The sequence below is a fragment of the Lithobates pipiens genome, unplaced genomic scaffold (genome assembly GCF_037356315.1).
Source record: "Lithobates pipiens isolate NorthernLeopardFrog02 unplaced genomic scaffold, aLitPip1_a1.2 Scaffold_16, whole genome shotgun sequence".
Lineage (NCBI taxonomy): Eukaryota > Metazoa > Chordata > Amphibia > Anura > Ranidae > Lithobates > Lithobates pipiens.
This window is the reverse complement of record NW_027507748.1, coordinates 608273082-608517578: the sequence shown is the minus strand read 5'-3', so window position 1 is coordinate 608517578 and position 244497 is coordinate 608273082. Positions and strand designations below refer to the sequence as shown.

General features: G+C 41.7%; 1 protein-coding gene and 1 long non-coding RNA gene across 3 annotated transcripts; one reads left to right on the top strand and one right to left on the bottom strand.

Moving 5' to 3' along the window:
* Positions 1 to 64643: 64643 nt before the first annotated feature.
* Positions 64644 to 222673, bottom strand: TNFRSF19 (TNF receptor superfamily member 19). Of its 2 annotated transcripts, none has more exons than XM_077484028.1 (10): positions 222512 to 222673; positions 176431 to 176522; positions 164378 to 164488; positions 143792 to 143970; positions 136196 to 136281; positions 88979 to 89140; positions 87232 to 87357; positions 85416 to 85509; positions 80144 to 80562; positions 64644 to 73263 (listed from the first exon to the last, which is right to left on the bottom strand). In XM_077484028.1, exons 2-9 carry the CDS (start codon positions 176500 to 176502, stop codon positions 80184 to 80186), a joined length of 1209 nt encoding a protein of 402 aa, XP_077340154.1. In that variant the 5' UTR covers positions 176503 to 176522; positions 222512 to 222673; the 3' UTR covers positions 64644 to 73263; positions 80144 to 80183. The 2 variants fall into 2 exon arrangements, with proteins under 2 accessions (XP_077340154.1, XP_077340155.1); XM_077484029.1 differs by having other exon boundaries at positions 80211 to 80562.
* Positions 222674 to 227072: 4399 nt separating this feature from the next.
* On the top strand, positions 227073 to 244297 carry LOC143984476 (uncharacterized). The gene is made up of 3 exons (XR_013274877.1): positions 227073 to 227177; positions 233695 to 233839; positions 244174 to 244297. It is a non-coding gene; the product is annotated as an uncharacterized LOC143984476 (long non-coding RNA).
* The last annotated feature ends 200 nt before the right edge of the window (positions 244298 to 244497 follow it).

Below are 244497 nucleotides of genomic sequence, written 5' to 3'. Positions count from 1 at the left end.
TTTTTATATTCACAGAGTTGAGCTATAAAATGGGCCTAGACTCAAACAACTTTATCCTTTTAAACAGTGTGAGACAATTCAGTTGTTACATAGTTACATAGTTAGTCAGGTTGAAAAAAGACACAAGTCCATCCAGTTCAACCAAAAAAAAAAATATATATATATATATAATAAATATGATACCAACCCATATACCCAATTCTATACCCACAGTTGATCCAGAGGAAGGCAAAAAACTCCAGCAGAGCATGATCCAATTTGCTAAAGCAGGGGAAAAAATTCCTTCCTGATCCCCCGAGAGGCAATCGGATTTTCCCCGGATCAACTTTATCTATAAATTTTAGTACCCAGTTATATTACGTACACTTAGGAAATAATCCAGGACTTTCTTAAAGCAATCCACTGAGCTGGCCATAACCACCTCTGCAGGGAGTCTATTCCACATTTTCACAGCTCTTACTGTGAAGAAACCTTTCCGTATTTGGAGATAAAATCTCTTCTCCTCTAGATGTAAAGAGTGCCCCCTTGTCCTCTTTGTTGACTGTAAAGTGAATAACTCGACACCAAGTTCCCTATATGGACCCCTTATATATTTGTACATGTTGATCAAATCCCCCCTTAATCTCCTCTTATCAAGAGTGAATAAATTCAGTTCCTCTAATCTTTCCTCATAGCTGAGTTCCTCCATGCCTCTTATCAGTTTGGTTGCCCTTCTCTGCACTTTCTCCAGTTCACCAATATCCTTTTTGAGAACTGGTGCCCAAAACTGAACGGCATATTCCAGATGAGGTCTTACTAATGATTTGAACAGGGGCAAAATTATATCTCTCTCTCTGGAGTACATACCTCTCTTAATACAGGAAAGGACTTTGCTCGCTTAGGAAACCGCAGCTTGGCATTGCATGCTACCTTTTGTGAGTTGTGAGTTGTTATAGCATTTATTATTTATAGTGGGCATTCTGCAGCGTTTCTATTGTCTGACAACACTTTTTTTATAGCAGTCACCATGTTCATGGAGTTGAGCATAGAAGGAGATGAGAGCTACAGAGCAGGAGGTCTTAGGAGGAGCGGAGAGGGTGGTTTGGGTGATATTTGGAAACGAGATTGGTGATGTAGCTCGTGCCGAGTTGTGAATGGCTTTGTATGTTGCTGTTAGCATTTTGAACTCAATTTGCTGGGCAATCAATCGGAAGGCAGTGGGGGGACTGACAGAGAGGGGTGGAGGACACTGAGCGGTTGGTAAGGTAAATAAGTCTGGCAGCAGCATTCATGATAGACTGAAGGGGGGGGGGGGGGGTAGACTGCAAAGAGGTAGGCCTAAAAGAAGAGAGTTGGAATAGCCAAGGTGAGAGATAAGGGAGTCAATGGTTAGCTTGGAGGTTTAATTCGTTTTAAAGGGGTGAATTTTAAAAATGTTAGAGGTGAAGTCTACAAGATTTTTACAGTGATTGGATTACACCTAGTAACTTGGCAAGAGGTGAGAGATTAATAGTTTTATTATTTATCTTTATGGAAAAGCCAGAAAGGAGGAGGGTGAGTCAAATATAAAAGCCGGTTTTATAAAGATTTAGTTGTAGGAAGTGGCGTAATATCCATGTTAATATGTCAGTTAGCAAGTTCATAATATGAGATGAGACTGAAGGATTGAGGTGAGGATTACAGAGGTGTCATTGGCATATAGATGATATTGGAAGCCGTGGGAAATTATCAAGTGACCAAGGGGGGAGGTGTAGATAGAGAAGAGGAAGTGGAGAGGAGGAAACAGAGTTGTAGGTAACACTGAAAGAGCACTGTGATAGATAGGAGGAGAACTAGGAAAGAGCAGTGGCGTTTGAGAAGTAGGTGGTATCAACAGTATCAAAGGCCACAGAATGGTATGATAGTATGAGTATGGAGTAGTAGCTGTTGGTTTTAGCAGTTAGTAAATCATTAGTGAGTTTTAGTAGACAGTTTCTGTGGAGTGCTGCAAGCGAAAGCAAAAATGTAAAGGGGTCAAGAAGGTTGTTTATAAGTGTAAGGGAGGTGCTCAGATGGTTGTAGGCTAAGCATTCTAAAAGTTTAGAGGTAAATGGGAGCAAGGAGATAGGTCTTAGGTTGTTCAGGTTGGTGGGTTCCAGTGAGGTCTTCAGGTTGTAAAGGTTAGTGGGATCTAATGAGGGCTTTGTAAGTATGGAGGTGATCTGTGCATGTTTCAGAGGTGAGTGGAAGGTGCCAATAGAGCGGGAGAGAGCATAGTATAGAATAAGAGTGTGACCGTAGTAGTTGCAAGGGAACAGGATCCATGACACAATTGGTTAGATGGGCATCTGAGAAAAGTTTGGTAACCTCTTCAGTGGTGGTAGAGAAAAGTATTGAATGTGCTGTTAGACAGGGTGTGTTAAGTGGGGAAGATATCTGTACAGTGCAGATGTCCTCATGAATTGCATCAATCTTGTTTTTTAAGTGATTGGGCAGTGAGTGAGTCAGTCTTGGGCAGTGAAGGAGTCAGTGGAAGTGGTGGGGGACAAAGTAGAAAGTTAAAAGTAGAAATAAGCCGAGGACTGGATGTCAAATTATTAATAGTGACAAAGTAGGTTTGTTTGGCAGTATGGAGGCAGGGATTCTTTTTTTTTTATGAGGCAGATTTGTATAGGTTGAAGTCTTGCAGGGATTTTGTTTTACATAAGTCGCTCAAAATCATGAACATGTCTCTTTAAATTTCTGGTGTCGTCAGTTTGCTGAGGTTGTAACGGTCGGGGCTGGATTCTGTGTTTAGTTAGAGGAGCAAGTGCATCCAGTGAGGATGAGCGTGAACACTTGTAGACAGAGGTGGCCAGGTTAGGACATGACAGGTGTGAGATTTTACCTTAGAGGTGGTCAGTAGCAGAGTAGAAAAGTGAAAGGTTAAAATGATGAAGGTTTCTACAAGCCATCATTTTCTACTTGGAAGGATAGGTGGTTGAAGACAAGGACACTGTGAAACTGATGAGGTTGTGGCTAGAGAGAGATAAGGGGGGTTTTGGTGAGGTTGCCAAGAGTGCTGTGAGAATGAGAGAATACAAGGCCAAGGGTGTTACCATCGGAGTGAGTGGAAGTGTGTGTCTATTGTGTTCAAAAAGATCAGGTGAAGTAGAGATGTAGCTGGACAGTTAAAATTAACAGAAATGTTAATTGTCAAGAATGATAGTGGGTATTTCAGAGGAGAGAAAGAAGGATAACAGGCAAAGAAGGCCTCAACAAGCATGATACTACTGGCCCAGGAGGCCAATAAATCACTGCAATTCTCAGAGAAATTGGAGAAAACAGATGTGAGACAGTGGAGTTGGTTTACTACAGGCAAATCCACTCTGCACTACAAGTGCACTTGGAAGTAAAGTTTCTGTAAATCTGTGGGGAAGCTCTGCTGATTTTACCAATCATGTACAAGCAAAAATGCTGTTTTTTATTTTCCTTGCATGTGCCTCTCAGATCTATAACGACTGCACTTCCAAGTGTACTTGTAGTGCAAAGTGGATTTGCCTGTAGTAAATAACCCCCCTCCCCGTGTCTGAAAAGAGGAGAGTAATAGAGGTTGAGGTAGGAAGGACTTGAAAGGTGCTGAGTGGGGATAGAAGGAATACAATTACACCTCAATTGTGTCCGCTGGGTCTGGGTGAGTGAGTCTGGTAGAGGCCATCATGGGGGAGGGCAGTAGGAAAAGCAGAAATTATCTAATAAAGGTATACTTTTGTTTGCTCTGTCACAGCTACTTATAGACGCAGGACAAGGCTGGCTAAATGTGAGGCAAATCTGTCAGCAAATGGTTAAAAAAAAAACAATTATTGTACATTTGCGAAATACACATACAACATCCCCAGGTAATATGCATTTAATGCTGCCTTGCTGTGCATTGTCCAATCATTCACATTTCTTACGATGAAAAAAAAGTAAGTCTGATTTTGGACAGTTGAATTTTGCATGTTTTGCACTGAGCATGTGTGTTTTTTGCACAAATACAGTTAGGTCCATATATATTTGGACACAGGCACAATTTTCATACTTTTGGCTCTGTTTGCCACCAGAATAAAATTAACCACTTCAGCCCCGAAAGAATTTGCCCCTCAATGACCAGAGCACTTTTTACAATTTGTCAATGCGCTGCTTTAACCGCCTCCCGACCAGCCGCTGCAGTTTTACTGCAGCAGGCTGGCTCCCTTGTGCAAAATAACATTACTGTATGTGATCTCACGGGGTCTGGATAGCAGGCGCACACAAAAGCCACAGCAGGGCGGGGGTGCAGATGCTCGTGGCCAATGGTCGCGATGACCGCCGGCCACAAGCGATCGTGACCAGAAGACACAGAACAGGGACAAGTGTGTGTAAACCTATTAGCTAGGAAACACAATCTGTCACTTCCTGTAGTTAGTCCCTCCCCCTTCAGTTAGAATCACCTCCCAGGGAACACAGTTAACCCATTCACCGCCCCCCAGTGTTAACCCCTTCACTGCAAGTGACATTTTTACAGTAATCAATGCATTTTTAATCGCACTGATCGCTGTATTAATGCCAATGGTTCCAAAAATGTGTCAAAATTGTCCGATGTGTCCGCCATAATGTCGCAGTCATGATAAAAATCGCAGATTGCCGCCATTACTAGTAAAAAAAAGAATAAAAATGCTATAAATCTATCCCCTATTTTGTAGATGATATAACTTTTGCGCAAACCATTCAATATACGCGCATTGCATTTATTTTTGTTTAACAAAAATATGTAGAAGAATACATATTGGCCTAAACTGAGGAATTTTTATATATATATAATTTTTTTTTTTTTTTTTTTTGTGGAATATTTATTATAGCAAAAAGTGTTTTTTTCAAAATTGTCGCTCTTTTTTTGTTTATAGCACACAAAAAAACGCAGAGGCGATCAAATACCAAAATATTGGCCTAAACTGTTGAAGACATTTTTTTTATTTTTTTTTTTATAAATTTTTTTGGATAGCTTTTAGTTTATGACTGCCTATCTCATTTCTTGAGGTGCTAAAATGGCAGGGCAGTACAACCCCCCCTCCCCCCAAATGACCCTATTTTGGAAAGTTGACACCCCAGGGAAATTGCTGAGAGGCATGTTGAGCCTATTGAATTAATTTTTTTTTGTCACAAATGATTGAAAAATGACAAAAAAAAAATTACACGAAGTTGTCACTAAATTATATATTGCTCACACATTCCATGGTTTTATGTGGAACTAATGATCCCCATGATCCCATTTTGGAAAGTAGACACTCCAAGCTATTTGCTGAGAAGCATGTTGAGTCCATGGAATATTTTGTATTTTGCCACACGTCGTGGGAAAATTGCCCTTTTTCTTTTTTTTCTGCACACTAAATGATATTGTCACTAAATTATATATTGCTTAAACATGCCATGGGCATATGTGAAATTACACCCTAAAATTCATCCTGCTGCTTCTCCTGAGTACAGGGATTCCACATGTGTGAGACTTTTTGGGAGCCTAGCCGTGTACAGGGCCCTGAAAACCAAGCACTGCCTTCATGCTTTCTAAGGATTTAAAATGGTGATGTCACTTCCTCACTACCATGAAATGTCAAGATAGCAAAAAGCGCCCCCAAATGACCCCATTTTGGAAAGAAGACACTTCAAGCTATTTGCTGAGAAGCATGTTGAGCATGTTGAGTCCATGGAATATTTTATATTTTGCTACACATTTTGGGAAAAAAGATTTTTTATTTTTTAACAAAGTTGTCACTAAATGATATATTGTTCAAACAAGGCATGGTTATATGTGGAATTACACCCCAAAATACATTCTGCTGCTTCTCCTGAGTATGTGTGTACCACATGTGTGGGACTTTTTCACAGTCTAACCAAGTACAGGCCCCCGAAAACCAATCACAGCCCTCAAGCTTTCTAAAGGTGTAAATATTTGATTTTACTCCTCACTGCCTATCACAGTTCCGGAGGCCATGAAATGCCCGGATAGCACAACCCCCCCAAATGACCCCACTCTTTGAAAGTTCACTGACTGACACTACATTATATTGCTTGTTGGCATACTGAGGCTGCAGGAAGCAGGCTGGGGGTTTGTTACTGAAGGGACTGCCCCTTGGGCGGAACTATAAAGTTCTGGTTTTTGTACATGTTAATATATTCTGCCTAGTCCTCTCCTGAAGGTGGCGTAACAACCCAATAGTCTAATGTAAAGGAGCTGTGTCAGACAGTGAACTTCAGAGAAAAGGAATTTTACGGTGAGTACAAAAATCCTATTTTTCTTTATCGTACATCACGGGACACAGCGCAGCATAGTAGTTACTATGTGGGACATCCCAGAGCAATGCAATCTGAGGGGAGGGTGACACAAAAAAATCAGGGTGTCATCAGACTTGAGGACCTATACTGCTGCCTGCAGCACACTGCGCCCACATCCACATTTTTCACATCCACCTGATAGAATCTAATGAATGTATGGACCGAAGATTGAGTTGCGACCTTGCAAGTCTGAGTCATTGAGGCTTTGGGGATGCACTGCCCGTGAAGCACTTACTGCTCTGGTAGAGCGTGCTCTAACTTGAAAAGGCAGAATCCTCCTTTTCAAACCATAAGCCTGGATAATAACCTGCCGAATCTACTCAAAAAAATTGTAGATTTCTATGCTGCCTGCCCCTTCCTGGGCCCTTCTGGTAGCACAAACAAACTAGCATCGGTCTTCCGTACCTGAGCCGTTTTCAGGCTTTAACCTCTCTCACTACATCGAGAGAGTGTAATAATCTTTCTTCTGCAGAGCAGAGTTCTGGAAGAAAAAACAAAATTTAGGGAAACAACTTTGGGTCATATGAAAAACTAGATATTACTTTAGGTAAAAAAGGATGGGTGAGGATGCAGCACCACCTTATCCTTAAGAATGATTAAGAGTGGCTTTTCACACAAAAAGCTGCCAACTCTGGAACTCTTTTTGCAGAAGTTACCAGAACCAAGAACACCACTTTCCCTGTCACAAGGCTCAAGGGGGCATGGCGCAAGGGCTCAAAAAAAGACTGACATTGTAAAGCTGACAAAACCACACTCAAATCCCATGGGCACAAGGGCGACCTAACTGGCGGAATTAAACACGTTACCCCTTTTATAAAGGCTCGGATCAAGAATGCGAAGCAAGCGGCCGAGATTTGACCTTTGATAGTACTCACGGCTAACTTAATTTCTACTCCTAACTATAGGAAGGAAGAACTCTACTTATGACATACTTCTGAGGATGCCATCTTTTGGTTTCACACCAAGAAACATAGGCCTTCCAAACCCTATAGTAAATGGTCCTAGAGGCAGGCTACCTTGCATTAATCAGGGTAGTTACTACTGAACCTGAAAACCCCCTACTCCTTAGAATGTGGATTTCAATAGCCAAACCGTCACATTTAGCGCTTGTAAGGCAGGATGGAACACCGGCCCTTGCGAAAGCTGGTCTCCCCGAGATGGAAGAGACCAAGGGTCCCCTTACTGCCATCTTTAACCACTTAAGCCCCGGACCATTTGGCTGCCCAAAGACCAGAGCACGTTTTGCGATTCGGGAATGCATTGATTTAACTGAGAATTGTGTGACGTGGCTCTCAGACTTTTTTCCCAATAGATAGAGCTTTCTTTTGGTGGAATTTGATCACCGCTGTGGTTTTTAAGTTTTGGAAATGTTTTCTAAATAGAATTCGACGTGACTCTGACAATAACAATCTGTGTCTAAAGAACCTGTGGTCGAATGTGCCTTACCTCTATTAGTCCAAGATTATATAGAGAAAATATTCGACATAGAAAAAAGATTTGACAGAGAGAAAAGATTCTAAAGTGCTAATTTTAAAGGCTAATATGCAAGTTACTGTCCTAAAAGGTGTCTGGGGACCTGGGTCCTGCCCCAGGGGACATGTATCAATGCAAAAAAAAGTTTTAAAAACGGCCGTTTTTTCGGGAGCAGTGATTTTAATGATTAGTGAAACAATAAAAGTGTAATATTCCTTTAAATTTCATACCTGGGGGGTGTCTATAGTATGCCTGTGAAGGGGCACATGTTTCTGGTGCTTAGAACTGTCCCTGCACAAAGTGTCATTTATGCAGGAAAAAAAAGTCCTTTAAAATCACTCGTGGCTATAATGAATTGTTGGCTCCCGTAATACAGAGAACACTCATTGAAAGTCATTGATAAAAAAAAAAAAAGTGTGGGGTTCCCCCAAATTCAATTACCAGGCCCTTCAGGTCTGGTATGGATATGAAGGGGAAGCCTGCCTCAAATTTAAAAAAAAAATTGACATGGGGTTCCCCCTAAAAATCCATACCAGACCCTTTATCCGAGCACGCAACCTGGCAGGCCGCAGGAAAAGAGGGGGGGATGAGAGAGCACCCCCCTCCTGAACCGTACCAGGCCACATGCCCTCAACATTGGGAGGATGCTTTGGGGGTCTGTGACCCCTCAAAGCACCATGTCCCCATGTTGATGGGGACAAGGGCCTCATCCCCACAACCTTGGCCGGTGGTTGTGGGGGTCTGCGGGTGGGGGGCTTATCAGAATCTGGAAGCCCCCTTTAACAAGGGGACCTCCAGATTCCGGCCCCCCCTACCATTTCACAACGAAAGTGTAAAAAAATAGTTAAGACAAACACACTTTTGAAAAAGTCCTTTATTAAAAATAAAAAAAATAAAAAAACATTCCAGCGGTGGTAATCCACTCTTGCTATCCAGCGATCGATGATCATCTCTCCAGCGATGGCTGATCTGAAGCCAGCGCAGCGAATCCATCCATCATCCACCACGGAGGAGACACTGCAGGTTCCCGGCGGCCTGACATTTCTTATATGCGGAGGGTGGGGCCACCCGTCACCTGACCCTGCCCCCCTCTGACGCAAGGGGAAACCCGGGCTTCCCCAATGACGTATGGGTGACCCCTCCCCCCTCTGATGTAAAGCAGGTTTCCGTTACATCAGAGGGGGGAGGGGTCACCCATACGTCATTGGGGAAGCCCGGCTTCCCCATCGTGTCAGAGGGGGCGGGGTCAGGTGACGGGTGCCCCCACCCTCCACATATAAGAAACGTCAGGTTGCCGGGAACCCGCAGTGTCTCCTCCGTGGAGACAGAAGATGGATGGATTCGCTGCGCTGGATCAGATCAGCTATCTCTGATCAAGCACCCTTGTCTGACCAAGTATCTTATGCGATTATGTAAATACCACGCATATCTATCCAAACATGCATTTATATGATCATGTTATGCAATCACATGTTTTTATGTGATTGCTTCTGCTCTCTTGCTTGAGGGCCACCTGCTGAGCTATAGTCCAGCAAAGAAAAGCTGCTATTAATGCTCAGCCTGATGCTAAGTAAATGTGTACTGGGAATACCTGTATGCACCAGCTTTACATGACCTTTCTGCTCCTGTGTCCATTCAGCTAGCTGCACTGTATGTGCCAAGGCTGTCTTATGGGCTCAGCAGCCCTGCGCCATATGATACACGTGGACGCCGTGTCCCACACAACGCACCGCGCTAAGCTACGCCCCATTCCGTCCCCCAACACGCCCCTCCTTTTAAAATTTACAATTCCCAGGGGTGCCATTCGGATCTGCCATTCGACCGGCGCGAGGGGAGAGGATAGAAGGGGAAACATATAGGAAGAAACATGGGTAGCCGTCACGCCCCCGAGGGGGGGGGCACAAGCTATCTGTTGTAGCCTCCAACACCCTTGCTCCCCGGGGGGGGGAGAAGCTGCAGTAAGGTGCTAACTTTTCATGGAAGTCCAAGAATCCCCCCCCCCCCGTAATATACTCCTGGTGGCTGAGACTAAGCATGCTGTCTGCTGCTGACACAGGGCGAAATCTGAGGAGCATGAAAAAGGCATATGCATTTTACCCCTCTAGTAGAGAAATTAGGCATGACAACATTTACTCACAAGGCATGTGCATTTTACCCCTCTAGTAGCTAGTAGAGAAATTAGGCATGACAACATTTACTCACAAGGCATGTGCATTTTACCCCTCTAGTAGCTAGTAGAGAAATTAGGCATGACAACATACTCACAGAAGAAATCCATAGGTGGACTTAAAAGTTCCTAGGATTCTTCACTTACCTGATTCCCGCCGCAGGATTCTGCTGATATCAGACAGACCCAACATTCACCCATCACAACGGGCTATGTTTAGTAAAGCTTCAAGAACTGGGTCCCTTTTTATTGGGGTTCCACTCCCTTGGACCTGTATAGCATCCCACCAGGAAAACGTTATGGTAATGTGAGCATGACCAAAGCAATGGGTCCCGCCCTCCAAAGGGAGGCGTTACAGGCAAAACTTTGTTCTTCTAATACAAGTAGATTTATTTAGGGAAAGGGAAAAGGGTGCAAGTTTATCCACTAATAATGGGTCACTTTTATTTGACCACTATTAAATCCTTAATTAAGGTATTGGTGCCGTAACCCAATAGCATATGAAAAAAGAAAAAAAAACGCAGTTCAAAAGACACAAACTGCAAAAGAGGTTACTTTGGGCACCAAAAAATATTTCAAGATAAAGTTAATTCATACAAAAATTATGTTTTTATTTTTATATATTAAATTACATTATTAACCACAATTAAATTACTAAAAAGCAATTCATAAAGAATACCCATATATAAATAGACAGTACATATATCAAGAAAGACAGACTACCAACAGGACATACATGAATAACACACACAACAAACACAGAAAGTGACACTGGTCCAGACCAATTGCTGTTGGCTGCCGTAATTGATCTTTATATATTAATTAAACCTTGAGAAATACTCACAGTATCTTTAAACATTTACCAAGCAGTCAACAGCAAGCTTAGGGGAGGAGGCAGGTAATTAGACTACAACTATTGCTATTAGCCTGGTTTCTACCTAGTTTTGTAGCAGAGCGTTCATTGACTAATAAATATAAGGTGCAAGTTCATTCACCAGCATTAGTGTAAACAAATTCCATGTAGATATATTTTCCATTTAGACCATGCTACTTTGTTTCAAAGAATTTTGTCCATACAAATATCAATTCATTTAGGCAGGCTAAACCGAAGCCACACAAGGTAAGTATGTTGCAAACCGACAGAGCTTTTCAGACACAAAGGCAATTCATTACAGTTATATCAATGGACGCCGCAATATCCCAATAATTCATTGGCTGATTTTAAATGTTCGGATAGATGTCTCATACGTTACCACGGCTCTCCTGAGCACCCTTGTCTGATTCTCTGTTAAAGACAAGGAGTCCATCCTTTCACCATTCATTCTGCGGGCGTATCATAGGCGCTATAGTCCAACCTTTAGTAAAATCCACTCAGTGTGCCGCACACACAGACCGACCACACACCGATCATTTATTTTCCGATGTGGATTGCTTTTATCAGCACTTGTGGTCCTGTGCTGTTAGGAGTCCACCTTATGTAACCCGCATGAGCAGAAAAAGCTCCGGTTTTCCTTATGGGGAAGAAGTATTTTGTAGCTGGTTTTTGTAAAAAAGACACTTTGCTAACCAAGCTGCGTCCCCTATCTCCAGCCTATGCAAGGCTCGTCCAGCCTCCTGGTGTGACGTCAACGCGTTTCGCTGGCTATTAGCGTAGCTTCATCTCGGACGATCATTAACACACAGTCACACGTCCTTTTATAGCAGGTTGTCCAGGTTTGTTAATTAAACAATCAATTTTTATTTTCGCCTGTTTTTAATGAAGTAATGAGTCCATCACGAAAATTCTACTAAGGCTTGCTCCTGTCTATTTTTTGTCATTTTCAACAATTGGGAATTCTTAAAAATAAGTGTATAGGATAAATGGCCAACAACTAAATGACAAAACTTTCACCGTGATTACCTATATTCAAGCAAAAGTCCCCTCAACCAGACATCACTATACTACATAAAACACTCAAACAACATAAAGGAGAGAGATACAGAAAGAGGGAGAGGACAAGGAGATATATATATGTATCTCCATCCTAATTTCTATGTCTTATTAATCTGAAAGATTTATAATCATGTGCCTATACAAAAATTGGGCAAAAAAGTCACGTGTCTGTGATGCAACGCGTCAGCGAGGAGCCAGGTGTTACGATCGTCACTTCCGGTCGCGGCCGAGACCGGAAGTTCCTTTGTTTACAAGCGCGAAATTTGAAATTACATGTGAGTGGATATTTATGTTATTTTTAATAAATGATGTGGTTTTACACATGAGAGTCCCCTTTCTTCCCTTATGATCGCTGGCATTGGAATATTTTGTGAGGTTGAATCACTGAAAAGGAGCCATATCAGCAATTTCCCCTACATGTGTGTTTGACCCTGCGGGGTCTTTCATTGAGGTGAGAGGCTGGGGGAAACGGGGGGTGCACTGGTGGAGCACTGAAGGTGGATTGTCTCACATGTTTGTGAAGCACGTTTTCATCTGAGTGTACACGGCATGTTTTCATTAGCATGCTTGGATATTGAGTCTATTGAACAAGCACTGGAACATTAGTTTGAACATTTATATGGACATTTTCTTTTCCTCTTTTCCTTTTTTTGTCCGATATTTTGGACTGCAGTGTGGCGGAAAGGATAGGTGAAAAAGCGGGGGATTACAACATTTTTCCCTTGCTCTCTACAAGTTGTTTTATTGGTTCACCATATATATACTCTTTAAGTAATATCTGGTTGGACGGGATTCGCAGTGGGCCCTGCGTCATGATGTCTCCTCTGAATTTATTTTAGAATTGTTTTGGATGCTAAAATGTTCCTATCTAGTGATTAGGATGTAAGTATGTGCATTGTATTATCAAATGGCATTACAACAATCTTGGTTGTGATTTTTTTGCTGATTCTTTTGTTTAAATCTTTTAGATATGGTGTTACCTGAAAAAAACCCAGATGAAGGAGAATACAATTAATCTCTGAAACGTCGTAGGGTTTGGGTTACTCCATTACACCTATCCATGATTTTCTGTATATTGCTATGCATGTTTGATTATTTATGTTTTTTTTTTTATATTGTAATTATGTATTTCTTTGTACAATAAATATTTTTTATATTTTTCTACATATGTGAATTTGGTAGTACCTATAAAGTCCCACACCTAGGGGGTTTTCTCTATTCTTCTATCTTTCTGGGCATGTGGTACACTTCTATAGCAGATATATTTCAGATAGCTTTGTTTCCTTTCCGAATAAGGGTGACACCAAGTCCCACACAATCTTGCCAGTGCTCTCTATGTAGTCTGTGCAGTTCTCGGGCTCCACGTGACTTTTTCCCTCATAAACCATAAAACTATATGTATAGCCTGTTGCCCTGTCACAGAGCTTATACATCTTTACCCCATATCTGGAACGCTTGCTGGGAAGATACTGTTTGTTAGACAAGGGGCCAGAAAACGTAATAAAGGGCTCATCAATGCAGACATATTTATCGGGAGTAAACGAGGCTGCGAACTGTTGGTTGAAGTGGTTTACGAAGGGCCAAATTTTGTGGAGACAGTCGTATCCAGGGTCACCCCGAGGACGACAGAGTTCATTGTCATTGAAATGCATGAACCTCAAGATCTGCTCGTATTGTGTCCTGGTCATGGAGGCAGAGAACATGGACATATGATGAATTGGGTCAGTGGACCAATATGACCGCAACTCAACCTTTTTAATAATGCCCAGGAGGAGAGATAGGCCCAGAAAGTTTTAAATTCGGAGACTGTGATAGGTCTCCAATCTCTGGCAAGGATCAACTGGGGATTAGCGACGATGAAATCACCAGCATACAAATTGCTTTGGTCCACAATAGATCTATGGAGATCTTCCGTGAAAAACAGTGAATAAAAATCAAGTGAAGTAAAATCAACTGTTTCCACCTGAATTCCAGGTTCTGCAGAAGTGGTGGGCTCCCAATTCAGATTGGCAAATGCAACAGGAAGGGCACGATGGGCTCGATGGGCCTGTGTTTGTCTTCTTGGTGGCTGCGGCACTCTACTTTTCCTAGCCACCTCACCAGCTTCAACTGCACTTATGGGACTCGCCATGTCACCAAGTTACTGCAGTGAATGTACGACCAGGATGTACTAGGCTGCTGATGCTTGCCAGTTCACCAGAAGGATGAGCAGCACTAGTACGGGGTCGAGTACACCTGACCTTGGCAGAGACCACTACTCTGTCGTCAGAGATATCTGTCAAGGTGCCACTGCTGTCTACCGGTTTGTATTCTGAGCCTGAATCTAACAGATGAGTAACTTCCTCTTCACTCTCATCTGTCAGGCTCAGACATGTGTAGGCCTCTTCACTAGTGTACCTTCAATTGGCCATTTTGGCCTCTAAATGTACTGGTACATTTAGAGGCCTTTTTCTCCACTCACAGGAGAAAAAGCTCCTGACTGTCAGCGACTGCTTTAATCGCTACCAAAAAAACTGTTAGCGTTCGCAGGGATCAGGCCTGACTCTGTGAATGCTGCTGTTATGAGTTTAGTGTTTTGTAAGTGACAGTGATCGATTGAGTGCTAACGCTGTGTTTTTGGGAACCCAAAACTATTGGAAGCTTATATAGTTCTGATCAGATCAAAGATATTGATCAGTTCAGATACTATGGTGTATAGGTGTATGGTGCGTGCGTGGGTGTTAGCACTACTGCCACTAGTCTGACGCTGCCTGGGGTTAAGCAGACCCTAACTGGCGCTAAAACTGATATCAACGGCTGAGTGATCAGGGGGTTAAACCTTGTATTAGGTAATATACGACGGGTGCCTTGATGCTATAAAAAAATAACGAACTAACCAGCGCCACCCGTGACACTAATATGGTGATCACTGGTGATGGGGTGATCAAGGGGTTAAACCTTTATTAGGGAGGTCCTAGACCTATCTGGGCCTACTACTAAGTACCCTAAAGCCCCGTACACACGAGCGGACTTTTCAACATCCAAAGTCTGACGGAATGATTCCGGCAGACTATTCGATCGTGTGTGGGCTGCAACAGACTTTTGATTCGCAACAGTCTGACAGACTTTAGAAATGGAACATGCTTCAAATTTTTCCGCCAGAACTCTGCCGGACCCAGTTCCTACGGAAAAATTTGCTCGTGTGTATGCTATTCCGACGGACTAAAACCGACGCTAGGGCAGCTATTGGCTACTGGCTATGAACTTCCTTATTCGAGTCCAGTCGTACGTCATCACGTTCGAATGCGTCGGAGTTTGGTGTGATTGTGTGTGGCCAAGTCCGCTCATTCGGAAAGTCCGTCAGAACTCTGTCAGAACTCCGGCAGAACTCCGGCAGAACTCCTTCGGAAGTCTGTCGGACATAAGTCTGGTCGTGTGTACGCGGCATAACACTGATTATTGTCACAAATGACACCAATACAGTGATCAAAGAAAATTATGAACACTGCACTGGATGACACAGTGACAGGAAATGAAGGTGGTAATCGGGGAAGGGGGGGTGACAAGTGTACCTACGTGTACTGGTGTTAGTGTAGTGTTGGTGCAACTTCCTGTGAGATGTCTTCTCTCCTCTCTCTGGAACAAAAAGAGTTCCAGGAGGGAAGATGGCATCACTTATCTGTAAGTGTAAACACAGGCAGGGGAGGATTTAATTTGTCAGGACCAATCAGCAGGTCCAGGCCAGAAATCATTGGCCTTGGCCTGGAGACTGATCAGTTCTGAAGCGAATCCGATCTTTGCGGCCTCCTAGGGGGCGCGCACACCTGGCGTAGGGTAATGCCGCTTCCCTCAGCCAAGCCAATCTGCCGCAGTGCAACTGCAGCGGCTGGTCCGGAACTGTTCAAATTAATTTGGATTGTTTCATTTTAAAGTGTAGACTTTCAGCTTTAATTCAAGGGGTTGAACATAAATATCAAGTACAAATTTTAGGAACTGCAACTATTGGTATACACAGTCCCCTCAATTTTCAGGGGCTCAAATGTAATTGGACAAATTAATATAATATGTTCATTTTTTATATTTTGTTGAGAATCCTTTACTGGCAATGACTGCCTGAAGTTTGGAACCCATGGACATTACCAAAGACTGGGTTTTCTAATTTCTGATGCTTTGCCAGGCTCTAACTGCAGCTGCCTTCAGTTGTTCTTTGTTTGTGGATCTTTCTGCCTTTAGTTTTGCCATCAGCAAATGAAATGCATGCTCAATTGATTGGAAAGGTTGTAGGTGTGGCGCTATTCCCCCTAAGAGGCCTGATTAAGGTTCTTAAGGTGCTGCAAATATTGATGTTCAAATAAAATATATGCCAATGAAATCATGTGATGATTTGTGCTGATAGTATTGCACCAGCTGCAAGGTGCTGCTTAAATACCCATGAAATTGATAAAGGGCATTAATTAAAGTGATAAGTGCTGATGTGTTACACCCTCTGTAGTGCAGCCTTAGATGTATGCCTTCAAAAGGTGAATATTGCTCCTACTGCAAATGTGTTACTTGAATGCCCATAAAATTGATAAAGGACCTTAATTAAAGTGATAAGTGCTAGTGTGTTACACCCTCTGTAAAGTGCAACCTTAGATAAATGCCTTAAAAAATTGTGAAACTGGTGCTGATAATGTGTATGAGAGTAATAGTCCTACACTCATACGCTTGCTAATTTGTCCCTTATGTGGGAAAAAACAAGTGTTTGACCCTCTCACAGTAAAAAATAAAAAATATAAATAAATATAATGAATATACAAACAATATAGCCGGTGGAACAAAGGAGGAAGAACTGTACCACTTTTAGAGAAAAAGTACCAAAATTAACAAAAAAAATATTATAACAATTGATATAACAGTAAACAAAGTGACTCGTGCTCTCAAAAAGTGGTCAGTGCTAGCAGGGTTAATACTACTTTTTATCCTTTTGAGTGATGCTTGTGCTGGTGCTCTTATCCGTGCTCTTAATGTAATTGCACTCACCAGATGCTCTTACCCCCCAGGGGTATTGCGTAGCCACAGTATATGCCACTGTGTAGCACTCTGGAGACAGCCGAACGGTTTGTGGTTTGCTAATGCCCTTCCTCCAGGTTACCATGCAGGAAAAAGAGCAATGCCCATAACATAATACCGCTTATAAAACTTTTTTATTGTTAAAAAGTAAATGTACTCAAATTGTGGTTAAGAGTTACAGGCAAAAAGAATTAATGATGCAGGCGCCGGAAAAACACACATCAGCGGCCTTGACCGGAAGTGATGCAAAGACGTCCTGTAACTCTGCCAGGGGCGTTTTGTCATCTGGAGCGCTTAATTAATATCCTCTATCAATTTCATGGGTATTTAACCACTTAAGCACCAGACCAATTGTCAGCCTAAGGACCAGAGGTCTTTTTACAATTTTGCACTGCACTGCTTTAACTGGTAATTGCGCGGTCATGCAATGTTGTACCCAAACGAAATTTGCGTCCTTTTCTTCGCACAAATAGAGCTTTTTTTATGATATTTGATTGCCTCTGTGATTTTTATTTTTTACGATATAAAAGAAAAAAGACTGAAAATGTAGAAAAAAAAAAGATATTTTCTACTTTTTGTTATAAGAAAAATTGAATAAACGAAATTTTAGTCATACATTTAGGCCAAAATGTATTCAGCCACATGTCTTTAGTAAAAAAAAGTCAATAAGCATATATTTATTGGTTTGCGCAAAAGTTATAGCGTCTACAAACTAGAGTACTTTTTCTGGAATTTACACAGCTTTTAATTTATGACTGCCTATCTCATTTCTTGAGGTGCTAAAATAGCAGGGCAGTACAAACCCCCCCAATTACCCCATTTTGGAAAGTAGACACCCCAAGAAAATTGCTGAGGGGCATGTTGAGCCCATTGAATATTTTTTTTTTGTCCCAAGTGATTGAATATTGAAAAAAAAAATAAAAAAAGTTTACAAAAAGTTGTCACTAAATGATATATTGCTCACACATGCCATAGTTATATGTGGAATTTCACCCCAAAATATATTCTGCTGCTTCTCCTGAGTACGGGGATACCACATATGTGGGACTTTTTGGGAGCCTAGCCGCATACGGGACCCCGAAAACCAATCACTGCCTTCAGGATTTCTAAGGGTGCAAATTTTTGATTTCACTCCTCACTACCTATCACAGTTTCAAAGGCCATAAAATGCCAAAATAGCACGAACCCCCCCCCCCCCAAATGACCCAATTTTGGAAAGTAGACACCCCAAGCTATTTACTGAGAGGCATGTTGAGTCCATGGAATATTTTATATTTTGCCACAAGTTGCGGGAATATTACAAACTTTTTTTTTTTGCACAAAGTTGTCACTAAATGATATATTGCTCACACATGCTATGGGCATAAGTGAAATTACACCCCAAAATAAATTCTGCTGCTTCTCCTGAGTATGGGGATACCACATGTGGGGGACTTTTTGGTAGCCTAGCTGTGTACGGGACCCTGAAAACCAAGCTCCGCCTTCAGGATTTAAATATAAAACGCTACCAAAAAAAAACTGTTAGCGATCGCAGGGATCAGGCCCGACTCTGCGAATGCTGCAGTTATGCGTTTAGCGTTTTGTAAGTGACAGTGATCGATCGATACTGCATTTGGGTGGGCTGGACGGAGGGGCAAAACGCAGTTGCTAGCAGGTATCTGGGCTGATCCCGCTAACAATGCATTTCTTTGGAACCCTAAACTGCTGGGGACGCTAGTATAGATCTGATCAGATCAGATATTGATCTGTTCAGATACTATACCACTACGGGAGGTGTATGCTTTGCACGTGGGTGTTAGCGGTATTGGGTAGTAAATGGTGCGTGCCCTGATGCTATAAAAAGCAAACTAACTAACCAGCGTCACCCGTAACACTTATACGGTGATCACTGGTGAAAGGGTTAACTAGGGGCAAACACGGGGTTAAAACCTTTATTAGCTAGTATATGGGGGTCCCTGGCGCTATATAAAAACCTGACAGGGAACTTAAATAACTAACTGGCTAACCAGCATCACCAGTGACACTTATACGGTGATCACTGGTGAAAGGTTTAACTCTAGGGGCAATCAGGGGGTTAAAACCTTTATTAGGTAGTATATGGGGGTACCTAATGCTATAAAAACCTGGCGGTGAACCTAAAAAATAACTAGCTACCTAGCAGCACCAGTGACACTAATGCAGCGATCAGAAAAATGATTGCTTAGTGACACTGGCAAAAGGGGGTGAAAGGGTTAACTCTAGGGGCAATCAGGGGGTTAAAACCTTTATTAGGTAGTATATGGGGGTCCCTGACACTATATAAAAACCTGACGGGGAACCTAAATAACTAAATAACTAACTGGCTAACCAGCGTCACCAGTGACACTTATACGGTGATCACTGGTGAAAGGGTTAACTCTAGGGGCAATCAGGGGGTTAAAACCTTTATTAGTTAGTATATGGGGGTATCTAACACTATAAGAACCTGGCGGTGAACCTAAAAAATAACTAGCTACCTAGCGGCACCAGTGACACTAATGCAGCGATCAGAAAAACGATCGCTTAGTGACAGTGGCAAAAGGGGGTGAATAGGTTAACTCTAGGGGCAATCAGGGGGTTAAACCTTTATTGGGGGGGTAGGGGGCTACCCTGGACCTAACACTAACTGCCCTGACAGTTTTTACAGTCACAACTGACACTAAATGCAGTGATCAGTAAATAAATGATCACTGCAATCAGTGACACTTTGACTGGGAGGGGGGGGGGGTGATCAGGGGGTGACAGTGTGCCTATGTGTACCTACATGTCAGTGTAGTGTTGGTGCACTTACTATGTCTTCTTTCCTAGCAGTCCGGTCAAAAAGACAGCCCCGAGGAGAGTGACATCACTTCCTCCTGCCTGTGTTTACACTACACAGGCAGGTTAAGCTTCTCATTCACCAGGAGCGATCGAGAGGGGATGGCCAGAAACCAACGGCCATCCCCTCATCCCAGATCGCTCCTGAAGCGAAAAGGACCACCCGCAGCCAGCATAAGGGGGTCCGACTGGACCCCCCCACCCGCTGGAAGGCAGGCACGTATGGGTACGTGTTTGTGCCTGTCCGTGCCATTGTGCCGACGTATTATTACATGCGGCGGTCCAAAAGTGGTTAAAGAGGAAGTAAACTCTCCCACTCTGATGCTTATTTTCATTTAGTCCATTATAATAAGTAATTATCAAACTATAGCAACTGTAATCCAGCCCAAATTGCAAATTACTTACTGTTTAAAGAAACTTTAAAAAACTTGTTTCCAGGGGTAAGGCAGCGCCATCTTAAGTATTGTTTTCTGAGTCCACAGTAGATTGTATTTCCGCCCTTACATTGAGCACTTCCTGTACTGTTAACCAAGCCTCCTTCTCAATCCAACGTTTCTATGGCAACCCTGCTTATAGCTGACTTGTTTTATTTCATAGTATTTACTTGTGCCGATTATCTAATGTTTGCCTATGTTAGTCTTAATTATCAGCTTCAGCTGATAAGACTGCAGTAATGCTGTCCAATGTCCAGGTTTAAACTTCATCTGATGTCACATGGTCACATGGGGGTGTAGTAGGAAGCTCTGAGTGATTATGCAGTCTCATGGGATTTCAGTGTTGTGCCGTAGGAAGTCCTGATAATAGACAGACAAGCACACAGAGTGTGCCATAAATCAGGGGAGATACGGGCTTGCTCAGTGACGTCATTCTAAAGAACAAAAAGGATTACAAAAATACTAAGCAAGTAAGGAGATATCTATAATCGGTGTTCTTTAGGGTTTTTTATGCTGATTTACATGGGACAAAGTTGTGGGGGAGAGTTTACAACCACTTTAAGCAGCACCTTGCAGATGGTGCAATACTATCAGCAAAAATCATCACATGATTTCATTGGCATATATTTTATTTGAACATCAATATTTGCAGCACCTTAAGAACCTTAACCAGGCTGCTTAAGAGGAATAGCGCCACACCTACAACCTTTCTTACATGGGACAAAGTTGTGGGGGAGAGTTTACAACCACTTTAAGCAGCACCTTGCAGATGGTGCAATACTATCAGCAAAAATCATCACATGATTTCATTGGCATATATTTTATTTGGACCTCAATTCAATGAGGTCCATACACAATACGATCATCGGCCGATGGCCAATCGGCCGCCTGGATCTTTTAAATAATAAAGAGTAGGATATGTCGGTTTTTAAAGGGTGAGACACCGGTTCTAAGTGTAGGAACACCACCCTTTTGAGGTATAGAGGGGTTAAATACCATTAATACTTATGTACATAAAAGTTTAGGATTGCTATTTATAATCAACTCACTCTATGTTTATTAGTATAGCGAACAATTTTTATAAAGATTGGAGACGATTGTATATCATATGTGAATTTCACTATGTGCAGGATGACTCTAATTCTTAATTCATGAATTGGGACATATATGGTTTTGCTTTTTCGTCACATAAGATATGTTGTTTACAGATGCCCTTATCTAGTGCTGCTCAATTCAATGTAATTTAATTATTGTAATTGGGTGTTTCTTCAATTATTTACATTTTTAAAATTACTTTTAATGTAAATACTCATGACGAACATATGTCCCTTAATAGTGTTCGCTGTTGGGTGCTGACGCTGCCCGTCTGGTAGAGTATGCGCCCAATTGGTTAAGATACCAAGGGGCGCATATAAATAGCGTCTTCCGGTAGGTAGCTCACGCCCTCAGACGAAGTCAGGATATGACGAAATGCGTCAGTGACGTAACCTACCAGAAGTGACGTCTGCGCCTCAGCTTTGCGTTCCACGAGCTGAACAAGCAGGAAGTCGTCCACTGGTGTACACAGCGGACGCTCTATCTCTTTCCGGCGGCCGGGACCTACTAAACAGGCACAGTGCACTTTAATTTTAAGCTTTAAAGATTTGATTTCTGGTATGCTTAATGTATTTGGGGGGCTGTTAATTAATAAAGTTGTCAAATCGGATTACACTATGGTATAGTTCCCATTGCTTTCACATGTTATATTGGAGCCCTTGATAATTAACACTGACATCTAGTAGATGATGAGAGCAGAGGAGTGATTTTTTGTGAAGGCGTATTAATGCTGGTTCTCTGGTGAGTGCATTCCCATAGGGGAGTTTAATGCCTCACGTGGTGAATTTTGGTGGAAGTTTTTCTACAGATCACAACAAGGACCTTCTAATACCTTTACTCTGCCACTTTACAGTCATGTTTTTTTTACTGACTTTTTATGTGTATCTGCTTTCACTTGAATGTGGACAGAAAGCACTGCTACAATATTTTAAAGAGTGCTAATCTTTATTTATATTGTTTTTTTATATGTGTGTTTATGTTTTAAAGTAGCTGCTTAAAGGTATATATATATATATTTGATATATATTTTTATCATATATTTGTACCACAAATACGTTTAACCATTCAGAATTAGTCCAAAAAGGTGCAGAGTGGTGTTCATGTGTGTACAGTATCTCACAAAAGTAAGTGCTTCCCTCACATTTTTGTAAATATTTTATTATATCTTTTCATGTGACAACACTTAAAGAGGAAGTAAACCCTGATGGGTTTACTTCCTCTTTTTTTCCCTGCAAAGGTAAAGCATAATGGACTACTATGCATCGCATAGTAGCTCATTATGTGTCACTTACCTGACACAGGAGCCAGTGAAGTCGCCGCTGTCCCCTGTAGTCCGCCGCATCCATCTTGCTGGTGGCGTCTCGCAGCTCCGACGAATGACAGCTGTGAAGCCGCGATGACGTCACTCCCGCGCATGCGCACGGGAGTAGCGTCTCGCAGCTCCGCCGCTGCCATTCGGCGAAGCCGCGATTACGTCACTCCTGCGCATGCGCACGGGAGTCGACAAATTAGGCAAATCCATTCTTGGACTTGCCGCATTTAGTGCGCCTGCGCGCCGCTGTCTACGGCGCATGCGCCGTAGACAGCGGTGCCCATTTTCCGGCAAATATCTCCTAAACCATATAGGTTTAGGAGATATTGCTTGGACCTACAGGTAAGCCTTAATCTAGGCTTACCTGTAGGTCAAAGTGGTCTGAAAGGGTTTACTTCCTCTTTAAGAAAGGACAATTTGCTACAATGTGAAGTAGTGAGTGTACAGCTTAAATTTGCTGTCCCCTTAATATAACTCAACACACAGCCATTAATGTCTAAACTGCTGGCAACAAAAGTGAGTACACCCCTAAGTGAAAATGGCCCAATTAGCCATTTTCCCTCCCCGATGTAATGTGACTCGTTAGTGTAGTATGGTCTCTGGTGTGAATGGAGAGCAGGTGTGTGAAATTTAGTGTTGTCGCTCTCACTCTTTCATACTGGTCACTGGAAGTTCAACATGGCACTTCATGGCAAAGAACTCTCTGAGAATCTGAAAAAAAAAAAAGAATTGTTGCTCTACATAAAGATGGCCTAGGCTATAAGAGGATTGCCAAGACCCTGAAACTGAAATGCAGCACAGTGGCCAAGACCATACAGTGGTTTAACAGGACAGGTTCCACTCTGAACAGGCCTTGCCATGGTCGACCAAAGGAGTTGAGTGCATGTGCTCAGTGTCATATCCAGAGGCTGTCTTTGACAAATAGATGTATGAGTGCTGCCAGCATTGCTGCTGAGGTTGAAGGGGTGGGGGGTCAGCCTGTCAGTGCTCAGGCCATACGCTGCACGCTGCATCAAATTGGTCTGCATGGCTGTCGTCCCAGAAGAAAACCTCTTCTAACGATGATGCACAAGAAAGCCTGCAAAAAGTTTGATGAAAACAAACAGACTAAGGACATGGATTACTGGAACCATGTCATGTGGTCTGATGAGACCAAGATGAACTTATTTGGTTCAGATGGTGTCAAGCGTGTGGGGCGGCAACCATGTGAGGAGTACAAAGACAAGTGTGTCTTGCCTACAGTCAAGCATGGTGGTCAGAGTATCATGGTCTGGTGCTGCTTGAGTGCTGCCGGCACTGGGGAGCTACAGTTCATTGAGGGAACTATGAATGCCAACATGTACTGTGACATACTAAAAGAGAGCACAATCTCCTCCCTTTGGAGACTGGGCCACAGGGCAGTATGCAAACATTATAATGACCCCAAACACAGCTCCAAGATGACCACTGCCTTGCTAAAGAAGCTGAGGGTAAAGGTGATGGACTGGCCAAGCATGTCTCCAGACCTAAACCCTATTGAGCATCTGTGGGGCATCCTCAATCGGCAGATGGAGGAGCACAAGGTCTCTAACATCCACCAGCTCTGTGATGTCGTCGTGGAGGAGTGGAAGAGGACTCCAGCGGCAACCTGTGAAGCTCTGATGAACTCCATGCCCAAGAAGGTTAAGGCAGTGCTGTAAAATAATGGTGACCACACAAAATAATGACACTTTGGGCCCAATTTGGACATTTTCACTTTTGAGGGGACAGCAAATTGACACGATTATACAAGCTGTACACTCACTACTTTACATTGTAGCAAAGTGTTATTTCTTCAGTGTTGTCACATGAAAAGATATAATACATTTTTTATAAAAATGTGAGGGGTGTACTCATTTTTGTGAGATACTGTATATATACGAAGCACTGTTTTTTTATGAGATATACACCAATCAGCCATAACTGTATGACCACTGACAGGTTAAGTGAATATAATTAGTATTCTTGTTGCGATGGCATCTGAAAGTTGGTTGGATAAATTAGGCAGTAAGTAAACATGTTGTCCATGAAGTTGATGCGTTTGAAAAAAAAAAGGGGGCAGGCATCACAGTTTGTTGTGTATGGGGCTGTGTACCCATGCTGACCCGTGTCCGAAACTTAACCACTTCAATACAGGGCACTTTCGCCCCCTTCCTTCCCAGCCCAATTTTCAGCTATTATCGCTCTAGCGCTTTCAGTGACAATTGCGCGGTCATGCTACACTGTACCCAAATGAAATTTTTATCATTTTGTTCGCACAAATAGAGCTTTATTTTGGTGGTATTTATTCACGACTCCGTTTTTTTTTTTGCAAAAAAAGCAGAAATTTGGAAAAAAAACAATATTTTCTTTTTTCTATTTTAAAAGAAATCCAATAAAATCGAATTTTGTCATAAATTTAAGCCAAAATGTATTCTGCTACATGTTTTTGGTAAAAAAAATTCTGTTAAGTGTATAATAATTGGTTTGTGTGATCACGGACATATGTACGCAAATGATCATGTACATGTGTGTGCAGGTGATCACGTACATATGTGTGCAGATAATCATTGGGACATGTGATTTTAGTGGGACATATGTGGGGGACATGTTTTTATTATTAGGGACATGTGTTTTTATTATTTGGGGACATGTATGTTTTGGGGACATATGTGGGGACTGTGTTTATACTGTGTGGTGTGTTGTGTGTTTACACTAGACTGGTGATCAGTGAGTAAAAAGCTGTAAAAAACAGCTCATACTCACTGATCATCAGCCGGCTGCAGCGATCTGCTCTCCTCTCCTCAGCGATGACTTCTGTGTGAGGAGAGGAGGAGCCGATTGCCTAGCAACCGGCTGTTTGTTTACATCACATGACGGCCGTGATTGGACACGACCGTCATGTGATCAGGAGGGCCAATCACAGAGCCCTCCTGCCAATCTGAGATGCGCCATGTCCGGGTGACACGAGCACATCGGGATCGCGCCGCTGCGTGCGCGATCCCGCTTCTTCTGCGGGTGTATATCCCTCTTCTTCTGCGCGATCCCGCTTCTTCCTGAACGTCCTATCAGAAGTAGACGGGTGGGAAGTGGTTAAATTGCCTTCAGTGGGCACGTGAGCATCATTATTGAACTACGGAGCAGTGAAAGAAGGGCGCCTGATCTGATGAATCATATTTTCTGTTACATTATGTGGATGGCCAGGTGCATGTGCATCACTTACCTGGTGAAGAGATAGCACAAGGATGCCATATGGGAAGAAGGCACACTGGCAGATGCAGTGGCAGTGTGATGCTTTGGGCAATGTTCTACTGAAAAACCTTGGGCCCTGCCATTCATGTGGATGTTACTTTGACATGTACCACCTGCCTAAACATTGTTGCTGACCAAGTACACCCCTTCAAGGAAACAATATTCATTAATGGTAAGGGCATCTTTCACCAGGATAATGCGCTCTGCCACCCTGCAATAATGGTTTTAGGAACACGAGTTTGTGGTATTGACTGGCTTCCAAATTCTCCAGATGTTAATCCAAAGGAGCTTCTGTGGGAAGTTCAATCTATGGAGACTCCACCTCACAACTTACAGAGCTTAAAGGATCAGCTACTGTCAGCTTGTTGCCAGATACCACAGCATACCTTCAGAGGTCTAGTGGCATCTATGCCTGGACCGTTTTGGCGGCAAAAGGGGACCTACTTAATATTAGGTGGGTAGTCATAATGCTATTGCTGATTGGTGTATATCAATAGAGGGAGAAGCTAGAGTGTTTTTAAAAAAATCTGCCTGCAGTTTTTCATTCTAGTTAACAGAATAAAGACCTACAAAATCACAACTCAATGCACCTGAAAATGCACAGCAATGTGCATGGGTCCTTATTCTTGTATCTTTTTACCTATAATAAAACTGAATTCCAGGATCAGCAAATATTGGCACCTATGCCTGACCAAATTCTGCTTAAACAGACACGATAGAAACTCCAGTCATAAGCTGACTGCACCGTTCCATGACCAGGCCATTTTTTACGATACGAAACCGCATCACTGGTATCTGATCACCTCTGCATTTTTTTTTTGCACTATAAACAAAAAAAGACCAACAATTAAAAATATATATAAATAAATCAATTTTTCTTTACTTTCTGCTATAATACATATCCAAATATATATATATATATATATATATATATATATATATATATATATATATATATATATATATAAACAAATGTATTCATCAGTTTAGGTCAATATATATTCCTCTACATATTTTTGGTAAAATATATCACAATAGGCGTATATTGGTTATTTTGCGCAAAAGTTATCGTGTCTACAAACTATGGGATAGATTTAGGAACTTTTATTTATTTTTTATTGTTTTTACTGGTAATGGCAGTGATCTACGATTTTTAGCGGGACTGGGACATTGCGGCGGACAAATCTAACCCCAAATGACACTTTTTAGGGACCAGTGACATTATTACATTGATCAGTGCTATAAAAATGCACTGATTGATGTAAAAATGTCACTGGCAGGGAAGAGGTTAACACTAGGGGGCGATCATGGGGTTAAGTGTGTTCTAACTGTAGGGGGGGTGGGCTTACTGGAACATGACAGAGATCACTGTTCCCGATCACTGAGAACAGTAGATCTCTGTCATGTCGTCTCGCAGAACGGGCATAGGTAGTTCCCCGTTCTGCCTCTCCTGACCACATGCCACAATCTTCCTCCTTGCATCTTCCTCCTTGTCCAGGTACGTCACTTTGCACGGGAGAGCTAACCTGCCGCAGTATATCTGCATGAGCTGGTTGGCAAGTGGTTAATATTTAGTCATAGAGGTCTGTTAAAGCCTACGACCTTGAAATGTCTTCTTCCTCTCCTCAAAAATAGCTGACATGTCTTAAAGTGGTTGTAAACCCTTACAGACCACTTTCTGCTACAGGTAAGCCTAAAATAAGACTTACCTGTAGCTACTCAGGATATCTCCTAAACCTGCACGGTTTAGGTGATATCCCCTGTATTTGCATGTGCCGACGTCATCGGCACATGCGCACTGACACAAATTGAAACAATGGCACGTATGTGCCGTTGCTTCAGTGAGTGTGCCGTTACCATGCGCATGGGCGGGAGTGACGTCATCAAGGCTCCGGCCAATCACAGTGCGCTCAAAGAGTCCGCAATACCTGCAAGTAACCCCCGGGAGTGATGTCGGCCACCGGAGCGGTGTACGGGCACAGCAGCAAGGGCTTCGATCTCAGGTGAGTATTACATAATGAGCTAGTATGCTATGGTCAGATGGTTGACCATTTGCCATGTAGTTGTTCACCCCATTAATTTGTTCTTTTTGCAAGGTTTCCACATCCTGTGGAGATATTATTGCCCTGCTTAGCTTAGTATCATCCGCAAATACAGAGATTGAACTATTTAGCCCATCCTCCAGGTCGTTTATGAACAAAATAAATAGCATTGGTCCCAGCACAGAACCCTGGGGAACCCCACTACCCACCTCTGACCATTCCGAGTACTCCCCATTTATCACCACCCTCTGAACTCGCCCTTGTGACCAGTTTTCAATCTATGTACTCACCCTATGGTCCATGCCAACGGATCTTATTTTTTACAGTAAACGTTTATGGGGAACCATGGTCCTCTGTTAACCATGGAGATGCTTCCTGTGATAAACACTGCAGTTTTGGTTACTGAAGGTCCCCTGATTCCCTCATGAAGACTGAGGAGAAGAATAAATTCAACACCTTTGCCATCTCACCATCCTTTGTAACCCGATGTCCTTCCTCATTCTTTATGGGGCCAATATGGTCTGTCCTCCCTTTTTTACTGTTTACATACTTAAAGAATTTCTTGGGATTTTTTTGATCTTCTCCTCTATGTGTATTTCGTGTTCTATCTTAGCTTCCCTAATTGCACCCTTATATTTCTTGTTGCATTCTTTATAAAGTCTGAATGCTGATGATGATCCCTCAACCCAGTATTTTTTTAAGGCCTTCTCCTTTGCTTTTATATTCATTTTTACATTGGAGTTAAGCCATCCAGGACTTCTGTTCGCTCTTTTAAACGTATTACCCAATGGGATGCATATTTAATGTGCTCTTAAAGCAAACCCATCTCTCCTCCGTGTTCTTTGTTCCTAAGATTTTATCCCAATTCATGCCTTCTAAGAAGGTGTGTAGTTTAGGGAAGTTGGCTCTTTTGAAATTCAGTGTCTTTGTATTCCCCTTATGTTTGCTATATGTGTGATTTATACTGAAGCCAATTGACCTGGTATCGCTGCTTCCTAAATTGCCGCGTATTTCCACATCCGTGATCATGTCTGTATTGTTGGCATTCAGTAGATCCAGTAACGCTTTATTTCTAGTTGGTGTGTCTACCATCTGACCCATAAAATTGTCCTGCAAGACATTTAGAACTGGCGAGCCTAAGACAAATGCATGGTTCCCTCCGCCCAGTCTATGTCTGGATAATTAAACCCCCCATTATGATAACACTTCCCATCCTTGCTGCTAATCCAATTTGTGATAGGAGATCCGTCTCCCCTTCCTCCCTCAGGTTAGGGGGCCTATACCATACTCCCAGTATAATAGGCATACCTCTCCTGCTTTTTTACCCTCTCTGCGATAAAGGGTTTCCCTGCCATAAAGGGTATATCTTCGAATGGTTGCCAGCCAATCATGAGAGCTGTTGAAACAGGTGTCTGAAATTCCCACAAAATCCAAATCCTCCTTGTACAACAGTATCTCTAATTCACCCATCTTGTCCGCCAGGCTCCTGGCATTGGTGAACATGCCGCGTAGTTTAGACCGGTCGCATACTATCCTCTTATTGGGTGTTCCGAGATTGCAACTAGGACTTGTTACTATACTTACCTTGGGTTTATGTGCTTTAGTCAACCTACCACTAATGCCCCCAATACTACCCTCTAGAACATGTTCCGCGCTGACGATCTCTACCTCTGGCCCCTCCCTCCGTCAACCTAGTTTAAAAACCCCTCTAAATTTTTGTCCATCTTTACTGTGGTTGCCAACACAGAAATTAATAGGAACTCTTTCCCATAGGGCAGTCTCAATGATAAGAACACATTTCTAGTAGAGTGGGGAGGGTTAGAACCTCTTTGAGGCTTTAATCATAATCTCTATCCCTACCTGACAGATTTCTACACCTCACTGCAACAGACGATCTAACCCCCGCCTAATTTTACAAATCTAAGAATTTGGCTGAAGTTTCACTTTAAAGAGAAGTTAAGTATTTGTGTTAGTTGATCTATCCTTCAACTCAATCCTGTGATTTTCACAAAAAAAAAAAAAAAAAGCTTCTCTCTACACTTAATCAAGTTGTCATTTTCTCTATGAAGAATGGCCAACCTCCTGAAGGGGAATATAATTATAAAGTACTTTGGAAAGAGGTTTGTGTGGTTTGGACAAGAGCACAAACCAACCAAAATTACAGGAAAACCCAGACTGCTGTCCTGTTTGGCGCCTTGTGTTCTTACTACTGACAGTTTATGATGCAGACTGGTAGCAGCAGGGCTAAATCCTGCACTGGGAACTGGGAAAGAATATTCAAATCTGTTGCTCATAGTAATCCAGCCAATGAAATTGTTGGTTACAATTTTGGTATAGTTTTTTATCAGTGAAATTGCTTCTTTACATGGTCCATACCACAGGTCCCAACTTCAGCTATATCCAAATATAACAAGTGGTGGCAAGACACACTCTGTAATCACTAAAAAACTTTCATTATTGACATTAAGTATTTTAAAGGAATAATATACACTGATGATGACGTAGGTGGCTACCACTCTTGCCTTGCAGCTCTGGGGCCCCAGGTACTATTACTAATAATGGGACCTTTTTATTATATGTTCACCTACGCCATGTGTGGGAGATCTCCAAGGGCTCTTTTTTTTCCACAATCCATAACGTTGTTTGATTAATTCCCTTTCTAGAAATACTGGAAATGTATACCAGTATAACAGTGATAGTATCATAACTTTAAATTCAATAAAAGTACCTGTTAAAAGATTAAAAAAACATTAACAAAATGTAAAACTAAGATTAACTCACATTACTGAATTTAACCCTCAATATCTGTATTTCCTTTTCATTCTTCAGTTCTCTCTTTTTTTAGTGAGGCAAGATTGGTAGCCTCAGTACTAACATGACAAAGTCTCATGATCTCCTGGCAACCATTTGACCAGAGCTTTACAGGAATCAGCTGGCGATGCTGTGATGCGACCGTCTGCAAGACACCATTTTGTAACTTCTAGTGCCTGAAACTTCAGGCTCTGCCACCACTCCAGGTGGCTGACCCAGTGCAGGACACAATAAGCTGCACATGATGCATTGGTAGGCTGTGTGTTGAGCAGCAGGACTCCAGAGTTACAATGTAAATAGAGTTGAATTAACCACCTCAATACAGTGCACATCTCCTTCCTGCCCAGACCAATTTTCAGCTTTCAGAGCTCTCAGTTTAAATGACAATTACTCAGTCATGCAACACTGTACCCATTTGAAACTTGCATACTTTTTTCACACAAATAGAGCTTTCTTTTGGTGGTATTTAATCACTAGTGGTTTTTTTTTTGTGCTATAAATTAAAAAAAAACATACATTTTGTGAAAAAAATGCCCTTTTCTTTGTTTCTGTCATAAAATTTTGATAATTAGTAATTTTTCTTCATACATTTTGCCCAAAATTTATACTGCTACATATCTTTGGTAAAAATAACCCAAGTTAGTGTATATTATTTGTTCTTTGTGAAAGTTATAGAGTCTACAATCTATGGTGCCAATCTCTGAAAATTGATCACATCAAGTGAATCTCATTTCTTGAGACACTAACAAGACAGGAAAGTATAAATTCCCCCCCCCCCCCCATGACCCTTTTTATAAAGTAGACATTCCAAGGTATTAAAGCGGGGTTCCACCCTAAAGTGGAACTTCCACTGATCGGAACCCTCCCCCCCTCCGGTGTCACAATTGGCACCTTTCAGGGGGGAGGGGGGTGGAGATACCTGTCAAAGACAGGTATTTACACCCACTTCCGGGCATAGACTCCTGTGGGAGTCTATGCCTCTTCCTGTCCTGCCGCGCTGTCTGCTGGGACACACACGGGTCCCAGAGACAGCGCGGACAATTCCTATTGCGCTGCGCGACTTGCGCATGCGCAGTAGGGAACCGGGAAGTGAAGCCGATTCGCTTCACTTCCTGATTCCCTCACCTAGAATGGTGGCGGCAGCAGCCGAGAGCCGAGCGATCGATCGGCCTCGGCTGCCGGCATCGCTGGACCCCGGGACAGGTGAGTGTCCATTTATTAAAAGTCAGCAGCTGTAGTATTTATAGCTGCTGGCTTTTAATATTTTTTTCCCCAGTACAGTCCCGCTTTAAGTAAGTAGCATGATGAGTTTTTTTTTAAGTTGTCATTTTTTCCCCCAATTCTTTTCTGCAAAATGAAGATTTTTTTTTATTACAAAATTGTCATATTATCAGGTTATTTCTCATACACAGCATATGCATACAACAAATTACACACCAAAGTACATTCTGCTACTCTTCCAGAGTATGGCGATACCACATATGTGAGACTTTTACACAGCCTGGCCACATACAGAGGACCAACATTGAAGTAGCACCTTCAGGCGTTCTATGAGCATAAATGACATATCTAATTTCTCAACCACCTATTACACTTTTGAAGGCCCTGGAGCACCAGGATAATGGAATTGCCCACAAAATGACCCCATTCTGGAAAGCAAACACCCCAGCGTATAATCTATGAGGTATAATGAGTCTTTTGAATGGTTCATTTTTTTTCCAGAAGTTTTTGGAAAATGTGGAAAAAAAATGAAAACGCATTTTTTTTACACAAAGTTGCCATTTATAAGATATTTCTAACACATAGCATGTATATAGCAAAAATTACACCCCAAAATACATTCTGCTACTCTTTCCGAGTATGGCGATACCACATGTGTGAGACACTTACACAGCCTGGCCACATACCAACATTGAAGTAGTACCTTCAGGCGTTCTAGGAGCATAAATTACACATCTCATTTCTTCATCCTATCTTCATTCCTATCTATCACATTATTGAAGGTCCTGGATCACCAGGACAGTGGAATTACCTACAAAATGACCCCATTTTGGAAAGCAAACACCCCAACATATATTCTATGAGGCATGGGCTTGGGCATAGGTACTTGGGTACTCTGATGGGCTGCAGAAAGGTACTCGGGTACTCTGATGGCTGGTGATAGGTACTCGGGTACTCTGATGGCTTGATGACAGGTACTCGGGTACTCTGATGGCCTGGTGACTGGTATTCAGGTACTCTGAAGGGCAGAGACAGGCATTCAGGTACTCATATGGACTGTGACAGGTACTCAGGTACACAAGTACTCATATGGACTGTGACAGGTACTCAGGTACTCATATGGACTGTGACAGGTACTCGAGTACTCATATGGACTGTGACAGGTACTCATATGGACTGTGACAGGTACTCAGATGGACTGTGACAGGTACTCAGGTATTTATATGGACTGTGACAGGTGCTCAGGTACTCAGATGGACTGTGACAGGTACTCGGGAACTCAGATGAACTGTGACAGGTACTCAAGTACTCAGATGGACTGTGACAGGTACTCGGGTACTCATATGGACTGTGACAGATACTCGGGTACTCAGATGGACTGTGATAGGTACTCAAGTACTCTGATGGACTGTGACAGGTACTCAGGTACTTGGGTACTCAGATGGACTGTGACAGGTACTCGGGTACTCACGAAAAGGATTTTTTATAAAGTAAATGCTGTAAACTACTAGTGAGAAATTAACATCCTGCCCTCTCATGTCTCAGATCGACCCCAATTCCTGCAACTCCACACCTCAGATCACTGCCCCCCCTGCAAATCTGTTTCACCACTGTACCCCCCTGATCATCTGCCCCACCACTGTACCCCCCCTGCTGTATCCCCCTGCTCCACCCCTGTAACCCCCTGCTTATTTGCCCCAGTACTGTATCCTCCTGTACATCTGCCCCACCACTGTACCACCCTGCTCATCCACCTCACCAATGTACCCCCTTTCTCATCTGCCCCACCACTGTACCCCTTTCTTATCTGCCCCACCTCTGTAACCCCTGCTCATCTGTCCCACCATTGTAACCCCCTGTACATCTGCCCCACCACTGTACCACCCTGCTCTTCTGTCCCACCACTGTAACCCCCTGCTCATCTGCTCCACCAATGTCCCCCCTTTCTCATTTGCCGAACCACTGTACCTCCATGCACATCTGCCTAACACTGAATTTATCTGCCCCCCTACTGTAACCCGCTTTCTCATCTGCCCCATGAGACTGTACCTCCTGCACATCTGTCCCACCTCTGTTCCCTCTGCTCTTCTTCCCCACCAGTGTAACCCCCTGCTCATGTATTCCACCAATGTACCTCCTTTCTCCTCTGCACATCTGCCCCACTGCTGTAACCCTCTGCTCATCTGTCCCACCAATGTACCTCCTTTCTCCTCTGCCCCAACACTGAACCCCCTCTGCTCATCTGTCCCACAACTGTAACCCCCTGCTCATCTGCCCCATCACTATATCCCCCTGCTTTTCTGTCCCACGCTGAACCCCCTTCTCATCTCTTCCACCACTGTACCTCCTGCACATCTGCCCCATCACTGTACCCCCTTGCTCTTCTGTTTCACCTCTGTAACACCCCTTCTCATCTGCCCCATCAATGTACCCCTTTTCTCATCTGCCCCACCACTGTACCTCCCTGCCCATCTGCTCCCCCGCTGTATCCCCATGGAAATTCAGGATTACAAAATAGAGGTGTCATAGGCCCTATCTGAGTAGATAAAAACCTTTTTCTTCAACAGTGAATCCCATACATTCAATGTTGAAGAGACCTAAAACGGTAAGTCCCTTGTCATACGTCAAAAATTAACAGCGACCCATGGTAGTGATTTAAGTTTCATGGCAATGATATCTTCTTCTAATGTCACCCATTGCTTACAATTCGTGTTATGAAACCAATGCACTATCCTAGTCATAAATGCTGAATGTAGATATATTGTAAAATCTGGAAGCCAAGCCTCCGTCCATGTTTGTCCTAATTAAAATATCTCTTCTAATTTCGGGAAGATCGATGCGCCTATATATATGTGCCTACAGCTCTGCATAATTGACCTAAAATAGCAGTTGGAAAGAATATTGGGGTTTTTTACCTATTTTCTTATATTACAGCCTTTAGTTCAATGTTTTTTTTTTTTATCTGAATTATATGTGAAGGATCAGAACACAATAGTCTAAGTTGGTAAAGTAAAATTAGAAAAATATATACATAAAACTATTTTTCAGAAATAAAAAAACGATAATTGGCATGTGCATATGTATTCACCCCCTTTGTTATGAAGCCCATAGAAAGCTCTGGTGCAATTACCTTCAGAAGTCACATAATTAGTGAAATGATGTTCACCTGTATGCAATCTAAGTGTCACATGATCTGTCATTACATATACACACCTTTTTGAAAGGCCCCAGAGGCTGCAACACCTAAGCAAGAGGGTCACTAACTAAACACTGCCATGAAGACCAAGGAACTCTCCAAACAAGTAAGGGACAATGTTGTTGAGAATTACAAGTCAGGGTTAGGTTATAAAAAAATATCCAAATCTTTGATGATACCTAGGAGCACCATCAAATATATCATAAATGAAATGGAAAGAACATGGCTCAACAGCAAACCTGCCAAGAGACGGCCACACACCAAAACTGATGGACCAGGCAAGGAGGGCATTAATTAGAGAGGCAGCACAGAGACCTAAGGTAACCCCGGAGGAGCTGCAGAGTTCCACAGCAGAGACTGGAGTATCTGTACATAGGGCGACAATAAGCTGTGCGCTCCATAGAGTTGGGCTTTATGGCAGAGTGGCCAGCAGAAAGCCATTACTTTCAGCAAAAAACAAAATAGCACGTTTTGAGTTTGCGAAAAGGCATTTGGGAGATTCCCAAAATGTATGGGGGAAGGTGCTCTGGCCTGATGAGACTAAAATTTAACTTTTTGGCCATCAAGGAAAACGCTATGTCTGGCGCAAACCCAACCCATCACATCACCCAAAGAACACCATCTGGACTGAGAAACTGGTCAGAGTTGAGGGAAAGATGGATAGTGCTAAATACAGGGATATTCTTGAGCAAAACCTGTACCACTCTGTGTGTGATTTGAAGCTAGGATGGAGGTTCACCTTCCAGCAGGACAATGACCCCAAACACACTGCTAAAGCAACACTTGAGTGATTTAAGGGGAAACATGTAAATTTGTTGGAATGGCCTAGTCAAAGCCCAGACTTCAATCCAATAGAAAATCTGTGGTCAGACTTAAAGATTGATGTTCAGAAGTGCAAACCATCCAACTTGAAGGAGCTGAAGCAGTTTTGAAGGAGGAATGGGCAAAAATCCCAGTGGTAGGGTGTGGCAAGCTCATAGAGACTTATCCAAAGCAACTTGAAGCTGTTATAGCCGCAAAAGGTGGCTCTACAAAGTATTGACTTTGGGGGGTGAATAGTTATGCACATTGAATTTTTCTGTTATTTTGTCCTATTTGTTGTTTGCTTCACAATAAAAAAAAAAAAACACCTTCAAAGTTGTGGGCATGTTCTGTAAATTTAATGATGCAAATCCTCAAACAATCCATGTAATTTCCAGGTTGTGAGGCAACCAAACACGAAAAATGCCAAGGGGGTAAATACTTTTGCAAGGCACTGTATGTATAACCCTTTCATGACTAAGCCTATTTTTGGAATTTGGTGTTTACAAGTTAAAATCCATATTTTTTGCTAGAAAATTACTTGGAACCCCCAAACATTATATATTTTTTTAGCAGAGGCTCTAGAGAATAAAACGGCGATTGTTGCAATATTTTATGTCACACGGTATTTGCGCAGTGGTGTTTTAAACGCAACTTTTTGGGAAAAGGGACACTTTCATGAATAAAAAAAAAACAAAACAGTAAAATTAGCCCAATTTTTTTGCGAAATGTGAAAGATAATGTTACGCCGAGTAAATAGATACCAAACATGTCACACTTTATAATTGCGCGCACTTGTAGATTGACGACAAAGTACGGTACCTAAAAATCTCAATAGGCGTCGCTTTAAAAAATTTTTACGGTTACCAGGTTAGCGTTACAGAGGAGGTCTACTGCTAGAATTATTGCTCTCGCTCTGACGATCGCGGCGATACCTCACATGTGTGATTTGAACACCGTTTACATACGCGGGCGCGACTTCCGTATGCGTTTTCTTTGCTTCGCGAGCTCGCGGGGACGGCGGGCGCTTTGAAAATTTTTTTTTTATTTTTTTATTTATTTTATTTATTTTTAAATGACTAAATTGTTTAAAAAAAAAAATTAAAAAATTTGATCACTTTTATTGCTGTCACAAGGAATGTAAACATCCCTTGTGACAGTAATAGGTAGTGACAGGTACTCTTTATGGAGGGATCGGGGGTCTAAAAGACCCCCCACCCCTCCTTTACACTTCAATGTATTCAGATCGCCAAAAACGGCGATTCTGAATACCGGATATTTTTTTAAAACCGGCGCCATTGGCAGCCGAGTAAACTGGAAGTGACGTCATGACGTCGCTTCCGTGTTTACGATGAGGAGACTGGAACGAAGCCGATTACGGATTCGTTCCAGTTCCTCCCCAGCAGCCAGAGCCAACGGATCTCTAATCGGTGCTCCCGATCGAGCGGGAGCACCGGTAACAGCGGCGAGAGGCTGCGGGAGGGGGGGACGTCCCCTCCCGCTCCTCCGGCATAACAGCCGAGCGGCTTTTAGCCGCATCGGTTGTTATGCCTGGATAGCCAATCGCCTGCTGTAAAAAACGGTACCGGGATGATGCCTGCAGGTGCGGGCATCATCCCGGTATAACCCCCGGAAGCCGAGTACGCAGATGTGCGTACGCTCGGCGGGAAAGGGATAATAATTTTGGTAATATATCTATTTTTACTATATTAATCCTACCAATCCAGAAAAAAAAAACAGTTCTGCATATTTTTGGAGTAGTTTGATTACGGTACGAATTATCAGGGAGTAATTTAACTCTTGAAGCTTAGTTAGATCTTGAGGGATATATATCCCTATGTATTTAATGGCAATTTTTTGCCATTTAAAAGAAAAATTTCTTTGAAGAAGATATTGAATTTTATTCAGTAATGAAATATTTAAGTAAAGTAAAAAGTCAACCAGCCCTAAACACAAATAAGTGAAAAAAGTGAAAAAATGCAGCTAGAATACTATAGGTCAAAATACCAAATCCCACATTACAAAATCAAAAAGTAACAGTACAGCGCAAATAAATAATAAATAATTAATAAAAAGTCCATAAATTGAAAAATAGATGAATAATAATAGATGCAGTGATCAAGAAGAATCCGCTTGTGCAGTGTGTCTTCAATCAATGTAACAAGTGACGATGTGATCCCTTCACCATTGAACAAGTTGGACTCTCACCTCAACTAATGGACCCCTGATATATCAGACAGGTCAAAAACACATGTTCCCATCAAGGGTAGATCATAAGATTGCAGCAGACCAAACGGAAGTACTCCCAGGAAAGATCCTCCTCCGTGTCATCAGATCAATATGATATCATGTATAAATATAAAGAACAAGCAAATCTAGTGCTCTCCGTTTGGTCTGCTGCAATCTTATGATCTACCCTTGATGGGAACATGTGTTTTTGACCTGTCTGATATATCAGGGGTCCATTAGTTGAGGTGAGAGTCCAACTTGTTCAATGGTGAAGGGATCACATCGTCACTTGTTACATTAATTGAAGACACACTGCACACGCGGATTCTTCTTGATCACTGCATCTATTATTATTCATCTATTTTTCAATTTATGGACTTTTTATTAATTATTTATTATTTATTTGCGCTGTACTGTTACTTTTTGATAATGAAATATTTAAAGCTTCAGATTTATCTTAAATAACTTTGAAATTACTCACTGCCCCAAAATGATTAAATTCTTGAATAAGGTTTGGTGCAGTCACTACTGGATTAGTAATATGTAGCAACAAATCGTCTGCATATACTGACATTTTGTATTCTTTTTCTTTAACCCTAATCCCTTGGATATCTAAATTATTACGAATGGCTGTAGTCAAGTGTTTCATTACAAGCACGTATAACAGAGGGGATGAGGGTCATTCTTATCGGGTTCCATTTAAAATCATTATAGGGCCTTAAAGAGTTCCATTTATACGTACTCTAGCTTTCGGATTATTATAAACGGCCATGATTTTCTCCAAAAGTTGGTTGAGGGCATATACCTATTGTTTCAGGGTTTCTTCAAAAAACTCCATCCCACCCTATCAAATGCTTTTTCAGCATCTATTGAAAGAAGACAGGATGGGATGGACTGCCTTTGAGCATATTTGTAAGAGTCTTCAATGTATTGTCTCCATACTCCCAACCCATCGTAAAACCTACTTGATCAAAATGAATACATGCTGGTAAAATTGGTGTAAGTCTAGTTGCAATCATTTTAGAATAAAGCCGCAAATTGTTAAGGAGATCGGGGCGATAATTCCCACGTATGATCTTTATCAAGCTTATGAATGACCGAAATATGCGCTTCCATTCCTTGTGGAACAAAGGGTCGAGAAGCAGAGACTGAACTGAAGGACCTACTCAATATTGAAACCAAAACTTTTCTGAATATTTTATAAAAATGTGGAATAAATCTGGCCTGTACTTTTGCTCAGATCCAGTGAAGTTATAGCTTTTTGTATTTGTTATTGAGAAATCTCTTTCTAACTCTTCCACCATTTCACTAGGTAAAGTAGGTATTGCTGTCTCCGATATATATTGAGGTACTTTATAGCAAAATATTTCCAGGTTCATACCCGTTTGTTTATTTGGAACATTTTATAATCTGTAATAAAAAATAAATATCTTAGAGATTTATCTGGGATCATATGTCATGTCTCCAGATGGTTTTTGAATTTTTAATATGGAGATCGTGGGCAGCCTTTGATGTAGTGCCCATGCCAAATGACGGCCTGGTTTATTCCCATGTTAGTAAAACAAAGCCCGATTTTTATATCTAAGCATTCAGGTCAGTTCATTCAATAAAGTCTGTAATTCAATACATTTATCTGTTAATGCTACTAGGTTTTCTAGAGTAGAATTTTGTTTGTGAGCTGTTTCTAATACTTTAAAAGAGAAGACATTCAAAAAGCTCTATCTGCCTTTAATCTTGCCCCGTGTTTTATAAAGAGATCTCGTAATACACGTTTTAATGTTTCCCACTGCCAAGGAGGGGAGGTTGTATCCACCTCATGATCTGTCACAAAATCACCAATATCCTGATGAATTTCTGACATACAAACCTCATCCTTAAGTGAATTATCATTTAATCTCCAGGACCAGTGTGCTGCACTATAACCCAGTACAGAAAATTCTAGAAACATTGGGGCATGATCAGACCAAATAAAAATTCCGATCTCAGCAGAAGGTGCCATTGTCAATCCCAATCCAATCTATGATAGGTATTATGTATCTTTGAATAAAATGAATAATCTCTATCCATCGGATGAAGAACTCTCCATATGTCAATCAATTGATGTTTATCCAAAATGCTTTTAAACCTATTTATTTGATTAGTAGCCTGAAATAGACAAGATGCAGTAGTGTCCAGACCTTAATCGAGAACAAAATTAAAATCACCCCCAATAAGGGCCACCCCTTCTGCTCTTTCCATAAGATCTGTTAATATTTGTATACCTGTTTTGATCTGATCTTGATTGGATAAATATAAATGAATGAGAGTAAACTTCTTTCCATAAGTGGACACTTAAGAGCAGCGATCTTCCAGTTCTACTCTTCCGACTGTCCACAATTTGCTGAGGTTTATTTATTTATTTATTTATTTTGATTTATGAATTGCAATAGAAAACCCCCTAGACTTAGAATAGGAAAAGGAATCATGGTACCTTGTTGGATAAAATGTATTCTGTACATTGGGTATACAAGCAAAAATGCGTTTCCTGGAAAAAATAATACTGACCTTTTGTTCATGAAGAAAGTATAAAATTTGCGATATTTTAGATGGGGAATTCAATCCTCTAGCATTAAAAAAGCAAATCTTGACTGAACCCATAAAATAAATTAACAACACTTATACAAGACAACAAAAAATAAACAAATCACAATAAGAAGTTACTCTTTTAAGTCCAAACTTACTGGAGCAAGGTCCCTACGTTGGCGGCACAAAAGAGACCGCCACTAGATAAGCTGTATATATTTATACATTTTAAAACATATATTTCCCTGTTCCTTACCTCAGTCCTCAGCATCCAAAAGGGAATGTTTTTTTCCTTAACAAAAGTGGAGTTACGCTTTAAATGTAAGTTGATAAATTATGGGCAAGTATGCCTGGAGAAGGCCCATTCCTCCTTAAAGGCATAGGTACACATTAGTATTACAGCAAGAGTACAATGACAGCTGAGGACGTCCAATGTGTTCCCACACAAATTCCGAGCAAGTTATACAAAAATGCCAACCACCCCAATTTATAACTAGCCTTTAACCACTTGCCAACCAGCCGCCATCGTTAAACTGCGGCAGGTCAGCGTGATCTCGTGAACCATCGTAGCTGCACATTGGAGCGGGTGCCGATGCTCGTGGCCATCAGTCGCATTGACCACCGGCCACGCACGATTGTGGGCATGAGAGGCAGAACAGAGATGTGTGTGTGTAAACACGCAAATCCCTGTTCTGTGAGGACAGGAGAGGCAGATCGTGAGTTCCTAATAGCTAGGAACCACGATCTGTCATCTCCTATATTCAGTCCCCTCCCCTCACAGTTAGAACACACAGTCAGAGAACACAGTTAACCCCTTGATCTTCCCCTAGTGTTAACATCGGCCTAAACTGACAAAAAAATTAGCCTTTTTAACAAAAAACTGGGGGTATTTATCATAGCAAAAAGTACAAAATATTGTGTTTTTTTTCAAAATTGTCCCTCTTTTTTTGTTTATAGCTCAAAAAATAAAAACCACAGAGATGATCAAATACCACCAAAAGAAAGCTTTATTTGTGGGAAAAAAGGGATGTAAATTTTGTTTGGGCACAGTGTCTCATGACCGCGCAATTGTCAATTAAATTGCTGCAGTGACAAATTGCAAAAAATGGCCTGGTCATTGAGCAGCTAAATCTTCCGGGGGCTGAAGTGGTTAAAGTAACATATGTAATGAAATGCTGGAAGACTCTGAGTGGCATTGTGGCGAGAGTTGGGGACAACTGTGAGGGATGGGATCCATGGAGGAGGCTGGAGATTTTGCAGGGGCACTGTGGGAGACTGGAGGGACAGCAGGGGCTGGGGTGCACTATGGGACATTGGTTGAACTGGATGGACTTGTGCAAGTTAGGGGATCTGCAGCTGGCTGGAGGCCAGGGAGGAAGGAGGTTGCAGCCTGACAATTCATGCTTTGACTCCCAGAACAGAATGTTCAAAACCTGACTCATATTAATTCTGCAGTACTGCAATACTTCAATGTTTCTGCCTATTCCTAGCTAATTTTACTCTGTTGTGATACACAGGACAGCTACAAAGCCTCTGTTGGTGCCTTCTTTCCTTTCTTTCTTCCACGTTCCTTCCTCTCCATTAGTGGTATTTCCCCCCTTTTTCTTCTTTTTCATAAAACCCACATTAGTGATCACGTCTGACACTCGATGCCAGCATTGTTGTCCAACATCACATTAGATTGAAATGTTGTTCCCAGGGCTTTTCCTCTATATCAATGCCACATGCCAATGCCATTTGTTAATTGCTGGCATCGAGTGTCAGACGTGATCACTAATGTGGGTTTTATGAAAAAGAAGAAAAAGGGGGGAAATACCACATATCGGCCCAAACTGAGGTAAAAATTTGCTTTTTTTTTAAAAAAATTGGGGATATTTATTATAGCAAAAAAGTACAAACTATTGTGTTTTTTTCAAAATTGTTGCTCTTTTTTTGTTTATAGTGCAAAAAATAAAAACTGCAGAGATGATCAAATACCACCAAAAGAAAGCTCTATTTGTGGAAAAAAAAAAAGGACGTCAATTTTGTTTGGGTACAACTTCGCATGACCGTGCAATTGTCAGTTAAAGTGACGTAGTTCCATATCACTAATAATGGCCTGGTCATTGAGCAGCCAAATCTTACGGGGCTGAATTGGTTAAACTGGTATACAAAAAAAACAACAAATAAGCTACTACCCAATAGTGTAGTGTATACTGTAAATCAATAAAAAAATGTGAGGGGTTGCTAATTTGAAAATATAAACATATGCTGTGGTGCAATTAAAAAATAAAATGCAAAGTGGAAAAAGCCATTCAGTTCAATTTGTGACAATGTAAAAAGTCCTTAGTAATAAAGTTCATAATAAGTCTTCTAAGTCATTAAATTCCTTCTTTCTTCAACATGAAACACTGTTGTGAACCATCACCATCTATTGCTTATTCACCCCATTAGTGCTCAAATGAATGTACACGCACCAAATAGACATGACCCCTTTAACTAAAATCACATTTTATTAAAAATTACAAATCAAGTAAAAAGACTGCTTACATATAGTGTCCTCCCTGGCACTAAGATAGCTTGCATAGATTGCTGTAAGAGAACAGCGCCATACTGCTCACACTTTCAAGCCGGCCTGTGTTCCACTGGCCAATTGGGGAAAACCAGAAGGCAGGGACCTGGAACTGATGTGACCGGTACCGCTACACCAGTGTTTCTCAACTCCAGTCCTCAAGACATCCCAATGGGTCATGTTTTCAGGCCTCCCATTATTTTGCACAGGCGATTTGATCAGTTTCACTGCCTTAGGCCGCGTACACACGGGCGGACTGTTCGCCCAACTTTGTCCGCTGAACAGTGTTTGGGCGGACAGTCCGCTCGTGTGTGGGCTTTCAGCGGACAGTTTCAGCGGACAGTTTGACGAACAAGGTTTTTCGGAAATTCCGTAAAACTGTCCGCTGAAACCTTGTTTGAGCGAACAGTCCGCCCGTGTGTAGGCTTGTTCGTCAAACTAAGTTCCGCGCATGCTCAGAAAGGATTTACACGCCGAAAGTTATAATGCAGTGTATAGGACGTCGTATTTTTCGTCCCGTCGTACGTGCCGTTCACGTCATCGCGCACGGTTTCAGCAAACTGTTCGTCCGTCGTGTGTGGCCATGTCCGTCCATGCTAAGTTTGAGCGGACTGTTTGCCGAAACTGTTTGACGGACAAAGTTGGGCGAACAGTCCCCGCGTGTGTACGCGGCCTTAGTAATTACAAAAGCTGTTTCATCTGAGGGAAATCCTGAAAATATGACCTGTTGGGCGCCTTGAGGACTGGAGTTGAGAAACGCCTCGACATATGTTTCGTTGCCTGACGTCATCAGTAAGTTTCCCGGTCACTCATATTCAGATATTTTATACCCTGGGGGGGATGTTATTGGTGGGATTTGTGATTCCCAACCCAGAGCAGAGTGGCGGCGTTCCCTTTCAGTGATCTATGCGAGCTATCCTAGTGCCAGGACTATACAATGTAAGCAGCCTTTTACTTCATTTGTAATTTTAAAAATGAATGGCGATTTTAGACCTTCTTTTTAGTTAAGGGATCATGGCTATTTGGTGAGTGTACATCCATTTGAGCACTATCAGGTGAATAAGCAATAGATGGTTCATAACAGTGTCTCATTATAATTGTGTTCAGCTTCATATCACACAAATATTGAATGGGAACGCATCTGCATAATTCTTTGTTCTATTAAACAATGAGAAACCACTTGAGACAGGTCTGGTTTATGTTCTGTAGTCTGGATAGGCACGTTCTCCACTTTGTTATCTCTAGCCTGCATTACAAACCCTTGATGGGATTATCTGCTGGAGTACAATGAGCATAAACAACATACAAAACACAGCATTTGATCTCTGGATGAGAAAACATTTGAACTGGAGAGGCTACATTATATCACAGGCAATTGATCTACACAAGGCTGAAGACTATTGTGACTTTCACTGAATGCACCATTTTAATACACACAGATATGGACAAATTTGTTGATACCCTTTCACAAATAAAGAAAAATCAAGAATTATTTGATAATACAGGTTTTATATAGGGCCATCAGTTTGCGCATTGCTTAACAGTATACATGGGAGACAGTACAGTTACAAAACAATAAAATACAAGAGAGTTATGAGGGCCCTGCTCATAGTTTATAACCTAATAGGGTGGACAAGTGGTACAAAAGGTTATAACTGTGGGGGAGGAGCTGATGAAAGTGATAAAAAGTTCAGTTAGTTGGAGGTGTCTTCAGGCTTCCCTGAAGAGATGAGTTTTCAGGGATTGCCAGAAGGCAGCCAGAGTAGGAGATAGCCGGACAGACTGAGGTAGAGTTCCAGAGGATGGGAAAGGCTCTGGAGAAATCCTGGAGTCCAGCATGGGCGGAAAAGACAAGGGCACCTGAGAGCAGGAGGTCTTGAGAGGATAGTTTGGGTTATATTTAAGGGCAAGATTGTTGATTTAGCTTGTGGTTGATTTGTGAATGGCTTTGTTGTTAGTATTTTTACTTTAATTCGCCAGGAAGCCAGTGGAAGAATTGGCAGAGAGGAGTAGCAGACACTGAGTGATTGGTAAGATGGATGAGTCTGGTAGCAGCATTCATGATAGACTGAAGAGGGGATAGCCTATGGTGAGGTAGGCCTATGAAAAGGGAATTGCAATAGTGAAGGTGAGAGATAACAAGGGAGTGAATGTGTGGCTTGGTGGTTTCATTAATTAAAAAGGAGCGAATTTTAGTGATGTTACAATGTTGAAGTCTGGAATTGGAAAGAAATTGGATTTGGGGCTGAGAGGACAGGTGAAAGTCTAGGTTTTCACCTAGTACCCTGGCGTAAGAGGAGGGACTAATAGTTGCATTATTGATCTTGATGGAAAAGTCATGGAAGACGGCACAAGTGGGGGGAATATCAGCCCAGTTTTAGAGAGATTTAGTTTAAGAAAGTGTTGCGACATCCATGCTGATATTTCAGTTAGTAAGATGAGACTGAAGGAGTAAGGAGAGCAGTAGAGAGATAGAGTTGGGTGTTATCAACTTAGTGGTGGGATTGGAAGCCATGGGAGGTTATCAAGGGACCAAGGGACTCGGCTGATCATAGATCGGGGGAAAGGGTCAATCACAGCGGCCTATGACAGCTGATCAAGGAATAAACAGAAGCCGGTAATCAGCTTTTTATTTATTATTTATTTTAGGTACTTATATAGCGCAGTCAATTTAAGCAGCGCTTTACATATACATTGTACATTCACGTCAGTCCCTACCTTCAAGGAGCTTACAACCTAAGGTCCCTAACATACATTCATACATATACTAGGGCCAATTTAGACAGGATCTGATTAACCTACCAGCATGTGGAAGGAAACCGGAGTACCCGGAGGAGACCCACGCAGGCACAGAGAGAACATGCAAACTCCAAGCAGATGGTGTCATGGTCAGGATTCCAACCAGCGACTCTCTTTGCTGCTAGCCGCTGTCAGACGTTCACTGGCTTCTGTTATAGGGACATCAATCCCCTTACCGCCCACCAGTTCTGCCAATCAGTGCTGCCTATCAGTGTTCATCAGTGCCCACCAGTGCCACATATCAGTGCCCATCAGTGTCACTTATCAGTGCTGCCTACCAGTGCCTATCATTGTCCATTAGTGCCCCCCATCAGTGCAGCCTCAGCAGTGCCTTCTGATCAATGCCCATCAGTGAAGGATAAAAATGATTTGTTTACAACATTTTATAACAAAATATGAAAAACATTTTTTTCCCTCCAAATTTTTGGTCTTTTTTTGTTTGTTTTGAAAAAATTAAAAAACCCAGTGGTTTTTTTAAAATGTCATATGGGTACAGTATTGCATGACCGTGCAATTGTCATTCAAAGTGTGAGAGCACTGAAAGCTGAAAACTGGCCTGGGCAGAAAGGGTATATAGGTGCCCAGTAAGCAAGTGGTTAACCAAACTGCTCCAGCTGTCTTGGGTTTAAGGGATTCCTTCTCCAAGCTGCATGTTTTACTGCTTTGCATAGATGTTCTATAGGACCTAAGTTTAAGATTCATAGAAGGCTACTTCCGAATAATCCTATGACTTAGTCTTCTGTGCCCTTAGCTGTGTGCTAGGGGTCATTATCCTGTTGGAAGACCCATGACCTGTGACTGAGACAGAGCTTCTTGATACTGGGCATTACAATTGGCCCCAGCATTCCTTAATACTCGAGATTTCGCCCTGCACAAATTCAAGGTACCCTGTACCTAATGCAGCAAAGCAGCCTCAAAACATAACCTTCTCCCTATTTCACAATAGGTTAAAACTAATTTGTTCATCTGTAAACACAGAGCTGATGTGACTTGCCAGAAAGCTCCAGTTTTGTCTCATCTATCCAAAGAAAATTCTTTCAGTAACATTGTGGCTTGTCAGTATGCATTTTAGCAAATTACATTCTGGCTTTTTAATTTTTTCTTTAACCACTAACCAACCAGCCGCCGTCGTTATACGGTGGCTGGTTGGCTCTCCTGCGCAAATCGCTGTAGCTGTATGGCGGCTCGTGCAGGCGCAGTTGTGGGCCCGTGCCATCGGCGGCACGTGCTCACGCCTACTGCAATGTAGGCAATCACCTAGTATAGAGGCAGAATGGGGATCTGCCTTTGTAAATAAGGTGGATCCCCATTCTGACAGGGGACATGTCAGAGACCTACTGTTCCCAGTCATCGGGAACATCGATCTCTGTCATGTCCCAGGAAGCCCATCCACCCTACAGTTAGAACACACCCAGGTAACATAGATAACCCCTGGATCGCCCCCTAGTGTTAACCCCTTCCCTGCCAGTGTAATTTTTACATTGTTCAGTGCATTTTTATAGCACTGATCAATGTAATAATGTCACTGGTCCCCAAAAAGTGTAATTTGGGGTCAGATTTGTCTGCTGCAATGTCGTAGTCCCGCTAAAAAATGCAGATTGCTGCCATTACCAGCAAAAACTATAAAACATGAATAAAAGTCCCTAAATCTATCCGGGGCTGAAGTGGTTAAGCAGTAGAGGTCACCAAGGTGATCTTCCTGAGAACCCACTGCCACTCAAAAAAACAAGTATGATGTGTTCAGACACTGATGTACCTTCATCTCCGAGTTTCGCTTATATCTCTTTAGAGGTGTTCCCTGGCTCTTTGTCTGAACCTTCTGTTCAGTCTGGGTCAATTTTTCTCTTGCGGATACGTCCAGGGAGGTTGAGCACACTCCCATGGACCTTAAGCTTAATATTGATAATTGTACTGTAGTCACAGGGACATCAAGCTGCTTAGAGACAGTCTTATAGACTTTACTGTCGACATGCTGTTCTATAATTTTCTTTCTGATCTACTTGGACAACTCTCTCCATTGCTTTCTCTGGTCCACGTTCCAATATGGTGCACACAATGAGGTTAAATAGCACAGTGACCAAACATATGCACAATGGAAAAAAAAAAATTGTTTCGGATTCATTTGTTAAAACAATATTAAAGGCAATTTATTTTTCAAACAAATATGTGATACTTACCTGCTCTGTGCAGTGGTTTTGCACAGAGCAGCCTGATCCTCCTCTTCTTGGGTCTTGCGCCAGCGCTCCTGACCCCACCCTTCTGGCAAGTGCCACCCAGAGCAAGTAGCCTGCTATGGGGGCACCCAAGAAGCCGCTCAATGGCAAGCCATTTCTCTGCCTGTCCATTCACACACAGAGCCATGGCCCAGCCCTGGCACTTATTGGATCACTGGCTCTGATTGACAGCAGTGGGAGCCAATGGCCCTTCGACAGTGTAGGAAGCAGCTTGGGCGTTTATCCGAGCAGCTGTGGAGATATACATAAACGTACTGCCTTGCCGGATTTTTTTTATGCATTTGTCTGCTATAGACTGGTGCGCTGTAAGCACCTAAAGAGTGTGAGTACCCTGTAGAATATGTTTTTTAAGAAATTATAGATTTAAAAAAACTATACAGCCTTATTTTTCACATACGTACTGTGGATAACATCACTGAATAACCTAGGATCCTGCAGAGTCCATATTATAGAGCCCAGAAGTGGTTCAACTGTGATTCCAGACCAAACTTAATTGTGTGGTCACACACCCTGTTGAGTTGCACAGAATCACACAGGGGGGAGGGGGGGCACAAGTTTGGGGTCACTGTGGATAATTATGGAGCACCAACACAATGATTTACTACTTGTAAAAATGTAAGAGGACTTTACTGATGAAAAAATATTTTTGTACTTAATACTTTGGTACACTTTTTTTCACATTTATTATTGGCATTTTATTAATTGTTTTGGCACGTTAGCATTTAGTAAATAATTATTATATTGGATATAACACAAATTGCACATTAAGAATGCAGATTTTTTTGCACAGTGCAGGACAATACTTTGGTTTATGACTGCCTTAACCCTCTTAGGCATGGAGTTCACCAGAGCTTCACAGGTTGCCACTGGAGTCCTCTTCTACTCCTCCATGACAACATCACAGAGCTGGTGGATGTTAGAAACCTTGCACACATCCACCTTCTGCTTGAGGATGCTCCACAGATGCTCAATAGGGTTTAGGTCTGGAGACATGCTTGGCCAGTCCATCACCTTTACTCTCAGCTTCAAGGCAGTGGTCATCTTGGAGGTGTATTTGGGGTCTTTATCATGTTGGAATACTGCCCTGCGGCCCAGTCTCCGAAGGGAGGGGATCATGATTTCACCTTTATTACTTCTCTAGAGACAACCAAAAATTTGGGATTTTCTTTTACTTTCAATTTCAGTGATAATGGTAAACAGGACAAATAGAGAGGCTGAATTTCCTTAACAGGGGCACGGACAGCAATAAAAAATGACTGTTCCAATCCCTCTCCCCTCTAACCAAAACTAAAAAAAACAGTGGTCATGACAAACGATCATTAGTGCATTAAACCTTCTAAGTATTCTTGGTGGATCTGCAATAACTAATAGGATTGACCTCACTTAAAGAGGTAGAGAAAATGGAGGAATTGTTGCCCATCCTTGGTAAAAATATCTAAATACCATTAAGGCACTCAAGAATAAGGCATGGCCTGTAAGGGTACCACTAGCAAAACAAGAAACCTAATGTAACAAAAAAAAAGATATACATCTTTAAGAGTAGACATAAGCAAAGAGATAAAAGACAGAGGGGTGTAGGAAGGGTTATAGTTGGAGTTGGACCAGAGCTGGCCCCCACACAAAGAATAAACCTCCAACTGGTCAGCGTTAGAGTGACCATAGTGTATCATTGGAATTCCCCCAAAGTAGTTGGATATCCAAGGTTGCCATATTTTTTTACATTTTTCTATTTTGTCAGGCACAATGGCATGCCATTTTTTGTTTCACCTGTGCAATAGTCAGTGCTCTAGATTTCTATGCTGTTGCGAGAATGAAAGACACTCAATTAATTGGTTGGAGGTACATGAGAGGGGTTTAAGATTTAATAAGGCTTCTTAGGGGTTCTTAGGGAATCTGTCTCCCAGACTGTATAGACCAATTGATATATCCTCGTCCAAAATATTTAGATTCACGGTCCTTCCCACCAAACTTGTATCAATGTGCCAGCTGGACCACAGCCCTAAAACAACCATAAAGAATGATGAAGGGAATCTGGTTACAAAAGATGGAAAGATGGCAAATGTATTGAATTTATTCTCCTCCTCAGGCTTCACGAGGGAAACAGAGGGAATCAGTAACCAAGACTGCAATGTTTATCCTCATGACACGTCACGGGAAGCACCCTCATTGTTCCTTATTTTTAAGAACAGTCTACTGACTGGAATGGTACCAGAAGATTGGAGAAAAGCCAATGTAGCACCAATATTTAAAAAAGGACCAAGATATATCCCAGGGAATTACAGACAAGTTAGCCTAACGTCAATAGTTTTCAAGCTCTTGGAGGGGATAATAAGGGACTATATACAAGATTTTTGTAATGAGAATGGTATCATTAGCAGAAATCAGCATGGATTCACGAAGAATCGTTCTTGCCAAACCAATCTATTAACCTACCATCTAGATAAAGGAAGGCCCGTAGACGTGGTGTATCTGGATTTTGCAAAGGCATTTGATACAGTTTCCCATAAACATTTACTGTACAAACTAAGGTCTGTCAGCGTGGATCAAAGGGTGAGTACATGGATTGAAAACTGGCTTCAGGGGCAAGTTCAGAGGGTAGTGATAAATGGGGAGTACTTGGATTGGTCCGGTGTGGAAAGTGGGGTCCCCCAGGGTTCTGTCTTGGGTCCAATCCTATTTAATTTATTCATAAATGACTTGGAGGATGGGATAAGCAGCTCAATCTCAGTATTTGCGGACAATACTAAGCTAAGCAGGGCAATAATTTCTTCGCAAGATGTGGAAACCTTGCAAGAAGGTCTGAACAAATGTATGGCAAATGAGGTTCAATGTAGAAAAAAGTAAAATGATGCATATGGGTAGCAAAAACATGAATGCAATCTACTCACTATGGGGTGAACCTCTCGGGGAATCTAGGAAGGTAAAGGACCTGGTGGTCCTAGTAGATGACAGGCTCAGCAATGGCAAGCTGCTGCAAGCAAAGCCAACAGAATTTTAGCATGCATTAAAAAGGGGATTACCGTAACTCTAGAGATAAAACAATAATTCTCCCACTCTACAAGAATCTGGTCCGGCCGCACCTGGAGTATGCCATTCTGTTCTGGGCACCAGTCCTCAGGAAGGATGTGCTTGAACTGGAGAGAGTCCAGAGAAGGGCAACAAAGCAATTAAGGCACTGGAGGATCTCAGCTACGGATAAAGACTGCAAGCACTGAACTTATTCTCTCTGGAGAAGAGACGCTTGAGAGGTGATATGATTTCAATATACAAATACTGTACTGTTGACCCTGCAATAGGGATAAAACTCTTCTGCAAAATAAGATTTAAAAAGACACGCGGACCCTCACTAAAATTAGAAGAGAATCGGTTTAACCTTAAACTGCGTAGAGGGTTCTTTACTGTAGGAGCGGTAAGAATGTGGAATTCTCCTCCACAGGCAGTGGTTTCAGCGGGGGGCATAGATATCTTCCAAAAATGATTAAATAGGCACCTGAGCGACCATAGCATACAGGGATATACAATGTAATACTGACATAAAAACACACACAGGTTGGACTTGATTGACTTGTGTCTTTTTTCAACCTCGCCATCTATGTAAGGATCTGAGGGGTCCTGTGAAAATTGAATCTATAGCTTTTTTTAACCACCTCAGCTCCAGAAGGTTTTACTCCCTTCATGACCAGGTCATTTTTTTTCTATTCAGCACTGTGGTAGGTACTTTACCTGACAATTGTGCATTCATGCAACAATGTAATAATGGGGGATTTTAACTACCCAGATTGACTGGAGTAATGGCACTGCTGGGATAGTTAAAGGGCAAAAATGTATAAACCTATTACAGGACAATTTTTTGGTCCAGTTTATCGAGGCCCCAACTAGGAAGGAGGCTCTGTTGGACCTGGTAATCTCAAACCATGCAGAGCTTATTAATAATGTTCATATAAAGGAACATCTTGGTAGCAGCGACCATAACATGATTTCATTTGATGTTATCTGTAAGCATAAAACACATATGGGAAAGATAAAAACACTTAACATCAAGAGAGCAAATTTCCCAAGAATGAAGGCTGTTCTCCAGGACTTGGACTGGGAGGGAATATTGGCATCAATGGGCACAGAACAGAAATGGGAATTCTTCAAAGTGACTGTTTGTGAACTCACTGCAAAGTATGTTCCCATGGGCAATCAGTTTAAAAGGCAAAAAATAAAACCTATGTGGCTCACGGCCAAAGATAAAAAAAGCTATAAACAATAAGAAAAGAGCTTTTAAAAAATATAAAAACGAAGGAACACTAGGGTCGTTTAAATGTTACAAAGAATATAACAGAATATGTAAAAAGGAAATCAAGGACGCAAAAACTCAAAATGATTGACAGATGCAAAAGATAGTAGGACAAACCCCCCAAAAAAATTCAAATATATTAATAGTAAAAAGGTCAGGTCTGAGCATGTAAGCCCTTTACAAAATAATCTAGAGTGGGTGACTGGGGACAAAGAGAAGGCAAATTTATGAACTACTTTCTTCAGCACTGTGTATACAAAGGAGTATGGGGGTGCTCATGCCCACAATGGGGGTAGTAGTGACACAGCCCCAAATGATCCACGATGGCTCAAAAGTGATATGGTCCAGAAATATTTATACAGAATAAAGGTGGATAAAGCACCTGGACCAGATGGTATCCACCCACGGATCCTAAAAGAATTGAGCCCTGTAATTATAACGCCATTGTATCTAATTTTCAGAGACTCATAAATGATGGGAATAGTACCACTGGATTGGTGTAGGGCCAATGTCTTCACCAAGTAACTATAGACCTGTTAGTTTAACTTCTATAGTCGGGAAGATACTGGAGAGTTTAATAAAAGACCACATAGACAAGTTCTTGCTGGGAAAAAATGTTTTAAGCAACAGACAGCATGGATTCATGAAAGACAGAAGTTGTCAAACAAACCTGATTTCTTTTAATGAGGAGGTGAGTAAAACCTTGGAGAAAGGGGTGGTGGTGGACGTGGTATACTTGGATTTTCCAAAAGCGTTTGACACAGTTCCCCACACATGGCTCATGTGTAAGGTAAAGTCTACAGGCTTGGAAATATCAATTTGTAAATGGATAGAAAACTGGCTAAAAGACAGAATTCAGAGAGTAGTGGTTAATGATTCTTACTCTGAATGGTCTAAGCTTATCAGAGGTGTACCCCAAGGTTCAGTGTCGGTACCCTTACTTTTTAACTTCTTTATAAATGATATTGGGTCTGGGATTAAAAGTACCATTTCAGTCTTTGCAGATGACACCAACCTATGCAGTGAAATAATGTCCTTACAGGATGTCTCCAGTTTACAAGCCAACCTCATTGTCTAATTGGGCAACTATGTGGCAGATGAGGTTTAGTGTTGATAAAGTTATGCTATTGGGGGCTAAGAATATGCATGCATCATACATACCACAGTACAACTGGGGGAATCAATGGTGGAGAAGGATTTGGGGGTTTTGGCAGATCATAAGTTCAATAATAGCATGCAATGCCAAGCTGCAGTTTCCAAAGCGAGCAAAGTCCTTTCTTGTATTAAGAGAGAGAGATATAATTTTTCCCCTGTACAAATCATTAGTCAGACCTCATCTGAAATATGCAGTTCAGTTTTGGGCACCAGTTCTCAAAAAGGATAACGGGGAACTGGAGAAAGTGCAGAGAAGGGCAACCAAACTGATAAGAGGCATGGAGGAGCTCAGCTATGAGGAAAGATTAGAGGAACTGGATTTATTCACTCTTGAGAAGGGGAGATTAAGGGGAGGATATGATCACCATGTATAAATATATAAGGGGTCCATATAGTGAACTTGGTGTTGAGTTATTCACTTTACGGTCAACACTGAGGACAAGAGGGCACTCTTTACATCTAGAGAAAAAGAGATTTCATCTCCAAATGCGGAAAGGTTTCTTCACAGTAAGAGCTGTGAAAATGTGGAATAGACTCCCTCCAGAGGGGGTTCTGGCCAGCGCAGTAGACTGCTTTAAGAAATGTCTGAATTCTTTCCTAAATGTACAAAATATAACTGGGTACTAACATTTATAGGTAAAGTTGATCCAGGGAAAATCCGATTGCCTCTCTGGGATCAGGAAGGAATGTTTCCCCTGCTGTAGCAAATTGGATTCTGCTTTTCTGGGGGGGGTTTGCCTTCCTCTGGGTCAACTGTGGGTATAGGATTGGGTATATGGGTTTGTACGATATTTTTTTATTTATTTTTTATGGTTGAACTGGATGGATTTTATCACTTTTTTTCACACAAATAGATCTTTCTTTTGGTGGTATTTGATCACTACTGGGCTTTTTATTTTTTTCAATATAAACAAATAAAATTAGAAAATTGTGGAAAAAAAAACAATATTTTCTACTTTCTAGTATAAAAGATATCCAATGAAAGCAAATTTCTTCATAGGCCAAAATGTATTCTGCTACATGTCTTTTGTAGAAACAAAAATTCCAATTGGTGTACTGTGTAATAATTGGTTTGCCTGAAAGTTATAGCAAGGCCTAGGGCGGGGGTGGCAAAAAAGCCACCTCCCCGCACACAAAACCCCCCCAACCCTTCCTCTCGCGGCCTCCTCCCATACAAATACAACAACACCGGCCTGATAAATGGGTTGGGAGCCTGGTTCCCAGCCAGGTACTCACCAAGGAGCTAGGGGGCAATTGAACTATCCCGGTACAGTGCAATAAGGTAAGTTCACATATATAACGGTCTGTGACGATAGGAGGAGGAGGAGAGAGTGGCCATCGGGGAGAAGCGCGCCGTGCACGGTGTCATCACAGTCTTGGGGTGAGGCTATGTACTTTATTTGTTACAGGAGTCTAGAGACACCAGGGTCGCCACCATGGGGGGGGGGGGGGGGAGTACAGATTCAGGAGGACCCATAATACTCCCCTGGTTCTCCCCCATGTTGTCCCCCTGTGCCCCCCTCCCTTGTGTCCCCTGTCCGCACTGCATCCCCCTCCGTCATCGCACTGCATCCCTCTCTGCCCTCATCACACTGCATCCCTCTCTGACCTCATCCCTCTTTGTCCCCACTGTCCCTCTGTCTCTGGTGTGCCCCTCTTTCCTCATCACACTCTCTGTTCTTTTGCAGAGTGAGGCTGCGCTGATTAGCCTACACTGATGGGCACTGATAAAGCTGCACTGATGGGCTGCAGTGGTGGCAACTGATAAGGCCGCACTGATGGGCTTTACGTTGACATTGTGCAAAAGTTATTTATTTTTGGAACTTAATTCTGCATAAAACATTTAACAGTGTAATTTCATGAGATAATTTGCGAGGACATGTTTAGGGGCGGGGCACAGTAGGGTTGTATTTAAATTAGGGGGTGCATGAGTTTAGTTAGGCCTAGAGCAGCACATAACCTAAATACACCACTGCTACAAACTATAGTGTATATATAATAATAATATGTACTGACGTTCTTATTTTTTGAGGCCCTTAAAATGCCTGGACAGTACATATGCCCAACAAATGACCCCTTTTTGGAAAGTCTAAGACATTTAGTAAGAGACATGACAAGTTTTTGTTGACATTTAGTAAGAGACATGGCAAGTTGTAATTTTGCCTTTTTTCCCAGTAAATTCAGTATTTTTTGTCAATAGGACATAATAGTTAAAAGAGTTCAGTGGTTTGAAACACTGAACAGATATTTCTTAGTTTAAATAGGATTTATTTGGCAACTGATGAGAAAACCTCCTTTCTCACATGTCTTGCAGAGACAGCGGCAGATAACTCTCGTCCCTGAAGAGACCCAATCAAATCCTCTTACTGTCCGGCTACCATCCGAAAACATTCCCCTCCTAATCCTGCCATTGAGTACTGATGTGAAGAACAGCAGGACTGCTGGCAAATCCACTGGCCATTGTTAGAGGCAGCCGAGTGCAATGCATCATGGGATATAATCAAGATGGATCGGATGCACTGTGAAGGCCAAGTGGGTCTTGCCAACACTCATGCTTCAACTAAATATGGATTAGATTGCACCCTGCTAGCACAGAGCGTGCTTTGTGTTTCTTTGTTATGCGGTGCACAGACCGTGCTCTCCATCTTTGTGAAAAGAGCCAGACACTATATCCTTTGTTTTATCTTAAAAAAAAAACTGCCTTGATGATGTGGAATGTGTGCTGCAGGTAGTAATCTTCAGTCACAAGAAATGGGGGGGGGGGGGGCAGGTAATTAATTTAATGCTTAAAGATAGCTCACAGAAATGCATGGTTAAGCCTCTTTAGAAGGCACAACAAAAACAAAGGGCCTCTACAGTCTTAGCTGACAGAAAATAACCTCCATCTATTTACACATACTGACAAGTTCCAAGATATCATCTTAAATTAGTTGGCGATATACATTGACTCTACTTTGTTCCACACTGTGCTTTACTCTACCATGAAAGGTACTACAATGAAAGCCTATATGAAAAGTAGACCACTATATGGTTGCTTTGTTTCCATTCACACGGCATACCTAAAAAAAAAATATTTCTTACCCTATAGATATTTCTAAGAGGAAGGTGTCATGACTGATTCTAATGCCACATACACACGATCAGACTATCCGGCGGACTTAGTCTGGCGGACAAACCGCCGGACTGTCTGAACGAGTGTACCTGCCCACACACGGTACTTTTGCGGTGGACTAGGTCTGCCGGACTATCCGCCGTACTTTTGAAATGAACGGACTTGCCCACACACACGGAGGAAAGTCCATTCATTTTGAATGCGGCTCCAGGTAGCCGGGACTAGTGAAGGAATCGTTGCTGGCCCCGTCACCTGGTATGGAGTTAAAGGGGAAGCCCTACGCTGAAAAAACGGCATGGGGGTTCCCCCCTAGGTCCATATCAGACCCTTATCCCGGCCAGTCAGGAAAGGGGGTGGGGACGAGCGAGCGCCCCCCTCCTGAGCCATACCAGGCTGCATGCCCTCAACATGGGGGGTGCTTTGGGGAAGGGGGGGCATGCGGCCCCCCATCCCAAAGCACCTTGTCCCCATGTTGATGAGGACAAGGGCCTCTTCCCGGCAACCCTGGCCGTTGGTTGTCGGGGTTTGCGGGCGGGGGGCTTATCGGAATCCGGGAGCCCCCTTTAATAATGGGTGATGTCCCCGCCCATTATGATGTCACAGTCCCAGAGGATGCTGGGACTGTGACATCATAATGGGCGGGAACATCACTCGGAGATGTCCCTATATAAGTCGCTGCACACGGCGTCCCTGTCATTGTGGCCAGAGACAGCGACGAGTCAACAGCTCAAGAAGAGAAGAACAGAAGGCAGCAACGAAGACAGCGGCGACAGCGGCGATAGAAGACCGGGCCACCGCTTGTAAAAGAGCTAGAAGAAGGCGCAGAGGCCCGGCAAGAAGAACCGAAGAGGGGGACAAGACCCCCGAAGTTGGAAGAAGACCCTCAGGCGGCGACGAAGAAGAAAGCCGGGCTCCTCCGCTAGTAAAAGAGCTGGCAGAAGATAGCGGAGGAGTCCGGCGAGAAGACCCCCCAAGACGGAAGAAGACCGAAGCTGTGCAATAAATTATTTTTAACCCTTGTGTGTTGTGTTTTTTTTTACATTTTTTTTCTCCGTGTGTGTCGGCAAGTCCGTTCATCCGTCTGATTGTGTGTACGCGGCATTAGTCTGCTGGACTTTTGGGTAAAAAAAAGTCTGCCAGAGCCCACACACGGGGGGATTGTCCAGTGGACTCGAGTCCCCCGGACTTTTCCACCGGATTGTTTGATCATGTGTTGATCATGTGTACACGGCATAAGACTTTCTGGACAGTCTCTCTGTGCCTTTGACCCCCCCCCCCCCAGACTAAAACTGGCCATAGAAGGATTGAAATGTGTCTTGAATACAATAACGCAGTGGGGGACTTCCCCATCTATCTCGATTGTGAAGATTGAGGAATCAGTTCAGTTTTTTTGTTCAGCCTGCTGACTGAATGCAAAAAAGTGAGCCATATATAGCCAATGTAAGATATCCCCAATTAGCGTACAATGCAGAAGGCCCCGCTGTTGGCAGCCTGTAGACATCTATAGCCACGTACACACAGACCCCTGTCAGGACACAATAGCTTATAAGGAAGATTGCTTTACTAACATTGGATAGTTAGTACAGAGTAAGGTCCTCTCAAGCTCCTTCGGTTTTTTTTTTCGTTCAGCCCAAAAAAAAAAAAATCTGATAGTGTGTACCTAACGTATATTAGGCTGACAGCTGCTGCTGCAGACGGTGCACAAAATGGTAATTACATTTATAGCAGTATCCACCCAATGACAAATGCCTGGAACACAAGCAGTCTGTGTGCCCGGTATTCATCCCTTGGTGCATACTGCTCTAAACTTTAGTATCACACTGTGAAAGAAATGTTCATTTCTGTATAACACTTTACTACATTTTCTATGCTCTGCTTATGTTTTGCACAGAGCACTAATAATGTTTTCATTACGTATGTATATTCTTTAGAGTCTGATCAGAAACTAGCCTGCGTATGTACTGCTTCAGTTACGTCCCTTTTTACAGGGGAAAAGGGGGGGAAAAGATGTGACCCAAAAGAGGGGGAACAGCAGATCCCCTGGTACCATTAAAAAAACTAGTTAAATCGGGCTGGTAACACGTTTGAGACAAAAACACTGTACAAGTAAGCATTAAAAACCAGCGCATTTCGCAAAACAAATTCAAAATTTAGAATTTCTTTTTCAGGGTTCACGCTGTGATGATGACCAGCTGAAATATATAAAAAATGCTCACCACCAAAATAATACATCAAATACCTGCATGGTAATAGATATTCTCTACCACATATAAATAGTGCAATGAATTATGATGGAGGAAGGAAAAAAAAAGGGGGGGGGGGGAACCAGGGATATAAATACCAGGGAGAGAAAGAACATCATGGGGGACATATAAAAAAGAATGATGGTTGCCGGTGGCTGCAGCTGTTAGTGGCTGTACGAACAGTCAGATTACCTGCAGGGATCACGACTGGATGCACATGTGGTGCTAGCCGCTCACACCTGTCCAACACAGCACTGGGAATCAGCAAATTCCTGCCACTGGCATTTTCACCTTGTGAATATAGCACTCTGTAATTGATCATACCTGGCTATGCACTCACCCCTTCTCTTCTTCAGTACATTGGGTGTGGCTGTAAGCCATCTATGCAATCATTCTGAGCCCAACACTGTTCAACTTCCTGTGACTGGAATCATGAAGATCCACTGCTGAGGAGTGGAATACTGGAGTGAGAGGGCAGGAAGTGCAATTCTACTAAAGAAAAAGAGGGTTTCCAAGTAAAACATCATAAAACAACCATAAGACCCCCTTTTACACTGAGGTGTTTTTCAGGCGCTTTTGGGATCAAAATAGTGTCTGTTATGCCGTGTACACACGATCGGACTTTCGGCCAGGCTAGGTCTGGGGGACCAGAATCCGTCGGACAATTCGACTGTGTGTGGGCTCCAGCTGACTTTTTTTTCCCCAAAAGTCCGACAGACCTAGAAATAAAACATGTTTCAAATCTGTCCGACGGACTCGGCTTTCTAGCGTGCAAACCGTTCGTCTGTGTGCTAGTCCGACAGACCAAATACGACGCAAGGGCAGCTATTGGCTACTGGCTATTGAACTTCCTTGCTTAGTTCCGTTTACGTCATCACGTTCAAAACTAACGGACTTTCAAACGGACTTAGTCCGGTCGTGTGTGGCCAAGTTTGTTTGTTCAGAAAGTCCATCGGACCTCCACCGAAAGTCCATCGGGAAGACCGTTGGACCTAGTCCTTTGAAAATTTCGGTCGTGTGTATGCGGAATAAAGCGCCTGAAAAACACCTCCCCTGCAGTTCCAGTGTGAAAGCCAGAGTGCTTTCACACTGGGGCTGTGTGCTGGCAGGACACTAAAAAAAGTCCTGCAAGCAGCAGCTTTCGGGTGGTGAAGGAGCGGTGTATACACCGCTCCTGTACATTGAGATTGATCATTTTTAGTATTTGGGTTTACAAGACTTTAATATTCTTGGACACTGTTCCCTGTGCATTTATCTCTATTTCATATGTGAACTAACAGCACGCCACTTTGCAAGCTGCTAGTTACTGGAGCACACTGTCTTCCAAAAGTGTCAGGTCTCAGAGCATGTTGTCTGAGACAGGCTTTAGACCACCACTTTATGAAACATATTTCATTCCAAACATTATTATTATTATAATAGACAATTTATATAGCGCCAACAGTTTACGCAGCACTTTACAATGTATAGGGGGGGCAACACAATTACAGTACAATACAAAAGGTATAGGAGGTACAAACATTGCATTCAAACACACCACAATAATGTATACCTTACAATAAACTGAATTCAATTTTGCCAAGAATTCTGTTTTTACTTAAGACTTGTGAAATCATGTAAACTTCTAGCACACATTTAGGTTTTGTGGTCTTAGAGATGGATTCTACCTTCTAAGGAAACATGAAGTTAACTAAAATCCTTGCTTTCACTAAATCACTCTGAATAGGATGAAGTGTTTAGGATACATTTCAAGTGCCTGTTGCTCGGATATGTTACAAATACCGCAGGTAATCCTCTGCTTTCTTAAGCTATTGAAAGGATGTTAAGTTCAAGTTCGCAATGTTTATGTGTTTAAGCAGAGCAGACAAAAGTTACTCTCATAAAACCACACTTTACAAAGGTGTAAAGCAGACATGGGAGATTTTATAGTTTCTAATTGCTCGTAAAACACAACATTTCTTCACTTATTTGTAAAATAAATGTGAGTTAGTGATTTATTGGAGTCCCGAGACATATTTGTGAACAAAAGTGAAAAAAAAGAAGAAAGAAGAAAATCCAAATGTGGCTAGCACTAGAAACCTGAAGGAAAAGGACATGGGGGTGACAGGAAGATTTCAGCAAAAGGACATGGAGTTGGCAAGAAGCCTTCAGCAAAAGGACATGGAGTTGGCAAGAAGACTACAGCCAAAGGACATGGAGGTGGCAGGAAGACTTCAGCAAAAGGACATGGAGGTGGCAGGAAGACTACAGCCAAAGGACATGGAAGTGGCCGGAAGACTACAGCAAAAGGACATGGAGTTGACAAGAAGACTGAACCAAAGTGACACAAAGGTGGCAGAAAAACTGGACTAAAGGCATATGGAGGCGACAGGAAATTTGGAGCAAAAAGGTCACGGGGGTGATAGGAAAACTGGACCAAAAGGACATGGAGGTGACAGGAAAACTGGAGAAAATGGACAAAGAGGCGACAGAAACGCTGATCCAAAAAAGGACATGGAGGTGACAGGAAAACTGAACCAAAAGGTTATGGAGGTGGCAGGAAAATGCAAACAAAGGGTCAAGGAGGTGACAAGAAAGCTGGAGCAAAAGGACGTGGAGGTGACAAGAAAGCTGGAACAAAAAGTCATGGATGTGGCAGGAAAACTCAAGCAAAAGGTCATGGAGGTGACAGAAAAACTGGAGCACTGAATAAGCATTGTTGTGTGTGATGAAACCCCATCTACCTTCCTACCGTTCAGTGCTCTAGTGCTGTGATGTTTTAATATGTATGTGACACTTCAATAAGGTATTTACACTTCCAGGGGAGTGTGTTGCCATTTCATTTCTATTGTTGGGCTCTCGGAGGCGGGATGGACCCTTCTGTCTGTGGATTGCATATGGGGCTTAGTGTCCTTGCCTGGGGCGGTGTAGCTGTCTGTGTGAACATAGAGGTGACAAGAATACTGGAGCAAAAGGACATGGAGACGATATGAAAACCAAAACAAACAGACATGGAGGTGATCCAAAATTGAATCAATAATTAAAAGCCAGAATCCTATTTATAGTACATTCACTTGGCTGAGACACAAAGCCATGTAGCCATTGTGTGCCAGTGTACAAATGTGCCTATATATGTCCAGAATAGCAGCACACTCTTCAACAAGACATTGACCTGACCTTGACCATTGCTGACCTTGTTGTGCAACTCTCCTCTTTCATGGAGCCTTAGTGACAACATGGCTTGTACCCAAACCAAGAATATCCTACTAAGCCTCCTGCTGACCTCAGGTCTGTTCTGTTTCTCTATTATTTCTGTCTCTGGTCACCAATTCTGTCCTGCTTTCTGATCACAATACTTCTCTCCGGTCTCGTCCTGCAGCACATCTTACATTCATATCTGACAAGGAATGCTTTGACAGTCATATAATTGACCTCTTGGCCAATATCATATCCCGAGCAGCCAACCAAGAGGCCATAAACTTGGCACCCAGAAGTAGTCAAGGAGAAGAAGACAGTGGTTTGTGAGGGATTTAACTGCTGTATCGCTGTCATGAAAAGGGAATTTCTGGCATTTTAGTTCCCCTTTACCTTTGGACAGTGCTATTTGTTCCATGTGCATGTGGACTAAGGGATATGCAAAGTTGTGAATGGGCTCATATAGTTTTCCCTATCACACTGAAATGAGTGGATTTTGCAGAACAGTTGTTTGGACCTTGTACATGGTTTACTCATAAATAAAAAGTAAATAGGACTCAGAGACTGGAGTGCATGCTGAAAGGATGTTCCTATATTTAAATATAGTTAACAATAGTGGACATTTTTAGACTGTTACACCTAAACCCCAACCTAAATCTTCCAAACATAGTTCTGCACCCCTCACTTCCCTAATTTTTATACTCAACTTCAGCACACTCCACACTAACGTGTACCTCACTTTGGATTTGCTGGCCCTCAATGTCTTCATAATGAATTCAATGCAGTCCTTGTAGGCTTGTTAGGACAGGCAGTCAGGAGATTGCTCAGCCTCCAGCAAACACATACAGTAAATTAGTAGACACAAATGAAAATAATGTGTCATTGTTTTCCATTTGTATGTGTGGCCAACTCTCCCTGTACCACCTCATTACTCCCTTCTAAATACAGATGAAGCCAAGTACAATTACACGCACTCTATCCTCAGCACCCTGTGGTTAGTATAAAGTGTACAGAAAGCTGAGCCACACCTAGAAAACAACAGTGCAATATTTATCACAGGATGCATAGGTTAAAAAGCTTCAGCTGCTTGCATGATCTGGATGGGTATATCACTGCTGAGTTTGGAGAGCTCTTGCTTTGACATAATGTGGCTGCACAAGATTGAGGCACATCCCACTCTAATTTCAGTTTCTGGAAAGCATCATGACAAATCACACTACACAACAAACACTATACTAATTTCAGTACCCCATGCAACCCCATCCAGTGCACCTAGGACTGTTCTACAGTCCAGCAAGAACTAAAGAACTTGATTGAATGTCTCTTAATGCTCATACTGCCCTAAAAGTCTTAACCACCATGAATTTGTATAAACATTTGGGGCAGCTGACAGGGATGTCTATATGCTGCTGTGAGACTTAAATCCCCTGTGGCATTCGGTGGGCAGTACTGAATAGGTCCATGCTTTAACTGTCCTGCAAACAAGTTCAATGTATGCAAAGACTTGTTTTGAATTTATTTTTAATCATTCTTTTTAGTTTTTCTTTTCTTTCTTATTTTTTTTTTCTTGCTTAGATTTTGGATGGCAGAAAATTATATATAAATTTCTTAGCTATTAATTTTGAGTGGAAGATTTACACCACTTTCATAGACACTACAATTTGGCTTGGCACCTTTGTTATACTATGGCTTAAGTTATGATTTTATTATATTTAGTTAATACATTTATATAATGCCTTAGCATTTAAATATATTGTACAGTAAGTTGAAATATTTTTTTACTCATAATATAAATATATAATTATACATATATAAATGTAGCAGCTACATGTCCCTTGAGCTCTTTTATAACATCCTGATTGCCTGATGTGATTTTAGAACATTCTTGGGTTTATCTCTATCACCAACACTGTGAGTGTGTTTATTATATCATGTTATTGTTATATGGCCATTTACTTTTATAGTATTGTAATAAAATGTTTGTTGTATTCTTTAGTCATATTATCTTTTGTAGAAATTAACCATTGCACCAACCCCTGAAGAAGAAAATGAAATTTGAAACGCGGTGGGGTTTAATTTATGTACCAATTACATATTTGGTTATTAAGTCAACCATTTTTAATTGTTTATTCTTAATATTTGTACAATAAACTTTTGCATTTTATATTTGTACATTCTTGTTTGGTGCCTTTAAAATTCTCATCCAATATAATTTTTTTGCTACAATTTACTGAGAGATGCGGCATTGATTGCCTGCCTGACATAGCTGGGTAGATAAAACATGGGGAAATGTGCATGTATTGCAGAGATGTACTATATATATATTTTGTTTTTTTATGATAATGCTGTCCTAATATGGACTTTAAATGAACATACTGTATGTAAAAAACGTTAAGTTCTCTAAGAGAAAAAAATAATATTTTAAAAATTTATTTACATACCATGAAATATAAAAACAGCAATAGTGACCTTAAAAACAAATCACATTGACTTTGCACTTTACATGAATTTACAATACAAAGAAAACAGGAAAAAGATAGAATGTAAATAAAAACATGTAGCACAGAATTCTGCTTGTCTTTACACAAGGATTTAAGTGGTATGATGTAATAGATTGCACAGATTAGTACCTGAAAACGCCTCTGTCACATGATATAGGTTGATGTCACAATGAACCAATGTTTAATAGATGAAATGATAGTCATGCCCCTGAGCAGCATTATCTTGTGTTTGCTCTGCTTGGGCAGTGCTTATTTGAAAAAATGACCCTTTAAACTCAATCAAGAAGTGTTCTGAATACACAATACAAAAAACTGAAGTAGTGTAAACATGAAAGTCAAAGTGAGAGTTGGTAAGAATTTTTTCCAAATGTGAATTACAGCACAAGTACAATAGTAATAGGTGTATTGTCAGACAAATACTACTCTTACATTTAGTTTGTTCTTTAATAGATGTATTTGCAGGTTTTTTGACAGAAATTTAGAGGAATAGTAAATCTGATATTTAGAAACTGTAACAATCCAAATAGCGTGCTTTGATTGTTTTTTGTAAATAAATAACTAAAAAACATTGTACTAATAAAAAAAGCCTCAGAAAGAGACTGATCGTATCTGACAACACATTCTAAGCCACTGACCCAGAACAAGCATGTAGTAATGGAAGTCATACTTTTACTTCACATACTCGTTCTTGGTTAATGAGTCAGAAAAGCATTGCAGCAAGGCAATTTGTGTTTTCAGGAAATTACAGCATTGGTAGGCTACATATTCTTCTCAAGATGGCTTTCATTTAAAGGATCCTTGACTGTATATGCCCATGTCACCTGCGTGTGATACATAGGGGTCTAGTTATAAAACATTTGTTGGATGAATGTCGCAAGCATTCATTCAGGCTGTTTGATTTTTCCTTAAATTTTCTCTAATACTAGGACCTTCCTATGATTTTTACCTCCATCTAGTGGTCAAAATGCAGTATATTTTTCTGAAATACCTCAAATTAGATATATACTGCCCCCCCCCCCCATAAATATTTGGTAATCAATGACAATGTGCCTTTTGACTTACTAGAAAATCTGACTACTCTAGGATAAATTTATTTCCCTCGCATATCCCCCCTCCCACGTCATAGCCCTTCCCTCTTTTGGAAGTATCTAATTAATACCTGTTCTGGCCCAGCTCCTCCATGCTCTCTTCACCTCCCTACATAACTTTTTATATAGCAGTAGGGGGGGAGCAAAGGGGAAACTATAGAGTGTCACTTTTACTGACATCTGAGTCTGCTGGGGCTACTGACATCATATCCAAGATATGACCCAGCAGCAGTTGGAGAGCTTTTGGAAGTCTACGCCAGGGAGGCTTTTACCGGTGAATAACATGCACAGTATACATTACATGCACATATTTCAATGGAAGATTTTTGTTGAAATGAATGGCCTGGCGACAAGTTCTTACTAAAATAACTGCTATACTACTGTCTAAGGAAACAACTGCACCCCACAGCTCTTAGCAGCCATTTAGATTCAAACGTTTATTGTCCAAATGTCACTTTCCAGTGCAGATATGAATCCATTTAATTGCTCTTATTTATTGGACACAATTCTCCCCTCTGACAATTTTATACTGTGGACGTAGAATTACCGACATCCATATACAAACCAGCATATAACGATTTCTCTGTCAAAAGTGAGGAAAGGCATTTTCCAGTCCTGTCTGTATTGGTAATGGAAGGTGAACACTAAGCCCTTGTACGCACGGTCGGAGATTCCGACAACCAAATCCGTTGGATTTTGTCCGAAACTGTTGTATACACACGGTCGGACGAAGTTGTCAGAAAATCCGATCGTTCAGAACGTGATAAAGTTTTTTCGTTACGACGGGACTACGTTCACGCTAGTAGCCAATAGCTTTGGTGTAGGAATTTGATCTGAGCATGTGTGGCACTTTGTCCGATCGGAATTCTCTACACATGATCGGAGTATGTCCGATCGGAGCATTTTGTCGGAAAATATTTCCGGCAAGTTGGAAAATTTGGTCCGACGGATATTCCGACGGAAACAGTCCGATTCAGACCACACACAGTCGGAATATCCGACAAAACGCTCCGATCGGACACATTCCCTCGGAATCTCTGACCGTGTGTACAAGGGCTAAGGGATAGTGAGAGGATCACTCAGGAAGTGAAAACCTGAGCTTCTATATAATACATTTAAGTAGAATATAAAAAAAAAACTCCATGGGGAGAAATTTGAGGTTATTGAAAAAAAAAAAAAACGCACATACCTCTATTCTGCAGAATCGCCAACTCTAACCCCAAGAACTGAGGGATCACATGACTGCTGAATGCTCAGTTCTTGGTCAGCTCTGAGCAAAGAGCAGTGGCTAACATTCACCACTCTCTGCTCTGCCCCTCCAGCGCTCACTGGAGCGCCAGGCAGGAGAGGAGGCAGGTGCAGCTGACTTTGACTCTCAGCCGAGTGCAGGAGCTGAAGCCAGCTGTCAAACAGGCAGCTGAGTGGATTCTGAACAATATGGTCGAGATCATTTCAGAGCCTGCAGCGGCTCTATGACATCAGTTGATAGCAGGCTTTAACCCACTGTTGGCTGATTCTGGGTCACAGGAGAGCACAAGTAAATGACCCACCAGAGAAGTATGTCCAAAAAGCCTTGACCATCTCTTTAAAATATGAATTTGTACAACAAATGCATTTAAAAAGTCTATAAAATCAACCCTCCAAGTATTTATTCTAATATAAAAGATACTTTATTAATACCAATTGGTATTTCCAAAGTGAGCAAAGTCCTTTCTTGTATAGAGAGAGGTATAGACTCGATCGAGAGAGAGAGAGAAATTTTTTGCCCCTGTACAAATCATTAGTAAGACCTTATCTGAAATATGCAGTTCAGTTTTGGGCACCCGTTCTCAAAAAGGATAATCGGGGAACTGGAGAAAGTGCAGGGAAGGGCAACCAAACTGATAAGAGGCATGGAGGAGCTCAGCTATGAGGAAAGATTAGAGGAACTGAATTTATTCCCTCTTGAGAAGAGGAGATTAGGAGATTATCACCATGTATAAATATATAAGGGGTCCATATAGTAAACTTGGTGTTGAGTTATTCACTTTAAGGTCATCACAGAGGACAAGGGGGCACTCTTTACGTCTAGAGGAAAATAGATTTAATCCCCAAATACAGATTTATTCATAGTAAGAGCTGTGAAAATGTGGAGTAGACTCTCTCAAGAGCTGGTTCTGGCCAGTTCAATAGATCGATTTAAAAAAAGGCTTGGATTCTTTCCTAAATGTTCATAATATAACTGGATACTAACATTTATAGGTAAAGTTGATTCAGGGAATATCCAATTGCCTCTCGGGGGATTAGAAAGAATTTTTTCCCCCTGGTGGAGCAAATTGGAACATGCTTTGTTTTGTTTTTTTTGCCTTCCTCTGGATCAACTGTGGGTATAGGATTGTGCATATGGGATTGTATGATAATTTTTTTCTCTTTACCTTTTATAGATTAAACTAGATCAGTGGTTCTCAACTCCTGTCCTCAGGACCCAAAAACAGGTAAGATTTTAAGTATTACCTTAGGGAGATGCAGACTAGAATACTGCAATCACTGAGCAACAAATATCACCTGTGATGTATTTCAGTTATCTTGCAGACCTGGCCTGTTAGTGGGTCCTGAGGACAGGAGTTGAGAACCACTGAACTAGATAGACTTGTGTCTTTTTTCAACCTGACCAACTATGTAACTATGTATCACCCATAAAACAGGATGGAATACATATTTGTATCACATAGTGCTTTTTGAGATTTGTATTCCATCTTGTTTTTGGGTGATACCAATTGGTAATAATAAAGTGTATTTTGTATTAAGATGCATGCTTGCAGGTTGATTCTGTAGGCCCTTTGAGTGCATTTGTTATAGGGGTGTCTTTAATCTCTTCTGGACCCCCACCATTGTTTTACATGATGACTTTGAAGGAGGATATTGTTATGGCAGCAGCTAGCTGCCATAACCCCGACATCCTCTTCTTCAACGGGCGGTCCGCTACAAGATAAAAGTGGTCATTGCGGCAGATTCGCCGCAAGATCACTTTTATCGGTGGCAGGAGAGGGGCACCCCTCCCGCCATGATCCAGTGCCCTCCGGCGCTTACCAGAGCGAGTCTGTCCCCTTGCTGGGTATGGAGACGAGGGGAAGATGTCGCCATCTTTGTCTCCATATCACTACAGGGTGGAAGCAACGTCAAAAGTCACTTCCGCTCATAGCTCTTAAAGAGCCTTTTTTTCTTTTTTTTTAAATGACAAATTATTATTTTTTTCATTGCATTGTAATGTAAATATGAGATCTGAGGTCTATTTGACCCCAGATCTCATATTTAAGAGGCCCTGTCATGCTTTTTTCTATTACAAGTGATGTTTACATTCCTTGTAATAGGAAAAAAAGCAACACATTTTTTTTTTTAAAGTGTAAAAAAAAAAAAAAAAAAGTAAAATAAATAAGATTTTTTTTTTTAAACACACCCCGTCCTGACGAGCTCACGTGCAGAAGCGAACGCATACGTGACTAGCGTCCGCATTTGAAAATGGTGAAAAAAACACACATGTGAGGTATCGCCGTAATTGGTGGAGCAAGAGCAATAATTCTAGCCCTAGACCTCCTCTAACATAAAACATGCAACCTGTAGAATTTTTTAAATGCCGCCTATGGAGATTTTTAAGAGTAAAAAATTGTCCATTCCACGAGCGGGCGCAATTTTGAAGAGTGGCATGTTGGGTATCAATTTACTCAGGATAACATTATCTTTCACAATATAAAAAAATTGGGCTAACTTTACTGTTGTCTTATTTTTTCATTCAAAAAAGTGTACTTTTTCCAAAAAAAAGTGCGCTTGTAAGACCGCTGCGCAAATACTGTGTAACAGAAGGTTCTGCAACGACCACCATTTTATTCTCTAGGGTGTTAGAAAAAAAATTTATAAAATGTATGGGGGTTCTAAGTAATTTTCTAGCAAAAAAAAAATGTTTTTAACTTAACAACAAATCTGAGAAAGAGGCTCAATCAAAGTGATTAAAGTGACTATCACAATGGAAGTTGGAGAAATGCCATTGCTTGTCTGTCTAAAAAGAATAGATGCTTAGTTGTGTCTTAAAGTGGAACTAAATCCACAGATTTATCATCTTCCCCAAAGCAGTTACACTCGAGGCATATTTTCAATGATTCTGTTACAATTACTAGTGTGCTAATGTTAACTCTCAACTAAACTGTCATGCCATCAAATGTCTGGTGTCATAGCTGATCGTATATGGGGCATCATGGCAACTCTAGATCAAGCAGAGGCCAAGATAGCAGATTCCTTGGCTGTATAGGATAAGAGAGTTTAGTTCCACTATAAGTACTTTGAATCACAGCCACAGAAAAGGCATGACTGTCGAACCTCGTTATTTCTACACTTGGTTCAAGCATTAAAAAGGAGCGCTCATCAATGGCAGCCTCCCTGATCCTCTCATAATAGTGTCCCTTTAAGTGCTCTGTGTGTTGCCTCTGTCTTTTCTATATAGAACAGAGTGAGTATGCTGCTTTTTGGCATAACCCCAGGGATCCCAAAATGTGTTAAATATCTTTTTAACATAAATCTTTTAGGTGCTATAAAAACTCTGGCATTCAGTTTGTACTACCTGTGCCTAAGAGCAGAGGTCTTATCAAAGCACACAGGAACTTCAACTTGTGTATTAGACATTCATTTTTCATATGAACATGAAACTAATCTAAATGATCTAAGTTTAAACTTGAATTGGGTTTAAAAAAATAAAAATATTTTGCTGAACACCTAACAAGTGTAATAACTTTATCAAAAGTGTATTAGATTAAGTCAAGTTTCACTTACAATATGGGTATATATATATATATAAATATACACGCAAGCCTATATTACATTAAAATTACAAGGTTTGCAACATTTCCTCACATGGAACAAAAATACACACAATGCTCCTTCCTCTTGGTTTCATCCATTAGGACTGCAAGCTCTAGGTTTCTAGGTTTCAAGGTACCACGAGGCAAATTCTTAATCTAGGCTGTAACCATCAAATTTGGCAACTTAAAATACTAATGAATGAATTGGGGATATAGGAAACATACTGATAGCAGGTCAGAGGACAACAAACCCAGCAGACTATACACACTCCATTTAACTCAGTACATCAAGAGTAACGATGCAAGGTGGTAACCCCTTAAAAAATGTTGAGAAGCACTGGATAAAATTGTTTCAGACCTCCCGTTCTGCTTGGGGTGCTGTATACTGTCTACCATCAATCCAGTTTTGAAAGAGTCATTACTGTAAAATTTTAGATATTCGTTTTATTTTATACTTTGTAATAAAATATTCTGGTTTTAGCTATATATTGTTTTGTTCACTCTATGGTGATACCATGAAAGTCCATAGTGCCTCATTCTCATGTTTTTTGTCCAATGCACTAACATGGTAGTTTTCAAATTAGCACCCAACAGGATAGTGCTGGGTACATTGACTGGGACATTTTTTTACTCAGATCCAAACACTACAGACATGTATGAAAAATCATAAACTGGGTAATTTAGGTGATGTTAAGTAGTCAGGTGGATGGCAGTTTCTACGCTTTCAGCATTTGAAGAGGTAGGCAGCTTTCTGTACCATAGGTAGTGCATAACGGAAAGAAGGTAGGTCCTAGCATAAATGGGTTGTCACCACATTTTTGCCATTTCAGGCACCCGCTACTGTCAGAGTAACCCACCAGTGCCATCACCCAACTGGATACTGGCATTGTTCAGATAAGAATTTTCTTGCCTAGCTCCTTCATGAAAAAGTTGATTGAAAAACCCTCTTTTTGTCAAGGTAATTGGGTGCTGTCAGGGCCACCCATGGAGTAAATGTGGACAGATTCAGAAGGGATTGGCTGAAAGTCACTCTGCTTATAGCCAGATTTAGTTGTTCCTGCAGAACCCTGTTGCAAAAGGAATTGGGAAAATGCATCCTTGCAAACAGGAAGTAGAAACACTACTTCACGTATGTGCTTCACTCAACCACAAAAGTGGCTTTTAATTACAGAACCTATGTGTTTGCTTAGATTGTTTTTTGTGACTTAAATCTCCAATGATGCATTGTAAAAAGTGACTTAAAAAAGTTAACTCACCTAGCCAACTTGTCCTGTTGGTTTAACATTTAATCAATTTCTAAAACAAGAAAAAGTGCCTTTGGTAAACTCAATAGCCAATTCTATGTTTAATATTCTAACCTGCCCTGACAGCAAGGAAAGTATGTGCTAATGGGTATTACAGTACATGTCCAAAACAAACGGAAGTTCTTTCTGTAATCTGAAAAACGCACAACACTTTCAGCTGCACATCCTATTAAATTGTAATTTAGACGTCTTTGGTAAATAGGGGATGGCCAAGAACTACCGTGAGTACCATCAGAGACCAGTTTGAACTGAACTTCTTTTTTCATGGATATTCTTTGTTTGACAAGAGATGCAATAGAATATGTCCATTGTTTCATTGCAAGTGTGGGGCATAAAACAGATTAACAGGTAATCCTGGACACAGATGAGGTCATATTTAATCTAGAGAACTAACCACAACTTCCAAACAAATAGTAAAGTAGTAGTAAAGTCATACCAGGGTGTATATAGTAAAACATTTAAATGTTGTGCTACAATAAATGGATCTAGAAATTGTCCCCTAAAGGAAAATAATAGGTAGATCTGGGGTTTAGACTCCAAGAAGTGGCTATAAGGTTCAGATGCATTTAAGTAGATCTCCATTAAGTAGATCAAAAGTTTTTTTCTATATGAAGTGGGTCTATGGTTCAGTCTGTAATGAAATGGATCTCCAAAATGTGGATATAAGGTTCCATCTCCATGAAACGGATCTCTATAAAGTCGATCTATGGTTCAGTCCCCATGAAGTCGATCTAGAGTTTGGTCACCATGAGGTGAATGTAAAATTGATGCTCCAGATACAGTACCCAAATGTTCGCTAAAAAAAAACAAAAAAAAACAAAAAGGTTGATGGTTCACTTTTGTGAGGTGGATCTTCAATGCAATTCAGTCTCTATGAAGAGGATTTAGGGTCCAATCTTCATAATGTTGAGCTTTTATTGAATGAATGTAAAATTCATGCTCCGCAAAGAAGTTTCAGTGTTAAGAACTGAAAGGCTGACCTCTGTGAGGCGGATCTATAATTTAATCCAGTCTATATGAAGAGAATCTAGACATTGATCTGCAAGACATGGATGCAGAAGGCAATCTCAGTCAGGTTCATCCACAATGTGACCTTCAGTACAGCAATCAAGATTAATGGTCTTGATAAAAAATTCCACTTAGAAGAAATGGGTTTACAGTTTGACCACATTATATGAACAAACAAGTCACTCTTCATAAAGATATCTAGAAGTGGGACTCTCCAATGGAATTAATTCAGAATTAGGTCTTGATTAACTTCGGCATTTCCAACACTGTATCCAGCACTGTGCAAAACAATCCTTCAGCATTCCTGCAAAAAAAAAAAAAAAAGAAGAAAATAAGAAAAAATAAAACTTTGTAACTTCTGTTCATTAATAAATAATAAGACAGAAAGCACTACAACACTTCATACACATGCTAGCGTGTTGCAAAATGCACTATACAGCATACCACAATGCTCGGCAATATGTGTTGTAAATGCTTCCTTGCAGTGTTTTTCCCTTCCAGGAAAAAAAAACTTGGCTTGCAATGTTTCTTTCAATTTGCTAACACATTTGACTATTTCAGGAAGAGTCAATACCCTAGAACAGTGGTCTCCAAACTGTGGCCCAGGGGCCGGATGCCGGCCCTTTGCTTGCTTTTACCTGGCCCTTGGGATGCCATTGTATACACCAATGAACTGCACATTTCCTTCCAATGACACCAACAATGGGGCACATTTCTTACCAATGACATGAATGGCGGGGTACAGTTCCTCCCAATGACACCAACAATGGGACCCAATGAAACCAATGATGGAGCACAATTCCTACCAATGACACCAATGATGGGGCACATTTCCTACCAATGGCATCAATGATGGGGCACAGTTCCTCCTAATGACAGCAACAATGGGGCCCAATTCCTACCAATGACTCCAATGATGGGGGATTGTATACTTCCACTGGCAGTGGGACATTTGGTACTCCCGATGGCCACAGTCCGGCCCTCCTAAAGTCTGAAGAACAGTAAACTGGCCCTTTGTTTAGAAAGTTTGGAGACCCCTGCCCTAGAACTGCCTCCTTTCTCTCCTGCCATGTCATAGCCCTCTCCAGGAGTGTCTAATTATGGTTTGTGCTGGTCATGCTCCTCCAACTCTCTACTCACCTCCCTACATATCTTTTTTATGTAGCAGCTGGTGTGAGGAATGAAGAAGAATACTAGAGAGTTTCACTTGAGTGACAGTTCTGATTCTGTTGCAGCTGCTAACATCACATCCAAGATGTCTCAAGCCTTTTGGATGTGTACATAAGGCAGCTTTTTTACTGGTAAACAACATGCCTAAAATATATGTTACATTTACATTATATGGAGATCGTAAATGCCTCTTCTGATTGTCTCCAATACATTTCACCAAAATGACAAGCTTCGCTGAAATGTTCCATTTATCACACACATTTGGGTAAAGTTGGCGAATATGGGGCTCCCAATGGAAGGTATGCATGTGTCATACCTAGCCAATCCCTGTGGAAGCTGGAAATCACTGTAGTAGGCACTGCTACAACAGTGATTGCTGGTAGCTTCTGAGTACCATGCTCGAGTGCTGTCCTACCAGATATGACACATGCATACTTATAGTACATTGGTCCAAGATGGATCAATGTAATTATGCAAACTTGGAATTCAGCTTTAAAATAAATATGGATAGACAGCAAGCATGTTTAGGAGGACATACAGAATCTCTTCTACAAAACATTCCAAAAATGTTTAGTGTGAGACAACTATCTACTTTTGTAGATACAATATTATAACATGCATCAGATAACAGAATAGGTACTCTTAAAAAAAAAAAAAAAGTCCACATTTCGATTTCCATACTTAAGAGGTGCTTAATTACCATTTCACTTAAAGAACTAAATGTACCAATGCTGAGATGAAGTGTACAGGCATCCTAATCCTAAACCATAAGAAAAGACCTCTTAGTGCAGAAAACTGTAATTGGAGATTCCTGGAAGTGCTAAACATAGATGCTTCGGATTCTTAAGCGCTTAGAACTTTCCTATCATCACTTTAAAGAGAAAATAAATGGCTAAACCTTCTTGTGCTATAAAAGTCACCGATACATTTTACACAGGATAAATAAAATAGTTATAGTTTTCCTGTCACTGAAGACACAACAGGTACCATTGTTGGTAATGCAGTAAAAAAAAAGGCCGGAATCCAGCCTGCGGCATCAAGCAAGGTGCAGAATTTTCAGCTTGGCAAAAGTTCAGCAATCAGGAGTTATTTAACAGTTCATGTCTTCTACAGTTTACGATCTTCGATCATGTGCACACAGATGAGGCAACCAACATTAACCCCGGCAGTGACACAGATTGTTGGATGTTGAAACTATTGCAGGTTCAGCCTGCAGGCATGGTACTCTATGTATACTGCCATTTATTAAAGTGTATGGAAACCCTAACCCTGAATTGTACTTTTTTTTTTTTTATGTTTCTGCTTAATTTTGCTCTGGTAAGTACACAATTGAAAGTGTTTTGTTAGATCTGTTCAATAAGCAACAAATATCAGTTGACATTCCTAGACTTTGATTTACATTATAGACACTTTGCTTTGTACTCCTCCTGAAGAAGAGGGCTATTTGGCCTGGGAAACGTGTCAAGAAGTAAATGTGTCGAGAAGTCGTTGCCCTCTGCCCCCCCCCCCCCCATCAACCAAGCTGATAAAGGTTGACTTTATGCATACTGTGATATTGCTTGGCTATAGATGGATCATTGTTTTTGTTGATCAAAACACTGATCAGTGCTGCAGCCAATTGGCTGCATACACTGATCAAACAAAAAATTAACAACAGTCCCCTTCAAGAGGAGTTGATCATTAATAGACTGCTCACAAACAGGAACAGTCATAGACTATTCAAAATGTGTGCAGTCCTTGTTGATGCTTGGGAACTATGTACTAGTGGACATGTATACAGCGTACCTTTATCATCTGTAGTCAGTAGAAAGCTACGCCCCTTCCAGCTTCTCCTTCCGTCCACCCACTGCACTTGGCTAGGGAAGGAGGGAAGTGACATAATGCTCACGGGACTGATGGCTTTCCACTGTTATAGAAAAACAGAAGTTTGGCGGCAATGTCACTTCCATTTATGAAGTGGTTGCGCCCAACAGAGGACATGCCCGCTAGCAGGTCTGTGCATCACTATGGAAGCTACAGCAATGCACAGACGTGCATTAATGAAGCCAGAGAAGACTGCAAAGGACGTTTCTTTAGAAAGATAAAAAAAACTAAGCATGTAATTAATACAGGCTCATTTATGCCATTTCAAAAATTATTTTATAATGAGTTAAATTTACATAGTGATCCCTTTTGTGGTTGGTTGTTGGTTTTTTGAATCTTTTTACAATAAAGCGTGTGATTATCCACTTCCAAAAAAAAAAAAAAATGCAAACAGGCAAGATTTTTAATGCAGAAAAGGGACATGCAATGCTGAAGTTACTAAAGTCCGAGTGACATCATCTTTGCCTGTTTAATGGAAACAGCCAGGGATTGATACCTGGAAGTCAAGATGTCAATGGCTGGCGGAGAAGTCTGGGGGCATCACAGTGATGGAGAATATGTGAGAATAGTTCAACACACACGGGGCGGGCCCCGTTGGAGACCACTTGATCAGCGGGGACTAGCAGACAGACTAAGCAAGTGGACTTAAGGCTGTAGGCAAATGGCTGGGTCTGTGTGCGTTCCGCTTATGCAGAGTGGACATAGACACAGCCCGTTCTCTTCTATGGGCAGTCAGATGTAAATGTACCACCTGTCCGTTTACACCCGACTGCCATCTGATCCGATCCAGCCAGAGGGATGGGGATCGGATACCCATCCTTCTGTTTTTAGCATATAGGATGGGTCCAGATGTAAGCGGGTGTCAACGAACACATGTCTGTTGACACCTGCCACTCCACAGAAGAAACTGGAAGGTCTGATCGGGTCTGTCTTAAAAATTAAGAGGCAGACCCAATCGATCCAACGATGTGAAAGGGCCTTTAACTAGTCATGTAAAAAAGCTAATTTCTGTTTTCACATGATTGGAAAGTAAATATTCACACAGTTTTTGAAAATTCTTAACTCCCTTAGTTAAACAGTTTTCATTGAGCCTGGATTTCAGCTTTTATTTGCTTTGCGTTCAATAAGAAAGCTGAAAAAAAAAATGGAGCAAGGTAACAGTTATTCTTGCTTTGAATAAACATACCATATAAAGAAGAAATAGTATACTATTAGGCACACAAACCACAAAGATTTACTGGAAGAAGAACATTAGGAAGACCGATCTCCTTGGAACATGTTCAGACTAGAAGCGCAAAAGATTAAGAACAGATACAAGCAAGTATCTTGCATTCAGGGAATGAAAACTTTGAAAGGACCAAACTAATTTATATGCGTGAATGTCAAATGGTATTTGTGGCTCATGTTCCATAGTAAAATATAATCCACCAATAAGGTTCAGCTATAAACGTAAAAAAAAAAAAAAAAAAAAGTTGTTCACATTCTCGTATGGTTTGTTAACATTTTCTAGCACCCCATAATCTTTTCTTTATTTCCTATCTCATTATACTGTATGTCATATTATTGTGATCCAGCAGGGTCAACAGCATTGCTAAACTAAAGCTGACCATACACAGACTATCGATCGAACATTCATACTGAAACTTTGAAAAGTTATTTAAACATTCTTTCTTGCCATCATTGATGGCCGGCTCACAAATGAATTGCACAGGAATGCTGTCCATGTTCCTGTGCATTCCCATGCAGAGTGATTTTGCAGCCCTTTTATTCGAATTGGGCTGCAAATCGCACCACGAGGCAGAAAAAGTAGTGCATTCGATACTTTTCAAAAATGCACAGAAGCAAATCTCATTTTGGGTGTCATTAATATTTCCTTGGCACTTGTAGAAGAACACAAAGGCAATGTATTTCACACACGGTGCGTGAAACACACACAGAATGGGTCTTTCCCGCACCACGTTTTGGTGTGAATTGGCCCAGATAGTCAACGAATTTCCACTGAAAGCCATTAAAATTTTGTTTAGACCCGTTATTTGAATGGAATCCCAGACATATTAAACAGCTTTCATTACAATATGTAGGATTTTTGCTGAATGAAAACCACACTAAGGCCGCGTACACACGGGCGGACTGTTCGCCCAACTTTGTCCGCTGAACAGTGTTTGGGCGGACAGTCCGCTCGTGTGTGGGCTTTCAGCGGACAGTTTCAGCGGACAGTTTGACGAACAAGGTTTTTCACAAATTCCGTAAAACTGTCCGCTGAAACCTTGTTTCAGCGAACAGTCCGCTCGTGTGTAGGCTTGTTCGTCAAACAAAGTTGCGCGCATGCTCAGAAAGGATTTTCACGCCGAAAGTTATAATGCAGTGTATAGGACGTCGTATTTTTCGTCCCGTCGTACGTGCCGTTCACGTCATCGCGCACGGTTTCAGCAAACTGTTCGTTCGTCGTGTGTGGCCATGTCCGTCCATGCTAATTTTGAGCGGACTGTTTGCCGAAACTGTTTGACGGACAAAGTTGGGCGAACAGTCCGCCCGTGTGTACGCGGCCTGACAGTTTTGAGATCTCAGTAAATAGTTGAGATTCTCTTTGGGTGTGCTGGATGCTTTTTTTTTTTTTTGCTCAGGAAGTTAGGCTCTGTTCGCACATTGGCGTTTGGAATCGCTGCAATTTTGCCTGCGATTTCAAAATGTCAAATCATACATCAGCATGTTCAGATGCTATTCATTAAAAAAATGATTCTGGCACGATTGTCGACCAAACCAAATTACGCTGAAGTCGCGCAAACCAAATCGACTTTTTTTGGGGTGATCTGCATGGTGCAATTGCAGTGCAATTTGGTTTGCGGGACGATCCTGTCAGAATCACACCACGTTTTTAGGTGCCACTGAAATGAATGCCACTTGAACACGCCGATGTGCAATTTCACATTTTAACAGCAGATTTTGAAATCACAGGCAGAATCGCAGCGATTCCGCCCGCGATTCAAAGCGCCTATGTGTGAATGGAGCCTCAGAGTTTTCTTGTGTTCTGTTCTTCTTGTGTTATCTCAAGGATTATAATTAGCCCTCCTAGTTTGCCTCTTAACCCCTTTGCGCAGGCGCCTCCTGACCCTTTAAGAGGTTTCAGATGCTGGGAGGCAGGGCAGAGTTTATGATCATGTGACCGCCGCCAGTAAAAGTGTCGGCTAATTGCCACCCAAATATGCGGCTGCTTGGTGCCAAGGCACACCTGCTGAGAGGCCGCATATTTGTGTACTGTCGGTGCCTAGGGGTTAAGCTGGCTATACATGGATCAAAATTTAGCCTGTTCAGCAGGGACCGGCCAAGATTCGATCCAGCTAGAGGGAGGCTGATTGCACCAAAGTCAACTCATCAATCAGCCTGGGTACAACCAGCCTGTTGGATTTTTTGTATACGATTATTGCCGGCAGCTATAGCCACTACCAGTAATTGTGTTCTGCTAGCCAGGAAGGCTTCCTTGACCAGCAGAACACAGTAGCACTGCAGGAGGCATTCCTCCATCAACTGGGTTTCTGGGTTAATTGAGCGATTTTCTTTCCTTCCACCCATGGTGGAGGAAAAGAAAAATTGCATCAACTATGGGCTGTTTTAGATTACAAAAAATGTTGTGGAGATGAGGAAAGGGGAGTGGATTATGCAGTTTAGCAAGACAACTGAGTTGTTATATAGGAAGGTACATGGTTGTAGCAAAATCAACAGCAGCTAATGACTGCACATTAAGAGCACTCCTTGTTAACACTTGCGGTTAGGGGAGTGGTAAAAACAGGTTGTTGAAAACAGTTTTATCACTCCTCAAGCTTCAAACATAGCTGTACAGGGATATGCACATTGCGTGTGTCAAAAACTATCCCCCATTTCGTATTCAGTGGGCAGTGAATGGTGATGTGGGCTTTTAGTGGTTACAGCTGGCAGTGAGGGGGCAACATAACGTCTCCTCACCTCCTGTCAAATGCCCTCTGAAAATTGATTCACCATAGACTACTCTTCAGAGGAATAACACAAGTGTTAACTAGCCCTCAAAGTCCTGTATATCGCTACTTAGATATAATTAGTTATTTACTGTGTACCAATTGTTATGCAGCAGATGTTACTGTTTACATTGGCTGCCAGGGCATCCTTTCTTGACTTACATTTTACATTTTATAGAGGGAGTTGATTAAGCTTGCAACATTACATCAGTTGATTAAGCCAAATCACCTGTTTATCATTCAGGCTGCAGGCAGGCTGTTCTTTCTCTGTATGGCTTTCTTCAGCTGTTCGGCAGGCATCAAGTTCTGGTAGATGAAGATGTTCTGAAGTCTGTCCCCCCAGAATCTCTCCATTGATGTTGTGCACACTGCTTGTGTGGAAGAGATTTGGCTCCCCGCTATCTGTATTCCAAGAGTCTGCGCTTCCTGCTATAGGCTCCGGATGTGGCTCACACACAGGACTGCTATCACTGCCAGGAGCTGTTTGCATAAGGGGCCAAGTTTCTGCAAGCTCTCCGCAGGCCGAGTGTGAAGTGGATCCAAAGAATGTTGGGATCACGTCTGCTACAGAATCATCATTTCTGAAAAAGCAAAGATTAACAAGAATGACTTTCATACTTGTGTAAGGTCAATAGTCTATCACATTACATATTAAACAGCCATACCACGGAATGCACTTCAATAAATAGCACTTTTTTCTAAGTTTATACTGCAAATGACACATCATACATTCCCCTCTGCAACAGATTTAAACCCAAGAACAAGAATGTATATAGCTGTATAGCTGTATATTGCAGATTACTAGACCTTAGATGTGGTGGCTACATTCTTTTTCTTTTCTCAGCTGCTGAGTGCGTGAAACTGACATATATAACCGAATGCAGAGAGAGACCAGCTGTCAAAATTGAGCGTTGATGTCGGGGGTGGGCGGGACCCAGCAGCTATCAAACACCAGCCAATGGGATGGGATCAGGGCGGGTCGCTACGTGTATGTGGCCTCACCCCCTTTCTTAAGCAGCCCAATTATTGGCTGGTGCTTGATAGCTGCTGGGACCCGCCCACCCCCAATATCACTGCTGAATTTTGACAGCTGGTCTCTCTCTGCATTCAGTTACACATGTCAGTTTTGTACACAGTTACACTATATCGGCTCAGTGTAAAATCTGGCAGTGCCACCTGCCAGTGCCAATCAATGCCATGTGTCAGTCCCAGTGCCAATCAGTGCCACCAGCCAGTGCCACCTGTCAGTTCCAACCAGAGCCACCTGCCAGTGCCAACCAGTGCTATCTGTACTGAGTGTGTGGTCGAGTGACAGGAGCAAACGGGGGAGGGGAGTGGAGTGGGAGTGGGTGAGTTTATGAGATGAAGGGGGAAAGAAAAAAAAAGAAAAAAACCCATATCAGTCGCCCTCTAGTTAGGAGCGTCTTTTTTTTACTAACAAAACTTTTTTTAAGGTAATGCAATGAACATATCATGATGAAGGAGGTCTGGTGCTAGGATTATTGCTCTCATTCCAGTGTGCACGTTTTGGGACAGGAGTCACTTTGGGCAGGGGGGTCCGTGGAACCCAGCTTGGCTTAGACAGGTTATTAGGTATATTGGGGCACCGGATGCCCGACCAAATAATGGACAACTTTTTAATGGACGCTAAAAATGTGGTTGGATTACCTTAAATGGGACAGTAATATTTATCAACAATATCCCTCAAGAAATCTATGATACATTAATTCCACTGTATCAGAATGATAGAACATTGTATGAGCTTTGCCTCAGACTATTGTAGATAGGAGCTGGACAGTCTGTTACTGGGGTCTCCTGCTATTGTCTGTGCAGCCAAATGAGTCATGCCTAGTTCTTGGTTGCAATAGGCGGCTATAATATCTGATATCTACGTTCAGACTGGAGGAAGTGGTATGTTTACAGAAGTACTCAAGCGGAGTGTGGGACGATTTCGTCACAACCTCAATATGTAACATGCGTAATCTGTGTTAATATGTAACAATGTTATGTACTTGAGGGCTAAGAACATGCATCATACATACTAGGGCAGTACAACTGGGGGAGTCCATAGTGGAGAAGGATCTGGGGGTTTTGGTAGATCATAAGCACAATAATAGCATGCAATTCCAAGCTGCGCTTTCCAAAGAGAGCAGTCCTTTCTTGCATTAAGAGAGGCATGGACTTTTCCTTTCTTGAGAAGAGGAGATTAAGGGGGATATGATCAACATGTACATATACATAATTGGTCCATATAGTGAATTTGGTGTTGAGCTATTCACTTTAAGGTCATCACAGAGGACAAGGGGGCATTCTTTACATCTAGAGGAAAAAAAAAGATTTCATCTCCAAATACGGAAAGGTTTCTTCACAGTAAGAGCTGTGAAAATGTGAAATAGACTCCATCCAGAGGTAATTCTGGCCAGCTCAGTGGATTGCTTTAAATAGGCCTGGATTCTTTCCTAAGTATACATAATATAACTGGGTACTGACATTTATAGGCATAGGTGATCCCGGGAAAATCTGATTGCCTCTCGGGGGATCAGGAAGGATCTTTTTCCCCTGCTGTAGAAAAATTGTAGCATGCTGTTCTGGGGTTTTTCTCTGGATCAACTGTGGGTGTAGGATTGTGTATATGGGATTGTGTTTTTTTTGGTTGAACTAGATGGACTTGTGTCTTATTTCAACCTGACTAACTATGTGTATCGCACTCTACATTTTTCAGATGTAGGCACCCCATGTGCATTTATGGTTTACATATACATATATATATATATATATATATATATATATATATATATATATATATATATATATATATATATATATGGAGGTGGGTTGGCCTCAGTTTTTTTTTGGGGGGGGGGATATTATGCGCTTGGGTGTAACTACTTTTTTACAATTACAAAGTGGTTGTGAACACAAAAAAAATGTATTCTATTGGTCTATTTATGTATTTCAGCATTGTTTTTCATAATGATATATTACTGCGTCCATTTATTCTTTTGGATTACCTGGTTGATCCTACCAGTTCCCCAGGTTGAAATCTGACCACGATAACAGATCCGTGCTAGCGTGATCAGTTTGCATCCCCTGTCATGCCACACTCAGAGACAGGCAGGCTGTGCAAACGCACAACCTGCCTGTATCTTCTGTGGTCTGTGTGGCCATGCCTCCTACCACTGTTGACTGACAGCGGGTTCGGGAGCCAGCCTTGCTGGGAATGGTTGAAGGTCCTCTGAGTGAAGTGACGTTATGCCGCCATGTAATTGTTTGCCTTCCATCTCCTTGGAAATGCTGATGTTCGGCAGCATACGTCACTTCTGGTAATGACGTACATGTCTTCAGATTTGGAAATGCACATCTGCAGGTCTGTGATCTGCTAAGCAATAAAAAGGGGAGGAGAGAGGATGCGTCTGCTCTCATCCATCCCCTCTGCCTGCCCCCACCCACTATGCTGGTCCTGGGCCTGCAGATGTGCAAGCGGAATCTGGGATACATAGCTGGGGGGGGGGGGGGTTTGGTGGAAGCATATGGGCAGCAATTTATAGTTGCCATGATGACCTGGTGCCTGGGATTTTTTGAGCCCTGCTGTACTGTATCTCTGGAGTGTGGTCACCCTAGAGAAGACTATAGAACAGCTCCCTCTACCCTATTCTTCCAATGCACAGGTGGAGGCATTTTGTAGTCTGTGTAGCGGGGAACAATTTTAGCTGATAAAAGTACAGCAAAGGCAAATGGTACAGAAAGCTATAAGCTCACAAGTTTTCTGGCAGAATCAACAGGTATTTTTGCAGCTATTAAACAGATATAACAAAACACTTTCAATGGTATATTTAACAGACCAAAAGAGACCAAATTAGAGAAGTTCTCTGTTTACATACCCTAAAACAAAAAAGCTAATAAAATTCTCAAAAGATAAGGACGCTATTCTGAAAAACAGGAAAATCTATATTACTTAATGATCCACTGAAGAAATCCCACCTACAGACATAATGCGCACGGGAGGAGGAGTTGCATATGATGTCACCCGCGGCCATCATTTTGGTTTGATAGGCATTCATCATGTCATAACTGAGAACCAAGTGCCAATTGCTCGGTTCTCAGAGTTCCCTGAGCAGAGAACTGGTGACTGTCGGTCACAGCTCTCTGCTCTGCCCACCCTCGCTCACTGATGTGCTGGGCTGTGGAGGGGGCTGGAGCAGCTGGCTCAGCCTCTCAGAGACTTGCTGAGAGGCTGAGCCGCATGCTGGTCCAGGCATGTGTGCAGATCCTGACTTCATTGTCGTGATCTTGCCCGGGACTGGACCAGCTCGGTGGCATCAGCCTTCAGCCTGTTGAAAATGGGTCATAGGAGTGCAGAACGAACTTCACTCCTGCGATCCATAGAAGTACAGCCAAACAAGCGTTAAGGGTTCAGTTTAGAGCAGTTAGATGTATCCATCAAAGACCCCTCCCTCAGCAGAGCCTTTGTCAAATGGGATACATGTACCTAATATATGTGGTTCTAGTGATATTCACAGTGTCTACCCAGCCCTGTACATAATTCAATCAATCAAGCAATGAAAAGTCTAACAGACTACTGTCCTGCAAACCACAAAGGCAGGCTGGAGGGTGTATACAGAATTCTCCCCTATAAGCATAAACATGCAAATTTCCAGACATGATCTGGCCCCCTCTAACTTTGTATTGATGATGCAGTGAGAAGGTTGGGAGCACGTTTTAAAGGGGAGGGCCAGCTGAAAAAATATTTTTTAAAAGTCAGCAGCTACAAACACTGTAGCTGTTGACTTTTAATAAGCGCACTTACCTGTCTAGGGTGCCTGTGATGACGGCCGTCCGAGGGTGTCCCTTGGCTCTCGGGTCCCAGCGCCGCCATTCTATCCTTGCGGCTTCACTGCCCGTTTCCTACTGTGTATGCGCGATTCATGAAGCGCTTTATGAATGAGGTGCGCTGTGTTCTGGGACACAGAGTTCCCAGAACACACCGTGCCCCATTCCCCAGAAGACAACGTGAGGAGGAGAAGACTGAAGATGACCGCGGAGTAGGAAGAGGCAGATTAGGACGATCTGCCTAGCAACAGGCATTTCTGGTAAGTTTAAAAACATTTTTTTTTTCATTTTTTCATTTTTTTGGAACATTTTAATGTAATTTAGTTTTTTTAGGGTGGCCCTCCACATTAAGTGATATTTCATTACAAAGTGCTTTTATGATATAATTTACATGGGTATGTCTACACTGCCTGGAGCAATGCTTCAAATAGTAATCTCGTATTTTCATACATGTACTTGCTATATAACTACATGCAAGTGTCAATGGAATAATATTTATTGGTATTAAAACAAATATTCTCTCTTGTTGTATCACTTTGTAGAGTGCTACGGGAAATTATGAAACAAAATAAATGATAATAATATTACTAAAATAAATCCTTACCCATCATAGAGTGTGCTGTGAGACCGAAATACACATCCATGCTCAATGCTGTAAGTCTCCTCACAACACAGTGATGGAATCAAATGAACGGGACCTAAAAACAAAAACCATATAAATAAGGATGTGCTAAAACAGAAGAAGAAGATGTACACACACTAATACCGTAGATGTTTCTACTGTGCTAGAACTGCTGGCTATCTAATAAGCAGTTCTGTATAACCAGTGTTCTATAATTCCATGCTGTCCAATAAGACAGTGGTCATCAACCCTGTCCGCAGGGCCCACTAACAGGCCAGGTTTACAAGATAACTGAAATACATCAAAGTGATATCATTTGCTGCTCAGTGATGGCAGTATTCTAGTCTGCATCTCCCCAAGGTAATACTTAAAACCTGGCTTGTTAGTGGGCCCTGAGGACAGAGTTGATGACCACTGCAATAAGGGGTTCTCTATAAAGCTGACCATATACTTATTTATTTTTTTCAATCTAAGGGGTGAAGAACAGATTCTTCCATCCACCTGATACAGAGTGGATGGATGGAACTCCAGCTGCAGCTATTGTACTTTAACAGTTGCTAATACTGACCATCAAAGTATCCACATGGGAGCTGGATTTGACTGGATGCAGATGCTGTTCAGTTGACAATTTTCCGTCCGGCTCCTTTGATTTTTTTTTTTTTTAAGTGAAGGATGTCTGGTAGGAGGGTGCCAACAGGGACACCCACTGTCTACAAAATCCATACAATGTATCGACAGCTTAAGGCAGAACTTCACCCTAAAGGGGAAGTTCCGCTTTATGAACTTCTACCCCCTCCTCTTCTACTTTTGACACTCTTTTGGGGGGAGCGGGTACCTGGTTTGGACAGATACTTGCTGCCACTTCTCATTGAATCGCAGTGGTGATCCACTGGAAGTTCTTCTCCCCCTCAGCTCTCAACCTTCTGGGACATGTCACAGATCCCAGAAGATTGCAGGACCATTCACAAGGTGCAGTGGGCAGCCCGCTGTGAAGCTGCAAGGAATGCCCCCAGTGAACATGTTGGCACCGGGGACCCGAAGACAGGGAAAGAACACAGTACTGGACTTCTGTACAGGCAAGTGTCTCTTTATTAACAGTCTGCAGCTCCAGAATTTGTGTTAATTCTATTTTTTTTTTTTTTTAAAGGCCAACGCTAGGCTATGTAATAAACGGTGATATAACTACGTAATAAATTGTGATATAACTCCAGGCTATGTAATACATGGTGCTCCAGATTTCCAGACTATGTAATAAAAGGTGCTCTATAAATAAATGTGGTCCATAACTTCAGGCTGTAATATATGGTGCTCTATAATTTCATGCTATATAATATACAGTGGTCTGTAGCTCCAGCCTATGTAGTAAATGGTGTCCTATAAGTCCAGCCTACATAAGACATGGTGCTCTTATGCAATACATTGTGCTCTATAAAGTGTGCTCTATAACTGCAGGCTATGTAATAAATGGTGCTCTATATTTCTAGGCTGTGTATTAAAATGCGCTCTAGAACACCAGACTATGTAATAAATGGTGTTCTCTAATTGCAGGCTAAGTGAAAAATAGTCCTCTATAACTATGGCCAATAAATCTAATAGGAAAGAAAGTAAAAGGTTCTAACCTGTTACAGCATCTTATGACTTCTGTAACCTAAATTTCATCTTGATTAAACAATGGCAGCAGTAACCTCCATGTGTTCAGCTGAATAATATGCAATGTTAATGGAATAGTCAGCTCCTTTGTGTTCTGTGCTGCACCTCTCAATAGGTTAAACAAACCAAGCAAACACTTATCACTTACCACAAGCCTGTGCTGGCTCCTGCTGGCAATGACAGCACGTCCTGTGTGTGTGCTCGGTGAGCTGAGGTCTGTCCAGGCATGACAACTCTGAGCCTGCGTACTGCACTTCCTGAGATCTGCTGGACCCTGGATCACACAAACACATGGAAACGTTGATGTGCAATCACACGCTGTACTCTACTCAAGATCAATGTATATACACAGACAGGCTGCTTATGTGCTGCTCATCTTCTAGAGAAAGTGGAGCGATGAACCAAAAACACTCTATGTAACCTTAGCTCTGCTGACCTAACATCACCTAACATGATTATATGTGGAAGGGGCAGGGGTACTGGTGGGCTAGAAGAGAAAATACCAGATCATGTTCATCAGGGGAATAAAAGTGCTCAAGACAAGTAACCAAACCTGCCTGATTGACTGTTCCCACAGTCAGATGACTAAGGCAAGATATTTTATTCCAAAAATGAACAAGTCTTTCCTTGATTAATCACATATGTTCCCAACGCACAACGTTTTTAGTATGCAGTATACAGTACCGCAACTGGCCGCCTTAGGTCTAATGGCTCTTTATAGGAATCACTGGTTGCATCAGTCTGACCAAAGTAATGCAAATGCAAGAAAAGTGGTACTTGTATGGACAGGAGTGCCAAGGATCCTGAGGAATGGAACAGCGAAGACCCAATCAAATAAGGAATGTCCTTTCTTTCCTGAAGTGCTTCAATACATGTAACATGTCGGTTTTTATGCTATATACACAATTTTTGTTCTAAAAATAAGCATGTACTATATGACAAAGAATTGCCAGAGCACTGTATGTTTTCCAAGGAGAGCACATCTACACTACCGGAGGATCCTCAAAGAGTTTCAATAAGGGCCTTTTGTTCCTGTTCCCCTCGTATGACCTAACCCTAACATAGTGCTAGAGAAACACAACTCTGAATACACTCCCTCCATACTTTTTAGGATGTGAATATATTGGATTATATGTACTGTCACCAACGTAACTGTGGTATTTACCACGGTCACATAGACTGAAGTTTCCTTTGTATATTTTTGGAAGAAGTTTCTTTAATGCAATAAACAGCATCTTTAATAAAAAGAAAAAAAATGCAGCTTAAGCTACTGAGCTCTGTAGGCTGTTTTTTTTTTGGTTTTGTTTTAAAAAAAGGGAAGATGATGAGGACAGAGGAAAGCCTTAGGCCCCATTCATTCACATCTGGCAATTTGGAATCACCGGCAGAACTGCTGTGATCCTGCCCAGAATTCCAAATGCACAACGCGCATTTGTTTGCCATTCATTAAGGGCACCCCAAACAAGGTGTGATTTTGCTGCAATTGTTGCATATAAATTGCATCAAAATGAGCCTTTAAAAATTGCACAAAGCCTGTTGCCCAAAAAGGGGCAGGGGCTTTTTTGGGGCAACAAATGTGCATAGGGCAGTCAATTTAAGTCAATGGGTTGCTCTATACGCAGCACACAGAAACACGTGAAAATCGTGCTTAAAAAACAAAAAAATTGCAAACAGTAAAAGCTTGGTTTCCACTCTGTGAGATGTGAACGGGGCCTTAACACACCATTTACTACTGACTGCAAAGTAACACATTTGAATATACAATATTTAATCATTACAGCATAACTTTTTTTTGTGTTCCTTAGTCCTAGCCATAAGAAAAAAGTTAAGTAAGGAAAATATTTACAATACCGTCTCATTTAAACAAGACAAACTATAGAATTTGTAATACTCACAGTTTGGTTTTTTCTCCATAAACTGCCTCTTACAATAGATAACAGAAAGGATGAGCAGGGCTAATAGCACAGTTGACAAGGCACTGCATATAACAGCAGCCAGGGCAGTATCTCGTGGGCTGGATGCTGTGGCAGTTATTTTCACAAGATTCACTTTGCTGCCTGAAAGGAATTACAAATAAAGATAGAGATTTAATTTAAAAAAAAAAAAGTTGCCACTGCATCCAAACTATTCTATATAATCTCCACCATTGATAACCAGACCTGGTCTTGATTTTCCATCATGGATACCTACAACTCATACATGTGGGCAAGGAAGCATCTCTTCAGAGGCAAAGCATGATGTCTAATGAGCTACACTTACAGGATGGTTCCCATACAACTCTATGGTGAACATGTGCTGTCATGTACTTGTAGTGCAGCGTAATTCTGCAACACAATAAAGTAAACAACTGGCATGTTACAGAGACTTGTGATTGCACATGACAACTTTAGTTGACCATAAATGGGAGTCAAGGGGCTTATCAGAGCAGATATATCAGAGCAAAGCCACGTAGCGGAGTTCAAGCGGGGTGTCTAGAGCGTTAGGGACATTGCTGCAGTCTACAAAAAGCAGAACTTAACTCTCTCAGTCAATCCTTATGCTGCTTGCAACAGTTAATAGATAGGAATGTATATAATTTTTTCTTGTTTTAAACTTTTTTTTTTTTTTTTACATTTCTTCAGTTACTTCCTGATTTCCAGGCCTAGGCAAATGAAGTCATACATCTCAAGAGTCTTCAGGAGGCGAGGAGTGGTTTTCTCGGCTAACCACACCCTTCTGCCTGCATGCTTGAGCCAGGGGCAGATGGATTCCAGGAAGTAAATGCTACATGAATCACCTGCCTTAAGAAAAAAAGCATGGAGACATAAATTGATGGGCAAGTTTGCTTTGAATATTAAAAATGAATTTAAAATCATTTTTGGATTGTGGTGCTCAGATGCAGTGCAGTTCTGCTCTAAAGTGTACACCCTAAAAACGAACTTCCCTCATTTTCTATCTTTTTGTCCATTACAAAAATCATTGAATGTATGGTTACATTTGTTCAAGAAATGTAAAAATAACCTGTTGGTCATCGCAAAAATTCAGAGCTGTCCTGTGTTTTGTGCATACGTCCTGTGTTACCACAAAGGGTTTTATGAGCCCTCCTAGTTGTTATATTGGGGTTACAAAATGATTACACTTTATGCTGTAGAAGGGGGAAGAAGGGGGGTGAGTAGGGAAGGGCTGACACCACTTAGTCCCCAAAAACAACACACATGTGGGGTTTTGTCGCAGCTGCAGCCATGATCCTGGTATAACTACGGTACTTGCTTCCGAGGACCTACAGTGGGGAAAATTATTATTTGATCCCCTGCAGTTTTTTTAAGTTTGCGCACTTACAAAAAAATGAAGGGTCTATCATAGGTGTATTTTAAATGATAGAGACAGACTATCAACCATAAATCCAGAAAAAAACACATGATACAAATGTTTTAAATTGAGTTGCAGTTCAGTGAGTAAAATAAGTATTTGATCCCCAAGAAAAACATGACTTGGTGGAGAAAACCTGTTGGCTAGCACAGAGGTAAGATGTTTTTTGTGTTTGGTTACCAGGTTTTTACACATCTCAGGAGGGATTTTGGCCCACTCTACTTTACAGATCTTCTTTAAATCCTTAGGTTTCTTGGCTGTTGCTTGGCAACTCAAATTTTCAGTTCCCTCCATAATTTTCTATAGGGATAAGGTCTGAAAACTAACTAGGCCAATCCATGACCTTAATGTGCTTCTTCTTGAGCCACTCCTTTGATGTGTTTGATGTATGTTTTAGGTCATTGTCATGCTGGAAGACCCATCCACGAACCATCATCAGCGATCTAGCTGATGAAAGAAGGTTCTCATCCAAGAGTTTACAATACATGGCCCCGTCCATCGGCCACTCAACGTGGAAAAGTACCTTTAGCAGAGAAACAACTCAAGTGTTCTTAGGGTCATTAATCAGCATTTTTCTTCCTCCAAACACGGGAGTTGCGTTGGTGCCAAAGAGCTTGATTTTGATTCAGAAAGGGATTGGGAGAAAGTGCTGTGGTCAGATGGGACCAAAATTAAGCTCTTTGGCATTAACTCGATTTACTGTGTTTGGAGGGAGAAAATGCTGATTATGACCCTAAGAACACAACCCCTACAGTCAAGCTTGGAGGTGGAAACATTATGCTTTATGGCTATTGATATTGGTTGATACTCTGTTTCTAGCATTTAAAATACACATATGATTAAAATTGTAGACCCTTCATTTGTTTGTAAGTAGGTAAACTTACAAAGTCTGCAGGATACCAAATAATTATTTTCCCCACTTTATATATACATTCTCTGCTGGAAGTGGTTAAATAAAACTGCACAAAAATGTATATATGGATTTTAGGCATTGTTGACATGTGCCAATTTTGCCTCAATAGCAGCAACGTTGTCCTAAAATACATGTTGCATATCCATATGTCTCCTAACTTTATGAAAAATCAAAAAGTAGCTACAATACATAAAACAGAACCGCACCAACATTTGTCAGGCCTCATTGTAGGCCCAGGTCCAAGATACCCGGACTTCTAGAATAGTATAGCAGCTGTGAGCAAGCCACTTGTTTTGTATATCCAATATTTGACCTACAATTTTCTGCTTGGCTCCTTTGATTTTTGCAAATCAAAGGATGGTGAGTGGGAGCAGCCAACTTGACCACCCTCTAATCAAATTTCAGACCTTCATCAGGAATCAGATGAAGGTTGAACAGTGTATGGCCAGCCTAAAGGCTTTATGGTTATTCCACCAAGCACCGAGAGAGACATGATTCTATAGGTCACTGTAGACATGATCATACATGATCCCACAGATCACTGCAGACAGGATCACAAAATCTCTAACATGAGCACACAGAAATGCAGTTTCAACTAAGTACTCCCATATCTGATTCCAAAGACACTGAAGGTTTTTCCCTAGACTACATAACTAGCATTTGAGTCACACACACACACACACACACACAATCTCTAACATGAGCAATGAAAAACATATTTCCAGTCATGGACACAAACTAAACTGCTTATGGTCAAACCACAGTTATCAAAACGAGGGCCAAGAACCGACTACAAAAATACTCTGCCACCCCACCACAAAGCACCGAGTTCCCATAAACAGTGCACACGTCTTGGCTCTCTGTATTCCATAACTGACTGACCAGAACAAATTCATTAGAGATCCCATGTCAGAATGCAGAGTGGTGGGGAGAAGAATTTTGAGGCATGAAATAGCCAAAATCAGCTTTGATCGTAGCCATACTTATCAAAGCCAGAAGCAATCATTTGAAAAGCGGTCTGACTAACGTGAAAGATTGTGTTTCTTTGCATAAACTCATTTATCAAGCATTTCTGCCAGTTTTTCCACATGAATTGTGCTCTAAATTGACTTAGTTTTGGTTGAATTCTAAGTAGAACATAACCCTGTCTCACCTTCTGCATGACAAACTTCAGAAAGCAAACACATTTAAGTGAGGGGATCAACGCCCGGCGCCAAGACACCATTCTGCTTTTAAGCATGACAAAGGATATGCAAATCTTTTATAGCACAAGATATCTTTTTATGCCATAATCAGGCTATTTAAGGCCCATATAACTGGATTATAGTTACAGAAACTGACACCTTTATCGTAGAGGTGAGGAGAGCTTCATCTAAAGGCTATAGACATCATCATTTCAGTTATTCCATTTATAAACTTGAGAATTTAGGTCATTTATTCCACATTCTTCAAAAATGCTGTTAGATCGGTTCTAGACTATTAACACAGACGTGAAAGAACAGTTCAAAATACATTTTAGTTTGTTTTCATTTGCTTTTTCGAAAATGCTCATCTTACATACCATATTGGTATCTGACCTGCATGAGCTCCAATTTAGTGATGACAATAAAAAATGTATTGCATAACTACCAAATGTGTATATAGCATTAAACCCATTCATGGAGCCTCTAAATCAGCTCATCAACCTAGGTTCTCAGGCACAATAGTGTTCCTCCAGGCACCATTAGCAGTTCCTGCCTCTCAGATAAACCATTTTAGTTCATTGAAACCAACCATCTTTTTAGCTGAAGGTATTTTTTCTCCACTGACCATCATGCTAACGTACTGAGGGCTGTAGATACAGTAATTATTAGCAGGGGTTCCCTGAGACCAGAAATCCATAACAAGTTACTACAAATACTTTGTGCTAAACCAGTGGTCATCAACCCTGTCCTCAGGGCCCACTAACAGGCCAGGTTTTGGGTATTACCTTGGGGAGATGCAGACTAGAATACTGCAATCACTGAGTGGCAAATGATATCACCTGTGATGTATTTCAGTTATCTTGCAAACCTGGCCTGTTAGTGGGCCCTGAGGACAGGGTTGATGACCACTGTGCTAAACAGTGTCCTCATTTCAGAAAGTTTGAAGGTATGAAAATCTTGTCCTTTAACCCAGTGTTTCTCAACTCCAGTCCTCAAGGCAGCCCCAACAGGTCATGTTTTCAGGCTCTCCATTATTTTTCACAGGTGATTTGATCAGTTTAACTGCCTTAGTAATTGCCACAGCCATTTCTTCTGAGGGAAATCCTGAAAACATGACCTGTTGGGGCGCCTTGAGGACTGGAGTTGAGAAACACTGCTTTAAGCGACCAAAATGCACAGAGAAGGCACAGAAATATGTTTTTGGTAAAAAATATCCTCATATAGGCCGTCAGGATTATAGATTGAGCTGGCCACCACAGACTATCCTTATAGATAAATTTACTTTGGTTGAGGGGATCCGTGTCATTGTCCAGCCACCTGAAAGTTAGAAGCTGTCCTTAACCAGTCTGCACAAACTTCCTAAGGTAGAACAATTTTTGTAGTAGCAATACCAATAATGTAACTGCCTATGCATATTATTTTGACCTGGTCTTTAAAAAAAACAAAAACGAGGAAATAAGATGAAATACTGAAGATATGTATGTAACGTGTTAAAGGTTACGAATCGTTAAGGCTACCAACTGAGTGAGTGGTTGTAATTTTTTCATGTCATGTAAGTGGAGCGACAAGTGTCCCTTTTTAACTTGGTCTGATCTCTCAGCAAACTGTCAACACATAGACAGTACCATCAATCATGTGTAGACAGTTCACAATACGTGGAAGAAAAACCAAACACCTGACAGTTCTAGGAACAACTTGTTTGGTTGCTTCTTAAGTGTTCATTGCTTTATGATTTTTTTTGTTCCTCTTTGTTTAACTCTTTCATCAGCCCATGAACCAGAGACTCGTCAAAAACCATCAGATCCCCAGCTCAGAAAAGTGAAACCTATTTTTTATTTTTTTTGTTATGACAGCCACTATATCCCCTTTTTTTGCTTTTGTACAGTCAGTGATTGCTTTCATCAGTGTCCCCCATTTGACATAGATGTTTTATGCTTAAAGCGTTTCTAAAGCCTAAACATTTTTTACCTTAACCACTTACAGACCGGACCATTTTGCTGGTCAATGACCAGACCACTTTTTGCGATTCGGCACTGCGGCGCTTTAACTGACAATTGCGCGGTCGTGCGACGTGGCTCCCAAACAAAATTGATATCCTTTTTTTCCTACAAATAGAGCTTTCTTTTGGTGGTATTTGATCACCACTGCGGTTTTTATTTTTTGCGCTATAAACAAAAATAGAGCAACAATTTTGAAAAAAAAACGCATTATTTTTTACTTTTTGTTATAATAAATATCCCCCAAAAATATATTAAAAAAAATTTTTTTCCCCTCAGTTTAGGCCGATACGTATTCTTCTACATAATTTTGGTAAAAAAAAAAAATCGCAATAAGCGATTATTGATTGGTTTGTGCAAAAGTTATAGCGTTTACAAAATAGGGATAGTTTTATGGTATTTTTATTAATAATTTTTTTTTTTTTTTTACTAGTAATGGCAGCGATCTTTATTGTGACTGTAACATTATGGCGGACACATCGGACATTTTTGACACATTTTTGGGACCATTGTCATTTATGCAGTAATCACTGCTATATAAATGCAGTGATTCCTGTGTAAATGACACTGGCAGTGAAGGGGTTAACCAGTGGGTGGCAGTGTAGGGGTTAAGTGTTCCTAGGGGTGTGTTACTAACTGTGGGGGGTTGGGCTTTCATTTAGTGAACACTGACTTCTGTTCCAATCACATGGAGCAGAGATCAGGGTTACTAGTTGCTAGGCAGAATGGAGAAATGCTGTTTACAATGGCATTTCTCCATTCAGCCGTCCCCTGAGACGATCGTGGGTATGCCCACGGCGATCGAGTCCGCGGGACCCGCGACCGGACTCACGGGGTCCTGACCGGCACGTGAGCGTGCTGGCGGCGATGCGCTCGCAATGGCAGGGCGGCATTGAAGATTGGACGTACATGTACGCCAATATGCCTGCCCGTGCCATTCTGCCGACGTATATCGGCGTGTGCTGGTCAGGAACCGGTTAATGTATTAAGGTAAAAAATGTTTAGGCATCAGCATCCCCCCTCCTTTACTTACCTGAGCCCTCATTCCAGCACTGTGCACATCTGCAGCTCTTCTCTCCCCTCACTTCCGGGTCTCGCTGGCTTTGCTGGGGCACCCAGAGCCATTGTCTCCCAGTGCCGTCAATCAAAGCCAGTGACAAAGTAGAGGGGGTGGGTCAGAGTCCCACTGTGTTTCAATGGATGCACTGGGGCTCGGGAGTGAGCATGAGTGCCCATATGGGAAGTGGCTTCCCATGGGGGCACTGGAGAGAGAGAGGAGGGTCCAGGAGCACCGACGGGGGACCCAAATTCAGGAGGCTCGTGGCTGCTCTCTTCCACTGCATAGAGCAGGTAAGTATAGACATGTTTGTTATTTTATTTTTTATTTTTTTATTTTTAAATTTAACTTTACCTTTATAATCGCTTTAATATCAGGACATTGCTGCAGCCTACAGAAGTTTCTCAATAGAGTTTCAACTCCTAAAACACGACTGAACTCTGTATGCCGTGTAAATGCTAACCACACACACTTTTATTGCTGGAAACTAAATACACTATTTTGTCAAAAGTATTGTGACGCCTGCCTTTTTACACACATGTAAAACGTAAACGTTAATGGCATCCCAGTCTTAGTCCGGAGGGCTCAATATTGCATTGGCCCATCCTTTGCAGTAATACCAGCTTCAACTCTTCTGAGAAGGCTGTCTACAAGGTTTAGGAGTGTGTCTATGGGAATGTTTGACCATTCTTCCAGAAACGTATTTGTGAAGTCAGGCACTGATATGGACGAGAAGGCCTGGCTCGCAGTCTGTGCTCTAATTCAAAGGTGTTCCATCGGGTTAAGGTCAGGAGTCTGCACAGGCCAGTCAAGTTCCTCCACCCCAAAACTCCCTCATCCATGTCTTTATGGACCTTGCATACATGTAGTGCAACAGTACTGTGACGCAACAAAGAATGAAAGTTAGAACAGTAAAATATATAACAAACACACAATTTTGTGTGCTTAGTACATTTGCTTAAACTGGTTTCTGAATATGAATTGTCCGGCCTAGGGTGTAAAAATGAATAGGAAAGAGAATATCTTCCATTTTATGACTTTCACTATACAGGTGATACTCAAAAAATTTGAATATCATGCAACTTAAAAGGTGAAACTAATATATGAGATAGACTCATTACATGCAAAGCAAGATAGTTCAAGCCGTGATTTGTCATAATTGTGATGATTATGGCTTACAGCTCATGAAAACCCCAAATCCACAATCTCAGAAAATTAGAACATTACATGCAATCAGTAAAACAAGGATTGTACATAGAACAATATCAGACCTCTGAAAAGTATAAGCATGCATATGTACTCAGTATTTGGTTTGGGCACCTTTTGCAGCAATTACTGCATCAATGCGGCGTGGCATGAAAGCTATAAGCCTGTGGCACTGCTGAGGTGTTATGGAAGACCAGGGTGCTTCAATAGCAGCCTTCAGCTCTTCTGCATTGTTTTTTCTCATGTCTCTCATCTTTCTCTTGGCAATGCCCCATAGATTGTCTATGGGGTTCAGGTCAGGCGAGTTTGCTGGCCAATCAAGCACAGTAATGCCATGGTCACTGAACCAGGTTTTGGTGCTTTTGGCAGTGTGGGCAGGTGCCAAGTCCTGCTGGAAAATGAAGTTAGCATCCCCATAGAACTCGTCTGTGGAAGGAAGCATGAAGTGCTCCAAAATCTCTTGGTAGATGGCTGCATTGACCCTGGACTTAATGAAGCACAGTGTACCAACACCAGCAGATGATATGGCTCCCCAAATCAACACAAACTGTGGAAAATTCACACCGGACTTCAAGCATCTTGCAGTGTTTGCCTCTCCATTTTTCTTCCATACTCTGGGTCCTTGATTTCCAAATAAGATGCAAAATTTGCTCAGATCAGAAAAGAGGACTTTGGACCATTGAGCAACAGACCAAGTATGTGTTTCTTTAGCCCAGGTAAGACGCTTCTGATGTTGTTTGTTGTTCAGGAGTGGCTTGACAAGAGGAATACGACACTTGAAGCCCATGTCTAGGATCCGCCTGTGTGTGGTGGCTCTTCATGCACTGACTCCAGCCTCAGTCCACTCTTTGTTAAAGTCTCCAACACTTTTGAATGGCCTTTTCATGACAATCCTCCAAGAAAAATTTTGCTCAGGGTCCAATCAATATTAAATACGGCCCTGGATACAGCACTTTGAGAACATCCAACTTCTTTTACAATTACCTTTTGAGGCTTTCCTCCTTATGGAGGGTGTCAATGATGGTTTTCTGCACAACTGTTAGGTCAACAGTCTTTCCCATGATTGTGATTCCTACTGAACCAGACTGAAAGACCATTTAAAGGCTCAGGAACCCTTTGCAGGTGTTATGGCTTAATTAGCTGATTAGAGTGGGACACTTTGAGCATAGAATATTGTACCTTTTCACAATATTCAAATTTTCTGAGATTGTGGATTTGGGGTTTTCACGAGCTGTAAGCCATAATCATCACAATTTTGACAAATCCAGGCTTGAACTATCTTGCTTTGCATGTAATGAGTCAATCTCATTTATTATTTTCACCTTTTAAGTTGCATTAGTGAAATAAATTAACTTTTTCATGATATTCAAATTTTTCAAGTATCACCTGTATACCAGAACTAGCAGCGGAAATGTGATGTCTTGCTATGGGCACCAGCTATCAAGTTCTTTCACTAGACATTCATGAGGTTCAATATTTGTGTGCTGTCCACTTGCTGACTTCTAAGAATGACCATCCAATAACTGATGCATGCCGCAGCAAAATTGCTTAATCAGTAAATGATACACAATGGCCTGAGATTAGCAGTTGTTGATTCTAGATTAGTGATTTATAATAAGGTCAGAAGTGGATTGATGGTATGGCTAGTTTATAGGCAGCAGATAAGAGCTAGCTTTTGCAAATATTGATTCTGGATGAGGTATCTAAAATATTTTTATCCCGCTCATTGTTTATGGTGTACACAATACAAAAGCATCAACTTTCATAGGCTTGTTAAATTGAACTTTGGTAAAGTTATTTTATCATTTATGTATTTATGTCAAAAAATTATTCTGTTGCTTCCAGATCAATTTTAAAGTAGCTAAACCTATCTAATGGAATCTTTAGCCTTTGAAAAGCTATGTAAACCCATCATTTCATTTTCCTGATATGTGACTGCTGTACCATGTACTTGTATAAGAAAGTATCCTGTTCTCTTTGTGTTGCTTCATTTATGTAAAATCCCTGGTGTTTCTGCCAGCCCCTATGCTTTTCTATTAAAAAACTGACCACACTAAGCAGGATAACAGTGGTCAGTTCTATAGCTGTGCTGGGAACTCAGTGTGCTCTCCTGCAGACTTGATCAGTGTATTGCCGTTTCTCTTCCCCCAGCTCTTATGCAGCTGAGAACAGAGGGAATGTGTTCACTTATAAAAAAAAAAATAACATACATTTTCCCCTATCTATACACCAATGTTTGCCTTTCATTTCTATTTTAAATGGAATGGTTTATTTTAAAAGGGGAGGGTTTACAACCAGTTTAAAAAGATCACATCAGGCGCATGCGTGCAGCTGGAGATTGCAGCAGTGTGAAACTTCAGCTCCACTCACCCGGCCGGACTAAAAAGCTAAAAAAAAAAAAAAAAAAACCCAGCAGCCCGCAGATGGAAATAGGGAGAGGCCTTAGCTCCACTCTGCGCTAGCCTGACAGATCACACCAGAGCAATCAGCGCTCTCGATCACGATCACAGCACACTCGGCCAGACTCTTGCTGCCTCTCCAGCCCAGTGGATAGACAGGGGTAAGCCTGAAAACCCCCCATAACTGCCCGCAGACTCATTTATAAAAAACAGCCCTCATGTCCAAGATGGCGGTGGCGGCCTCAAAGTACACACAGCCAGAGACACAGACGTGGCTCCTGGATCTGCCTGGACAAGGCTCAGTGAATGTTCTGAGTGCCAGGGCTTCTTAGGCTGCATCCTTGTCCCCAGACAGAGATATCTTCTCTTCCCAGTAAGATCTGGGCAGGGCACTATGTGATATTGCAAGTCAGGGGAGCGTGAAGGGCGGTCCCTCATATTTCCCAAGCTCCCAGGCCGAGGCGCCACCACCAAGAGAATACTCGGGGGAATCCCATTTTGTTGGTGAGATTTTCCACTCTATTAGAACAAGGGCTATAAAAAGTAAGTAAATGCATAACCTCTGACCTGAAACGTGAATTTCAGGAGCTGGGCTTCCGCATAGGAACAATAGAAAACACATTGGAAGATACCATCACCATCACCAGAACCAACCAAAACACTAGGTGTATTGAGAACATACACAAGAGATTGGATGATGAGCTAAACAAGATAAATGTCCTGGAAAAATCGGGTGTGCTGCTACAATTTTCAGGTTCGTGGCATTTCTAAATCCTTCCTTGATTCTGAAACTATTGTTAAAGAGCTCATTCACCACCTCATCCCTGACTTACCTTCTCACAAGTTGGAACTGGATAGAGTGCACAGAGCCTTGACGACACCCCGTGATGATGGCCTGCCAAGAGACATCATCATAAAGCCTCATTAATATGTGGTCAAAGAGCAAGTAATGGCCAGAGAAATGGCTGACCTGCAACTGCGGGACCACAAAATCCAAATCTTCGCTGATATTTCACCAGCTACTAGCCAGAAGCGCAGAGATTTGAAACCTTTGCTACAGCCTCTGATAGCCAAAAATATTAAATACTATTGGACTTTCCCTTTTCGATTGAACTTTACTTTCCGCAACAAGAAACATTCCTTTTCCCCGTTTTCAGAGGGTGATGCTCTGCTGGAAAAACTGGGCCTTATATCCGCTTATCCCTCCTCCCGCACCCCACAGCTCAGATCCCCTGCCACCAAGCCTGCACAGGATCCCCTATCTCCAGTGTGGCGTTCCATCAGAAGCCAAGCCAAGTTTATAGTAGACCCCCATGAAGAAGAAAAGGACAGCTCTTGGGTTCAATGGGACCTTGTGAAGTGATTTTTTCCTCCATTTATTTTTCTTTCTTTAATTGATCCTAGGGTGAGATCACAGATGGAACATCCAGGATGCTTCCTGACATTTCGTTGCTAAGAGTGAGACTGAAAGACCCTAGGATTTAGGTTTTATGCATATGGTATGTTTTTTCTTTTCTTAGGGGACTTCTGATTCTCACAGTTATAGCTCATTATGTTAATGTTGATGTTTCTAAAGGCGGGTTAAGGTTAGTGGTGGTAGTCTTGTGCCCAGGTTATCTTTGTATCCCTCCACTAGTGAGGGGACGAGAGCCAAACCAGGTCCTGGGCTTTGCCCAGAGTGAAGTTAGTGGACGACCGGGGGGATCTTTTCCCCTGGTTTGGAGTATGTTTAATTGAAATTACTGTCCAACTATTGCATAATATACTTTGATTTCTTATTTACAGGACAGTCCTAATTTAGGAATTCTTCAGAATATTTGTTCTTTTGTGCGTTTACTTTTTCTCTATTCTTTTTCTCATCCCTTACCCCTTTTCCCTTTGCTCCGGACCCCTTGGTACTGGGCCTTCAGCTGCTGAACGATTCTGAGAACCAAGAAAGGTGACCGTCATTCTAGAAGGGGTTGGTAAGTGACCTTTTGGCTTTCTTTGTGCACCATGGCAGACAATACTAACGGGGTCCCCTTGAAATTAGTTATCCACAATGTTAAGGGACTGAATTCTCACTTAAAGAGGAGGATGCACTCCGCTGGAGGAACTGTTCATGGGAGACGGCCCGAAAAAAAACTATCCGACGTGTATCGTGTCGTATTCCCTGTTGCTCTTTCCAAACTGAACTCACTATGGAGTAAATGGAAAGTGGATATTCCGGCGTTGGAGAAGGATGACTGGGAGGAATGCTTGGAAAGGGGTACTAAATTGGTTATATCCGCGGGAGATAAGCTTATCCAAACCAAATTTTTGCACCGGGTGTACCACACTCCCGTGCGACTGTCCAGAATCTATCCTGATAGAGACCCTCATTGTCCCAGATGTAAAACAGAGATTGGGACATATTTTCACATGTTCTGGGAGTGTAGGAAGCTGGCTGGTTTTTGAACCGAGATATTTGATCATTTAAACTCCCGGCTGGAGTTGGGTGTCCCCAGGCTTCCTGAACTGGCTCTGTTGGATATAAATGCTGATGAACAAACATCCTACCATACTAAACTGTTGATTTCATATCTTCTTTTCTACGCCAAAAAGGAAATTATATGTAATTGTTTTTCACCTTCTCCCCCTAGCGTGGCCCTGTGGGAAAGGAATGTAAATAGTGTCCTGCCATTATATAAATTAACGTATCATAATCGAGGCTGTCCATGGAAGTTCGACAAGATCTGGCTCCCATGGACCTCTGGCTAGGTGCTCATGTTTGATCGTGGAGGCCTTCTTCTCCCTTCACCTGCTCGGGGGGCTTATGTATGTATGGGTATACATACTTAATCTGGGCAATGCCTACTATGATTGATAACATGATGGGAATTCTACTGAGACTGTGTGTTTGCTTGTATGGCACTCTGTATTGTATTATGTGGAAATTTTCTATTTTCTGTATCCGACTGTGATGTGGGCTACTCCCCTGTCTGTTGTTTTACTATTCTGTATACTTGTATTTGACAATAAAGCACTCCTGTTGTTTAAAAAAAAAAAAAAAAAAAGAGGAGGATGGCCTTCCAACATTACAAATCCTTGCGGCAGATGTTCTCCTTCAGGAGACACACTTTCCACCAATCTGCAACCCAAACTTTTTGCACCACTATTACCCCCATTTCTACTTGGCAAATGGCCCAGAGAAAACAGTTGTGGCGATCTGCTTTTCCAAGCGTGTATCTTGCTTCCGGAGGGACGTTACTTGATGCTACTAGGGCATCAGGAGGGCTCCCGTTTCATTGATCTCTTACTATGCTCCTAACTCAGGTCAACTTCCCTTTTTTAGAACTCTACTTCATGCTATGTCCCCTGACTTGAGGGGGGATGGTACTTTTTGTAGGGGATTCCAATGTAGCCCTAGACTTTATTTTTGACAAGACCAGAAGACCATTGTCTTCTGCTAAGCATTACTCTAAAATTGGGTCAAAACTGACTAAAAATTTTACATTAACACAATCTGATTGATATATGGCGGAAACATAATCCTTCCAGGAAAGGCTATATGTTCTTTTCCAACGTTCATCGCACCTATTCTATAATCATTCACTTTTTTACCAGTCCTGAAGCAGTACCCCTCTTCCGAGCAATAGTAGACATGGCATGGTCAGACCACTCTTTGCTTTGGACATTGTGTGACACTTTACTAGTAAGGTCCCTTGGAGACTGAATGACTTTTGAGTAATCCATCAGTCTGTTGAGATATAGAACATCTTAAGGAATATTTTGCCTCAAATAAACCTGAAGACACCTCTCCATTGATCAACTGGGCGGCTCACAAAGCCACGATCAGGGGTTATCTGATTCAAATAGCATCATGTCTCAAGAAGAACTTGAACGCTCTTATTCACGATAAAGAAAAAAAATAAAAATTGTCTGACCTACTGACCTGACACAAACAAACCCCAAATTTGGACCTTAGAGACATCTTTGTCTGATGACTAAGGCGGAAAAAAAAAAATCTTAGATGGACTCAGGCCTCCTTTTACATGCTAAAGGATAAACCAGGTACCATGTTAGCCCGTAATCTAACACCTCAATTCCGCCGAACGGTACTAGATGTACGAATGGCCCCCTGACACAGAATCCACAAACGGTAGTGAAATTGTTTCATGACTATTATTTTTCATTGTATGGTGAACAGGAGAGTGCATCAACTGGAGCCATAGACAATTTTCTTAAAGATCTCGCCCTCCCTTCTCTCTCAACCTCCCATCGGGAGATTTTGGAGGGGAAAACACAGTAGGAGGAGGTATTGGCGGTAATTAAACAAGCTGAGTCGTCTAAAACTCTGGAACTGGATGGCTTCTCTACAGCATATTACAAGAAATTTGCTACTCGGTTAGCACCCCATCTCCTCCAGATCTTTATAGCAATACGGGACTGCGTGGCTCTTGACGCAGACTTTAATAGAGCTAATATCTGTTTAATATCTAAACCAGACACAAACCATACGGATGTGGTCAATTACCATCCAATATCCGTGATCAATACTGACTTGAAACTCCTGACCAAAATATATGTGAATAGGTTCAATACATTTTTAACACAATAGATTCACATCGATCAGGTTGGATTAGTTACGGGGAGATAGGCCGCGAATCAGATTCAATGGGCCATAGACTTGATCTCTGTATTGCGCTATAATTGGGATGGTGCGGATAATCGGCGGGGCATGTTCTTGTCACTGGACCTACATAAGGCTTTTGACTCTATATCCTGACCTTTTCTGGTTCATATATTGAAGAAATGGAATTGTGGACCAAAATGTTTTAATCTAATGAGCGCCTTATATTCGAATCCGTCGGCTAATATCATTGGGTATGATCGTACGTCAGACCTTCTGCAAACACGGAGAGGAACTAGGCAGGATGTCCTCGGTTGCCACTCCTCTTTAATAGCTATTGAGACATTAGCAATAGCTGTCAGATCCAACACCAATATCCATGGAATTGAATGTGGTGGCAAAATGCATAAATGCAGCCTATTTGCAGATGAAGTGCTGCTATTTATATTTGATCCTATCACGACCTTACCCAATTCATAGCCTTATTGTCCGATTTCGAAACAATTTCTGGATTGAAGGTAAATCAACTAAAATCCGAGGCTCTAAATATAAATCCCAGATTTAGTCTTAGATTCTATACGGCCATTCTTTTCCTTTAAATGGTGTGCGCAGGTGCTCTTGTATCTTGGGGTTAAACTGACTTCTGACATTGCTACATTGTATCAGGCAAATTACACTCTTTTATATGACTCCACAGAGCGTGACCTGAAGATTTGGCAAACCCACGACATTTCCTGGATGGGTAGAATTGCGGCTGTTAAAATTACGGTTCTCCCTCAAATACTATACTACTCTAGGTCCCTTCCGATTCCAGTTCCTCCTGTTTTCTTCTGGAAGCTACAGTCCCCGATCTATACATTTATTTGGAACAAGGGAGATTATTGAGTGGCCTGCTCAATCTGTACAGGTCTAAATGGCGAGGTGGGCTGGGAGTTCCGCATTTCTTGTGATACTATAGAGTGGCACAGTTGGTCCAGTTATACCAAATTTTTGATGATATAGACCTGATTGGGTCGGGTGGTGCTGTGCCTTTCTTTAGCCCACTCCTTGCATTTGGGAGACACAGCATGTAAATCGTACACCTTAAAATCCTTCCATTCGCCAGTGGCCTCACTTTTCAACAATTCTAATTTCCCCCAGGGGCCAAAAGAGTACCAAATTCACCTGGTGGGTCAACAAAGGGCTTTACAGAATTGCTCACTTTATTGAGCATAAGGAGATAAGATAGCTCAGCTAATTTAAGGAAACGTTAGAAATGCCCCCTACGGAGATATATCATTCATGCCAAACGATCCACTTCCTACCAACTTAAATGAGAGATGAGGTAGATATAACCACTAGGACCCTGTTTGAGAACAGATGTGTAAAAGAGCCAGAATCGCGGGGAGGGATTACATACAGTTATTTACCATGTTCAACAATCAGGGTAACAAACCTTCCTACCAAACGGCATGGGAAGCGGACCTAGGGGAGATAGTTGAGGAGGAGGTGTGGACAAAATGGTCGACCATGGTGCACAAAGATATACTCAACACCTCATTGGTAAAGGCAAATTCCAAAGTTCTATCATGCTGGTACCTTATTCCTACACGGCTAGCTAAATTGAACCCTGGTACTTCACCCTTATGCTTTCGGGGGTGCGGACAGCAAGGAGATATGTACCATGTTTAGTGGTCTTGCCTGAAGGTCTGACGTTTCTGGATCAGGATATTCAACCTGATCTACTCAGTGACAGGAAAAAATATACCCAGAGGGGCCAAAACAGGGTCCGGAGGCGATCCCTAGTCATCTGTGAACTCTCATATTCTTCATTCTTTTAGCGGCAAAAATAACTATTGCACGCACATGGAAATTACCTGTAATCAACGTTGCCCTGGTGAAACACACGATATCATAGATCATGATCAATGAAAAACTGACTAGTATTGGATGAGATAAGCAAGCTAGGTTTGAAAAAGTGTGGAATTCCTGGATTGCTTATCTCCAGGCTCCCTGAGGGCTGGGCTATCTTGTGGGGGGGACCCAGGGTGAAGGGATCCACCAGACTACTCTTTTCTGATTCTTTTTGCCCCCCCCCCCTTTTTTTTTCGCTTATTTTTAAAAATTTTCTTGCTATCAGTTCTGTTATACCATATGAAACATTTTTGGTTGCCAGGGGACAGTAAAGTCTCCCCAGATATGCTATATTCTTGATTATAATGTTTTGTTGATGTTTAACAGGTCAGGGACACACATCCTTGTTTTAACTAATTCATGAGAATAAATTGAATGTAAACGTCTCTATGATTATTTAAAAGTGTAATAAAAACTATTGAAACAAAAAAAAGATCTTTAAAAAATGCAGGTAAAAAAAGCACTGTAAAATCTATCATTTTAAATGCTTGCTTGCAGCATTTTTTCCTTTCCAAAAACATTTTTATTCACTTGCAACATATCTTTGAAGTATTTCAGGAAGTGTCAATTTCCTACCTCAACGCGTTTTTCTGCCTGTAAGAGCATACTTCTGAAAATGGGCTTGGACACATTAGAGGGGAGTTTCCAGGCAGAAAAAAGAAGAGCTCAAAAAAGCTCAAAAGCCTATAGGAGCAGCTTCTTTGAGCTGCAGTGTGCATGAGCCCTAAATGTCATTTTGTTAAGGTGTAAGCTGCCTCTAAAGTAAACCTTTAGGCCCCACCATTGAAGCGGAAGAGGGAGAATTTGGTAAAAGTGAAAGGATCTGGTAAATAGAATTTTTAGGGTTGCACCAATACTTAGTATCGGTATAGGTACCTATACTAAGCATTTGCATGATTACTCGTGCAAATACCTAAAACCAATAGCTTTGTGGTCAAACTGAATGGGCACATATTGCACTGCAAAGAATCACATGTGATTTGAACAGGAAATCAGTGCAATTCAGTTCCTATTAGTGCATCCCTAATTATATGAAGAATACAGTATAATTCCACAATCAACCACTTACAAAAATCCCCAAATCTTTAGTATTTTCTTCCAGTAAGATTTTTTACTTTGTATCGTCTTTTCTGTACTTTAGGGAACCACCCCTACTGCCCTTCTCTAGTTGATCTTCTGGTCTAAAACGGCTGTGTAGGATCATTTAGGGAAATAAAAAGGGTTGCTTTTTTAAAGCGGGCAATAAAACAAAATACACACCTAGTAGCTGTTCCCTGACATCTGTGCAGTAGGATAAGACGTGAAACGGCTTTTGTGCTTGAAACACAAGTTTCCACAAGGATTAAGAGGCAAGGCTGCCAGCTGGGAGTTAGAACAAAGATCACCATCGGAAGGGCACAGGCTCAAATTGCTCTGTTCGGTCTCCAAAATATTCTGCAGAACTATTTCTCCGAGCTGTCACTGCACAATGATAAGAGATTCCTAGAAAATCATGAACAGGAGGAGGTACCATTAAACTTTGCAAATGCATTAAGGATTCCTGATGGAGAATTGCAACAGATTTTAGTATGGTAGAGCTGAAATGTAGTTGTTCATGGGAAGAAAGTGAACATACTCATCGGGAATGCAGAGTGAGAACGTGGGGGGCGCAGTTATTAATCCAGTGTATTCAGTCAGGGTGGTCCAGGGAACAAGCTACAGCACAACCCCAGGTAGGAGATCAGATTGAAGCAAGCCTGGCAAGCATTAGTCCTGCAGGCTATGCTGGCATTTATTTCAGAAAGCCTTCCCTGGCCTGTCCAATTGGTTAGGATTACATACGGCAGATATACTGTGCACCCTCCCTACATACAGCCCTATGTATTACAAGAGGAAAGGTTGTGTCTATCTTACAATAAAACTCCATTGTTATTAAAATAATAAATTATTATTATTATTATTATTTTAAAAAAATCATCATCATCCCCAGTAGTTCATAGACATATTTTGGAAGGATTTCAACATTTCAGAAATAGTTATGTTTTGTAATGTCTGAGATACATAACGCCAGTGCACTAACTGAAATCTTTCTAAATCTATACACACTCACCAGCCGCTTTATTAGGTACACCTTTCTAGTACCGAGTTGGACCCCCTTTTGCCTTCAGAACTGCCTTAATTCTTTGTTACATACATTCAACAAGGTGTTGGAAACATTCCTTAGAGATTTTGGTCCATATCGACATGCTAGCATCACGCAGTTTCTGAAGATTTGTCAGCTGCACATCCATGATGCAAATCTCCCATTCCTCCAGATCCCAAAGGAGCGCTATTTGATTGAAATCTGGTGATGTGGAGGCCGAAAGTATGGCAAGAAAATATCCCCCACACCATTCCAACATCAGCCTGAACCATTGCTACAAGGCAAAATGGATCCATGCTTTGTCATTTACACCAAATTCTGACCCTACCATCTGAATGTCGCAGCTGAAAATCGAGACTCATCAGACCAGGCAAGGTTTTTCCAATCTATTGTCCAATTTTGGTGATCATGTGGTAATTGTAGCCTTAGTTTTCTGTTCTTAGCTGACAGGAGTGGCACCCGGTGTGGTCTTCTGCTGCTATAGCCCATCTGCTTCAAGGTTCAATGTGTTGTGTGTTCAGGGATGGTATTCTGCATACCTTGGTTGTAATGAGTGGGTTTTTTTTGAGTTACTGTTGCCTTTAGATCATCTTGAACCCATTCTCCTCTGACATCAACAAGGCCGTTTCATCCACACATCTTACGGTCACTGGATATTTTCTCTTTTTTGGACCATTCTCTGTAAACCCTAGAGATGATTGTGTGTGAAAATCCCAGTAGATCAGCAGGTTTTGAAATATTCAGACCAGCCCCTCTAAATGTGGCATGTTTGTTGGTGCCAAAGTCACTTAAATCCCCTATCTTCCCTATTCTGATGCTCAATTTGTACTTCAGCAAGTCGGCTTCAGATCTGGATGCATTGAGTTGCTGCCATGTGATTGGCTGATTAGCAATTTGTATTACAAAGCAATTGAACAGGTGTACATAATAAAGTTTCGGTGTGTGTCAGTAGCAATTCACACCTGAGCATTTTTCAGGCGATCTGAAACACACACTTTGTGTTTTGCAAGTGCCTTTGTGTGTAAGCTCAGGCGATTTTGTTTTGGGAGGGGAGAGTAGGAGAGCAGAGAAAAATGCTTGGGTTCTGCACATTTGCAGGTATTTCTATCAAAGTCTGTGTGACCAAACACTATCAGAAAAAAATAATGTTAAGCATGATAACATGTAGGGAAACATGCAAAAAAACAAACAAAAAAAAAACTGTGGCAAAATGCTCAGGTGTGAATAAGACTCCTATCCTGCCTCCTGTTAGCCCTGATCCTCACTCTCCTGCAATGGCCTCTCCACGTGTGACAAACATCTGGGTGATGGATTACTGGTCCCTCTGCAGCACCCTGTGGTCCATTCCCAGCCTGCAGGCCACTACAAGCAGTAGTGAAGTAATGGTTAGGAGACGGAACCACAGTGGATGGTGCAGGAACGGGTATCAGGCACTCCTGAACATAAAGATTCTTTAGGTAGTCCTAGCTCTTGAAAAGATTGAAGAGTGAGGAACTGGTGGTGGGACAGGAGTATAAAACCTCTTTTGCAGTTAGTGCTTTGCTAGGACACAGTCTGAAAGAAGGAGCCAATTAGGCTCTGATGGAATGCATTTGCACTGACAGTGATCATGCAGAAAGAAACAGAAGGCCTAGCATGACTGGGGACAAAGTGTATACTTTTTTTTTTTTAATTTTTAGTGAAGTGTTCTAAAGAATCTCTTAATGAAGGTGAAAGAGGAGAGTGCAAAATCTGGCCTGATATTTAACATTAAGAAAACCAAGATCATGGGAACTGGTTCCATCTCTCCTTGGCAAATAGAAGAAATGGAAACTGACAGATTTTATCTTCCTAGGCTCCAAGATGACAGCGGACTGAAGCCATGAAATTAAGAGATGATTCTTGGGAGGAAAGCAATTTCAAACCTGGACAACATTATAAAAAGCAGAGACATCACTCTACCAACAAAGTGCCATATAGTCAAAGCTATGGTATTCCCAGTAGCAATTTATGGCTGTGAAAGTTGGACTATAAGGAAGGCTGAACGCCAAAGAATTGATGCTTTTGAACTATGGCGCTGGAGAAGACTCTTGAAAGTCCCTTGGACAGCAAGAAGATCAAACCAGTCAATCTTGAAGGAAATCAACCCTGAATATTCACTGGAAGGACAGATCCTGAAGCTGAAACTGAAATACTTTGGCCACTTAATGTGAAGACCCGGATACTGGGAAACGTGGAAGGAAAAAGGAGAAGAGGATGACAGAAAACAATATGGATAGATGGCATCATCGACACAATGAACATGAAGTTAAGCAACCTACGGGAGGCAGCGGGGGACAGAAAAGCCTGGCGCGCTATGGTCCATGAGGTCACGAAGAATCCGACACAACTAAAGGACTGAACAATAAGACACATGTTAATACCCTTTTCAGTAATTTTTTTGCTGCCTCAAAGGTGGAACAGGGCATGACAGTAATCCTCTGCTAAGTGAAAGGAATTCCTCTCTTAGACATTTGTCACTGTGTCCCCACTGAATGATTTACTCCAACCTCATTTTCTCAACTGTAAAACTGTGGATCACCTTCTGGCTCAAGCCTCATTTACAAGGGTGTACTTAAGTGTACATGCTTGTGAAGGGCCATCTTTGCCAAAATAGGATGCACAGGTGTTTTGTGCATCTTGCGTGAAGGTAGTTCCATTCTTGTATAGTGGGACACAGTGGCTGCACGAACACTGATACTGGTCCCAATTTGACAGCTGTGAGGGTGCGTCTGTATGAACACGGACAGTGTGCAGTTATAAGCTCTGTCAGATTTTTTTGCAGTTTGTGTACTTGATGGGGAGTATTTAAAGTGGTAGTAAACCCAAGCATTAAAAAAATCCACTGACAGGCAGAGTCTTTAAAACCGGAAAGACCCTTTAGGTCTCTTCTGTCATAAATACCCACATGCCTGTCAGCGGTGATAAGATCTGAGCAGCGCATGTAAAGATTCAGACCATTCAAGTGGCCGAAGATTAGGAACCTGGAAGACTGATTTTACATGGAAGCACCGGGGGGGCCAGGGAGAGTCATGACAGCCCAGCACTGGAGGGCTCTGTTGGTAGGGAAGTCTCTCATAACTTAAACCTGCAGGGGGCACTTTATTTTTTTGAGACTTTACTACCGCTTTTACTTTCACTTCCTGCTACAGTGGAGGTGGCTGCAGAGATAATAAAAAAGCAGATAGCGGTAACTTGTACCAGTTAGAACGGCTAAATATGCACAGAATTGCTCAGCACAATGTTTCCGTGGTTGTTTGGATTCGGGCACATATTTCCACACCTGGTGGGTATGCCTTAAAGCACAAACTTTTTGGACGGTAATATTCAATATGGCATCTAAATTGTTTAAAAAGGAAATACCTATTGATCCTGTAATGGCTCGCCTTAATTTAAAACCGGATCACTTAACACATTACCAATTTAACCTGCTGGTTCAACTTTTCACAGCAGCCAAACACTGGCAAAAGCCTGGAGAACTCCAGACTTGGTGACTAATGAAGCTGTAAATAGAACGAACAATACTATGACTCATGCTAAATGGATAGCTCTTGAGTCGAACACGATTCCTAAATTTGAAAAAATATGGCAGCCATGGATAGATAACTTTTTATCTCCATCAGTTGATTTGAAAGTGCTTTTGCCATGGTAGTTGATTGAGAAGATATCATCCTGAATACATTCATTTCAGAAATAGCGCCTGCTCTCGGCCCAATTCCGCCGATTCCTTCCCTTTCCCTCTTTCTTTTCTTCCTTTCCTTTTTTCTCTTTATATCTTTTCATTTCTCTCTCATCTTTTCTTTTACTATACTCATACTCACATATCATTATAAAAATATGCATACAAGTTGCTTCTATCTCATTATAGTTCCTAAGATTGCATCTAATTTTGCAAGATCCTTGATTCACAAATTATTAATGATATTATTGTTTATTAGGTAAGGATTTATTAATAATTTACCATTTATGTCTTTAAATGAATTCAGATAATGATAATAATACTTTTGGATTTGTGTGAGTAAACTCCATTACCTTGATTGTATAATCATTATTGTATCTAATATGTATGTCATTTGTACATGCAATAAAATATTATAACAAGGAAAAAATGCAGATAGCAACAAAAACCTTTTTTTCTTTTTTTTTTTCTTTTTTAGTGGCAAGAGATTAGAACTTTGGTAAGGTTTTTAGTTGCCTGCATCCCAACTGGGATGGGTTCTCTTGTCACCGGGACAGGAACTGATGGGAAATTTTTCCAATGTGACCTGGACAGCAACTCAAACCCAACAGATGTCCTAATGCTTCCCCTTTAAACCCAAAACTAAAATCTACATGCAATTCTAGCCAAAACTTTAGAAATGGGATGTTCGCAGATTGTGTTTTTCTTGTTATGATTATAATGCCACGTTGCCTTTAACTATAAGCAAGCACCAAAAAAACAGAAAGCCATCATTTGCCCTCATACCACGGAGCGAGTTATGAATGCTTGGCAAACACATTGTTTGGCTTTACATTACATTTATGCCCTTTGTAATTAGATAAATACACACAGCTGAACGGGTCACAGAGGCACAATGAACCTCTTTAAAACGTCCTCTCTTTTAACAAAGAATACAGCGATTGTTTCAGACTGCGACGAAAGAAGATCAGACATCCAGTGTAATGTGACTCCTCAAACACAAGATATTGTACAAGCTGAGAAGCTATTCATGAAGAAGGCAGCACAAGAGATAGTCTCATGCACCTCTGATGTGTCAGATGCACAATTGCTCAAGTGGCCAAGAGAGGTTTAGGAGAGAACAAAGCCATTTATTTCCAGTGCTCAGCAACTTGTGCGGAGGAATGCAGACAAGGCCTTATTGCCGGTGGACTCCTCTAGTGTAAACAGCACAGCATGTATAAGGGGAAGAAGACTGGAATGCTATGCTAGAATTGGGCTTCTTAATAATGAAGGTGAATGGAGATTTATAGCAGGCTTTTACTGACTGCAAAATAATGGCAGACTTCAAGAACTATGCAGCAGAACCATTAATTTCATACAGGTGATCATTACCACAACTGTAGAGTGAGAGCTCATATACACAAGTCTGTATTACAGTGAGCTATATAACAGCATTTACCTGCTGCGCATACATTCTTCCCAGGACCAATAAAATAGAAGGTCTCATTAATATAGGATTTTGATCACAGTTGCATCAATAATCCAGCAGATTACTGTGTCTGGATTCACAAGTAGATATGGGATAGTTGCAGCTGCTGAATCTGTGCAAGGCAATGACAGGCTGACAGTGGCTGCAGCTGCACGAAGGTGTTCAGATGTAAATGTCGCATGAAGCAAATATCTTCTGTTTCCTTTATGACCACTCACCTAATACTGAGTACTGTATTTATTGGCATATAATATTCTTTCACCATGAAAATTAGGTGCAAATAGAGTGAGCGTATTATATCACCAATACTTCAATTTTAGCTGTCTCGGAGGGGATGAGCGCTGTCAGATTACATGCAGTGAGAATCTCCTGTTTACTTGGCGGCCTCTGTAATAGGAAGTTCCGTCTCCTGGGCCGCCATTGGACCAGAGTTCAGTCTATCATAGGAGATTCTCACTGTATGTAATCTGTCGGTGCTCGTCCCACCCCCCCTCCCTGTCCCCTCTAGGCTGCAGAAGGGCATCGATCAGGCTACACTGAGGCAATGGTGAGGCTGTGGCATTGATGGCAATGGCGAGGCTTCTGCATTGATGGCAATGGGGAGGCTGCTGCATTGATGGCAATGGTGAGGCTGTGGCATTGATGTGGACTGATGAGGCTGCATTGATGGCAATGGTGAGGCTGCAGACGGGCACTGACAATGGCAAGGCTGCTGCATTGATGGCAATGGCGAGGCTGCAGATGGGCACTGACAATGGCGAGGCTGCTGCATTGATGGCAATGGCGAGGCTGCTGCATTGATGGCAATGGCGAGGCTGCTGCATTGATGGCAATGGCGAGGCTGCGGCATTGATGGCAATGGTGAGGCTCCGGCATTGATGTGGACTGATGAGGCTGCATTGATGGCAATGGTGAGGCTGCAGATGGGCACTGACCCTTATTTTGCTTCAAAGTACATTTTTTTTATTAAAAAGTTTTTTCCTGAAACTCCCCTCTTAAAATGAATGTGCGTGCTATACGCCGATAAATATGGTATGTTTCCTTTTTGCCATCAAAACAGCAATGCATGGATGCCACTAGATCTCTGACAGTAAGCTGTGGTATCTGGCACCAAGCCATCAGTAGCAGATCCTTTAAGGAAGGCCATACATTATGCAATTATCTGAAAAGCAAATGCTTGATTCCCTCATCAACACAGTCAGGGTTGATGGGTGAATCCCTCCCATCTATGGCTGGCTTAAGTCCTGTAAGTTGAGGGGTGGGGTCTCCCTGGGTTGGACTTGTTTTTCCAGCACAACCCATGGCAGGATCCGAGGTTTCCCAGCAGAATATTGTCCAAGGCTCTGCCTCCAGGGCTTTTGGAGAAGTTTTTTTTTTATTGCTGCAGGGATTACTTGGGGGATGGTATTTTTTATGGCTGGACAATAGTGCCTACGTGTTTTGGTGTTGGTGAAAGTTCAGTGACCTTTATAAAACCACTTACTACAGCATCGCGCATTTATAATTTGGGCTTCAAACTGGATACTAATGTACATAAAATTTATTAGAAGGGGTATGTCATACCATAGCATTATTTTCGGAAAAAAAAAAAGGTTGCAGTTCTCAAACATTTACTGTAAATCAATTCTGAATAATAACAAAACAGAGTTCTCTTTTATAAAAAATAAATAAATAAAAAAATGTAACTAAAGGGTTGCTCAATTGCTCAATCGGTAGTTATGCATTTAAAGTGGTCACTTATAAGCACTCAGGAACTATTGTATGGTGGAATGTGGCACTACACTTCTTTGAGTTACAATTATTAATCATCCTGAGCACACACCCATTAGTTATTCAGCTAACATTCAAGACCTTAAATCATTAGTGACACCGAGGGTTGCTGAAAACACCATCCAGATGGGGGACTGGTGTGAGTGTTTAGCTTTCCACATATCTCAGCTTGATCAAAGTGCTCCTATATAATACTATACACTCAAGCCATCAGTTACAGAGTCTGCCTTTCTTATCCCCACATCACATACATGAGAATAGAACCTGTACAGTACAGGCACTTACAGGCGGCTGTGCTAGCTTGTCTTCTCACACCAGTGCTCAAGCAAATGTTTACCAAGAACTTAATGATCGGTAACAGAAATGTAATAGAAAAGGTCATTTACACAGTTGTAAACTTTCTGGCATTAAGATCGTATTTCTGTGCTGATGCGCCCATTTGTCTGGGGGAGTCGGTGCTTAAAAAGATGGCAGTGGCTGTGCATGATGCAGCTGGTCCTTGAGCTACTTTTCAGTGAAACAGGAACATTTTTCATTTCAGGTTCTTTACCACCTAGATGTTTTCCTCAGTGTTTTACCTCTTGGAAAAGGGCATTTAACCTAAGGTGACCAGATTTTTAAAATAAAATGCGGGGACATTTTTTTTTTATTGGAAAATGGCACAGGACTGCAAAATACACAGAGCGATGGGCACAGGACAACATAATACACAGAGCACTGGGCACAGGACTGCATAATACACAGAGCACTGAGCACAGGACTGCATAATACACAGAGCGCTGGGCACAGGACTACACAATACACAGAGCGATGGGCACAGGACAACACAATACACAGAGTGCTGGGCACAGGACAACACAATACACAGAGCGCTGGGCACAGGACAACATAATACACAGAGCGCTGGGCACAGGACAACATAATACACAGAGCGCTGGGCACAGGACTGCATAATACACAGAGCGCTAGGCACAGGGCTGCAACATACACAGAGCACTGGGCACAGGGCTGCAAAATACACAGAGTGCTGGGCACTGGACTACATTATACACAGAGCGCTGGGCACAGGATTGCATAATACACAGAACGCTGGGCACAGGATTGCACAATACACAGAGCGCTGGGCACAGGACTACACAATACACAGAGCTCTGGGCACAGGACGATGTAATACACAGAGTGCTGGGCACAGGACTACATATTACACAGAGCGCTGGGTTCAGGACTAAATAATACACAGAGTGCTGTGCACAGGACTGCATAATACACAGGAGAGTGTTAGGCATGGAGTGCAGGGTTCAGTGGTTTTCTGTGTACAGAGGACACTTCTGCCCCCACATCCATAGTTCACCTCTGCAGCCTTCTTGCACAGATTATCTCTGTAGCCACCTTAGCCCTTCCCCCACAATGGCTAAACTCTCCATCTCTCCGTGCAGTTGCAACAGCTCTGACGCCTGCTCCCCTACTGCCTTCACCTGTGTACAACCCCCTCCCCCCCAATCTGCTCACCTCCCAGTCTCAGCCCTCCACACAGTGAATTTTTGGCTCTGCCCCTCCTTCACTGAATAGCAGCAGGCACGGCAGTAAAATCATCCGGCAGGGGGCGTCGGCATCCGAGCCACCAGGCTGTTTCTCAGCCAGCATGGGATGCCCTGTCTACCTTAAGCTGGGCCTGAATCCGGGGACAAAACCAAGGACAGACTTGGTCCGGGGACAGTTTGCTCAGTCCGGGGACTGTCCCTTGAAACCAGGGACGTTTGGTCACCCTAATTTAACCTGTTGCTGCCAACATAATACATATACTGTATGCAGCGACAAAAGGCTGAGGTTTAACGCCCATACGCTGCACATATACATCACTGGGTGGCCAATGTTTGAGTGCTGAAAGCACGCTCCTAGCACAGAGACCAAACTGTCATCGACAGCTCTTGATCCCAACTAATGATCGGAACCAACATTCGAACAAGCAACATTCAATCACAGTGGTCACATGTTCCTTCCCAGCCCCTGGGCATTCATAACTTTTCAAAGGGATTCCAGAGATGGCAGGAAGGGGTTAAACTAATGCTCAAGTTTTTTCAAACTTCTGCAATGATACTTTTCTTCATTCCATATTGTACTCCCAAATGCCTGTTACATTGGTGGTTTGTATGAAGACTGCAAATCTACAGTGGTGGCAAAAATGCCACCCTCATGGACAGTTAAAATCATATTTGCTGTCACGCTGCTGGCTTTGCCATGTGGCATTGACCCTGAAACAATGCGGGCCCCATCAACTAAAAAAGTTAATCGTCCACAGCTCAAGACATACATAGCAACCTCTGGAGGAACCCTAGTTGAGAATGGCCGATGTAGGGGCTTCACACATGGTACAGGGAGACTACACTACACATAAATAACACTTTATGACCTGTTTTTCACTGGAAAGGTTAGAATGAGTGCTACAGCTCTCTGTAAGGCACTGCTTACCAACAAATGGCCCTAATTTTTGTCCTGGTATGGCTATTCTGTATCTAGCTGTACTTCTCACCAAAGCCTTATGGTTACAGTTATTCTTACCTGTAACCAGCAGCACAGAATCATGTGATTACAGCCAACAGTCAAAACTGTTATACTAACTCTTAAGGCAGACCATACATTATACTTTTTTTTCCCGCTCAATCAGCGGGCTGAGCGAAAAAAAAAATGTGCAGATTCCACCATCAACCCACTCAGTGCTGATGGAGGAATACTTCCTGCAGCCCTATCCTTACATTATCAGTGTTGCTGGCTATAGTCGGCGGCACTGATGGTTTGGGAAAAACCTGACATGCTGGTTGTACACAAGTCAATACAACCAGCTAGCCCATACATGGATTGAAATTTGTCAGGTCCCTGCTGAACTGGCCACATTTCAATCCATGTATGGCTGTCTTAACGATTAACCCTCATCTAAATTTTGAAATGGGATTTAACCGCAGCCTAAAATAACAAGATAAAAACAAACAACCCATTAAAAAGACCCTATCCAGGGCCATCTTGGAGTTTTTGCTACCTATCTCAGAAGAAGCCTAGTTCAAATATAATAAAAAATGTTTTTTAAAAAGTCTTACTTTTCATAACTGCATACATGAACAGATATTGCATCAGCTATTCTTTACCTGAAAGCACAGCTAATTAAATATTGATTTTTCCAGGTGATCTTTTTCACCATATAAGGCCTAGTTGGTCTTCACACTCTGCTCTGTATATTGGCATCTTTACGGTACTCCTGACCTGCCCTCTTGGCAGGTGTTCAATTATTTTTCTTTTAAACCTTCCCTATTTAAAGTGCCTTCAATAACTGTTTATATAAGGTGCTCACTCCTTATCTTATCTTCATTGGCTTTTAGATGAGAATGATTTACAACAGAAAGAATCCCCAATTGACAAAGAATATTTTTTTTCTAGATGAGGTCAGAAAATGCTAAGGTTTTTCAACTCAAAAGGTGTTTCATAACAAAAGAAAAAAAAAACGAGTTTGCCATGCACCAGGGGTAGGCAACCTGGGACCCTCCAGCTGTTGCAGAACTACAAGTCCCATCATGTCTCTGGGAGTAATTGTAACTGCCAGCATTGCAATGCCTCATGGGAAATTTAGTTCCACAACAGCTGGAGGGCCCCAGGTAGCCTACCAGTGCCATACACTAATAGAATTTCATTCAAAATGATTTATGTAAGGAACATTTGTCTGATTTTCTAATTGTTAGTGTGGTCAAATCCACGTTTGTTTTTGACCGCAATTATGAGAACAGTCATAGGAGTAGGATGAGTACAAAGAGTTTATTCAATTTCTCTGAGATGATCGCTCAGCAAGCATTCAAATGGACATCATCAGTTTATCCAACCATTCAGGGGGGCTAGGTTTCCCAGACCCTGTCCAATGCCACCGTTTGGCCAGGCTATTGGACTGGTGTAAACACGCCACTACCAAGCGCTGGGTATCCTTGGAACTGGCCATGTCCCCCATGCCTTTAAAGGCTCATTCTGGTTTGCAGAATGTCGATTCAACCTCCGTGCAGGACCCACCTTTTTTGGTTATCACTTATAAAATTGCCCTCAAGACCTCTCCTTCAATAACTAACTCTGGACCGGACACCCCGATGTTGCCCATGGTCCTGCAACCCTGACTTTCCCCCAGGGAGTCATGACTCTGGGTATCGTTGGTTTATAATGACTAACAAATTCAGATTCCATGACATCTGGGAAAACGAGAGTTGCAAATCTTTCTTGGCCATCCAGTCCATACTCTTCCCTCCCCTGCAGACTGGACAGGCCTACCAAAGTAGACACCATCTACTTTCTGCCCTGCTTCAACATTCTCCTGCCATCCACTTTCTTTGAAAGTAGCTGTGTCTCCACCACGCCTTAGGCACAGTCTCCCTATTGCCTGTGCTTGATTTCTCCTCTAGAGACTTGTATTCCCCCCTTTCTTTGCTAGTGGGAGAGAAATTTGGCCACGCATTTGACCCTCCAACACTCTGAGTTTATCTTTGAGGCTACAGGAAACAGGTTTCAAACTCCTTACCAGGTGATACAGAGCTTCGGAGAGGCTATATCCCATGTCCCCAAACATCAGTCCCGACAGCTGGAGATGTGGCACGGCTAGGGGTATGCTATTCCACATCTTCTAGTCATGTCTGTGAGTCCACCCCTTCTAGAGCGATGTCTGTACCTTAATTCAAGATCTTACCAATCTGTCCCTTGAGCAAGACCCAGCTGTGTGTCTTCCACATCTCATTTCCCTCTCATAACAATCAATTCATTGTGGTCAGGGCTTGCATCCCAGAAAAATTGAGTTCTATATCCCCTCTCATGGTGTGTCAACTGATTAAATCAGTGAGTGACATTATGCGAACGGGGGTCCTCAATTTCTCCTTGAGGAAGCATAAGCCTTGCTTCCACAAGACATGTTTAAGACTCTGTTTACTTTCTCTAAGAAATACATAGAGCTCCTGACACCTAGCCCTGTGGAGCCAGGGATGTAGTGGCTCTGAGATGGACTGTTTATTGGTTCACTTACCCTCTCTAACCCCACTCCCCCTTTTTTTCCCTTTCTTTCTCCCTCCTCCTTTACTCTTTTACTGCTCTATTTCTTCTTCTGGTGAGGTACTGGATTCCTTCCCTTGCTCACGATGTATGCTTTTGCCACTGTTTTCACATTTTCAATTCCCACTCACATAACTCCACTGACCATGCTGCTCTCAGCAAGTTCACCAGCCTGACTTTTCATCATCTTCTGTTTATTACGGATTTTTTGTGCCATTTCTACTGTGGTAAACCATGCTTTATTCTTTGTTTTATCTGTTGCTGTAAGACCAGATGCTATCAGTCTGGAAACCCGCAATGTATATTTTCTTATATGGTCGCTAAAATAGAGAATAAAAAAATAAAATAAAAAAAAGTTAAACAAAATTCACTCAGAATTTTAAAATGAATGCTCGATAAGTTTATTGAACGATCAAATTGGGGTGGGATCAAAATGGGTAAAAAATGATGTTAACAGATTTTTTTCCCTGCATTTGGTAAGGACAATTTAAACTCCTTCTCTTTGTGATTTATTGAAACCACCACTTTAGATATTCAATGGCTTCGCACTATTGACAAAAATGTAATTGGGAATTCAATTGCTTTTTTAAACTGCCCAATGTATGGCCAGTTTTAGGCCTCATTAAAAGAGATGGGAAAAGGAAGTGTACCTGGAACTTTTGTCAAGCCTGCCAAATGTTAATTAGATTCCTAGGCCGAAAGGGTGCATTGAGACAGATAGCCAGTTGAACACATCACCAGAGTTTTTTGCCATAGGATGATGTTTTGCTGACACTATAGTGCTTACTATATAGCCATGAAATTAAGAGGCACTTGCTTCTTGGGAGGAAAGCAATGGCAAACTAGACAACATTAAAAAAAAAGAAATAAATCAAAGACATCACCCTACTGACAAAGTGCCATATAGTCAAAGCTATGGTCTTCCCAGTAGTAACCTATGGCTGTAAAATTTGGACCATAAGGAAGGCTGAACGCCAAAGAATTGATGCTTTTAAACTATGGTGTTAGAGAAGATTCTTGAAAGTCCCTTGGATGACATGAAGATCAAACAAGTCAATCTTGAAGGAAATCAACCCTGAATATTCAACTGAAAGGACAGATGCTGAAGCTGAAACTCGAATACTTCGTCCACCTAATGTGAAGAGAGGACTTATTGAAAAAGACCCTGATGCTGGGAAACACGGAAGGGAAAAAGGTAGAGAGGATGACAGAAAACAAGATGGATAGATAGCATCATCGAATCAATGAACATGAAGTTAAGCAAGCTCCGGGAGGCAGTGGAGGACAGAAAAGCCTGGCGCGCTATGGTCCATGAGGTCAAGAAGAGTCAGACGTGACTAACGACTGAACAACAACATAGTGCTTATTCAGTTCTGTAATGCCTTTATTATCTTTAATAAAGTGTATGTAAACCCCACAATGAACTTCTTTTGTCTGACCCCTTTTGGTCTGTTAAATGTACCATTGGAAGGATTTTATAATTTGTCTAATTGCAAAAAAAAATAGCTAATCTTGCCAAGCATTCAGAGCTGTCCTATGTCATCTGCACATTTGGACAGCTCAAATAGACCTCCAAGTTTTTGTCTTGGTCAGTGTTGTAGATATCTCAGAGTGGGATTGGTTAAATAATTTAGTAAAAGGCAAATGGGCAGTGTTGACACCACTCAGTTCACAAAGATAAGGTGTGTCTTCCATGATAGAACTTAGAAGCGGAGTACATTTCTGGCAAACAATTGGTATTTTCAGTACAAGGGTACAACACAAGGAAATGTGCATGTATTGCAGAGACGTACTGCATATATTTTTCCCCCATTTTGGTCTTGACATATTCTTTAAGTTAGCCCATACAGTGTATCCGTTAAAGTATGTCACGCCAAAAGTTTTGATTTTTTTGGACAGAGTGGAGAATAATTTTCCTGCTATTATCGGCTTTTCCCCAACTTCTTGCCCTACGGACAATGATTCACAAGGCAGAAAATCGGGGAAATTCTGTAACAGGATCACACAAGCATAAGATCTGATCATCTCTTCTCCACGACCCTAGTCACCCTTTCCCCTCACATATCCCTTTCCCTCTTCCCTACTCCTTCCTCGACTGCCTTCAAACAAATGTAAATGAACCCTTACTGTTCTGAGCCTGCTTTCTCACTGCTTTCTTCCCTGCTTTCTCACTGGGCAGCAGTTTACCTGCACTGCGCATGCAGCGCAGTGCATCTGCAACTTTCCCAGGTTTGCCATAGACTTCTATTATATCCTGCAGGTGTGGTGCACTTTCTGAAAGCATACCAAAACTCTACTACTTGCAGAGTACACTGCACTGCACACTGTGGTGTGAGTACACCACAGCGTATCAGTGTGAAAGTAGCCCTATGTCATTTTGCCCAGTGTATTCATTCGCACTGACTTGAAGATCACTTTTTTCCTGCTGCTGGCACCACTCTGGAGACCACTAGCCGGGATAAGAGGTGGAGTGCAGTTGGTATCACTCCGCATGGGACAGGAGCCAGCACTACAGAGGAGGCATTGGCTTATGTGGTTCTTGCTCTCTACTACACTCCAACTTTACAAGTAATCCCTCTGCACTGCGCTCTGTTTGATTCTCTGCAATGGTGGGTCAGCAAGCCCAGACTGCGATCTACTAGTAGATCGCGATCTACAGGTTGCTGACCCCCGTTCGGTGTCATCCTAAATGCAGATAACTCCCCCGATTACAATTATGTTACACAACCCTTAGGAGATGCTGCGTGGTTTCTCTAGTCAGGCTGCTGCCTTATAAGCTTTCTCCTAGATCAGGAGTTTTCAAACTTTCTAAACAAAGGGCCAGTTTATTGTCTTGCAGACTTTAGGAGAGCTATACTGTGGCTGGCTAGTGTTAGTGGGAATTTTCCTGGCATCAGTGGAAGTAAACATCGCCACATTTGGTATTATGGGAGGAATAATGCCCCATCATTGGTATCACTGGAAGGAAAAGTGCCTCATTAATGGTGTCAGTGGGAGAAATGGCACCCATTTGTTAGTGTCAGATTAGTGTCTCATATCAGTGGGAGGAATAGTGTCCCAAGGGCCAGATAAAGGCAAGCAAAGGGCCACAGTTTTGAGACCACTGTCCTAGATGATCCAAGATGGTAATGCCTATCTTCAAATACCTCTTAACCGCTATTATCTAAATCTGAACTTGCTTAACGTTGATTGAGGTGTATACTTGCCAATTCAAACATTATAAATCCTATATTCTCTGTACTTTACATATTCTCTGTACCTGTATTTTCTGTCTAAAACTACTTTAATAAAACAAGATTGAACTAAAATAAAGATCTGACAAGGGTTCTAGCTTTCTCAATCTATGCAAAGAAAAAAATATTTTTTTTTGAATTAGGGCCGGTTCACACAGCGAGGCGAGGCGTCTCCGACTTACCTCGCCGCGACCTGCGGGGAGCTCAGCGGCGACTTGCAGAGGACTTCTGTATAGAAGTCAATGCAAGTCGCCCCCGAAGTCGCCCCGAAGTAGTACAGGAACCTTTTTTCTGAGTTGGAGCGACTCGAGTCGCTCCTCTCAGAACGGTTCCATTGTACAGAACGGGGGCGACTTGCGGGAGCGAGGCGAGGCGAGCCGTGTCGCCTCGCCTCGCTGTGTGAACCGGCCCTTAGTGTTGGAGATTTCCCCCCCACTTCCTACCATATAAAAGGTTGTCTGAAGAACAGGGAATGGAGGTAAATCCTGTTAATCTGACAACAGTAAAAACAAACTCTCCCCACTATATCTAAAAAAAAAAAATTGTTTGGATTGACATTTAAACATTATTTAAGCATTTGACACATTAAACGTCATACTTTCTGCATATGAACAAGCCCCACAATGTTTGAAAACATTCAATAGAAAAGAAAAAGTATCCTATGCTAAGTATGAGTATATTACTAGGTTCTTCCAGTCTCACCCTAGTGGTCCCCAAGTGAAAGGGTAAATGATTAAGCCAGTTTCTGTTTTAAAATCTTTTAAAAACCAGGCAGTGGATAAAAAGAAGGCTTGAGATTTATTGCCAGCTGGGTAATAATCAACTGCTACTAGTTCTTAGAATTTCTGATCAAAGTCTTAATAAACTTGCTACACTCCATAAGCCTTCAGCACAGGAAGTTCATGCCCCTTACAAGTGTTCACAGGCAAACAAAACACTTGCCAAACCATCTCAGTGTTACAAAAGACTTTGTTAATTTATGGGGGCCCCACAGGCATTAACACTTTCATACGCCACCGCAGCACTTCAATAGGACCTACAAATATTTGTCTCTGCCTTTAAGCAGACTTTTGAAACTGAGATATTATCAGTATGCAATGTCCAGTAAAATATCCACACATCTGCCAGAGATAAGCCACTTTCCATCTTCTCCGTACATTTTCTTAAAGGCTGTTTCACGGCTAACATCTAAGCAGCCGACTACGCAGGAGAGCTAATCTATCAATCCTGTTTCTTTAGAGTCAACATGAAAAGGGGCAAAAAAAATGGCTAGGCCACCCAAAACTTGGCATTTTGGTTTTGATAGGTGATGGAGAGTTGGATCATCCAATAATTTTCTCTAGTTGTGAGATCTTTGTACATGAGTTTCCATCTCTTGCCACCTGCCACAGCTAACAGAAAGTAGCCTCCTCTCACTATTTTTTAGGGTGACTTTAAAAGTGTATAAAAAAGTAAACAATAAAAAGTTAGTTATTATAGTCAACCAGTCCTTAGCCACTTGAGTCCCAGTGCCTTTAACCTATATAAACCCTCTTGAGTCCCATGGGTTTTTTTTTTCAGGTTTTGGACATGCAATAGATTATCTAATAATAAACTATATTATTTTAAGGGTCAGATAGTACTTTTTATACCATACTTAAAATTATATATTTTATTTTTTAATAATGAGAGAAAAAAATGGTGAAAATGATAAAAAATAAAATAAAAGCGATTTTCTGTTGATTCTGGCCACATACAAAATGTAAGAATACGAAAGCACAGTGTTTGCTGAAATAATTTTTTAAATGTGTCTGGAATCAAACAATACCAAATGTGCCATTTTTTTCCAAGTTATGGGGAAACTATATGGTGAAGGAACAATGGTGTGTGTATATATTAGATTTTATTTACAAAACTCGCACTTGGACATGACAGCAAGGGCACTATGTGTAATCACTTAAGGACAGAGTCTCGTTTTGAGATTTGGCATTTAGTGGTTTAAAACGTTTTTTTTTTTTGCTAGAAAATTACTTAGAAAAAAAATTATAATATATATATATATATATATATATATATATAATTTTTGGGGTTCTAACACCCTAGAGAATAAAATGGCGGTCTTTAATTTCTGTCATACTGTATTTGCGCCGCGGTCTTACGGGCGCACTTTTTTTTGGAAAAAATACACTGTTTTGAATAAAAAAATTAAGGCAACAGTAAAGTTAGCCCAATTTCTTTTTTAATATTGTGAAAGATGATGTTACGCTGAGTAAATAGATACCCAACATGTCACGCTTCAAAATTGCACCCGCTCATGGAATGGCGACAAACTTTTACCCTTAAAAATCTCCATAGCCAATGTTTAAAAAATTCTACAGGTTGCATGTTTTGAGTTACAGAGGAGGTCTAGGGCTAGAACTATTGCTCTCGCTTTAACGATCACGGTGATACCTCACATGTGTGGTTTGAACACCATTTACATATGCAGGCACTACTCATTTATGTGTTTGCTTCTGTACGTGAGCTCCGCAGGACGGGGCACGTTAAAAAAAAAATATGTTTTCTTATTTTACGTCTTATTCTTTTTTTATTATTCTTTTTTTTTTTTTTTTTAAAGAACAGTGTAAAAATAATGTGTCACTTTTATTCCTATTACAAGGAATGTAAACATCTCTTGTAATAGAAAAAAAAGCAGGACCTCTTAAATATGAGATCTGGGGTCAAAAAGACCTCAGATCTCATATTTACACTAAAATGCAATAAAAAAAATGAAAATGAAAAAAAAAATGTCCCTTTAAAGAGCTAAGGGAGGAAGTGACATTTTGATGTTGCTTACACCCTGCAATGGTATGGAGCCGGGTGGGGGCCATCTTCCCCTCACCACACAGGGAGAAGTCTCCGATAGCCTCTGCCTCTACGCGATGGGCCCTCTCAGACTCCATACCATTGCAGGGCGTAAGCAACATCAAAATGTGACGCAGAGACCACTTTCATCTGAAAGCCGACCGCTCGCTGAAAAAGAGGATACAAAGGTTATGGCAAATAGCTGCTACAATAACAATGATATTCCACTTCAAAGTGCCGATGTATAACGACAGCGGGCGGTCGGCAAGTGGTTAAAAATCTATTAAAAGACCCCAAACATTTTGAACAGAAGATGGTCTTAAGTGGGGTACACACTAAGAAAATCGGGCGAACGATCCTCCGATTTTCCTTGTTTCACAGCAAATCAGAACTGATTTTTTCTTATGAAAATTCTCGTACGACAAAGCCTTTTTATTTTTTTTATTGTTTCTGATTATGCGCAGTCTTCTCTTTTCTGATTTTGAAAATCATAAGAAAACAGTACACATTAAAACGAAAATCTTTCGTTCTGTCCTCATTTGAAAAAAAAATTGGAGTTTAATCCTTCGGAAATTTCATACGAAAATTCAGACCTGGCTGTTGAAAGTTATGTACACACTATATAAAAAAAAAAGAACGAAAATTCTTTGGACGAAAATGTTTGCCCGACAGTCTTATAGTGTGTATGAGCCTTTAGATTTAGAATGTTTTGAAGGCTTGTAGTTAATAGCTGAAATTAAATCAGTATTAAACCTAAAACATGTATTATATTACAGCTTACCAATCCTTAGATGTGATGGCTGCAATACTTTTCTTTTTATACTACTAATAATAATACTTACTTTTATTCTTATATTTTCCTTTGGTGCTCCTGTTTTTCAAAAGAAAAAGCTCTCCGGCAGAATGCATCAGTTAGAAATAAGACAAACCATTTAACACTGGCAGGGGCAATGAGCAGCTTTTATTTATGTAAAAGCATGGAGTTTGGCTTAAATTTGTTCAACCTGTCACCAGTACAGTACAGCATCATCATTTAACTGGTGTGGCAGTGATCAGGGACAATGACTTGTGACAGCATGTAAAAAAATAAATAAAATAATAATAATATTACAATTATAAAGGAATCCTGTCCTTACTGTGGGTCTGTATAGCACCATCAAGGGTGAACCTATGAGCCATGGATTCTGTTACTTATCCATACTAGGTTACTTCCCCTCACCTCATATTTTTTGAGAAGTTGGTTGGGTCATTCTTTCTTGCATCCTATCGAATTCAATTTCTAGGGCCTCCCTTTAGGACTTACATCCATCTATTTGTTTTATCAATGCATCTTTGGAATTTACTGCGTTTTCTCCTGATGAAGACTCTTTATGAGTTGAAACGCGTTGAGATTTTCCAGTTGCCATCTGAAGACATTTGCGTGGATGGAACTTATATGATGCAGGTAACCATTGATGTATTTGGTTGCCATTAATTTTTCCATGTTTGCATATTTTTTAAACATTGTTAATAAAAGTCAATCATTATTTAGAATCCTTTTATGGTTATTGGTACCTTTAATTACTCCAGCCCAGGAGGGTTTAACCCCCTTCCTAACCAGGCCATTTTTTGCGATACAGCACTGCGTTAATTTAACTGGCAATTCCACGTTTGGGAGGTTCTGTTGATCTCCAGTGTCTCAGAATCATTTTGCGGGCCTGAAAGAGCTTTAGCAATAGCTTGTCTAGGGATATCCTCTATTGGGAGGCTATCTAGTATCCCTAGTAAACAATGTTTAGGGTCCAGTTGGATCTGGGCCGGAAACACTCTATTAAGAGTATTAAAGAGGAAGTAAACCCTTTCAAACCACTTTGACCTACAGGTAAGCCTAGATTAAGGCTTACCTGTAGGTCCAAGCAATATCTCCTAAACCTATATGGTTTAGGAGATATTTGCCCGAAAATGGGCACCGCTGTCTACGGCGCATGCGCCGTAGACAGCGGCGCGCAGGCGCACTAAATGCTGCAAGTCCAAGAATGGATCTGCCTAATTTGTCGACTCCCGTGCGCATGCGCGGGAGTGACGTCATCGCGGCTTCGCCGAATGGCAGCGGCGGAGCTGCGAGACGCCACCACCAAGATGGATGCGGCGGACTACAGGGGACAGCGGCGACTTCGCTGGCTCCTGTGTCAGGTAAGTGACACATAATGAGCTACTATGCGATGCATAGTAGTCCATTATGCTTTACCTTTGCAGGGAAAAAAAGAGGAAGTAAACCCATCAGGGTTTACTTCCTCTTTAATAACCTTCTTCCAATATAGGTGTATTTTTGGGCACCTCCATAAAAGGTGTATTGGATCTCCATGTTCTCTACTGCATCTAGTACAAGTGAAGTCAGGTCTCACCCCCCATGCGGGCCAACCTAGTCGGTGTGTAGTGTACCCTAAGGATTATATAGAGCTGTGATAGTCTCTGAGCCACGTTCAAAGAACAGTGGGGAACAACCTGCAAGGCTTCCTCCCACTGCTCTTCTTCAAACGCTCCCTACATCTTGTTCCCACTGGGACACTACCTTCAGGGGAGAGTCCTGTAGGAAGAGATTAAGCAGCATGGCACAACAGCTAGATATAAATCCCTTGCATGTGGTAACCTCAAACAGGTAATTGAAAACCGACGTAGCATCCAAGGACCACTGATCCATACCCCTCTGGGCGTTAACTGCATGTTGGATTTGCAAGTAATAAAAGTGCTGAGATGCCGGGAGTCCAAAGTTTTCACGGAGCTCAGAAAAGGGTCTAAATTTTCCATCTCTGAACATATGGGTCATATGGGAAATACCAAACAGTTTCCACTTCAAACCATAGGGCAGTTTTGCTATTTCCTGATAATTATCATCCCATATGGGACTATATTTAGGAAACCTGTTGACTCCTTGTTTCAAATCTTCTGCATAAGGGCATATGTAGGGTAGAGTTTGTTAGATTTTGTTAAAGTATAGGGCTTCCAGGCTGTCCGCCACCCCCCTACCAGTCGTGAAACTGAGTAGCTGGGCAGAGGAGTCCAGTAAATTCATGTCTAAAACCTGCCGTGGTCACAAAACCCGGACAATGTGATGCAGTTGGGAGGCCAAGTATTATAGCCAAGGATTGGGCAACGCCAAGCCGCCAGCCTCTTTTGCTGCAATTGCTCCAGTTTTATTATAGCAGGCTTAGAGTGCCAAATCAGGGATCTGAAAATTGAGTTAATAATTCTAAACTTTTTCAGCAGAATGACCATAGGGGAATTGTGTAGCACAGAGCACTTGAGGCATCAAAATCTATTTTATTAGATTCACCCTTCCCACCAGGGACAATTTCAGCCTTGACCATTCAACCATACCGTATGGTCAATAAAGGGGGGGGGGGGGGGGGGGTAGGTGTCCGATCCAATAACAGCAGTGAGGACTTGGTCCAAATAATGACCAGACCTGAGTACTCACCAAATTGATGTATGACTTTCATTGCCTCATTTAAGAAAGTAGATGTATCGGCCAGGAACAGCATGGTGTCATCAGCGTACATCGTTATTTTTTCATGAAGGTCTCCATAGTGAAAGCCCTGTATTAGAGTGGATCAGGGCAGCCAGGGGTTCAATGGCCAGGGCAAACAAAAGGAAAGATAGGGGGCAACCTTGCCTTGTGCCTCTGTGTAAGCTAAAGGTTGGTGAGGTCCTTCCCCCCTCCTGAATGGCCACCACAGGTGCCGAGTAGAAGAGCTGTACCCATGAAATAAACCAGCTACCAAGCCCAAATTTCCACATGACTGCCCACACATATGCCCATTCAATGCGATCAAAAGCCTTGTGGGGGGTCTAGGGACAATAACACTTGATAATGGTGGGCATTACCTTATTTAAACGTAGAGCTAAAACCTTAGCCAAAATCTTTACATCATTTTGCAGAAGGGAAATAGGCCTATATGAGCCTGGGTCAAGGGGGTCTTTATTTGGCTTCAGTATCAATATATTAGCCCTAGTCATTGACGGTAGAAGGTTACTACTTTCTCTTGCCTCATTAAATAACGTCAATAGTTTTGGAAGTACGGACTCTACGTATTGCTTATGCACCTCTATTGGTAACCCGTTGTCTCCAGGAGCCTTATTCCCCGTACACATGATCGGATTATCCGAAAACAAACGTTGGATGTGAGCTTGTTGGCTGAAAGTCCGACCGTGTGTATGCTCCACTGGACATTTGTTGTCGGACTTTCCGCCAACAAATGTTGGCTAGCAGGTTCTCAAATTTTCCACCAACAAAACTTTGTTGACGGAATTTCCGATCATGTGTACACAAAGTCCGATGCATAAAAGTTCATACATGCTCGGACTCAAGCAGAAGGAGCCGTGGTGGCTACTGAACTTCCTTTTTCTCAGCTCGGCGTATGTCTTGTACGTCACCACGTTCGTAATTGTTGGCTAACATTTGTGACCATTTGTATGCAAAACAAGTTGGAGCCAACATCCTTTGAACAAAAATCCAGTTTTGTTGTCGGAAAGTCCAATCGTGTGTACGGGGCATTAGAGTTAGGGAACAGACTGGTCACCAGCTGCAATTCTTTCAAAGTCAAGGGGGCATCCAGTAGCCCTCTGGAGGAGGCAGACATACTAGGCAATTTGACATTAGCAAGGTAATCGGTCACAGCTTCTAACAGATACGTTTGTTTGGATTCATGTAAGGAGGAGTAATAGCCTACAAGTTCTGACATAATCTGATCTGGGGAGTTAGCCACATGACCTGTGTTCATGCGTAGCACCCCGATAGAGGGGGATACTTGCTGGTAGTGAGCTATTTTTGCTAAGAGGCGACCAGTGTGCTCACCCTCCTCATAGAACGCCATCTTATTAAATAATCTCTTTCGCTCTGCAGCCGAAGCAGTGGTTCAGTAAAGAGCTTCCTGAGCTGACAGCCATGCTTTCCTATTAGCATCTGTCGGGTTGACAATAAATTTCCCCTCCAAATCCTCTGCCATCCATTCTATACCCTCCCTCTGAGCATTCGTGTTTCGCTTAATAGCCTGAATCTCTTTAATAAAGATCCCTCTGAAGACCGCCTTAAAGGCCTCCCAGGCATTGTCTGCATTCACACCGTTAGTGTGAATGTGCCAAAAGTCTATAATTTGAGATACTATCTGCTCATGGGAGCCAAAATGCATTAATCTTCCATGTAGCCTCGGCCACCGTGGAAGGCGGTCCAGCCTCCAGTTGCACAATCAGTGGGGAGTGATCCGATACACTTCTGAGGGCATGTCGCCTCCAAAATAGATCGTTCAGCCGCAAAAGAGCATAAACATAGGTCTATCCGTGACAATGAAGAATAGCTCCTGGAAAAGCAGGAGAATTGCTTCACTCCCAGATATTTTGCTCACCAGGTATCCTTCCACCTCACCTCATCTATACATTTTTTAAGGGCAGTACGGCAAGTCCCCCCGTCCCCCTACCACAGGTGGGTGTTTGTCTAAAACCTGGTCTGTATAGCAATTGAAATCTCCCAAGCCATAAAGTGGCACGTCAGGATATTTAATCTGGTATTCCAATAGGGTACTTAGGACCTGATTATTATATGGAGGGGGTATATAAACAAAAACAAGAATACATTTACGAGAAAACAACCTGCATAGCAAAAAAAAAAAAAAAATATCTCCCCTCTGTATCCAGCATGGAGTCAAGCTCCTCGTAATCTAATGAGCTATGTAGAAGTACAATCACACCCCTAGAGTACGTGGTGTGAGTGGAGTGATATGCCTTCCCCACTCAGCAAAAGTTCAAACAGGTAACAGAGTCAGCTGATAGGTGGATCTCTTGTAAGGCACAAATAGCAGGCAAATGTTTCCGTAGCAAGGGTGAGACCATGGTAAGTTTTAAGGGGTTGTGTAGCTCCCAATGTTCCAAGAACTGTCACTGTTGTCATCGTAAAGGTATAAAGATATATCTTGCAGGAGAAATATAGCGTTCTCCCAATGGAGCGTTAGGTGTGGAAAGGGCTTTGCTTTTGAGCACAGACCCATACTCCAGGGGCAACCTCGGGGTCTGCTTTAAAGTAGCAATTACTGTTTCCCTGTGGTTATAGTAAGAAAATTCTTCTGCTCTGGAACCAACTTGCACAAGAGACCAACTCATAAGCACAACGGTGCTCCAAACTGTTGCAGCATGCCAGATCGTGTGAGGGCATAAACAGTGTGTATTCCTAGGCACCAAATTGTCAACAGGAACTCCAAAACTGTGCGGGACAACAGGTCCCCACCATGTGCTGTGTTGACGGCGGGGGGATGCCATTTTGGTGATCCAGCCACGGGCCATCTCCCCGGTTGCCCTGGGTCAGCACATCGCTACTGTTTGAGGGTAGATGTCTGCGGGTGTTAAAGCAGGTGTTCCCCGGTGTTGTGTCACCAAAACCAGGTGTTTTGCTAAGCTGTATCAATTCAGGGCGATAGCGGGAGCTCTGTGAAAAAATGTCTGCTCACATGCCGCACTCGTCACCCCTCCACCAAGTATCTTAACCAGTTCCCGACCGGCGCATGCCGATGTACGTCGGCAGAATGGCACGGACAGGCATATTGGCGTACAGGTACGTCCAATCTTCAATGCCGCACTGCAATCAAGCCACCGGCGGCGTGCTCGCGTGCCGGTCGGGACCCCCTTGAGTCCGGTCGCGGGTCCCGCGGACTTAATCGCCGCGGGCATACCCGCGATCGTCTCATTGTAAACATTGTGCCATTGTAAACAACATTTCTCCATTCTTCCTAGCAACTAGTGACGCTGATCTCTGCTCCATGTGATTGGAGCAGAGATCAGTGTTCACTAAATGAAAGCCCAACCCCCCACAGTTAGTAACACACCCCTAGGAACACTTAACCCCTACACTGCCACCCACTGGTTAACCTCTTCACTGCCAGTGTAATTTACACATGAATCACTGCATTTATATAGCAGTGATTACTGTATAAATGACAATGGTCCCAAAAATGTGTCAAAAATGTCCGATGTGTCCGCCATAATGTCGCAGTCACAATAAAAATCTCTGATCGCCACCATTACTAGTAAAAAAAATTATAAAAATGCCATAAAACTATCCCTATTTTGTAAACGCTATAACTTTTGCGCAAACCAATCAATAATCTCTTATTGCGATTTTTTTTGTTACCAAAAATATGTAGAAGAATACGTATCGGCCTAAACTCAGGGAAAAAAATGTTTTTTTATATATTTTTTGGGGATATTTATTATAATAAAAAGTAAAAAATAATGTGTTTTTTTCAAAATTGTTGCTCTATTTTTGTTTATAGCGCAAAAAATAAATACCGCAGGAGTGATCAAATACCACCAAAAGAAAGCTCTATTTGTAGGAAAAAAAGGACATCAATTTTGTTTGGGAGCCACGTCGCACGACCGCACAATCGTCAGGTAAAGCGACGCAGTGCCAAATCGCAAAAAGTGGTCTGGTCTTTGACCAGCAAAATGGTCCGGTCTGTAAGTGGTTAAATTTGACCGCAAAAGGTAGAAATAAACTGTAAGTTTACATGCAAACCTATGTTATCGCTAGGTATACGCAAGTTTTTTTTTTTTTTATCATGAAAAATGATAAGGTTCTGCTGTTTTCATGCGCATTCTGAAAGCGCACCAAAGATGCAGCATGCAGGAATTTTGGTGCACTTTCAGAAAGCGCACTAAAACCGCAAGACCTAACAGGAGTAATGGGAAAGGACAACCAACTCACAGGTACACTGTGTTGCTCCCATGGTGTGGTCAAACTGCACCGCATCAGTTTGTAAGCAGCATTAGTCCACCTGCAAAGTCCCATCAATACCTGATGATCCTGCCATTGAAGGTCACTAAATACAGCTTCATGTGATAATGTGTGGCAACAATGCTGGACTGCTCCTGTTACTGCCGATTCATAAGCTTGTAGATTGTCACACTACACTGTCATATCTTACATCCTTTAGCTGTAATTTAATCATAATATACAGTATATTCCAGTGGGCTTTGTTATCACCATGTATCTCTTTGCATTTTCTGTGAATTTTTTTTTTTTTAATAGAATGGTTATTGAAAACAAAAAAAAAAAGGGACATGTTTTTTTCCTGTTAATGCTTTATTAATTACATATTATGGAAAATATAGCAAGAAGATTAATATTCCTGCTGCTTTATCAGAGACTCCATGGTGAAAGAAGGAGGAGCAGATCCAAGAACTCTTGCAGTAAGATTTTTCTGGTGAAGTCACCAAGATGTACCCAAATCTATCTAGTGATTCAGTTGACCAGGATCCATCCAAACAAAAACAGTTATTTTGGATGGCCTGACCCCAAAAATGTGCCATGAATGTACTTCAAATAAATATTTTTTAAAGCCAATTAAACAAAAAACATTATTAGCATCAAAAGACCACAGAATGGATACTGGTATGATCCTCACTATAATGTAAGGTACACTGGGGTAATAGGTGCAGCTTACTTGGACAGGCTAATATATCACTAACACTGTAGAATGCTGATGTGAATTTATAAATATTGCCTCGGCTCCAGGACTTCTTCTGAGCCTCTCCCATCCTCAGGAATGCTCTACCCCAATCTGTCCGACTATATCCTACTTTGTCTATTTTTAGACGATCCCTGAAAACTCATCTCTTCAGAGAAACCTATGTGGCCGCCACCTAACAAATGTACATTCATTTTCTCCATCAGCACATCCTCTTGTATCTCTTGACCCTCCCTCTTAGCCCTTGTACACACGGTCGGAATGTGTCCAATCGGACCGTTTTGTTGGGTATTCCGACTCTGTGTGGTCTCCTTCGGACTGTTTTCGTCGGAGTATCCGACGGACCAAGTTTTCCAACTTGTTGGTAAAATTTTCGACAAAATGCTCCGATCGGACATACTCCGATCATCTGTAGAGAATTCCGATCGGACAAAGTGCCACGCATGCTCAGATCAAATTCCCACACCAAAGCTATTGGCTACTAGTGTGAACGTAGTCCCATCGTAACGAATTTGGCCTAAACCAGGAAGCAATTGAAGAAATGTAAAAAAAAAAAAAAAAAAAAAAAAAGGTAAAAACAAGAAAATATATATATACATTCCTATCTATTTACTATTGGTAGCAGCATAAGGATTAACAACAGTTAATGTTGATTAAGAGGGTTTAGTTCCGCTTTAGGAGTTGATCATTTAACCTACAAAGAGTATATGAAAGCTGGAGTAAAACAAACAAAAGCACTGCTGATGGCAATCATGTCGTGATGTGTGCAAATAAGCAGTCACAAGATGAATCACATTTCACAGGTCATTAGGGAAAATGCAGCAGTTCTGTACTCAAAGTAACATGTTTCTGAGAAGTCTTTTTATTCACATAGACATCACAATACACTATAAAATTACTCTGGGTGTTGCCATATTAAATTATCTACAGTGATCAGGCACAGTGTCAGTACCTTTTAGGCAACTTTTAGCAAAGGCATCAGAAAAAGAAAAAAAATATGGGAAACTTTATGGCGCATCTAACTAGACATGTCGAGAAAGACTGCTCATGTAACCTACTGTTTCCACATCCAACATTTCAGTGGCTACTGCCATTTTTTAATTTTTTGTCTGATGTTTGATAAGAGCATTAACTGAGGTTCTCAAATACAGAAGCAATTATATAAAAGAAAGCACCCTGGAATTCCAATAAGAATGTATACTTCTACATAATTCTACCAGATACGTGAATGACTCTTAAGCATGTTTCAGGTATGTCCTACTCTACAGGATGGAGCTGTACAGTGCTTCAACCTCAGGACTTATTTTTCTGTGGACCACAGTTGGTCCTAGAGAACAGATGGCCAACAATAATCTATTTCGGGACTACATACTGCTGCAAATAGTTAATTCAACGAGGAGCACCAGAACAGTCCATGAATTATAAAATTGAACGTGTTTTCTGCCATGTTTCAGCCCTCTCTTTACTACTGGAATAGATAAACAAAAATACTAGCTTTCCTCTTCAAATTAGAATAAAGCTGGCACAGGCCTGCAGTACACCAATTACCGAACCAAAATCTCTAGGAGTACCCTATCAGTGAGTAGCGGATACTGTGGTACTCATATTTCCTACTACTGGAGGTATCCTGTCTAATACATGTAAAACTGGTCCAAGAATAAACTCTTCCTCAAACCACACCAACCATGTGTAAAATTGATAAAGGACACCTTTTTACCAATTTTTAATAAGGTTAATAACTTTTTGAGGGCCACAAAACAATACTAAACCATTGTAATCTGATTATCAGGATTGACAGCTAGAAGATAGTGATGCATAATAATGAATGAATGAATGAATGTATACTCACAGTGAGGCTCATAGGTGGGTGGGGGATCGCCACAGGGCACACACTCCATATCCTGAAACCCACCAAGCTTCGTCTTTCTATAGTACCTGCAAAAAAAAAAAAAAGTGTTCCCTTTAACTAAGGTTTTAGGCTCATCAACTCAGTGAGTGTTAAAAATGCATTCGAGGTTTGGGATTCCAGATTCCCTTGATTCTATACTGTGCAATCACCCTCTTAGGCACTAACTTGTGTAGGAAAGGCTATGGGCACACAAAGTGGATGATCATGGAACAAGCTTTAACATACTCACCTGCAGTTCTACGGGTACAGACTTTTAGCCATTCAAAAGTTGAGGATACCAAAAGCTAAATCAGTGTAACTGGTAGAAAAGTCAAGTAGGCTTTATCGATTGTGTGAGCTTTAAAACCATTAACATATAATTATTAATGTTCTTGACATCTATAGCATGAAATACTTCAGCAATTAAATTATGCCAAAATAAGAACACTGTGTAGAGCATACCCCATCCTCCAATTAAGAATGGCCACCTGTAAAATAGGAGACAACATTCTGCTAGAAAAAAAGAAAGTCCTCAGATGTATCCGACTAGCTTTCTGCCATAATGTGATTATTCGGCAGCATATAAAAACAACTGCTGCATTCTTGACAAGCTTGCTGGTATGAGTTACCACGGTCGGCCATGCTGAGTGAAACTTTGGAATTACAACTGAGGCATTTGTGGACCTAAACAAGCAGAGTGGAACAAATACTTTGAAATACATCATGAACAAAATCATAAGCGGAAAAGCCTACTGAGTGGTGAAAAGAAAAAACAAAAACAATTATGTGCAATCCTTTAGCAGGAGCCTGCATGCTGCAAATAAATAATGTAATATGACCACATTATCCATTAAGGGGGCACAAAAAAGGACTTTCATTATCTTTAAAAGTTAGTTTAGATAAAACAGCAAGTAAAAAAAAAAAAAAAACTGACATAATCTCATCCATTTTCAACTAAAAAAAAGAAAGGCTGGAGATAGCGGTATATGTGTATGGGGGGGGGGGGGGGGGGGGGATATAAAAATATGTTGGCAACAGCAACAGAATGGCCCAAACAAATTGCCTGATGGACCGTTCGAAAAGAAGACCAGGTGGCAGCCTTACAAAACTGAAAAACAGATGCCGAAAAGCCAAAGAAGCACTCGCAGACCTAGTATAGTGTGCATTGACATAAAAGGGTGGAACCTGATTCTTAAAGTGATCGTAAAGCTTCAAATATTTAAAATAAATAAATAACAAACATGTCATACCTCCACTGTGCAGTTCATTTTGCACAGAGTAGCCCCGAACACAGACTTCTGGGGTCCCTTGGCGGCTCTCACGGCTCCTCCCCGCATCAGATAACCCCCTAGGAGAAGCGCTCTCCTGGGAGGTTATCTTGCGGGCACGCTCCTGAGTCCAGCATTCGGCGTCCATAGCCGCTGAATGTATGACTCCGCTCCGCCCCCTGATGCCCACGTCATTGGATTTGATTGACAGCAGCGGGAGCCAATGGCTGCGCTATCAATCTATTCAATCAAGTGCCAAGAACTCGGGGCAGAGGGACAGTGCGTCCCCGCCATTGGAAGTTCCAGGGCTCAGGTAAGTAAAACGGGGGGCTGGTCACTGCCAGGTGTTTGTTCACCTTAATGCATAGGATGCATTAAGGTGAAAAAACACAAGGGTTTACAACCCCTTTTAGACCATAAGCTTGGATGATGATCTAGTTAAGTCAGCAAGAAATGGTGAAGTGTTACGGAGACCATCCAGAATGATAAACAAAGTCAGGATTTCTAATGAAAACAGTTGATGTGAGATAGACACAAACATGTACCACATCCACCCAATGAACGAAGATCTCCTTTGAATGCACTGCAGCTAGACACAAAGACAGAAGGCAAAGGTCTTCACCTAAAGCCCAGTAACACTGCAATTTTTTTTCATTCAACCCAACTGACAGTTCACTGTACCAACACAAGTGATGTTGGTGTGGTGATCTCCCCCACTGTGTTATTGTATTCTGAAAGGGGGGATCCCAGGGGGACTCTCCCCACCCCTCTCCCGGGGGGCATCCGTACACACTCCTGAACACACTAACTGAAAGACGGTCAATTCCCAGTGAACAACCCAATTATTGGACATTGAGTACCCAGCTTTAGGAAAGAAGGAGTCTCTATGTCTCAACACCACCTCATTCTTATGCAAGATGAACAATGTTTTTTTCAGGACAAAGCCACCCTCTCAGACACTTGCCGCAAAGAGGGTATGGAGAAAGAAAACAACCTTGTAAAAGGGAATATCTCTGATAGGTTCAAAATGCATAGAGGCTGGAATGGGAGGCTGGTGGTCTTTGAAACAAGATCGCAAGTGCAGAAATCTAGCCCTTGATGGTACTCGGGGCCTACTGTTGAGTTAGGCCCAACTGGTATAAGGTTAGGATTTGCCCCATGGAGTATTTCCTGTGATGAAACTTTCTTTTCTCACACAAAGCAAAAAATATGCCTTTCCTGTATGTAAATCTTTATGCCATAGGTACTAGGGTGATAATACCTTGATCTAGAATGCTATAGAAGGCTGTATGGAGGTCTGATAATCTGTGCAGTGACAAAGGCAGGTTGGAAGACATGAACTGGGGACAGGACAAAGAGCAGAACTCTAGTTGGTGGGGGCCCCACTTGATGCTGGAGAGGGTTTTTCAGTAGGCTTGGGTTATTTGGAAGCCCAAGGTTTGCAGCTGAACTAGGTACTTAATTTGGGTATGGCTTTATGGTTTTATGGCTTGTGAGGTTGGGGCTTGGGAGTAAAAGAATTAGCTCTTCTTGGTCAGGGTGGGGGGTTCCTGCTGGAGGTTCAGCCTTTTTCTGCTGAGGCAGATGAATATTTTTACCCACAGTAACCTCTTCAATGAGGTTGGCCAAGGCAAATCCAACATTTGAGCAAAAGAGTCCACTGCACGGTAACCAACAAGCAATTTGCAAGGGATACAAGATGTTGGACATGAGCATGAGCTCAAAATGCTTCACAAATAGTGGATCAGTTTGCAGGAAACAGGATCTCTTTTTTATGAACCCTATGATCCATTTCTGCTAAAGTTTGATAAACTAGCATACAGTCAGGGGAGCTGCAATGCAAGGCCAGTCAGAGAGAATAAAGTTTTGGCAAGAATCTCTAAGGGTATATTGATGGGATTCTTTAAAACCAGGCACAACCTCCATGGGGGTCATCAGTGCTTAATTAGGAAAGCATCCTCTGTGGGAATGGCCCGTTTCCTGAAAAACACTCCTCAAAATGGGTATAATGCAGTCAATGTTTTGGAGATGTAAATAACTTATCAGGAGTCTCACAGTCCCCATAAAGGATGTCTGGTACTAGCAGGTGCAAAGGAAAGGCAATCCTACAGTCTCTAAAGAATCCCAGACAGGTAGAAGAATTAGCAGAAGCTGCAGGATGATCTATTACTAAGCACCATGTCAATAAGAGCTGAAATAGTCTCCCTAAGCCTTACAGTAATCGCACTGTCCAAAATCATCATCTGTTATGGATTTTTCAGGCACTGTGTAACATAGTCTGAGGGCTCAGAAGCTGGTATGGCTGCAGGCTGATCAAAAAAACGATTCTGCAGGAGAAGCCATTGAGGTATGCTTATGGTCTTTGTAGCCAGAGTTGGCTATTAAATCTGCTATTTGGGCCATAAATTGCTGCTTAAAAACTGTAAAATCCTCCCAGGATAGAACCCAGAAGGGAGCCACACTTGACGGAGCTAAGGAAGACTAATTTTTATTCCCGGAACTGGTGCACTGCAGGCAGCACTACAACTGGCTGAATATGAGCAGAAAGAAACAAACAGTTATGGTGGGACTGCTCGTCAAGAGTATTAGAGCCAACATGTTGGGATAAACAAACCTCAAGGTACAAGGGCTCTGAATACGCATGAACCAGCTGCTGGTAGCAGGAGAGGTTCAGATGGCCGGAGGTGACTAGGTCACAGTAAATCAACAGCAAAGACCAAGTGATCATATCACCTGCAATAAGGAGAAGTAGCAGAAATGTGTTACCTCACACTGAATGGTGAGGAAAAAAAAGAAGGACCGTGGGCATGCATGCTACACTCCACCTAGATTACATCAGTGATCAATCCCTCATCGTTAACCTAAGGGAAACAAAATAGGGATAATAATGCCGCCCAATGGTCTTATTCACAGTAGCTTCCAGTTCTCAACTTACACGGCCTACTAACAAAGTAAGTCTTCAGGGACTGGGTCAGATTAGAGGCTGTGCCATAGCTCTGGACCCAGCAAGTGCTCCTCAGTGAACACAGTACACTCAAGTCTGGAAAGCACCACAATACAGAGCCCATTGCATGAATTCCAGGCTAGTCATGTAATCGACCAGTCCAGTGTGGTCTGGGCGTGGCCTCCGTAGATATTGTGGAAGATGCACTGATCTAGATAACTGCACGTGGAGGCTTACTTCAGCAGCTTGTAGGCAATGCTTAATAAAATCAGAAACATTAATCTTCAATTCAGGAAAAAATGGCTAGCTAAAAAATAGTTACTTTTTCTCAGTAGAGAAAAGATGTTCATCCTCCTAAGGCAGTGGTCATCAACCCTGCCCTCAGGGCCCACTAACAGGCCAGGTTTGCGAGATAACTGAAATACATCACAGGTGATATAATTTGCTGCTCAGTGATTGCAGTATTCTAGTCTGCATCTCCCCAAGGTAATACATAAAACCTGGCCTTTTAGTGGGCCCTGAGGACAGGGTTGATGACCACTGTCCTAAGGCACTAGCAAGAAAACTGAGGTATCCCAAGAGTGGGAGGAGTTATAAAGGACTGACACTGTTTTGTTTGCTGGTGTCCAAATCATCCTGCAGGTGGCAGTTTAACCCAACTGTCTCTGAATCTTGTGTCTCTCCTTTTTGCTTTGGTATAGATAAAGAACAATTGTGTGTCCACTGGAGGCAACCAGCAACCATATGGATTTTGAGTTCACTGTAGGCAGGCCAGTTACCAAATTATTTTGATTTGGTTGCTATTGGATGCTCCTTTTTCCTTCAAGATTGGTTTGCATCATACAAACAGGCCTGCTTGTATAGTCCTATTTAGGAATACCTATTCCATATTACTACAAGAAAGAAAGTAATAGATAATGTTTGAATATTAACAGCTACTGTGTTTATACATTTATCATAATGATTCCTTGTGGCAGTGCAAGATCTTTTACAAAAGAGGCCCAAACACAATTGTCACAGCTCAAAAGAAGCTGGAATTAAGAATTCCAAATGAGTTTCTCACTTTGAAATTTCCTCCTTTAAATCATTAGAAAAATACTGCGATTCTCTCAATGGTAACAATTAGTATTTCCATACCAGGCAGAGAATTCATTAAATATGGAAGAACTGATGCAATGGACCTTTGAAATTAAGAAACTAATAAAATACAAGTGAGGCTGACAAGGAAGTATTTAATTTGATTGACTGTCAAAATAAAAGTATTACATTCAGTACAGAGTTATCCTCATAGGCACATTCTGCAGAGAAAAAAAAAACAGACAGGAAGGCCAAACTCTGGATACACACTACCCATCTCAAACACTATGGTTCATTGTCAATAGCTGAGACACCTCCCAATTAACCCATATGTCCAAAAATACATGTATAGCCTCAGAGGGCCACATATACCGTAAATAAATAGAAAAATATCCCATACCATGTAGACGCTATAACTTTTGGGCAAACCAATCCATTTTTTTTTTTACCAAAAACATGTAGCAGAATACATATTCGCCTAAACTGATGAAGAAATTCAATTTTTTTGCATTTTTTTTTTTATTGGATAGGTTTTATAGCAGAAAGTAAAAAATATTGTTTTTTGGTTTCAAAATTGTCACTTTTTTTTTTATCACGCAAAAAATAAAAAAATCTGAAGTGATCAAATACGACCAAAAGAAAGCTCTATTTGTGGGAAAAAAGGACATCAATTTTATTTGATCATGGGTGGGGGGCTAAATCTTCTGAAGGTTAAGTCTAGGCAGTACATATCGTTTATACTTCATCACTGTTACTTCAGGCACTATTAAGGCCAGGTAAATTTCCCTTTAAGAAAAAATGTACAGAATTTTACTATTTTGAAAGTAACTCTTCCAGTATTGTTTAAAATTATGTTATGATATACTAAAATATTCTATATAACGAATAAGGGGGCTTCTATGGAACCTACATCTACAATATTTACATATAAACACTTTTTTGTCGCAGCCCTATAACACTAAGGAAAGGCTCATTATAATGATTTTATGCTGGAACTTTATGCTGGGGCCAGCAGTAGAAGTGCAAAACCTTACAGAAAAAATAATTTTAACCCTCAATTATACTACTGGTTGCATGTTATGAACCACTTAACTGGAGTCAATCTTTTCCATGCTAGATCTACCGCATTTAACTTCTTCAGATCCATGCTATAGCCGAGTGACGGCTACAGCGAGGACCTGCTTTGTCGGGAATATGTCTATTGACGTCCTCCCGTGCCCGAGCAGCCTGCGGGCCCCCCTGCCGGGCGTGCGCGGCACAACTGATGATCAGCAAGTCTATGAGACTTGCTGGATCACAGATCGGAGTAAGGGGTCGATCCCGACCCCTTACCATGTGATCAGCTGTCAGACAATGACAGCTGATTGTATGATGTCAACAGAGCTGGTAATCGGCTATTTTTTCTCCTCGCGCTGACAGCATGAAGAGAAGGAAAAAAAAGCCGATCACCAGCGGCTGTGAGAAGGACATCAGTCCCGATCACGGCGAGCTGACACCAGCTCCTCAATGCCCAACTGTGCCCCCTGCCAGTGCCACCTAGCAATAGGCAACAGTGCCACCTACCAGTGCCCACCAGCGCCACCCATCAGTGCCACCCAGTGGCCACAGTGCCACCTATCAGTTCCCACAATCAGTGCCTTAACAGTACTGCACATCAGTGCCACCTATCAGTGCCCATCAGTGTCACCTACCAGTGCCCATCAGTGCCGCCTATCAGTGCCACCCATCAAGGCCCATCAGTGTCATCTATCAGTGCCATCAGTGGTACCTATTAGTGCCCATCAGTGCCGCCTTATCTGTGCCAATCAGTAGAGCCTTATCTTTGCCCATCAGTAGCGCCTTATTTGTGCCCATTAGTGCTGCCTTAACTGTGCCTATCAGTGCTGCCTTAACTGTGCCCACCAGTGCTGCCTATCAGTGCATATCAATAAAGGAGAAAAATTACCTGTTTGCAAAATTTTATAACAAACTATGAAACATGATTTTTTTTTAATTTTCCATTTTTTTTTTGTTTGTTTAGCAAAAAATAAAAATCCCAGCTGTGATTAAATACAACCAAAAGAAAGCTCTATTTGTGGGGAAAAAAATGATAAAAATTTCATTTGGATACAGTGTTGTATGACCGTGCAATTGACATTCACAATGTGTCAGTGCTGAAAGCTGAAAATTGGTTTAGACAGGTGGGGGGTTTAAGTGCCCAGTAAGCAAGTGGTTAAAGTCCCAAACCTTTTCTTGAAGTTAATCTCAGTTGAAAATCAATTTACTCACCCCGGTAAACACTCTCCACACACAGCATTTGCAGAAGATGTACAGTTTGTTTTCTGGTACCGGTTAACGGTGGCACAGTCTAGGCAGGTCTTGCATTTTTGAAAGCCCCAATCTTCCTTAAACCTATTGGGTCTACAAGGCAAACACTGAGCATCCTCTCCATATCCAAAGCCACATTCCTGCAAGAGGAAAAATAAATTTTATGATGTATCAAACATAAAATAATATATATCACACTGAACTTTACTTTATGACCACTGTCAGGTAAAGTAAAAACTTTGATTATCTCCCAACAATAGCATCTGAAAGTTAGTTGGAAATATTAGGCAGCCAGTGAACAAGTTGTACCTGAAGTTGATGTGTTGAAATAAAAAAAAAAGTGTAATTATTTGAGCAACTTTGTTAAGAACCAAATTGTAATGGCTAAACAACTGGGTTAGATCAACCTCAAAACTGCAGCTCTTGTGGGATGTGCCCAATCTGCAGTGGTCATGGCCTACCAAAAGTGGTCCAAGGAAGGAAAAACGGGTTCACTGGGTCATATGTGGCTCATTGATGCACATGGGGAGCAAGGGCTGGCCCATATAGTGAGATCCAATAGAAGAGCTACTATAGCTCGAATTGTTGAGAAAGTTGACATTGTGTCTTGACATCTTTGTATCAGAACCACAGTGCATTGCACTTTGTTACGTATGGGGCTACGTGTCCTCAGACCAGGGTGCCTATGCTGACTAGTGTCCATAACCCAAAAATGGGCATGTAATCATTGGAACTTACCCGTGGAGCAATGAAAGAAGATGGCTTGGTCTGATTAATCACGTTTCTTTTACACCATGTGGATGGCCGGATATGTGTGCGTCGCTTATTTGGGAAAGAGATGGCACCAGGCTGCGGTATAGGAAGAAGGCAATCTGGTGGGAGGCAGTGTGATGCTTTGGCCAATGTTCTCCTGAGAAACCTTGAGTCCTGCCTTTTATGTACCCCACCTACCTAAACATTGCTGCTGACTAAGTAAACCCCTTCACGGAAACAGTATTTCCTGATGACAGTGGCCTCTTTCAGCAGGGTAATGGGCCCTTGCCTCAAAATTCTCCAATATATTTTTAAAACTTTCTATATTTTTATATACAGTAACTGTGTGTCTTTTTAAGAAATGTTTTCAGCAGAGGACACCTTCATAAAGAACCAGAAAAGAGGGACTGCATCAACAGTTTGGAGCGCTCTTTTTACCATCAAAACCAGGCACATTAGGAACATCAGCCAAGATCTATGAGAGCCACTGATCCACCTTATGCTCATTGATTGGACTCACCTAAACGCACAGAACCAGGACGTTGTTAAGTATTTACCCCCTTAATTCCTTTTTTAGTTCTCTGTTGCATTATTGTCCAATTGTTCATTTAGAGTATCCTTTATACTAAATAATTTTGTTGCACCATTTTCAAGTATTAAACAATATTTTGAATTTTTTTTTAATATTGTCTTGAAAGCGCGAAAGCAGAAATGTCTCTTTGAAAAGTGCTACTATATGGTAAATCTCTGGGTATACCTATCTGTGGGGACAGTGTTTGTAAGGCCCCTTTCAAACCAGCAGACTGATTGAGTCCGCCTCTCAGTTTTTAAGGCTAACACGATCAGACCACCCATTGTTCTCTATGGGGCAGCAGATATTAGGGGGCGTGTGCCCGCTGTCACCGATGGCATCTGACCTGGTCTCCTAAAAAGACAGATGGTGATCTTTCCAGCAGATCAGATGGGATGACAATCGTATGGAAATGGACCTGTTATATGCCAGTTCAGTGGGGATCAGCGGAGAGATCCCCCACTGAGCAGGTGGATCAGTTTGGATGGATTCCGCCCCGTGTGAAAAGGGCTTTACACACATTTATAATCAGAATTCTTATAGTTAATATTGAATGTTTTTTATTTTATACTAAAAATATTTGTTGGCAAAGTACATAGTTACATATTTGGTAAGGTTGAATAAAGACAATAGCCCACCTAGTTCAACCTGTGTGGGTGGGTGTTCATGTAGATAATAATTTCCCATATCCCTGTATATTCTGTTCGCTAAGATGCATGTCCAATAGTGTTTTAAAACTACCAATACTTCCTGCCGACACCACCTATTTGTGGAAGGGAGTTCCACACCCTTACTACCTACCTACAGTTGGGGGATCCTACGTACACTGAGATCACCATTGAGGTATTTGTATATTGCTATCATATCTCCTCTCAATCTTCTCTTCTCCAGAGAGAATACATTTAGTGCTTGTAGTAGTTCCTCGTAATTGAGGTCCTCCAGTCCCCTTATTAATTTTGTTGCCCTACTTTGGACTCTTTCCAGTTCCAGCACATCCTTTCTGAGGATTGGTGACCAGTACTGGATGAAATATCCCAGATGTGGCCGAGCCAGTGTTTTATAAAGTGGTAGGATTATCATTTTATCTCTGGAGTAAATTCCCTTTTTAATGCATGCTAATATTCTGCTGGCTTTGCTTGCTGCAGCTTGACATTGCATGCCATTGCTGACACCCAGATCCTTCTCCATCCTGGATTCCCCCAGAGCTTCTCCCCTAGTGAGTAGTTTGCGTTTATATTTTTTAACCCCCAAGTGCATTTTCAATGTTAAACTTAATTTGCCATCTAGTTGCCCAATCCATTAATTTATTCAGGTCCTCTTGTAAGTTTTATATATCCTGCTGTGAGGTTATTGCCCTACTCATTTATCCCACCCTCTATATCACTTATAAATAAATTAAACAGACTTGGTCCCAGGACAGGGCCTTGGGGTATCCTACTTACTACTCTAGTAGAGTGATTCTCAACCAGGGTTCCGTGGAACCCTAGAGTTCCTCCAAAGGATGCTAGGGGTTTCTTCAGCACTGGGCAATTTCTGCCTCTCGGATAAGTTCCCACTGACACCATTGATCTTTTTAACTATCCGTAAGGAGGTAATTATTCCTAATGACCACAAGTGTAAGGACCATTCTTTCCACTGACCATCACACTAATGTATCATGAGTTAATTTTGAGCAGGGGTTCCCCCGAGATCGGAGAACTATTTCAAGGGTTCCTCTGTGTTGAAAAGGTTGAGAAAGGCTGCTCTAGACCATTCTGAGTACACGTTATTTATTACCAGCCTTTGGGCGAACGCCCCTGTAGCTATTAAAGAGTTAACCGTGTAGATATCAAAACCCAGCAATAATCAATCTCAATCAGCTGGCAGCTAGATTGTGGTCCTGCGAGCTGGAAAATCTTTGTGCAGGGTGAGAGTATCATTGTCGCGCATCAGTGATAGAGCGGTGCAAGTTTTACCAGCCATTAGTCACAAGTAGGTGAAGCTGGCCAGGGTCTGATCATGTGTCCTTCACATATGGAGGTATATGTAGCCTCATATGTCTATTTATTATTGGGATTTAAATTAAAAAAAAAAAAGCTCACATTTTACCAGCCATTCATACAAAAATGTAAGATAAAGAATCCAAAAGTGTCCACAAACTTTTTTCTTTCCCTTTATCAGAACTGTATATTTATTTCTCCTGACTAAAGTATGCCTTGTAGGGTATGACATAAAAAATAAATAAAATAGGATTAACTGGATTTCCTTACACCACCTTAAATAAGTGCAGCTTTTTAAATGATCCAAGGACCTACTGCAAACAAAGAAGCTTGGAACAGCATGCAATGTGTTTTTCAGGGCTAATAATCTCCCTTTCCCCTATAGGCATCAGCTAGGCATCCACTTTATCTGAGAAAGCACAGAGCATTTGAATGATAAAAGGTTTTCAAGGGCTCCCACTGCTGCATTATTACTAGCTTACAGCAGAGCTCAGTGAGGTATCTGTTGTCTAATAAAGCTGCCTATGTGAATGTACAGGAGCTGTCTGAAGGTTCACACACAGGCTTTCCACTTAACAGTCAATACAAACCACACCTATCTGTGCGCCCTGCCAGAGACCGCTCACGCACAGCAGGCCCCTCACAGTGTGCGTCTCAAGCCGAGGGGGGATACTGCGCTTCAGTACAATGAGATGAATACAGGAGTGTTCTGTCATAAGGGGTAACCCGCTGAAGCCGGGAGCTATGAGCTCAACACGACCTTGGAAATATAAACTTCTTTTTATAGGGGATCTGATGGGGTTGTTTTATAGCGGGTCCTAGACTCCATGGAGTGTGTATCTACATGCAAACAAAAGGTGTCATACTGAATTTTATGAGTATTTAAAAATGTGTGGGAGATTAGCTCGTAGGGTTCACCTTTTCTGGAAAATAATGGCAGCGGGCAGGCAGTTTCTTTAACCACTTCAATACTGGGCACTTTCACCCCCTGCCTTCCCAGGCCAATTTTCAGCTTTCAGCACTCTTGCACTTTCAATAAGAATTGCGCGGTCATGCAACACTGTACCCAAATTACATTTTTATCATTTTGTTTGCACAATAAAGCTTTCTTTTGGTGGTATTTATTCACAAATCATTTTTTTATTTTATGCGATATAAGAGAACAAAAGTAGTCATTTTGAAAAAAATATATATTTTCTACTTTCCATTTTAAAAGGAATCCAATAAAATTTAATTTTGTCATAAATTTAAGCCAAAATGTATTCTGCTACATGTCTTTGGCAAAAAAAATCCAGTTAAGTGTATAATAATTGATTTGTGTGATCACGGACAGATGTATGTGGACATATGTGCGCAGATAATCACGGACAGATGTGCGCAGATGATCGCGGACATATGTGCGCAGATGATCGCGGACATATGTGCGCAGATGATCGCGGACATATGTGCGCAGATGATCGCGGACATATGTGCGCAGATGATCGCGGACATATGTGCGCAGATGATCGCGGACATATGTGCGCAGATGATCGCGGACATATGTGCGCAGATGATCGCGGACATATGTGTGCAGATGATTATTGGGACATATAAATTTAGTGCTACATATGTGGGGACAGGTGTTTTTACTGTGTGGGGACATGTGTGTGGGGACAGTGTTTTGGGGACACTATTTTGGGGACATTGTGTGTTTACATGTGTGGGGACACTGTGTCAGGGATCAGTGTGTTAAAAGCTGTAAAAACAGCTCATACTCAATGATCACCGGCTGGCTGCAGCGATCCCCTCTCCTCACTGACAACTTCCATGTGAGGAGAGGAGAGGAGAGCCGATTGCCTAGCAACCAGCTCTCTATTTACATCACAAGACGGTTCTAATTGGACACAACCATCAAGTGATCAGGGGGGCCAATAACAGAGCCCCCTGCCGATCTGAGATGTGCTGTGTCCGGGTGACACGAGCGTGTCGGGATGGCGCTGCTGCACGTGCACAATCCCCCTCCTTCTGGGGGACGTTCCTGAACGTCCACTCAGAAGGAGGAAGTGCCCACCCGCCATATATATGTGTAGTGGCCAGATGGGAGGTAGTTAAAATCAAGCGGGTTGCCAGGTTTATTTAGCAGAGGTTTGAAAAGTAATGAAAACAAACAAAAAAAAACAGTAAAGTAAATCCTTGCCATCCGGCGCTAAACTTCACACTATACTCCTCGCTATATGGTGTGGGGCTGGTCCCTGTCACCCACAAAACATGTGGTAAAGCAAACCTTTATAAATCCGAACAGAGCGCTCCTCTCTCTCAGATTCCCTTCTGAGTCCCAGGCCAGACCTGTGCTCTCTTCCTGAGTGTGGACTCAAGTGGACCACAACAGCCGGACCAGAACAAAGCCTACCACGAGGCTGGAAAACCCTGACCTGGATTATGGTTTAGCCTTACAATAGAATGCATGTGAGGTGAAATATACTGATTATCCATTACCTCACCTCGCATACCATCACAAAAGCCAAAAATAATGTCCATAACAAGTATGGATTACCACTCTGAACACAGGTGTCTGGAGACGTATGATTATTATTATTATTACACAGGACTTGTATAAAACCACTGGTTTGCGCAACATCTTACTATATAAACAGAGACATATGATGCAAAATTCAGGCATATCATCCCACAAGGGAACCACAGGTTCGATGTACAGCTGCTATACAATTCAGTGGCTGTGGACTGCTACTTGCATAAACACATGCATCAATGGATGCCCTTGGAGCCACATTGCCTGCCCAGTTCAGGGGCACATTTCCATACACATGCGCACGTCTATTTACACAAGTATCAACCCATCAGTGGCAGCTGGTGTTTTTTTTTTTTTGGGGTGACGGAAAACAACCATCCACCCCCCCCCCCCCCCGCAGTTTGCTGCGTGGTACAGTGGTTCGGCTCTGAGTCCTCTCCTCCATGCTGCTCCTCCCCTCTGCCTATGTGTGAAATAGGATCGCCTGTCCTTTCAGCCAATCGAGTGACCGGTGTCAAAACCTGCTCCCAGATTGGCTGGAAGAGGGATCAGTTTTACAACAGCGAATATTGATTCGCTGTTGTAACACACATGGGTGGGCTCTGAGCGCACCCTGCAACTCATACCAGCTGTTGATTTCTATGGGAGGGCTGTATGCAGCAGCTGTGGCTACCAGACGGGCAAATAAGCCCAAATTGTACATCATAGAGCCCCAGGCACCCATGTGTGTATGTGTATAAGTCTTACAGTCAAAGTTTGGAATCAACAAAAATAGCTCTATTTAGATAAAAAATAAAAATAAAAAATAAATCATTCTAACGTAGATCTAAAACCAAACATCAAAAGGTAATATTAAATGTTCCATGCAAGGTCCACTTTTTAAACGTGCCCCACCCTCCTTTGATGAATTGCTGATTAAGACAAAAAAACAAACAAACACCCTAAGCCCAAGTTCACACTGCTGAACTTGCACAATTTCATTCCCACATGCCAGTCCGACTTCGGGGGCTTTTTCAGAGACATCTGTGCTGGTTCCTGCACAGATATATATTGAAATCACGCCCAAAGTGAACAAAAGTAGCCCTGAAACTACTCTTGGGAATAAGACGGTGCCATTTCCGGCAATGCCGCCGATTTGCCATGCGATTTCACAGTGCTTTAGAAAACTAAATGTTATCCAGTTGGGGTTTACATCCACTTTGGAGACGTAGCAGACAGAATTGAAAGCTTACCACAATTGGAGGCACATTCTGTACTAATGCTTTTAGCAGCAGACACTTTTGGACTACGTCCTTTTACTCTGTTTTAACGTCTTTTCACAGTGAGGGAGACCTCTAGTTTCCAAACAAATAATAATTATGCCAGGAGTTCAGCTCTGTTTGTGGTTGGAATGGTTTACTAGCTGTATAGTCAGACAGGAGTCCTCTGTGCAATGTCTAGCCTCATATTCCACATTTGTGCATCTCTGCATAAAATCACCAATTGATACCTCATTTACCAAAGCAGCACATGTGGCTTTCTATCACCTGTCCCAACCAAGAGATATAGGCTTGGGTATTACATGGATAGATGGAACATGCATATCTGCAGTGATATGCAATTCTTGTATTATAGGGGCATTTGGACACCCCTCTCTGAAGGCCCTTAAAATGTAAAATTTGGCATTCACCAATCTGGAACCAAAGAGGAAATTTTGGGCACCACGGTCTGTAAGTATAAATGCAGCCTAAGGATAAAAAAAATTGATAGAAAACTGGCTAAAAGAGTGTATTCAGATAGTAGTGGTTAATGAGTCTTACTCTGAATGGTCTAAGGTCATCAGTGGTGTACCCCAAGGTTCAGTGTTGGGACTATGGACAATCCGGGTTTTGAATCAGGGTTTCAGGCAGTCCGGGAGCTGGAGGGCAGGTTCGGCATCACTGGGGGGGCTGATCAGGGCAATGATGTCAGCAAGAGTAGTTTGGCCACACCCACCGCTCACTGCAGCAGGCTTTGTGCACCGCATTACTACTCTCTTCGGGGCATCCAAAGGTGTCCAATGCCACTAAAGTGTTCGGGTTTGGCTTGAAGAAAAGGTGGCAACCCTAGTAATATCTTTATAAATGATATAGAGTCTGGGATCAAAAGAACCATTTCAGTGTTTGCAGATGACAACAAGCTGCAGTGGAATAATGTCCTTACAGGATGTCTCCAACTTACAAGACAACCTCAATGCTCTGTCTAATTGGGCATCTATGTGGCATATGAGGTTTAATGTAGGTACATGTAAAATTATTCACTTGGGGGCTAAGAATATGCATGCATCATACATACTGTACTAGGGGAAGTACAACTGGGGGGATCAATGGTGGAGAAGGATCTGGGGATTTTGGTAGATCATAAGCTTAATAATGGCATGCAATGCCAAGCTGCAGTTTCCAAAGTGAGCAAAGTCCTTCCTTGTATTAAAAAGGGTATGGACTCCAGAGAGAGGAGATATCATTACTGATATTTATAGGTAAAGTTATTCCAAGGAATACCTTATTTATCGGCATATAAAACACGCACAGACATATAACACATACCTTCATTTTAGGAGGGAAGTTTTAGGGAAAATCAAATTTTAAATAAAGAACTTAGCAAAATAAGGGTCAGTGCCCATCAATTCAGCCCCACCATTGCCCATCTGCAGCCTCACAATTGCCCATCTGCAGCCTCACAATTGCCCATCAATGCAGCATCTTGCATGGTATTTGCCCAGCATTTAAAAAAAAAAAAGTTAACCCAATTGTTTGCATAAAGTGAAAGATGGTGTTACGCTGAGTAAATAGATACCTAACATGTCACGCTTTAAAATTGCTCACACTTGTGGAATGGCGCCAAACTTCAGTACTTATAAATCCCCATAGGAGACACTTTACAATTTTTTACAGGTCACCTGTTTAGAGTTACAGAGGGGGTCTCGCGCTAGAATTTATTCTGTCGCTCTAACGTTCGCGGCAATAACTCACATGTGTGGTTTGAACGCTGTATACATATGTGGGCGCGACTTATGTATGCGTTTGCTTCTTTTTTGTTATTGTTTATTTTACTTTTAATTTTTCTATTTTGGCACTTTCTTTTTAAAATTTTTTTTAATCACTTTAATTCCTATTACAAGGATTGTAAACATGCCTTGCAATAGGAATAGGGCATGACAGGTCCTCTTTACAGCGAGATCTGGTGTCTATAAGCCCCCGGATCTCGCCTCTAGGCTGAAAAGCCTGAAATAATTTTTTATTTTTTTTTTAAATACACAATCTCGGCTTTCCAGCCAAGAAAACAGGGGTTTCAAATGCAGAGGCTGTGCGTGACGTCATAACGTCGCGCCAGGCCACCGAAGGTCATATAGACTGCTGGTGGCCATCTGGCCTGCGGTATTCTCTGTGGTGAAATTTCAGTGCTAGCAGATTCCTTCTCTAGCTCGCCGATCCCACGGGTGAGCCAGTAGAAGCACCGGAGGGCGGTGGGAAGGTTGTCCCTTTTCGCCGCTTGTAAAAATAATCAAGCGGCTCAACAGTTTTTATAGTGCAGGGAATCGCCGGCTGTAAAAAAGATATCTGAATGATACCTGTAACTGCAGGTATCATTCAGATATCACCACTCAAAGTCTGCAACGTCCATCACGAGATGCATATAGCATATGATGGCGTGCGGGTGGGAAGTGGTTAACTATGTAACTATATAAGTGAGTTGGACATACTAGCCTCCACTCTACTTAAAAGCTTTTCCACAAGATCTTGGAATGTTTGTGGAAACATCTGCCCATTAAGGCAAGAAAACATCACTAAGGTCAGGTATTGATGTTAGACAAGAAAACCTGACTCATAATCAGTGTTTCAAATTATCTCAAAGGTGTTCATTATGGTTGAGGTCAGGGCTTTGTGTAGGCCCCACCACGTCCCTCCACACCAAGGTTCAAATCTGGGTCCCCCACCAGTGGTTTTGTCTTCTGGCCTTCTGGAAAGCAATCCAGCATTCCAAGATGGCCGATACGTGCCACCACAGCACATCGATACGTGCCACCACAGCACATGCATGTGACATCATCATGACTATTTGGTCCGTGTTGAGTGTGGTGGATCCAGGAGGGGGTGCTGATCCCAGTTTTCCCAGTTTCTGTCCTGTAGGAAGGACTGTTGTGCCTGTGGGCCGTGGCTCTATTACTGCAGCTTCCACCAGCTCTACACCCTTCTTGTCTGGGCATATTTAAGGGGCCTCTCCTGTGTCATGGCACTGATGGTAAAGCTGCCCATTTCTCTTAGCAAAAAGCATCCAGTTCCTGTAAATTCTTGGGCTGTCTTGCATAAACTGCACATTTGAGATCTCCCCAGAGTGGCCCAATGATATTGAGGTCAGGAGACTGAGATGGCCACTCCGGAACCTTAACTTTATTCTGCTGTAACCAATGACATGTTGGAATGTCCAAATACATCCCATGCGCAACTTCCTGGCTGATGAATGCAAATGTTCCTCCAGTATTTTTTGATAACATCCTGCAATCATCTTGCCAACAGTTTTGACCAAATTTCCTGTGCCTTTGTAGTTTACACATCCCCAAAACATCAGCGATCCACCTCCGTACCTTTAGTCATAGGCTTTGTTGACTCCTCTCCAAATGTAGTGTTTGGTATGGTTTTGGCCAAAAAGCTAAATTTTGGTCTCATCACTCCAAATGACTTTGTGCCAGAAGGTTTGAGGCTTGTCTCTGTGCTATTTGGCGTATTGTAAGCAGGATACTTTGTGGCATTTGCGTAGTAATGGCTTTCTTCTGGCGACTCGGCCATGCAGCCCATCTTTCTTCAAGTGCATCTTGAAACAGCCACGCCGCATGTTTTCAGTGAGTCCTGTATTTCACCTGAAGTTATGTGTGGGTTTTTCTTTGCATCCCAAACAATTTTCCTGGCAGTTGTGGCTGAAATTTTAGTTGGTCTACCTGACCATGGTTTGGTTTCAACAGAACCCCTCATTTCCCACTTCTTGATTAGAGTTTGAACCCTGCTGATTGGCATTCTCAATTCCTTGGATATATTTGTATATGCCTTTCCTGTTTTATACAGTTCAACTACCTTTTCTCGCAGATCCTTTGACAATTCCTTTGCTTTCCCTATGACTCAGAATTCAAAAACGTCAGCGCAGCATTGGATGAAAGATGCAAGGGTCTGTCAGGAGTCCAGAAACGCATTGACCTTTTATATACACACACTAATTACAAGCAAACAGATCACAGGTGAGGATGGTTACCATTAATATCCATTCAAATCCCTTTGTGTCAACTTGTGTGCATGTTATCAGGCTAAGATCACCAGACTTTTGATCAGGGTCATTTGGGTAATTTCTGTTGCCATTATGATTTAAAAAGAGTAACCACAGTTGATTGATAATAAATGGCTTTAGCCAAACAATAACCATGAGTGAAAGAAAAGTTTTTGTGCTATCATTCATATTCTCTGAAAAATGGCCAAGAAATTATAAATTCTGCCAAGGTGTTTAAACTTATGAGCACAACTGTATGTCAAACCTTCAGAGTGCATGTGCCAGTGATGTCACTGGCTGCAGGCAGGATGAATATATCCTAAACGGTGTACATGTAGGAGATATTCATTTTACCTACAGGTAAGCCTTATTCTAGGCTTACCTGTATGTAAAAATAACAAAGTGGGGCTTTACTACTGCTTTAAATACTATATGCTATTTTTATCCAAACTAGAATGCATAAAATGTAAGTTCGGGAAAAAAACAGTCAATATACTATATGTCAGAGAACTAAATTTCAGACTAGAACTATTCTTTCTACCTCTGCCTGGCAAATTTTGCTTTCTGAAATTACATTGAGGCTATTAGAACAGTTTAGATGCGAAGAATGCAAAGCACATGTCTGTTTCTATATAAATATAAAGCTGTATATTAAAACACAAAGGATTCCGAATGCCAAAAATGGGATAATATAAAAACCACAGTGACAGACTTAGGGTAACAGCGACATGACCTTGAGAATTTAAATGCTGGCAAATATTTTAATAACCGTATATCTAATATTAAATATATTATTCCTAATGAAGTTGTCTATTTAATAAAAGGTTGAACATTAAATCAAGATAGCTCTCTAGAATAGTAAAATGTCTTAAAATTGGTATGTGGAAGATTAAGATAAAAGAAATGACAAGAAGTTGAACAGATCCCAGAAGCATTTGTTCCTTCTTAAATCTTCTGACAAATTCCTTGGCCAAGTTCCCTGTAGAAGTGAATCTAAGGGACAGCTGCACTGCTTTTACGTTGAGAGGGACTCTACTGATATAAATGGGTGGAATGAAGCCCATCTTTAAGAAGCTGGCCCATCCTTTACCATGATGTAATGTGCAACTGTCAATGGCAACGCTAAAATTGATACACCATCACATTGATTTAGAGACAAAATACAGGGGTTTCTCATACACTCCCATGTTAGTTGTGTGCAGTATTTTAAATTAAACACAGGCTTTAAACACTTGATTACATGTATGATTTTATTTGTACAATTCTTCTAATTCGGTTGGGGTTTAACATAGTATTTTTTTTTCCTCCATCTATAGCAACCGTCCCATTAATCATTGCGGTTTGGCATTTACTGTACATTTTTTATCCACAGACTGCATTTGCATTTATTAGATTTTTTTTAGGTACTTGGTCCTGATCTGGTCAAAGGGCAATATTCTCCATGCACAAGTGCTGGGTGCTGTAATGACCATAGCTTGGAAACCGTGAATGATCAGTGTAGAGAAATGTCATCATGACAACAAAGGATTCTTCGAAAAGGACCCAAAGTTTTATTTTCGTGGTAGCATGTTAAACATACATGACCACCATTCTGTGGCCTCAGCACCTCTTTTCTTCTTTCTCCACCTGTTGAGACAGACTAACTGCAAACATAAGAACTCGCTCCATCATGCATGATTATGGTTTTGTAGAGCAAATCTTCAATCCAGTGTCATGTCACTACATCATATATAACACCATGGAGCCTCTGGGATGGTTCCTCCTCTTAGGCCGGGTGCTGTAATGACCATAGGCTGGACACTGTGAATGATCAAAATAAAGAAATGTCATCAGCACACCAAGGATTCCTCGAAAAGGGCCCAATGCTTTATTTTCATGGTCACATGATAAACATACAGCTGTATGTTTATCATGTGACCACGAAAATAAATCTTTGGACCCTTTCAAGGAATCCTTGGTGTGCTTATGATACTTCTTCACTTTGGTCCTGATCGAGGACTTATGTATTTTCCAGTGGCAGAAGAGCAGAGTGTGCGTTAAAAGTTGAACCATCCGAGTATATGGTTACTGGTTTATAATGCCGCCTGTCATGGAATGTACCATTAGCTAGTCTGAGAAAAACATTAGACGAACATTTGAATCGATGCTATATATATATCATATCCAATCTTGACCTTGCAATGTATAGAAGGCATATTGTTCCTGTCTTAATGTACTGTCAACTTTCTTAAAATGACCAATAAAAACCGTTAATTGAAAAAAAAAGTTGAACCATCCAATGACCTCAGCACCTCTTTTCTTCTCTCTCCACTTATTGAGACAGACTGACTGCAAACATAAGAACTCGCTCCATCATGCCCGATTATGGTTTTGTAGAGCAAATCACCTATCCAGTGTCATGTCACTACATCCTATATAACCTCTACGATGGTCCCTCCTCTTAGGCAGTGTCTTAAAATGGGAAGCAGACCAACAGTATATTTACAATTATGGAAGAAAAATGTATGGCACTTTTACAATTTATATTTATTTGACACCGGCCTATATCTTAATTTTAAAGTGAACCTGTGATCAGCCATGCAATGTGTACGTACCTTAGACATAGTTCAAGTCTATCAACAAGCACACTGGTAAAAAAAAAAGCATGACTACATTTTTGGATAACAGGCCAATTGTAAAATTATACTTGCCTATGCTGCCTTGGGGTTTATATATTGCGCCATAAAGTCCCCCCTTGAGTGTATTCATCATACTGTGGTCTCTAAAGTTTATTTGAAAAAAATTGAATCTAAGAACATTCTTTCAAATTTTCCAATAGTTAATTGGGTTAAAATTACCAATCATTTTAGACCATAATTCCCAAAAAAAATTAAGAAGCGGGATGGAAGGAACAAAATTCTAACAGTGAATATGGTTTTCGTTCACAAAATTCCACTCATTCCAACAGTGAATGATAAAATAAAAAATGTTGAAGTACTTTTAAATTACTGTACATTTGTCAACTCTCTCTGGTATTATCAAATGTACAGATGATCTTTTTGAAAATCTACCAGTGTATGGCCAGCTCAACAGTCCCTTCACTGATGGCAAAGGGTAGAAGATATCCAGAGGAACCCTATAATGATGGATCTAAAAACTGGTGCAGCCAGGACAGAAATGGCATGACTTACACCAAGGAAGACCTCACTATCCTTCACTAAATATAAAAACGACCGTGTTTGCTGTTTTTTTTATCTTCCAACAAAAATAAACTAAATTAGTTTTGGCTGTAGTTCATTTTAACTAAATTTAATAAAAAGAATCATTAGACAACCAATTTAATTTCTAGCGAGGTCTTTTTCCCATCCAGTTAAAAAAAAAATGTAAATTTTGTAGCCTCAAACGATGATCTGTTTCCAACTAATTTAAATCACATATCAGTTTCAACAGATGTTTTAGCTTATTGCCAAATCCTGTATCATCAGTAAGCCTCAGTATACAGTGTTCCCAGACCAGGAGAGAGTGCTGAAATCAGTGGGATAACAGAGGAAGGGGCCCTTAGTTCTAAACTGCAAAAATACTACTGCAAGGACTAACTTATAAATCTTAATATATTTCCCTAGGATCTACCAGTACATCTACAGTGCCTTGAAAAAGTATTCATACCCCTTGAAATTTTCCACATTTTGTCATTTTACAACCAAAAACATAAATGTATTTTATTGGGATTTTATGTGATAGACCAACACAAAGTGGCACATAATTGTGAAGTGGAAGGAAAATGATAAATGGTTTTAAAAATGTTTTACAAATTAATATCTGAAAAGTGTGCCACGCATTTGTATTCAGCCCCTTTACTCTGATGCCCCTAACTAGAGCTGCACGATTCTGTATGAAATGAGAATCACTATTTTTTTTCTTAGAATAAAGATCACGATTCTTAGAATAAAGATCACGATTCTCGCGGCATAACATAATCTTTCACATTATACAAAAAAATTTGGCTAACTTTACAGTTTTTTTAGTTTTCTTTAAATTCATTGAAGTGTATTTTTACCAAAAAAATTGCATTTGAAAGACCACTGCGCAAATACAGTGTGACATAAAACATTGCAACGTCCACCATTTTATTCTCTCGGGTTTCTGCAAAAAAAATAAAATAATTATTATATATATATGTTTGGGGGTTCCAAGTAATTTTCTAGCAAAAAATATGGATTTTAACTTAATGAAAGGAAAGTCTGGATGGCCAAAATGGAGATCCAAATGCCTTTATTCACATAAAACCATGAAGAACATGAGGAGCACTACATGTACAAGCAAGAGAGGCACAACTTACATGTTTTCGCACATGAATTGTGCTTTATCAAAGCAGGGGCTTCGTGGTTTTATGTGAATAAATGCATTTGGATCTCGGTTTGCATTTGGGTCTCAGATTGTGATCCTTTAATTGTGCAGTTCTACCCATAACTAAGATCTAGTTGAACCAATTGCCTTAAGAAGTCACCTAATTAGTAAATGGAGTCCTCTTGTGTGTAATTTAATCTCAGTATAAATACAGAGGTTCTGTGAAGCCCTCAGAGGTTTGTTAGAGAACCTTGGTGAACAAACAGGATCATGAAGGCTAAAGGAACACAACAGACAGGTCAGAGATACAGTTGTGGAAAAATTTAAAGCAGGGTTAGGTTATAAAAAAAAATATCCCAAGCTTTAAACACCTCACGGAGCACTGTTTAATCCATCATCCGAAAATGGAAAGAGTATGTCATAACTGCAAACCTACGACATGGCCGTCCACCTAAACTGACAGGCCGGGCAAGGAGAGCATTAATCAAAAAAGCAGCCAAGATTCCCATGGTAACTCTGGAGGAGCTGCAGAGATCCACAGCTCAGGTGAGAGAATCTGTCCACAGGAAAACTATTTGTCGTGCACTCCACAAATCTGACCTTTATGGAAGAGTGGCAAGAAGAAAGCCATAATAATTCCTGTTTGCAGTTTGTGAGAGCCCATGTGGGGGTCACAGCAAACATGTGGAAGAAGGTGCTCTGGTCAGATGAGACCAAAATTTAACTTTTTGGCCCAAAAGCAAATTGCTATGTGTGGCGGAAAACTAACACTGCACATCATGAAACATGGTGGTGGCAGCATCATGTTGTGGGGATGCCTTTCTTCAACAGATGGTCAGAGTTAATGATAAGATGGATGGAGCCAAATACAGGACAATCTTAGGAAAAAAACAGTTTGAGTCTGAAAAGAATTGAGACTAGGGTGGAGGTTCACCTTCCAGCAGAACAACAACCCTACAGCCAGAGCTACAATGGAATGGTTTATAGCAAAGCATTTTTATGTGTTAGAATGGCCCAGTCAAAGTCCAGACCTAAATCCAATTGAGGATCTGTGGTAAGACTTGAAAATTTCCATTCACAGATGCTCTCCATCCAATCTGACAAAGCTTGAGCTATTGAGACATACCGAAAAAGACTTGCAGCTGTAATTGCAGTAAAAGGTGGTTCTACAAAGTATTGACTCAGGGGGGCTGAATACAAATGCACGCCACACTTTTCACATATTTATTTGTAAAAAAAATTAAAAACCATTTATCATTTTCCTTTCACTTCACTTCCTTTCCTTTCACTTCACAATTATGTGCCACTGTACAGATATCTCCCTAGGGTCCACCAGTACATCTAAAAAATGATATGGATTGGTCTCAAGGCCCAACTCCAGGCACAGTTCAAAACAGCCAAAAGGTTAAAAAAAAAAAATTAAATAAAAAAAATAATAAAAATAAGTGTCTATGTGTGAAAACACACACACACACACACACACACACACACACACACACAGCTGTGCCCGTTTTAGATTTGAGAATTTCTACATTCTAAAGTGGTTCCAAAGCCTTTAGGTTTTCTAGTTTCACTGGCATGCATGTATACTCACATTTACATAAATATATATACACACACACACACACGCTCATTGACACAAAAGGAAGGGCATGCACATTATGTCCTGTACAAACGGTCGGATATTCCGAAGACAAAATCTGTCGGATTTTTTCCGACGGATTTTGGCCCAAACTTGTCTTACATGCACAGGGTTGCACAAAGTTGTCAGAAAATCCGGTAGTTAAGAACGAGGTGATGTAAAACCTATATAACGGGACTATAAAGAGACCAGTAGCCAATAGCTTTCGTCTCGTAATTTATTCTGAGCACGCGTGGCACTTTGTGTGCGTCGGAAATGTCTACACATGATCGGAATTTAAACAATCAGATTTTTTTGTCAGAAAATTTTAGATCCAGATCTCAAACTTTGTGCGTCGGAAATTCTGACGGAAAAAGTCCAATGGAGCCCACACACGATCGGAATTCCCGACAACACAGTCCGATCGCACATTTTCCATCGGAAAGTCCGACCGTGTGTACAGGGCATTAGCGTGAAAATTAACGACCATAAAAGTAGGCACATTCACGGTACCAAGTTTGGGTTCACAACAAAAATGTACGTGTTAAGACAAACTGTTATGCATTGTGTTAGCGTTTTATTTCAGTTAACCTGTATGTGAAAATGCAGATGAGAGAGTTGTACTGCTCCACTGTGTCAAAAAAATTAAAAAAACATCAAGACGTTAACTTATGTATACTGCAAGGATTCTTTTAAAAGTTTATTTCAAATCCCAAATCATAGGCTAAATGTTCTTACTAAAACTATTATACAAAGTATAATATAATAAGCATTAAACAAGTTTTTACCCGTACAATAATCACATGACCAGTCTCTGCGTTGAAATAAATAATGCACCCTGGCATTCCATTTAGCTGTGTGAATAAATCACCAATGAAAGTTCCTTTGTATTAAACCCCAGGGTTTTGCCAAGGATGCCATATACCAGGCATGTCCAAAGTCCGGCCCGCGGGCCAATCGCGGCCCGCAGTCCGGTTTTGAACGGCCCGCCTGGTGTGCTGCGGGATCAGGGCTGTCAAATGAGCCGATCCCCGGCACTGTGTGAAGCTCCGTCGGCTTCAAAAGTGAAAGTAAAGTGCAGAGGAGTGTGCTGTGCTCTCTGCTTCCCCCTACAGTGCAGTACCCGGCTGAATGAGGAAATGGAATGGAAAGGTACTGTACTACAAGCTAGATTTGTTTTAAAAAGGCTTTATTTATGTGTATGTGTGTGTGTGTGTGCATGTGTGTCTGTATGTATGTATGTGTGTACATGTGTGTCTGTATGTGTGCATGTGTGTCTGTATGTATATGTGTGCATGTCTGTCTGTATGTATGTGCATGCGTGTCTGTATGTGTGTGTGCATGTCTGTCTGTATGTGTGTGTGTGTGCATGTCTGTATGTATGTATGTGTGTGCATGTCTGTATGTATGTATGTGTGTGCATGTCTGTCTGTATGCATGTGTGTGCATGTGTGTCTGTATGTATGTATGTATGTATGTATGTATGTATGTATGTATGTGTGTATGTGTGTCTGTATGTATGTGTGTCTGTATGTATGTGTGTCTGTGCATGTGTGTGCATGTCTGTATGTATGTGTGTGCATGTGTGTCTATATGTGTGTGTGTGTGCATGTCTGTCTGTATGTATGTATGTATGTGTGTGTGTGTGTATGTGTGTCTGTATGTGCATGTGTGTGTGTGTCTGTGCATGTATGATTGCATGTGTGTGTGTGTCCATGTATGTCTGTATGTATGCGTATGTGCATGTGTGTCTGTATGTATGTGCGTGTATGTCTGTCTGTATGTGTGTGCATGTATGTGTGTTTGTATGTGTGTCTGTATGTATCTGTGTGCATGTATGTGTGTGTGTGTATATGTATGTCTGTATGTGCGTGTATGTGCGTGTATGTCTGTATGTGTGTGTGTGCATGTGTCTGTATGTGTATGCATGTGTCTGTGTATGCATGTGTGTTACTTTTAATCCAGACCCCCCCCCCCCCATTCTTGTACCATCAGAACTGCTTTTGTGGTGCTTGTGTGTGTGATAGCAGCCAGGATTGCTGCTCCTCTGAAAAGCAATCCATATACAGATCGCTTTTCAGAGGCATTTGAAAGGTGGTAAAGAGGCATTATGTTGCCTCCTCACCACCTGTTTTAAGCCCGTAAATGTAGCATCACTATACCGCAACTGTGCAGTCTACACAGTTGCGGGGTAGTTGCAGTGCAGGCCCATTCACCCTGAGCATACCTCCAGCTGCAGCCACAGCATGTGTACACCCCCAGCTGCTCCCTCTGCAGCTAAAGGGGGAGAAGTTGGGGGTGGTAAAAACAGCTTAACCATGTAGTTTTACTGCCCCTCCAATAAGCCCTTGGTTCACATCTGCATGGCTGCATGCTGTGTGTAGGGCAGCCCATGCATTTCAATGGGCTTCCATACCCACAAAAATGCAGGGAAAGAAGTCCCAGAGCTTTTTTTTTTTTTTTTAATTGCGCTGCACCAAAAGCACCCCATGTTTCCAATGTGTGGGGTACCATTAAGACTTAACGGTACCCCCAAAGAACAGAGCATTCGTCTGTGTGTCAGGCAAACGAGCGCGACAAAGGCACGAGAATTTTTGTTGGGCCAGGTATGAGTGCTCGAATGACCGAATTTTAATGGTTCAAAGAATGTCAGGCAAAATGGTCGGCCCTCACACATGTTCACTTCATCGAATCTGGCCCTCTTTGAAAAAAGTTTGGACACCCCTGCCATATACCATGCATCTGGCTGCATTTAAAGTGTGCCTGTGCCCAGACTTTGGACAATAAACTAATCATATATTCCTAACAGTAAAAGTTTTAAAGCAGAACTCCAGCATTTACCCACCACAGGTGTCGTGGCACTTACCATTACTTTCAAAAATGTAAGTTACAAAGATCTGTGTAATTCTATGAATTTTAGGAGCTGGGTTTAAACCGGATCTTCACTGCATCTGAGCATCACAAACCAAAAACACTATTTAATTTATTTTTAATATTCAGATCAAACCCCCGATCCATCCATCCATGTCTCCATGCTTTATTTTGTTGAGAAATCACTTAGAAAAACACGCCTCTAGCATTTCTGGACATGGCCATCTTGAGTAAGGGCAAATGATTTATGTAGCATTTACTTCCTAGGAATCCATCTGCCCTTAGCTCAAGTAGGCATGCAAGAGGATGTGCTTAGCTGAGAAACCCCCTCCTCCTCTCCTCACCTCCTGAAGACTCCTGGAATGTATGACACCATTTGCCTAAGCAAAAACCAGGAAGTAACTGAAGAAATGTAAAAAAATAAAAATTAAATAAAAAATAAAATAAAAAAATGCGGCATGAGGATTAAAAATAATCAATGATGAACGGGAGAGTGAAGTTCCACTTTTATAATGTCCCTTTGCCATGCCCTGAGAATTTCAACCAAGTCAGGTTATGATTGTTATACTTCGCAAATACAGATCATTAAAAAAAAAAAAACATTTTTATTTTATTCTAATAAAGGATTTATCATCCACTATACCTTAGAGAGTTCTTTGCCCGGGCCACATTGCTTGCAGGGTCGACAAATTCCATTATTGTCAAAATATTCCTGTTCTTTGCAATCTCCAATTTCAGAAAGCCCTCTGCCAACCTAACAAGAGACAGAAATTATTGGCAACCAAATTACAAATAAATGAAGAAAAAAAAAAAAACTCCACTGCAGTGTTTAATTCCTGTAGAATGGGTACCATAGTTTGTAGTTTGGCCTTTCTTTGAAGCCAACAGAATTTGGGCATTGCACTAGAACGCTGAATTTCAGGTAAGCATGAATGTCAGGAAAAAATTAAGGGGGAGGGGCCTTTAAAAATGAATCAGCATACTCATCCTTTACCTAATCTGATTATAGCATTCAAATATGTTTGGCTGATACAGGGTACTACTGTTTATGATTTTACTTCTTTGCACCACCTTATAAATGTGTGTTAGTGTACTGGAAATTTATTTTCCATCTATTTTTATACATAAAATAATTGGGTGGTTGAGGACTTACCTTGGTGGATGACATCACTGCTTCGCCCTCATGGCAGTGCTTTCGCCTGCTGATTGGTGGCTCAGGCCCAAGCACTGTCACATGGGGGAGGTCACATGCTCCCCCATAACTGGAAGCCCTGCTCTGATAAAGTGTTACTAAACCCACAACAGTAATATCAGTCTGTATATGCAGTAAATCATGCTGTTATAGTCACTGTGGAACCAAAGGGGTTATTTTTCCGCATTGTGTAAAAAGGATGTTTGATCCTGTTTTCTCTAACCCTCCCCTTCTTCCACTGTCCCCAATATATCTTCTGATTGTACCGCTCCTTGGCGTCTCTCTGCACATGCCCAGTTTGGTGTGTATTGTTGGAGAGTATTTTTTTCCTTTTTGGGAGGGTGCATGTGATCAGCACAGGGTCAATCAGCACTGTCTAGACAGAAGGTCAGGGGTCATGCAGCCTCATAGGACAGTCAGAGGAGAATAAAAACTCCTCCAAGCTTTAACTAGACACTGATAGACGTCACAATATTGCTATATATACTGCTGATGAGAAAAGGTATTGGCAGTTTGATTTACTAAAATAATTGCATTTCCATGTTCTGTGTACTGTGGGAGACCATATATAGTGAATGCAGGGTCCTGGGTTTAGTACCACTTTAACCACTTGCCGACCGCCGCACGACGATGTACGTCCTATTTCTGAAGAGGGATATCTCGGTAACGGCAGCAGCTGCTGCCACAACCGAGATATCCATCTCTTCAGGCGGCGGTCGGCTGTACGATAACGGTGGTCTCCGGATTCGCCGCGAGATCACCGCTATCGGCGGCGGGAGAGGTGCCACCCCCCCTCCCGCCGCCCTCCCGCACCTTCCGCCGCTTACCGGAGCCATCGGTAGCGGCGGAGGCGATCGGGTCCTTCCGTCTGCTGGGCATAGAGACAAGTGAGGCTAAGATGGCCCCCACTCGTCTCTATACCATAGGAGGGCGGAAGCGACGTCAAAACGTCACTTCCGCCCATACCTCTTAAAGGTATATTTTTTTTTTAAATGTCAGATTTTCTTTTTTTTTTTTTGTTGCATTTTAGCCCAAATATGAGATCTGAGGACCTTTTGACCCCAGATCTCATATTTAAGAGGACCTGTCATGCTTTTTTCTATTACAAGGGATGTTTACATTCCTTGTAATAGGAATAAAAGTGATCCATTTTATTTTTTTTTTTTAAAAAGTGTAAAAATAAATAAAATAAATTAAAATAAATAAGAAAAAAAAAAATTTTTTTTTAAAAACACCCCCGTTACGACGAGCTTGCGCACAGAAGCGAGCGCATACGTGAGTAGCACCCACATATGAAAACGGTGGTCAAACCACATATGTGAGGTATCGCCGCGATCGGTAGAGCGAGAGCAATAATTCTAGCCCTAGACCTCCTCTGTAACGCAAAAAATGCAACCTGTAGAATTTTTTAAATGTCGCTTATGGAGATTTTTGAGGCTAAAAGTTTGACGCCATTCCACGAGCGGGCGCAATTTTGAAGTGTGACATGTTGGGTATCAATTTACTCGCCATACCATTATCTTTCACAGTATAAAAAAAAAATTGGGCTAATTTTACTGTTGTCTTATTTTTTTATTCAAAAAAGTGATTTTTTTCCAAAAAAAGTGCGCTTCTAAGACCGCTGCGCAAATACGGTGTGAAAAAAAGTATTTCAATGACCGCCATTTTATTCTCTAGGGTGTTAGAAAAAAAACTATATAAAATGTTTGGGGGTTCTAAGTAATTTTCTAGCAAAAAAAAATGTTTTAAACATGGAAACACCAAGTCTGAAAAAGAGGCCTGGTCCTTAAGTGGTTAAAGCAACAGTTTGGGGAGGCAGCAATGGAGCAGGGATAGGTGAGGTGTGCCATTAGCAGCTACAGTGCAGTATATTATGAATAAGCACCACGAGGCCTGAACTGCGTTAACATCTCTCCTACCTGCATTCCTGTTCTGCATGCTATGCAGGGCTCGAGTCCAGCGGGAACGCGTGGAAACGGCGTCCCTGCACTTTTTTCACAGCAGGAACGCCAGGACTAGAGCCACAGAGCCGGATGAGATGTACGCAGAGTAGCGCAGGAAGTGCCTGTCTGTAATAAGTTCTCTCTCATATGTCACTCAGCACTGCTCGCTCCCCAGCGGCCCCTCCTCTCTTCTTGTCTATCCCCATTGGCTTGTGACATCATCTGGGATAGACGAGAAGAGAGGAGGGGCCGCCAGGGAGCGAGCAGTGCTGCGTGACATGAGAGGGAACTTTTTACAGACAAACGCTTCCTGTGCTACTCTGCATACTGGCAAGTAAGATCCCCTGATGTGGCCCCTGATGTGCCCCATGCCCTGATGTGCTATGTGCCCCATAATGTGCCCTGATGTGCTATGTGCCCCATAATGTGCCCTAATGTGCTATGTGCCCCATGCCCTGATGTGCTATGTGCCCCCTGCCCTGATGTGCTATGTGCCCTGATGTGCCCATAATGTGCACTGATGTGCCATAATGTACCCCGATATGCCCTGTGCCCTGATGTGCTATATGCCCTGTGCCCTGATGTGCTATGTGCCCCAAAATATGCCCTGATGTGCTATGTGCCCCATAATGTGCCCTGATGTGCCTCATGCCCTGATGTGCTATATGCCCCGTGCACTAATGTGCCATGTGGCCTGATGTGCCCCATGCCCTTATGTGCCCCATAATGTGCCTTGATGTGCCCCATAGTGTGCCATGTGCCCCATAATGTGCCTCCATGTGCCCCATGTGCCATGTTCCCAGAGGTGCCGCATGCCCTGAGGTGCCCCATGTCCTGAGGTGCCCCATGCCCCAATGTGCTATGTGCCCTGATGTGCTATGTGCCCCATAATGTGCCCCATGCCCTGATGTGCCATGTGCCCTAATGTGCCCCATGCCCTGATGTGCTATGTGCCCCATAATATGCCCTTTAGAGGAAAGGTAAGGACAGGTTTCCAACACACTGATTACTGGATTGATTTTGAACCCTCTACACATCTTCTAAGGGTCTTTTGATGTTGTACATACAGTTCATAACTAAGGAGAGCAACTGACAAAAACCAACTATAACATTTCACTATCTAGAATACCATTTGGATGCCATATTCAAAATGGTGCATTCATGCATGACATTCAAATTCAAAACAGAAGATCTGAGCCAACTTAAAATAACATGTGGAATATTCTGCACTTCATTTACTTTGGGGAAAAAAAGTAAAATATGTAATTAACTTTGTCTGTTTCTTAGTATATTCCAGAGAAGAAAAACATATTGCCCTTCGTGATTGAAAGTGTCTAGCCAAGCAACAAAGGATGGGGCTGTATGCATAAGGGGAAAGGAAAGAAAACAAAAAACCTGATACCTTCCTTGTATACCCATGTATTCAAAGGACCCATGAGCTGCTTTCACCGGAGAGAAAAGTATGGGGGCTGAACACTAAGCACCAAGAAGGAAGCCAGGCCTTTTTATATTGACTGGTTGTATATATAAAAAGAATTGCATGAGGTTTTTTAAAATAATGTAACTGTTTAGCCCCAACATCCCACATCATTAGCTTTAAGGTAATAAAGTTGTGGCGTAAAAACAAAAAATACATGAGCAGCTACTACCGACTCCCTTATTTTTATATATTGCAGCCTTAAAGTGGAAGTCCCCTTTAACTGCCCCCCCCCCCCCCAACACCTATGCTAACCAACCTGTGTAAGAAAGATGTATATACTTACCTATTCTCAGCCCGTTCTGGTCTTGTCATCTCCGTGGTGTCAGCCAGCGGCAGCTACAGGGGAGAGGAGGGAGCGCTCCGACAACAGCAAGTAGAGCTTGGAGCAGTGATGTCACCCATAGGCTTCAATGGACCATCTGTTGTTAGCGCTCCCTCCTGTCCCCTGAAGCCACACTGGCTGATACAGTGGAACCACATCAAGTGACCAGACCAAAGTGGCCTGAAAATAGGTAAATATTTTTCACATACAGGTTAGTTAGCATAGCTGTAAGAAGGGTAGTTTTAAGACTAGTTAGGCGTATTGCCGAAATTCCGCTTTAAAAAATTTGCTTTAAAGTTTATGTTTGGCCACAATGAATAATACATATCCCATGCTCTTTATCTTTAAGGCCTCCTGCACACAGATTTTTACAGCCGCTTTTTTGAGCGTTTTTTGCAGCTTAAAAACGCCGGTCCATGTTAGTCTATGGCTTCATGCCCACCTAGGCCTTTTTGAGCTGCAAATGACATAAGCGTTTTTAAGCTGTAAAAAAAAAAAAAAAAAAACAGGACCAGTGCGTTCTGAGGCTCCAGCGTTAGAGCTGTAAAAACGTCAGACGCCGGCAAAAAGTGTTAAACGCAAATTAACGAGGCTTAAGGCTGTGTTAAGCCTTGTCCAGTGTTTCTGTCTCTATTCAAAACCAATGGTTCCCTATGGGAGCCCATTGATTTGAATAGAAGTCGTACCAGAAGTCGGATCAAGATGATGTGCTGAGAATCTTGAAGGGGAACCCCGCGAACATTTAAAATTTGCATGAGGTCCCCCCCCCCCCCCCCAAGATGATACAAGGCCCTTCGGTCTGGTATGGATCTTAAGGGGAACCCACCCACACTGAAAAAAAACTGTGTGGGGGTCCCCCACAATCCATACCAGACTCTTATCCATGCACGCAGCCCGGCCGGTCAAGAAAAGGGGTGTGGATGAGTGAGCGCCCCCCCGAACCGTACCAGGCCGCATGCCATCAACATGGGGGATGGGTGCTTTGGGGAACGGGGGCGCCCTGCGGCCCCCCCACCCCAAAGTACCTTGTCCCCATGTTGATGAGGACAAGGGCCTCTTCCCGACAACCCTGGCCGTTGGTTGTCGTGGGTCTGCGGGCAGGGGGCTTATCAGAATACGGGAGCCCCCTTTAATAAGGGGGCCCCCAGATCCCGGCCCCCAACCCTATGTGAATGAGTATGCGGTACATCGTACCCCTACCCTTTCACCTGGGGAAAAGAGTCAATAAAAAAAAAAACACTACACAGGTTTTTAAAGTAATTTATTAGGCAGCTCCGGGGGTCTTCTACCGACTTTAGGGGTCTCTACCGACTCCTTTGCGCTCTCGCGCCTCTTCTCCCGCTCTCCGGTTCTTCTCCCGGGGTCCACCGCTATCTTCTTTCAGCTCTTTTACTAGCAGTGGGCCGGTCTCCTCCATCCCTCTCTCTTCTTCCAATGTTGACACGGCGCTCTCTCCCACTGAAATGCCGCATGCCCCGGGGCTGGGACGTCATAAGGGGTGGGGTCACCATGTGACATCACCCGGTGACCCCGCCCAATGGCTATATAAGTCGCCGCACACATCGCACATGGCATTTCAGAGAGAGCATCGTGTCAACATCGGAAGAAGAGAGAAGAGGGATGCAGGAGCTAGTAAAAAAGAGCTGTAAGAAGATAGCGGTGGAGCCCAGAAGAACCAGAGAGTGGGAGAAGAACCGGAGAGCGGAAGAAGAACCGGAGAGCTGGAGAAGAACCGGAGAGCTGGAGAAGAACCGGAGAGCTGGAGAAGAACCGGAGAGCTGGAGAAGAACCGGAGAGCTGGAGAAGAACCGGAGAGCTGGAGAAGAACCGGAGAGCGAGAGAAGAACCGGAGAGCGAGAGAAGAACCGGAGAGCGAGAGAAGAGGCCGGAGAGCGAGAGAAGAGGCCAGAGAGCACAAAGGAGTTGGAAGAGACCCCCTAAGTCAGAAGAAGACCCCTGGAGCTGCCTAATAAATTACTTTAAAAACCTGTGTAGTGTGTTTTTTTTATTGACTCTTTTCCCCAGGTGAATGGGTAGGGGTTCGATGTACCCCATACTCCTTCACATAGGGTGGGGGCCGAGATCTGGGGCCCCCTTATTAAAGGGGCTCCCGGATTCAATAAGCCCCCCGTCCGCAGACCCTGACAACCAGCGGCCAGGTGAGACTGGCATTGGGAAGGAGGGAGCACCAGGGAGGTCACCAGAAAAAGGGAAGGTCTCCTTTAAAAGCGCACTGGATTTCTGGCAAGGTTAACAGATATGCTGTGTGAAAAAAGTAAACGCAGACATTTTAATGCAGTTAAAGAGACCCTGTTCCCTCTGAATAGAAATATAAAAGCTGTTATTGTTGAACTGCAGGTTCTGTTTTTCTCACTGGTTACATGTTTGCCCCACACCAATGACTTGCATGTAATGATGGATGTGGATACCAAACTTGAAGTCAAGTTAATTCCAGACTTAGTGTGTCACTAAACTCACATTATAAAAAACTAACAATAAATGGTGTATTACATGATATTCATACTCTCTCACTATGGGATTTGTTTTCTGCGTTCTGCAAAAATCCTGGCTGATCCTGCTTTTCTTTAACCCCCACTTTTTATCATGTCCCCAATGCAGTTGGGTATTTTGTAGAACAGTGTTGCCAGCTTCTGCACATGCTCAGTTTTCAGCGAGTTTCTATGCTGAGCATTTCCTCCCCATCACATCTGAGCAGCCCATGTAATTATAGAGTCACACATCTGGATGTATACACAGTGGTAAATGATAGCCCACTCCCTCCCTCCTCCTCCATGCACACCAACCAGTTAAACACAATGGAGGCAGGTTATAACGTGTAAGAAGTGTAAGTGTAGATTGATGGAGGTTTCACCTCCTGTTATTCTAAGAAATCCACTCACACTATGTTATGGTTAAAAAATTTATATATAGATTTTATTTCATATATTATATATATATATATATATATATATATATATATATATATATATATATATATATATATATATATATTTGTATTATGATTTAACACTTTTATTTTGTAATTTTTTTTTTTTTTGCTTTGAACATAGTAGAGGACTAGATGCTCCTTATTCCACTGTTTCCCTGCAGTCTGGGAAAGAGCTGGGACAGCTGTATATCGATCGATTAGATAAAGATACTTAGATGTTTTTTTTTTTTTTTTAACTAAAATAATTGCAGTGCCATCATCCACATACAGAAATAGAAAGGACAATGTAAATTAAATAGGGTGGGTTTAGTATCACTTGTAAGCCCACCAAAGAACTCCCCAGAAAAATTTATATTAAAAAAAAAATGCAGATACAGACCTGCCCCACACTGCACCTCCATGCTTTGGCCAAGGGGTATTTTGAATGGGGATCTTCTATAGTGTGGATGCACGTGGTTAAAGAGAGCCAGGGAAATTCCATCTCCTTGCACTGGATTGTGTACCAGTTGCCTTTTTTTGGTGAAGCAAGTGAAAGGGACCATTGGTGGACTTTAGTTCAAAAGTGAAAACGTTGATTTAAAAGTTTGCTTATACTGTAGTTTTGATGTTCAAGATGCCAAAGATCTTATAAATATGAACTGTCCTTTGGCTTCTCCCCTTCAGTTTCCATACAGAAGTATGATTTAGAGGAAAAGAAAAGAACAGATCTTCAACAGTTTTGAGCAAGACTGAAAGAATCCCTGGAGCCAGAGTGTCTAAAAAAAAGACTATTGGTGCCTAAATTTTTAGAAGCCTTTTCCATTTGTATCAGAAGAAAACCATAATATGGTTGGGACCACACAGCGTGAATTTGGTGAAAAGTAGCATTCCTCTCTTACTGGGAAATCTTCTTTAACCACTTCATATTCCGCATGCTTCACCATGAACTCTATGTTTTTGAGATGTAAAATTTTGCCCAGCAACCATTCCCTTCTTTTTAGAAGGAAATGCAGCAAATATTTAAAAACTAGTTAACCCTGTTAAGTAATATTGTTTACACTTATATACATAAAAAAATACTGCTAATATTCTATAATTGTCTTACATGTATAGGGTATATACACTATATTACCAAAAGTATTGGGGCACCTGCATTTATTCTCTCTACACATATATACACACATACATACACACATACATACACACATACATACACACATACATACACACATACATACGCACATACACAAACTTTGATAGCATCCCAGTCTTAGTCTGTAGGGTTCAATATGGTGTTGGCCCACCCTTTGAAGCTATATGAGCTTAAACTCTTCTGGGTGGGCTTGCCCACAAAGTTTAGGAGTGTGTCTATGGGATTGTTTGACCATTCTTCCATAAGGGCATTTTTGAGGACAGGCACTGATCTAGAGCAGTCCCCGCTCTAGATCATCCAAAAGGTGTTCTATCAGGTTGACCTCAGGACTCTATACAGGCCAGTCAAGTTCCTCCAGGCCAAACTCGTTCATCCATGTCTTTATGGACCTTGCTTTGTGCACCGGTCCAAATCATTAGGTGGAGGGGGAGCTATGGTGTGGGGTTGTTTTTCAGGAGTTGGGCTTGGCCCCTTAGTTCCAGTAAGGGAACTCTTAAGGCATCAGCATACCAAGACATTTTGGACAATTTCATGCTCCCAACTTTGTGGGAACAGTTTGGGGATTGCCCTTTCCTTTTCCAACAGGACTGCGCACCAGTGAACAAAAGCAAGGTCCTTAAAGACACAGATGAGCAAGTTCGGGGTGGAGGAACTTGACTGGTCCTGACCTCAACCCAACAGAACACCTTTGGGATGAATTAGAGCGGAGACTGCGAGCCAGGCCTTCCCGTCCAACATCAGTGCCTGACCTTACAAATGCACTTCTGGAAGAATGGTCAAAAATTCCCATAGACGCACTCCTAAACCTTGTGGACAGCCTTCCTAGAAGAGTTGAAGCTGTTATAGCTGCAAAGGGTGGGTCAACTCAATACTGAACCCTACGGACTAAGACTGGGATACCATTAAAGTTCATATGCGTGTAAAGGCAGGTGTCTAAATTATTTTGGTAATATAGGGTATTTCCAAGGTAAAAAGTCAAAAGGAGAAGTATGGCTAAAGCTCTTTTAGCCATACTTCGGCTCTCCTGTGACTCAGATTGAGCAGACAGTGGTCCTGGATGTGCAGGGATCCCAGCAATAATGTTGGGATCCACCTAGATGCCTCACTGGCAGTTGGCCTCATGCACAGCCTGGCGCTCCAGTGAGCGCTGAAGGGGAAGTGCAGAGAGCAGTGATTTACAGTCACTGTTCTCTGCCCAGTGAAGACCAACTGAGTGATCAGTGGTCATGTGATTTCTCAGTTCTAAGTTTTAGAGCCAGCTGGGGAAAGCTGTAGCCTCACAACAATGCTCCATACACATAGTTGATTATGCGTGTTTGTTTTTTTTCAATCCCATACTTCTCTTAAGCTCTGATTTAACCAAGCTCTACTGCACTGAACAGTGTTATTAATCTAAAATATTTTCATGCCCTGGGTGCTACAAAAGGGGAGAATGTGAGTTTACAGCAGACCTTAGCTGTGTTAATTTCCTTGAAGGAACAGTGGAGTTATTGGAAAAATAAAAATGATCCTCCATTTGGAAGTAGTTTGAACCTCGTGAAAAGAGGATGCCTGCACTGTGCCACATCTTCTCACAAGATTTGGACTACTCAGCATTCCCAGGGATCATGTTGGCAAAAAGACAACATCACTCCCTGCACTATGGAAGCCGGGGAAATTCGAGAGGACCCATCAAGGAGAGAGGTCCTTTTTTAACTGGCTTCCTACAGCCATCTAGTGAAAAAAACAGCAGGGAAGTAAACTTTTAGACATTTATAAAAAGCACTGCAAAAATATGACACAAACTGCCAGTGTGCCTGTTAAATGTCTCCCCCCCATGTTTTCCCTCTATAGAAAGTTGCATCACAGACAAAAATGCACAGAGCTGATGCAAGAGGCTCTGTACCTTGTGTGCATGCTGTGATGGCCAATAAAATTAATTTTAAATATGAACACATCTTGTGTTTACATCCAAAAGCCCACCCCTTCCTTCCTGTCGCTAATCCTTGTCATTCTTCAGCAGCTGGCATTTCTCCTGCCCGTTTCTATAAATAAAAATGGTGACCACCAACGAAAGAAAGGGAAGGAAGGTAGACCAGCAAGGGGCACAATGATCACAATTGAGAATGGCAAGGTGGCATAATCGGGCCTTAAAGGGGCACCATGACCACCAAAGTTATAAAAGAAAAACACCACAGACCTCCAATATTAAAAAGGGGGCACACACTAGTGACCACTAACCATCACCATAAGAGTCTAGTGCACTGTATACGCTATGCCCTAAACTAAACAACTTGGGGAGCATTTTAGGGCCTCAAAAAATGTCAAATATTTTTTTTTTCATTTTGAGGTTTTCCTTTAGGGTGCATATTCTGACAGGAGGAGAGAGCACAGGACTAATCTCATCACAATGCTACTGCTCCCCCAATTACCAGGCAGGGGGTGTACTCTAGATCAAGCTGTGCTGCAATTGAGATTCAGGACCTGGCTACAGGGCCATCTTTAATATTGATTGGACCCTGGGCAAAACTTTTCTTGCCGCCCCCCATGCAGTTTTGCTTTCCACCTGCTCTGAGACATACAATAAATAGCAGCTAGACTGAAATTTTTTTTACTGAATCAGATCAGACAGCGATTGCGATTGGTTGCCAGAGGTTACAGTGTATCATTACCGCTCACTGACTGATTGCTAGAGGCTACAGCACATATTAGGGCTCACTGATTAGTTGCTAGAGGTTAGAGCACATGATTTCTGCTTGTTGATTTGTTGCTAAAGATTACTGTGGATATGACCTCAGGGGGGCATGATATACATATGAATGCCGTTTACCGCATCTATTTACATATGAATGCCATCGCTATTTATATATGAATGCTGGTAATTTATATGTAAACACAGGGTCTACAGGTGAGTCATCTTTACGCAATAATAGGGCAGAGCTGGGCAGCATTAGTAGCAGCACTTCACACTGAGATATTGGGACACAGCACAGGACTAAAACCTCAAGGGGCTAGGGAATTTAAACCAGGATAGTTGTCAAGTATGAGGCAGCTGCTTTGGGCCCCATGACCATGACAAGGCCCATATGAAATATTTTGCATTTTTGCATTTTACCAGTCACATGCTGGAGTTAAAATTTGAAATCTAGCAGCTATACAAAAAAAAAAACTTCTGGGTGTGCTGGCCCTTTAATGATGTGTAAAAGGTCTACTTTCAGAATTTGATGAGACAACGGTGCATAAAGCCGGTATTACAGTAACTTGCTGGCTTGTAATAAAAAACCATAACTGAAACAACCAGCCAAAACACAGGATGCGATCTTAACAAATGGAAAGAAAATCCCCAGACACAAATAATAATGTAGAAGACTTAAACCTGACAGTATATTAATAGCATGAACCACACAAGTTCTGCAGTTTACATGGTATCTGGACTGATTTAAAGAGAAAACACAACATTAGACCGGGAGACTTTGAAGTCATTGGATGTGTTATGCAGAAATACCACAACTATGCGGAGCGTGTTTGAACAAGACGCCGTGTGATTACCCCTGGACTGCTGATGAGCAGCATTCTCTGACTTGTGACAGACTATACTGCAAGGGGAAATTTAGCCTTAATCTACACAACGGAATCTGAGACCTGAAGGGATTTCAGCACAGCATGCGAGAGTAGCAAACTTCTCCCGGATTACTTACCAGACATGTCAGCATAAGCCACAGCATCGTTAACAGAAATAGCCCCTTCTTCTGCGGAGCGGTATTGTCCATGGCTACCGAGCTACAGTGTCCTGGAAAAGAGACAGAAAAGTTCTATGAATATTAAAAGAACTCCGGCTAAAAAGCTTAATGCAAACATCAAAAATAAATAAATAAAATGTATTTTATATATATATATATATATATATATATATATATATATATATATATATATATATATATATATATATATATATATATATATATATATATATATATATATATACACACACACACACACACATACACATATATACATACACATATATACATACATACACACACACACACATACACACATATGCAGCATCTCACAAAAGTGAGTACACCCCTCACATTTTTGTAAATATTTTATTATATCTTTTCATGTGACAACACTGAAGAAATGACACTTTGCTACAATGTAATGTAGTGAGTGTACAGCTTGTATAACTGTGTAAATTTACTGGCCCCTTAAAATAACTCAACACGCAGCCATTAATGTCTAAACCGCTGGCAACAAATGTGAGTACACCTCTAAGTGAAAATGTCCAAATTGGGCCTAATTAGACATTTTCCCTCCCCAATGTCATGTGACTCGTTAGTGTTACAAGGTCTCAAGTGTGAATGGGGAGCAGGTTCGTTAAATTTGCCGTTATCGATCTCACTCTCTCATACTGGTCACTGGAAGTTCCACATGGCACCTCATGGCAAAGAACTCTCTGAGGATCTGAAAAAAAGAATTGTTTCTCTACATAAAGATGGCCTAGGTTATAAGAAGATTGCCATGACCCTGAAAATCAGCTGCAGCATGGTGGCCAAGACCATACAGCGGTTTAACAGGTCAGGTTCCACTCAGAACAAGCCTCGCCATGGTCGACCAAAGAAGTTGAGTGCATGTGCTCAGCTTCACATCCAGAGGTTGTCTTTGGGAAAAGATGTATGAGTGCTGCCAGCATTGCTGCAGAGGTTGAAGGGGTGGAGGGTCAGCCTGTCAGTGCTCAGACCAGACGACCATGCCGCACACTGCATCAAATTGTTCTGCAAGACTGTAGTCCCAAAAGGAAGCCTCTTCTAAAGATGATGCACAAGAAAGCACACAGTTTTACTGGAACCATGTCCTTTGGTCTGATGAGACCAATATAAACTTATTTGGTTCAGAAGATGTCAAGCATGTGTGGCAGCAACCAGGTAAGGAATACAAAGACAAGTATGTCTTTCCTACAGTTAAAGCGGGATTCCACTGTCTGGAAGTTTTTTTTTTGTTAGCAGTATGACAAGCAATAACAGCACTAAATTAAGCACTCACTTCTTTTGTTTTCCACTCGATTTCCTGTCACTTTTTTCCGATATGGATAACTTATAAACTTTCCTCCCGAGCGTTTCCATTTTGCCTGTGGGCATGTGAAGCCCACAGGCATCCTCTTCTGGGATACGGGCATGCTGATGGACCAGCATGCACCACCCGTTAGAGCGCCGATCTCGCGCATGTGCAGTCTCGCCGCCATTAATTGCACAGGTTGTCATCACAACGGGCGGCGTCGTCGGAAGTCCCGCCCCGTTGTGATGGCAACAAAGATTATTTATTGTTCTGGCAATAAAGGGCTTTGTTCCCTTCTCAAAAATGGCGCTGCGGTCCGCCTCTAATTGCGTCATTTCCTGCCTGCAAATCTCGTGTGTTTTAAGCACAGTCCAGCCCACAGACTCATGGGAAACGATGACACTCATTTCCCATGAAGCACTGCAGCTAAGGAAGAGAAACACCACCGCGGAGGAGGAAGAAAGCAGATTAGCAGATTCAGCATAGCAACAGGGTGTTCCAGGTAAGTGAAAAAAATTTTTTTGTCAGAATGATTTTTAGAACAGTAAAAGGGAGAGGATAAAGTGAAATGATTTTTCTGGGTGGCCCTCCACTTTAAGCATGGTGGTGGGAGGGTCATGGTCTGGGGCTGTATAAGTGCTGCCGGCACTGGGGAGTTACAGTTAATTGCAGGAACCATAAATGCCAACATGTACTGTGACATACTGAAGCATAGCATGATCCTCTCCCCTTGGAGACTGGGCTGCAGAGCAGTATTCCAACATGATAACGACCTCAAACACACTTTCAAGAGGATCACAGCCTTGCTAAAGAAGCTGGAGGGTAAAAAGGTAATGGACTGGCCAAGCATGTCTCCAGACCTAAACCCTGTTGAGCATCTGTGGGGCATCCTCAAAACAGAAGGTGGAGGAGCGCAAGGTCTCTAACATCAACTAGCTCCGTGATGTTGTCATGGAGGAGTGGAAGAGGACTCCAGTTGCATCCTGTGAAGCTCTGGTTAACTCCATACCCAAGAGGGTTAAGGCAGTGCTGGAAAATAATGGTGGCCACACAAAATATTGGCACTTTGGGCTCAATTTGGACATTTTCATTTAGAGCCGGTTCACACAGGGGCGACTCGTCAGGCGACTTAGCCGCCTGACAAGTCGCGTCCCGTTCTGTGCAATGGAACCATTCTAATCGGGACTTAGAAAAAGGTTCCTGTACGACTTTTGGGGCGACTTGCATTGACTTCTATACAGAAGTCATTTTGGAAGTTGCCACTAAAGTCGGATCCCGGTCGCCTGAAGCAATCACGCTGCAAGTCGTGCTGCCTCAATGTGAACCGACTCTTAGGGTTGTACTCACTTTTGTTGCCAGGGGTTTAGGCACGACGATGTACGTCGACAGAATGGCACGGGCGGGCATATTGGCGTACATGTACATCCAATCTTCAATGCCGCCCTGCCATCGGGAGCGCGCCGCCGGCGGTGCGCTCCCGCGCCGGTCGGGACCCCCGTGAGTCCGGTCGCGGGACCCGCGGACTCGATCGCCGCGGGCATACCCGGGATCGTCTCACGGGACGGCTGAATGGAGGAAATGCCGTGTAAACAGCATTTCTCCATTCTGCCTAGCAACTAGTGACGCTGATCTCTGCTCCATGTGATTGGAGCAGAGATCAGTGTTCACTAAATGAAAGCCCAACCCCCCACAGTTAGTAACACAACCCTAGGAACACTTAACCCCTACACTGCCACCCACTGGTTAACCCCTTCACTGCCAGTGTCATTTACACAGGAATCACTGCATTTATATAGCAGTGATTACTGTATAAATGACAATGGTCCCAAAAATGTGTCAAAAATGTCCGATGGGTCCCCCACAATGTCACAGTCACAATAAAAATCGCTGATCGCCGCCATTACTAGTAAAAAAAAAAAAAAAATATTAATAAAAATGCTATAAAACTATCCCTATTTTGTAAACGCTATAACTTTTGCACAAACCAATCAATAATCGCTTATTGCGATTTTTTTTACCAAAAATATGTAGAAGAATACGTATCGGCCTAAACTGAGGGAAAAAAATGTTTTTTTATATATTTTTTGGGGATATTTATTATAATAAAAAGTAAAAAATAATGTGTTTTTTTCAAAATTGTTGCTCTATTTTTGTTTATAGCGCAAAAAATAAAAACCGCAGGGGTGATCAAATACCACCAAAAGAAAGCTCTATTTGTGGGAAAAAAAGGACGTCAATTTTGTTTGGGAGCCACGTCGCACGACCGTGCAATTGTCAGTTAAAGCGACGCAGTGCCGAATCGCAAAAAGGGGTCTGGTCTTTGACCAGAAAAATGGTCCGGTCTGAAAGTGGTTAATGGCTGTGTATTGAGTTATTTTAAGTGGAAAGCAAATTTACACTGTTATACAAGCTGTATTCTCACTACTTTACATTGTAGCAAAGTGTCATTTCTTCAGTGTTGTCACATGAAAAGATATAATAAAATATTTACAAAAATGTGAGCTGTGTACTCAGTTTTGCGAGATACTGTACATACACATATAAAACACACACTATATTGTTAAAAGTATTGGGAAACCTGCCTTTACACGCACATTAAGTTTAATGGCATCCCAGTCTTAGTCTGTAGGGTTCAATATTGAGTTGGCACACCCTTTGCAGCTATAACAGCTTCAACTCTTCTGGGAAGGCTGTCCACAAGATTTAGGAGTGTGTCTATGAGAATGTTTGACCATTCTTCCAGAAGCGCATTTGTGAAGTCAGGCACTGATGTGGATGAGAAGGCCTGGCTCACAGTCTCTGCTCTAATTCATCCAAAAGGTGTTCTATGGGGTAGAGGTCAACACTCTGTGTAGACTAGTCAACTTACTCCACCCCAAACTCGCTCATCCATGTCTTTATGCACCTTGCTTTGTGTACTGGTGCGCAGTCATGTTGGAACAGGATGAGGCCATTCCCAAACTGTTCCCACAAAGTTGGGAGCATGAAATTGTCCAAAATGTCTTGGTATGCTGACGCCTTAAGAGTTCCCTTACTGGAACTAAGGGGCCAAGCCCAACCCCTGAAAAACAACCCCACATCATAAGCCCCCCTCCACCAAATGATTTGGACCAGTGCACAAAGCAAAGTCCATAAAGACATGAATGAGCGAGTTTGGGGTGGAGGAACTTGACTGGTTTCCTGACCTCAACCCGATAGAACACTTATGGAAGAATATATACACACACACACTATATATATATAAAGTGTGTGTGTGTGTGTGTGTGTGTGTGTGTGTGTGTGTGTGTGTGTGTGTGTGTGTGTGTGTGTGTGTATGTATGTATATACACACACACACACACACACACACACACACACACACACACACACACACACACATATACATACATATATATATACATACAAATCTATGAAAGGCCATCTAGGCACCTCTGCAAAGTATGTAGCCAATTTTGAACAGGTTCTTTGCAAAAAATAAAAAGATATGAAGGTTAGGAGCTTAAATAATTTAGTAAAAACCAAGTATTTTAATTAAAAATGGCAATTGTTTGTTTACGATACACAGGGTTTTAGCAAAGTAAAACGTCACAGAGCTTGGGTTTCCATCTACTTTAATCATACCCCTATACTGCCAAGCATAGCTAAACACACTGATAAAAATCAAAACCTTTAAGCACACAGTGCTCAGTATGGCGATAGTTCATGGAATGGCTTATTTGTTCCATTCTGCCATTTCACGGTCCATAAACTACAAAGGACTCTGGAAAATTAAAAGGTACATTACAACTTGAAAATCTAGTATGTAAATACAGGGGGCAAGGCCTACCCACCCAGAGACTTTATCCAAGCATTGAATGAGATCATCAGGCCACCCCATGGTGTAAAATTCTCTGTTAGCCAGCAGCCTGGTTCACCAACAGCAGGACTTCTGATCCTCCGATTCCACAAGGCAGGGATTCCCAACTCTGTCCATCAGAATTTTTAGGCAGGCAAAGTCACTCTGCATTTCCATAGACAATCCTACACTCGGAGGATTTAGGAAAGTTTATATGCGCCATCTTCCTGCACATTCCTGTAAACACTGCACAAGGTGTAGAGCTACGGGAGAAAAGAAGGCATGGCACACCGACTGGCCAGGGACTGCAATGTCCAAGGGTACTCTCAAAGCCCTATTCAATTGTATTGCAAGTGATCATGAGTAAGCAATCAAAACTCATTTGAAGAAGTTATCTTGTTTTAGCTCAAAGTAAACAAGTATTTAATGTTAACTCAAAAAAGTAGCCACTATTGCCCTCAGCCTTCTCCAAATCTCCAATTTCCTTTTTGCTGTTGCTGTGATTGAGACTTCCTGTTACGCTACATTCGTTCTCCATGGTCCCACTGTATGTAGGAATGTAGCCTCCCTCTCTTGCTTGCTACTGAGGTGGACTATGGAATATGGGATTTGTAGTGTGCATAGAGCAGCACACTAGAGCTGCCACGACGAGTCGACGTAATCGATTACGTCGACTACAAAAATACGTCGACGTGCGTGCAGAGCATCGATGCGTCACAGTGCTTAGTATCTACCGCTGTCCTCCGTGCTGCCGTCCCCCTCTCTTCTCCCCTTCCGTGCCGCCGTCCCCCTCTCTTCAGCCCCCTCCGTGCCGCCGTCCCTAGGGGTGCAACGGATCGTCACTGATCCGTGATCCGAACGGGTCACCCCGCTCGGATCGGCACACGCCGTGATCCGTAGTCTCGGCCTTAGGAGAGGCCGCGGCTTCGGCCTAGCTCGGAAGCGGCGGCCATCTTTCTACACCCAGGCGTTTACAATGTGATTGCTCCGACGGAGCGATCACTTGTAAACAAACCGACGTCATGACATGACGCCGGTTTCTCTCTCCCCTCTCTGTACTGATCTGTGCAGTGGAGGGGAGAGGTCGGATGGAAGCAGCCATCCCTCCATACTCAGCCAATACAATACTCTGCAATACAATACAATATTCTGCTAATACAATACAATATTCTACCAATATAATACTCTGCAATACCCAATACTCTGCAATACCCAATACAATACAATACTCTGCCAGCCAATACAATACTCTGCAATGCAATACAATACTCTCAAGGTTATCCAAAGGATTAATTAGCTAATCAAAAAAAAACCACTAGATTCATTAAAAAAATAAAAAATAATTGGATAGTCATTGACTAATTGAAAAAATAATCGATAGATTAGTCGACAGACAAATTAATCGTTAGTTGCAGCTCTACAGCACACGTGTCTGTAACTAAGGCCGCGTACACACGGGCGGATTGTCTGCCCAACTTAGTCCGCTGAACCGTGTTTCAGCGGACAATCCGCTCGTGTGTGGGCTTCAGCTGACTTTTTCAGCGGACAGTCTGACGGACTAAGTCTTTCGGAATTTCCGTAATTTTGTCCGTCCAAACTTGGTTTCAGCGGACAGTCCGCTCGTGTGTAGGCAAGTTGGACGGACTAAGTATGGCGCATGCTCAGAAAGGATTTACACGCCGAAGGTTGCATTGCAGTGTATTGGACGTCGAATTTCTAGTCCCATCGTACGTGCCGTACACGTCATCGCGCAAGCTTTCGGCGGACTGTCTGCTCATCGTGTGTGGTCAAGTCCGTTCATTCAAAAGTTGAACGGACTGTCTGTCGGATTGTCTGACGAACTTAGTTGGGCAGACAATCCGCCCGTGTGTACGCGGCCTAAGGCCCCGTTAACTGTTGAGATCTGAGGAAGAACGGAAGTCCCTTTGAAAACGCGTCAGTTGGCAGTGACTTGTGAGCTCCTCTAGATTTCTGGAGAGTTTCATCTGCGACTCGATGCTGCTATCTTGATGACTATTCATGTCGCAAGATTTTACACTTCTGTTCTTTTCTTTTGTACTCTTTTTAATAAATATCATCGGAAAGATAATGCGCAAGGCTGGTGCGCCCTCTTTTTTTCTATTTTAAGGCCCCATTCACACCTGAGCGATTTTCTACTTCAACCTCTAAAATGCTCAACAAGCCAAATCCTATTCATTTCAATGAGCATTCTGTCTCCTGAAGCAAAAACGCATCTCGCTCAAAAAAGTATTTGAGCTTCTTTCTGGCAGATTACACGTGTTTTTGTCCCCATAGACTTAAAATGAAAACGCTGAAAATGTGTGACTTGAGCATTTTACGAGTGTTTTTATTTTTTTCTCAATAGAAGATTTTATTTGTAAGGAGAAAATATTGAGCATTACAAATAGTAATACAAAAAGAGAAAATGACAATTTAGTTGCATTTTGTTGTGCGTTTTCTGCTCAAACAGCAGCTCTCCACCCTTAATTTCCTCCTAGTGCTTTCTATTGGCTAGACAAAAATGCCCAAAGCTGTAAAACATTTTTAATACGCTTCTAAAATGCTTGTAATACACTTCTTAAAATGTTAAGAAACTCTCAAATAAAAACAACACCTGAAAGTCGTTCTGCTCAGATGTGAATGGAGCCTTTACTGTACGTGCACTGCTCGATGCACACAAACAAAAGTGACGAGGAAAAAAGGAGAGGTTTGGGAGCTCACGGAGGACATGACAAGGATGCAGAAAAATACAATAAGAAACAATTTGACGAAAATAGATTACTGGGCCATTAAGTAGAGGATGTGTATGGATTATTTTAAATGAGGGTATTGTTTAGTATCAATTTAAAGTGGTTGTAAATGCAGAAGGTTTTTTTTCCATCTTAATGCATTCTATGCATTAAGATAAAACCTTCTGTGTGCAGCAGCCCTCCTCATACTTACCTGAGCCCCATCTCTGTCCAGTGATGTCCACGAGTGTCTCAGCCATTTAAGGCTCTCCCTCCTTATCCTGTGAGACACAGCAGCGGCGCCATTGGCTCAGCAGTCAGCCAATCAGGAGAGAAAGGGGGCGGGGGCCGGACCACAGCTTCATGTGCTGTGGGGGCACTGAACAGGAGGGAGGGGCCAGGGACCCAAGAAGAGAAGGATTTGGGCTGCTCTGTGAAAATCCACTGCAACAGAGCAGGTAAGTATAACATGTTTGTTATTTTTATAGAAAATAATATGAGACTTTACAAATCACTTTAAAGTAGAAGTCCACCCTAAAAAATCTCTACATCTACAAACATCCAAAAACACTAACCGATCTAGCCCTGTAAAGAAGAAATCAGTATACATACCGTTTCTGAAGCTGATCCGACCCGGTCCCATGCTGAACTGTCAGCTGCGGCTTCGCTGTGTAGGTGGGTGCAGAAAACAAAGCAGACAATGAAAGCCCCATAGTAAGTCTATGGTTGACATCACTCCCCATTCATTTCACAGCCGTTGTCAGCCTTGTCCTCTGCAGAGCTTCCACCACTGGAGACCGGACAGGAGTGGCTTCAAAAAAGGTATGTATACTGATTTATTCTTTACAGGTTGGTGTTAGATTATGGATGTCTGTAGATGCAGAGATTTGAGTGTTAGCCCCTGTACACACGGTCAGAGAATTCGACAACCAAATCCGTCGGATTTTGTCCGTCGGATTTTGTCCATCGGATTGTGTCCGAAACTGTTGCATACACACGGTCGGACTAAGTTGTCGAAAAATCTGATCATTCAGAACGTGATGATGTAATTTCGTTACGATGCGACTACATTCAGGCTAGTAGCCAATAGCTTTGATGTAGGAATTTGATCTGAGCATGCGTGGCACTTGGTCCGATCAAAATTCTCTACACATGATCGGAGTATGTCCGATCGAACCAGTTGGTCGGAAAATATTTCCAACAAGTTGTAAAATTGGGTCCGACGGATATTCCGACGGAATCAGTCCGATGCATACCACACACAGTCGGATTATCCGACAACACGGTCCGATAGGACACATTCCGACAGATTCTCCGACCGTGTGTACAAGGGCTTAGGGTGGACTTATCCTTTAAGGCTAGGTTCACACCATTTTGCTTTTATTCTCATACATTTTTGATGTGTTATTCAACACGCAGTGATTCAGATCTTGCACATGCAGTGAATTGTGGTCTTAATGCATTTTTGCCAATAAAACAAAAAAGCTATATAGCCTTGTTGCCAGGGGCTGAAAGGCATGCAAAATGCATCATACATGCATTACCACTGGGGCTCATAGGTAGGTGCACCTAAGCTCGTGCTTATTTTGTGCACGCTCATGTGTTGTGATTTGGGGCAGCCTATTCATTCCAATGGGCTGCTTTATGCTTTAGAAATATGCAAAAAAAAAAAAAAAAAAAGATGCAGGTACAATTTTTAAAACAGTACTTTATAGGGTTGCACCAATACCACTTTAAGAAATACTGATACTTTTTTTCCAAGTACTCACCGATACCGATTACTGATACTTTTTTTTTATGTCGTGACAGTGGCACTAATATGCAGCACTGATGAGGAGGCACTAATATGCAGCACTGATGGGCACTGATAGTGCTACCTATCAGTGCCCATCAGTGCTACCTAAAAAGCAGCACTGATGAGGCCTGGACTGTGTCAGTAGGTTTCTATTTTTATATTTTACTATTTATATTTTAATTGTTCTTATTTTATTTGTTTTACAATGCTTTTTTTTCTGGGGTAGATAGTGTCAGCGTTTTATTTTTACAATGTAACATTTAAATATTTATTTGTTGTAATTCTTTTTTTATTTTATTTACCCCGACATTTCACCATGATCACCTGTGACGGTGCCAGACACCCCCCCCCCCCCCAAACCGCTACACTGAGGATGCCTAGCCCAATACAACAGGTACCAGATCAAGCATCGGATCATTTGAATGAGTACCGATACCCATGCAAATACTTGGTTTCGGCACCGATACCGGTACTAGTATCGGTATTGGTGCAACCCTGTACCAAAACGCATAGTACAATCATTTCGCAAATGAACATGCCTTGGCAAGATGCCTGGAGGTGCCATTAATAATTCATGAATTTTTGCACTCTTTACCGCACTGGTGTAAACGAGCCCTGAAAGTGAGCTAGGGTTTTTCTAAATGGCATCAGCAGCCGACTTCCTTATTTCTACCTGTTGCTCGCAGTTGCGTTTGAATCAGATTGTATACGAAGAAACAAGAGCCACAAAAACCAATGCACGGGACTAAATAAATTGTTCCCAAACAACCCAGGGAAGTGTGAGAACCACATCCTCCCTAGACATAATAAAAACAAAGCGTATATATAAAAGAGGAAAAATACCAAAAGGTTATTGTGGACTAAAATAGCCATGAGAGACTGGCTTATTAGTATTTAATCTACGAGTAGTGATTTCCTTCCAGGAGAATTCTCTCACACATAAAAGGGAGGCCGGCTCACATCTACATATTTAGATAATTGCAAGGTCAGAACTGAAAGGGCCCGGAGTTCAGACTGCTCGGCACAGTGTCAAGACCTGCAGCTGAAAGCATTCTCCTGCTGGCTGGCTCCTGGATAGCTTCAGCCTTTTAACATTTGCTTTATAATGATCACTTTCATCTTACTTCCCCAGGCTATCGCAGCAACGGCCATTGACACCGAGCCAGGAGGCTAGGAGAACAGGTATTTCTTTTCAGGCAACGGAGTTCCCCACCCCACCGGAGGAACAAAAGGCTATTGAAAAATTTAAAACAAGCTCCCTATCTCTTGCAGGCAACAACATATCATCTGTAAACTGGATGATAGAGATTTAAACAGATTAAAAAATAAAAATAAATAAAACACCTTTTGGCATAAAGACGAATGATACAAAGATTGGTTGGAATCATAGGACAGGCCGCGCCAGATTTTATGTACAGTACACATGTGTCCGTAGACATTTTTTTCAGAAGAAGGAGCAACTTTTCTATTTTATTTTTATTACAGGTACTTGTGAATTGCCATCAGTAATCAGTTTAGGCATCGTTTTACAAATATAATATTTTTTTTTATATATTACCGGTATATATATATATATATTATATTATATTATATATTTTAATTACACCCACATCAGTTCCTGCCCTCAAGGAGTTTAAAGAGGAACTGCAGTCATCTCACATCATTTGTAATAAAAACATCTTTGCCATTCTGAAGCTTACCTCCAACCACTTTGCATATTATTTTATATATACTGCGATTCTGTACTTGCCAAACATGCTGCAGAAATCTCCCTCCATTGAGTCTGGCTGCAGCCATTTTAACTGTGGGCAGCTAAAACTGCTGCCTGTTCACTTCCTGGATTTACACAGGAGGCACACCTCCAGCTCTGCAGTCCCCAATATATCTGATGGAACAGAAACTAGGGGACAAGCTACACATGCTCTGTTTGGTGTGTATCACTAGAGTTTTTTTTTCTTGGGAGAGTGCATGTGATCATCACAGAGCCAATCAGCACTGTCCAGACAGAGGGTCAGGGTCCTGCATCCTCATAGGACAATCGGGGGAGAATGAAAACTCCTCCCACAAGCTTTAACCACACACTGATAGAAGTTACAAGACTGTTCTAGGGCCTCATGTACACTGCTGCTGGTAAACAGATGTTTATGAGCATTTTTTTTCAACTGCTCCTGAACGCTCCTCTATGTTGTTATCTTATCAGTACATGTACACAGGTTCGTTTATAGTCGTTTCTAGGCAGTTGTGTTTAGAGGCTTTTTTTGGAACCCTAAATAAAATGCATTCAGAAGCTGTGTTTAGAGGTATTTCAAAACACCAAACATGGCAATTTGCATTTAGCCGCATATCATTTACAGGCGTTTTTCATTTTTGGCTATTTTGAAAAAAAAAAAAAATGTCAAAATTTTTTTTTTTCTTTTCAAACACTTCTAGACGCAAATACGGCTAAATGCGGCATGTAAACAAGGCTAAACAGCTGTTTTTAGATGCCGGTTTCTAGCTGTCAAGTTAAATCGTTCAGGAGAGGTTGAACAACATCCCGTGTACATGAAGCCTAAGGCTGGGTTCACACTGCTGCGGGGGGAGATCCAGATGTGATTCGCACCGCAAATCACATCCGATCTCCGTAGCGATGCGAGTTCAGCCATACAGATAGTATGGCTGAATTCGCATCGCTCCCGCAGCAAACTCGCACGGGATCCTTTTTTTGGTCCGCAACAGAATCGGATCGCATGGGGGTTCACACCATGCGATCCGATTCCTGTGCGAGTCGGCAGATCGCACTGCGATATGCGGACGGATCTGGGGGTGTCATTAACATATCATTGACACTCCCAGCCGTCCGCATAGGGCAGTGTGAACTGCCGGCGGGAGTAATGCGGCGTTCCCGCATCGCAGCGGTGTGAACCTGGCCTAAAAGCTGATGAGAAAAGGAATTTAGCAGTTTATATTTACTAACATAATTGCATTTCCATGTTCTGTGTACCGTGGGAGACCAAATTTAGTGAATGCAGGTTCTGGGTTTAGTAACAATTTACAAGCTAATGTGAATCTGCAATTTTTTTCAGCCCAAACAGCACCTTCAAGCCCTAATGAAGGAGCAGTGTTCAAACCTCAGAAATGCGTTGGCTCTTTTACACTGGCTCCTCCTCAGCTGAGCTATTGAACTTTATTGCGACCTGGAAATCAAAAAGCGTGGCGCAATACAAGCAAGTGATCGCTTCCCCAGACCCACTGATCGTCAGGGTGCCGGCGTATCCAAGTAGAAGGCTAAGTCACGTCATTAGAAAGGATCTCTGCTCTGTCAATCAGCCATGTAGACAAGAATAAAAAGTGGCTTCCACACCCAGCGTGTTTTGCCCTGCCCACGGGGCTTAAGCAGCGTACACACGATCGGATTTTCCGACTGGAAATGTGTGATGACAGGCTGTTGGAAAATCCGACCGTTTGCATGCTCCATTGGACAATTGTTGTTGGATTTTCTGCAGACAAATGTTGGAGGGCAGGCTTTACAATTTTCTGGACAAATGTCTGTTGTCGGAACTTTCCAAGCGTGTGTACACAAGTCAGTCGGACAAAAGTCCATGCGGTAAATTATGAAATATCGAAATGCATATTCTCTTCTTCTTTAATGGGATAATAATGAAGCTGCTTTGCTGGTGATACTGATGGAGTTATGGGAAACGAATTTTAAAAGGCTTTTTTCTAGAGATATCAAGAATAATATGCTTTTTTTTCCTTTTTTTCTTTTTTTGGGCAAGTTACCACAACACCATTATCCCATAGTTTTTAAAATCAAAGATACAATTATGTTGGTGTCTCTTGTCAATTTTACATTGTAATTTTTTAAATATACCTGCCTACTCCCAAACTGTCATTTGAAGTAAAACACATAGACAAGTATTATTCTCCACAATTTATTTATTGTGCATTAACAAAAGAAAACAAAAAAGCACAATAGAAAGGATTGCTGCTCTCCTGATCAGCCATGTCGACGAGTGAAAGACGGCCTCAGCCTGCGTGTCTCCACCAAAATCACGTCTCTCTGATGTGTTTTGCCCTGCCCGCGGGGCGTAGTCTATAACTAAGCTCTCCGGTTGGTGGGGTGAAACACGTTTTAGTCTAAAGCCTCTTACACTCGATCGGATGTTCCGCAGACAAAACCTTGGACTTTTATCCCAAGGAGTGTGATTGGATTTTGTCTTGCATACAAAACGGCAAAGAATTGTGGGCCAACAAAAACAAACATAGTGACGCACTACATGTTTTTTCAGCTCTTTAGCGCCATCCTTTGGGCTCCTCCTGCTAATTTGGAGTTTTAGAAGTTTGAGTGTTGATTTGCGCTTTTCATGTAGTTTCTGAATGGCCATTCGTCATCCAGACATGTTGCGGAATCAGAGGAGATAACGTGTTATTTATTATTGGCCTTGGAATTATTATTTTGACCAAGAGGATTTCTTGGACCAAAAATTGGTTGCTTTATTAATTGTGACATTAATTATGTAATATGCCTTTGCTGTGGGAGCTCCAGGAGAATAATCCGGGTGATTTTTGGAATTATGTCCGGATGGCGGACTCCTGCTTTCACCAACTCTTGGCATTGTTGACCCCCTAAATTAAGAAGTAGGACACATGCATGAGGCTTTTATTTTATTTTTTGGTTGAATAATGATTTGATTTGGTATAATTTTTGGATGCATAGAATGCACTTCTTGGTTAAGTTCTATTGGCAGATAGCATGTCTAATTTTATTTGTTTTCTTTTTTTAATACACAATAAAAAAAATTGTGTAGAATAATACTTGGCCATGTGTTTTACTTCAAAATGACAGTTTGGGAGTAGGCAGTTACGTTTTAAAAAATACAATGTAAAATTAACAAGGGACACCAACATTGTATCTTTGATCTTAAAAGCTAAGGGATAATGGTGTTGTGGTAACTTGACCAAAAAATAAAAAATAACAAGCATAATAATATTATTCTTGATATCACTAGAAAAAAAAAAAAGGCTTTGAAAATTAGTTTGCAATAACTCCATCAGTATCACCAGCAAAGCAGCTTCATTATTATCCCATTAAAGAAGAGAATGTGCGCTACATTTCGCGATTTCATAATTTGCAGCATCATGAATGTTAATTCTGCATTACGAACGCTAGTTTACAAGACTGACTGCTTCTGGCTCATCCTTGCTTCCGAGCATGCGTGTTTGTACTTAGGACTTTTGTCTGATAGACTTGTGTACACAAGCTCGGAAAATCCGACAGACATTTGTCCGCAGAAGATTTTAAAGCCTTCCATCCAACATTTGTCCACGGAAAATCCGAAAGCAATTGTCCAATGGAGTGTCCAAACGGTCCGATATTCCGCCAACAGCCTGTCATCACACATTTCCCGTCGGCAAAATACAATCGTGTGAATGAGGCTTTAGATTTGGGACTGTCTACTTTAACCCCCAGATTATATATTTTTTTCCAAAGACTCCAGTAGCCAAAATAGAGCACACAAAAAAATATAAAATTTGTAGATATTAAATACTAGATGTTTTACTTTGGACCAATGGTGGGAAAAGAAATAAATTAAAAAAAAAACTTTGATAAAGGATAATTCCCTTTACTGGTGAATAATCAGTGTTGATTGGCTGTTGAGCACTTTGAAAGCAAGCCCGCCTAGGATAAAGTGCTGCAAAAAAGGTGGATAAGAAGGACAGACTGTTGCCTTGGTATATTTTGACAGGACAATCCTAATTTATTGAGTAGTGGAGCCCATCTACCTTAGTCAATTAGGTCCCACCCCTTGATTTTAAGCTCCACCTCCTCGTAAAAGAAAACTTGGTTGTAGACAAGATATTGATATGAGCCAAAAAAAAAAAAAACACAAGACGTGTTTGAACTAATGAACTCACCAGGTTATATTGTCACAGATTGTTCAGAAGATAACAGTTAAGAGGATTTACTTAGCATGGCAGGGAAGTCAAAAGATGAACGTCAGGATTAAATTAGCCGTTTTTTTAAATTAGCCGTTCTGGTCAATTTTCATAATTCACAGAACCCAATGAGAAGTAGACTCTGAAGCAGGATTACCTGAAGTCCCATATCAGCAAAAAGTTACATCAACATTTCAATGTAGTCCTCTTCTTCAAGGTGACAGATGACAGAGTCTCTTCTGTCACTTTGTAAAAAAAAAAAAAAAAAAAAAAAAAAAAAAGAAGATGGCCACCAAAAAGTTCACCAACTTTACACCAAAACTTTTTTGCCAATATGGAACATTAGTAAATCCTGCTTCAGAATCGACTTCTCAGTGTGCTGGTTTTCCCTTCGTAGCTATTAAACTTTCCCATCCGGCATGAAGATTAGATTTGCTCACCTAAATGGAAATCTGCCATATTCTCACAAGGCATAGAATAAGATCTGTACAGACCAATGCTTTGCAAATCATCCCGACTAGAATTTACTTTTAAGGAAATTTTTTTTTTTTTCGAGCATGATAATTATCTAGACACATGAAGGCGCAGTCATTCCTGAACACAATGACATCATCTCACAGAGCAAAGAAAAACTGAATTGGCAGCAATTAACACTAGAGCTGCAAATGTTTTCAACACCAATGTTGACATATTGGACTCCAATCAAATATATTTATGGAATTAGTTCCAAGAAATGTAATTAACTACTGATCATGTACATTCATGCCATGTTTAGGATTAACAGCATCAGCTCATATGTAAATGTGTTTTGCTTTAGGAGCTTCCATGGGTTCCAAGTATTTTAACATCAATTGTTTACGCAAACATTCTCAAAAACCGGGTTTTCAAAATGCTATTCCAATAGGTTGCCCTAAAGTGGTTGTAAAGAGTGAAGTTTTTTACCTTTGTGAATTCTATGCATGAAGGTAAAAACCTTCAGTGTCCAACTCCCCCCTCAGTACCCCATTACTAACCTGAGCCCCATCTCCATCCAGCGATGTGCATGAGAGCATCAGCTCTTCTGGGTCTCTTCGTCCTCATTGGCTGAGACACATTGCCTCCTGCAGCTCACAATCACAGTCAGTGAGGAGGGAGCGAGCAAGCACAAGTACCCCCAAAGCAAGCAGAAGTGCCCCCAAAGCAAGTAACTTGTTATGGGGGCACTCGGGGGGGGGGGACCAGGAGCTCCGACAGGGGACCCGAGGAGAGGGGGGGGGGGAATCGGGAATGCTCTGCGCAGAGCAGGTAAGTATGACACGTTCAAAAAAAGTAAAAACCTTTAGTAACACTTTAATTTATTTGGATGTTAAGATGGAAAGCTGGTTGAGATTGTCACAGAATTAGCCTCTAGTGTAGGTTTCTCCAAATTTTCTAAACAAAGGGCCAGTTAACTGTTTTTCAGAATTTAGGGGGGGCAGAAAGTGGGGAAGTCAGAAAAGAAAATGTCCTGGCTTCACTAGAAGTAAACCATACCCTGTCTTTGGAATTGGGTAAGAAATGGCACCCCATCATTGGTGCCAGTGGGAGGAATAGCGCCCCATCATTGGTGTCAGTGGGAGGAATAGTGCCCCATCATTGGTGTCAGTCGGAGGAATAGTGCCCCATCATTGGTGTCAGTCGGAGGAATAGTGCCCCATCATTGGTGTCAGTCGGAGGAATAGTGCCCCATCATTGGTGTCAGTCAGAGGAATAGTGCCCCATCATTGGTGTTAATTGGAGGAATAGTGCCCCATGGTTGGTGTCATCAGTAGGAATTTTATCACAACACTGGTGTCAGTGAAATAATAGTGCCCCACTGTTGGTGTCAGTGGAAGGAATAGTGCCCTATTGTTGGTGTCAGTGGGAGGGATTGTGTCCCATCATTTGTGTTTTTTGGGAGGAATTGTGCCCTATTGTATACCCATTTTAGTAAGAGAAATAGTGCCCTGTCGCTGATGTCATTGGGAGGAATAGTGCCCCATTGTTGGCGTCATTGGCTGGAATTGTATAACATTTATGTCAATGGGAGGAATTGTGCCTCATTGTTGGTGTCAGTGGCAGGAATAGTGCCCTAAGTGCCAGATAAAAGCTGCATCTGGCCCCAGGGCCACAGTTTGGAGACCGCTGCTCTACCATATAGCCAGCATTAACCATTTCAATTCTTTTAGCCTTATAATGCCTATGGACCAGAGCAATTTTTACATTTCTACGATGGGCAGTTTATTTGGAGAAAGCTTTGTCTTTAATTATTAGCAAAGCAATACATTCATTGTCTTTTTTTAGTGACAAACAAGGCTTTTTGCCTGTCTAGTAAAAAAATTTTTTTTTTCTATGTAATCAAGTGGTCTTCAAATTGTGGCCCTTTGCTTATTATTTCATCCACTGTTACCAACAAAGGGGCATAATCCACTCTCCACTGACCCCAATGAAGGGGCGCTATTCCTCCCAATGACACCAATAATGGGGCAAAATTCCTCCCAATGACACCAATAATGGGGCAAAATTCCTCCCAATGACACCAAAGATGGGGCATTGTTTTTTCCCCACTGACATCGGCACTTTTTCTACTTCCAATGGCCACAGTCCGGCCCCCCAAAAGTCTGAAACTGGCCCTTTGTTTAGGAAGACCCCTGATGCAATCTATAGACAAAAAGACACATTTTTTTTTAAATTTCTTTTTTTTTTCCCCTCTATCTTTGACCAGGGTTCATTTGCAAAAAAAAAAAAGGGTGTTTTACTGTAAATAAAGGTTATACATTTTATTCTATGATTTGTTACTTTTAAATGCACACTAAAATGGTGTATGGGTAGAAAGCCTAGCAAGATTATTTGCAATTGTTTACCAATTATGCACATTTTATGCAACACTGAAAAAAAAAAAAAAAAAAAAAATCGAAACAAATTGAAAAAATAAAAATAAAAAAATTTGAAAAATGTGTCATGTCTGAATGAGAGCATATACAGAGCATTGGATGTTTAAAATGAGGAGATACATATGAATTTGTATTTATATGTGGAAAAACAATAACATTTCTAAAGAGAAGGAAAGAAAATTTGCAGAAAAATACCTGCAAGTATGTAAAATGTTCAATGCAACAATACATTGTTACATTTTACTACTCAACTAATCTGTAAGTGCTATTTTACACATGAGCAGTTTCATTTTGACAGCTGCTCTCCCGACGTGTAATACATAGCAATTCCTGGCTGTCATTTTGACAGCTGGGAATACCATCAGGGAAAGCCGTGGCAGGAGGAAAAAAATCTGAACATACTATAAATCTGAAAGTAGAAATCTCCATTAAAGTAGATGTAAACGCTACAACATTTATCATTAGCTAGAAATTGTGTATCATAAACTACTGTTTTTTTTTTTTTTCATAAAATACTTGGTTTCACCTTTTTAGATCTTTGTGCTGATGATCTCCTGCAGCCTAATTTCAGCCCGTCTATATACATTCCAGTGATGTCGGCATGACTCTTCTCAGGGTGGGTTTCCCTATGGTAACAGTAAACTATGTCTGCAAAATGTGTGTTAAAAACCAGCCACTTGTAGTCTCCATGGGGAAGATGTACTAAAACCTCGAGCACTCAGAATCTGGTGCAGCTGGTAGCCAATCAGCTTCTAACTTCAGCTTGTCCAATTACACTTTGAGAATAAAACCTGTAAGCCGATTGAGGACAGGGACAGAGTATTGTCCCCCTGTATTATGTAGGGCCGGTACAAGGACCCTAATGGTAGGATAACAAGGTATCACAGTATTTTAAGAAAAGTTGCAGGTTCACAAATATAAAACAAAAAAATAAATAAAATAAAAACAAAACAAAAAAAAACTGCTGGTGAAATCCCATTAACACTTTAAAGCCCAGCACCCCCCATGAGCCCCTGACTTTGTAATACCTTTGGTTATGCGGAGTTGGGATTTAAAGCTTATATGAGATTTTAGTGACCGGGTTGACTTTCCTGCAGATACATTGCACATAAAGCCACTTGTAATGCAAACGGAATTGGCTGGTTTCAGAAAGCAGTGCCTGGTAATCACAGCTACATAGAAGCTAATTGTATCACACAAGTAATTATATTAAGAGCTCTCGCTGCAATTCATCCAGACAGCTGGCTCACTGTTATCATATCTGTCTTTATAAACTAAACACAAGATTTGCTTGCTGCTGCCAAATCCACCCGAATTTAACCTTCCACGTTTCAATTTGACAAAGCCGCTGTTACACATAATTAAAGGATACAGCGAGATGTGGAAGCTTGCCATTTGTATGGAATTTTTGCCAAGCCTTATTCCCTTGATAAGGGACTGCAAATTCATGGAAAATTCTGAAATCTATTCTTCCTTTTTTTTTCCAGTTTCCCCACAGGTGTGAAAATAGATGAGGAATATGTGCCAATACCATTCCTGGTAGCATTCTTGCCGGTTTTTATGTGTAGGAGTTTTTTTTTTAAGTGAATCTAAACATGAAAAAAGATTGAAAATGTAATATATTGCAGTTTGCCTTTCTAGTACTTAGATGTGCTGCCTGCAAGTCACAATGAAGTAGTATTCTGCATTACAAAAATAAATAATGCACAGGCTTTTTTGGTGCATTTTGAGGCTTTACAGTGCTTTGAAAAAAAGTTTTCATACCCCTTGAAATTTTCCACATTATGTCATTATGCTATTAATATTCACTTTTGGAGAGACAGAGTAAAAAGGAGAGGTGGAGGGGTCTGTCTCTATGTGAGAAGTAATCTCAAAGCAAGTGAAAGAGGACCTAATTGATGGAGTGTGTGATGTGGCTGAATCATTATGGGTGGAACTGCATATAGATGTGCGTAGTTCAAAGTTAATCATTGGAGTTTGTTATAGACCACCCGATGTTAATGAGGAGGTGGAGACTCAGCTCCTTGCACAGATGGAGATGGCTGGGACGGTGATAGTAATGGGGGATTTTAACTACCCAGAAATTGACTGGAGTAATGGCACTGCTTGGACAGTTAAAGGGCAAAATTTTATAAACCTATTACAGGACAATTTTATGGTCCAGTTTAATGACGACCCAACTAGGAACCATGCTCTGTTGGACCTGGTAATCTCAAACCATGCAGAGCTTATTACTAATGTTTATATAAAGGAACATTTGGGTAGCAGTGACCATAACATGATTTCATTTATTGTTAGCTGTAAGCAAAAAACACATACAGGAAAGATAAAAACACTTAACTTCAAGAGAGCAAATTTTCCAAGGATGAGGGCTGCTCTCCAGGACTTAGACTGAGAGGGAATATTGGCATCAATGGACACAGAACAGAAATGGGAATTCTTCTAAAAGACTGTTTGTGAACTCCCTGCAAAGTATATTCCCATGGGCAGTAGGTTTGAGGCCTCATGCACACGGACGTTTTTACAGCCGCTTTTTTTTGCAGCTTAAAAACGGCTGTCCATGTTAGTCTATGGCTTCATGCCCACTTAGGCGTTTTTGAGCTGCAAATGGCATAGGCATTTTTAAGCTGTAAAAAAAAACCCAGGACCAGTGCGTTCCGTGGCGCGGAGCTAGACTTGTAAAAACGTGAATCGCGGAAAAACGCACAAAAAACGTGCATAAACGAGTAACATATTTTCTTTGTTTTCTGTGGCACTGTGGGAAATTTGGGAGTGCAATTGCCAAGAGATGTGTTTCTTTAAAAAAAAACGCTACTTAACGCTAAAAAACGCGCAAAAACGCCAATGCAAAACGTGGTAAAAATCACGTTTTTAACGCCGATTTTTCCAGGTGTCATAGCTAGCTTTGCAGACAGTTTTTTAAAACGTCCGTGTGCATGAGAACTAAAAGGTCAAAAATAAAACCTGTGTTAAGTTAAAAAAGCTATAATCAATAAGAAAAGAGATTTTAAAAATATATAAAAATGAAGGAACACTAGGGTCGTTTAAATGTTACAAAGAATATAAACAGACTATGTAAAAATTAAATCAAGGACGCAAAAATTCTAAACGAACGACAGATTGCAAAAGATAGTAGGACAAACCCCAAAAAAAATTCTTCATATACATGAATAGTAAAAAAGGTCAGGTCTGAGCATGTAGGCCCTTTACAAAATAATCTAGAGCGGGTGACTGGGGACAAAGAGAAGGCAGATTTATTAAATACATTCTTCAGTTCTGTGTATACAAAACTAGCATGGGGGAGCTCGAGTCCGTAATGGGGGTAGTAGTGACACAGCCCCAAATGATCCACAATGGCTAAAAAGTGATATGTCCAGAAATATTTATACAGAATATGATGGATAAAGCACCTGGACCAGATGGCATCCACCCACGGATCCTAAAAGAATTGAGCGCTTTCATTTCAAAGCCATTGTATATCATTTTTAGGGACTCATTAATGATGGGAATAGTACCACTGGATTGGCGCAGGGCCAATGTGGTGACCATATTTAAAAAGGGAACAAAGTCTTTACCAAGTAACTATAGACCTGTTAATTTAACTTCTATAGTTGGGAAGATTTTGGGGAGATTAATAAAAGACCATATAGAGGAGTTCTTGCTGGAAAAAAAAAAATGTAAGCAACAGACAGCATGGATTCATGAAAGACGGAAGTTGTCAAACAAATCTGATTTCTTTTTATGAGTAAGGCCCCTTTCACACTAACGTCCCGTTCAGGCCCGCCTGTCAGTTTTTCAGGCGGACCTGAACGGGTGCTCCATAGAGCTCTATGGAGCGTCGGATGTCAGCGGTGACATGTCCGCTGACATCCGACCCGCTCCGATCCGAAAAAGTGTGACGGAGGAAAAAGCTATTTTTCCATCCGTCTGCGGATCGGATCGGATGACGACGGGCACTGCGGTCCGTCGTCATCCGATCTCCCATAGGGGAGAGCGACGCTGTGACAGGTCCGTCCCTGCACAGTGTGCGGAGACAGACCTGTCATCTCCCTGCTCAGCGGGGATCGGCGGAGTGATCCCCGCTGAGCAAACGGACATCCACGGGGCGGATCAGAACTGATCCGCCCCGTGTGAAAGGACCCTAAGTAAGTAAAACCTTGGACAGAGGGGTGGCAGTGAAGGTGGTATACTTGGATTTTGCAAAAGTGTTCAATATAGTTCTCCACACACAGCTCACGTGTAAGGTAAGGTCCACATGCTTGGAAATATCAGTTTATAAATGGATTAAAAGTAACATTTCAGTCTTTGCAGATGACACCAAACTATGCAGTGGAATAACATCCATACAGGATGTCTCTAATTTACAAGCCAACCTCAATGCTCTGTCTAATTGGGCGACTTCGTGGCAGATGAGGTTTAATGTTGATAAATGTAATGTTATGCACTTGGGGGCAAAGAATATGCATGCATCATACATACCAGGGGGAGTACAACGGGGGGGGGGGGGGTCCGTAGTGAAGGATCTGGGGGTTTTGGTAGATCATAAGCTCAATAATAAAATGCAATGCCAAAGCGAGCAAAGTCCTTTCTTGTATTAAGAGAGGTATGGAAAGTGCAGAGAAGGGCAACCAAACTGATAAGAGGCATGGAGGAGCTCAGCTATGAGGAAAGATTAGAGGAACTGAATTTATTTTCTTTTGAGAAGAGGATATTAAGGGGGAATATGATCACCATGTATAAATATATAAGGGGTCCAAATAGTGAACTTGGTGTTGAGTTATTCACTTTACGGTCAACACAGAGGACAAGGGGGCACTCTTTATGCCTAATGGAAAAGAGATTTTATCTCCAAATACGGAAAGGTTTCTTCACAGTAAGGCCGCGTACACACGCGGGGACTGTTCGCCCAACTTTGTCCGCTGAACAGTGTTTCGGCGGACAGTCCGCCCGTGTGTGGGCTTTCAGCGGACAGTTTCAGCGAACAGTCCGCTGAACAAGGTTTTTCGGAAATTCCGAAAAACTGTCCGCTGAAACTTTGTTTCAGCGAACAGTCCCCTCGTGTGTAGGCTTGTTCGTCAAACTAAGTTCCGCGCATGCTCAGAAAGGATTTACACGCCGAAAGTTATAATGCAGTGTATAGGACGTCGTATTTTTCGTCCCGTCGTACGTGCCGTTCACGTCATCGCGCACGGTTTCAGCAAACTGTTCGTTCGTCGTGTGTGGCCATGTCCGTCCATGCTAATTTTGAGCGGACTGTTTGCCGAAACTGTTTGACGGACAAAGTTGGGCGAACAGTCCCCGCGTGTGTACGCGGCCTAAGAGCTGTGAAAATGTGGAATAGACTCTCCAGTGGTGGTTCTGACCAGCTCAGTAGATTTCTTTAAGAAAGGCCTGGATTCTTTCCTAAATGTACATAATATAACTGGGTACCAACATTTATAGGTATAGTTGATCCAGGGAAAATCTGATTGTCTCTCAGGGTTCAGGAAGGAATTTTTTTCCCCTGCTGTAGCAATCATGTTTTGCTGGGGTTTTTCACCTTCCTCTGGATCAACTGTGGGTATATGGGATTCTAAGATAATTATTTTTTATTTATTTTATTATTTTTATGGTTGAACTTGTGTCTTTTTTTTCAACCTATGTAACTCTGTGGCAACCAAAAAATTTAATTTCAATGGGTTTGCGTATTAAAAAAGAGAGACAGAAGCAAATGGTCAAGCTCTTAGAGGAAATACATAAATGTGAAATTAAACATAAGGCCCATTTAAAACCTGGGGACGCGCAAAGACTGGAGAAACTGCGGGCAGACTTAAAACAGCTTCTCGATTGAAAAGTTCAAAATAAACAAACAGATACTTTGCCTACTGATTCTATGAACGGGGGAATAAGGGTGGGAGACTATTGGCTAGACAACTAAAGAAACAACAGGATTCACGCCATGTTCACACTATAAAGATAGGCGATATGCAGATAATGGACTCCCAAGCAATAGCAGCTGAATTTCATCACTTTTATGAGTCTCTATATAACATAGACTCAGTTCCTGTGGGGGCAGAGGAGGGTGGACATTTGGATAGAATTCGGGGATATCTTGAGGCCTCAGGGCTACAGGCCATTCCATCTGTGGCCTTTGAGGAAATGGGAAAAGCAAACTCCATTGAAGAACTGGGTGGAGCTATTGCGGCTTTGCCATTAGGTAAAAGCCCGGGACCTGATGGTTTCACAAATATGTAATTTTAAAAAGTTTTCCTCAATCCTGTTGGTTACTCTTTGCAGATGCCTTAACTCTAACCCACTGCCTTCAGAGGCACTGCTGGCTTATGTGACGGTTATCCCGAAGGTAGGGAAAGATCCTCAGTGCAGTGCCTGCTACAAACCCATTTCCCTCCTTAACTCTGACACTAAGCTCCTGGCTAAAATTCTGGCCCTAAGGTTACAAGAAAATATAGTTAAATTGATTCACCCAGATCAAACAGGGTTTGTGAAGGGCCAAGGGGCTAGAGATACCACTATTTGGGCCCTGCATGTATTGCATTGGATGCATAAAGGAGCGAACCAGACCCCAAGTATACGGTAGTCATTTCAATGGATGCTGAAAAAGCATTTGATAGGGTGGGAGTTTATGGTAGACTATCAAATTATTTTTGGATACGAGATGGGACTAGGCAGGGATGCCCACTGTCCCCATTGTTATAAAAAAAAAAAAAAACGTAAATGTTTTTTATTGGGATTTTATGTGATAGACCAACACAAAAGTGGCACATAATTGTGAAGTGGAAGGAAAATGATAAATGTTTTTCAAATTTTTTTACAAATAAATATCTGAAAATTGTGGTGTGCATTTATATTCAGCCCCCCTGAGTCAATACTTTGCAGAACCACCTTTTGCTGCAATTATAGTTGCAAGTCTTTTTTGGGGATGTCTCTACCACCTTTGCACATCTAGGAGAGTGAAATTGTTGCCCATTCTTCTTTGTAAAATAGCTTAAGCTCTGTCTGATTGGATGGAAAGTGTCTGAACTGCAATTTGCAAGTCTTGCCATTCTAACACATGGATATGCTTTGATCTAAACCATTCCATTGTAGCTCTGGCTGTACATTTAGGGTTGTTGTCCTGCTGGAAGGTGAACCTCCGCCCCAGTCTCAAGACTTTTGCAGACTCTGATGCCGCGTACACAAGACCGGACTTTCCGGCAGACTAGGTCCGATGTTCCTCCCAACTGACTCTTTGGCGGAGTTCCAACGGACTTCCGAACGAATGGACTCAGCCACACACGAACGGACTAAGTCTGTTCAAAAGTCCGTTAGTTTTTAAATGTGATGACATAAAACGGGACTAAAAAAAAAAGAAGTTCAATAGCCAGTAGCCAATAGCTTCCCTTGCGTCGTATTTGGTCCATCGGACCAGCATACAGACGGACAGTTTTCCTGATAGGAATTGAGTCCATCAGACAGATTTGAAACATGTTCTATTTCTAGGTCCATCTGATTTTTTTTTTTAATGAAAAAACGTTCGGATTAGCCCACACACGATCGTATTGTCCGACGGACTGATTCTGTCGGACCTAGTCTGACGGAAAGTCTGGTCGTGTGTACACGGCTTCATCCATCTTCTCATCAGCTCTAACCAGCTTCCCTTTCCCCGCTGAAGAAAAGCATCCCCACCATGAAACATGAGGGTGGCAGCATCATGTTGTGGGTGTGTTCAGGGTGATGTGCAGTGTTAGTTAACCGCCACACATAGCATTTTGCTTTTAAGCTAAAAAGTTAATTTTTGGTCTCATCTGACCAGAGCACCTTCTTCCATGTTTGCTGTGTCTCCCATATGGCTTCTAGCAAACTGGAAACGGGACTTCACATGGCTTTCTTTCAAGAAAGAATGGCTTTCTTCTTGCCACTCTTCCATAAAGGCCAGATTTGTGGAGTTCATCACTAATAGTTGTCCTGTGGACAGATTCTCTCACCTGAGCTGTGGATCTCTGCAGCTCCTCCAGAGTTACCATGGGCCTCTTGGCTGCTTCTCTGATTAATGCTCCCCTTGCCCGGCCTGTCAGTTTAGGAGGACGGCCATGTCTTGGTAGGTTTGCAGTTGTGCCATTCATTTACCATTTTCAGGTTAAGGGATTGAACAGTGCTCTGTGAGATGTTCAAAGCTTTGGATAATTACTTATAACCTAACCCTGCTTTAATCTTCTCCACAACTTTATCCCTGACCTTTCTGGTGTGTTACTTGGCCTTCATAATGCGGTTGGCACACTTAGGTTCTCTAACAAACCTCTGAGGGCTTCACAGAACAGCTGTATTTATACTCAGATTAAATTACACACAGGTGGACTCTATTTACTAATTACATGACTTATGAAGGCAATTGGTTCCACTAGATTTTACTTAGGGGTATCAGACTAAAGGGGGCTGAATACAAATGCACACCTCACTTTTCACATATTTACGTGTAAAACATTTTGAAAACAAAACAATTTATCATATCCTTCCACTTCACAATCATGTGCCACTTTGTGTTGGTCTATCACATAAAACCCCAATAAAATACATTTACGTTTTTGGTTGTAACATGACAAAATGTGGAAAATGTCAAGGGGTAGGAATACTTTTTCGAGGCACTGTAGATGGCCCTTTTAATTGAATGGGCTGCCTAATGGAACACTTATAGATGCGGCATTACGAGCATGCATCCATGCATCACATTAGTGTGAATCCAGTCTAAGTTTTCGATTTTTTCCTCCCTTTATTTTTTTCAAGTGAAGGCACGCTACGAGTTAAGTCCAAGGTGCATGGCATCTCCTGGACTTCTTTATATTATTTACATCTAAAAGGTTTACTAATCTGCTGATGAGACACTAGGGGATCAGAGAGGAACGAAGCACACCTTCCCCTCTCCCCTGATGTCCATTCAGAGGAGCCTTTGTATTTTGTGAATGCATTCACATAATACCAAGGCTACTGTGACTTGGCAGTAGGAGGGGAGGGACGGGCTTGGTAGCTTCAACAACCCTCCTGTTAAAGATGCAAATATTAGAGCTAAATCCAGGAGATTCCATGCACCTCGCTGGACTCCACTTATATTGTGCCTTTACTTTTTACAAATGAGTTGAATTCCTGGAATTCAGCTTTAGGCAAACTACTAGTCCCATCAACCCACTATGTCATGGGGATAAATAAAAGGCAGATGTTTTAAAGTCCAGCTTCTGTGACAGCCATAGCTTCTCCCATAGATACAGTGGAGAAACAAGTGTAGACACAAAGAAACAGGAAGTGTGGGCTAGACAGAGCATGGCCTTCCAAGGTGAGGTCAACATTTGCTCATTAACTGACCTCCTTGGTTTACAAGGGTCAAGAGGAGCTAAACAAGAAATATGCAAGTGTGTATTGGTATGTGAGTTCTGTAATTTCACTCATGCAATCAGTATTAAATATTTAGTGTAAAAATTACATTGGACACTACCATACTACTACTATACCATTACTATCCATATTGTGCATGGATAACAAAATCAGCCACATGCTGCGGACCGCGTTCATTTCATCACAGCTTGAATTGATACAATGATTTTTCGTGTATGTCATGTGGATTGGTAAACTCTTTCTGCCCTTGGAGAAAGCACATGCTCTTTGGGAATAAAGTTCTTACAGATGAAAACCACGTGTGTACACAATCCTCGCTGTGCCCACCACCGCAAACTGGACATTAACTCACAATGTTAGGAGACCTCAATGAACAAAGAGCTTGAGGGTTATGGTGAGACACACCAACAAAACAATACTTTATAGGACTCTGTTGGGTGATCACCCCGTCACACACAATGGGCGAGGTCCAGATGCCAGGAAATTTGACCTCTCCTCAAGCCAGTGTAGAGCATGATCAACAAACGATCATTAAAAAATAAAGCTTCCATAGTTCAGATCAAACAGTTTACTTAAAGGAAATCTAAAACCAATAAAAAAAAAAAAGTATTATATTGTAGATTACCATTGTTTAGATGTTGAGGCTACATTCGTTTTTTTCTTTTTCAGGCTAATGCCCTGTACACACGGTCGGACTTTCCGACGTCAAAATCCGACTGATTTTTTCCGACGGATTTTGGCCCAAACTTGTCTAGCCTACACGCGGTCGTGGTGACGTAGAACATGTATGACCTTACTATAAACGGGCCAGTAGCCAATAGCTTTCATCTCGTAATTTATTCTGAGCATGTGTGGCACTTTGTCCGTCAGAATTGTCTACACACGATCAGAATTTAAACGATTGGATTTTGTTGTCAGAAAATTTTAGATGCAGCTCTCAAAATTTGTGTTGGAAATTCTAACGGAAAAAGTCAGATGAAGCCCACACACGATTGGATTTTCCGACAACACGATCCGATTGCACATTTTCCGTCGGAAAAAGTCTGACCGTGTGTACAGGACATTAGGACATTTTTGGCAAGTGATGAAAATGCCAGAAATGCAGTGGTCCTCGTCTCTATCTGTGAGCTGATCTTCCCTTCAAGCTATATTCTGTAAACTACACTCCACCCTCATTAAATGGAAATTAAGTGAGGAAGACGTGTTTGTGGTGCAAATCAGAAGCGCAGCCTGGGTTACAACCATGACCTCTTCTATAGATACAGTGAAGGAGTGAGCATAGCCACCCTAGGACATGAAGTGTGTTATTTTCAAAATACTCATGTGAAAAATAATTACATAGTTAGGGCTCATGCACACCGCAGCTCAAAGGAGCGGCTCCTACAGGCTTTTGAACTTTCATTTTTTCTGCCTAAAAACTCCCCTCCATGTTAGCCAATGTGTCCATGCACACCATGGCTTTTTCAGGCATATGTTCCTACAGGCAGAAAAAACCCACCAAACTTGAGTGTTTGAGAAGAGCTAGGGCCCCAAAGAGCTCAAAAAAAGCTCAAAGAAGATTGAAAAACGTTGGTTCCAGCTTTTTGTTTTGTTTATAAAGTGGTTAAGAAAATACTATCTAGGAGGGTTTGTGTAAAAAAAAAAAAAAAATGCTTATGCTCAAAAAAGCTCAAAGGAGCTTGAAGAAGCTCAATGAAAACATGCACAAGAGCACAAAAAGCACAAGCTTCTTCAAGCTGAAATAAAAACTCAAATGCCCTTAAAAGCAGCTTATTTTTTATTTATTTTTTGAGCTGCAGTGAGCCCTAAGTCTGGCTGAGAAAAGACACAAGTCCATCTAGCTTAACCAATAAAAGGAGAAGGGGGGGGGGGGGGGGGGGGGTCCACGACCGGCTTTACACAAGAAATCTAACCGATTCCTCCATACATGCCAACAGCATGGCAATATCCTTCAAGATTAATTATTTCTGCATTATCAATAAGGTTTAGGAAGGAAGTGGATAAATCTGCAAGTAATGTACAAAACCTCCAAGATCACGCCGTTACAATATATTTTTATTATAACAATGCTTTATTACAGCCCCTTAAAAAGTCTGACTTGATGTATCCTTAATCCAACCTTCAGCTAAATGAGTTACTTATCAAAGCTAGTGGCATCATAAAGCCAAAATATCTGGAGGCTGAGCCCTTAGATGTGTCTTTGATATAAATCCCTCTGATCACTTGGATGTAGAGGAAAGCACTGAACTATATTTTATTCCACATCTGTCTTTTGTTCCCTCCGCACTGGACTCAGAACAGTAGCATTCCGGATAACCCTTTCACTGCTGGCCTGAACACTATTATTCACGCTTTCAATGGCAGATTTCCTAAACCATATCCAATTGCAAGTGCCACCATTCTGTATCTATTTACAGTGTCTATGCCAATAAGGGAACAATGATTGTCACATCTCCGCAGACATACCACAGATTTTTTACTTTTTTTTTTGGCTTGACCCACATATGAGGATAAAATGACTGGCTTGTTTTAAGAAGTCCCATGGATCAGAAAATCCATTCATATTACCATGAAAACTCTTACTAGTTATTTCAGATACATTAAAAAAAAAAAAAAAAAAAAAAACACAAATAAACACGAGCACACACAAACACACTTAAACACACACACACACAAACACACACATACCAAATCTGCAAGAAATGCCCTGAAATAAACTGCCGATTGGCAAAGCAGACTTAAAATATTAAAGCGGACCTAGTTTTGCCCAGATTTATTAATAAATGTTATTTTAATACATTTAAAATAAATAAAATTTTAAGGCCTCACACTGCTGCTGGTAAACGGATGTTTAGGCTGGATTCACACCTATGCATTTTTTGTGCTTTTTGCAGATTTACACTACAGAACGTGTTCCATAGGAAACAATGTTAATTGGACTGTAGTGCAAATCTGCAAAATGCAAAAAGCACTAAAAATGCATAGGTGTGAATCCAGCCTAAGAGGCAGTTGGCTGCTTTTTTCAGCTGCCCCAAACTCATCCAATGTTATCTTATGTGTACATGCACACAGCGTCGTTTAATGTCGTTTTTAGGCAGTTGAATTTAGAAGCCTTTTTTGGAAAGCAAAAAAAGAGTCCAGATGCTGAGTTTAGAGGCATTTCAAGCGCCAAAGGCTTCTAAAACACGGCTAAATGCAGTAACTTGTTTCGTTTTTCATTTTTGGCAATTTTGAAAAAAAATAAAAAAAATTTTTTCCAAATGCTTCTAAACGCAAACGCGGCATGTAACTGCAGCAAAACAGACGTTTTAAACGTGGGTTACTATCTGTCAAGTTAAATCGCTCAGGAGAGGTTGTAAAAACGTCCCGTGTACATTAAGTCTTAAAGCGGGAGTCCGCCGTTTTTTTTTTTAAAAGCCAGCAGCTACAAATACTGCAGCTGCTGACTTTTAAAATAGTGACACTTACCCGCCCCGCGGGCCCGCGATGTCGTCACCCGAAGCCGATCTCTCGATCGTCTCTCGGGTGCTGCCGCCGCCATCTTGGGTATGGGAATCAGGAAGTGGAGCCTTTCGGCTTCATTTCCCTGTTCCCTACTGTGCATGTGCGAGTCGCGCTGCGCAATATGGATGGTCCCCGCTGTCTCTGGGATCCGTGTGTTTCCCAGCAGGCAGCGGGGGACTTTCGGAAAGGGGCGTAGATTCTGCGGAAAGGGGCGTAGCTTCTGCAGAATCTACGCCGGAAGTGGGTGCAGATACCTGTACTGTACAGATACCTGCACCCCCCTGCCCCCTGAAAGGTGCCAATTGTGGCGCCGGAGGGGGGGAGGATTCCAATTCCATTTTAGGGTGGACCTCCGCTTTGAATTTCAAAGTATAACTCCAAACGAAAGAATATTAGACCAGAAAAAAAAATCTAAATAAAAAAAGCATTTTTTTGCTGCAATACTCGTTTTCAATGCAGAGCCATCTCCTGCGGTTATTAATTTTTGCTACTAACCAGCCTTCTGGATTAAATAAAGGGAATCAGGAGCGTCCTTCAACCCACTTACCCCGACTCCTGTAATGGACACACCCCATGGGGGGGGAGAAGAGGAAGGAGATTTGTTTATTATAGGCATTTATAAGACAAGGAAAAAAAATAGATACACACACATATACATATACATACAGTGCCTTGCAAAAGTATTCGGCCCCCTTGAACTTTTCAACCTTTTGCCACATTTCAGGCTTCAAACATAAAGATAAAAATGTTTTATTTTTTGTGAAGAATCACCAACAAGTGGGACACAATTGTGAAGTGGAACAAAATCTATTGGATAATTTAAACTTTTTTTAGCAAATAAAAAACTGAAAAGTGGTGCGTGCAAAATTATTCGGCCCCTTTACTTTCAGTGCAGCAAACTCACTCCAGAAGTTCAGCGAGGATCTCTGAATGATCCAATGTTGTCCTAAATGACTGATGGTGATAAATAGAATCCACCTGTGTGTAATCAAGTCTCTGTATAAATGCACCTGCTCTGTGATAGTCTCAGGGTTCTGTTGAAAGCGCAGAGAGCATCATGAAGACCAAGGAACACACCAGGCAGGTCCGTAATACTGTTGTGGAGAAGTTTAAAGCCGGATTTGGATACAAAAAGATTTCCCAAGCTTTAAACATCCCAAGGAGCACTGTGCAAGCGATCATTTTGAAATGGAAGGAGTATCAGACCACTGCAAATCTACCAAGACCTGGCCGTCCCTCTAAACTTTCAGCTCAGACAAGGAGAAGACTGATCAGAGATGCAGCCAAGAGGCCCATGATCACTCTGGATGAACTGCAGAGAACTACAGCTGAGGTGGGAGAGTCTGTCCATAGGACAACAATCAGTCGTACACTGCACAAATCTGGCCTTTATGGAAGAGTGGCAAGAAGAAAGCCATTTCTCAAAGATATCCATAAAAAGTCTCGTCTAAAGTTTGCCACAAGCCACCTGGGAGACACAAACATGTGGAAGAAGGTGCTCTGGTCAGATGAAACCAAAATCGAACTTTTTGCCTACAATGCAAAACGATATGTTTGGCGTGAAAGCAACACAGCTCATCACCCTCAACACACCATCCCCACTGTCAAACATGGTGGTGGCAGCATCATGGTTTGGGCCTGCTTTTCTTCAGCAGGGACAGGGAAGATGGTTAAAATTGAGGGGAAGATGGATGCAGCCAAATACAGGACCATTCTGGATGAAAACCTGTTGGAGTCTGCAAAAGACCTGAAACTGGGACGGAGATTTATCTTCCAACAAGACAATGATCCCAAACAACCAGCAAAGTCTACAAAGGAATGGTTCACAAATAAACGTATCCAGGTGTTAGAATGGCCAAGTCAAAGTCCAGACCTGAATCCAATCGAGAATCTGTGGAAAGAGCTGAAAACTGCTGTTCACAAACGCTCTCCATCCAACCTCACTGAGCTCAAGCTGTTTTGCAAGGAAGAATGGACAAGAATTTCAGTCTCTCGATGTGCAAAACTGATAGAGACATACCCCAAGCGACTTGCAGCTGTAATCCCAGCAAAAGGTGGCTCTACAAAATATTAACGCAAGGGGGCCGAATAATTTTGCATGCCCCACTTTTCATTTTTTTATTAGTTAAAAAAGTTTCAAAAATCCAATAGATTTCGTTCCACTTCACAATTGTGTCCCACTTGTTGGTGATTCTTCACAAAAAATTACAATTTTATATCTTTATGTTTGAAGCCTGAAATGTGGCAAAAGGTTGAAAAGTTCAAGGGGGCCGAATACTTTCGCAAGGCACTGTATGCTCTGAAGCAATGAACTGAATTTTCTTGGCTTGTCGTAGTGTTGTTCGTCACCACGTTCTTGTTGGTCAAAAGTTCAGAGAACTTTTTTGTGTGACCATGTGTAAGCAAGCCAAGCTTGAGCGGAATTCCGTCGGAAAAAACACCTAAGATTTTTCCAACGGAAATTCCGCTCATGTGTATGAGGCATAATTGCTAACAAGCATTCCAGATGAGTATTTTCCCCTTTTTATTTCTTTTGTATCTCAAATTGTACACCTAATGCCTCGTACACACGATGAAACAATCCGGTGGACCCTGCCATTGTGATCGGAGGCAGCGACGAGGCAACATCTGAAGAGAAGAACAGAAGATGGCGACAGAAGACCGGGCCACCGCCTGTAAAAGAGCTAGAAGAAGGCGCGGTGGCCCGGCAAGAAGAACCGAAGAGGGGGACAAGACCCCTGAAGTCGGAAGAAGAGGTCGGTGGCGAAAAAGAAAGCCGGGCTTCTCCGCTAGCAAAAGAGCTAGCAGAAGATAGCAGAGGAGTCCGACGAGAAGACCCCCGAAGATGGACAGAAGACCCCCGGAGCTGTGCAATAAACTATTTTAACCCTTGTGTGTTTTTTTTTTACTTTTTTTTTTTTTTACAGGTGAATGGGTAGGGGTTCATTGTACCCCATACTCATTCACATAGGGTGGGGGACCGGTATCTGGGGGCCCCCTTATTAAAGGGGGCTCCCGGATTCCGATAAGCCTCCCGCCCGCAGACCCCGACAACCAACGGCCAGGGTTGTCGGGAAGAGGCCCTTGTCCTCATCAACATGGGGACAAGGTGCTTTGGGGTGGGGGGGGCCACGCGGCCCCCTTCCCCAAGGCACCCCCCATGTTGAGGGCACGCGGCCTGGTACGGCTCAGGAGGGGGGGCGCTCGCTCGTCCCGACCCCCTTTCCTGTATGGCCGGGTAGCTTGCTCGGATAAGGGTCTGATATGGACCTGGGGGGACCCCCACGCCAATTTTTCGGCATAGGGGTTCCCCTTTAAGTCCATACCAAGTGACGGGGCCAGCGACGCCTCCTTCGCTGGCCCCAGCTACCTGGAGACGCTCTAAAAATGAGCGGACTTTCCTCCATGTGTGTGGGTGAGTCCGTTCATTTCAAAAGTACGGCGGATAGTCCGGCGGACTTAGTACGCCGTATTAGTCCACTGAAAAAGTGCCGTGTGTGGGCAAGTAGCTCGTTCAGAAAGTCCGGCGGACAGTCCGGCGGAAAATCCGCCAGACTAAGTCCGCCGAATAGTCAGCTACGTGTGTACGCGCCATTATGCTCAGTTGTGTCTAGCATCTTACACTCGCTTATCTCTGGAAAGTTGTTCTCTTTTTACTTGAATTCAAGAAATACATTGAAACAGAAATCACTAAACTAAAAAAATGAGATTACTGGTTTGATCACACACAATCTATCTTGGGTTGGCAAGAAAGCATTCAAATAACTCTTCGTTAAAGAATCTGCAGATAAATTGAACCACAATGGAGAAAACATTCAGAACGAAGTAGTACGTCACTAAGCCAACACATAATAGGGGTCCATTTATAAAGCAGAGTGTGGCTTTCACCAAACATTCTCTAGTGGAGAACCATCCAGGCCTATGTGATTTACATGGCAGTGATTTCCCCAAACATTCTTTGGCGGAGAACCATTCAACTTATGTAATTTACATGGCAGTGATTTCACCAAACATTTTCTGGTGGAGAACCAGTCAGCCTATGTGATTTACATGGCAGAGATTTCACCAAACATTTTCTGGTGGAGAACCATCCAGGTCTATGTGATTTACATGGCAGTGATTTCACCAAACATTCTTTGGCGGAGAACCATTCAGCCTATGTAATTTACATGGCAGTGGTCTCACCAAACATTCAATAATCCAGGTGCATGCGATTTATATGGCGGAGATTTCAAACATTCTCTGGCGGAGAATCATCCAGGTGCATGCATTTTAAGTGGCAGTGAAAGGTCACATTTCTGCTTATTAAATAGTCCCCATACATTCCAAGTAAATAAATTCCAAGAAACAAATTCTGAGGCTTGCTTGCAAAAGTCACCCTTGGTTCCCAAAGTCTTTTTTTTATTCTTTCGCAGAACAAACACTTGCAGGCGTTTCAAGTAGCAGTGAGCTCATCCTGATTCACAGATAAGCAAACAGAAGTTGTAGAGCAGTACAAAACCAGCCATGCAGATTTGTAGATAGAGGCCAATATAGGGGTCCTTATCAGACACATCTCCCTCCTGCCACCATGGAGCTTACATCATAGTAAAGATATGTTCTGTCAGCCAAGTGCCTGCACTGATTACAACACATAAGAGCACAAGATAGGAAAATATACAGCTATATTCACACATACATAGGGGAAAATGGTGTTTGCTCAGCATAGGGCAGTTCATACTGTACTGATATCTATTCACCCAATTAGTCATGAACACACTCCATTTGGGTAGCCAATATATACCCGTATAACCACTAGAATGTGTAATAGCCCAACCTTTTTGAACAAAGAAGGGAAGGGTTAGCAACTTTTAATTTTTTTATTGCTGCCTGTGTCCCAGCTGGGGAGATTTAACCCTTTATTTGTCCAGGCGACGCAACAAGAGGGAAAATGCTAAATTTTAAAATTGTGACCGGAACACTAATTCTTTGTTCACACTTGTACACTATTTTTTTTGCTTCTACTGTAGGTGCGCGGCAGTGCCATTCATTCTTAGGCAGCATTGATCCCTGGTTCATACTGATAAGATTCAGGAAATGCACAAGATTTCCTGCGTTTCCCCGCACAGCAATTGCATAGTGCTCATGCCATCTGCTACAAGTGTCAATAAAAAAGTTAACAACATCCCAAATGCAGGTTGCAGAACGCAGTGCGTTTTCCTGAATTGGATCGAATGGGTGTGGACACCCATGCAAATCGATTCCAGTGTGGCAAGAAAAAAAAAAAGAAGAAGGGTCCTGCACCGTTTTGGTGCGGATGCGCTGCGATCTGGGCCACACAAAATAAATGGCTGGAATCTCACAGCACAGACATCGCATGTGATCTGCACAGAAATGGGGTACGATTCCTATGCGAGTCACATGCAATGTACAGCATCACAGCTGTGTGAACCTGCTTTTTTTTTTTTCTTTCTTTTTTTGAGCATTTTTATGCATTTTTTGAGTGTTTCTGTGGGTGTCTGAGGCTTGAGCCTTTAACATTTTTTTTTTAGCCAATAGAAATCTAGTTACTAGGGGAGGAAATGGATTAGATGCGTTTTTTTAGTATTTTGCTCCTTTTTCCAGGATCTCCCATTAAAGTCTATTGGGACCAAAAACACCCAGTTCTGCCTCAAAAGTAGCTTTTGAAGTGTCAGGCGTCAAGCTACAAGCACTGGGTATTCAGACGAACATTCACCATTGAAATACATAGAAGTTTGGATGTTTTTGATGCTTTGAGCTACAAATGCTCAAGGCATGCAACTTCTGTGCAATGGAAACACCATTCAAACAGGCTGCAGAACACACATCTATGTACATAGATTGTCGTATCACATAGATCTGAACCTAGACTGAGGGCACTTTCACACCAGAACACAGTGCGTTCCTTGTGTGTTTTCTGCACCACATTCAAAATGCACTGTGTATGCGATCTGCTGCAAGTGTCAATGTATTTCTAACGACACCCCAAACCAGGATTGATAAAAATTGATGGATTAAAAAAAAAAAAAAAAAATTAAAAGCCTGATTTATTTTAATAAAATGGGTTTGCAGTAAAAATATATCTAAAAGATAGTTTTCTATTTAAAATACATTAATAATTGAGCTTATTCAGTATGAAACAGAGCTTAGTTATGTAGCACAAGGCTGTATATTCTGCAATATTAAAATGTTTTACATGTTCAGATAACAAGCACTGCATTGATACGTTCATGCAATTTTACAGTAATCATGAGATAAAACAAAAGTCAGGAATACTCCTTTAACCCATTGTTTGGCAAGTCTATATACACTACAAACTGTATGATTGAATTGGTTCTGATATCGCTGATTTCCTAACCTGACAGCTTATTATTCTAAATAGAAAACCTTCATTTTGTTTGCAACTACCAGCAAGAATGAGTCCTTACATATAAAGAGCATCTGTCATTTCAGATCCATCATGGCAGCGCCTGTTAGTGGGCATCCACTCACCTGCTGCCACCACGTCCCTCACCTTGTATCACTGCCGCATCCCCAACCATCCCATTAAAGTGAATGGGACTGTCGGTGAGTCAACAGCAGGTCAGAGGAGGAGCCGCTGTGGGACAGAGATGACAGTTGTTCTTTGAAAATTATTATTTAAAATCGACTTGATTTAAATCAAATCCACCCTGCATTTGCCTGCACTCGGTAGTATAGTAGTGCAGTATATGCAATCCGGTTACAGTTACAGTGAGTTTTTTTAAAGTAGCGCATGCACTACTTTTTGGTGCGATCCAGTACAATTACAGCCAATTTAAACAAATTATACAGGAATCGGTCCTACTAGAGTGGTATTTTTCCAAATGGGGGGCTATTCACGTGACAGCAATGTCAGAGGATTTCTCCTTGCTTCCTGTTGTGTACATGTAGACAGGAAGTAAAGGGAAATTCATAAAGTAGGCTGCAGATGGCAAAACACTTCAAAGGGCTTATCCTTTGCCCATACAACATAGGAAGTTTCTTGAGTTTTCCTTTCCCATTTACAATATATCAATACACGCAGAAACACTACGATATAGTAATTATACAAACAATGCAATACTATACTAAACCTGCAAAACGCAATCAATTTCACCTGCCAGCTGTTAAATGCACAAACCTTCCACTTCTCTGTCTATACACACCAGTGTCAGAGCATGCCCATGCAACAAAGGCTCCATGGTACGACTTATTCACACTGCCGATGACATACGTGTGTTTACAGATCATTTCTAAACACATATAAATACATGGAATGTTTATTAGGGTAGATGCAGACGGCTGTGAAAACGCAATTTAAAGCGTTTTTTGTTGTTTATTGATCTGAATGTAGGTATAAGATGAACACAGGTACATAAACATGTGCTATATTCAGATCCATAACCCCAAAATCTGTGTCTGAGGACATGCATGTTATGCATGTGAGCTACCTTTTGAAATTGGTGCAATTGCAGAGTCGCACCAATTAGGATGGTGTCATTGCCGGAAATTTCCACCGATTTGACATGTCAAATCGCACCAATGTGAACCAGGGCTTAGATGTGTTCAGAGAATACAGAATTCTGTGGGGCTGATTAACTGAAACTGGAGAGTGCAAAATCGGGTGCAGCTGTGCGTGGTAGCCAATCAGCTTTTAACGTCAGCGTGTTAAAAAAAAAAAAAAAAATTGCCAATAAAATTTGGAAGCTGATTGGCTACCATGCAGAGCTGCACCAGATCTGAACGCAGTAGTACTGTATGCTATTGGCCCATGCACACAGCTGCATTAACATCTGTAAAACTGAACTGCATAGCAATTCATACAATCAAAATAGAAAAACCAGGACCCGTGGTCAATAATGTATGTGTGTACACATGGAAATGTGCAAATCTGAGCAGGAATGGAAGAAATATTCTGAAGATCTGTACATTTAAACGTCTGAATGCATGTTTACGGAAGCACTTTACTGACCATTAAATGCGTTTTTTTGTTTGCAGAAAGATCCTGCAGAGATATCAGTAAATGAATTACAACCATGTGCATGAGCCCTAAATACACCAGGTGCAGGAGGCGGGTGTGAATCTGTCCTAATACACAGCAGAGGCCATAAATTTTACATATATATATATATATATATATATAAAATAAAAAATAGTTCTGGACAGCCGCACTCCAAAAAAGCCTTTTATTAAAAAAAAAAACAAAAAAAAAAAAAACACAAATTTCAAAATGCATGTCACAGCAAAACAAGACAACTGACGCGTTTCGCACTACACACAGTGCTTAATCATAGCTTAGGTCCATATATAGGGTCTTCCTCCATCATCAAGCAGAGGAAGCACAAGGGTACTAAGGCTTAATTCGCATGGAAGTCAGATTTTAGGAATTCCCTGCAACAATACTCCCAATAGGAAATCACTTCTAAAGGGATGCAGACATTGCCACTTTCCTCATTAGAGCCCTGCAAGTTCATCAGCTAGTTGATAGTTATGGGACCACTCCCATTAGATTCACTTCCACATGGAGACAGATAAACACAGGGATTTCTTCAGAATTAGGCTTAATGTACATGGGACGTTTTAAAGCCTTCTTGAACAATTTAACTTGACAGATAGTAAATGACATTTGAAACCGTCCGTTATGCCGCGTTTAGGAGCTTTTTTTTTTTTTTTAAATAGTTAAAAAGGAAAAAGGTATCTCCATTTAAAACGCCTGTAAACGAAATGCAGCGAAACGCGAGTTACCGCATTTACACTGTTACAGGCGTTTGGCGTTTCAAATGCCTCTGAACATTCTTCCTGAAAGCTTTCTAAAAAATTCTTCTAAACTCAACTGCATAAAAACAAATATAAAGGACCTTGTGTACATGTACTGATGATATAACACAGAGCATAGTTCAGGGGCAGCTGAAAAAAAAACGCCCAACTGCTCATAAACGTCCGTTTACCAGCAGCAGTGTACATGAAGCCTTTTTTGCAATAAAAGTGGAGTTACTCTTTAAGCGTACACCCATGGATGGCTGTGTATTCCCACGGGGATGCACAGGGGTTCCATGCATTCCTTTGAAGGCAGTCCCATTCATGTCAATCTGACATCCGTGTGGGTCCGGGGACCTGCACCCACATACGTTAAATTGGGAGAAAGCGGCTGTGTCTGTGCAACTCCATGCGGGAAAACATGGAACTTACATGGGTGTGCGCTTATGTACGCATGTGTAAATGAGGCTAAATGACGGATGAGGACTCTCTGCGGTCAATGTACAGGTATTTACAGTATATTTTTCAGGTATGATAGAATTTTTGTTTTCCAATTTGCACTTACACATATTTACATTTGTGAAAAAAACACACTTAACCACTTAGTGAAAATCGCCATCACGGTACATCAGTACTTTGACGCTAAATACCATTGTTATGGCAGCAGATAGCAGCCATAAACGCTGTATTTTCAAAAACGGCGTTTCGCTGCAAGAGCACTTTTATCGGGAGGTGAGAGAGGGCTCACCCCCCCCTCCTGCCACATTACGGTCATCTCCACCGCTTACCGGAGCCGTTGGTAGCGGCAGAGATGATCGCGTCCTTCCCCCTGACAGGCATGGAGCAGAGTGAGGGAAAGATGGCCCTCGCTCGGCTCCAGAACATTGACTGGCGGAAGCGACGTCAAACCTCATTCCCACCCAATAGTCTTAAAGGGGACTTTTTTTTATTATTGTATTTTAGTGAAAATGTTAGATCTTAGGTCTTTTTTTCCCCCAGATCTCACATTTAAAAAAGGTCCTGTCATGCTACTTTTTTTCCTATTACAAGGTTTACATTCCTTGTAATAGAAATAAAAGTGACCCAATTTTTTTTTTTTTTTTAAAGGACAGTGTAAAAAAAAAAAGAAAAAGAAAAAAAAAAAAAATGTATAAAAAAAAAAGTTAAATAAATAATAAAAAAAGAAAACATTTTTGAAAGCGCCCTTTCCCACCAAGCTCACATGCAGAAGCGAACACATACGTAAGTCTCGCCAGCATATGAAAACGGTGTTCAAACCAAACATGTGAGGTATTGCCGCGATTGTTTGGGTACTAACATTTATAGGTAAAATTGATCCGGGGAAAATCCGATTGCCTCTCCGGGGATCCGGAAGGAATTTTATTCCCCTGCTGTAGCAAATTGGTGCATGCTCTGTTGGGGTTTTTTGCCTTCCTCTGGATCAACTGTGGGTATAAAATTTGGATTGTATGATATTTTTTATTTTATTTATTTATTGTTTTTAAGGTTGAACTGGATGGACTTGTGTCTTTTTTCAACCTAACTATGTAGAATCCAGAGATTATGATTGATAGAGAATGAAAAACCACCACTCCAAGATAGCCTTCCAGGGCAAAAGCTCTCTTTCTCCTATTGATGAGCCCCAGGTGCTGGCTGTTACACACACTATGGACAGGTAGACGAAACAAAACTCTGGATAGCCGCACACCAGAAGACTTGAAATCCCGCATTTTATTTTAAAAAAAAAATCGTAGGTCGCATCACATCAAATATTAACAGCAAAAAAAGGGGGTTGCAAAAGAGTTGATGCGTTTCGCACTGAAATCAGTGCTTACTCATAGCTATGAGTAAGCACTGATTTCAGTGCGAAACGCATCAGCTCTATTGCACCCCCCTTTTTTTGCTGTGAATATTTGATGTGATGTGACCTACAATTTTTTAATAAAACACGGGATTTCAAGTCTTCTTCCAGTGTGCGGCTATCCAGAGTTTTGTTCTGTCTACCTAACTATGTAACTATGTTAGAGCGAGAGCAATAATACTAGCCCTAGACCTCCTCTGTAACACAAAACATGTAACTTATAGAAATCTTTAAACGTCGCCTATGGAGATGTTTTTGGCGCAATTTTGAAGCATGACATATTGGGTATCAGTTTACTCGGCATAACATTATCTTTCACAATATAAAAAAGATTGGGCTAACTTTATTGTTGTCTTATTTTTTAAGTCAAAAATAGTGTATTTCCCCCCCCCCCAAAAAAAAATGCGCTTGTAAGACCGCTGTGCAAATACGGTGTGACAAAGTATTGCAAAGACCGCCATTTTATTCTCTAGGGTGACTGAAAAATTGGGATTTTTTTTTTTACATGATTTTAAACTTGTAAACAAGTGTCAAAAAAAGAGACTTGGTCCTTAGGTGGTTAAACACGCATGAAAGCACCGCAATGGTATAAAGGAGGCTCTGTGGAATACATTGATTTATATCCATACTGGATTCAGCTATATCTGCTGTATATGAGCCCTGATTGTAGAATTCAGGGGCCCAGCCACAGAAAATGCTCAGATAGTGAGACTTGTTTGGCCCTCACTCTATGTCGGTGATTGGTACCATTTAATAAACAGGGTGGCTCAGTCTGTCTTCCAGGGAATAGTCTATCTTAGAGCTGCACAATTAATAGTCAGGAATCGTTATCACGATCTTGATTGAAGTGTTTCACAATTCTTTCTATGCAAAGAATTCTCTCAGCTCTTCTGAAGCCACAGCCATCAAAAGAAAGGAAGAGAAAAACTGGGCAGTCTGCCAACAATCAAAACATTCTTTATCAGTTGAACTTAAGTATAAACATTGGAACAATTTATCAATAGAATAGACTTTGTGTGTAAGTAAAAAAAGTTTAACCACTTAAACACTAAACCTTTTTCTGACATTTGTTGGTTTCAAGTTAAAATCTTTTTTTTTTTTTTGCTAGAAAATTACTTAGAATCCCCAAACATCACATATATATTTTTTAGTTGACACCCTAGAGAATAAAATGGTGGTTGTTGCAATATTTTATGTCACATTGTATTTGTGCAGCGCTCTTTCAAATGCAATTTATATTGAAAAAAATGACTTTAATAAAAAAAAAAAAAAAAAAGCTAACCAGTAAAGTTAGCCCATTTTTTTTTTTTTTTGTATAATGTGAAAGATTTTACGTTGCGAGAATCGGGATCTTTTTATTCTAAGCAAAAAATCATGATTCTCATCTTGCCCAGGATCATGCAGCTCTAGTTTATCCATGTATTATTATTGGAATCTTATATTCATTACACGACACATACCGGCACCATCCTCTCAATGGATCCAATCCCACACCGAGTAAAAGGAGCATCACTGTGATCAACATATTACAATCTGATCATACAATCAACTTTACATTTACAAACACTATGGGGGGGATTTACTGAAGGCCAATAGACTGTGCACTTTGCAAGGGGATTTATTTGAGAGCTTAGTAAATGACGGGAAGTTCTGCTGGCTTTCATCATCCAATCATCTGCAAGCAAAAATGCTGTTTTTTTTGTTTTATTTTTCCCCTTGCATGTGATTGGGTATTCTTTGTAAAGTGAACTGGAACAACTGCTCTTGCAGAGTGCACAAACTATTTGCCTTTAGTAAATCCACCCCTGTGTGTTATAAAACGCTCTGATCCATATGAAGTCTTCTCTTTATTACACATACGGTCACCATCCTCTCAGTGGCTCCAATCACATACATAGTAAAGGAGCATCACTGAGATCCGGTATCCCTAAAGACCATTACAATCAACTTTACATTTACCAACACTATGGGGGGAATCTACTGAAGGCCAATAGACTGTGCACTTTACAAGGGCATTTGTTCCAGAGCTTAGTAAATGACTGGAAGTTCTGCTGGCTTTCATCATCTAATCATCTGCAAGCAAAAACTCAGATTTTTACATTTTCCTTACACGTGATTGGGTATTCTTTGTAAAGTGAAACTGCCTCAATTTACTAAGCCCAGGAGCAACTCCACCTGCAAAGTGCACAGCATGTTTGCCTTTAGTAAATCCACCCCAATGCGTTATCACAATACGCTCTGACCCATAAGACGTCTTATATTCATTACACATACCGTCACCATCCTCTCAGTGAATCCAATCACACACACACACACAGAGTAAAAGGAGCATCACTGAGATCCGGGGCCCTGTAAGGCCTATTACAATCCGACCGTACAATCAACCAACACTGCATATCCCATCAATGTGTATGTGATCAGGTAGACTGTAAAGTGAGGTACACACTATAAGAAAATCAGGTGAATGATCAGAAGATTTCCCTCGTTGTTTCACAGCAAGTTGGAACCGAGGAATAATGTACAAAAATGATTGTAATATAACTTTACAATAATTGTATTATATATATATATATATATATATATATATATATATATATATATTTTTTTTTTTTTTTTTTATATTACTATATAATATAGTCATTTTATAATAAAATTAGAAAAATATATGTTTTATTTATTTTTTTATTCTCAAAAATACTACATACTTGTTGGTAGATCTAAAGATGGTCTCTCACACACATATCGATATCATCATTCCACTGATCTCATTGATTTTACCAAAATTATCAAATCGAATATGAATCATAAACCACAAACCCGACATTCCATCAGTCTTAGATTGTAAGCTCTGAAGAAGATCGCAGCCCTCCAATCTCCCCTGTACTGTCACTCTTTATATTGTAAAGTGATGTGCAAACCACATGGCTATATACACATCCTGTATAATAATAAACATTTTATTATTAATAATAATAATAATAATAATAATAGACTATGCCCTGGTTCACACCAGTGTGGCTTTGAAAACGCAGATCAGTGCAATTTGCACCTCCGATTTCATTGCGGCATGCAACACCATTTAACAGAAGTCAATGCAAGTCGCAATAAAATCCTCCAAAATAAGTAGTGCGGGAACCTTTTTATAGAGTTGCAACAATTTGAACACTAATATTGCCTGCAATGGGTGTGCGACATGATGTATTTTTGAACTGTCAAGTTGCACCAGTGAGCTAAATACAAATATAGTATTATGAAAAATATATATATATATATGTATCATTTATTTGTTGAGAGGCTGCCTACTATTGCTTTATATTATTACTGACTGTAGTCTTTACGTCTATTGTCAAGTGTAGTTTTTCAACAAAATCTTTTAACTGTAAAAAAAAAAAAAAAAAAAAAAAAAAAAAATGTATATATATATATATATATATATATATATATAGATGTAGTGGTAGTATTAGTAATAATAATAATACTAAATAAATATTTTATTATATTTTATTATAATACAAAATTCAATTCAAAATACAACATTCTGTATGATGTAATAATAAATAGTTATTATTATTATTATTATTATTATTATTATTATTAAGCATCATCATACATTTAGTGAGCGTTGTCAACAATTTTAATGATGGAAAGGAAAGTTGATCGGCTACAGCAGATTTGTATTGATCATTTCTAATCAATTGAACAAATGTATATGTATGCATGTATGTATGTCTATATATATATATATATATATGTATATGTATGTGTGTGTGTGTTTGTGTCAGAGAAACTGATGATGAATGAATGAAATTCTGGACATCAATCGATGTACAATCAGATTGCAGCAGATGAGATCAGACGATACCATCGCACACATCATACAACGATCACCTCCATACACGAGCCATATATAACACAATGACTTTTCCTTTGCGGTAAGTGATCGTACGATGACCGCACACACACACACATAGAACAATACACACAATCTGTAGTCCATGCCCAGTACACACACTCTCCATTCTACAGGTTGCCGCTCTCTCTCTCTTTGCCCGCACACAGCCGCCCACCTTATCGCTCCGGTGATCCCCGATTGTCCCGCACTAGATCCCCGGGGTGACACCAGCCGCACACAGCCCGCCTGCCATCAGCTCCCGAGCGGCCGCCCGCAGCACTGAGCACAGAGCCGCCAGAGCAGCAGGACAGCTCAGAGGCTCCGAGACGTCTCCTAGGAGACAAGCCCCGCCCATCGCACATGCCTCCTCCTTCCTCCCGGTGCTCCTGTCATGTGACCGGCTGGCTGCTGGCACAGAGGGGGGCGTGCCCGCTCAGGTCTGGGTGGAGGGGGCTGGAGGGGGCTGGAGGTGAGCGAGCGGTGTATAGAGAGATGGTAGCGCTTCGAGCATTGTATACAGGAGATACAACACACTACACTCTATATAGAGAAGATACAACACACTACACTCTATATAGAGAAGATACAACACACTACACTCTATATAGAGGAGATACAACAACCTGCACTCTATATAGAGAAGATACAACACACTACACTCTATATAGAGGAGATACAACAACCTGCACTCTATATAGAGAAGATACAACACACTCAGAGGCGGCTCTTTAATTAGGCAAATTAGGCGGTGGCCTAAGGCCTCGCTATCACAGGGGCCTCGCAGCTGCCTAATTTGGCCGACCCGCACACAGAGCATCACTTTTTGGGGAACGTCTCTCTCCCGGAGATCCTCTCTGCTCTGGTAAATTACCTGCATTGCCAGGACCTTGCCTGTGTATCCAGGCTAAATCCTGCTGGTGCTGAGCCAAGTGGCTCCAGTGAATTCCCCAGCAGGGTGGCGCTAATGTGGGCACACCCGCCCTCAGCTTGTGTGGGCTGTTTGGTGTCCAACGCACTGCAATCTGAACTCGGGGAGAGATGCTGGCTGCCTCCTCACCTCTGATGTCTACAGACAGGAAAAGGAGCTGACAGAAGGAGGATCCCTATCCTGCCTGTCAAGTTTCCACAGCAATGGTGGGACTCCTGTCATATACCTGATCTTTCTCCTGCCTGTCAAGCCTCCCAGTAGTGGTGATACTTCTGTCCTAGCCCAGAATCACCCCTGACTCCATTGTGTCATCCACCACTGATAACTTGCTTGAATTATTTTTTCCATTATGGGCGCGAGTGGGGCCTCATGTCTAAGTTTTGCCTAGGGCCTCACAAAACCTAGAGCCGCCTCTGAACACACTACACTCTATATAGAGGAGATACAACACACTACACTCTATATCGAGAAGATACAACACCCTGCACTCTGTATAGAGAACATACAACACACTACACTCTGTATAGAGAAGATACAACACACTGCACTCTGTATAGAGAAGATACAACACACTACACTCTGTATAGAGAAGATACAACACACTACACTCTGTATAGAGAAGATACAACACACTACACTCTGTATAGAGAAGATACAACACACTACACTCTGTATAGAGGAGATATAACACACTACACTCTGTATAGAGAACATACAACACACTACACTCTGTATAGAGAAGATACAACACACTACACTCTGTATAGAGAAGATACAACACACTACACTCTGTATAGAGGAGATACAACACACTACACTCTGTATACAGGAGATACAACACCCTGCACTCTGTATAGCGAACATACAACACACTACACTCTGTATAGAGGAGATACAACACACTACACTCTATATAGAGGAGATACAACACACTACACTCTATATAGAGAAGATACAACACACTACACTCTATAGAGAACATACAACACCCTGCACTCTGTATAGAGAACATACAACACCCTGCACTCTGTATAGAGAACATACAACACCCTGCACTCTGTATAGAGAACATACAACACCCTGCACTCTGTATAGAGAACATACAACACCCTGCACTCTGTATAGAGAACATACAACACCCTGCACTCTGTATAGAGAACATACAACACACTACACTCTGTATACAGGAGATACAACACCCTGCACTCTGTATAGAGAACATACAACACACTACACTCTGTATAGAGGAGATACAACACACTGCACTCTGTATAGAGGAGATACAACACACTGCACTCTGTATAGAGGAGATACAAACAACTACACTCTGTATAGAGGAGATACAACACCCTGCACTCTGTATACAGGAGATACAACACCCTGCACTCTGTATAGAGAACATACAACACACTACACTCTGTATATAGGAGATACAACACCCTGCACTCTGTATAGAGAACATACAACACACTACACTCTGTATAGAGGAGATACAACACACTGCACTCTGTATAGAGGAGATACAACACACTGCACTCTGTATAGAGGAGATACAACACACTGCATTCTGTATAGAGGAGATACAAACAACTACACTCTGTATAGAGGAGATACAACACAATGTGCTCTGTATACAGGATATACAACACCCTACACTCTGTATACTGGAGATACAAAACACTGCACTCCGTATACAGGAGAATGAGATACAACACGCTGCACTCTGTATAGAGAACATACAACACACTACACTCTGTATAGAGGAGATACAACACACTGCACTCTGTATAGAGGAGATACAACACACTGCACTCTGTATAGAGGAGATACAACACACTGCATTCTGTATAGAGGAGATACAAACAACTACACTCTGTATAGAGGAGATACAACACAATGTGCTCTGTATACAGGATATACAACACCCTACACTCTGTATACTGGAGATACAAAACACTGCACTCCGTATACAGGAGAATGAGATACAACACGCTGCACTTCCTGCATTCCTCTACACTTTTCTTTCCTATTCTGAATGTAGTGGGTCTGTCTGTGTGCAGGATCGTAACGTGGGCTTCTTCCTGAAAGGAAACCTTCACCCTAATGCCTGGTACACATGATGAGATTATTTTTCCATGCTAATCTCATATCGAAAATGAAGAGGTTACTAAAGTTACAAAAATTCTCAAACAGAATAAAAATTTGGAAATTATGTTTTGTATTGTATTTTCGGATGACACCTGATTAAACGAAAATCGTACAATCTGGCATCGTACAAGAAAACCTTTCGTACTTGCACCATTAGATAATATCAGATGAACTGTCGTGATCAGCTATCGAAAGCTGTGTACTAACAATCTGATTATCGTATGATCGCTTCAAAAGCGGTATTTTTCATAAGATTTTTTGAAGCAATCGCACGATAATCTGATCGTTAGTACAGAGCAGGGTCGTTCGGTGAGGTCAGTGATTGGTGAGGCACTGGCCACGGTAGTATCAGAGCCTGACACACACAGGTTACATACGCCGCGATCGTTACAGGGAGAGCAATAATTCTAGCACTAGATCTCTGTAACTCTAAACAGAGGAGATGTACAATCAGATTGCAGCAGATGAGATCAGACGATGCCATCGCAAAAAGGGGTCATTTGGGGGGAATTTGTACTTTCCTGACTTGTTAGTGTCTCAAGAAATGAGATACACCTGATGTACTGAAGGCCTGATCAGATATGATCAATTTTCAGCGATTGGCACCATAGTTTGTAGACTCTATAACTTTCACAAAGACCAAATAATATACACTAATGTGGGTTATTTTTACCAAAGATAGGTAGCAGTATAAATTTTGGCCAAAATGTATTAAGAAAAATTACTAATTAGCAAAAATTTATGACAGAAACAAAGAAAAAGGCATTTTTTTTCACAAAATTTACGTTTTATTTTATTTATAGCACAAAAAATAAAAAACTCACTAGTGATTAAATACCACTAAAAGAAAGCTCTATTTGTGTGGAAAAAAGGACGCAAGTTTCATATGGGTACAGTGTTGGATGACTGAGTAATTGTCATTCAAACTGTGAGAGCGCTGAAAGCTGAAAATTGGTCTGGTCAGGAAGGGGGTGTAACTGCACTGTATTGAGGGGGTTAAACTGACCACGCTGTTTGTAGCTTCTCACGGAACCATAGATGATAGGAGCCCAAAATTTTGACCACTGGTGGGGTAGGACTTCAGCTACCTACCCACCAGGTCGCCGAGCTATGACCCTCGAAGTCTATCTTCTTTTTTTTTTTTTTTTTGATGTTCATGTCACCTGTCTCCCCTGACTGCACTTCCCTGGTACAGAGATTTCGATAGCCGATCACGACAGTTCATCCAATATTATCTAATGGTGCAAGCATGAATTTTTTTTTTTCGTACGATACCAGATCGTACGATTTTCATTTAATCAATACAGTTGTTGTTTGAAAATACAATACACTACAATGCATTACATAATTTCCAAATTTTTATTCTGTTGTACGAGAATTTTTGTAACTTTAGTAAGCTCTTCATTTTCGATATGAGACTAGTATGCAAAAAAAAAAAAAAACGGACGAACATTCGTCTCATAATCTCATTGTGTGTACCAGACATTAGGATCCATTAACACCAAAGTCAGTAATTTGTAATGCACAGAGCAGGGTACAGGAGTAACAGATTTCAGAGGGTCAGCGGTAAGCAATGCAGAGTGTAGGGGCCAGGTGAGGAGTAATGCAGAATGCAGGGGTCAGGAGAACATAACATACAAAGCAACATCAGCTTCCACTCTTTTATTTTTTGTCAAAGCTGAAGTTAGAAGCTGATTGGCTATCATGCAGATTTGCACCAGATTTTGCACTTTCCAGTTTTAGTAAATCAACCCCTACAAATCAGGTGGGTGTGCTATAATTATTGATTAAGGTCCAACTTTAAGATGGAAACTTCTTTTACTCTCTGATTCTCCCATTCCACCTAGGAGCTGCTGTCTTTTTTCAAATGTGTGGCTGCAACAAACTTTTTTCGGTGTTTATACAGTTACGGCCGCTCCATTAGAGGTGCAGGGGTGCCACCCTCCCATTCCATGCACCTGGCCCCTAATCTGCATCCAGGGTGCCCAACGCATGGATTTCAGTGGTGTTTTTTTTTTGTTTTTTTTTTAAACAGGTGATTACCCGGGGCTCTAATTGGCTTAAAAAGGGGGTATGTTTGGGGTGCAGAGCACTGTGCCCTGAGCCCACCAAGTTGTGTGACGATAGCAAATTATAACAATATTCGCTATGCTCATCCTGATTCTCCTCCCAACCAACCGAATGCATAGGGGAGGGTTGGGTGGTTTGTTTACTGCCCCCCCCCCCCCCCCCAAAAAAATGGCGCACCAGTCGCCACTGTGTTTAAGGTTATATTTCTGTTACCTGTACAGGGTTCTTGCCTAATCTGACTTGTGGTGTGAGAGGCAGCAGACAAGGCCGGTCTTGATCTGCCCATCACATGACCACAATCAACCGATAAATTACGATTAACAGGATGACGACTTTTAGTTTAAAGCATAATCAAAACTGAGGATAAACAATATTATCTGTACAATCTATATGTACACTACTATTCCCATCTCCTCTTGTGTAATAGAGTTAAAGGATAAGTTCACCTTTTCAGAAAAAAATAATAAATGCAGATAAAAAAAATGTGCATTTATTATTTTTTGTTGCAGGAGCCTGTAAAGCATTGCACCAGGGATCAGCAGATTAATGATGCCATGCAGGTCTCCTGCAGAGGAAGCAGGAAGCAGATACATGCTGACAGGAAGAATGAATGAAATACCATGGCACTCACCGTGGTATTTCATTGAAAACTATAAGCCGACAGCCACAAAGACTGCTGGACCTTGTAGTTTTCCATTCACAGAGCGCTGTGAATGAGTGACGTGGCTGGGTGGGCGGAGCCCCGCACAGCCACTTAAAAAAAATCTTGACAGCTAGGGGGTGAAGAAGAACCCCCGCTAGCTGGCACAGCAGGGATCAGCGAGGGGGCCGGTGCATTCATAACATGTTACACTCCGAATATGGTTGAAACATGTAACATGTTATGAAAGGTGAACTTATCCTTTAAACATAGGCAGATGTAGTAGTAGTAGTTCCGCCTGAGTGGCAACAATGGCTCCCTCCATAGATACAGTGGAGGAGTGAGCATATCCACCTAAGGACAGAAAGGGTGGTATTTGCAAGGTAAGAATAAAATTTTGAAAAGCATAAAACATTAACTAATGCATCCACTTAAGCCAAGGACGAAAATACATTTTTAGTTTTGGGTTTAGATAAGCTTTAATTGATTAGATCAAAGCATTTTCATGTGTTAGAATGGCCCAATCAAAGTCCAGACCTAAATCCAATTGAGAATCTGTGGCAAGACTTGAAAATTTCTGTTCACAGGCGCTCTCCATCCAATCTGACAGAGCTTGTACTATTTAACAAATTTTTAGGCAAAAATGTCACTCTCTAGATGTGCAAAGCTGATAGAGACATCCCCAAAAAGACTTGCAGCTGTCTTCACATATTTGTAAAAAAAATTGAAACCCATTTATCATTTTCTTTCCACTTCACAATTATATGCCACGTGTTGGTCTATCACATAAAATCACAATAAAATACATTTATGTTTTTGGTTGTAACATGACAAAATGTGAAAATGTCAAGGGGTATGAATACTTTTTCAAGGCATGGTATATATAATGTATTTGCAAAAAAAAAAAAAAAAAATGTAAACAGTGTTTGAAATATTTTTCTTTCCATGTAGCTATTTCACATATCGTACATAGTGATCTTTCTGAATGGATTAATGGCAACATTGAGAGTGGAACTTTGAAAGTAATTACTGTGAAAAGCTATCAATATCCTGCAGCTCTTGTGTTTACATGAGACAAGTGCTAGTTTGCATTACCAGTGACCTGTAGATAGCACATTTCTGAATTAGGTGTGAAGTAATGTCCCGTTCTGACAGTTTTCTTTTATGCCTTAGTATTTGCTCTTCTAAATCTTTTTTCCGCTGAAGTGAAATAAATGTTTAGCTTTAATGATAATAATTATCGCAAACAGTAAAAAGCTATACGCACCTTGTTTATACAAGAGGGAAGAGTCTGAGAGGCAGCAAATGTACCGTAGGCACCCAGCTATCATATCTAGAAAATTATAGAAATGTAAAACTGGCTAAACGCATTATATTTTTCTCATCCTTTGTTGCATCTAAAGCTGGATACACTCAATCAATTTTCCTCAGATTTTTTCCTTTAGATTTACCAAAACCATATAATATGAGGTCAAACCTAAACACTTTCAATTTGTATGCAACCAGGCAGACCCTTGCACTACATAGTTAAAGGTAAATCTTATGCCGCGTACACACGACCGGACTTTCTGGCAGACTAGGTCCGACGGAATCAGTCCGTCAGACAATCCAATCGTGTGTGGGCTAATCCAATCGTTTTTCATTAAAAAAAAATCTGACTGACCTAGAAATAGAACATGTTTCAAATCTGTCCGACGGACTCAATTCCTATCGGGGTACCGTTCGTCTGTATGCTGGTCCAACGGACCATATACAATGCAAGGACAGCTATTGGCTACTGGCTATTAAACTTCCTTTTCTAGTCCCATCTTACGTCATCACATTCAAAACGAACGGACTTTCGAACGGACTCCGTTCTTGTGTGGGTAAGTCCATTCGTTCGGAAAGTCCGTTGGAACACCACTGAAAGTACGTTGGGAAGACTGTCGGACCTAGTCTACCAGAAAGTCCGGTCGTGTGTACGCGCCATAAAGGAGGTCAAACAACCAAAGTTGGATAGTGTGTATCCAGCTTTAGTGTTGCAGATCTCCCGCAGCCTGCATTGCATAGCACAATAAGGCTCCATTTATATCTGTGTTTAACTGCATTGCAAATCCCAGCAGAAAGAATTTAATGATTCCTGCTGCTGAGATTGACAGCTGTGTCCATCCGTGATCACATCAGGTAATAACTGGCTGTGTAAACATTCCCTGAATTTACCAACCCTCCATCCCTAGCAATTTCTGTGCATCCAAAAATCGCACATCCATAACCACTCAGCATCCTCATCACTCAACTGCCACCTACTTGTATCTCCTCTACAACATGTATTTAACCACTTGAGACCCGCGCTATAGCAGAATGACGGCTACAGCGCGGATCTCCTTTTCCGGGACGACGTCAATAGACGTAGTCCCGTGCACGAGCGGCCTGCGCGCCCCCTGTGATCGGCGAGTCTATGAGACTCGCCTGATCACCGATCCGTGCAAGGGGTCTATCCCGACCCCTTATCACGTGATCAGCTGTCAGCCAATGACAGCTGATCATGTGATATAACGGAGCCGGTAATCGGCTATTATTGTCAGCGCGAGGAGAAAAAAAAAAGCCGATCACCGGCGGCCGTGATCGGGACATCAGTCCCGATCATGGCCATCCCTGCCAGTGCCCACCTGCCCCCTGCCAGTGCCCACCTGCCCCCTCATAACTACACATAATAAAAAATTAGTGCCCCCCGTCAGTGCCACCCAGCAGTGCCCACAGTGCCACCCAGCAGTGCCCACAGTGCCACCCAGCAGTGCCACCCAGCAGTGCCCACAGTGCCACCCAGCAGTGCCCACAATCTGCCTCAACGAAGGTGCTGCACCCCAGTGCCACATATCCGTGCCCATCAGTGTCATCTACCAGTGCCCAGCAGTGCCGCCCATCAGTGCCCAGCAGTGCCACCTATCAGAGCCACCTATCAGTGCCACCTATCAGTGCCCATCAGTCCCATCTATCAGTGGTACCTATCAGTGCCCATCCGTGCCACCCATCTGTGCCACCCATCCATGCCATCTTATCTGTGCCCATCTTTGCCCATCAGTGCCGCCTTATCTGTGCCCATCGGTGCCGCCTTATCTGTGCCTATTAGTGCCGCCTTAACTCTGCCTATCAGTGCCCACCAGTGCAGCCTATCAGTGCCCACCAATGCAGCCTATCAGTGCCCACCAATGCAGCCCATCAGTGCCCACCAGTGCAGCCTATCAGTGCCGCCTAATCAGCGCACTTCAATGAAGGAGAAAAATGACCCGTTTGAAAAATTTTATAACAAACTATTAAACATGATTTTTTTTTTTTATGCCTTTTTTGTTTGTTTAGCAAAAAATAAAACTCCGAGCTGTAACTAAATACCACCAAAAGAAAGCTCTATTTGTGGGAAAAAATTAAAAAAATTTCATTTGGGTACAGTGTTGTATGCCCGCGCAATTGTTATTTAAAGTGCATCAGCGCTGAAAGCTGAAAATTGGTCTGGGACTGAGGGGGGTTTAAGTGCCCAGTAAGCAAGTGGTTAAATAAGTGACCCTGTCACCACTCGCCAGACCATTCATTTCAACAAAGTATTTCCATAGTTTATTTATTACAGGTATTAATATCGCCCAGTCAATTTACATACTAGACATTCCCGTCAGTCCCTAGACTCAAGTAACTTGCAATCTAAGGGTGCCCATTGTCCCCCCTGCTTTTCCCCCTGGCATTGGAACCCTTATTTGCAATGGTCAGGGCTACCCCTGATATAACCAGATTTAAAAGTGGAATCCTGGAAGATAAAATCATATTCTATGCAGACCATCCCTTATTATATCTGAGGGACATTACCGGCTCGGTGGTGACAGTGATTAACCTAGATGAAGAATATGGATCCTGCTCTGGATTTTCCAAAATTTGCCATAAATCTGTTCTCTTTCCATTGGACCCCCTGTCTGCCTACAAGAACCTCTCAGATATATGTGACATCCTCCTTCCGATATCTTGACGTTCCTCAAGATTATCTTTCATTAAATCTTAAACCTATCCTACATAAATTTGAAAGTAAATGCACTAGTTGGTGTAAATGTACAATCTGAGGTCCCTACCTTACAATTTAGATGGGAGCCAATAAGGCCTGGTTCACCCTATGCATTTTTTTGTGTATTTTCAGTTCTGCAGAAACACACTACAGTCCATTTAACATGGTTTCCTATGGGTCATGTTCACATCTCTCCATTTTATGGAAAGGACCAAGGACTTTTTTCTGGTGAGCCTGACTACCAGCATTCCCCAGGGTTTGTCCACGGGAGATCCCACCAAATCCACACATCGGCCACCTCACCTGTACACACTCAGCCCCCCTCACACCTGTATATATTTCAGCCCCCCCCACCTGTATATATATATGTCAGCCCCACACATACACAAATCTGTAAACACACAAGCCTCTGGCTCCTCCCTGTCTCCCTGTACACAAACAGCCCCCTCCCTTTCCATCACAGCCCCCTTCTTGCAAAGGAAATCTTCCTACCTAGTCCCAGCTCGTTTTCACAAAGCTAAGATGTATAATTTCTATAGTGTACAGCATGGCTCCCCTTCACTCATCCTGCCTTCCTCTGGCCCAGGCGGGCCCCTCAAGCCCCTTACATTTGTATTGGCTGTACCCCCCTGATGGCGGCCCTGCTCCTTCCCTGGCTGCTACATAAAAGGGGGCAGCGGAGGAGCTAGATCAACACAGAGCATCCTGCATGCACTTTTAGGCCTGGTTCACACCTATGCATTTTTTAGTAAGTTTTCAGTTTTGCGGAAACACACTACAGTCCATTTAACATAGTTTCCTATGGGTCACGTTCACAACTGTACATTTTATGGAAAGGGCCAGGGACCAGTAGGTTGTGTTTTTGGTTCCATAGACCTCAATGAATCAAAAATGTATATTGAAAAATGCACCTGAAATATGCATCAACTGCAACCTGCATAGGTGTGAACCAGGCCTTAGTGTGCTTTTTAGAAAGCGCAACAAAACTGCGGGACATAATAGAAATTATGGTTTGCTCAAGAAGCAGAGGGGCAGTGTGAAGCTGCCATAAAGAATAGTCTAAAGCAGTGCCTGGTGGTGGTAAACAAATAACCAATTCATAGTGTGCGGGCCTCAGTGCCCATGTGAGTGAGATCTTAAAGTGGTTGTAAACCCTGTACTACCACTTTTACCTAGAGGTAGGCCTATAATAAGGCTTACCTGTAGGTACCGTGAATATCTCCTAAACTTGCACTGTTTAGGAGATATTCACTGTATCCACATGTGCCGATGTCATCGGCTCATGCGCACTGAAGAAACGCCTCGCTCGTGCCGTTTCTTCAGTAGCTGTCCTCTGACCAGTGGCTCCCGTGCACATACGCGGGAGTGACATCTTTGCAGCTCTGGCCAGTCACAGCAGTGTATGGGGTCTGCTGCAAAATCTTCCATCTAAGGTAAGTATTTCTTAATGCATACTAGCTCATTATGCCTTTGTCTTGCAGGTTGTTTTTTTTAAACACCAAAAGCATCCTACAGTACAACTAAGCTAACATACCCCTCATGTGCTAGGAACAGGAGATCAACTGATGGGCAGAACATTTAGGAAAGAGTGGCCATTGGTGTCAGGGAGACAGATTGAATGAGAAGAGGACAGTGCTATCATGGACAGAGCTCAATGGAAGGTGAGACAGTGTTCTGGAAACATGGACTGAGGGTAAGTACTGATCATTTGCAGTATAAGTGAAAGAGTGAAGATCAGTCGATGGAACTATTGTGGAGGAGCTCTACTCCTTTAGACACCGAGCAGAAAAACTTACGATAGATAGGCTTCCAAAGCTTCTAAATGCCTGTTTTCTATACACAGTACATCATATTTTTGACAAACATGCCATGTGTTTTTTTTAAGCTAGTATGTCAAGTTTATTGCATCTGCTTTGTATTACAATTAATTCAGTTCTGTACAGCATCCATGCAGGGTCTGGTTGAGCAATGCATGTAATTCATAGCAGGGATGCTCCCAAAGAGATGAATGTTGTATCCTTCTGAAATAATTAAAGCCATAAAGGCATGGCTCCACAGAGAATCGTGGTAGGATTTGTACTTGGACAGAAATGATTATATGGAAGGAGATCATGTCATAATATATGGCCCATTTGTGCATTGTGTTGTGTATTCATATAATTTGCATAACTGGAGTGCACACGATTTGCAATGCAGCTTGAAGAAGAACACAACTCTATAAGCCTTCCCAAAAAAAGATATGAAGAGTGCAGTCACCAGTATTGCCCGTAGTCTCCCTACAGCTTATTTTTTTCCTATTACTCACCTATAATACCCTTTCTGCAGCATGTGTTAAGGTGGCCATTTTAGTACAGGCAAGACTTTACCAGTTTTTCCCTTATAAGTAAAGTGCAGGGCTTTGTGGGGCAGTACTTGGACTTGGGAGGGCAGTGATCTGAGAGCAGGGCTCTGTGGGACGGAATGTTTGAGGAGTAGGTCCATGTTTCTAGGATTGAGTGGGCACTGGGCAGCATAGAAATGAACTGGGTAGCCATCCACTGGCTAATCATTCTTCACTGGAAATCCACTTTATTCCCTATCGCCCAACTAAAAACGAGAATGAACGCAATCAATCTTATGGAAAAAAAAATCCATGCATTATATAATACTTCACAACTCTATAACAAAATATGGGATCCCTAGTTTAGACACCCTGATATTCTTTTTCAACCTATAGATAATTAATCTCAATTATCGAAGATTCCTGTTGAGAACTTAAAATACTAATACTTTACAATTATAATATACCATTTATATGGTTATAAATAGACTTTTATCACTTATATCATATTCCTTACAATATTGTATCAAGAATTGTATTATTCTTACAAGTTCTTCTTTTTTTTTTTGAAATAATTTATTTCAATAATCCTTTGACTACATGCATACAATGTATTGTCTACGGTATTTTTGATGTGCAATATTATCTTGTACCACTATATTTTTCTAAATAAAAACTTTGTATACAAAAAAAAGAAAAGAAACAAACTGGGTATGATTGATATATTCAATCCCTCCCAGAATCAGTGCTCATTACATAATCTGCAGAGCCAGAAGGACTACAAGTGGGAGTCTACCGACCCTTCCTCTGCAGGAAGTGGCTGTGTGAGGATTAGAGTCTCTCACCAGGAAGTTATGTTGTTCCACAGGACATACCATGACAAGGACATACCATGACAAGGACATATCATGACAAGGACATACCAGGACAAGGACATACAAGGACATACCAGGACAAGGACATATCATGATAAGGACATACCGGGAAATGCAACACTATTTTTTAGGATGAATTTAAGAATGTTGTTGTTACTATCCAGATATATATATTGTAGAGGGTAAGCCTGGGGCAGGGTTAAGAGGGGGTCAATTGAAGAAGGCAAGTACTTCCCCTTCAGACCTGCTTATTATCAGGTGTGCTGAAAGTGTCAGTGTGGAGTTGTTGAGTAGGAGAGAAAGACACAGCAGCACGCTGTGTGGAGACGTCCATTGCTGGAAGGTGTACCTGCTGGGTGAGCTTAAACCACAAAAAGACTTTAGCTGTGTTTGGAGCTATGAACTGTTACCTCTAAGCCTGTGGGCTGATGAACTGTGAGCTGTACCCGTGTGCACATCCGTGTGACAAGACAAGCCTGTCTGATGTTATGTTTTGTTTTGCTGAATAAAAGCCAATTTTATTTTACTGGACTGCCTCTGAGCCAGCTCTTTACCCCCCTGATCCCCTAATATATATATATAATATATATATATATATATATATTATATATATATATATATATATATATATAGCGCCAACAGAAAGTGAAGAAAAACTCTTCTTAATAGGGTGGCACCAAACAGTTGAGATCAGGGAAACAATTTGTCTGTGGTCACTCTCAGCAGTGCTCCAAAAGTAAGTGAATAAACACTCTTACCGACTGGGGTGGACACACGTGTCGTATGACAGTGGGTCAAACAGGCTTATGATCCTATGAGGGCTGAAGCTGGTGCTGTACCCAGAGGATGGTTCGCTGAATCCAATATGGGATCCCCAACTCTCTGCTCCAAGGTTCCACAGGCCGTTCCAGCAGCGAATGGATATTACTGCAAGGTAACTCTCGAAAATGTGGATTCAAAAGGACATACGCCCCATGAATCAAACAGACTTGTTGGTGATTCTTCACCACAAATAGTAGAGCCCAGATAGATATAGGCGTTGATACAATTGGATAAAATAATCTTCTCACAAGGACCACCGGTCAACAAGAAAGGAAGCTTGAAAAAGTAATTTCCCTGTTCTCAACTGTTTGGTGTCACCCTATTAAGACGAGTCTTTCTTCACTTCCACACCTTTATGGACTGTTACCCTACATCGCTTTATGCACTTTATGTGTTTCAACATTATTTTTCTTGAGGATATATATTATTTTACATTAACCACTTGCCGCCCGCCCTATAGCCGAAACACGGCGGCATAGTGGTTTCATAATCCTGACCAGACATCATATGACGTGATCAGGATTTTGAGCAGCTGCGCACCCCGCGGCAATCGTTGTTGAACTACGATCTCGGTAAAGAGTCTCCGACGGAGACTCTTTACTACGTGATCAGCCGTGTCTAATCACGGCTGATCACAGTGTAAATAGGAAGAGCCAGTGATCGGCTTTTCCTCACTCGCATCTGTCAGACGTGAGTAGAGGAGAGCCGATCGGCTGCTCTTCTGACAGGGAGGTCTGTGCTGATCGATTATCAGCGCAGCCCCCCCCCGGGATGCCCACACTGGACCACCAGGGATGCCCAGCACCAGGTATGCCACCCTAGACCACCAGGAATCCCAGTCAGTGCCCACAATGGATGCCAATTAGTGCCCACAATGGATGCCAATCAGTGCCCACAATGGGCATCACTGATTGGCATGCATTATTGTTTGCCACTGATTGGCATCCATCAGTACAGTATAATACAATACAATGCCACCTATCAGTGCCCATCTGTGCCACCTATCAGTGCCTATCCATGCTCATCCGTGCCGCCTATCCATGCCCATCTGTTCCGCCTATCCATGCCCATCCATGCCAATCCGTGCCAGCTATCAGTGCCAATTTGTGCCACCTATCAGTGCCCATCCGTGTCACCCATCAGTGCCACCTATCAGTGCCACATATCAGTGTCCATCAATGCCACCTCATCAGTGCTACTTCATTGGTGCCACCTCATCTGTGTCCATCAGTGCCGCCTTATCAGTGCCCATCAGTGCAGCCTCATCAGTGAAGGAGAAAACCTACTTATTCACAAAGTTTTGAAACTGAAACAAAAAAAAAGTTTTTTTTCTAAAATTTTCTGTTTTATTTTTTTATTTGTTTAGCAAAAAATAAAAACCGCAGAGGTGATCAAATACCACCAAAGGAAAGCTCTATTTGTGGGAAAGAAATGATAAACATTTTGTTTGGGTACAGTGTAGCATGACCGCGCAATTGTCCTTCAAAGTGCGACAGCGCTGAAAGCTCAAAATTGGTCTGGGCAGGAAGGTATTGAGGTTAAGATAGGATTGATATGTCACTGTACTGTCTACATTAGCACTGCATTGTTCCATATAGTTTATCATTTTTATAAATAGAGTGAAACGTGAGCACTATGCAATCTCTTTGTTTTTCTTGGAGTTATATCTGCCTAAAAAGTGTTTTTGTTTGGTGAACCCTGGGCTCAGTGATTCTTCTAAAAAAAATCCCTTTAATGAGATACCTGATATTCATTTCCTCCATGTACCATTGTATTTGTCCTGGGATTAAAAAGAGCATGTTTTTTTTTTTACTTTTGTAGTGAGGGTCATCCTACCAAGGTGAGAGAGTTATTACATCACAAAGATATCAGGATATTTTCTATGGTTCTTTGGTTTAACTTAAAGGGCAACTCCACTTTCCTGGGAAAAAAAATAGCAAATAAAGAAAAAATAATATAGCGTATACAATTGTGACACAAGTCTTTTTGTAACTGAATGTTATTAAAAATCCTTTCCTTTCCAATCTGCAGCTCTGTAATTTTCTGTAAATGCAATGCAATATGGCTACCTGGAGGTGTTCTGTACACAGAATGTAGTGTGATTGGCTCACTGATTTTCCCAGAAGTCTACGCTAAGATACAAGTCAGATATCAGACATCCCCTGCAACAAAAATGTCTTTTTGGTGAGATACTCCCAATAGGAAATTACATCTAAAGGGATGCAGGCCCAGCAGCTTTCTGCATTAGAGCCCTGCAGGTGCAGCAGCTGATTGATAATTATGAAACCAGTCCCATTAGATTCACTTTCCCACATGAACACAGACAAACACACAGGAATTTCTTCAGAATAACAAAAGGTGGGAATCTGCAACAAAGTTTATTAAAATTCTTGTAATGTACCCAGAGGGGAATGTTTTTTTTTTTTCTCAACAAAAGTGGAGGTACTCTTTAAGGCTATATACATGTTTAAATTTGAGAACGTTTTTTTTTTTTTTTTCACATTGTATTGGCATTGTATCCAATTCTGTTAATAAGTGCAGCTCATATTTTTACACACTTTTCTTAATTTATAGTGAACAGTATTGCTTGTTGTCTCCTTGCCGCTTCTCCCATTACGGATGTACCATGCCTTGTTTCATACCATGTCTCTGTGTGGTAGTAGAGACAGGGCTTTCCTAAAGCCAGAGCCTTCAGCAAAGAAAACAGAGAGCAACATAGTAATAACATCACAAATCAAAAGAAGTGCAAACAAATTCATTGTTTTTTTTTTTTTTTTTTACTACCCCCCAAATGTAAGTGTAAACTAAGTCTACAGTTCAGTTCCTCTATAACGCTAGGTTATGCATTTTTGCGGGCTATGTTTGCACGGACAAGGCAGCCCTTTCAAATCATTGGGCTGCCATGCCTACATTTCCACAAAAAAAGTTACATGCATCTACATACAGCCACAGGAAAATCACATGGTCTTTTTGACCATACAATTTCTCTGCAGTTCCCGCACCCACAGACACACTGCGATTTTACATGCACAGGGCTGTCATTGAGAATGAATGTCAGCCCTGCGTGTTTCCACAGAGCAGTGCGTTTTCACTGCGGGTAATGGCAGGTGCAGGATTTTCTGTGATTCCCACAACCACACACAGAAGTGTGAACCGCATTAAGCCCATCTGAACTTTTGGCTGAAATCAGTTAAATACATTCAGGTTGAATCGAAAACAAAAGATGTGCAAAATCAAGTGAATGGGCTTAGTTCTAGATGGTCAGTATTACACTGCATATTATCAGCTGGTAGCTAATGGTGTTAAATTATTAAATATGATTATTTGACACCAAAAACACAGTTTGAAGCAATCTTTTAGGGCTTATATGGATAATTTGAATCTCATGCTACTGAACAATGTGTGGCAGTCACCACATTTATAACATACTGAAATCAATGTGCAACTAATTAGGCAGTTGCAAACAAGTGTTTATGTTGCTTGGTAACAGATGTTTAAAATCGCTGTTCAAAATAACCCAAGAAAGCCTTTATAGACTTTCAATGTCAAAAATCAGTGAACAGAAACCACCATACAGAACAGGTGACAGGTTCTCTTTGGTAATGCATTAAAGCTGAACACTTGTGTGACTCTGGTCTACTGCCAGTCTACATGTCCCAGGGTGTGCTAACAGAATACCAAAATGTATTGCTAGGCAAATACTTTTTGGGGGGATAGTGTGGTGAATGGTTAGACCCCTGTTAAGTTTTTCTGTTTAACACATATTTTTGATTTTGCATTGAAATTACAACTAGATATAATGTAACATGGTAGCATGGCCATCAGGGAAGCATACAAAATAAGAAATGCCAAATAGGTACATAAAGCTGAGGAGCAGCAGAGTTGACAGAATACACATGGCATGTACCAATGCCACTGCCAAAGCTGAACCACCCTCGTTACATGATGGTAAAAATAGAAATTACAAATATTAGGCACCATTGGCATTGGAAGAACAGGACCTCTGTACCTATGAGGAACAATTAGAAGGAAAGGAAAGAGAAAGAGTAATAGAAAAGAGGACAGACGGAAAATGCAGAGGACAAGATTCAGAGGGGAGACTGAATCGCCAATGGTGGTCTTTGTTTAGGAAGAGAGTACACCTCAATGCCCTAAATTGTTTTCTGCCTTCCTCTGGATACATTTCCAGTTTGGGGCTTCTGAGGATTTTTCATACTATATAGCTATGTATCATATTGGTTTCTTTCCATTCTTAGGGGTGTATTATGCCTTCTGCCTATGTATAATACTTTCCTACATACCAAGGCCAATTTTTAATGGTGGGTTTTCAATGGACTATTAGCGCACCTTAGCAGACCTTAAATGGTTCCTGACCTTTTTTGCCAATGGACCACACAGTAGAATTAAGCCAGCCATCTCAACTAGGTATCTATGGAACCCTAAACTTCCACCAGAGGTTGCTAGGGGTTCCTCGAGCTGTGGCTGATTGGATTGATCTTCTATTTGATGATGCTTGTGTAGCGGTACCCCCATGGGGGCTGCTGATTTTGTTAATTTACCTTTTGTCGATCACTCCGCTTCCAATCCCCCCATGCAATCACAGGACACCAGTCAGGATTTCAGATTTATATTGCTTTATTTGGGAATAAATCTGTGTGGCTATTCAGTGGAGTATATGAGATGCCCCTTCTGACCCCATTTTCTTCAAAGGGTGTTAATCTATAGCCGTAGCTTTGTTACTTAAACCCCTTGTAGCAATCTTTTCTTTGGTTCCATTTCTCTTTAGGATACAGTACTCTAAATTTAGACAGATAAGCATTACTCTGAATAATCGCTTCTGCCAAACTGGTAGATATCCTATGGGTGTTGAACTCAAAGTCACAGGCCATCACTACCTATTTCCATGACTTGCATATCAATCTTCCCTCAGTCCTTGAAAGTGCTTGATACTATGCTCCTTGGATGCACAGTATGAAGTTCTGTTTTAGCTCCTCTGGGTTTGCACTCCCTTTGCTCTCTCCCAATCAACTGTCCATGTTCTACTCACAGAAAGTGATCACCCAGTCCTCTTCTACCGCTTTGCTCCTACTTCATCCTCCGACACTGCACATCCGAATAGGGACGCCCAGTATTTCCCCAGCACTACATATTAGCGTTGTCTCCAGGGGCCAGACTCTCAGCATCCCTGGACTTGCCTCCTCCTCAGAGGCCCTGGGATCGCTGAATTCCTGGGCCTCTGGACCTGAACCACCGAACCTCCAACTCCGAACTCCCTACAGCATGTGACCCCCCCTTTTTATGAAAGACCTCCCCATGTAAATTAACCGTTTGTCAATCCTCTCACATGGGTTTCCTGCCACTCAGGTCTAAGCCCATCCTCTCTTTCCAGCACAATCCACTGTCAAGCAGAGAAGGTATCCCTGAGCCCAAGTGTAGGCGGCCACACCCCCTTCTATTCTGACACTTCCAACCCTGAATCAACAACCAGGCCTAGTAAATAACATGGCCCTGGCTAAATTTGCCTTTCTCTATATCCTACACTATCAGAAAAACCAAGCCCCTTGCTAAACGTAAAGGGCGCTACACTTGTATAGTTCCAGAGCCATCGTTACTGGACAAAGCCAGCTGCGTGACAGCACTTATCTTTTTAGTTGTTTGTAAGGGTGGCACTCTAACCACCATCATAATGGTTGCTGTTTTCCTGCTGACCACCAATGTAAGGGGCATTTTACCATGACCCCTGTGGTGGAAATTTTATGAAGATGTATTTTAATATGTATTGTCACAGTGTCTCCCAGTGTTAGTACTCCTGCAGCCTGCTCTAAAGAGCTGACTGGGGCAGACTGATGCTGGTTGAGATCTGTTTGGTAGTGGAAAGCTCCTTGGGGATGTAGAGAAGTGTCTGCGGAGTGGGGACATGTCCGCCAGCAAAGGGCCCCTGTGCGATGCACAGAACGATCATCTGGAGGGGATGTGTTGGCTCTGCAAAGACATTATCGTTTTAGCGGATGTACACTCGTGTCACCCCTGTATGCCTGATCAACATATTTGTGTTGCCATGGCGTACACCTGCAGATAATCTCTCATCCACAGAGACAGTAGTAAAGTCCGGGTATGTGTTGTTCTCTGAACAACGCAGAATAAAGACTCATGAAAAAAACTGTAAAAACGTGAGTCTTTGACTCGTTGTGGTCAGGAGCAGCGTTCATAGTCTCAGACTTCCTGTGATCTCATTACAGAGACAGGGGGCTGGAGATCGTACACGTTGCCCCTGCCCAGACACACCCATAAGACTCCCATTGTCATTAATCATTGGTTGTTGTATAAATTCATATCCTTGTTTGGTCATGTCCTTGTTTGGTCATATCCTGTGAGGTCACATCCTGTTGGGGGCTTCCTGTTAGTGACTTCCTTTGTGTGTGTGTGAATAAAACCCAAGAGCCTCTTCCCTGCTGGGCAGATGAAGGAACGATAGAGCCAAGATGGTGATTATGTCTGTTCACCAGGGAAAAGGGGAGACATGGGTTATTTAAGGGTGCATTATACAAAAAAGGCTTAAAGGGCGCTTAATAGTGCAAGAGTATAGTGGAATTTCCACGACGCCCCCAATGAATTGGTTTTAGTAATGGTTTTGCGAGAGCTAAAATATATTTTAGGGGTTCCTTTGGTGTGAGACGGTTTGTTACTTTAGTGCAGGGATATGCAATTAGTGGACCTCCAGCTGTTGCAGAACTACAAGTCCCATGAGGCATAGCAAGACTCTGACAGCCACAAGTATGACACCCAGAGGCAGAGGCATGATGGGTCTTGTAGTTATGCAACAGCTGGAGGTCCGCTAATTGCATATCCTTGCTTTAGTGCATTGGTAAGCCAAAACAAATGGCACCTGTGCACACATTACTACAAAGGTATGAAGCTGGCCTAAGGCGATCCATAGACGGTGTGAATTTCTTTACCGTGGTTCCAGGTTACAGACAGTGTTGACAGGGGAATCCCTTCAATTGTGTTCTCCAGGGGGAAGGCTTCCCGACCAGGAGAACATAGTGATTACTGCTAGTGGCTATTACAGCCACTAATGATAATCACATGTGAAATCCAGCAGGCTGGTTGTACCCACGTTGATTGATCAATAAATGTGGGTACATTCAGTCAGTCCATACATGATACGAATCTCGGCCGGTTCAGCAGGAACTATCTATGGCCAGCCTAAAACATTTGTAATACAGGTTCTTCTTTTCATAGTATTTTTTTTTGTTAATGAATGCAAGGTCATCTTGTCATTATGTTAATGACTTCTAAAAAGGATAAGATGAATGACTTGTGTTGGCAGAAGTCAAATTGTACATGTTTTGCTTGTTCCATATTCTGTAAATAGACACGATTCATGACATCACACAAACAGACCAATGATGGTGATGAAATCTCTGCACTGCATCGTTCTACTTCACACATGTTTAAACAAATATGGTAAGCAGGAGTTTAGAGATAATGCATTCAAGCTGCTTGCCTGGGACATCTCACAAGCCCATTAACTGATTTGATTTTTCCTTTAGTTGCGCTGATTCATAACGAAGCCTTTGCTTATTTGTGTATCTGGACGGTGTGGTTATTTTTCAACGCCGATTTGCAAGAATTAGGAAAATGTTGTTTGTAAATCTAAAGTTTGGGAGGCTCTAAACAAATGCTAAACCTTCAAATCAACTTGTTTATAAGCAGGTTTTAAGTACACCATCTGTTATTTGTGCGTACACGCTGTACCCAACCAGTGCAGCTAATTGGAAAATGAAATTCAAGTGTGCTTGTATGGCTGCAGGAAATTGTGTTATAAAAGCAGATGCGTGGTTTATCCGCCACCGAGACACTTCCAGTGAATAGGATTTCAAATCTCCAAACTCATGTCATTTTATAAATTGCATTGTTGAAAAGTACATAAATGAACAAACAGTAGCCAGATGCAATTATCTCTTTGAAAAGTTAACAATCAAGTACAAACTTTATATGTTCACACAGGTGCTGAGGTCTGTACAACGTGGATCGACTGAGTATTGATGTGTCCGGAGATGGGAAACGGCATCTAAATTGACAGTGGAACTTCACTCTCTCAATCCTTATTGATTATTTGTAATCCTTATGCTGCTGGTATTAATAAATGGATAGGAAAGTACTGTGTATCATATTTACTTGTTTTAAAGTGTTACTAAACCCAGGACCCTGCATTCACTATATCTGGTCTCCCACAGTACACAGAGCATGGAAATACAATAGTTTTCGTAAATATAAATTGCTAAATACTTTTTTCTCATCAGCAGTATATAGCAGTCTTGTGACTTCTAT

Excerpts from the sequence above, each read along its gene's own strand:
- TNFRSF19 (XM_077484028.1), bottom strand. The coding sequence starts at position 176,502 with ATGGACAATACCGCTCCGCAGAAGAAGGGGCTATTTCTGTTAACGATG. Across the intron at positions 143,971-164,377 it reads CGGGCAAAGAACTCTCTAAG|GAATGTGGCTTTGGATATGG; the intron begins GTATAGTGGATG and ends TTCCTCTTGCAG. Across the intron at positions 136,282-143,791 it reads TGTGGAGAGTGTTTACCGGG|GTACTATAGAAAGACGAAGC; the intron begins GTGAGTAAATTG and ends TTTTTTTTGCAG.